Source organism: Ictidomys tridecemlineatus, chromosome 13, assembly GCF_052094955.1.
Source record: "Ictidomys tridecemlineatus isolate mIctTri1 chromosome 13, mIctTri1.hap1, whole genome shotgun sequence".
Lineage (NCBI taxonomy): Eukaryota > Metazoa > Chordata > Mammalia > Rodentia > Sciuridae > Ictidomys > Ictidomys tridecemlineatus.
This window is the reverse complement of record NC_135489.1, coordinates 93,409,204-93,697,561: the sequence shown is the minus strand read 5'-3', so window position 1 is coordinate 93,697,561 and position 288,358 is coordinate 93,409,204. Positions and strand designations below refer to the sequence as shown.

Below are 288,358 nucleotides of genomic sequence, written 5' to 3'. Positions count from 1 at the left end.
AATCTATTTGTCAGTGTCCTCACTTGACCCTGTGCATATTTTAAGTGAAAAGACATTGAATAGATTGAGCAAATTGAGTTGTGAGATATTTTATGTTATCTGTGAACATGGCCCCGAGGCCTGTTGCCCAGGTTGGCCTCCCATCTGGGGCTCCAGGAATCCTCCTGCTTCAGCCTCCAGGGAGCTGGGAGAACAGGCACACACCACCATGCCTGCTTGCTCAGCCAGTTTTAAGCCCAAGAGTTTAAGAGGTCTCAGTTGAAACCTGAGCTTCCTGTCAGGCCTGCCGTCCACCCTGAGCTTAGAATGGGTTGGCACCTGGGTTGGACACTCTTGTTCCCTGATAGAAGCCTCTGTCGCTCTATCAGCTATTCTAATAAGACCTTTCCTGGGCTGTCAGAGAGCCTGAAAGAATTGGAATACGGCCTGTGGAGGAGGAGAGGCAAAGGAAAGTGAGTTAGCAGTTTCAAGGTGTGGACACATTAGCATCAACTCACTGAGGAAAGGTGGCCTCAGCAATGATTCCTTTACCAGTGATTCCCTTAGCAAAGACATTCTTAAGAACAACACCCTTAGCATCAGTGCCTTTCAAAACAATGTCTGTTTAAATAATGCCTCTGACTAATAATTGCCCTTAGCAACAAATTCTTAGCACCAGTGCCACCAGAAATAATGCTTTAGGAGAGAGCATCGTGAGCACAAACACGTCCTCATCAACAGCACTGACGTCAGGACTCAGTGGCTCCTTCAGTAACAGTAATACTTAGCAACCGTAGCCCTGGGCCTCAACACCCTTAATAACAGTGACAAATAGTGACACTTTACCAGTCATGTCCTCCTAGAAATCCTCCTTTGAATAGAACCCTTGATAAAAGCAGCCCTGAGAAACAATGGCCCCAGGGTTGATATTCATAGAAACATCACTCTTGACAGAACTCTTTTAGCATCAGTGGTGCTTAGGAACAACAGCCTGAATGTGTTGCCTGTAGCAAAAGGGCCCCTGGGATTGTGCCAGTTGCAACATTGACCTTCACCATCAGAATTCTCATAGCAACAATGCCCTTGGCAACAAGGCTGTATCCATTTAGCGCCACAGATTGCCTTGATCCTTTGGAAGTGTCCAAACCATGCCTTTTGAAACTGTGGTCCTTTGGACAGTATGTTGTAGCAAAAACTTCTAGAAAGAATGACTCTAACACCATGGTCCAAATCAACAACAAACTTCGAAATAAAGTCTTTGGCGGCAATATCCTTAGTGAAAAAGGACATTGTTAGCCACGGCACCCATGCCAGCAGCATATTAGTCAAAACAGCCTTAGTGTCAACCACTTGACAAGATGCCCCCGTGGTGGTGTTGCTGGTAATGACACACATTGTGCAGTAATAATGCCCTGGCAGCAGATACTTGATATCAGTGAACTCGGCCACAAGGGCTCTTGGAGTCACAGCCTTGACATCAGGGCCATTACAAAACTGCCCTAAACAATAAACCTTAGAGACAACACCTTTAACAACGCCCTGAGTAAACACATCCTAAGCCTCATCCCACTAGTGCTAACACCGATTCTCTTAGCCAACAGTCTTTCACTGCTTTTTGTGATTGTGCCAGAAAAATTTCAGACATGTCACTCAGAGAATTAGGTATGAGATTACTTAGAATAAATAGGAAAAGGGAAAGGGGGACACTTTCAAGGGAGACAGTGGCTCCTCTCAGAGAAGGATGGTGTGCCCTTCCTGTCCTTCAGTTTTATTGAAGGTCTCAGGGAAGTTTCCAGAGAATCCTGCCCAGATCTGCCTCTTGACTTTTGGCAGACAGCAGCAGGGTGACATTAAACTTTCAAGTCCCCAACTGTGCATGTGTTATGCCAGATTCGTGGGACCCCAATAGACCTCCAGGAGCCAAATCTGATGCAATCACACAAGAGTCTTTATTGCAAGCTCGAGCCTGGACTCACAACGTTCCCTACACAGTGGTCCCAGGGTGTGAGTCCCGGTCCTTTGTTCAGTGAGATTTTGTAGGTTTTGGGGGGATACTTTATGCGTCACAACATCACATAGCAAATTATTCCATACCGCGGGAAAATCAAACAACAACTCTTAACATTCATTAGCACATTCACTGGCGGGAACAAGTTGGGTAGGGGTGATTGGTCAGTACAAGAAGGGGATTCCTTTGAACTGATTGGTTTAGGCCACGAGGGATGTATGTGCTAAACTGCATGGTTTCCCAACATGTTATCAACCACCATTAACTACTGGGGGGTCATCTGGCATCCCAGGTATTTCCCTGGCTCATGCTGATTGGTGGTTGTTAGGGGGGTTGCTATGGGTCCTTACCTAGCCTGACTGAGTCAGGGACACCTGGCACCTCAGACCTCTCCTGTTATTTACAGACAAACAACTCAGCAGGGTGGGTATGTACTTAGGAGTGCTCTGTGGGTTTTTCCAAGGACAAGGGTCATGCCCCCTTCCTTGGACAGGCTTTGCTCTAAGGTAGAGGCTGGTTTCTCAAAAGTGGAGTCACATTCGTTTCTCACATGGTAAAATTCCAGGGCAACTCTAGGTCACTTTGGCCCATGCTGATTAGTAATAATGGGAATCTGTTCTTATGTCTGGGGGAATCATACTTATTTCTCTGTATTCTGGAACCAGGTCTGTGTAAGGGTCACAAAAGTCCCCCCCTCCTCCAGGTTAAGTTGGGTTCTTATTAGCAGTTATTATCTGCATTTCTTCTGCAGATAATAGGTTATTTGCAGCAGAATGTAACATAGCCTATTGACTTAAACCAGGCAGGGCTTTTTTAAAAAGAAAGCATGTGGGGGTCAGCATAATGGGCCCTGTTTATGAAATTGGTCCCTTAACCTCATGTTCTCACTGCTCATGTCTGTGTGTAACCTATCATTAGCAATAGTACCCTCTAGCCAATGCCCTTAGCAATCAATGCTCTTTTAAAAGTTATTTTTATCAATAATGCCCCACGAAACAATGACTTTTCTCAACAACACCTTCTGCAACAATCTTCTCACAATATTGCTGGCAGGGCTCATCCCCTTAGCAGCAGGATCATTGGCACCAGCATTCCTGGCCCTTAGAGTGTAAGATGAACGTTCTCTTTCCTGTCAAAGTTAAACCTGTAGTCTGAGTTTCCCAATAGAATGTTCACTGAGACCTAAAATGTAAATTGCACAGTGTGTGGTTAGGTGGAACCATTTTAAGTTACAAAACCATAGGGTTAAAATATAGCCATTTTGAGTTGCCAGCATGTATGACCTATGTTCACCTATGGGCAAGAATGCACAGCCTGATACCTATGTACGGCACAAGCCCAACTAGAGTCAACGTTTGTCCTCCGGTTTTCCGATCATAATGTGTATAGTGTTCTCAATGATCCAGTCATAATTATGGTCCTTCCTTTCCCCGCCCCAATTTCAAATTAGATTTTGACTCTGAGCTCCTCCTATCAGAGCAAGGGGCAGTGCTGTGCTGGGAATGAAATCAGGTGGACCGCCCACCCAAGTGTGCTTGCTTGTGAGGCTATGTTCAACAGTCCACCCTTCTGTAGAAATAGATTTTCCTTGCTGGGCTACTTTTGAGTGTGTGTCTGATTCCTCATGGCCCCCAATATTTCTAACAAGAAGCAACAACTGTAGCAACAATGACCCTTAAAAAACAAAACCTTGATTCTGATGCCCCAGCGTCAATACCTTAGTCCTCATGATTTATCCGTAATGCCTGTAGCTAAAGGCCCCTGACCAACAACGCCCTTTGAAGAATATCCCTCAACCACACTTCCTATAGTCACCATGCCTTTCGAAAAAGTGTCCCTCGCCAACACCACTTTGGAAACCATGCCCTTAGAGAGTGTCCTTAACAACAGGATGTGACAGTCTCTCAGCAATAATAGTGATACTATCCTACATAAACTGGGCTTCTAGTGACAACCACCTTAGGATCAGTGTTGGTGACAACACCACCATTAGAAATCCTGCCGATAGCAACGGTGCCTTTACAAAAATGTCCTTCAACAGTGGCTTCCCCCGTAACAGCAGTGCCCCCAAGAATGACACTTAGAAATAATTTCCCTAGCCACAATGACTGCTAGCACCCATGTCCATGGGAATATCACCCTTAGCTACAGCGGCCCACATACACTCCACCACCTTAGTTACCACAGCCCGTGGCAACAATTCACGTTTAGCCAAAGCATACCCATCACAGTTGACACCTTAACATCAAAGATGCCGAGAAACAGTGGTGTTAGCATCCATGCCCTTGGCAACAAAGCCTGCAGAATAACACCCTTAGCAACAGTGTACTTGGCAACAGGGTACTTAGCAACAGTACCCCGATGGTCCTCAGGAACATCACCTTTACTAACAATGCCCTTAGAGATGGTCCTTAGAATGTACTTAGCAAAAATCCCTTTAGGAACAATAATTTCACCAAAATACATCACCTTCAATGCCCTCAGCAGCTGTATCCTTTAGCAACAATGCCTATATTAAGATTTCCCCTTAGTGACAATGACCTTAAAACACTGTCCCTTACATCGACACCCCTAGTAACAATGACCCAGTGTTGCCCTTAGCAACAGTGCCCTAGGAACAGTTACCCTGAGAATAAGGTCTTGGATAACAAATGCCCTTGTCATCAACTCCTTTAGCAATAATGGCCTTAGCCTCACACCTTAGGAGCATGCACACCCTCAGTGACAACCCCCTTAGGTAAAATGCCTAGCTCAGTGCCCTGAGTGATATGCATTTAACTGTATATGCCTGGAAACACAATCTCTGAAACTATTTGATCCAATCATAATTATAGTCTATTTATTACCTGAAAAGTTCATGTCTGAGCTTTTAAGATATTTGTAAGTGGAATGGAACTCCGCGGATTGTTGATATTTTGAGTCTTGTACCTTAAATCATCCCCAACATCTTGCATAGGTGTTCTGTTAAACATGGGTCAGCACCTAGGAAAGAAAGCATGCGGTGAGATAAGGACTCCACAGAACGGGAAATGAAGGAAATGGACAGGGAAGCTGGCCACTTCTCCATCTCCGATCTTTAGTGAGGATCAAAGCAGAGTGCCTCTGGTTGTACAGTAAAAGAATGTGCTCAGAAAACATCTGAGCAACTCCAGCTGCGCAGAGGGCCTGCAGCCTGGCCCACAGACTCGCCCTGCTAGTAGGTGGGGGGTGGCCCTCCATAACATGCCAGCCTGCCCTGCCTAGGAGAGTGTGGGGAATAAATATCCCAAACCTCTCCATTGAGTCCTCTAAATTCTGTCTCTGGGATGGGCAAACAGTATGCTTGAGGCTTTTGCAGCCCTGGGGTTGAACATAGTGCTGGAAATTGTGCTGAGTTTTCAGTAAAAAAATGAATGAATGACTTTGAAGAATGGACTTTGGGGGAAATGTGCAGGGACACTAACAGGGAAAGAGAAGGACTTGTCAGGAGAGAAGTGGGCAGACATTAGAGCTCAGAGACAAGAAGCAAGTTGGCTAGGCTGAAGAATGAGAAGTCAGGAGGGTAGATCTTGGAGGTGAGCCAGTGCTTCATGAGAAGCCAACATGTCCTTGGGTAGGGGAGCACATGAGCTGCGGTGAATGGATACGATGGAGTATTATTCAGCAATAAAAGAGAAATGGACTATTAAGCCACAAAAAGTCACAGAGGAGTCTTAAATGCACATTGCCAAGTGAAAGAGGCCAGTATAGAAACATAGTTGGAATCATTCAGTGTTCTATGCTGATACTACTTTTCCAGGTGGACTGTAAACTCTGTGTGGGGGAGGGTGTATTCCCGGCACCTTATGTGATGTCCCTAATGTATTTATCAAATACTCATTATTAATAATGCTCACAAATAAGTACACATGTATAAATGTTCTGTAATTTACCCTATATTTAAATTATATTAATGTAATCGGACAGGATTTTTTTAATACTTTGGAGTGATGCAGTGGGAATAATCTGTTAAATTTTTTTTTTAAATCACATTTAAGTGATGTGCCTTCTAAATCATTAAACACGAGAGCTCCATTTTATGGGTCAAATACGAAGATTCTTACAGCTGTAAAAGGTCTCAGTTGCACACATGTGCTGGCTGTCACCAAAAAGAAGATGCCACTCCCAAATCCAATACAGTCCGCAGTATTTCTGTATGACAGAACTCTGGGCTGACCCAGGGGAGCGCTGGCCTGTGATCCCACAAGCTGCGGTCCAGTCTGACTGTCTTGTCCCCACCCCAGCACTTCTCCATCCTGTCACTTGAGGGTCTTGGGTTTTAAGATCACAGCCTGTTTCAATGCTGGATCTCTGGTCACTCGGCCAGCCCACAGGGGTCCCCTCAGAGAACAGCAAAGAAGAGCCGGGGACATACAGTGGGGGGCTGGGGAGTCTTGGCAGAGACAGGACGTTCTCAAGCGGTTCCAAAAGAAAAGTGCCAAGGAGTTCACGGTGTTCTGGAAGCACAGCTCAGAGCTTTCTGGGGAGGTGGCCCTGGGGCCTGGGGTTCTCCTCTCCTCGGGTGGGTGATGAAAGGGCACGGGCTCAGGGAGACAGGCTCTGCAGGAAGGAAGTCACTGTCGCCGGCATCCCTTCATCTGCTGGTACATCAGGGAGACCCAGCCAGGGCCAGTGCTGTTCGCGTTTCTGCGTCTCCCTGGGCAAGTCACAAAGTCTCCAAGGCTCCAGAGGGTCCCCTGGCCTCTAGCTTGACTTGACAAGTGCGTGTGACAACTGCAGCCTGTCTGTGACCGAGGGGCAGGTCGGATAGCAGCACGTCCACCCCGGGAAGCTGCGGAGTGGCACAGTGGCCCTGGGTCAGCCTGCCCCAGACCTGGCGTTGGAGGAAAGCCCTCCATTTGCGTTCACCGAGAAGTTCTTGCTCTCGGCGATCTTCCTTCACGGCCACAAGCAGCCAGAGCTGCAGAAGCAGGCTTCACGGTGTTGCCGACTGACTAACAGACCGCGCTTGAGGCCGCCCACTTAAACCTTTGGGGTAACCGTGTTGCAGAAGCGCTGCGCCCCGCTTGCGAATCTCTCCCCACTGCGGTTGGTGCACGATCAGTGATCCGCAGCCCAGGCCGGATTCGGCGTCTGATTCCATCCAGCTTCTGCAACCTCCCCATCTGCACCAGGCACTCTAGCAGAAAGACTGCTTCTGTCCCTCCCAGAACTGTTTTACAAAAATTACCTCCAAACAAAGAGCCCCTCCCAGCTTCTCCTCCTGTCTGCAAAAATGAGGCTTAGAAAGTGGCGAAGTCCCATCTTCCCAACTATTTCTTCTGTAAAAAACAATGAAAAGCCATGCGTTGCCCTGGAAACCCAAGCACGCCTCCCTGGCCAGTGCCCCGCACCCCTGCTTCTGGGACTGTGGTCAGAAGCTGTGTAAGTAACATTCCTCTCCCTGGAAAGCATCTGCATGTCAGGAGCAGAGATTCCATGCAGAAATTTGAAAAGAAATCGAAACCCGTCTCTGACTGTGGCCAGTTCACCTGTGAGAATAGTTAATTCTTCACTAAAGGATATCGCAGCTGCACACCTGTGTGTCTAAGTGCAAGTCGTTCATAGGAGTGCTCCCACCCCACCCCCTTCGGTTTTCTCTTTAATTAGAAGAATTGCTAAGGATCCGTCATATATTTTTTCTTGAACATTTTGTCTTCACTGACGCCATCTAGGCCTAGAATTTTCTTTAGAGAAGGTTTAAACATGAAAATTTCTTTATTAGATAGAGTTCCCTCCACCTCCGTGAATATCTTCTTGAAAGAGATTAAGTAATTATGTTCTTGCAGAAATGTGTCCATTTCATCCAAGCTGTCAAATCTATTGACATTATATTGTTCAAAGTTACAGTTTATTATTATTAATACTACTACTACTACCTCCACCACCAGGGATTGTACTCAGGAGCCCTGGACCATTGAGCCACACCCCCAGTCCTATTTTATACGTTACTTAGAGACAGGGTCTCACTGTGTTGCTTAGAGCCTCATCATTGCTGAGGCTGGCTTTGAACTCCTGATCCTCCAGCTTCAGCCTCCCAAGCCAAGCTGCTGGGATTACAGGGGCTCCGCCTGGGCCATTTATTGTCTTTTTTAACATGTTGAGTTAGTTCTCCTCTTATTTCTCTTATTCCTTACATGGTAGTTTTTATTTTCTCTGATCAACCTGAATAGGTTCATTTATATTACGGAACTTCTCAAAGAAGCAGAGTTTGGTTTCAATAATGTTTTTGCTTGTTTTCCATTCTGTTTATTTCCACATTGGTCTTTTTAAATACTTCCTTTGTCTTACTTACTTTTGGTTTTCTTTGCTCTTCTAGTTTCTTAAGGTGGAAGCTGACTGATGTCCTTGGTTTGAGAACTTTTTTCTTTTCTAACGTAAGCACCCAGGGCTACTGATTTTACTCAAGGGAGAACTCACTCATTTAAGTCACGTGCTCTATTTTCCACTCAGCTCAAAATACATTCTAATTTCTTAGTTCTCTTTTGCCCCAGGAGTTGTTTTCGATTATTTTATGTGATATGCAAACATGTGAGGAGGCTGTGGATATCTGTGTTCTGACTTTTCATTTAGTTCCAGTATTGTTGATGAACATACACTGTAAGAACTGAATCAGTTTATTTTTGTTGAGCTTGTTTTATGACCCAGAATAGTCAAAAGTTCCGTCTACACTTCGGAATGTGTTCTCTGCTGTTTTGGATGTATTCTACAAATGTCAGTTAAGTCAAGTTAATTAAGTGTTTGTGTCCATATTAAATTTGCCTCCAAGGTCCAGCTTAATAAGAGATGAGTGTTGAAATCTCTGGCTATAACTGTGGATTTCTCCATTGGTTGCAATTATATCAGTTTTATCTTGAAATCCTTTGAAGCCATTTCGAGGTGCCTGAAATTCGTCAGTGTATCTGCTTGATCACTGGACCTTTTCATCCCCATGATTTGCCTCCTTTATCCCTCTGAAATCCTCTTTGATACTAAGACAGCCACTCCAGCTTTCTTTGGATTAGGGTGAGCATAATGTTTTTTCATTCCTTTTTACTTTCTAACTTAATTGTGACTTTGCCCTTAATGTGGGTTTAAAATAGGTAGAATATAGTTACAGCTTGCTTTTCAATTCACTCTGACAATCTCTGCTTTCCAATTGTGGTGTTTAGAACATTTACACTTAATGTTACTATTAATATAGTGTTACTTCAATCTATCACACGACTCTCTGTTTTCTTTTGTTTCATCTTTTTCTGCCTTCTCTTGGATTAACTGAATTTAAAAATAATGATTCAATATAATCTCGGTTGCTACTTATTGGCTATAACCCTAGCAGTTGCTTTGGAGGTCTCTACTGTATTATCCTTCACTTGATTTAGCTTGTATTCAAGTGATCTTATATCACTTAATATGTGCAAAAACTTCAAATTGTCACAGTTCAACTCTCCCCTCCTGGTTTTTGGCCATTCTCCTGAGTTTTACTTAGCTTATATACCACATACCACGCTGGGCAGCCCATGAACCGTTAAATATTTAAATAATCATTGAAAATGTTGTGTATTTACTCCATCCCTGTCTGTAGCTCTAATAGCACATTCCCACCTCTGCCCACTCAGCCCGGGAAAGGGGTCACCCTCCTGCCATTCCTGGTTCTCAGATGCCTGTCCGTCTCCCACGAGGTCCTTCACCCTGCCCACTCCTCTGCAAGCAACCACTTTATTATGTGCTCTTCAAAAAACCACTTTGCGAGTGCTTTCATTCTGGAATGATAATGTGCTGGTATAAAATATTAAATGCTGTTCTTTTTATTGTTGTTTTTATACGGACCTTGGCAAAGCAAAATCTGTGAACTCTTCTCCTGAAGTGTCCATGATAAAATAACAATTCTTGAGAAAACAGAGTAGTCAATCATCTGGGAATTGATCACCTTCGAGTTTAATCATGAAAAATGCGCATTAATATATGTAGAGACAAAGGTGCTCTATTTATTCTACAAGCATTTGTTGAGGTCTTGTCATGTGCATAGCACTAAACCTACAGTGTAAATAGAAAATGAGCTCAGGCCAAACACTTATTCAAGGAGGTGCAGAAACCGACATAAATAATCTCACAGCCACTGGTCTCCGTTTGTAACTAACATCTTAAAGCCTCTGGGTTCTAATTGTTTTCTATTTCAATATTTAATGACTATTTTATAGAAAAATTGTGCATGCTCCTCTACTGAATCTGAATGTTTCCCTTCTGTGCTTTCCCAGTGTGTGCTTAGCCCCTGTGCTGTTACTCAGCATGATGTTTGATTTCACCTGTTTTGTTGTGTATAGTACTATTTCACCACTTTTTACTGCTTAGTGCTGTTCCTTCTATAACTAGGTTTTAGCATGGATAAACCCCAAAGTATTTGTCTATTACTTGTTGATGGACATTTTGGTTGTTTCCAGACAACTGTGAATAAAGTTATTGCTACAAACATTTGTATACGAGTTCTGTGTGGACATAGTTTTCATTTTTCTTGTGTAAATTACTACCATTGAGTGAAATTTGGGATAACATGACAGGCCAGTGCCACGCTTTCTGCAGAGTGGCATATCGTTCTCGTTTTCATCAGCAATGGGCGAGGGTTCTAGTTGTTCCCCCTCCTTACCATCATTTGGTGTTATCAGTTTTTAAAATTTAGTCATCTTAAGAGGGCGTGATGTTATTCTCATTGTGGGTTTAATTTTAACTTTTTTGATGAAGAACGCTGAGAATCTTTTCATGTGCTTATTGACGATTCATGCATCTTCTTTGTTTAAGTGTCTTATTGAATCTTTTGTCCAATTTTATTTGAATGGGTTTTCCTTTATTGTCAGGCATGTGTGTGTGTGTGTGTGTGTGTGTAGAAAAGCTAGGAATACACGGGGTGGGCTGGGCGGCAGTGGGGAAGGGCAGGGTGGAGCCAGCAGGAACCTGAGGGGGCGCAGACAGTGCAGGGCTCTGAGGCACAGGTGGGAGGCTGGGTGTGCTGCAGTCAGGTGGCAGCCCTGAGTGAGGGGGTGCTGTGGGCACAGCCAGGCTTCCCGTTGGCAGGGTCTCTGATGCCCTGTGATGGGCCAGAGGGGAGTTGACACAGCAGTGGGCTAGTGGCTGCCCAGTCAGGGAGAAGCAGGTGGCTGGGCACAGGGCTGGGGTCTCTCCCTCCCACCTCTGTTCCCCACCTTCAGTCCAGCTGCACAGTTCAGAGGTGGACAGCAGGTGTCCTCTGTGACCTCCCACAGAGCGCGACTCACTCCAGGCCTTCACCTGGACAGGCCTCCTTGAAGGTGAGATAGACAGGAGGCCGGGTGACCAGAGGGGCTGCACCAGCGCTTCTGGTCGGTGGTTGTGGCTGCATCCGAAGGCTGTGTGAGTGTCCCGTCGGCGGTTTCTTTCTTCATGTGCATGGTAAACTTGAGGAGCACAAGAAAGTTCACCCTGTCCCCTCAGCTAGCACAGTGCCTGCCACGTCGCACGGGCTTGATGTTCTGTGTGTGTGGCGGGGGGTGGGGTGGGCAGAGAGAGTCACAGACACAGGGACACAGAGACACACAGAGGGAGCAGAGACAGAGAGGGAACCAGGCACACTGCAAAGGTCAGTGCCTCCTGTGAGTGATGCCCAGAGCCTCTGTCCTGGGCCCTTTCCACCTTCTCACCTTAGGCCCATCACTCCATAATGACTTATTTGGCTTTTTCCTTTATAACCATAATGAACAACAATTGTTTTCCTGAGAAAATTTTAAATGTCTCATTAAAATTCAAGAACTGTATTTACTGTGTGTATTTCCCATACTGGAAGAGGTGGTCTTAAGTTCTCCGACCTTCTGAGTCCGGTCTTGTGAGGAGGATGGACCTTCACACTGGCCAAGCCTCCAGGGCTGCGTTGTACCTTCAGGGGAAACAGCCCCCAGCTGCCCTGTGGCATTCCTAGGTCACCGTCACCTCAGTCCAGTCTCTCTGACAGATTCAGTTTACTATGAAAATCACGGGGACAGCTATGGGCTGAACCATGTCCCCTCAAGTTGCGTAGTTGAAGTCCTAACCCTCACCCTCAGAATGCGACTGTGGTAGGAGACGGGGCCTCTAAGGAGGTCATTTGGTAAAAGTAGTCCTAAGGCTGGGCCCTGATCCAATGTGGCTGGTTTCCTTATAAGATGAGGAGATTGGACAATGTAGACCACAGGCGATCATGGCCTCTGTAAGGCAGGGAGAGAGGCCTCAGGAGAAATCACATGTGCTGCCATCTTGACCTGGAGCCCTAACTTCATAAATTTCCTTAAGCCCCCCAGTCTGTGGTAGGTAGGTAGCAACAGCAGCTAACACAAGCACTTTTAGTGGGGGGAGATCGAGAACCTTATTCTAGTGGGGTGGCTTTAAGGCTCGTTATGTACTTCCACCTTGACATTACAGAAGACAGTGAGGGCCATCCCCACAGAGTGCCTGGCATGTCCTCTGAAGCATCAAGTTAGTTCAGCAAACACCTCCTGTGGTGGGGCAGGTGGCTCAGAAAACACACAAGTCCCAGTTTTGTCCAAATTGAAGAGTCTTTATTTCGACCTGTGGGAACCGCTGCCTACAGGACCAAGATTTTTCTGCAGAAAAAAGCCTTGAGCCTCAACATTTTAGGATATTTAAAGGCAAAAACTGCAAAAACCACATCTGGGTTGACATAGCTGCAAGCAAGCGAGTACAGAAGCTGGACTGGGCAGTGAGTGAGACAATGCAGTGGGTACACTGGTATTTCCCACGGGACTTTCCAGGCTGGCATAGCAGCAAGCCAGCAGAAGGGAAGTGGGTCAAAATGACCCTAGTTCAGTTCCAGTTAGAGAATGGTTACTAACGTCTAGACAATCAATATCTGACAAGGTACATTGCCCAATAAAAATGGAAACCAGAGAACAATTTTATAAGAATTGCTATTTTGTGTTGCTAAGTACTGTGCTAGGTAACTATTAATGGCTACAGAGGCGGGGCTTTCCCACGGGAGAAGCACTTCTTATATGATATGGAGTCTCAGGGTAAAATGAGGTCTGTTTGGTCATTGCCCATCTAGCCTGGGCCATAACACTCCTAGCTCTGTAAGGTGCTGAGTGTCCATCTGGACAGCAGGGGATAGGAGGGAACAGGAACACTGGGCTTCAGATAAGCAGCTGCCCAGGTTGCCCTGAGCATGAGAGAGGCCCACAGCCTGGGAACCACGACACTAGCAGTCAGATAAGACCCGGGTGCCCACTGCACAGTCATGAAGGAGAAATCTTACCAGCCAGGCTCAAGGCACTACTTCTGCCCCCATCTCTGCCCTGTGTCAGAAATTTTTCTAAAGACATATTTTTGTTCCTAAATAAGTATGCTGTTGGATACTTTTCTGATTAGAAAGTTACTAGGAAATATTTTCTTAGTGTCCCTGTGGGTGCATTTTTATGGTTACAAATTAACTCAGAAAAGAACTCATCCTTCTAACACCTCCCCAGACCAGACTGACCCAAGTGATGTTTGATTCACAATATATAGGAACTCACTCCCACATAAACAAGTGCCTGTGATGTCATGCCTGTTCCTAAAAGCAATCACATTCATAATACAGAGGAAAACAGTGCAGCACAGCTGTCATAGCAGCTGCTGTGTCTTCCCCCTTCTCCAAGGTCTTCCCTGTGAAATCTCTGCCTCTGGGGGTTAAAGCATCCCAGACAGAAGCCCAGCAGGGTGTTGGCCATTCTCAGCTCAGGAATACTCTGTCTCCTGGTTTCTCTCTGGTACCTGGAAGCCATCCTCCTAACACCTAAAAGTTTCCCACCTACTACTGGTAATGGGTAGCCTCATATGCTGTCAGAAGATTCCATGTCATAATCTGAGTCTTCATTCTCGATTTGTTTCTATTCCTAAAACTTTGGATCTTCTTACCATCTCATTAAAAAAAAATCATCTTTAGAAAGGTAAGGTGATCCTCAGATCTAAAACATTGAGCTTTAATTTAATGAGTCTTTTTAAAATTTTCTTATTCAGTGTTGGGAATTGAACTACCCAGGAGCTGGGGCATGCTGGGTAGGCACTCCACCACTGAGCTCCATCCCCTGCCCCTAGAAAGCCCTTAAGGCTGATTCCTGCCCCCACCCCAGGGAAACAATTCTCTTCTTTGATTACAATAATACAGGTTTTAATGTAAAATAAATATATAAAGTGCAAGTGACAAAATAGTGATATCTTCCTGGCGTAGTTCTTAACGTAGTTTCTGATGTATGTAAAGAAGAAAACTTGCCCTGCATTTGGACAACTACAATGTTTTTTAAAAAAACAATAACAAAGCATAAGTCCCTAGATTGACAAATTTTATAAGAAAAGTTTTATAACATTTCACAAAATCTTCTGAGATAAAGTAATATGATTGTACAAAATTGATACATCTGGGCCACACATTACTTGTTGAAGAAGTAGACCCAGCAGGTGGGGAGACAGTGCCACTCCAGGGACTGCCTTTAGGAATTACGTTTATTGTCAATGTACACAGGTGGGTAAAGCACCGTTGGTGTAAAACTGCGGCAGAAGTAAAGGAGGCCTGGTCTTGCTCCTCGAGTTCAAGGGCCATTTGGGTCGAAGTGGGCGTTGCAGAAAGATGGAGCAAGTGGAGGAAGGAGAGGTTGTGACAATGAATGAGGAGACCTGACCTCTTAGACTGCCCGCGTTTCCCCAGACGCTGCTGGGAACAGGGCATATGGCCTTTTCTGCGCCTGGCTCCCGGGCCTGGCTCGCCTCCTCCTGCAGCTGCCTGGAACTTGGGGGAGGCGCGTCACTTGCGCACTTGTGGCGGGATGTGCGCGTGTCCCCACCGGGGAGCCCAGGCTCTTGGGGCTGTGGGTTCGCTGAGCGCAGCTGCAGCAAGCTCCGGAGGGCGCGCAGCCACCCGCGGCGACCAGCAGGGGGCGCTGCTGGAAAACGCGGCGATGCGCACCGCGGGGCAGTTAGACCGAGGAGGCTCAGGAATGGTCAGGACCGGCCCATCCCGCAAAGTGCACGGAGGAAGATCCATTTCTACATAACGATAAAAGCATGGGATATAATTTGCTGCAAGTCCCCAGTATTTCCCCCTTCCCTCCCCTATTCCCATCTCTCTACTGATCTTTCTGCTATCTACCTGCACTTCTTACATAGATTAGTGTAGGTGACCATAGGTAATGGTATATTCAGATACGTGCAGAGGGAAGTTAGGTCCCATGCATTCCACTGTTTTCCCCTTATCCTTTTTCTCCTCCCTCCCGCTCAATCCCCTTCCCCTACTCCACTGATTTCTCTTCTGTTTTGATGGAATCCCTTTTCTTTTATCCCCCACCCCTCATACCCCTTATTTTGATCTAGTTTCTGTTTATCAGAGAAAATATTCCATCTTTGAATTTCTGGGTCTGGTTTATTTCACTTAGCATGATAGTCTCCAGTTCCACCCATTTACAAGAAAATACCATAATTTCACTCTTCTTTATGGCCAACACTCCACATTTTCTGTATCCATGTGTCTGTTGACCAGCACCTAGGATGGATGGTTCCATGGTTTGGCTGTTTTGAATTGTGCCGCTATAAATATGGATGTGCTGTGTCCCTGTAGTATGCTGATTTTTAGATCTTTTGGGTCTATACCAAGGAGTAGGGTAGCTAGGTCATATGGTGATTCCATTCCAAGTTTTCTGAGGAGCCTCCATACTGTTTTCTAGAGGGGTTGCACTAATTTGCAGTCTTACCAACAATGTTTGAGTGTACCGTTTCCCCCACATCCTTGTCAAGACTTATTATTTGTATTCTTGATGATTGCCATTCAGACTGGGGTGAGTCGAAATCTCAATGTAGTTTTAATTTACATTTCCCTGATTGCTAGACATGTGGAACATTTTATTCATATTTTTATTGGCCATTTGTATTTCTTCTTTTGAAAAGTTCCTCTTCAGTTCCTTTGCCCATTTATTGATTGGGTTTTTTTGTTTGTTTGTTTTATTTAGGTGTTAAATGGATAAAAGTGGTGAGAGTTGACATCTTTGTTTTGTTGATAGTTGTTCTTGTTTTTAGAAGAAATACTTTCAGTTTTTCTCCTTTCCCTATAATGCTTGGGTTTGTCATCTGCACTCTTCACAATGCTGAGTTGAGTTCCTTCTATCCTAATTTCTCTGATGTTTTAAACATGAATGGGTGCTATACTTTGTCAAATGCTTTTTCTGCATCAATTGAGATAATCATGTAATTCTTATCCTTAACTCTATTTATGTGGTGAATCACATTTACTGACTCCTGTGTGTGGACCTCACTTGTGTCTCTGGGATGACCTCCACTGATCATGGTGCACTATCTTTTTAACGTGTCTTTGAATGCGGTTTGCCAAGATTTTGTTAAGAATTTTTGCATCTGTGTTCATCAAGGATATTGGCCTGAGGATTTCTTTCCTTGACGTGTCTTTGTCTGATTTTGGTAGCAGGCTGATACTGGCTTTATAGAATGAATTTGGCAGTGTTCCCTCCTTTTCTATTTCATGGAATAATTTGAGGAGGGTTCTTTAAAGGTCTGGTAGAACTTGGTAGAGAATCCATCTGGCAGAGGGCTTTTGATAGCTGCCTCAATTTCATGACTTGATACAGATTCTGCATTAGAGGAGGCGACTCTGAAGCCCTGGTGTCTGGGTCTGAGGGTGTTGTGCTGTGCTTTGCCAGTGGTGTGCTCACGGAACAGCACAGCTGTGCAGCGTTGGGAGTGTCCAGACTCTTCTGTGGAGTCCACGCACCAGTGCTGCAGGAAGCTGGCTCTGTGGGCCAAAGAGGGGTCACTCTCAGTCACTGTCATGGTGGAGGGACTGCTCCTCCTGCCTGTGGGAAAAGATCTTCATCCCTCCGAGGAGTAGCAAGTCCTCACGGAATCGCTTCCCGCCCCCCCCCCCCTCCACATTGTGTTCTGAGCGTCTGGTTTATTGAAAGTGCTGTGAGCCCTTTTTAAAGGATGAATCTATTTTTTTTTATTTAAAGAGAGAGTGAGAGAGGGGGACAGAGAGAGAGAGAGAGAGAGAGAGAGAGAGAGAGAGAGATTTTTTTTTAACATTTATTTATTTTTTCTTAGTTCTCGGCGGACACAACATCTTTGTTGGTATGTGGTGCTGAGGATCGAACCCGGGCCGCACGCATGCCAGGCGAGTGTGCTACCGCTGGAGCCACATCCCCAGCCCGGATGAATCTATTTTAAATCCAAACTTGCAATCTATCCTGAATATCAGTTAGAGAGACTTTTATCTGTAGATTAAAAATCACTTCCTTTCCAGAAACATGTTTTGATGTAAAACATTTTGAAAACAAAGGAGATCTGTTTTATTGTTTTCTTTCTTATCTAATTATGGCTATACATTTCATCTGGGCATATATAAATGATAAAATGCTTATAAAATTTGCAATAGGTGAATCTTATTAAAAATAATGTACAGATGGTAATAGAGTCAGAAAATATTGACAATATCTTTTTAATGGATTGTACTCCCTTGATTATTTCTTTGGGGGTGAAGTTTCAAGTTTATTCTGTGAAAATTAGGCACAAACCACCCGAGGCCAAGTGTGACAGATGACTGTACAGTGAGTGATGGCGTTTGCGTTAATGTGCGTTGTTCCTTGCAATTTTTCACAGATTATTGAACAGTGAATTACCAGTTAAGAACAACACATTCAACATGCCATCTATTATGGACGTTTTCCCTGTTCCCAGACTTCTCCCGCTACCCGGAGCAACTTAAATCCTAAAACTGAGCAACATCACTGATTTTAACGCTGTTAAAACAGTCAACTTGGTAAGGATAGCTTCACGAGTGGAATTTCCCCTAGTTGATTCCATTTGGTTCTCACCACTCACCTTACTTGCACGGGTTGCTCTATTAAAAATCTATGTGGCCTTGTGGCACATTAGAGGACATCCAGGATGATAGTTCATCTTTTATGACTTAATGACATCATAGGGGAATGAAGTAGAAAACTTCATAGTCAGGAAACTTAAAATGCAGAGAACAAAAAAAGGGGATTTCTTGCTGAGACAGAAACAGGTTAGCAGAGCACAGGTCTTGGCCCTGTGTACCTCTCACAGAAAGGATGGGACACTGTGGTCCTGAGGAATAACAGGGTGGTGCATCTTAACAGTTGTCATGAGAAATATTTCACGAGGCAAGAAAACAGTGCCCCCATGAGCACTGAGAAATACGTAGTGTCGCCAAAGTGCACCCTTCAGGAGGAGCCCGGCACACAGTAAGTGAGGACTTTGTAGAGGGGCTTTGAGGCCGCTTTTCCCCGTCCCCTGGACAGTCCTGCTCTGCAGGGTTCTGTCCAGGAGGTTGTGCGTGAGGGTCTTAGAAGGCGGCCTGCTCTCCTGTAGAGCTGGAGGGGCCTCTGGAAGCCTGTGGTCATGAGTGGGTGGGACCCCTGTCAGGGCCCGCTCGATCTCCTTACCCGCCAGTGAGGAGATGAGGAGAAGACTGGTCAGGGTGGGGACAGACTCGTCAGTTAGCGCCTTCCCTCTCGGACATGCCTGGCCCAGTGTGGGGACAGACTCGTCAGTTAGCACCTGCCCTCTCGGACATGCCTGAGGTAGTTTCCCCAAGATCTTGGCAACCTCAGGTTTTGAGCTGGCCCCAGATACCTGGGAGGAGGGGGAGAGGCCGTCAAATTCTGGAAGGGTCATGCACGGTGGAGCCGATGTCATCTTCAGGAGATTTAGGGGCTTGAGGACCTTGAGGGGTAGGCCCCACCTGTGCTTCACCCACAGCTTTATGATATGGTCCTCCAGGATCTGCTGAGTGGACGCGTCGAGAAAGGGCAGCTTGGCGCAGGTGCTCATGCAGGTGTCCCAGCTCTCGGAGAGTGCCAGGGAGCTGCTCTCCAGGTGGGTGTCAGACGTGGACGAAGTGCTCTTGATAGAGAGCCAGGACTGGTACACATTCCAGGGGATCAGGCCCTCTTGGATCTGCCCCGACTTCAGGCACAAGTGGGCTTTCAGCGTGCTTCCTAGCTGGTTCTGGTCCACGTGTCTGGAGAAGTCATTTTCTGATTGTCTCTTCAACAGCTTCGTCAGGTCACTTACTGAATCCAGAGAGTGTGCCTGCTGAACCTTCCCTGGGAGGACCTCCAGGTCCCTGGATGGATCTTTCGGGACCTTCCCTAGAATATGTCCCAGGTGCTTGCCTGTGTCCTTCTCTAGCTGGAACCTCACCTTCTGTGAATCCCTGCTGCTGTCACCTATAGACAGGGAGGCCTGCGGGGGGCAGGGCTTGTCCTTGGCCCCACACGTCCCTGTCCCTGATAGCTCTTCCTAAAGTTGCATCAGTTCACCGCCTGAATTGCACTGCTGATGGCAGGCAAGGGGCCCTGGGAGCGACCTGTGGGAAGAGGGGCCAGGGGCCAGGCCCAGAGCTCAGGCTGGCTTCTCACAGTGGGTAAGAGAGGCAGGGAGGGCACAGGAGAAAAGCTCACTCCCAGCCCTTCCCCAGTAGCCCAGCACACCCTCCACCCACTGGACCTTCTAGACTCTCGCTTCCAAAGCCACCTGTTCAACTGTCAGAGATAGACCTCTCTCTATGTCCTATTCACTCCTCTTCCAACTCAACATCACCTGTTTCCTTTTATCCACCGGAGATCTTAACTTGGGTTCTACCAGTTTTTACAGCCCTTAAAAAATCTGAGCTTGACCCTTTAATTGTGGCTGTTTCCCAGGAAGTTTTGCTCCCAGGATCTATTTGTCTTCAATTCTGACTTTCCCATACAATGTTCTTACGTCAGTGCAGGGACGGGACATACATTTCTTTTACGCTCAATTTAGTTCTATGAATTTGGAATACTAAGTTTTTTTTGTCCCATTTTCAATCAGAGGGACCTACATACATAAAATTAAAATAATTAATCATTCAAAATTCACAAATCTAAATATGGAAGAATTATAAGTAGCTGAAACTTCAAATGATATCTTTTTCTAAGGGTGCAGCATTTATAATTCAGGACTTCTTAAAGCTTAAACTGCACAAAGACTTGGGACTGCCACATGCAAGCAAACACACATGGGCACACACATACACTCTCTCTCTCTCTCTCTCTCTCTCTCTCTCTCTCTCTCTCTCTCTCTCACACACACACACACACACACACACACACGAACACACATCTTTTCAAAAACCTATCCAGTATTTTCAATTCCAAGAATTCACCATTCACTCATTAGACACCAGGGAACTGCCAATCAAATTTACAATGAGATCTCTCACTCTGGTTAGAATGGGTATTATGAAACACACACTCCAAAAAAATGACAGATGTTGTTGAGGATGTGGAGAAAGGGGGATTCTCCTATTTTCTTGGTGAGGATATAAATAAATATAGCCATTATGAGAACAATGTGGAGAATCCTCAAAAAATTAAATAGATCTAGCATGTTATTCAGAGTTGTCCCACCTCTGGGTATATAGTCAAAGGAAATGAAATCAGTATACCCAAGAGGTGCTTGCATGCCCTATGCCTTATTGCAGCTCTATTCACAATAACTAAGATCATGGGTCAAGCTACGTGATTCCACAGATGAATGAAGAAAATTTGGTATGTATACACAATAGAATATCATTCATCCATGAAGAAAATTGAAATCCTGTCATTTGCCACAAGTATGAAACTGGAGCTATAGGTCACTATATTAAGTTTTAAAAAAGCCAGCCACAGAAAGACAAGTACTGCATACTCTCTCAGATATGGGGGGGGGGAATGGGGGTACACATGAATGTAGGATGGTGGTGGTTAGGGACTGAGAAGTGTGGAGTGGATAAAGGGAAGCCGTGTGTATGTATGGATTGCAATATCACCCTTCACCCTGTAACTGGTACAATTAATTCATGATAAATGTACAGTTCATATAGGCTCACATGTATAATTGGTACACGTTAAAATAAACTTTTGTTCTTGTAGTCTCCTTGTCTGGCTTTCTTCTCAAGGTCATGCTGCCCTCGTAAAACAAGTTTGATGTCCTCTTCAAGTTTTGGGAGGGTTTGTAGAAAGTATTAATTGTCCTTTTGATGTTTGGCAGAATTCCACCTGAAAACCATCTGGTCTTGGACTCTCCTTTGTCCTGGGTTTTGGATTGCTGAATCAATCTCTTTACTGATTACTGATCTGGTCGGATTTTCTATTTCTTTATGTTTCTGTCCTGCTCAGTGTTGATTTCTAGGGCTTTCCCCATTCCTTGTAGGTTATCCAATTGGTTGGTATATAATTGCTCCTAGTAGACTATTACAATTCTTTTCTTTCTATGCTGTCAGTTCTTAGGCCTCCTCTTTCATTGCTGGTTTTATTTATTTGACTTTTGTCTTTTTTCTTAGCCTAGGTAAAAGTTTGTCAATTTTGATTATCTTTTCAAAAAACCCAATAGTTCATTGATCCTTAACATCGTTTTCCAGTTCATCTATTTCTGCTCTGATATTGGCTATTTTCTTTCTGTTGATGTGGGACTTGTTGTATTCTTTTTTCCTATTCTTTTGCATTGTACAGTTTGGTCATTGAGATCTTTTTTCTCTTTGCAGGCACTGTCTTGGCATGCTCTGCTACACTCCAGGAGATTCCATTCGTCCCCAAATACCTTTTTTTTTTTTTTTTTTGGTTCTATACAAGTTTATTTGAGTAGTTTTAAAAGGATCAGTGGTCCAGAAAATTTAAAATATTTATTTTCTGGACCTTTGCAGAAAGTATGCCAACTCCTTATTTAGCCATACGAAACATAGCACTTAATGAATTTTCGTACTGTGATACCTTTGGGTATTCGGCTCCTTTAGTCTAGACTAGACTATATGAACCCTTCATTTTACTTATTCCAATGTCAGTTTTGTTTCATTTAGTTGTTTTTAAACTCTGTAGCTCTGTGACTCAACACATTAAATATGTCATACGTTACCTTTAATTTGAGCAGGTTGTACTCTCTTTTAGATAAAATCATAAGAAGCATGTCCTTCAGTCATTCCATTTCCTGCACTCCCTTCTCTGTACAGTACTCAACATTATTGACAATCAATAGTTCTTTGTTGAATGCTTATTGAAACTGATTTTACAGTCTGAACTGGGTAAAATTTAATCAAGTTTCCTAGAAAAAGGTTTTTTTTGAATTTCAAATAACAAACTTGCTAATGAATCATTAGAACACCATTCCTCAGCAAGTCAAGGACAGCATTTTTATCTAAATCCTGGATGTTTGAGGGAGACGTGAGGAAAGAGCCATTCTTAAAGAGAATGGTTTGCAGTTATCATCTCGTTCTCTTTTTGTATACAGGTATTTGTCTGCAGCCCTCACATACTTTAAGTAAGTAAGTTACGCAGACTGGAAAGGGGAGAGTTGAATACCTTCATGCTTAGGGAAGGGAGCATGTAGAATATTTGTGCTAGTTCTAGTTCTGCCCTGTTATCAAATTTCAGTGTGTACGGTTTACTACCCATGCTTCTATTTATATTGCTACCTGAGTTCAAATTGCCCATGCATGTGTTCACTCCAGCATAAGGTGGCCACCGTCATGAATGATCATAGATATGCAGACTTCTGTTAACTACAGTGAGATTTATTCCTGACCAGGGGTTGAGTCGAGTTAAGACAAAAGGTGGTGGTACTATCCAAGGCAGGTTCTTGCTTCCTAAGGAAATGGAGCACAACACTATCTTTTGTGCCATCAGTGATGTGAAGGGTGGCGTGGATTAAGCAGCTACCATATACTTCTGTCCTGAGCAGAGGGGCAGCCCCTTTGGTTGAACTTGAGGCATTTCCATTCCACCCAGTTCTTCACATCAGTGAGGTCCTCTTGCTTCTACCGGTGGACCCCTTAAGTCAGCAGCACAGTCACCCTGCTTTCCAGCTGAGACTGTGCCTGCACCCAGAGCCAAGGCCTGATCCTAAAATACTTTATGTTCCTTTTGATTTCTTTTTTGACTCCTCGGTTGTTCGGGAGTGGAAAGTGTTGTTTAATTTTGCATTTTTCTGCATGTTAGCGGTTTCTAGTTTTATGCTCCCTGGGGTAAGAACAGGCCCACGATTCTGTTTCACTCTGTTGAAGCAGAAATGAGTTAGAACTTGTCTAGTGGCCTGACATGTGCCCTGTCCTGGAGAGTGTTCTGTGTGGCTTGTGAAGAATGGTGGCCTGGGCATCTCTGCTAGTGCCATTTGACCTGTGGTATTCTTCAAGCCCGCTTTTTCCTTATTGGCTTTGTGCGGGGATGATCTATCCACAGTGGGAGTAAGGTGCTAAAGTCCCTGTATCATTGTATTCTCTGTTTCTACCTTCAGATCTTTTAGTATTTGTGTTGTACATTAGGTGCTTCAGTGTTAGGTGCATGAATATTTGCAGTTGTTACAGTCTCTTGATGAATTCACCCTGTGCCATGATGTCATTGCCACCTTGGTCATTCATTACAGTTTTTGACTTAAAGTCTGTTTTGTTGGATATGAGAATAGCCGCTCTTGCTGTTCTGGTCCCCATCCCTTCATTTGTCATCTATGAGTGTCTTTAAAGTGACATGAATCTCTTGCAGGGGGCACGTCCGTAGGCCTGGTTTTATCCATCCAGTCATTCTGCAGCTTTTGATTGACAAATTTATTTCATAAATAATTACAGTATTTATCCATAGGAAAGACCCTCCCTCTGCCTTTGTTAATTGTTTTCTGACTGTTCTGTCATCCCTTCATTCTTTATTCCTCTCTTTCTCTGTTCCCATGTGATTTGGTGACTTCCTGTAGTGGTGTGCTTTGATTCTTTTCTGTATTTTTTGGTGCATGTACTGCATATTTTTCTCTTTGTGATTACCCTGAGGCTTATATAAAAACATAGTTATAAAAGTGCATTTTAAGTTGATAATAACTTCACTTGGGTCGTATGTAAAACTCATCCTTGTACTCTCTGCAATTTCAATGCTTTCTGATGTCACAGTTTGTATAGTTTTATGTTGGATATCTATGAGCAAATTATTATAGCTGTAACACTTTTGTCTTTTAATCTTTATATCAGAGTTAAAAGTGATATACACCCCATTACATTGAATTTGATGATTTACTTTCCTTTCACAGTGATTTTTATACTTACATACAGTTTTATGCTACCAATTAGTCTCATTTTGTTCTAGCTTGTAGAACTCTCTTTAGCATTTCTTGTGAGGCAGGTCTAATAGTCATGAAATCTCTGAATTTTTGTTGGCCCTGCACAGTCTGGAAGTCCTACCCAGAGCAATTAGGCAAAAAAAAAAAAAAAAAAAAAAAAGACCACCTGAATTGGAAAAGAAGTAAAATTGTCTGCTTGCCGATGACAGGCTCTTATATATGAAAAGTCTAACTTTGGAATTAATAAGTGAATTAAGTGAACTGACCGAACACATAAGTAACATGAAAATATCAATCACGGTTTCATACACTAAAAATGAACTATCGGAAAAAATTTAATGATCCCATTTACAACAGCATATAAAATATTAAAATAGAAATAGATTTAACCAAAGAGTTAAGATATATATGGATACTAAATACTATCAAATATTGGTGAATTTAGAAAGATGCTCACCATTACCATCATCAGTTAAATGTAAATCAAAACCACAATGAGATGTCACCTCGCACCTGATAGGGTTGCTGGTATTGAAAAGTCAGAAATTGTGGCGAAGATGTTGAGAAAAGAGAAATCTCGAGCATAGTTGGTGGGAAGGTATTGGTGCACCCGTTCAGGAAAGCAGTGTAGAGGTTCCTCAGAGCTTAAAAGTAGAACTATCGTATGATCCAGAGATGCCACCTCTGGGTATATCCCAAGCAACTAAAATCACTATTTTGAAGAGATATCTGCATTCCGTGTACCTTACAGTCAAGAGGTGGAAATAGCAGTGTCCACTGACAGATCAATGGATAAATTAAATGCAATAGATAATGAAATAGTATTCATCCATAAAGAGGAATATAATTCTTTCTTCTGGGACAACATGGATGAACCAGAGGACATTATACTCAGTGAAAGAATCTAGACACAGCGCCGAAAACACTATATAATTTCACATATCAAAAAAATCAATAAAAGTCTAACTCTGGTAGGGAATAGAGTGGTGTTTACCAGGGGGATGTGGGGGGGGGGCAAAGAGGAGACGCTTGTCAAAGAGTACACACTTTCAGTCATAAGATGAATAAGTTCTTGTGATCCGACGACAGCATGGAGATTAAAGTCAATAATGGTGGACTTGAAATTCACTGAGAGTAGTTCTCATCATGACAAAGAATAAGAAGATAACTAGGTGGGGTGATTGTGGAAAGTACTTCACAGTGTACACTTACATCAAAACGTCACTCCATGCATCTGAAATAGATACCTTTTTTTTATCCGTCAGTCATATCTCCATAAAGCCTGCAAAACGTCTTTCACACGTTGCCTTGACTCAGTTTCTCCTTATTGTGTGAAAGTAAGTATAGCCTCCACCGTTCGCATGAACTTTGAAACTTGCACCACACCCAGAGGCCAGCCGTGGTGTAGGGTGAATGGAGCTACTGATCCTTAGTGTCCTCAGGGTCCTTCCTGGGTGAGAATCTTCGAGGCTCTGGGGCTGAGTCTGGCCTCTTCTGATATCCCCTGCGCTGCCTGTACCTGTTCTCTTTTTCAGAACTTGCGGTTCCTTCCTCTCCTTTCCCTCAGATCCCTGGAGGCTCCAGTCCACGCTGAATCTCATGGATGGGGAGCTTTGTGTCTGCGTGGAATTCCCAGCACGGCCCCATCCTGCCACGCTCTGGGCAGGAGCTCTGGATTCACTTGGGAATTACTGACACCCTCGTCTTAATGCTTCTCATGGGCTTGCAAATAAGAGGAGTCCTGTTTGGGGGTTGTCACGTTTTCATACAGCTTTACTGGGAAAGGGGCTTGAGTTTATTTGGCTGAATAAACCATCGCGAGTGAGCATGCTCCTAGGCGAATCTAGCATTTCTTCCCTCAAGTCTACAGGCCTTTCCTCCTTTAGGATATTGTCACCTTGACTCAACCTTTTATTAGAGTCTGAACCCAAGTCTCTGAATCGTATTTGCCTGGTATATTTTCTCTATGACTTTATTTCTCATGTGTTTGGTCTAACCTTGCACGTTTTGGGCATTTTATCTGACCGTCTTCACCTTTGATTTACTTAGGTATTGTTCTATTATGACTTATTTCTGCTACACAATTTTATGCTTTATTTTCCATACTTTATTGTCCTCCCCCTTCACATTTCCTACTTTATAGGTGAGATGTTCTTCTGTTCCTTTAAATTTGGAAAACTGTGATATTGTGGTGGTGGGTTATATAATTATTTATGTTAATCTTGCATCTGTCAATATCACCACCATCTCAGCAAATCAAACAAGTTCTTGTCCCCCTCTGGCCACCTTTGGTTCCGCTTTGACAACCAGGACAGCCCAGGTCCAATGGGCTCTTTTCTTATACTTCACTTCTAAGCTTTTCTGGAAATGTTGTTTTCATGTAATTTTAGGTATAATAAATGCCCTTACCATCACTCCTTCTTTCCACATACCTAACATCGTGCACTTAGGTTTATTTTATTCCCAACCAGAGAATATTTTCAAAGGGATTCATGTGACACACATTTTTTGAAGGCTTTATTCTGATAACATCTTTTTCTGTGCCCTCATCTTTAAAAGATTTTGGCTATATGTAATTCCAAGATTAACATTTATTTCCTTTCAACTCTAAAAATGTTGTTCTACTGAATTCTTGTCTCCAACATTGCGGTTGGAAAGCCTCTTGTCAATCAAAAGTTTCCATAAGGAATGATCTGGCTTTTCATCATTTTGACAGGATGTTACAAAACAAAGAAGTCCCCAAATGTTGCAAGTGTCAAATCAATTTGTAGCTATAAAGTCAACTAAAATATGAACCCAATATAAAAGGAATTGAAGCCTTTTGAGACATGCCAGTGCAGAGGAAAATGAGCTAGCATGAATTCATTTGGGGAAACAAATGAAAAAAATTAACAAAGGAGACATTTATTCGACGTGAGCCTGGTTGCTGCAGGCAGGTGGCACCAGCAGCTGACAGCAGGCCTAGCCAGCCGTCTGTCCTAAACTGATCATGTGGCAAAGGTAGTGATAAGAAGCAGATCATCTTGGTGATGTGCTTGAAAGAGGTCTTGTTTCTTTTTAAACATTTAAAATAAAGGGTAGTCAAATTCCTGAAAAATAAAAACTGATGCACCATCAATATATAAAATTTGAGAAATATACTCTATTTTTATGGATTTCATGAGTCCCTTATTGTAGGTGGTACCCCTTTTCAGAAATGTGCTTTAAAATTGAGGGTACCTCGCAGAAACATGACATGATTTTGAACATGTAATGGAGAGAAAAGAGATAATTCATCTTTCTGATTCTTGGCCTGGGGATTCTTTGCGGAGGCTTAGGTATTTTAACATGAGTTCCTCACTGTCCTGCAAACCCAACCAGGTCATCTGCACGGGTGGTTAAAAGAAAGAAATAAATAAACATGATCATGAGGCTGTCAGTTCATTGGAGATTCAGGGCCCAAAAGCGCCCTATGGACAAAGCATGGAGAATTTACTGTCAGGTACAAGACACAGTGTAATTTACATAAAACCTGACAATGTAAGCTTAGATAAAAGCCGAAATCTACTATGGGGAATACTGGGAGGAAGGGAAGTTGTACACTGATCTTTTCATCCTACCGAGCTGGTGAATGGTGTTCAGATGGGATAAACAGCTTTTTATTTAAGCACATTTATTTAAGACATTGGAGAGCATTTTATTTAAGCGCAGTCTTAAGTACCATATGTATATTATTTAACGAGATTTAAAATTTTAAAAAGTTCACCTTAAAATTATTGGTTAAAGACCAAATAGAAAATATGGTTTTAGAAGAAAAGAGTGAGGAAAATGAACTATGTTCTCCAGCATTCATAAATCAATAGGTATTACTTAAAATCAATAAAACAAATTAGGTGATTGTATAGGATTATTTATTATTCAAAGGAATAACATTTAGTGAAAAAACAAACTAGTGAATATGCTTACCTCTGAAGAGCAGAACCAGATGTGTGGGAGGAAAAAAGAAGTGTGTGTATGTGTGTGTGTGTGTGTGCACGCACATGTGTGTGTTTTAATTTGCACTCTTTCCCCATCTGTTTGAAAGATTTCCCCAAACACGTGTGTTGCTTTTATTTAAAAATTTTATTTGCAGACTGATGTTGGAATAGTCCAAAATGGCATTTATGTGTAAGATTAAATTTTATTGAGCCAAAGTTATGTAAAAAGCAATGGAATCATCTAATGTCTTCTGATATTTGAAGTTAGACATTATTAAACTGTAATTTTTGCAAGAATATAAACATGCCCACAAAAACAGGCAGAACGTGACACTGAGCTCTGTGTTGTATTTACCTAAGTGAAGTTCTTATTAAAAAATAATGACGAGTTTCATATCTTCTAAGGAATACTTTGAATAAAAACGCAGGAGCTTCTCTTGGATCAAGCTCCTTGTGAGCAATAGTAAAGTCAACCAATATTAACACTCACATTTTCAAATTTGTATTATGACAAATATTTGTATCAAAACATGCAAGCAAAGAATGTTGTAAAGTAATCGTTTCTCAGAATCTTCTTTTTCTGATGGACAGCACAAGTCATATTCAGGAACGTCTCATCAAAGAACTACAACAGGGAAGAAATTTTCATTCGTTTTTTGACCTTATTATTAATATATAACTGGACAGTCATGACCACTGTTGTTAGTTAGTATCACCATCACATTCAAAGAGCACGATTCATCTGTCTTAACATAAATGAGGAGCACAAATAGGAAAAAAATTTAAAGGCTTGGGTAGCTTATTTTTTTAATTACATATGTGTATGGTATTTGAGAAGCTTAGATGAGAAACTATTTGAACATAGTCAATTCTCTGTTTCATTATCGAATACATTTGTGTAAAATGTTTAGACAATAAAGATTAGTTTGGAAATAATATATAATAAATGACTGAGAAATGAATAATTATTGAAGTATATGTTTAAATAACTCTTGAGACTTCCCCAAATTTTAAAAAGTCAAACTCTAGAAACTGATACACTCCAAAATTTATCTCAAATATCCACTTCGAATCATTTTCTAATGAAATGTACTGTAAACTTATGTGTCTAGATAATTTAGATAAAAGAAATTGATTGCTTGATTAACACGGAAGGTTTGTTTCATCGAACTCCAACGTAGGTTTTGCTATGACATCCAATTTTTTTTTCCTCTGACAGAATGTACTTAAACATTAAAGTATCCAAGGAGCTAAAAAACAGAAACTTCTCATCAGAGGAATTGGGGCACACATGCTGATGATATTCATTTGATTTTGGTTCTGCACTAATATTTTTAAAACACTAGGAAATTAAAACCCAGTGGTAGAAGCAGGTACCATTTCCTCAATGTGTCTCTTCAAATACCGTCCACGACATCACAGCCATCACTGAGCAACTCAAAGAGGAATGCAGGGTCTCTTGAGAAGATAAGGCAATCATGTTAACATAAAATACTGAAGAAAAAAAAGGAGTATTTCTCTAAAATAGAAAGTGCAGAATTCTTGAGGAGGATTCCTTATAAAGCCTTGGATTCGTAAACACAGAAAAAGAAAGAAAGAAAGAGTCTAAGCTATGAAGAATAAAATAAAATTATGACAATAAATAGGACTGTGAAATTCCGCACTAACTGGCATAGATGGCTGGCGTTGAGTCATGCTTGCAGTAGGGAGAAAGAAAAATTGAAATGAAATAGTTGGATGACTATTTAGAAAAACCCTTTTCTAAGGTATTTGCATAATCAAATATTTTAAAACATCTGATTTAATGCATGCCTAAGTCAGAATAAGGGAGTTCTTCCAAGACCTGGAAGATCAAGAAACTGTGAATCCAGAGGCATAAATGCTACGGCTGGCATTTGCCTGTCGTCTCCCAAAGACTAGCAGCCCAGGTCCAGGAGCTCTTTCAGGAAACAGAGGCCCCAACAGGAGGAACAAGGGCTCCAGGGGGCTCCCATGACACTTCTGCATCTCTTAAGAGGAGCACAGGGTGCCTGAGCTAGGAAAACGCCACTTTTTCAAAAGGACAATGAAGATCTTTGTCTGCTTTGTTCTTCACCCCAATAGGGAAAAAAAGAAAAAAAAATCAAAAATTCGTTTTCTGCAATACTTCTTAAATACTAAACAATAACCATAGAGATTTGGGTTTGATTTGAATTCACACTATCTGTACATTTCTAGAAAACACCAGGGTGAGAAATTAGCCTCCTAGACACCTGGCAACTAACTGATCTGAGGAGAGCATCAGCCAAGTCCCATGAGTGTTTGGAAACATCATTTATGACAGAGTTTTCCTTGCAGATAAACAGAACTACAGCTAACTCCATGAACAGAACCAGCCTAACTGATCTCCACATGGAAAGAAGAAAAAGAAATTGAATCCTCATCCTGTACACCAAACACATAAATATATTTTAATGAATTTCAATAATAATTGGTAAAGGTAGTTTCTCAACATTTTAGAAGGAAAAAGTGGGAACAATCTTGATGTAGCAAAGAACAAAAAATTTAAAGGAGAAATCAATTTGATTAGATGAAGATTTTAAAATGCTATTCACTAAAAATAGGGTAGTGTTTAAAAAAGACAAAACAAAAGTTTGAGATATTTGTATCACATCTTAGAAAGGTTTGGTATTCAGCATATTTCAATGCCTCCTACAAAGTAATTAGTGAAAAACAACTCTATTAGAATAAAGTCCGTACATAAGAAAAAGTACTCAATATACATTGAGAGGTCTAAAATGCTCACCTTGCATTTATAAATAAGTAATATGGACAAATATTTGAAAACAAAATGTAGCTTATCAAAGTTGACTCAAAAGAATTAGAAAACCTGAACTCATCACAGTCATGGAAAAGAAACTTACAACGCCAATGCGACTTTCACCTGCCGTGGCCAATTTTTTAGACATTTAGGAAAGTGAAAGAAATATCAAGGAGGAAGAGAGCTGCTGAATATGAACCCAGTCGTAGTGGGAGGAAGGACGTTTTCAAAAACAGCTTGCTGTCACCTCAAGCAGCAGACGGAGCATGTATCTTGTGACTCCGTGATTCCACTTCAACCCAGTGGAAACTAGAAAACCCAACACAGGTCCCAGGAAGAAACTCTTGCATTTGTGCATCTAGGACAATGTTCCCAATTAAAAAAAAATTTTTTTAACAGCCCCAATATCTTTCCATATGGCCAGAGCAGAATGGGTAGATAAATTATTACACTCTCCAGTAAGAGAAGATGGTACCAAAAATGAATGAACCGCAGCAGGGCACACCCTCAAAAACATAGGTGCTGCAGAAGACCTCTGGCCACAAGGTGGGGGGGGGGATCTGGAACATTGACCGCTCTGAGCCCCAGGGAGACTGGGGAGGAACAGGAGCTTCCCTTCACTGCGGGTGGCAATGCAATGGTGCAGCCACTGTGAAGAACAGTTTGGTGGTTTCTTTTTTTTTTTTTTTTAAAGAGAGAGTGAGAGAGGAGAGAGAGAGGAGAGAGAATTTTTAATATTTATTTTTTTTAGTTCTCGGCGGACACAACATCTTTGTTGGTATGTGGTGCTGAGAATCGAACCCGGGCCGCACGCATGCCAGGCGAGCGCGCTACCGCTTGAGCCACATCCCCAGCCCGTTTGGTGGTTTCTTACAAAAACAAAACTGACTCTCCCCGTATGGTAGAGCAATTCTGCTCCTGGGGATTCAGCAAAAGGAATTGGAAAGCGATGTTCACACAAAAACCTGCACACAGATACTTACAGCTGCTGTGTTCATAATCACCAACACTTGGAAGATGTCCCTCAGTAGGTGAATGGACAAACTGTGGCATGGCCATGCAAAGAAAAATCATTCAGCACTAAAGCAAAATGAGCTGTCGAGCCACAAAAACACATAGGAGAAACTGTAGTGCACATTGCAAGGAGACAGAAGCCAATCTGAAGAGTCACTGTATACTTCCATCTCATGACATTCTAGAAAAAGTTAAACCACAGAGGCAGTAGAAAGGTCACCCCGACACAATGGCGCACACCTGTGCTGGGGGTGCTGCAGCAGGAGGATCTCCAGTTTGAGGCCAGCCTGGGCAGTATGCAAGATCCTGTCTCAAATATGAAAAAAATAATAAAAATAAAAAGGACTGGACATGTAACTCGGTGCTAGGGTGCCCCTGGGTTCATTTCCCAGTACCGCAACGAAAGTAAAAAGAAAGATAAAAAAACATTGGTGGCAAAGGGCTAAGGGGGAAGGAGAGATAAATCAGCAGAGCAAAGGGCATCCACAGGGCATCGAAACTGCTCTGTATGGAACAATAATGGTGGGTAGATGTCATTATAAATTGGTCCAAACCCATAGGATGCCTAATACCAAGCATGAACCGTAATGGAAGCTATGGACTTGGGCTATACTGAGGCGTCCAGGTAGTCATCTGTTCTAACAAATGTGCCACTCTGGTGGGGGATGGTGATGGTGGGGGAGGGCACATGTCGGGAGGGTGCATGTGGGGGAGGGTGGCATGTGTAAGAAATCTTCATCTTCTGCTCAGTGTTACTGTGAACCCAAACTGCCCCCAAACAATGTCTGATCATAGGATACAACAAAGACCTCCACTCATTAAAAACTTTGAACATGTGCAAATCTAAACAATAAACAAAACCACAATGACTAGCACCTGAATGATTGACAGTTCAGGACAGTGGCTGCTGTTGGGGAAGGTGAGAGGCCCTGGGAGACTGCAATGGGCCTCGGCGGTACTGGAGGACTCTGGGGAACCTGAAGGGGCAGCACGTACGCTCACCATATTCCTCAACTGAACATACACACTTTATATCTGTGATCTATCTCATTAACATAATGCAAGGGGATATTATAGTCCATTTTGTATATACACATTTGTAAATAAGTGAGATTGACAAATATTTGGAAAAATATAATTTATCAAAGTCGACTCAATGAATTAGAAAATCTGAATGGAACTCATTCCATTAAATAGAGTAATTGTGTTGATAATCAATACTTCTACAAAGGGAAGCCTGAGGCCCAGGTGAGGTTACAGACAGTTCCTGTGTTGCACAAATTATTTGAAAGGGAGAAAGAGAATATTTCTCAATTCCTATGAGGAGAGTATAATCTTGATATTGCACATCTCACCCATGCACACAGAGACACCTTTCATGAAAATATTAGGGAGGTGTATCTAGTGATGCCCAAGGATGACACGCAAATTTGTGAAGTGTTCCAGATTTTTTCCATCTCACTCCAGTCAGAGTAGCAATTGTGAAGAATACAAGTAACAATAAATGTTGGCAAGGACATGGAAAAAAAGGTTCACTCATACACTGCTGGTGGGACTGCAAATTGGTGCAACCACTCGGGAAAGAGTATGGAGTTTCCTCAGAAAACTTGGACTAGAACCACCATTTGACCCAGTTATTCCACTCCTTGGCATTTATCCAAAGGACTTAAAGCTAGCATACTACAGGGATGCAGTCACATCAATGTTTATAGCATTCAATTCACAATAGCTAAGCTATGGAATCAACCTAGGTGCCCTTCAATAGATGAGTAGATTTTAAAAATATGGTATATATACACAGTAGCGTATTACTCAGCTATAAAGAAGAATGAAATTATGGCACTTGCCAATAAATGGTTGGAACTGGAGACTATCAGGCTAAGTGAAATAAGCCAGTCCCCCAACCAAAAGCTGAATGTTCTCTCTGATATGCAGATGCTAACACACAATAAGGGAAAGGGGGAAGCACTTTGGGTTAGACAAAGGGGAATGAAGGGAAGGGAGAGGGAAGGGGATAGGAAAGACAGTGGAATGAATCGGACATCACTTTCCTATGTTCATACGTGGATCATGACCAGTAAACTCCACATCACGTAAAGCTGTAAGAATGGGATCCTAATTAGAATAAGTTATACTCCATGTATGTATAATATGCCCGAATACATTCTACTGTCATGTATATTTAAAAGATCAATTTTTAAAAAATAAAATAAAAAGACAATCATATCTACGATCGATTTTTTTAAAAAAAGAGCAGGTAGAAAATGGTCTGTGAGCACTTGGAATCCATATGGGGAAAACCTCCCATTCCATAAATGGGCCCCTACCACTCAAAGGTCAGTTCTAGAAGGACAAAGGACTTCAATGTCAAGTGCAAACATATTAACATCCCTCAGAAGACAATGTAGGTGAGGAATGACAACCCAGATCATCGTCTGCCACACAGACTGTGTGAACTTGGGACTGTGTGTTCCGCGTGGTACGTCGGCCTTATAAACAGTACACACGTGATTGCTACTTCACATATGTTCAGTCTTTAGAAAGTCAGAACAGTTCTTCTCAATTCCCACGTGCTCCTCACCCCCAGGCAGTATCAGCCTGTGCTGTCCTCCTCCGGGGTGTGGCCATCTTGCTGGAGATGCTGGGATGTGGCCAGGAGGTACTCTGCACACTTTGAAAGTGCTTTGCTCTTTTGTTTCTTATTTCTTTTCTTTTCTTTCCTTTCCCTCCCTCCTACACTCACTCACTCACTCTATCTATCTATCTTACTCAACCTTAGTTCCTAGAGTTTTCAAAGCACTATCATGGAAATAGGCACATTCCTTAAGTCCAAGCTCATACTCTATTTTTCCAGTGGCTTCTGACCTGAGATGACTCAAGAGACCCTGGGAATAGGAGCACGAGAGGAAACCCAGGTCCTTGTCTGTCTAGGTCCCTGCCTGCGGCCCCTGAAGGCCCCAGGTCCTGGGTCCCCTCCTCACTTCCCCACCCAGACCCAGGATCCCGGGCACAGCCATTCCCAGCCTCCCCCACAGACAAGCCCTCTTCCGGACTGATGGGGCTCCCTACTCCCCCTAATTGCCACATTTTGAAAAGCATTTCTGTCTGCCTGAGTCTCCTCATGTGCCACACCCCAAAGCTCCCAGAAGCCCAGTCTTCCTTTGATTTTCTCAGAGTTCCTGCTGTGAGCTCCTCTGGTGGCTTCTTGAATCAGAAGTTCCAAGAGCCGCTTGGCATGGGTCCCTCAAATCAAGTATGAAATGCCTTCCTCGCGAGGTATTTGATCTTTGTAATTTCATCACTATTCAGCTGTTCATAATATATATATATATAGTTTTAAAATTTTTTATAAAAAGCAGTCTCTGTTATACTGTTGGCAGTTATTTTATTGGACTGTTTTTATTCCAGAAAACTGATCTCTTCATGTGTATGGGACTCTCATCCCCACACACTTTGAATCAAAGATTATTCATTCTGTGTATTTTTTTTTTTTTAGTAGTTAATAAAATCAGGTTTGAATTTCTCTTGTTGTAGGGTACAGACGAGGCAGGGCACCAAAGAGAGAAACAAACAGTTTTATTTGGCTGCAGCCAGATTCACAGGGCACAGCTTTTGTGTAATCAATGTGTAATTTTGATAATCAATCCCCTGAACCCCGAGTTCGGGCAGTTTCAGAGTTTTATACCCAGCATGTAAGGGGAGGGGCTCAGAAGCTCACAGTCTACAGAAGTTCACAAAAAAAACAGCTTTTCCTTTTATTGTTCTGGGCAAGTTAACCCTTCAAGGACAGCACCTGAGAAGGGGAGAGCTGCTTCTCTTCTTTCTTTCCTCGCCTGCCAGCTGTTACCATGGAGCCCGACTAGTAACTAGTAACTTCTTTTATCTTGGAAACGTAGACATCTCTGTGAAGCCCCAGCTCTAGGCAAGAGGCCTTCTTAAGAATTTTTTTTTTTTAAATCACATTTTGCATTTGTAAACACACTTCTACAAACTAAGATACTGGATAAGTGTTTGTGAAAAACTAGTAAAGGGGCGTCCAGCACCTGGAGTGATGATTTCTTCCAAGCCAGTGGCCAAGTAAAATAGAGCAACAGGAAAACAGGAAGTTTACCCACATTGAACTCTTTTGCCAATAGTCCTAAAAATCAATTATGGTGAAGATTTCTGGAGAAGCTTAGTCAAGATTTTCTGTGGAGGAGAGGGTGCCACAACACTCTAGCCAGATAAAATATCTTCCACTCCACAAATCAGCTAGAGGCTCTGTTGGAGAGAGCACTGAAAATTTTCATGCAAGGTCCACTGCCTCGGCTGCAAATCACCCCCAAATGCAGAGGAAAGTGGAAAACCAACTGCAGGCAAAAAAAATAACCAAGTGCGTGTTGGAAAGACATTTTGGTTAATTCACTTACGAGTCAGTTACGCCGCACTACAATATTCCAGGCACTGTCCTCAATACTTTGTAAAATTTAGCTATTTAGTGAGGAGTTCACACACTGGGGTTGTAATGTCTCATCAGTGCTGCCAACTTCTGGGTTCAGAAGCCCCACAAAGCATTCCAGCATGTCTGGGAACGCGGTTCCCGGGAAGAATGGAGCACGCCCTGGCTGTGTATTCGGAACGGGACATTCTTAAACGGACAAGTCCCTGGCACACAACTTCCACCAGGACAGGATCTATGGCTCCCACTTTGTGGAAGTGTCAATCATTTCACCCTATGTATACTTGAGTTGTTCCCTTCCCTTCTCCACCAGCTCTGTCCTGTCTCAATCATGATGCAAAAGTCCAGACTCAATGGCACCTCTTCAACAGACTTTCTAAGAGCCCTGGAGAGCTTATTCCACAACCTCTTGAACTATCTTTGAGTCACTTCTGATCGTTGGCCTACCTGAGCTGTCTCTGTATGTTCCCAACTTTTCTCCTCGATGGCAATTCCAGGGAGTATTTGAGCAGATGAACAGATTTTAGTGATTTCTTCACCTCTGTGCACCCCCCGCCCCCGCAGTTTCTCCCATACAGCAGGCACACATTGTCAGCTGAGGTCCTGTGGCTTGGCGTTGGAGGATTTGCCCCGCATGGCCCCCGCCTGTCTCTTACTTTTGTCCTTTTCAACGTGAGCACACATGATTGTCCTCAACATTTTAAACAGGTTCTCTCTTGTACCTAAAAATGGATAGTAGGCAACTAAAGCGTGCCTGACTTAGCTCAATATTTGGCCTTTGTTGCTAAATGATTTATAAACTACTGGGGAGGAGATGAGGGAGAAGAAGGAGACCATAAATAATCACAGTAAAATGTGCCATCTGAAAGTTTCACGCCAAGATTATTCGGGTAATAATGTCCACCTGTTGCCAAGACGCTGTCCCAGCCCCTTCCTGCAGTTAGAGACCTGGATGGCTGTGAGCTCCACAGCTGTGGGTTGTCACTGGGTTGGAAAGAAGACGGTCGCTCTGGACAGCCGTGAGAGGAGGTGGCAGTGCAAGTTGGGTCAAGGTGCCCCCCACTCAAGCGAGGCCCTTCCCCTCCCACAGAGACGGGATCGGATGGAGGATGAGCTGCTGGACTGTCTGCCTTCCACCGTCACAGCTCTCCCGTCTCTGAGAAGACCATTCTAGGTTGCAGACCTGCCTGGAAGGCAGAGGGAGGGTTATAACTGCCAGCTTTCTGAAGTGATTCTCTATGTGGGGGTTCAGGGCCTCCCTGTCTACAACCGGGTTCAGGCTGCAACCCGCAGTACACTTAAGGGGTGCTGGGGTCATCCTGGAGGCACAGCCTGTGCATCTCTCTGTGCAGGAATTGGGACAGATTTGGGATGTGCCATTCGTACTGCCGTCGTGAGCAACTGCTCTCAAAGGCCAATTTCTTACTCTCCATTTTGTGCAGATTTTAGTCAGACTCCCATCTTCCTCGAAAGCCCCTTTACTTCCCCCCGCTCCCCCAACTCAGCACACACCAAGTGAGAAGTGTGCCCCCTTGCCAGCTTATCCCAAGAACTGACCACCAGCTGGCCACAGGGAGATACCTCTGTCAAATACCATGCAGACCCCTGCCACTCACCCCTCACCTGCCCAACTTTTCCTCCTACCGCTTTACTCCATCCAGAAAAGCCATTTTCTTTCTGACTTTGAGATGCTTGCAGAATTCGGAGGTCAGAACATTTTCCTCTTCGAATACTCTTTTTGAATACAGTCTCCTTATCCAAGTCCCAGTTTGCTTGTATTGGATACAAGGTCTCACAAGAAGTTCACATAAGGGGCTTCACAGGCCCATCGGTGTCCCTCGGAAGTTTCTGCCCCTTTGGAACATGTGGCACACGAAACAAAGCGTGGCCCAGCAGCACTGGGGCGTCATCAACCCTGTGTGTGGGAACCACTGGCTGAGGTCTTTGTCAGCAGCTGGGCAAGCGGCCATCAAAGAAGGACCACAGAGATGCCAGGGAGTCTGAGGTTTTGGTGTGAAAAGTAGAAGTTTATGTGTGAATATTTGAGGAATAAAGTAGTTTTTTCTTAAAAAAGTAAAATAAAGTGGTAATTTGTTGCAAAAATTCACTTAAATTTAAGAAATTTTGGAACAAGAAAAAAAATCCACTGAAAACTCAGGTGTAGCTTAGTGAAAATCTGTCTCATGGAACTGTGGCCATTGGTAGATTTCATCATTTATTCCAGCCCTTTTCCAGGATGGCGTCTTGAAATTTTCTCCTCTCACGTGGATCTAGTATTATCTCCCAATTATTCTTACGTAAAAAGTTCTCCTCCCGGTTACTCCTTTCTCACCATCATTCTTAGGTCCCTTCCCCAGAACTAATCTAACAACCCATCGACTGTGAAGGCTGGAACTGCCTAGATGTGCACCTTTCTTTCTAAGGCACAGAAGAAACTCATTTCTTTAAATATTTGCTTTTCCACTCTTCCTCCAGGTATGACTGAGACAATATTTTCTCTTCACATTCTTGACCTTCACTATTGACAGGTCCAGATCTACCTACCCATGCCCTTGGACAAGTCCTATGTCAACATTAGACTCGTGCCTTGCAGGAAACTCTGGATGTCACCTGTGATGAACAGCAAACTCTTGCCCCAAACCATTTCATCCATGCACCTCCCTGCAACACACACAAACTAACCAGGTCTCTCAGAGCAGAGCCACCTCCCTGGATGCCACAGCTTCCCTTGAGGTGCCTTCCTGGGAAATTTCAATGCTGCCTGGAGTTTACTGTTTGTTCCAGCCAAATCCCACTGTAGGCCCCTGAGACCCCGACCTCCTTTTTCTAAGAGTGTTTACTTTAGAAAGCTTATAATTATAAATCCTTTATCTGCCTGTTTGAGATGTAAATCTTCTACAACCCAGAAATGTCTTTCTGAAAGACCTGGAAGCCAGCCCTTTGAAGTCTAATCATCAAGGAAAGAGCACATGCCTCCCACGCTCCATGGGAGGCGGGGAGCCTCACTTTGGTAAGAGCCAATTAGCAAAGACAGATGGCCTAATGACACAGCACCCCTGGCCCCTTGCTCAGTCCCTTGCTGTCCTTTAGCGCACTGGAGCATTTGAATAGTTTCTTATCCTGTTTCCCTGGAGGAGAGTTCTAGCATGCCAGGACTGGTGCAGTGGGGGTTGACTAGGGGAGGAGATCAACCCCTGGATCTCACTATTAGGCTGACTTTCAGCAGGACAAGCCCCCTGGCCCAGGTGTGGCCCAGTCACCATTCCAAGGAAGACAGGGACTCCACTTTGGCTCCTTTGGACTCTGCTGCTGCCTGCAGAGGAGAGGATTGTGGGACTGGGTGGTGCAGCAGGCTCACTGAAGTCCCAGGCCAGGAGCCAGGGGCTGTTTTTCACCCTTTTGGGCCACAAAAGAGAAGCCCTGAGAGTGAGAGGGGCCTCTCTCAGGTGGCCTGTGGGCTCCGTCTGCGGGTGATTGAAACAGGCTCTGTTCTTACCTGAGAGCTCCACACAGCACTGTTCCCGCCCAAAGTCCTGGTCCCTCTCCAGTCACTTTTAAGTCCCTGGTATGTGGCTCGTTCTTGCTGGAAGAGAAGACGGACAGTCCCTTTGCACGGCAGCGCAGGACATAAAATGACCCTGCAAACTGAAGCTGCGTAGCGACCCAGGGACCACTGTGAAATACTAAGGCTGTTGGTGACCTTTAATTTGCTGTCAAACACTAACCATCTCTCAGTCGGTTGTAAGTGTGCAGGGGAATGAAAGGAAGTGAAATTCATATTTGTTCTCATGCCGTCATTTAAAACATCAAAACATTCAGAATTAAAATGCATCACGCAGCTCAGCTTCCCGGTGGCCTGTCCTGACTGCCTTCCTCTGCCACTGCCTCCCGCCATCGGGTCCTGCTTCACCTGCGGCCCACAGCAATGGCCTTGGCCGTCCATGGCCTGAGGCCTCTGAAACGGCCCCTCGACATTAAGGGTTCACCGAAGACTCGGGACTCTCACTCTGGTAACCAGGCAGTCTGCAGGAGTCATCCTGATGAAGGCCGCTAGAAAGGTGACGGGAAGGTCGTCTGAGTCATTGTGGGGACATGATAATGGAGGAAGAATTAGGGGCCAAGATCTAGGAAGACGATTGGAGAGGAAGGTGACATGGGCAGTCCTGTGATCCCCGGACACCAAGCAGCAATTTGTACAGCCCCACAGTGGCTCATGGGACCAAAATGAGGACACACTCCCTGAGACAAGAGGTGAGCTCACTCACCTTCCCCCTGTGGCGTTATGAGTCCTGCATGCTCAGCCATAGGAGTGAACTAAGGAGTTACCACCCAATTCCCTCCTCCCCTCCCTCCCTTCCTTATTTCATTTTTTTTTTAAATTTTGGGGATTGAACCCAGAGGTGCTTAACCACGGACCCACACCCAGACCTATTTATTTTTTGTTTTGAGACAGGGCCTTGCTACGTTGCTGAGGCTGGCTTTGAACTTGTGATCCTCTTGCCTCAGCCTCCTGAGCCACTGGGATTATAGGCATGTGCCACCGCACCTGGCACTTTGTGAAATTTCTATGAAGTTTGAACATTACTATTGTGTTGAAAACTTGGCAATGTGTTTAGATATTTTTGGCTTCATTTCATTTTAAACACCATGCAGACAATTTTCATTTACGGCTGACCTTTAAGATGGAGCAGTTATAAAATGGAACATGGTCAGCAGGGTGAGCATGCAGGCGAGAACTTAAAAAAAAAATCACTTGAAATGCTGACGTGTAATTTGTCACTGATATGAAACTGAGAGGAACACAATGTTCTGGTAATCCTACTTTTAATTCTACATCATTAATAAAATCCTGAAAAGAAAAAAATTTAAAAAGTATTTAGTGTAGCCTGAATAGGGTTTACCTTCCTCCTGTCATATCACTGGTGACAGAGAGACATATAATGACAGGGAGGGAGCAGTGTTTCTAGGCTTTTGGAACCATGCCATTGGAGGGCTGGGGGTCTTTAACTAAACTCGTGTATATTTGAACCGTGCAGAATCAGCACTGGGTGGACTCAGTTCCAGTACTGGGGAGGAAATGAGGACTGTGTCTTTCCAGAGACTGAGGCCCTGCCCTCTGCCTGCATCCCCACTCCCAGCTCTCTGCTGTCCCTTCCCATCCCGTCAGTGGCCTCTCAGCTGAATGACAGGTGAGGTCATCTGCCTTTGACTAGGAGAGGGAAGGAGCCCTGTCCCCCACCAGGCTGGCCTGTTTTAATGTCTTTAAAGAACTTATTACCTACTGAAATAATCTCTTGTTCCTTCATGGCTTGATGCTTGTCTTGATTCAATACTTCTGACACATGCAGACGCATACTCCCAGGGGCAACATTTTCCCACATAAGTTGCCCAAAGTAAAAAACTGCAATGATAAAGAGAGACAGAGAGCGCCAAGGTGCAGAGCCTTCATGCCTCACAAGAGCCCAAGTTGAAAAAAAAAAAAACATTTTTAAAAACGGAGTACAACTGCCAATATCATTTGGACACATTGATTTTAATCCTGGGTTTATACGCTAGAGAAAAATCAAATTTCTGTGTTTAAGAGATTCATACAGAAAATAACGTTTTCTCTTTTTAATAGTGAAAAAGAAATAATGAATGACCCCAAGCTAATAAGACTAGAGTGCACATTCTAGTTTCATCCTCTGATGGAATTCCAGGAAGCCAAGAAAAGAAAGTATGGATGAACACATAAAATGAATCTTGCAAATGTAATATTGAGCCCCAAAGCAAGTTTTACAAACATATATGCAATGTGATTCCATTTGTTTGAACTTAAAAAAATGCAAAACAATATTTTATATGTTCTTAACCAATGCATTTATTTTTGTGAAACTCTAAAGACATGGGGATAGTCAATAAAGCATGACTGTGGATTCCAAAACTTTGCGTGGTTTTCAATGTTTAGGCAGGTGGCCTGGACATTAGTGCTTATTTTAATTTTTTTCATATGCCTTCTGAATGACTTACATATATAATGCTTCACAAGTTTTAAAACATAAGATGTGATAATAATATAAATAGACCAAGGGGGGTGGTGGGGAGGAATATGTGAAAAATGGCAGACTCGAATCATGTCTGGTAAAAAGCAGAACACAGGAAGCAGAAAAAAGATCTTTTGAATACTTAGAGCATAATACAACTAATACATTGTCCCAGAGCACTTTAATCTGTTTTTTTTTTTTTTTTTTTTGGTACCAGGGATTGAACCCAGGGGTGCTTAACAACTGAGCCACGTCCCCAGCTCTTTTTTGAATTTTATTTTTTAGAGACAGGGTCTCACTGAGTTGCTAAGCACCAAGTTGCTCAGCACCAAGTTGCTCAGGTCCTCGCTAAGTTGCTGAGGCTGGCTTTGAATTCGTGATCCTCCTACCTCAGCCTCCTGAGCGTCTGGGATGACAGGTGTGTGCTGCTGTGCCTGGCTCACTTTAAATATTTTAATGCAATTTTTGGTTTTGCAACAGTGATGCCCAGTTGCCTCCTTTGTGTATCTGTTCAACACACTTGAGTCAAGTGAAAGTACTCCTGAGTTTTTCTGAAGCTAAAACACAGTGTGAAGCTACGTGACGTGGGCCCTCATGTGGGGCTACTCCATGAGGAAACAGCAGCCGGTCTTTGGCAGTGGCTCTTAGGAGTCACAGGACGCTCAGACGAGCCTGAAAGGTGTGACAATTCAAAACGGACCTGAGGTGAGTACAGGCAAAGGTAGGAGTCTTCAAAAGGGGTGTGAATTCAGGCCAGCTCAGGATATTCAGGTCTAAAAACCACTGGGGCACATAGGTGTTAGCTAGAGAGGGTTCTGCTCAGGAGAGAAAATAGGCAGAGAGGACACCAAAATAGAATAGAAATAGGTAGAGAGGACACCATAGAAATCTATAACTGTTGATTGCATTATTTTGCTTATTTCATTATAATGATTCTAAACAGGCCTATGCAAAACATTATGTACCTTTTTATTTTAAATGTGCAGCATTGGGGTTTCCATATTTATACAGCCTGTTTTGACCCTCTTCATCGTCTTCATGAAGCAGTTGATATTCAAAGAGATTGGTCAGTTCCTCCTAGCCAGGGGCTGAGTTGGGACAGAGCCCAGTTTTTCTGATTCTCAGACTATGTTCTTTCCTCTTCATCGTAATGGCCCTACCCTAACCACCCCCCCCCCCAAATTAGGAGATCTAGGCAAGTACAGCATGTAGTACTTATTTCATGTTGTCCCCTGTGAAATCAGGCCAGGTAAAATCACCTGACTTAGGAAAACTCTCAGTGGCTCAGGTGGCAACTGTAGCCCCCTTTCCAAGTCAGGATGCCAAGTTCAGTAGGTTTCCCAAACAGAACCCGAGGGGCATTGTCCCAGGTCACAGAGTATTCCCTGACATAAATTAGGACCTGCTGGTTCTGATTATTTATCCAGGCACCTGTGGTCCTATGAGTGCTCATAAATTTCATGTCCTTAGAACAAGAACCTAGAAAGTGATTTAGGACACCATGGAAAGATCTAGTAAATTAAGACAGTTCTGCAAGATTTACAGGGCTCCTCCTTTTCTTCCCTTTGTCATTTGTGGAACGTGCCTGCTGCAACACTTTCTATCTCCACACGTGACGAACCGCAGGCCAGCCTCCTGAAATACGGCTGTGTGAAGCACACTGTGTCACATGCCGAGTGTTTCTGTAGGCGCTGGCTTATTTCCCCGAAGTGTTGAAAGGTAGAAAAACATTAATCATAAATCAAGTGATCATCATAAGCCTAAAAGAATAAGAGGAAATAATCAGTGGTTCTGTCAACTAAAATTATTACAAAAAGTGATGCTCTGAAGTCAGCACTATAATAGAGAAAATAAAGCTTTCCAGGAGTCAGTGAAGCATAGTGCCTCCTATAATACCCCTCCAGGAGCCACTTGATGGTAAGGTTGGCTGCTCACGGCCTGGAAGAGTGAGCTGTCACCATCAATCTCTGCAGTTAATGACTGTTTATAATGATCTTGGAAGAAACTGCAACTGCCAATTGAAGAAATAAAAATGTCACTTCATGACTGGCTGATAATCTGTAAGAGTCACAAAGAATGCTTCGTAAGTTAAAAAAAAAATTTACACCAATGAATAATCGTATCTTTGGAGCTTTCAAATTGCTTATGGAGAATTATGGTGACTGTCCACACACTCTTCCCTCCCCAATCCAGACTTTAAGAAGGAGCTTCCCCCCTCCTTAAAGGTCTAACACTGAGTCAAGAGTCTGCAATGAGCCTTTCCCTCCGGTCCACCCCCTGGGTTGCAGCCAATTGGTGAAAGAGGAGTGGATACTGACACAGGGTGCAGACCAATTACCAACCCGCAGCAACAGAGCCTCACAGATACAGCTGAAAACCAAACTCATCTCCTGCCTGAAAATCAGCTTCCCACTCACTCTCTCTCTCTCTCTGCCCTTCACTTAACCTCTAAAATCGAGGCTCCTACTTCAGATGACTTGAAGTCACTGCATTCATTACCACCCCACTGTGAACCTTGCAATACGCATTTTATTATAGTTGCTGGTGATGATGAAATATACGTGGGAAAGTCTTATCTAATTCTCCACAAAGTGAAATATGTCTCTCCCTATTTCACTTTCTTTCAAACACAGTTTCAGAGCACGGGTTTTGAGCCGCCATCCTGGATACAGGCGCTCTCTGGAGAAGGCACTCAGGACTCTGCCTTGGCTGGTTTTGCCCTGCTCTCCAGGGTTCCCATTACAGCTCAGCAACAATTGCCCAGAAGCACAGATGCAGGTCGCTCCAGATATCACATTGAGTTGGAGGAAACAGAAAGGTGAACAGGTAAGAAACACAGAGTGGCAAGTGCACCATGGCTGGTTCTGTGGGAAAACAGGAGGACTGGGCCGAGTCTCTGGAACTCAGAGAAGATGGATCTAAGTCAGGAGGTTTAGCAGCCCTGGGAAGGAGCTGGGTGGTGACCTCAGCTGGAAGAAGGAGCAGAAGCCGCGCCATATTGGAGCCAAGCATTGCATTATTGGAACCTCTGAAGGTCCCGCTCCCTTTCCTGAATACCTTCCTCAGACTTTGCCAGTGATAAGTTTTGATGATTTGCCTCGTGATTTGCTTGTTCTGCCCCCAAAGGATTCCTTCCCTTCACACTTACATCCCCTATGTCCATCTCTGATTTCCCAAAGCTTTTCTGCTTCCTTCAACCTCCATCTAACCAGACTCCACTGAATGTCTTCTTCCTTGTGGTCAAAAATGTCCCATTCCTACTTGGAACATTTGGGGTGCAGTGCCCCTAAAGGGAGAAACAGACTCCTCTAATCTCCTTCCCAGGATTCTGCAGGAACATGTAAAATGAAAGGATGTGAAGGGTTCTGCCGAATGGTGAATAATGCATTAGACAAAAAACGCCTAGTCCTTCTTCCCGTCCACGTGGTACTCCTAGTCTGGCTGTGCGAAAGCCCAGTGGAAGGGGATTTAGGTTAGTCTGTGGTTTAAGATGTGACGATGGAATTGTCACGTGGAGCTTCCCTCTGCTCCCTAATCTGAAATCCCCTTGTCTACTACACCTTCCAGTCCCCAGCGGGTCCTGAACTTTAATTGGCATCTGGCCTTTTTGAGTGCTCCCTTTTTAATGAAACCTCAGTACTTGTTTGCATTCATCTGTGAAGACCACCTGTATACCTGGATATCTCAAGGACTGAGAGAGCCCCCTACCAGCTTCTCAAATGCCCTGCTCTGGTTTGAACCTGGAATGTCCACCCAAGGCCCAGGTGCTGAAGGCTTGGTCCCCAGCCCGTGAGGCTCTTGGGAGGTGGCGGATTCTTTAGGAGGTGGGTTCTCATGGGGGGAGGCTGGGTCATTGGGGACATTGGGTCCTCAGCTTTCCTGTGTGCCTCCCTTGGTTTCCTGTCCAACATGAGGTGAAACAAACTCATCCGTCATGGGCTCCTGCCGTGATCTGCTGTAGCACCACAAGCCACAGCCACGGGGCCAAGTGACCATGGATTGAGACTCCACTTTAATTCCTCATGTGGATGCTCTCCTCCTGTCCTGCAGTAGTTACGGCAACCCCCTTCTGGACGCTGAGAACCTCCTCCAGGCATTGACAAAAAGGGCCACAGAGTGGCCAGAGACAGAGTGCAATGGTATTTTCTGTGTGTCTCATTTCTACATCGTGACATTTCAGCTGTAGGAAAAGACTATCTCCAGGCGGAGGCTCTGCCATGCAGTCTTTTCTCTGAAACAAAAACAAAAACATAAACAAAACAAAAAAACCAACTGGAAGGTCTGGACCATGCCCTGTCCAAGGATGCTTTTCAAAGTCTCGAGAGCTCTCTCTTTTCATCTCCCGACCCTGAACTGTCCAATGACACCCTGGCTTTTTCCTGGTTTGTAGATGAGCGAGAAGTCATGTCCTTGGTGTTTTATTTCAGAAGCATTCTGGACCCCAGAGACCTGCAGGGTACTCTGGTTGGACCCTGGACCCAGTAGCTAAGGCATAGCCCCCTGCCCAGGAATAGTGCCCATGACTGTCAAACACATCCAGGTTGCCCATGATCTAGTGTGAGGCCACCCACTTGAAGTGCACGATCCCCATGCCCGGTAGATGCTTTTAGTTAATGAAAACACACAGCCCTTCTCTGGTTCTTGACTCACCTCCTGTGAAATATTACTGTTCACTTCCCTCTCACATCACCATCCATTGCTGCCCAAATCTGAACCCTGCTCCCTGCTCCCTTTGTCCAGGAAGGGACCCTGTACTCACAACGGTGTCATCAAAACTAGATCATCCCCCTTCTTACCAAGGTTGACCTCATGCAGCACTAACTCCAAAGGGAAGCTGAGGTCTCCCCAGATAGATATGCCATCAGGGCTCCAAAACAGCTTCCGACAGACCAAATGGTGCCCAGCCCCAGAGACTGAACTAATTGCTCTCACTAGGGCTTTCAGAAGGGCAGGGAGAGTGAAGGTCAGCCTCTGCAGCGATTGATGCTCTGCCTTTGGGAGAGTACATGGTTTTTAAGTTATGGGAACAGGGCTCATGACAGGAGCTGGTATCCTGCCAAAAGTGAACCTCAGGTGACAGAACTTCTAGAAGCATTGATACTAGCCGAGTTGGCTGCTATAAATAAAACTGAGGGACATCGTATTAAAGAAAATCAATAAGGCTCAGGGAAATAACATTGGCTCATAAATATTGTAAGCTATCATCCTCTTCCTGGGTCATCTGAAAAATCCAGGAGACCTCTAAGTCTTGTGACTACACATCTGAGGTCCACTTCAGGTAATTAAACTTGTGGTGGGATGGTTGACCTTTCTTTGATAGGGAGAGTTTCTTTAGTATACCTTGAAAATACTGAAGGGAATCTGCAGCCCCCAGAGGACAGCTTCAGACTTAGAAAGAACTGGATGGGAAAATGCTGGATATTTAACCCACTCACTGGATCTTGGAAACACCCAGAGGGCTACCTAAGTCTATCACCCGGGTCATTGTGTGCAATACACAACCCAACTCGCCACAGGAAGGACAAAATGCATGTCTTCTGTGTAAAACACAAGGTATACCAGGCAAAAAATGACTTGGGATTTTTGTGTTTTATTTGGACCAAGAAGTTTCTAATTGTCTCCTCTGCCAAAAACATAACTTTGGTCTTACAGACCAAGATGGGTTCGATTCTTCAGAAAAATAGACCTGGTCCAATTACCGAAGGCATGAGCCTTCTGGCCATTACCAATACATACTCACTCTCGTCTTCGTGCCCAGCTACATCAGTGGCTAAGAGTCTCCTAGCTTGAATCTTCCCCTCTGGGCTGTCCCCTCTTGTCTCCAGTGATAGAGGACCACATTTCTCTGGCAAAATTATACATAAAATAAGAAAGGAACACATCATCAAAGACTTCACTGCTTTGGCTTACCCTCACTCATCCAGTTCTGTAGAAAGGGACAACAGCATCTTCAGAGACCACCTGGCTAAACTGTCTGAGAAAAGGACCTTACCACGCCCACGGCATTAGCCATCACCCTATGTGACTCTCAGATCCCACCTCCGCAGCAAAATATGCAAAGGACTGATGAAGTACACACAGTCCAACATCAACCAGCCAAGGCTGCCTTTCTCCTGGGACTCTCAGAGCAGCCATGATCCGACTCATAGGGAAGTGGTTGGCGTTTGGGAAATACCACCATTAGAATACCACCATGCACAAAAGTCAACTCAAAATGGATCAAGGAGCTAGGAATCAGACCAGAGACTCTGCGTCTAATAGAAGATAAAGTTGGTCCTAATCTTTATCACATGGGGCAGGCCCCAAATTCCTTAATAAGACTCCTATAGCACAAGAGTTAAAACCAAGAATCAACAAATGGGACGAGTTCAAACTAAAAAGTTTTTTCTCAGCAAGAGAAATAATATGTGAGGTGAATAGGGAGCCTACATACTAGGAACAAATTTTTACCCCTCAAACATCAGATAGAGCTCTAATCTCTAGAGTACACAAAGAACTCAAAAAGTTAAACAACAAAAAAGCAAATAACCCAATCAACAAATGGGCCAAGGACTTAAACAGAAATTTCTCAGAGGAGGACATACAATCAATTAACAAACATGAAAAAATGCTCACCATCTCTAACAATCAGAGAAATGCAAATTAAAACCACTCTAAGATACCATCTCACTCCAATAAGAATGGCAGCCATTATGAAGTCAAACAACAATAAGTGCTGGCCAGGATGTGGGGGAAAAAGGTGCACTCATACATTGCTGGTGGGACTGCAAATTGGTGCAGCCAATTTGAAAAGTAGTATGGAGATTCTTTGGAAAGTTGGGAATGGAACCACCATTTGACCTCGCTATTCCCCTTCTCGGACTATACCCAAAAGACCTAAGAAGAGCATACTACAGGGACACAGCCACATCAATGTTTATAGCAGCACAATTCACAATAGCTAGAATGTGGAACCAACCTAGATGCCCTTCAATAGATGAATGGATTAAAAAAATGTGGCATTTATACACAATGGAATATTACTCAGCAATAAAAATTAATAAAATCATGCATTTGCAGGGAAATGGATGGCATTAGAGCAGATTATGCTAAGTGAAGTTAGCCAATCCCTAAGAAACAAAGGCCGAATGTCTTCTCTGATATAAGGGGGGTGACTCAAAATGGGATAGGGAGGAAGAGCATGAGAAGAAGACTACCACTAAATAGGGAAGAGAGGTGGGAGGGAAAAAGAGGGAGAAGGGGAGTTGCAGATGGAAGGAGAACCTCATCATTACACAGAATACATATATGATGTTGTGATGAGAAAAAGAAAAAAAAAGTGTGTCACATTAGATTGGATAGAGAGAAAGGATGGGAGGGGAGGGGAGGAGTAGGAAGGATAGGAAGGGCAGCAGAATAGAATGGACAATTTGATTGATGTATGTACATTCCATGTATGTATTATATATCAAAATGCATTCTACTGTCATGTATGACTAAAAAAATAAAAATTAAAACAAATAAAAAATAAAATAAATGAGAAAAAAAAGAATACTGATCTTAAACCCAGATAGAAGGGGTGTGTACTGTTTTACTCCTTGTTTGCACTGCTGTGAAATGTCAGGGTGTCCGACCCTGGATTCACCCTCTCAGTTAAAAAACACAAGACCTTACCCTGGGGTCCCCAAAGCAGATGACAGCTGGGGGCAGCCATCCACCAAGACCTATGGAACCCGTTGGGGGACGTGAGGGGAAATTCAGGTTCTTCCTGAGACCATGAAACAAGACCCACTTAGTTCTCCTTCTCCCCTGCGTTCTTTCTCTACTCCCGTATCCCTTACAAGGCCCCAACTCCATCCACACACTTCCTTACTACAGACATGTCCCATTCCCATCCACAACAACATTGCCGTGATTCCTCTCTGCTCTGTCCTTGTCTTTCCCCGTACTCTGTTTTCCTGTTGTGACCATGATTTCCTCATTCTGTTACTTAGCCTATCAAACAGCCAATGACATGAACCGGAATCGTTGTTGGGTCTGTAGCTGTGTTCACCAGCTTTGTCACTATAATAAAATACCAGAGACCATCAACTCATAAAGAGAAAAGGTTTATTGTAACACACAACTTTGGATGTCTGAGTTCAGGATTTGTTGGCCCCATTGTTTTGGGCCCGAGGTGAGGCAGGAGCATGTGACTAAGCAAACCCACTTAGGTCACCACCCAGGGAGCAAGAGAGACAAAGAGGATGGGACTGTGGTCCCATAATCCCCTTCAAAGGCATCATCCCCCAAAGACCTAAAGACCTCTCCTGAGGCTCCACCTAAAGATTCTGTCACCTCCCAATTCTGCCACAATGGGAACCAACACCTGGGCCTTTGGGGGCCATTCAACAGCCAACGTATAGTCTCTGTGCTTCCTGGCTCTCATGAACTGAGTGGCTGTCCTCCACCTTGCCCTCCTGCCATGATGCTCAGCCTCATCTCAGGCACAGAGAGATGGAGGTGGTCAGCCAGAGACGGAGCCTTTTAAACCATTTTCCAGAAAAACAAGCTCTCTGGACTTTCTTCAACTGACCTCCTTCTAATAGTTTAACCTGACAGCTGCCGCTGTACATTACAAAACTTTACTGGGATTTTTCAAAAATATTTCCTAAAAAGTTGCCATGAGAACTCCTGTTTAACTTTTTCTTTCCTTTTTTTTTTTTTTTGTGGTACTGGGGATTGAACCCAGGAGCACTCCACCACTGAACTACATCTCCAGCCCTTTTTTACTTGGAGACACGTCTTTCTAATTTGATGAGGTTGTCCTCAAACTTGCAATCCTCCAGCCTCAGCCTCTCGAGTAGCTAGGACTACAGGCATGTTTCACCACACCCAGAAACCCCATATTAATTTTTGACACTGTCTCAGGAATTTGGTTTTCAGCTTCATAGGTTCTAACATATGGGTTAAACGTTGATAATCCATTTATATGAAATATTTTTTCTTTTAATGTTCATCTTTTCTTTTAATTGTAAAATCTATTAAATTATTTCATTAACCTACTTACCTTGTTCTTGTGAAACTTGGTGGGCTGCATCTAATTTAGCCATATGAAATCCAACTGCCACTAATCCACTGGGTGACCTTCGTTAAATTACTTGACTTCTCTGGCTTTCAATTCTTCATGTATAGAGAGGGTAGGTTGACTATGTAATTTCCAACATTCCTTCTCTCTCTAAATTTCTAGAAACATAAATTAATGTTATCTGAAATGACAGAATTTTATCTGGAGTTGTTTTTCTTATTTACATTTCTTCAACTTCAATATAGTTTTATTCTGTATTTTTTTCACTTGTTGAGATGCATTTTACATGGTCTCTCAAATACCATAACATGTTTATAATGCGTGCACAGCAACTGCAAATGAAAAAATAATTTACAAGATTGTTGTGTCTCTAGTTTTGAACATTATGTCTTGATGGCTTCTATTCGGGATATTTATATCACAGAGATATGGTTATATTGGACATTTCTGATTTCGGGGTCAGACTCAATTTTAGTGAGAACTTGTTTATCCTTCCATCATGGTCCCATGAAATTTTTGCCTCTATTAGTGTGTGGGTGTCAGAGTTGTGTGTATGGCTGACTTCCATCCCGGTTTAGAACCCCCCAGAGGATAAGAATGGCCTCTTATTCATCTTTGGAGCAGGCCTTAAAAGCCCTTGGGACTGGTAAGGCCCCACGTAGGCTCTTTAACCTAAGGACTATGATGTTTTATTAGAGATCCGTCTAATAGGTATAGTCGCCCTGAGGGACGCAGTAAATGCCCCATGTCCCAATGGTAAGAAGAAATCTAGTTTCATGAAACAGCAACTTTTTGTAAGGGCCAGACTCTCTTTAGAGATATTTTTTCCTTCAACAGCCCTGCAATGCCCATGGCATAGGCAGTTCTTTGATCCAGAATCAATATTTTTTGGTGGACTGAAAGATCAGGCGAAGGAAATTACGGGTTAAATTGTGCCCAAATACCCAATTATTCAGGAGAGGATGTTTCTGACCCTCCCTACAGTCACGGTTTTGGAGGTTCCAGTGTGGGACCAGTTGGCCCCATTGCTTTAGCCCTGTGGATCCGGTAGTCCAGAGCCCACGCCCTGTTAGCACCTCAGGCCTCTGTGATCACCACTAGAGGCATTAACCGACACTATCATGCTCTGTAAGGGACATGATCTAATACATGGTCACCAAATATGGGAAGCGCTTCCAACCCATTAGCTCACTGCTCTTTCATGGTTTATAGTGTCCTTTAAATGGATTATGGTGAAAGATGTCCCAAAGGAAAATGGGAAACACGGGAGCTCTCACGATCTCTGAAACTCATGAAGGAACCATTGTTGGATTATAAACAGCGTAAACAGGCCACGTTCACAGGCGCCCTCATTCTTGCTCTTCTTCCCTTTACCCTCAGGTTGGCCGACGCTGTGCTTGAAGACGGGATCACAAATGGTAGTAGGAACAGTACCCTTAGAGTTAGGAAAGTCCAGCTCAAACCTGGGAGAAGTTGTCATTTCATTTACCCACAAGGTATCAGCTTCACAGAAAAGCTGGAGACTGCCTCCTGGCTTCTGCAGAGGGTGTCTCTGTGCTGGCAGGTCCCCGGTGTTGTCTGTTAGTGGAGGACAGAGATATTTATCAAGACGTGGTGGCAGCCTAAGTGCGTGCCAGAGAAGCAACCAATACAGTTCAGACACCTCCAAGGGCTGGTTTGATTCTCTAAAGAGAAGGTGGTTTCCTCAGCTTCCTGAATGGCTTGGGGGACTCTTCACGGGACTTGGCTTCTAACCTTAAAGGTACTGTGGTAACGTCTTGTCTCCCAAGTCCTCCTCTGGCGGGGGAGGAGAACTGACTGCCTCTGAGGACACTACAGCACTGCAACCACCCCCACAACTCCTGACTTCCATAACGGTTGAAGTGAAGCAAGGGAGGGACCTTTCTTGGGGACTTTGGAATGGAACAATCTTGTTTAGGCTTTGAGGAAAGACATCGAATTCTGTCTCCTCAAAAAGAGGAGGGACTCCCCTGGGTTCAGCACAGGGGGATGAATGATTTGTCTGAACCTGTGCCCAGAGACTTGTCGGCACTCCAGTCTGGACTTCACCTGCTCCAGGCATCACACTGAATCTGCCCAAGAAAATGCAACGCTGCCCAAACACAAAATGTACATTGCCCAACCCATGCCACCGAACCATTTCCAGTCATCCTGACCTGCTTCCTTCTGTCATCTTCCATTTCTGCCTGGCCCCATTCCCTGTGTCCCCCTTTGTCATGGTCCCGTAGTGACCTTTTATTCTCCATCTATTCTTTCTTTTCAAACCAAACTCACCTTGGTCTTAGTTGGAATTGAGCTCAGCTGATACTGGAGGCTCCCTCCCCCATTGCAGAAGTCTTGTGGTCACCTTTACCAAGTGCTGGAATTTTCCCTTTGATGGTTCCTAGGATTGCCTCCGGGGCACTGGGAGCAGATGGATGGGAATGCAGGGTCCACAGGATCAGGACTCCAGACTCCCAGCCCAGAGGCAGCCAGGAGAGTGCCTCTTCTCTCTTCTTGCTGTCTGGGGTTTTGCTGAGTGTGTTGAACTGAGGAAAGGGAAAACAATCACCAGACTGCTCAGGTCTGTCCCGTCTCTGTCTTCCCCAGTTACACAACCCTCTGATGGTGCTCTGGCTTAGGAATCAGATGGTGTTGCAAAGAATGTCTTAGATTCTTTCCTGGAAATAATTTTATTTAGAGTTGACAACTTGGTGTTAACCTCCAAGCAAGGGAGAGAATTGAATGATCTCTTGAAGTCATCCCCATGAACCCGTAACTCCGTGACCAATTGAGCTTCCTTCCTGCTCTTGAGCAATTTCACTAATTTAGCCCAAAATGCTCCCGGAAGGGAAGTCAGTGCTCTCTGAGGTGCTTGGCTGGTGTCTTGAAGGTGACGATCACTCTGCAGAGGATTTCCTCCCCAGGAATCTGCTCCTTACACTTTTTCTTTGCCAATTGTCTATGAATAAAGTAGCAATTACTCTCTGTTTTCACTATTCTGTTTGTTTATTTCTGATCATTCACTGAAGGTGTAATCCAGTAATGGTTGAGTCCTCTGTTCCTGCTTGAGTTGAGCACTTTCTCAGTATGAACAATATGGTCTCATTCTCCTGAATCAATGTTGAGATTTATTCAACTATGAAAATTTATTTTATTTTGATTTGAGAATCTCAAATGCAGTTTTAATATGAAGTACATTTAATATTGCAAGCAATGTTAATTTAAAGTATAATTAATGTTTGCAAAATTCTAAAATAAGTCAAAATATTTTTTTACTTCTGCAGTGTGAACTTTTGATTTCTTTTCATGATATAAAAAGCATGTCTAGTACTTTGAAAGATTATTAGAGGTGAAGATTAAAAAAGGTTGAACATATGTTTGGGTGCACATTTTATGGCTTATTCAGGGAAGAGTCGTCCTCATGATAAACCGGATGATTGTTTAGTATTGTTTACACTCTCTTTTGATATGAGAGTAAAATTCTTTAAGAAAACAGCAAACATAACTGACCACCATGACAATTCTAATGGCTCACATTTTTTGAGCACATATTTGGCACCTACTACTGTTTAAAGCAATTCACCCATAATTGTGACAGTAGCATTAATTTAATTGTTCTATATTACAGATGATAAAAGACACAGGGAAAGATTAATTGAATTGCATAAAATTATCCAGCCAGTGTGTTCTTCTGTTATACGGGTTATTTGTATGTTAGTGCTGTTCTTAAAGTAACCTGTGGGATGTATTGTAGGCTTATTGGTACTTTCTTAAACTCCCAATTTTGATCTCAAATTGTGAGTGATTTTTCTCTTTAGTGAAGGTACAATGTAATTCAGAAACAGTGAACAACATGGAAAATATTTCCTTATTTACTAATAATTGGATATGTCCTAGCATATTAAAAACCCACCTGTGAGCATTGAATTGAGCCATATTTTAGCTTAGCTGCTCAAATTTCAACTTTTATTATAATTTTTATTCTTTAAATTATAGATACATTGTATGCATAAGTTGGTATTCCAATTTTCTCCCCCAAGTAAATAAAAGATGAATTTATTTTGCTCAAAGTATTTGTAAAAGTGAACGCTCATCAGTCCCATGAAGAACAGCCAGACAGCCTGAAGCTGGCTTGTTGTTATGACTGACAGTCACAAAATCATCCCAGATCCTCAGGGTGCCACAGAGCTGAAGGCCACAATTACAAGCTGACCTCTGGTTAATTCAGAGTTCACTGTCATTATTACTCTCCAGTACCTAATAACTGTGTGTGATCCCAGAACATTACGTGCTTAGTGAGAAGTAGAGGAGAAATAAAGTCGTTTTGGACTTTGTATGGTGCTGCCCACACCAACTATATAGGCTTATAGGACTTTGAGCTCTTTGTGGGTCATGATTTCCCTCCTAAAATCTTTTTGTCTACAAACAGCCACGTTGAGGTAATATTATTCAGGATTTGCTGACAATGAAGAAAATGAAGACAATTTAAATGTATTTACTCTGAATATTGTGAATTGCAGAAGATGTTGATTTTTCAGGGACCTGGATAATTTTTAATCATTTTCATAGTGACCTCAGCTTGCCTGTGTTTAGATGGGAAAACTCACATTAAGAAACATCCCCATTTTTACTCGAGTTTATTTGGGTAGATATGAAAATAATAGAAAATATCTTTTATGTCAAATTCCTTGTAAATATAGGCAAGCCAAAGAATAAAAGAGGGTTTTTAGAAGTATTTTCAGAGGTAAATATTACAGTCTCAACTTTCCCAATTGGCTATTAAAATACATTAAAAGTTATGGTGGTGCACACCTGTGATCCCAGCTACTTGGGAGGCCAAGCAACCTGGGCAACTTAGTGAGGGATGTAGCTTAGTGGTAAAGTGCCCCCCGGGGATGGATGAGGTGTGTGTGTGTGTGTGTGTGTGTGTGTGTGTGTATGTGTGTGTGTGTGTGTGTATTAGAAGGCAATTGTTTAACCCAGTTTTATGATGTATCCAGAAATATACTCATCTCCACATTTACTTAAAGCTTTATATAGTAATCAAAAAAAAAATCAAATGCAATTATGATACTCAAAGGAAGAGCTTAGGAATTCGCTTTCACTCCAGGTGCCTTGGAGTACCCGCCCATACATCATAGGTCACTCTCACTTGGCAGCCTGCGTCTTGCTTGAAATCATCCACCTTTTAAAATTTTGATTGTTTTTATAGATACAAATTTGTATTTCTAATATCTACTTATGATTTTTTCTATCCAAAATGAAATGCAATGAATTTTTTTTAAAAAACCAGATGACAATAATGATGAAAATAAGAAAAATTACATGCAGTTATAAACAACAGGTTTTATTCAGCCATTTGTTTCTTTTATTCTCTAGCAAATGTGAATGTAGTCTAGAGAATACAAAATTAAAGAAATCAAGCCAAAAATGAATTTTGAGTGTTACTAAAATAAAAATCTTGTAAAGATAAACATTAATCGTGTAACTTGGAAACGAGTCTCCAAGTTTTCACTGTCCAGAAATTTCCCTAAAGTCAGTTTAATTATTAATAGCACATTTTAAGGTTGTAGAATTAATGTATAAAAGCAATAAAACAAAATGAAGCATGAAATCATACAAAATTATATGAAATGAAAAAAAATTGGTTTTTTTTGGAGTTTACATACTTGCCATATTTTCAGTGCTGAGCATATCTTCATTGCTACTTTTATGAAAAATTTAAAGCATCTAGGAGGAGAGCGAAGTCGCATAATGAATGAGTGGTACAAGGATCTCACATGCCTGAGAGGCTGCTTCGATTCCTGAACAATCTCCACTCATCTGCCCCTGGGTCTGTACAGATTAACTGGAGTACTTCTGACACCCAATCATTCCATCCATAAATATTTTAGTGTGTATCTCTACAACATAAGCCCGCCCCCCTTTTAGAGCAACACATAAAAAATTAACCAGAATCACGACTTTCAACCAAAATCCAGGCAGTGTCCAAATCTTCCTCATTGTCTTATAGAATTTTTTCACATTAAAAGAAAATACCAGTACTCTGGTATATTTCACACTTTACAGCTGGTTGATGTTTCGCGAATACAGGTCTCATTCTTTCCCTTCTGACTTTTTTCTTTCTGTGTGACTTTTGTGTGGAAGAAGCGGGGCCTTTTCCCACAGTCTGGATTTCTATGACTGTATCACTGTCCTGTCAGGTAATGACCCACGGTATTTGCTGTGGAAACTGCAGGCTCAGGGCGTTTCCACCACTCAGCGTGGGACCTGGTCAAAGCCCAGTCCGGCAATCCCATGACCACAGCACCCACCGTGTTGGCCTGATTTTGACAGAACACCAGAGAGCAGAGCCTTAAGAGTGATTGGGGACAGACAGACAGGAACCCAGGGGTGGGGGAATAGCTCTATGAAGTAGGCCCACTGTGCTGTGCTCACCCCCACATGCTTTCTTTTCTAAGAAGCAATTTACCAACAGCCCTGCCTGGCCTCAGTGGGTAGGATACGTCACATTCTTCAGCAAACTACCCGTTACTTGTGGGAGAAATGTAGGCCCTAAATAATGTGGACAGTAGCAACCTAAGTTACCCAGAAGGGGGAGACTTTGGTGACTCTTTTCCTAGACCAGATGCCAAAGCTCAGGGAGGTCAGGATAATCCCTCCTAACCATAAAATCGGTAAGAACTGGTGGTTAAGAGTCGGATTAAAACCTCGCAGCCTGGGCCAGCGTGACCCAGAGTTGTCATGGCAGTGGGGACTTGAAAGCCTGATGTCCGTCAAGAGCCAAGAGGTGGGCCTGGGAGGAACTCTCTGGAAAGGCCTCTGGGATCCCCAGTAAAACTGGGGTGCAGGACAGGCACGCTGTCCCTCTCCTCTGACAGGACAAACTTTCTCCCTGGAGACAGGACACTGAGAAGCACATGGGTGGACCCAGCCTCTCATTGGTAAAGTGACATTTGAGCCGCGATGGGAAGGCAGTGAGGGAAGCAGCCATTCGGATAGCTGAAGCACGTTTGTGCCAGGCCGAGGGCAGAACAGGTGCAAAGGTCCTGGAGCAGGAGCAGGCCGCCTGTGTTTGAGAGACAGCGGGCTGTTGCAGTCGGATCCGACAGAGAGGAAGAAAGATGGAAGGAAAGAGCTAGTTCACCAGCTCTGCAGCCAGTACAAGGACACTGGCTTTGGCCACCAGTGAATAAGCAAGCCAGTGGGGGCTTTGCTAGAGGAGTGGCACTCTGACAGCTTTTCAAGGATCACAAACAGCTGGAATGTGGCCAATGAGGAGGTGACGGTGTGGTCTGGGGGATGGACGCCATCCATCTTTGCTTTGTTCCTGCTTTTTCATTCAGGCAAGTTCCTAGCAATTCCAGATTCTTAAGGAGCCTTTCAGTCGATTTAGAGAATAAGGCTCAGGCCTAAACAACCAGTGCAGAGCAGGAGAAGGGAATAAGGCTCAGGCCTAAACAACCAGTGCAGAGCAGGAGAAGGGAAAGCTGGGGGTGTGCAGTCAAAGTGCCCTGGAGGGCAGACTGCTGGGCAGCGCAGGAGGAGGGCGTGGGACGTGGGTGTCCAGGACAGTAGGAGACACAGATAGTGGATTTGGGGGAGAGGGAAAAGCCATTTCAGACAAAGGAGTGGGGCACTGGGGGACCCAGGAGCAGGAGCAGACTCAGGGACTTCGGATGGCTTTGGGGGCACTGCCTGGAGAGTGGGTGCAGGGTGCTTGGAGGGGAATAAGGTCCTGGAGGATGAGGGGTTGGATGTGGAGGGCTTTGCAGGTTGGCCCAGGGCCCCTGGAGCTCATTCATGGGGACTAGGGAGCCGGTGAGGGTTCTCTAAAGGATGATGGCATGATGGCCCTCTGGTTCAGGAGCCGCCTGTCCAACAGCCACGTGGGGTGACAGCACAGGAAAACCTGGCAACAGTCCAGGAGAGAGGCAGCGGGTGGCTTAAACTAGAAACTGGCCCCTGGGATGTGTAGCTTGGAGTAGACGTGACAGTCATAAGACAGGGCTCATGGAAGAGAAGGTCCAGGTTGCACTGGGTTTTAAATGCAGGGACCCAGGAGGACAGACCAGCGGCCTCAGCAGGACAGAGCAGAGAGAAGAGCTTTGGGGACTCTGTAGCGTGGGTCGTACAGATTTGGGGGTTTTGATACCATTTCCAGTGCCACGTGGATTTTAGAGTCTAAGAGCCAATCATCTTTTTAGTCAGGGAAAAAAATCTTCTCATTTGGAAATTCAAAATTTTATTCTTCCAATTGACATATTTGTTCCAGAATATTCTACAGATGCGGATCCATTAGTTGTTGTGACTTAAAATTTCCAATTATTCTGTAGTGCCTCCTATCACTGTAGTACTCCCAGGAGGAGATCTCAGTTCTTCGTGAAAATTGTATCACAATAAGTGAGCCAAGAATTTAGGATTCCTTCAAGGTCGCCTCTATAATTACGCTCTTTTTTAACATTAATTGCTTTTTGACCTACTTTACATCTTAACTTTAATGTTATATTTTTCATTGCCCTGAATCCAATTTTGATTTAGGAAACTCTAAAAAGACCTAAAATTGGGTACAGCTTATGCCATTTTGAGAAATCAAGGGGCATATTTCATCGTACCCCCCGTTGAGCAGGGCCGTGCAAACACAGCTCGATCACCTTCCAGCTTTTCCTGGTTTCTGTACCTTCTGTGCCCACTTCTCTTCCCTCTGGAGAGGAATTCAAGCTTCACATTTTGCCAGGGCTTGCAATGTATGAGCGATGAGTGTTTATATGGGTCAAATCCTCTGTTTTTTTTTTTTTCCTTGATGAGGTTTTCAGGAACTTTCACCCCTTTGGGAGAGTAAGAAAGCACATGAGAGTCATAGGGCACCTCTTCATCTTCCAGCCTTTGGGGACTGTGGAGGGCAGGAGGTTTGGGCAGTGTGTGTGTGTGTGGGGGTACTGACTGTGTACTTGAACTCTCCCTGAGAAGCTCCCTGGGCCTCTGCGTGTGAGTCCACAGACTCACCTGTCTTCAATCTCCCACCTTTTGTGGGATCGGAAAAACACAGAATATAAAAAGGAAAAAGGAACAATCTAGAACTTTCTAAAGTTAGAGGCAAACATCAAGCCACCGATCCAAGAGGCTGAGGACCGTCAATGCTACTTTTCTCATGACATAAATTAAATGATTATTTTATTAAAACAAAGAAACGAAAAATAACCCACTGGTAGATATACCGGGGTGAAGGAGAGATGAATCCCATATGTCAAAAACTTATTAAATAATACTAATATGTTGGCACTAAAACCATAATATAAAAAGCCAGAAGTCAGTTCCTGCTTCTGTGAATGTGGTGAATAAATATTCCATCCATCACTGGGCAATGCCCAGCGAGTCACCCAGGGAAATAAAAAAATAACTTCTTTTGTGTTGAATAGATGAGCCTTTAGATTATTGGATGAAGAAAAACATTGTAATAAATATAGATCAGGACTCATGTGCCTATCAGTGCTGTATAGAATCTATAAACTGTAATGTCAATTTTATGGTGACAGAATTATTTGAAAATAGCTCTGTCAGATCTAAATTCTAAATAAAGAGACTTTCTTGAATTATCCACTAGATTTAATATTACAAATGGCCATAAATAATTTCTGTTAAATTGAAGCCCCACATTTAGGGAAACAGGTTGCCTTTGTCCTTAAAGCGAACTGATCATCTTACGTTTTCTCAGGCTTACTGCCTGCTTTGGCGTGTTTAATTTCACCTTGGCTTTTCACTTTGGTAGACTTTAGGATTTATAGCACTGGGGCTTTCCACAACATCAGTTTAGAGAAGTTTTTCTACTTTTTATTTGGCGTTCTATGTTCAGGTGTATTTTTAGCTGTAAGTCAACGGTAAAATTTAGAAAAAGATTATTATATGTTGCATAGGCAATTTCCTGTTAAGATTGATGGGACATTGTTTAGGGAAACAAAGAGAATAGATGCACGCTGGGAAGAGAATTTATTAGATCCTACGTATGCATTTTATTCCATACTTTCTTGGAATGTATGTTCCTAAAAGTATGCTAATATACAAATCTTCAATAGCTTTGAAACAATATTTTGAGCCTTCAGGCTTAAAGACTTGAACAATCTTAACCTGTGGGGAAGTGTATATCTGTAGACAGAGGGACAGAAGGGACAGTGCAAATTGTATTCTGCCGTTTAACTGTATGCATATGTCTTCTGCGGTCCTTTACCCTATTTTACCATGAACTCCTGAGAAGAAAGTGAGCAAATGACCAAAAATGATTATATATCAGGAACTCAGACACCAAAGATGAGTTAGTATTCCAGAGTAAAAACATATTTTAAGTTTTTTGTGCTTTCATTTAAAGATATGCGTGTGTACATGTACAGATGTACATGTTTATAGTCACATACCTATGTATTTGCGGAAGGCTGTTTGAGGTCATTCTGATGTCTGTTACTTGTCCACATCTATAGGCCTTTGTGAAAACCCATGTAAGAGATGACCCGGAAGGAAACAGATAATGGTCTGTGATCTGAACACCCACACAGTGACTATGAGTGCTAAATGGCTCGATGGAGACCAGGTGTGGTCAATTTGGATGTCTCCAAGACCGCACCCCCCGGTGACCCACCTCCTCCAGTCACGTCCCACCTGCCTAGAGCTGTCATCATCAGTCCACTCCCTCCCACAGATGAAGTCAGACATTACAGACACCAATTCATGGAGGAAGGGTGCTTCTTTTTAATGTGAACATGGGCTTCAGTTATTCTTGCTAATATTCTGGCTTAACCTTCAAAGTCGGTTTGTAAAACGATGATAGTTCCAGAATTGTGTGTCCAAATTCTGCATTATGTCTAATTACCTTTAAAATGCATTGAAAATGCATTTTCCCTTAATATACATATATTATCCGAATTACTGTGAATACTGAAAAGCCATCATTGAAGCTCTTAAGTGTTTATGAAGGGAATAGATTCTTCCGAGATATTTAGAGAAAGGTCAGGTTGAGTAAAGGAAAAGATTCAAGTTGGCATTCTGATAAAAATTATAAGTTAGATGGACAAACCTTACATATGTAAGAGTAAATAAAAGGAAAAACAGAACACGATACGTTAGTATCTAGTAAGGTTGGGGATTTCATTAACTCTTCACACTCACTAGTCGGAAAATTAGCAGAGATATAGAAGGTATGAATGAGTCCATCCTCCAGCACAGCTGCATCTATATCTATTCCTATACCTAGACCTATGTCTCTGTTATAGTTTGGATGTGAGGTGTCTCTCAAAAGCTCACGTATGAGACAATGTAAGAAGGTTCAGGGAAGAAATGACTGGCTTCTAGGAGTCTTAACCTAATCAGTGATTTAATCCCCTGATAGGGATTAACTGAATGGTAAATAAAGTGGTAGGTGGTGGCTGGAGGAAGTGGGAATTGGAGTGCAGACTTGGGAATGTCTTTGTATCTGCAAGTGGAGTCTCTCTCTGCTTCCTGATCATGACATGAGCCGCTTCTCTCCACCACACTCTTCCACCATGATGTTCAGCCTCACCTCAAGCCCTGAGGAAGGGAGCTGGCCTTCTATGGACTGAGACCCCTGAAACCATGAGCCCCCAAATAAACTCTTCCCCCTCGACAGTGGTTCTGGTCGGATCTTTTGGTCACAGCAACGAAAAGCCTCAAACAATCTTCTACGTCTGTATCTATATATCTTCACCCGATATTAGCGTAACCCTTTTATTTTCAAGTGCTATGGAACAGCAAACAAGAGAAGCAATACACAATATTCTGGGCCCTAGAGAACCTCAGAAAAAAATGTTGACTCTAAATGTTGCACTTTGTGTTCTCTGATCCTAATGGCATCAGACTGGAATCAGTGTTAGAAAGACAGCAAGAAAATGTACAAACAGCCTTTCAGCCCTAACAGTTTTTTCTCCATGAAAATGCATGGAGCTCGACACCAAGCTGCATGTTCACTGAGGATCATGTGTCTTCATGGTGGAATGGCCTTCTTCCCATCATGTCCTTCTTTGTCTCCAGTCATTTTCTTTGCTCTGAAGTCTGCTCTGTCCGATAATGATTCAGCCACTCTTGCTGCATTCTTTTGTTAATACTGCATAGTATGTCTTAGTCATCCTATTTTGTTGAACTAGAAGTGAGTTTCTTACAAATAACTTCCAGATCTTAAACTATACTACAGAGCTATAGTAACAAAAACAGCATGGCATTGGCACCAATACAGACATGAAGACCAATGGAACAGAATAGGAGAAACAGAGACAAATCCATATAAATATCATTATCTCATACTAGACAAAGGTGCCATAAACATACATTAGAGAAAAGATAGCCTCTTCAACAAGTGGTGCTGGGAAAAATGGAAATCCAGAATGAAATTCAACCTCCATCTTTCACCCTGCGCAAAATTCAACTCAAAGTGGATCAAGGACCTAGGCATTAGACCAGAGACACTGAGCCTTTGAGAAGAAAAGTAGGCCCAAATCTCCATCACGTTGACTTAGGAGCTGACTTCCTCAACAAGAGTCCCAAAGCCCAAGAAGTCAAGTCAAGAATCAATAAATGGGATGGTATCCAACTTAAAAGTTTCTTTACAACAAAGGAAACACTCAAGAATATGAAGAAAAAGCCTAAAAATAGGAGAAAATCTTTGTCATCTGCATTTCAGAGCATTGATCTCTAGGATATAGAGAGAATTCAAAAAAACTTAATGCCCCCAAAACAAATACCCAATCAATAAATGGGCAAAGGAACTGAAAAGACACTTCGCAGAATAAGAAATGTATGTAACAATGGTCAAAAAATGTATGAAAAAATGACCAACACTTCTAGCAATTAGAGAAATGCAAACTAAAACCACACTGAGATTTCACCTTGCTGCAGCCAGAATGGAATTAAGATTACAAGTAACACTAAATGTTGGCAAGGACGTGGGGGAAAAGGTACACTCGTATTATTGGTGAGACTGCAGATTTGTGCAACCATTCTGGAAAGCAGTATGGAAATTCCACAGAGAACTTGGGATGGAACCACCATTTGACCCAGTTATCACACTCCTTGGTATATACTCAAAGGACTTAAAATCAACATACTTCAGTGACACAGCCACATCCATGTTTATAGCATTCAATTCACAATAGCTAAGCTATTGGAACCAACCTAGGTGCCCTTCAACAGATGAACAGATAAAGAGAATGTGGTACATATACACAATGGAATATTACTCAGCCAAAAAGAGGCATGAAATTATGGCATTTGCTGTTAAATGGATGGAACAGGAGACTTATCATGCTAAGTGAAATAAATGAATCCCCCAAAACCAAATGCTGAATATTCTCTCTGATATGCAGATGCTAACACATAATAACAGGTTGTGGGGAGGGAAGAATTGAAGTTCTTTGGATTAGACAAAGGGGAACCAAGGGAAGGGAGGAGGGATAGCAATAGGAAAGACAGTGGAATGAATCTGACGTCACTTTCTTATGTTCATATATGAATAGGTGACCAGTGAAACTCCACATCATGTACAACCACAGGAATTGGATCCTAATTAGAGTAAGTTATATTCCATGTTTATATAATATGTCAGAATACACTCTGCTGTTATGCATATCTAAAAAGAACAAATAAAAAATACATATAGCTTTCAATTGGGTATATTTATATCCAGGTTGCTAATTTTTCACTTTTTATTGAAATATTTTGCAATTTAAAAAAATAATAGTCTGCAGTATATAACAGTTCATAGAGAAAAACAAGCACAAAGTTGTCCTGTGACCACTCAACCTCCCTGGTTTTTTGAAAATGTGGCACATATATACAATGGAATATTAATGCACTATTTTCACTACAGTTGATGGGCCATTATTAAGGCACCACATATCAAGTCTATAGTTTATATAAATTTTACTTTTTGTGTTTGACATTTTATGGGTTTCCACAAACATAAAATGACACCTATCCAAAATCTTAGTGTCATACATAATAGTTCTCTGTCCTAAAAATCTCCTGTGCTCCATTCCTCTCTCCTTGTCCTGGCAACCACTGAACTATTAACTGTCCCCATAATAATAACTCTACCTTGTCCAGAATGCAGTGTAGGTGGAGTCACACAGTAAGTGACCTCTTCTCAATGTCTTTTTTTTTTTTTTTGCTTAGCAACATACACTGAAGGTTCCTGGTGTCTCTTTGTGGCTTGACACTTCATTTCCTGATGTCACAAAGTGATATTCCATCATCTGGCTGTGCTGCAGTTTGTGTGCACATTCACCTATTGGATGCTTCTATTCACCTATTAGAAGCAACTCTGATGCTTCCAAGTTTGGGCAATCAATGAAGAAAGGAAGGAAGGAAGGAAGGAAGGAAGGAAGGAAGGAAGGGAGGGAGGGAGGGAGGGAGGGAGGGAGGGAGGGAGGAAGGAAGGAAGGAGTTATAAACATTTGAGTATCAGTTTTTCAATGAAGAAAAATTTTCAATCATTTGGGTAAAAAGACCTGGGAGAGTGATTGCTAAATTATATGGTAAGGGTATTTTTAGTTTTGTAAGAAATTGCAAAATTATCTTTTGAAATGATGGAATCGTTTGTTATTCCCATGACAATTAAGAAGAATTCCTGTTGCTTCCCATGTACTTGGTGTCGATGTTTTGGATTCTAACCATTCTCATTGTTCTACAGTGATATTTCAGTGCTGTTTCAATCTCATTTCCCTAATGGCATGTGATCTTGAAAGTCTTTTCTTATACGTACTGGCATACGTCACTCTTTTGGGGTGATGTGTCTGTTCAGATCTTTTGCCCATTTAAAAAAAAATTGTTAGGTTGTAAGAAATCTTTGTGATTTTGAATACCAGTCTCTAAATCTGATGTGTACTTTGCAAAGATTTTCTCCAAGCCTGTATTGTTTTTTCCCCTTTGTTTGAGATTATCTTTTACAATTTTAATTTAAAAATTTTAATTTTACCAAAACTTAGTATATTGATTTTGTTCATTTGTGATTGTGTTTTTGATATTGTAACTAGGAAGCTATTGCTGTACTCAGAATTGTATAGATTATCTTCTGTGTTATCTTCTAGAAGTTTTATACTTAAGCATTTTACACATAATCTATAATCCTTGTTAAATAATTTTGGGAAATATGTAAGGTCTGTGTTGAATTATTTTTTTACATGTGAATGTCCAGTTCTGCCAGTACCATTTGTCAAAAAGACCATTCTTTTGCCATTAAAATTGCCTTTGCTCCTGAGTCCAAGATAAATTGATTATATATTTGTATGCTTCCATTTCTGGTATTTTCACTGATATGAATGCCTATTTTTCACTAATACCACTTTGTAACTTTTAGTAAGCTGTGAAGTCAAATAGTGTTGGTTCTCCAACTTTGTTTTTCTTCAACATTGGATTGGCAGTTCTGGATTTTTGTCTTTCCATATAAACTTTAGAGTCTCCTATAGATATATGCAGAATAATTTTCTAGAATTTGGGTTGGCATTATATTAAATTTATAGATCAAATTGTGATGAACTGACATTGTAACAACATTGGATCTTTCTATCCATGTACATGGAATCCCTGTTTACCTAGGTCTTTGATTTCTTTCATTGGAGTTGTGAAGTTTTCCTTATAAAGATCTTGTACATATTTTATTAGACTTATACCTAAACATCTATCCTTTTTAATGATAATATAAATGGCATTATACTTTAAATTTCAAATTCCACTTGTTCATTGCTGGGATATAAGAAAGCAATTTGCCTTTGTTATTAACTTCCTATCTTGCAACCTTATAATGATCTTATTTATTAGTTTTCCGAGTTCTTTCCGTCAATTCCTTCAGGAGGCTATCTATGATCAGAGAGTCTTGTTCCTTCCAAATCTGCATCACTTTATCCTTTTCATGTCTGGAAGGTAAAAGAGCAGCCATTCTTGCCTGGCTTCTCATCTTAACCAGGAAAAGCATCTAACTTCTCCCTGTTAAGCATGATGTTAACTGTAAATGATCTGTAAACATTCTGTAAATGTTTTTTATTATTTTGAAGAAATTCCAAATTCCAAATTTGTCTGATTTGATGATTTTTAAAAAAATAATTAATGGCTGTTAGATTTTGTCAAATGTGTTTCTGCAACTATTGAAATGACCATGTGATTTTTTAATTTATTCTGTTGATGAGATGCATTACATGGATTGATTTTCAAATATTGCATACTTAGAATAAACCTCACTTGATCATGGTGTATAATTCTTTTTATGCATTGTTGGGTCCAATTTGCTAATACTTTGGTCAGGATTTTTGCACATATCTTTTTAAAAAATTATTATTTTTAGTTATAGATCAACACAATACCTTTATTTTATTATTATTATTTTTTTATGTGGTGCTGGGGATCGAACCCAGTGCCTCATGCATGCTAGGCAAGTGCTCTACCACTGAGCCACAACCACATATGGCCTTGCACATATCTTTATGAAAGCTATTATTCTGAAGGTTTTATTTCTTATGTCATTGGTTTTGATCTTAAGGGTAATTGTGGACTTATGAAATGATTTAGGAAACTTCTTTGTCTCTTTTTTTCTTTTTATTCAGTTTTTGACCCAAAGTCAACTTTTTCTAAAATAGCTATTCCTGCTCTCTTTTGGCTTCCATTTACATGGAATATCTTTATTAATCCCTTTACTTTCAGTCTATCCATGTACTTAAAGTTAAGTGAGTTTCCTGTAGACAGCATATAGATGGTGCTTGTTTTGCTAAGCTACTCTATGACTTTGGATTGGGAAATTTTAAAAATTTGCATTTCAAAGTAATATTGATCTGTAAGAACTTAATAGCATCATTTATCTACTTGTTTTTGGTTATGTTGTTGATCCTTTCCTCCCTTCTTTCTCTATTGCTTTTTTCTTTTTCTAATTGATTTTTTTTAAAAAATAAATGACAGTGGAATGCATTACAATTCTTATTACACATACACAGCACAATTTTTCATATCTCTGGTTGTATATAAAGTATGTTGACACCAATATTTGTCTTCATATATGTACTTTGGATAATGATGTCCATCACATTCTACCATCCTTGCTGATCCCCTGCCCCCTCCCTTTTCCTCCCACCCCTCTGCCCTATCTAGAGTTCATCTATTCCTCCCATGCTCCCCCTCCCTATCCCACTATGAGTCATCCACCTTATATCAGAGAAAACATTCCGCATTTGTTTTTTTTAGGATTGGCTAATTTCACTTAGCATTATCTTCTCCAACACCATCTATTTACCTATAAATGCCATGATTTTATTCTCTTTTATTGCTAAGTAATATTCCATTGTGTGTGTGTGTATATATATATATATATATATATATATATATATATATATATATATATTTCATGTTTTTTAATCCGTTCATCCCCTATAGGGCATCTAGTTTGGCTCCACAGTTTAGCTATTGTGAATTGTGCTGCTATAGACATTGATGTGGCTGTGTCCCTGTAGTATGCTGTTTTTAAGTCTTTTGGGTATACACTGAGGAGAGGGATAGCTGGGTCAAATGGTCATTCCATGCCCAGATTTCCAAGGAATCTCCATACTGCTTTCCATATTGGCTGCACCAATTTGCAGTCCCAAAAGCAATACATGAGTGTACCTTTTTCCCCACATCTTCGCCAACACTTATTGTTGTTTGTCTTCATAATGGCTGCCATTCTGACTGGAGTGAGGTGGTTTCTCAGAGTAGTTTTGATTTGCATTTCTCTAATTGCTAGAGATGATGGACATTTGTTCATATATTTGTTGATTGATTGTATATCCTCTTCTGAGAAGTGTCTGTTCAGGTCCTAGGCCCATTTGTTGATTGGGTTATTTGTTTTTTCCGTGCTTAGCTTTTTGAATTCTTTATATACCCTAGAGATTAGTGCTCTATCTGATGTGTGAGGAGTAAATATTTGCTCCCAGGATGTAGGCTCTCTATTCACCTCACAGATTGTTTCTTTTTCTGAGAAGAAACTTTTTAGTTTGAGTCCATCCCATCTATTGATTCTTGGTTTTAATTCTTATGCCACAGGAGTCTTATTAAGGAAGTTGGGGTGTAATCCCACATGATGGAGATTAGGGTCCACTTTTTCTTCTATGAGACGCAGGGTCTCTGGTTGTATTTGTAAGTCCTTGATCTACTTGGAGCTGAGTTTTGTGCATGGTGAGAGATAGGGGCTCAATTTCATTTTGTTGCATCTGGAGCTGTACCTTCCAGCCCCTTCACCACGCTGCTCCAAGGGGTATCACTCCTGGAAGTGTGTGTGCACCTGCTTAAAGCCCCTTATTTTAATATGATCTGGGGGAAACTTACAGATGCTTATTCCCTTCTGCTCCCAGAGCTCACAAGTTTAGGACAGAGTCTAGTAGGAGGCAGCTGTAAAAGTTGGGGTGCTTGATGCAGGGCTGAAACCATGGGAGGACTCAGGGAGAAACAGGGCACTGCATAAGTTTTAGCCCCTCCCTCTCTGCACGGCTTGAAGTAAGAAGCCCTGGACACACCTGTGTGCCTGCTCACAGCCAGCACTTTTACCTGTGGTCTAGAGACATCGCATCTACATTGTCCCCTCTGCTCCCAGAGCTGGGAAGTTTTAGGTGTGGTCCTCTCCTGTGGAAGACAGAGATGTTGTGTTTGATATGTAGACGCCTAGGAGGGTTCAGCCGGCCTGGAGTTATTGCTGGGGCAGTGAAGCCTGGAGATGCCGACCTGCTTCCCAGGCTTCTAGCTAGTCAGTGCATGTCTGCCCTGTCACTCCCTGGCACACGTGAGAAGCCAGGCCACCAAGTAGCCCCTGGAGCAGTTTATTGCACCAGGACGACTTCAACGTTTATTATAGAGTAAGTTGGAGATTAATGATTTCATCTGTTTTTTTTTTTCTTTTTTATTGAGAGCCTTTATTTCATTTCTGAATATCATCTTAACTTTGCTTTACAATTCTTATTTTCAGTCTTAAAGATGTTGTTCCTCTGCATTCTCATCTGTGTTGTTTTGGTGGGAAATAAGAAATCTGCTGCCATCTTTAATCTTGTTTTTTCTGTTGTTGTTGTTGTTTGTTTTTGTTTTTTTTTTTTTTTTGGTACTTAGGATTGAACCCAGGATTGCTTAACCACTGAGCCATATCCTCAGCTCCCTTTTAAAATATTTCATTTAGATACAGGATCTTGCTGAGTTGCTAAGTACCTCAATGAGTTGCTAAGGCTGGGTTTGAACTCGCAATCCTCCTGCCTCAGCCTCCTGAGCCACTGGGATTACAGGCATGCACCACTGACCTATGTGATGTGTCTTCCCTACTCTTGCAAAAGGGCTTCTCTTTATCACTGGTTTTGAGCAGGTGATTTTGACGTTCCTGCAGAAAGCAGGTGCTGAAGCAAGAGCTTCCTTACAGAGGAATAAATGAGGTTTTTCAGTCCAACTGGTAGGAGCAGACACTCCTCCTGGCCCCATGTGAGTGTCGAGTACTGTTCTTTTGAGTCCTTTTGAGGGGTCCTCTCTCTGGCCTTAATCAACCCTTCACTCCCTCTGCCTTCAACTCCACAGCTCTGGGCTCCATCGGGGTCCTGTCTCTCCAGGTAGCAAGCTCTAGCAGGGGGCACCTCACTGAGCCCCATCTTTCAGGGATCACGTTCCTTTGTTTCCTGAGGTCTGTGTTTGGAAAACTGTTGCTTCATCTACTTTGACACTGTTAATGTTGTTTCAAGTGAGCAAGTATATTCAGGGCCCTGTTCCTCATCAGTGCCAGAACTCACAACCAGTTACCAATACTATTCATTCTGAATTTCACCGATTGACGTACAGTTGCCATACTTTGATAATTTTACCTGTAATCTTTGTTACAAATTCTTGCCCCATCTTCAGTGGATTTTATTCTAAGAGGCCTTTTCTTTGCTCAAGTCTCCTTTTCTAACGAAGGTGTCATAAACTGTATGTGAATGTTCCGTGTTCCTTGGCACGTGAGCAGATCATCAGCTCTTTGCTTTCTTACTTGGTTACGTCCTAAAAATTCCAAGTTTTCTGAGAACCAAAGTACTTTCCAATTTCCAGATATGCTTACAGAATTAAATATGGATGATCTGATTTTTAAAAATGTTCTTTCACATGTGATTTTGAAGTTTTCCAATTCTGTTCACACACTGCTGCCATTAGCGTAATGCCTACGCAGTACCGTAAGGTAAGCGTCCCCTTCCCAGTGGTCAACACTTATTCATGTATAAAACACCCACGGGAATCCCTGCAAACATGTCCTGTTATCACTCTTACTCAAGAGACCAAGCAATATCTCACCTGGAGTTGCCCATTAATTGTATTCACCTATGGGACACCCCTGTGTCCCATAGGTGAATACAATTTTGCTTTTGCCATAAACTTTACATATTGAAGGGGAGGCTAAAAGGGTAATTTTTTTTTTTGGTACCAGGAATTGAACCCAGGGGTGCTTAACCACTGAACCCATCACTATCCCTTTTTAGTTTTCACTTTGAGATAGGATCTTACTAATTTCTTAGGGCCTTGCTAAGTTGCTTAGGCTGGCTTTGAACTTGTGATCCTCCTGCCTCATCCTCCCGAATTGCTGGGACTACAGTAAATGCACCAAGCCCAAAAAGGTAATTGTAATTTTTAAAGGGAGAATGAAATACATCTAAATTAACTGCTATATATCTGAAAAAAAAAGACTAATGTTATTCAGTAATAAGACCAACATTTTGATGGTTAATTCAACTATAGCAATACAAGAAAACTTTAGGGATAAAATGAATCCTTATGAAGTTAATTTTTGTTTAAGGGTGAAATTTGCATAAGCATGAAGAATTTCAAAACCTATTTGCCCATCCTTTGGAGAACATTCTGTAGCTCTTCCTTTCCTAGTGAAAGGAAACCTCCTGCATCACTAGGCACCATATGCGTTAACGGACACTTGACAAATTGCAATCTGTTAGAACTGTTGACAGAAACAAAAAGTTAATAAAAGCAAATCATATGAAACAAAATAAGTAGTAGCCCTAACGTGGTTGTGAATCTCTCTTTAATGATAATTATGCATAGGTGTTTACTGTGGAATATTAAATTTTTATAAATGTACACTGGCCATTCAAGAGAATAAATGTATTGGCACAAAACCCTTTGAAACCACAAAGAGTGCTCTTTATCCATTATTCATGTGGAAATTGTGTTGGCAAACCTCATTCTACAGTGCTGCAAGAAATTATAGAGCATCAGGAGGCCAAACTCTAACATTTAACCATGCCCTTCCTGGGAAAAATAATATTTTGAAATGTCCTTTAGAGCCAAAGAAGAGTGCATTTGCTTTGAGATAGAAAGTCACCTGGTGACAAGAAAGCATTTTATATTAATGACTGTTAGTCTTTGAAAAAGTTCTTAAAGGACATGGGTTTATTTTAATTAATGACAATGTGAATAATTTATTGAACACTTACTATATATTTCAGGTAGTAGTTGGCCACTTTGCATAAGTTCTTCTCAAATAATCTTCACAAACTACCCAGACGAGATATAATGTTGCTCGACATAAACACATGAGATTTGAGGCCTAGAGAGACCTATCGTCTTGCTGTAGGAGAGACAAGCAGGTTTCTAAAGTTCTGGTGCTTTATCTCCAGACCATCTTATTCCCCAGTCACAGGGTCCCCTAAGTATCAAGTGAGACCAAGTATTCTGTCACCTCAGGGCTGCTTTGTTTATTCATCTTTCCTCTTTTCTCTCTCTCCCCCTCCCCTTATACTCAGGGGAAGTTTCTTTTAACCTTTGGGACAGAAGATGCATATGATAAGTCGTCTGCAGAGACTCTTATTTAATATTCTTAGAAAATTCCCCACAGGTGACCTTCATGTCCCCTCTGTCACCACCAGGAACGTCGGATGTGATCCCACATCCTGGGTACAGCCCCTGGAGCTATCTGACTTGGCCGAAAACATTTTGTATCATACAGAGAACAAAACTTTCCCCTTCTTTGATATTTTATGAGAATTTTGTGCTCACATTCATTATTGGACTGAGAATAAAGTTGCATGTTTTTGTGTAACGACTAGGTTTCTCCGTGCCCTGAGTCCTTATGAAGCCACCACCTTACCTTGGCCAGCCGCCTGGACCCTGAAAAGAAGGGCATCAGGCTAAGTGTGCTCCTTGTGCCCGCTTGTGTCTCTGCCTCGATGTGCAACAGCAGAAAGTGTGGCCGACTCCACGTGCACAGCCTGTCCTCCCGTCTTCTACTGCCTACTCAATGCCAGCTTCTAGACTGTGCCTCTGTAGTGTGTGTGAAAGCCACAGCCAGTCCTCCCAGGAGGAGCCGACCCCACAGTCCTCCCCACCACACGGAGACCTGGGGTCCAAGTGGCTCTCTAAGGCACCCAAAGCTCCTTGGCTGGCAGCACAAAGTGCGCTGTTCCCCAGACTCAGAGCTCGTTGGGGACGGATAGGAATTCCCTGCCCCTGCTGCAGACAGAACAGCTTCAGCCCCTTTAGACTCAGAAACTCAGGCTGCACGGCGGCTGCTCCAGTCCTGGGGCACAAATGCAGGCAGATCTGAAAGCTCCTCCAGGTCTGTGTCCGTTGATTCTCCTCCTTTAAGAAGGAACAGTGTTTCCTTAGAGCCGCGGTCAGCAGAGTGAAAAGGTGTCCCCAAAGCAGGGTGCCATTATTTCAGCTGGACGTTTCACAAGGACAACGCCTTCCTGTCTTCTGGGAATGGCCTTCTGCAGAGACTAACCGAAGGGTCAGTTTACTTCCGACAAAAGTGGAGCATGAATAAATTCATCTCTGACATCTGACTGGCCCCTTTCTTCACCCTCCCTGGTCCCTAGCTCACCCCTCCTCTGTCTCCTGATCCCCAGGCTCAATTCAGCTGATCTCTCTTATATTAAAGTTTGTCTCCCACATTAAGGAAACGATCTGACATCCACAGAGATTTCATGATAAATATTAGCCCAGCTCAGTGGTGGAATGTTGATTTACTGAAATCCAGGGTGGCTTTTCTATCTCCTAAGATCACATTCTAATTTTGCCACTATGCCTCCTCCTCCTCCTCCTCCTTCTCCTCCTCCTCCTCCTCCTCCTCCTCCTCCTCCTCCTCCTCCTTCCTCTTCTTCTTCTGTTAGAGATTTGTTGTTATGTAGAGTAGTTGGGTTCATCAACAAACTCATATATGCATAGAGTTGGATTTCAGCTCACAGTCCTCTTCTTTTCCTTCCCCTCCCCTGTTCTCTTTCCTCTACATCCTAGACATCCTTTCACTATTTGTTTATATTTGATTGGTTCTTTTTACTTATGCATAAAGGTGAAATTTCCTGTGGTGAATTTATATACACACATAACATGATTTTTTTATACCTTTATTTCTATGTGGTGCTGAGGATGGAACCCAGGGTCTCACACGTGCTAGGCCAGCGCTCTACCGCTGAGCCACAAGCCCAACACATGATTTTTAAGGAATTCATTCTGCATTGCCTCCCCTCTCCGACCCCTCCACTCTGCCTCTCAGGCTCCTTCGTGTGTTCTACTGATCTTCCCTTTATTTTTTATGATACCCTATCCTTCCCTCTCCCTTTCCTTCTTTTGACTTAACTCAAGCAAATAAGAGTAAATATTTGACCCTTGATTTTCTGAGTTTGGCTTATTTCACTTAGCACGATATTCTCCTTTTCTATCCATTTACCGGCAAGCCCACTTATTCTATGTAGAAGATTCATCCAGATTTTGGATGAAGAATTATCTTTTCATGCAAAAGAAAACATTGGAGAGAATGTTTTCTTTGATATCTGGACCCCTATGGTGTCTTTTTGTAGCAGTACTAACGTGATTTGTTGTTTATATAAATATGAAATCAGGGAGTTTATAGAGAACAAGGCTCCATTAGATAGCTATGCAAATTTTTACCACATAGCCATTGATTATTATTCTCTCCTCTTCCTCCCATTTCTTTCCAATTAGTCTGGGATGAGAGACTGGGAAGGAAATTTCAACTTATTTACCATTTATTTTATATGTATATTTTAACCTATTGCACTTTGGAAGGATTAAATTTTTAGACCAGTTTGTTGATGTCACAGAAAAAATAACTATATGATGTTTTAGTAAAGAATATTTCTTTTTATAGTTGAGCACAACTTACTTTCCCAATTGGTCAGGAACGGTGAAAATTGTTTTCTTAAAATATTGATGGATGTCAGAAAAGCAGAAGGGAGGCCGCCTCTTTCTCTGCTCCGTGGGAACATCGATCTTTCCGTTCTGTGAAGAATAAGGAAAGGTAAGTGGGCTCAGGTGACTCCCCGATGCTGCAGTTAATGAAAAGCTCCACTTGCGGCGCGATGTTCAGCCTGATTGATCTTCCCTGGGACCAAAGCAGGAGGAGAGGGGACTATTTGGTATCAAAGTTCTGGTTCAATTTCTGGATGTAGAATGACTTGGGCGCCTGAGTTAAAAACAAAACAGAACTCAGGTTCACCCTCCACCCTCCACCCTCCACCCTCCACCCGCTGAGCCTCCATCACGGAACACTCCTCCACAGCCTTGGATGCCTGTCCCCGGGGTGTGCGGTCCTTCCCTGACCTCCCGCTGTCCCCTGCTGGCTGACGCCCCCTGGGGTTGGCCACGGAGAGACCCCTGCAGGAGTAGGAGGGGCTGCCAAGTGGGGCTCAGAGGGCCTTTTAATCCTGCGACTGCCGCTCCCTCCGGGAAGTCCCTTGGTGGCAGCGGCTCTCTGCTGTCACTCTCCTAAGGGTGCCACACACGTGATGGGGAATGCTAGGGTTTGGACGAGGGTCCCCAGCGGGCCATGGGTTACAGGACCAGGGAGTGGTGCTATTGGGAGGTCACAGGACCTCTATGAGGTGGGGCCTTAAGGGAGGTCCTTGGGGGGGGGCGTGACCCTAAAGGGGGGGCATGACCCTGGGGACTCTGGTCTCCCAGACTCTCTCTGCTTCTCGGCTCTTATATGATGCGAACCCTTTGCTCTTCCTCCCCATCCATCCATGAGGTGCTGCCAGAGACCCAGACTGCCTGATCTTGGACTGGATCCTCTAGAACTATGAGTCAAAACCAACCTTTTCCTCGTTAGAAGTGAATTGTCTCCGGTGTTTTTGTGATAGTAAGGGGAAACTGACTTAAAACGTCAGAGTGGAGTCTGCTTTCTACCTTGACAAATGCAGGAGTGTAATTTTAAAAACTGAATTAATATCACATTAGGTTGCTTAGGAAAAATATAAGAAAAAAGTATTCTTAGAGATGTGGCATCCTTGTAAGAGTAGACAGACTTTTCCCCCTTCCTTTGCTGGGGATGGAACTCTGGGCCTATGTGCCCATCAGGATAGCGCTCTCCTGCCCAGTTACACCCGCAGCCCCCACTGAAAGTGCTATTAGAGCAGCAAGAAAACTGACGTTTTTGGTGTTCTCATTCTAATTTTTAGAACTGAAAGTTGAAGGATATGATGGATTCCAGCTCCAATTGGAATGCATGTGGTACGTTACTAAGATGAAATTGCAGAATGAGAATCAGCACGTGGCAAAATTACATTGAAATAAAAGACGCACAACCTCGCGCACAGGGTTGGTTGTGTGTGTTTGTGAAGAAGAAAAGCAAAAATTGCAGGTTGATATTTTGTTGTTTCATTCTGGGTCCGATTTACAAGATGACTTCCAATTTCTGTTTTTATCTCACTCCAGGCAATTAATCTGCCAATCAAGATTTCACATTTATAATAGAAGGGAGATGAGTGGAGGAGAGGAAGGGGGGAAGCAGGGGGAGGGGAGAATCAGGAGCAGGGAGGAACTGCAGAGTGAAATTGAGGAATCGTGCTGTGTACACACAAGAATATGCCACAGTGGATTCCACCTCTGTGTATATCTATGGAGCATGAATTAAAAACACAAATATTTTTACATACTGCCATATTAGTGACTGTTGTATTCTGCTACCTTTCTAATGTATGAAATATGTCAAGAGCTTTGTAATGTTGTGAACAACCAATTAAAAAAAAACACACACACAAATAGGGAGAAGACCGGCAGAGTAAAGGAAGCAGGGAGGAAAGAGCAGGGCAGTGAGAGTAGAAGTACTGAGGATCGTAATGAAGCAAATTATATTCCATACACGTATGACGTCAAAATAACCCCACTACTGTGCATAATGCATTAGTGGACCAATAAAAAGATTTTACACTTATATTTTTTTCTATAATGAAAGAAGTGTAATTTTCATAGTTCTTGTGCAAAAGTAATTTAAGCAAATCTAATTAATAATTCGTGAATGACTTCTTAAGATTTTTCTGTATGATTATGACATTTGAGTTCATTTTAATGAAGAAAAAGGCTTTCAGGAGTGATTTGAAAGATGATTTTATGAAAAGAAGACCAAAAAGTACACACAGCTTTCATTCCTTTGAGACACCTTCTAAACATTTAGTAACTCATTTCTGGAATCTCGCGGTGGTACTTCTAGGGAGTGTGCCCACCTTCTGCCTGGGCTGTGAGTTTAGGAAGCACCGGAAGGGGAGGATCCTGGTCCCTCCTGTCCCTGCCCTGGCACACGTGACGCTCAGGATGAGCTGCTCCTGCAGGGAAGGCTGGAGCTACATTTACAGTTAGACTTCTAGAAAGGCCAGAGCTAGGGTGAGGGGAGTAAGCATTCGTCTCCGGTGCAAATTTTAAGTAACAGTAATCAAGATAAATAATGTTTTAATGCAATGTTAAAATAATAAAATGCACCCCCAACAAAACCCCCCAAATGAAAACCCATGATGAACAAAATAGCAAAATGTTAAATGAATTCAGTATCCATCCCGCACTGAGCTTCCATTCTAGTCTGAATCCCAGCGAAGCCCAAGTGTGCGCCTTCGCAGGAGTCACGCTGCGGAGGGAGTTCTCTCTGCTTCATCTTTTGAGCAGAACAGGAACCGATTTCCTCTGTGTTCCCTGCTCTCCTCTTTAGATGAACCGCCCAGTGATAGCATCGGCTCTGAGCACCTGCAGCCAGAGGAGTGCGCGCGAGGCCAGGGCTCTGCGCCCCAGTGGGGAGGAGCCTCAGGTGTGTGGCCGCGGAGGGCGGCGCGGGGGCGTGGGCCGGGCTGCCGACTCTTCCCAGGCGCGCGGTGCCCCTGCCACCTCCGGGGCGCGCCTGCCACCACGGCTAGGAGGCGCAGCCCAGCGCAGAGCGGTGGAGGCGCCCGAAGGCCGTGGTCCTGCGAGCGCTGCAGCGGGGCAGGCGGCTCCTCCCGCGCCAGCCGGCTGCGCGGGGCGAGTGGGAAACCCAGAGCCGCGGAGCGCGGGAGCCGGGGCAGCGCAGGGCGTGAGCGCAGGCGACCCGAGCCGCCGCCGTCCTCGCAGCCGCGGGCGCCGAGCGCAGCGAGCATGGCTTCCGCCCGCACCTTCTTCCAGGTGCTGCTGCTGCTGCCTCCGCAGACCTGGAGCTCGGCAGAAGCGGGGAATCCACGTAAGTTCAGCGAATGCTTTGCTACTTGGGCGAGGCTACCTGGAAAACTTTGTATTTTCATTATTGGTGATATTTGGACTTGAACTTGCAGGGCATGCTCCTGAAAATAAAGAACCTTTAAGGAAACCTAGTCAATTGCAACCTGAAAAATAGAATTTTTTTTTACAGTAGACTTTCATCTTGTGGAGGGAGTTTAAAATATATGACGAATATTTGACTTTTTATCTATATATTTGAATGTACATTGAGAACGTTTTTTTATAAAACTGAGAGGAACGTGGCAATAAGGGATTAGCCTACAAATGCTGTCTTTTTTTTTTTTTTTTTTTTTTAGGATTGTAGCACCTCAGGAATTAAGTCTAAGAGGGAAATAATTTGGCAGACATTACATCATATTGCATCAATTTAGATGTTAGCAGCGTACAGTTTTGCAGACGTTGGCAGCTTCAGAGTTAAGGTGCTAATTAACTCATGCGCTACGGGGATGGAGCACCTGTAGGTGAAGCTAAATTTTAGAACACAAATTTAATAACCTGCCGCTGCTAGCTCGAGGGCCGTGCCTTGCTAGGGAACTTCATTTCTCATAGTAGAAAGTTGTTGCTTACAGACAAAACTTAGTCGTTTAAGTGATCTTGAAAATTACACTTCTCTGGATGCTAATATTTTACATTTTTAAATTTGACATTGGAAGCCTTTATTAAAGAACGGGCTATATTTGAATACGATGCTAATATTCCGAATACTTCAGCAGAACCCAATGCACCCATATTTTATCATACATTAAAATATGTTAAAAGTATTTGCTCGGATTAAATCTCTTCCTAAAAGATATTTCCTTTGTTGATTAATTTAAGACAGCCCAGAGATCAGAATTTTGAAAATATCTTCCTCCTTGTAGTAAAATCACTTTAATTTTCTTTGATTTTTCTTTCACTGGAATCTCCCCAGTCTGAGTCTCCAGCTTCTCCTACCAAAACCTCCTTTGAAACGAGCAGATCAGTGCTGGTGGCTATGCTCAGAAATTCAGATTGCTGCAGGAAAGCCAGAGGTAGCTTTCAGCGGTTCGCCTGAGCCGCCCTCAAGAAGTTTGTCGCAGCTCAGTGTTTTCCTGCTCTGAAGCCTCACACCAGGGCACATACTGGCACAGGTGGCCCGAGCACCCTGCATGGCCACGCTCTCCTGCTCCTCTAGGAAGGAGTTCCTGATTCTTTGGTCACATGTTGTACCGTGTTTCAGATTCAGCTTTAATTTGATTTCGTGATAAGTCTTTGTCAATAGAGCAGGGATGCAGGGATGTTTAGGTCAAATCAAACTCTTTAGGTCCTGCAATGGAAACCGCTGCTTTGCTTAAACAAATCCAGAAATGAGAAATGAACTCTTTACAGAAAGGGGAGTAAAGCAACCCAGCCCTGGGCCGGTAGACTGCAGCACTAACATCAGCCACGAGAGGCCGCTCTTGCCACTCACTAGCGGGCTTCAGAAGCCTCCCCTGGAGGAAAGTCCAGCAGTAGTGTCCAGAGGAGAGCCTGGCACCAGCTTGCCTGGTTCTGTTCCTAGGCGATGGCACTCAGCCTGCAGGATTAGTTGTTGATGGTATTTTGCTTGGAATCCAATGGAAGATTCAGAGTCAACAGGAGTCGGGCTGCTCCCTTTCACCGTGAGCATCCTTCTTGGAAGAGGAGGGGGCACCTGAGATGAGCTTTGAGGAACCCACGTGCGAATGTTCAAAACGAGCTCCTCACTCATCTTGGTCTGGCCGGTCCCTGGCCGACACTGAAAACCCCAGGACTAGAGTTTTTTCAGTCTCCTTTTGTTGAGAGTTTTAAGATTTTCATATTCAAAGCATTTTCATTCTTTTTAAATTGCCTTTTACAAAGAATAATTGTTCTAGATAAAACTATGTAACTAACAAAAATGAAAACATCTTGAATACCAAGAAGAGAACAGTGAAGACTCGTGCCAGGCTCCTCCTGCAGGCCCTGGACTCTCCAGAAGCAGAATCAGCACCACCAGGGCAGCCAGGGCATGAAGTGAGGTCCTGGGAAGAGCCAGCCAAGATCTGGCCTTTTAGGGGTTCTGGATTTTTCACTTGAAAATTAGTTTACCTGGCAAGTGAATGGGGAGTTTCCATGTTGGGAGGATTCTGCCTGAAGGGGATTATTTTCTTAACTTCAATGATGATGGGCTTGCGTTCTTCTTCCTGCTTCTCTTTCTTTTCCTGTATTTATCCTGTATACTCTCCATGTTTCTGGAGATGAAATATCTAGAATGGATTGCATTCTTTGCATTTTAGGGTAGTTCATGATACTATAAAATCTCTGAATGAGTCACCTATTTCCCTGAACTCAGCCATGGTCATGACATTTTGAGGGCAGACCCCCAGAGTTCTGCCTTGTCTTTATGTCCTTTCGTCTCTTGTTGGTTCTCTCACTTGCTACCAAGGACATGAACACACCTCTGCAGGTTACAGTCACCCGAGTTCTGTTCCCAGGTCCCTCTGAACACCAGGACACCGTGGAGGTGGCTGTGCAGGAGGATCTGACTTCCATTGGACCTTACGTTAATCAAAATTGTGCCTAATAATGAGTGTGATTTTTTCTCAGCATTCATATTAAAGTTGTTTTCTTCTTGTTGTCATTTTCTCTCCTGTCTAAGTGTGGACGAAAGGTCACCGATGGCTCTCACCCAGCACCCAAAACAGTGGGAAGAATGCAGAGAACAGTGCAGCTCTGGGCACTGATCTCAGGGATGTGTAATCAAATGGTTGGGTGAATTTTATGGAAGTGCCTGTAACTGGTAAAACGCTGAGTTAACAGCTTTCTGTGTGGCTTTTCAGTGGACTCATTGATTCATTGCTTAGCTGCACACACTTTTACTTTTAATTGTTTCTTTTTTTCCTATGTAGTTGTTATTTTTTCAGGTTCACCAGCCTGGCTGGGAGAAGAAGGGCAAACCTAGCACAGAGTTTGTGGTTTAGGAAGGTGATTCATTCATAAAGCGATACTGTCTTGGTCAGCTTTTTTGCTGCTGTGACTAAAAGACCTGGCAAGACCAATTAGAGGAGGAAAAGTTTATTTGGTGGCTCAAGGTTTCAGAGGTCTTGGTCCATAGACAGCTCACATCCAAACGATAACAGATTTAGTGATATGTGTCAGGAAGAGTGCCTCATACTGTAGGTGGGTAATTATTTCAGCAGATGCTTCAATTTGGACCTTTCAGTAATACCATTAAGAAAAAGAATCTAGATAAGTAACAGACTGTTCAATTTAGTGTCCAATGGGGCACCATAAAAGATAGAGTCTGTATTGTCTTTCTTCTTTTCCCCCAAACTCCATACCGATAGACTTTCTGGAGCATAAGCAGTCCATGTAAATAATAATCACTTCCGAAAAGTGAATTTGACCATGAAGAAACCCAAATTACTCGTTTTTCCTCTTCTTCTCTCCTCTTTTTGAACGACTCTGTCACCAATGTATTCAATGAAGCTGAGCAGAGAGGCATTCACACTGGGTAAGGAGTGGTCGAGGACCGTGGTGCCTGGTTCAGACACCTTCTGCAGGGTGCACAAGGTACCACAGAGTGGCAAGGGTGGGCCTTGGGGGAGACAGTGCTGTGTGACCTTCAGCACATTGTCACAGGCTGAGAAGGGTGTGGAGGCAGGCTTTCTGATTACAGGAGCCTAAGAAAGCTTAACTTTAACTAAATGCTACCCATGACACTGCACCGGATGCTTGTTCTGTAAAGGACATTATTGGGAACTGGTGAAACTTGAACAAGATTGGAGGATTAAAAGTTGGACTTGTATCCAAGATGAGAATCAAATTATGGTTAAGTGGGAACTGTCTTTGATTTGGAACTGCATGTTATTCAGGGGTGATGATATATACTCATATAGCTCTGTCTTCTCCATAAATTCAAGATTGTTTCAAAATTAAATGCTCACTTTAAAAAAAAATCATCCAAAATGCATTTAAAGTCATCATGGAACAATAGAATGACTCAAATAAGTAAACTTAAATTGACGCTTTTACCTAAAAGCATGTAGACTGAATATCAAGAGGATAAAGAAATTAGTTACTGAGAATTAATGGTACATTTACCCATGGATCAAATTAGCCTACATTTCTGAATGAGCAAATGCACTTGGCACTGGGATCGTTCCCCATTCTTTCCAGGAACATTTGGTGCCTGTGACTCCTATATCAGACTTCTTCAAAGTACTCTCTAGGACTGGGCTGTCTGAATGAGTCCCTTGGACTGCCTGGATAGTGTCTTCTGGAACACCCCCCCCCCCACCCTTGGGATATGACTTTTCACTGAAAGGCTGATTGCTGCTTGGCCTGTTTTTATCTTTGTTGCCTGGTATTGGAGAAGCTGGATCATAATTATGGTTGTACTCATGCCAAATGTGCTCTCTCTGCATAAAGATATGACTTTTCCACTTGATGTATAAAGTATAGGACTGTCTTAAATAGCCTTTGTCAAGAATGCCATATAGCTGCTAAGTATGGTGCTAAGTATACTTTCAAAAGGAACTCATGAAATCCATTTCCCACTGACTCCCAACTTGAGTCTCACAAGTCCTATTTTCTAGTAAGTGAAGTGTATGTCTAGTCCGATTCAGATTTCATAGTGAATCTACTACTCTCATGATAAAGATGGAAAAATTACACAAAGTAGGGATAAAAGTGATATTTTTTGTGTTTGAGTTCATGAGCATTTTTTAAACAATTTGTTTTGTAATAGTTGCTTTTATTTTATTTGTTAATTTTTATGTGGTGCTGAGGATCAAACCCAGTGCCTCACTCATGCAAGGCAAATACTTTGCCACTGAGCTACAGCCCCAGCCAAACAAGTATCTTTGTTGTAATAAAACGGAGAGTGATTAAAGTCTAAAAACAACTGACATTGAAAAATAGTTGTAACATTGTAACTATTGGATTGCAGTTTAAACAGTATATCTATTCAATAAGGTAGCAATTAAAATTATTTCTAAGAAGTGAATTACTAAGAAAAATGATCTAATACATATCAGCTGGGCTGTGGTTTTAATTTCTTATTTGTTTTAGGTGCAGTATTAATCTCATCTCTTGAGAATGAAAAAGACCAAGGTGTTATTTGCTTCTGAATCACAGAGATGTTTATGCTCCTTAAAATATTTGCAACTGAACTATTAAAAGGATTATATACTAAACCAGCATATTGAATTATGCCTTTTAACTCAATATATATCTTCCTAAATTTTTTAAGCATGTAGAAAGGGGTATTTATTATGTATAAAACCAAGTATACATTTTCTGGCATATACATTATGCATTCATCCCTTTTATTTTTTGTTTTTATTAGTGCATTATAGTTTTACATAATTGTGGGGTTCATTTTGACATATTTAGAAATGCATATGACATAACTTGCTACATTTTAATCCCCAGTACTACCCACCTTCCATACCCTCCTCCCTCTCCCTGATCCCCTTCCTCTACCATGTTGGTCTTCCTCCTATTAATTTATTTTTAAATTGGCACATTATAGTTATGCATAAAAGTAGAATTTACTGTGATATATTTACACATGCACATGGCATGATTTGGTCAATTTCATTCTCTGGTCTTCTCCGTTTCTTGTCCTCTCCACTCTAAGTCCCCTTCATCTAATCTACTGTTCCCCCTTCTATTTTCATGAGATCACCTTTTTCAAATATTTTTTATTTCTCTTTAGCTTCCAAATATGGGAGAAAACATTCTACCCTTGACTTCCTGAGTCTGGTTTATGTCACTTAGCATAATATTCTCCAGATCCATGTGTTTGCTGGCAAATGCCACACTTTCATTCTTCTTTATGGCTGAGAAGAATGCTATTGTGTATTCATCCTGCATTTCATCCGGTCATCGGTTGAGTGAAATCTAGGTGGGTTTCATAACTTGGCTATCACGAGTTGTGCTTCTATGAACATTGCATGTATCATGTATCACTAATGCGTGCTGATTTTAGTTCTTCATGATAAATATCAAGAAGTGGGGGTAGCTGGGTCCTGTGGTTGTTCTATTCCTAGTCTCTGGAGGAATCTCCACACTGCTTTCCAGAGTGGTTGGCTTAATTTTCAGTCCTACCAACAATGTATGAGGGTACCTTTTCCTTTACATCCTCCTCATCATTTATTATTATTTGTAGTCTTTTTTTTTACTTTTTTAAAATTGATTTTTATTTTTTTTAAATACACAACAGTGGAATATATTACAATTCTTATTACACATATAGAGCACAATTTTTCGTATCTTTGTATAAAGTACGTTCACGGCAATTCATGTCTTTATACATGTACTTTTTTTGCATCATAATTCTTATTACACATATATACCACAATTTTTCATATCTTTGTTTGTATATAAAGTAGGTTGACACCTAATTTGTGTCTTCTTACATGTACTTTGGATAATGATGTAGTCTTGATGACTGCCGTTCTAACTAGAGTGAGATGAAATCTCAGTGTAGTTTTGATTTGCATTTCCCTGATTGCTAATGATGTTGAACCTTTTTTTTTCATTTATATACATTGGTCATTACATTTCTTCTTTTGAAAACTATGTTTAGTTCATTTGCCCATTTATTAATTGGGCTTTTTTTGTGGTATTAAGTTTTTTGAGTTCTGTTACATATTCTGGATATTAATCTCCTGTCAGAAGAGTAGCTGGTGAATTTTTTCTTCCATTCATGGTCTTGTTTTCTTCATTATACAGAAGCTTTTTAATTTGATGTCATCCTACCTATTGGTTCCTGGTTTTGTTCCTTGAGCTTTAGGGGTCTTATTGAGGTAATCAATGCCTGCAACAATATGTCGGAATGTTGAGCCCACGTTTTCTTCTAACACTTGTAGTGTTTCTGGTCTAATTCCTAGGTCTTTTAAAGCCACTTTGCATTGACCTTCATGTAGGGTGAGAGATGGAGGGATCTAGTCTCACTCTTCTACATATGGATATTCAGTTTTCCCAGCACCATTTTGTTTAAAAGATTATGTTTTCTCCAATAAATATTTTTGATACTTATGTTAAGGATCAGGTGACTGTATCTACGTGGATCTGTCTCTGTGTCTTCTATTCCATGCCGCTGGTCTTCATGTCTGTTTTCATGATAATACCGTGCTTATTTTGTTTTGGTAGCTCTGTGTTATATTTGAGATCAGATATCGTGATGCCACCAGCATCACTTTTATTTTTCAGTATTAGTTTGGCTATTATTTTCTAATCTTTTATTCTCCCAAGTGAATTTTAGGACTGTTTTTTCTAGTTCTGTGAAGAATGTCATTGATATTTTGATGGGAATTGTATTGAATCTGTGTATTGCTTTTGATCATATGGCCATTTTGACAATATTACTTCTACCTATCCAAGAACCTGGAAGATCTTTCTGTCTCCCAAGGTCTTCTTCAATTTCTTTCTTCATTGTTCTATAATTTTCATTGTAGGCTTCTTTTTTTTAACCTCCTTGGTTAGATTTCTAAGTATTTTATTTTTTTGAGGCTATTATGAATGGAATTATTTTTCTGATTTTTTTCTTAGCAAATTGGTTATTGAAGGATAGGAAAGCGATTGATTTATGTATGTTGATTTTGTATCCTGCTACTTTGCTAAATTTATGCATCATTTCTAGAATCTTCTGGTGGAGCTTCTTGGGTCAAATATAACAAATATAAATTGTTATCAGCAAACAGATAATTGAACTTCTTGTTTTCCTATTTGTATCCCTCTAATTTCCTTTTCCTGCTTGATTGCTCTGGCTACAGTTTCAAGGACTATGTTGAATAGGAGTGGTGAAAGTGGATATCCTGTTCCTATTTCTAGATGAAATGCTTTCAGTTCCCCTTTTAGTATGATGCTGGTTTTTGGCTTGTTATATTCAGCATTTTTGATGTTGAGAGATAAGTTCCTTCTGTCCCTAGTTTCTCTAGTGTTTAAACTGAATGGGTGCTGAGGGTTGTTAATTGCTTTTTCTGCATCAATTGAGATAATCATGTGATTCTTGTCCTTAACTCTATTTATGTGGTGAATTACATTTATTGATTTGCATATGTTGAACCAACCTTGCATCCCTGTAATGAAACCCACTTGATCATGTGTAGTTTGAATGTAGTTTGCCAATGTTTTATTAAGAATTTTTGCATCTATGTTAATCAGGGATATTGGTCTAAAGTTTTTTTTCCCTTGATGTGTCTTTGTCTGATTTTGATATGACGGTGGTACTAGCTTCATAGAATAAATTTGGCATGAGCCCTCCTTTTCTATTTCATGGAATAATTTGAAGATAATTGTCATTAATTCTTCTTTGAAGTTCTGGTAGAACTCAGCTGAAAATCCATCTGGTCCTGGAAGGTTTTTTTTTGTTGTTGTTATTAAACTTTTAATAGCTACTTCAATTTCATTATTTGATATTGGCCTAAGTTTTTTATAGCCTCATGGTTCACTTTGGGTTAGATGTCTCTAGGAATCTGTCAATATCTTTGATATTTTTCTAGCTTATTGGAGTATAAATTTTCAAAATTGTTTCTACTGGTCCTCTGTATTTCAAAAGTGTCTGTGGTGATATGCCCCCTACTCTGCTTATCTCTAATTTTGTTAATTTGGATCTTCTTTCTCTTTCTTTTGATAAGTTTGGCTATGGATTTATCAATCTTATTTTTCTTTTTAGACCATCAACTCTTTGTTCCCTTTGTATTTTTAAATTTTTCAATTTCATTAATTTTGGTTCTGATTTTAATTATTTCCTGACATCTACTGATATTGGTATTAGTTTGTTCTTTTTCTAGGGCTTAAAGGGTAAAATTAGCTTAATATTTGGTGTCATTTATTTTTTAATGTAGGAACTCGCTGTTATAAACTTTCCTGTGAGAACTACCTTCATACTATCCCAGAGATTTTGAAATGTTGTACTTCTATTTACATGTGTTTCTAAGAATTTTAAAATTTCTTCTGTGATCCATTCCTCATTTAAAAGTATATTATTTATTCTCCAGGTTTTAGAATGGTTTTTGTTTTTTATCCTGTCATTGATTTCTGATTTCATTCCATATGATCTGATAGGATGCAAGGAATATCTGTTGTTTTGTATTTGCTAAGATTTGCTTTGTGCCCTACTATATGATCTGTTTTAGAGAATATTTCATGGGATGCTGAGATCAAAGTGAATTCAGTTGTTGATGAATGAACTATTCCATAGATATCTGTTAGGTCCACTTAATAGTATTTTTAATTTCTGAAGAGTCTTTATTTAGCTTATATCTGGATGATCTATCCAGTGGTGAGAAAAGTGTGTTGAAATCACCCAGTATTATTGTATTGGGATCTGTCTGAGTCTTTATATCATGTAAGGTTTGTTCTATGTAAGCAGGTATATTGACGTGCATAAATATTTAACTATCATCATATCTTGTTTTGGGATAGTTCCCTTAACCACTATAAAATGATCTTCTTTGTCTCTTCTGATTAATTTTGGCTTGAAGTTTAATTTTTCAGATGAAAGAGTAGCTACTCGTGCTTACTTTTGATTTCCAGAGCCACGGTGTATCTTTTCCCATCCTATGACCTTCAGCCTGTGGATGTATTTGCCTGTACAGCAAGTCTCTTTTGAACAACATATGGTTAGGTCTTGATTTTTCTTCCAATTTGCTAGTCTGTGTCTTTTTTTAAAAAATCGTTAGCATAAAGTATTAAAATCATCTTGAATACAATTGAGATTCACTCCTGCCAAATAAATATATCCTGAACAGAATTAATTACTTTATGCTTTTCTAATTAATCAAGAACAGTATTCTAAATATTTTAGAAAAACAAAAATTGACACATGTTTCATACTTCTTTTTTCAACATTGATATTCTCTAGAAAATGAGTTATTTTTTTAATTTTTATTTTTCTGGCACTAATGATAAAAACCCAGTGGTGCTTTACTGCTGAGCTACATCCCCAGCCCCCTCCTTTTTTGTCTGTGTCTTTTAATTGAAGAGATGCAACCATTTACATTCAGTGTTATAAAAAGATAATTTTTGTTTCTTATTGTTTTGATTTATTTCTAATCTTGAATTCAGATTTTATTGTGTTTTACTTGATTATGCTTCTGCTAAGTCTCAACCATTCACTGACTCTGATACTCATTTTTTATTTCTTCTGCTTATAATTTTTAATAAATATGTTCTGTATTGCTGACTTAGTAGTCACAAATTCTTTTAGTTTCTGCTTATCTTGGAAAGTTTTTTATTCCACTTAAATTATGAAAGATAGCATTGCTGGATGTAACAATCTTGGTAGGCAACTATATCTTTCAGAAATATATTCCAAACCCTCCTGACTTTTAGAATCTGGGCTGAAAGATAGGAAGAAAGTCTAAATGTCATTTTCTGTTTTTCTCTTGTGAGTTTTAAAATTTTTATCCTTGTTCTTATCTTAGGCATTTTAATTATAATAAGTCTTGGAGAGGATCTTTTTGACCTTGTCTCTTTGGAGTTCTATATGCATCTTATATTTGTGTTTCTATCTAGTTTTAAATTTTTTTGATATTATTGCATTGAAAAGTTTGATATTCTTTAGTTTGTATTTTGGTGGCCTTATCTATGCCAATGATTTTTAGATTTGATCTCTTAATGTTATTGCAGATTTCTTGAATATCGTCGGCATGGTCTCTCAACATCTTTTCCTTTTTGTTCACTCTATTTTCAAGATTAGACACTTTGGCCAGGCACAGTGGCACATACCTGTAATCCCAGCAACTCAGAAGGCTGGGGCAGGAGAATTGAAAGTTTAAAGCCAGCCTCAGAAGTTTAGTGAGGCCCTAAGTAATTTAGCAAGAATTTGCCTCAAAATAAAAATAGATAGATAGGCTGGGGATGAAGCTCAGTGGTAAAGTGTCCCTGGGTTCAATCACCAGTACCAAACTAACTAAATAAAATAAAATCAAATAAAATAAAAAATTGCATATTTTGTCTTTGAAGTTGAAAATCTGTCTTATCTATTGGTGATGCTTTCACCTGAATTTCTAATTTGATTTATCGAGTCATTTTCAGGATTTCTGTTTGATTCTTTTTTTCAGAATCTCTATCTCTTTATTGAAGTGTTATTTCACTTCCTGTACTTTCTTAATTCATTTATCATATCTTATTTTAATTACTTGAGTATTTTAACTGTGAACTTTTAAAATTCTTTATTTGAAGTCTCCTCCACTGTGGTGTCAATGGGATCAGTTGTTGAAGTGTTATGGAATCCATGGGGGGACTTGTTCCCTTGCTTTTTCACATTGTCTGTATTTCTACCCACTGCTGGGATGATGATCTCTTCTACTTTGATGCAAGGGACTAGTTAATGAGCTGCTTTATCTTAAGTTTTCTAGACTGTGTGAAAATCCAAGTATGGGTCCTCCCAGTGTGTATCCTCTGCTAGGCCCAGTATCCACGACTGTTAAGGTGCTATTCCAAAATCCCAAATAAAACTCTGGGTCTTATTTAAGAAAAGACAAAGGATTTATTCTGGCCAGGGCCAAGGGAGCAGAAAGCCCCAAGAAGCTGAACATGGGTGAGAGGGCCGTTTCAAAACAGAAAACCACAAGAGAGGGGTGGGAGAGCCAAGCAGAGTCACTTGGTAGCCATCTGCAACTGCGGGGCCTATGAATACACCTTCCTAAGTTGAGTATTTTAACTGTGAATTTTCTAAATTCTTTATTTGGAATATATTTAATATAATATTAAATATATTTTCAGAAATATATGACTTATAGTTTCTTAACTTATTCTATAGTTAAATACCATGGAAAGTTTTTTTTTTTTTTTTTAAGTTCATGCCACTGCATCTTAGGCAAATGTAAAGTTAAGGGGGAGGATGTACATATTGGAAATCATTTGGAAGTCTTAGTCTTGATAGCTCAAATCTTCTATGACTTTGACCTTGAATTCTCTGGCTTGTGGCTAGAATCTTTTCACTACCCTTTCAACAGAAACCTAATATTTATGGAATTCCAGACCCAAAGGGAAAGAGTTCTTTGGAAATGGAGCAAGCAATTTGAATTATTCTTGGACATACTGGAAAAATTTGATCTAAAACACTACCTATCACTTTTAGATAGCCATTAAATCAGAGGTGCCTCCAGTATAGGAAGAAAACACTTGCTTTGGATTTTGAAATCTATTACTTTTCCAACAAGGTGGTAAAATTTAAGTTGGATATAGCATTCAGGGGCAGCAAGTTGACGGGGTGCACAGAAAGTGAAAGAAAAGCTGTGAGATGCGTGGTATGGACCTGAGGGTCCCAGAGCCCTGTGTCAAAGGCTTGGTCCTCAGGCTGGTGCTTCTGGAAGCTTTGTAAGAGGTGGGGTCCAGTAAGAGGCCTTTTGGTCCCTGGGGGAGTGCCCTTGAAAGAGTGTGGGGTCCCGGCCCCGTACTCCATCCCTTTGCTTCCTGACTGGGGAGGTAGGTGGATTTGCTCTGCTGTGTTCTCTGCCATGATGAGCTGCCTCTCCACAGGCCCAAAGTCAGGGGCCGATTTATCATGGATCGACACCTCCCCAGCTGTGAGCCAAAGGCAACCTTCTGTCTTTAGAAACATTTAATTATCTCAGGTATTTTTTTTTTTAAATAGTGACAAAAGCTGACTAGCACATAGGAGAATTAAAAACACATTGTCCCCATGTTGCATTTACCCAGTAAAATCACCATTGGGACGAGGTGGTTTTGTACTTGCAGAGAATACTTTGGACTTACTTCATAAGAAAATGAGAGTTGAAAATACAGCATCGTGACTCTTCTGATAGTTGCCTACACCATACCCTCAAACTCCACAAGAGGAGTGTCCTCTTGAACTTCCTATACTTAGTCTGCCCTCCGACAGGTCCCTGTATCTAATCTTTTTGAGGATGGCAGTGAAGATACGGTACCAGTAATGGACTTGGATGTAAAAGTCACTAGAAGAAGATCCTAACTTTATTTTGAAGACAAATCCATTGACACAGATACAAGGAGAGAGGCATTTGAAGCAAAATCCCTATGACAGCAGATCAACTTTTAAGGATGGTTCACTTTGGGTCTCCAATTTTAGGTACTTTTGAGGTTATATATCGCTACCATAGAAATGTATCTAAACGCTTGATTTTTCTCCACTTTAAGGACTTGTGCTATGACTTCACATTTTTTTTTAATAATTAAGATATTTATAATTTTGTTGTAAGAAGATCGGTAGGAAAAGTGTTACAATATCAAATGGCAAACATTTTGTAACATTGCACACAATTATTTTCCCTTTTCCTCTCTAGCTTCCACATATGAGAGAAACCATACAACCCTTGACCTTCTGAGCTTGGCTTATTTCACTTCACGTAATGCTCTCAGGAACTTGACGTTTTTCTATAAAGGAATATACAGAAATAAATATTTGTGTAGTGTTACAAAACTGTCTCGTTCCATGTGCGGATGATTCTTGTGCTAGTTGTGAACTGTTGTACAGCATCAGGGGAAAAGTTCACAGTTAATTAAGAAAGCCCTAGGGCCTATGAAATTTTCTAGCACAGCTTGTTACAAAGTCAAAAATTTGCAAACATCACTAAAGCTTAGGGAAAGTGTCCCAATAGAGCAAGATGCTGCTTAGCTGTAAGAAAGCAACTAATCCACCCCCTGCTGTTCTCATTGTCTGTCAGCAATTCCAGAAACCCAAATAATCTCTAAAATTGTAATAAAACTATAAAAATATCTCAGATGTTATGAATCACCATAGGGTAATAATTTGCTATTCTTCATGTATAAAATAAGACACTTATTAATAAAACCTGGGCTGTAAAAGATTTATTTCTGGGCAATAATGTCTTCCACGGAATTAGCTCCATCTTTACTTGTTTCCCTGGAAGACAGATTACATGTGCTGGGAGACAGTTCTCCACGGGTCTCTGGAACTTCTTCACACTCTGCAAGTGAGGCCTTGTCATTTTAAGGCTGTTTGTAGAGCAGAGTCCTGGGTCCCGTTCATGGTGTCTGCCTCCAGAGTAAAGGATGCAGTGTTTCCTGCCCGTAGAGAGACGCCCAGTTCCTGAGAGCGTGACGCTAAGTGAAATAAGCCAAACGCAGAAGGTCAAGGGTCATATGTTTTCTCTCATATGTGGAAACTGGAGAGGAAAAAGGAAAAGAAAGGTGGGGTGGGATCTCATGGGGAGTCTGGGGTGAGTAGGAGACAGAAGGTCAGTGTGAGGGGACATCGCTGAGCTGCTCACTGCCTCTTCCTGAGACAGCAGGGTGGGTTGGTAAGGCTCCCCTGCAGGTGCTAGGTCCTTGCTGTGGGTGAGGACTGTGATTGAGTGGCCGGTGGGCATCTGCAGGCCTTCCCTGGTCAGCTCAGCAATGGCCAAATAAGAGGTGAGCCAGGAGGAGTGGGGCAGGGAGCGGGTGGCCTGCCAGTGTAGGTTAGGGTCATAGTGCACTGGTCTGCAGAACAAGTCCGTGTATTTATTCAGTTTTAACACGTCTGTATTTAGAAAGCAAGTTTTGCCTTCATGCTACATCTCATTGTTAGATTTTTTTTTCCAGCTTAAATCCATGCTCCTAGGAAAGCAGACCAGTATCTTCACAGCCTCTCTTGATCCTTTTCTGAGTTACCAGTTCCCCTGCCCCTTCATCCTGCACTGCAATACAGTGCTCCCTCAGACAGGCCTGCAGCTTCTTCCCTACCCCTTCTCTTCGTGGTCTGCTGACTTTCCCTGAGCCATCTGTATTTCCTAATCTCTCTGGGAGGCTGAGGAGCAGACTTGACTATCTGTGCGATGCCTTTCTAGTCGCCCACACTCTGCTCTCTCCACGTGTTTTATTGCAAACCCCTAATTTTCGGGGGACTCTGGTCTTGCTGCGCTGCAGTGGATCCCTTAAAAAAAGCACCATGTCCACTGGACAGTGCTGCATCCGAGAGGGGTTTGCCACCCCCAGCCCCTGGCACTGCACCCGGGAGGTGATCAGCGTCCAGTATCTATGGTGTGAACAGGTGCATCGCTGGCTCCGACTGGTGGACACACAGGGGAGGATGAGGCTGGACGGGTCAGTGGAGCTGCAGCCCCCAGGGTGCTGTTACGTGGAGAAAGCCAGAAGGGCGACTTTGACCCGAGAGTCCCTTTTCTTTTGCGGCTGGTATCTGGAATTCAAATCTAGGCATTGTATTTATCTGCTGTGAATAGCATTTCCCATTTTGTGAGAGTCACAATCTAAATGGGCTTGCATTTATTCTTTAAATGACTATAAACTAGATCATGAAGTTAATGTGCTTGTCTGTGAGCACTCTCGTCTGGTTTATCACTTATTTTCTTTTGTAGTCCTCACAGGATAAAGTCCTTAGTGTTAGAATGTTAAAGTCAATGAGTCTTCATGACTTTATAGTCACAGGTCCCTAAGTCACTTGGACACGCTGGTGCCAACAGGTATTCGGCATCCCTGTAGCAACTTTTCTTCAACAAGTCCAACGTCCTTCAGAGGGGGAGATGGGATGGACCCCATCCTCTCGCTTCTGCTTCCTGCCATTGACTTAAACAAGATGTAAACAGGCTTCCGCGCGGTCTTCTTCCAAGGGCCATCTCTTCCTGGGGTGGGTCACGGGATTGTCTGTCACTCCAGGAAGCAGACGCTCCTCCCCTGGTCCTGCCAGTCGCTCCCTCACTGGGTCACCACAGCAAGGGCCCTCTCTGGAGTGAGGTCCTTGTGTGTCCACCCACCTGCTGCTGCACGTGGCTGCCACGCGGCTCCCCTGCTCCCACTCTGCAGGGCGCAGCTGTTCTGCATGAGATGCACCTGAGCGTTTCCCTGTGCACACAGGTGAGAGGGCTCAGGGCAGAGCTGGAGCTGGAGTGCAGCCCCAAGGTCAAGGTAGAGGAGGAGCTGAGAGGAGGACAGAGGGCACTCCAGTGCAGGAGGGACAACACGGGCAGTCAGCGTGCACCAGCTCAGGCAGGTCAGGTGCAGGAAATGGGGAGAGCATTAAAGGAGGAAGCTCATCTAAGAAATTTGTAGGGGACCCAGCTGTAGCCTACAGGGTAAGAGGACCAGAAGGTGGAGGGCACTGAGCGCCAGATATCACACCTGAATTTCAGAACGCTTGCAGAGTGGGGGCCTTTAGAGGTGTCTGAGATTGTTAATGTGTGACTTATTTTTAAAAGGTTTCTGCTGTGGGCATCCGTAAGGCATGTGTTGGGCAGTAAATCAGCATTGGCTGTAGGATTAGTTACCCAGTGAAGCTGAGGGCCTGGGGGAGGATGGTGGCGGAGAGAATGGAAAAGCGTCTGTACCTGCAAAGGAAAAGGGGTGTGTCCTTAGTGATTTCCTGGCTGCGGACTGAAAGTAAAGGTTAGGAACTAAGGGACAGTGTTCCTATTGGACATCCTTCAGCTGGATGTAGTGAAAGCTCCAGGAGGCTTAACCATGAAGGAATCAAAGTTACCCCTGATTCATGCCCAGCTGAATTTAGAAATGGCAAAATTCTGTGATCAGCGTCGCCTCTTCCTGCTTCCAGTTGGCTCCCTGCTTCACTGTAGAGCAGCGGTTACGAACCAGATCCCAGCACATGATTAATTAGCTTAGAAACATGACCATTTTCCTTGCTCTTAGTGACTTCCAGTTCTACAGATCATATGGCTTTGTCTGTCCCCTTCCCGAGGACAGGGGCTGGGAGGTCCTGTCTGTAGCCCTGGAACACACAGGGATCTCTGGCACACGCAGATCTGCAGCATGTATTTGCTGAATGAATGGTGGATACTTGCCAAGGGCTCAGCCAGAGTCCCAGGTTCTGCCCTCAGTCACCCAGCTTGGCTTCCTAACCGTCCTTGAAGCAGCCCCTCCCAGTAGCACGTGCCATTCACCTGGCCAGCTCTGCACCAGGTGCCCATCTGGACCTAGGTAAGAGGAGCCTTATTCCAACACCACGGAGTGAGGTTTAGGGAAGGCAGTGACTGAAGTCCATCCAATAGACTCAAGACCACTTGAAACAGAGGTTTTTGCAAGGAGAAAATGCCGCAGTCTGGCTGGGCACAATTCAGGAGCCACTTATCAAGCAGAAACGAACTTTATTTTTAGAATACATGCTGGACCATAGGAGCTCTTCAGGAATTCCCCCAGAGCCCAATTGCCACCTCAGGCACTCCCTGGGAGCACCTCCCCCAATCTCTTCCCGCTCTTGAGGCCAATTGGCTGGGTGGAGCCCAAAGTGGGCAGAGCCAAAAGAGTCCCCCAATGAGCAGCTCTGTGTTCTGAAAGGGCGGGGAAACAGCCCAATGAGCATCACCACAGAGGAGTCAATCAGCTGGTTGCTGGGGCCACGGTGAGCCAATCAGCTGGAAGTTTGCTGGGGCCACAGTGAGCCAATCAGCTGGAAGTTTGCTGTGGCTGCTGTGAGCCAATCAGCTGGCAGTTTGCTGGGGCCCATTCAGCTGTGGCTCTCAACAAGAAAAGTAGACTTTAAGTTTAGCTTTATCACTTCTGTTCCCTGAGCGGAGTAGGCTGTTCCTAGAATTCCCCCTGGGTAGCAACACGCAGGTCCTGCAGATTGAAGGGAACACTTTCAGTACCTTCTAAATAAGAGCTTTATTTGGGCTCTCACTACACGAGTGCTAAGGAACTTTCAGAACCAGAATCAGTGATACCAGGGAAGAATGAGAGGCGCTGCCCAGGGTGGACACATGGACATGTGCTGAGAAAGGTATGTGATAGTTCAGGCCTCAAAGTTCAGCACCAATGTCAAGGTACAAGGTCAAGACGTCGGCAGGACATGCGCCCTCCAGAGCTCTGGGGGTCCCCATCTTTGTTTTTTCCCGCCCTCTGGTGGCAGCCCACTCTCCTGGACTCATGGATTCATCTCGCATCTCTCCCTCCATCCTCCTCTTCCTTCGTACTTGAGGTCACTCATGGTCATTTGTGTGTCTCTTGCAGAGACGATTCTAATGGCAAATAGGACCCACCCAGTTGGTCCAAGATAATTTACTCATCCCAAAGTCCGTAACCACATTTGGAGAGCCTCATCCTTCAGGTGGCAGTCGCAGCTTCTGGGGATGGGATGAGGACATATCCTTAGGAACCATGACCCCATCACCCATGGCCTGCAAGATTCACCTCTTATAAAGACCCTGAGTACCGTGTGGTTTAATCTCTAAGTCACAGTCCTCAAGCAACAGTGTCATTTCTCATTCACTCCATACCAAGGTGCCAGAAGGGGTTCTCTTTAAAGACCCTCTCCTTGTCCCCTTCTCCTTGTGGCTTGTCCTCTTTCCTCTGAGTTATAGGCTCAGTCCTCCCTTGAATCATCCACACAGTCATCTTTATTCCTTTCTTAGCACAAGACTCCAGAAGCCTGTCACACTGTCCCTCTTCTGGAGCCGCGTGCAGGGAGCAGCTCAGCCTGCAGCGCCAGTTGTCAGGCTCAGAGCTGCAATTTTGTCATTGAGGCAGTGCCCTGGCCACTTCCTTTCAGAATCTGGGTTTGTTCCTAAGCAATTAAGATGCTTCCATCTTAGACAGTGTTGTCTACATTTTTTGCTCTTTTCTGTTTTGCCTATGAGGTATTTTCACTTCCCATTCTGGCTGTGACCAGCACAGCTCTTAATTCATAACCAGAGGAGCATTGGGGGATGAAGAAAAGACAAACAGACACACGTAGAGAAAAAGCTGGGGCCAGGTGGTTCAGCCAACCCTGATGGGGCAAGACTTGACACCAGAGCTAGCTCAGCACATTTATTATATAGGTTTTGTCATCAGAAGGTTATTTGTGAGAAAGTTTTAGCAAAGCAGGCAGCCTGAAGGATGTAGCAAAACTTGCAAGACATTACAGTCATCTTGTTATGCTCAGAATTATCTATCCCTGGGAGTTGGTGACTGAACTCAAGTTTCTGACCAATACAGCTGTGCACCTTTGCATCTCCTCGCATCACCATAGTAACTGGGCCATCTTGACCTGCATCTTTGCACAGGAAATTCCTAGGTAAACATAGCCCTATGAGGGAATCAGAAGCCACAACTCAAGTCACCACTCTCCACACTTTCTCATATCAGATTCTAAACTTCTTCAGCTTAGAACCAGGCCTCTTTGTCCTCAATGTTCCTCTGTGTATAGTAGGTACTCAATACAATTTCATTGAACAAGCAGAACAATTAATATATTCAAATGAAATGATGCTTTCAAAAAGTATTATCATCTGTGTTTGACTTAGGAAGGTGAAGGCAATTGTTCATTATCTCCACATGTTAAAAACGGAATTATAAGATTAGCTTACCTGTCACTCCACATTGCATTCATGCATCAAAACATCACCGTACCCTATAAATGTATACAATGATTTGTCAAAAATATCAAAGTTAAAATGAAAGATTAGTAGTCTATGAATGCAGTGTTGGTTTTTGTGAATCCCATACACTATTTTGAATGTTCCATGTCTTCTATGGGCACACTGATGAAGAATGGTTTCTGACCCACACTTTCTCAAGCAGCGCAGTTCAATCACCAAGCTTGCTGTCAACCAGGGACAGCAGGGTGAGTGTGATGCCAGGCAGGGGCAGGTGGGGTGGGGGGGGACAACAGAGTGGGATCGGGAGGCCCACAGGAAGGACGAATCCCCAGGACCAGGTGGAGAAGCCCCTTTTATGAACGTTCTCTTTCTCAAACCTGTAAGTTTTGGCAAGTCTAGCTGAGTCACCCCATTAAGTAACAAGGCAACAAGAGGTTTTTTTTGTTGTTTTTTGGGGAATTCCAACATTTTTGAATAGGTATAAAATAACCTTGTAGAAAACATTTAATATAATTTTCAAACATGATTTTATAGCAGAACAGCATTGTAACATACACCTAGTGGAAGTGAATCTCTACCCTTGGCTGGTGAGAGTAACCAGGAAATATTTTTCTGTAGCAGCACAATAAAACTCTTCAACCTTCCATGCTGAGTCGAACACATGGAAACACGGCGACTTTTGACCAAACTTCCAGGTAAGCCACAGGAAGCCCAGGCCTCTAACACCTGGGGGATGCCCAGAATTCAGAGTGATAGGGAAGGAACAGCAAGGAAACTGAGGTGCCAGCCATGTGCTTGTTAAAAAATAGTTTCTTGCCTTTCTAAAGGGCTGACTTCTTTAAGCCTGTGCTAGAAATGGTCCTCACTGCCAGGGGAAGCCTTGGCAGACACGTGTTATTGGCTCCTGGATTTTCCAAAGGGGAAACTGGAAATTCCAGTCGTTCTGTTTCCAGCTGTCTTTATAAATTTATTTCTTGGACTTTAATATTGTTGGAAATCATCTGAGACCAGAAAAGCAGAGTTGGGAAATTAATTAGAGAGAAACCAAGTGAAAACATAACGGTGATATTATCTGTTAACACCTATCCACAACATTCTCTTGAGATCACCTTAGTATATGAACCTGTGATGTCTCTAAGACTCTTGACTTTGAACTTGAACAATAAAATTCAGTCTAATTATTAAGGAAGATTAAGTTTAATTAAATCTACTGCCTAACGATGATCATACTGTTTACTCAATCAGTTAATAAATGCTCAAGAGCAGTTTACTGAGCATGTGCCGTCTTTCAGATGCTGTGCTAGGTGTGCAACCCACAAAGTTGGGTAAGGCTTGTACTGTGCTCTCAGAGAGCTCATGATTCCCAGAGGGGAGCTAGGCCTGCCAGCCAGGAGTCCCAAGGGCACGTGGAAAGCCTAATGCAGCAGAATAGAAAGAAATGGAATACAGTGTGATTTTAGTTAGCATGTCTTTTTTTCCCTTTATGATGTAAGAATATTTTTATTCAGTATTTTAAATGCTACTTTAGAAGTTGTCCCTGGATTTTTTTCTCCATCAATGATGAAAGATAACAACATTAGGCAGGTATATTGAGGAGGCAATATTCCCTAAATGCTGCCCTTTCTTCTTGGATTCTTCTGTGACTGTTCATGGTGGCATGGGACCTGTCACCTGAAGATGGCTTGGTTGTGTTTTTTCTCTTTGCTTCTTCACAGTTTTAAAATGCTTTTTTTTGGGGGGGGGAAACTATAAATAGTAAATATTTAGCAACTTGGATTAGTATTTCTCTATTTTTTCTTATCCCATTATGTAGCATATTTGCTAAATTCTGAGGATCCTCACTGCCAGTGTTATCCAGGGAAAATGTGTGCTGGGGAGTATGGAGACAGGCTCTACTGTCGGTGAACCTTACTCTAAGTGTGTTAATCATGGTCTCAGCCAAATTGTGCTGCTCTTTTTATGTTAAGATCACAAGCCCTAAAGTCAGACTCACCTTATGTAAATGTCAGTTGTCACCTCGAGGGGATACATAGAAAGATATTTATGTAGCAGCTACTTTGCACATGTACCTAAGCAGTGTTCCCCCTGTTGTGGGATGGTTGCTGCAGGATGAGTTGTTGATCTGTTGTTGTTCTCACATCTTAAGATGTGTCACTGTCTTCATGGTATCAAAAGGAAAACTTGAGACGAAGTGACTTTAGCAGAGCTTATTTGAGCAAAGAAATATTTGACGAACCAGGCATGGTGCTGTGTGCCCATAATTCAACCACTTGGGAGACTGAGGCAGAGGGCTTGCGAGGTCAAGGCTAGCCTGGGCAACATAGCCAGACCCCACCTCAAGGAAAAGAAAAATAGAAAAGAGAGATGTTTCCTGAGTCCACCAGCAGTCCAGACATAAAATGGCTCAGTAGACACCACCTCACCACATACACAGGCTTTATCTATCACCAGAGAAGAGGAGATGACACACAGAAGTGACCTGCTTGGCTGCAGTTGGGGTTTGCCTTATATGGTCAAATCTCGGCAGCTTTTAGCCTCTGATTGGCTGTTGGTTCAGCTGCTATGAGGCTTGGAACATTGTTGTAAGAGTGTACTTTCAGGACTAGTTATGCATCAGATTAGGCTACAGTTCACAACATATGGAGAAACCTTTAGGGCAAACATGAAATATATATGGAGACAGCTTCAGCAAAACAATTCAAATTTAACAGTGGAAATGCATTCTTTTAGAAAAGCTGCTGTTAATTCCAATATTTTTTATGAAATCATCTTCACTAAAGCCAGTTTTATGTACTAGATTTTGTTTCTGTGGTTCCCAATATAATGTACTCAGCCTAACAAATCACCAGGGGAGACCCCAGGCTACCTCTTACATCTAGCTAATTGACAGTAGTTGACATTTTGCCAGGTTATTGCAATATAATTAATTCTGTATGCCTTTCCCCCACCTTTAGTGAACTTAACAACTTGCTCACAAAGAAACAAGTACATATAAATACACAATTCAGAATCTTCTAATGGTATATTCGAGGTATAGCATTCCTTTTTTCATAACATATCCCAATGCATGATAGAAAACATGTTGAAAATTAACAGACCAATAAACATTTTTCTTAGAGAAAATATGCACAACACCTGAAAGGGAAATGAGTACAGATTTGAAGGGCACAGAAGTAACCCAAGGCACACAGAGTACTTTAGTCAGCTTTTTCACGGCTGTAACTAAAAGGACCCAACCAGAACAACTGTAGAGGAGGAAAGGATTATTTAGGGGCTCTTGGTTTCACAGGTCTCAGTCCATAGATAGCAGGCTCCATTCCTTGGGCTTGAAGTGAGGCAGATCATCATGGCAGAAGAGTGTGGTGGAGGGAAGCAGCTCACATGGTGATCAGGAAGCAGAGAGAGAGACTCCTCTCTCTAGATACAAAATATATACCCACAGCCATGCTCCCAAGGCCCACCTCCTCCAGCCACACCCTACCCACCTTTAGTTACCACTCAGTTAATTCCTCTCTGGGGATCAATTCACTGATTAGATTAAGACTCTTACAACCCACTCATTTCTCCTCTGAACCTTCTTGCATTGTCTCCCACGTGAGCTTTTGGAGGACACCTCACATCCACACCATAACATTCTGCTCCTGGCCTCCAAAAGCTCACACTCATCTGACAATGCAAAATATATTTAGTCTCTTCCCAAGAGTATCCATAGCCTCCGCAGTTCCTAGATTGCTCAAAGTTCAAGTCCAAAGTCTTCTCTGAAGCTCAAGGCAATCTCGCATCATGAGCTCACGTAAAATTAAAAGCAATTTACAAGTGTCCAGTATATAAAAGTACAGAATAAACATTTCACAAAAATAGGGGCATAGAGAAAAGGGATGGGGCCAAAGCAAGACTGAAATCCTGCTGTTCAAGCAAGTCCTCTAGTTCTGTGTTTGGCATCTGGAGCACATGGCATGATGCCCTCTCCAAAGGGCTTGTGTAGCTTTGGCCCTGTGGCCCTGTTGGTTGCAGCCCAAGTGGCCTCTCTGTTGGCTTGTCTCTGTGCAATTCCTGCAGCTTTCCTAGGATGATGTGCCACGTTATTGGCATTTCTTAATCTTGGGAGTCTCCACTGCAGCTTTGGCTACCTCAGATCTCCACAGCTTGCCTTCTCAGGGAATGGCTGCAGGGAATCCAACACGGCTGCACTTTGCCTGGCTTCCAAGGCCTTCCTTTGAAATCTTGGTGGAAGCCTCCATGATCCCCTAACTCCAAAGTCCACAGTCCTGAAGGACCAGTATCATGTAGTTGACACCAAGCTCTGCCCCCATCTTGATCAATAGCTGTGCTTCTGGGGACCTTGGCTGCAGCAGCCTCCAATTATCTGGGTAGCTGAGCATGTTGAAAAAACTTCCTAGGCCCCCTTATTCAAGGATTTCACGCTGGTCTCTTCTCAAGAGAATTTCCACTTTTATTCCCTTGAGCCTGAGATGGGTGTGGTCTTGCCAGCTCCTGAGGTGCCTTATTGTCTCTGGGAAAAGTCTTTAGCATTTATTTAGTGGCAGTAATGTCATTAACAACTGTGGCTTCCTTGGCCCCAGTTTTACTCCTGCCTTTCAATTGAAGTTTTTCAAATATTTGTGCTCTGCTTTCTGCTCCTGAATATCATAATAAATTTGGCTAAAAGCAATATCTGTGCCACTGCCTGAAAGCTATGCTGCTTAGAAATTTCTTCCACCAGATCAACAAGTTCATTGCTTTTAAAATGAGCCTCACAGAAAGACTCAGGATTTGAGCAAAATGCAGGCAGCTTCTCAGCTGGAACATAGCACAAATGATCTCTAGTACAATTACCAGTAGTGTCTTCCTTTTCTTCTAAACCCTCTTGAGCCCTCTCTTTACTGTCCAGAGTCCTATGGCATTCTGGTCTTCTGAGCTCCTACCAGAATCAGCCATTAAGCTCCACTTACAATAACAAAGCATTTTCAGCTTGCACTGCTAAACATCTCAAAATTCCTCCCACCAATTCCCCAAAGCTCAAAATTCTCATGAACCACATGTTCAGTTTAGTCACAGCAGTGACCCCACTTCTTGGTACCAATTTCTGTATTAGTCAGCATTTTCACTGCTGTGATGAAAGGATATGACCAGAACAATTGCAGAGGAGGAAAGGTTTATTTAGGGGCTCATGGTTCCAGAGGTCTCAGTCCACAGCAGGCTCTATTCCTTAGGGCTCAGGATAAGGCAGGACATCATGGCAGAAGAGTGTGGCAGAGGGAACCAGCTCACATGATGATCAGAAAACAGAGAGAGAGGTCTCCATTTACCAGATACAATTATATACCCCAAAGCCACACTCCCAACTCCCATATCCTCCAGCCACACCTACCCCTTCAGTTACCATTAAGTTAACCCCTACTAGGGGATTAATCACTGATTGGGTTAAGACCCTCACAACCCAATCACTTCTCCTACAAATGTCTTGTATCGTCTCACATATGAGCTGTTGGGAGAGATCTCTTCTCCAAACTGCAAGACATGAGATAAGAACCATCCAAGGTGGAAGTATTTCCAGGGCCTCTTCAAGCTTGGAGGAGGTGGACACCAGGAGCAGGAGGGACCAAAGGGTCCCTGTACTCAGATAGTAAATAATCTGGATGAAACAGCCCTTAATCCCTAGTGGTTATTTTAGGCCAGATCATAAGCAATAGAGGATTGTCTCAGGGTGAGTGACAGGGGTCCTTGGGCTGAAAAGGCAGGGCCATTCCCTGAGAAGCCAAAGATGCCAGGCAAAGGCGGGAGCACACACCTGTAGACAGAGATCCCCCTGAAGAGGTCTGCACAGTGAGGTTTCCAGTTCGTTGCTGCAGATTTGCTTTTCACAGACCCTGGCTTCCTGCAGGTAACTCTGACCTGAGCACCTGGCATACAGTCCACCTATCTTGTCCCCCCCAGGTTCTGTGCAGGGAGGGGCACTGTGAGAACTTCTAACCACAGTCAAGGTTTGGGCATGGAATTAATGCTGCCCGTGTGGCTGTGTCCCTAAAGGCCACAAACATCAAGTGCAGATTCCAGTTGTCTTGGGTTAGTGGTGCACCCTGACCCCTGGTTGAACACGAAGATGTGCAATGTGAGGGAATTTCAGGGCTGAGGGAACACTTCTGTATCTTCATTATGGTGGAGAGCCCACAGGGCTGTATGCCTTTGTCAAGGGACTTTGAAAACGATTTAAATCAACTCTCAGGAATGTCACTGTGTGCATCATACTCCAACAGACATATTAAGAAGTTAAAAATGTAAGAGTGATGATTATCCTGTATCCTAATGATTTTTGAGCTCCTGTTTCTTCACTCCATTTCGCCTGCATATTTATTAACCCTAATGTGGCTTCCTCCCTGGCAGGCGACTGTGACGCTCCGCTGGGATCCGCCTTGCCTCCGTCCTCCTTCAGCAGCTCTGCAGAGCTGTCCAGCAGCCACGGCCCTGGGTTCGCCAGGCTTAATCGGAGAGACGGTGAGTCTGCTTCTTCCTTCTTGCTGATCCTTGGTGAATCTGATTGGGTTTTCACTTAATAAAATAATTGCAATTGATTGATGCTTTATAGAAGGAAATAAAATTCCAAATAAGCACGTTTGCTCTCATTGGACTCCGAGGATTTATTTTGCAAGAATCAACTGGCCCCTGGGCAGCTGGTGTGGCTGAACCTCTGGGTCCAATCTTCACAGCTTTGGAACAAATCACACACACCTGGCTTTGACAGTGTTTGATCTTCTGGTAAAATCATTTCAGTATTTAAGTGTGTGCTGAAGGCTTTAGCATCTGCTGTGTCCTGTTATCTATCCTGAGTTGTTTCTTTCCTCCTTTCTTGTGTACATTGCCCCAGATTGCTTAATTAGCTCTATTTAGATTGAAAAAAAAAATGGCAGATTAAAGAAGCATTTTCAAAAGATTTTTATTGTTTTAACTAGAACTCCCAGTTTGCTTCTCATAATGGCCCTCTGGATTTTCTCTTTGGCATTCACTGAGGAGAAAGAGCATTTAATGGTTTATTCGTGTTCCATTGTAAATTTCCGTTGCTACCTACAGACATTTCTTGAGAGGAGCAGGTTTTCTGTTACATGGGTTTAAACAGAGGTGTAGGGAACTGAGTGCTAACTTGCCGTGTCGTACAGTTTGGGTAAGTGTTCTCCAAAGACCCATGACTTGGTCCCTTGGTGACCCCACTGGGAGGTGGTGGCATCTTTAAGTGATAGGACATAGCGGGTAGAAGTGAGGTCATTGGAGGTATGACCTCAAAGGAGTTATTGGGACCCCTAGCTCCTTTTTGTTTCTCTTAGCTTCCTGGTCCACATGAAGTGAGGATTTCTCCACCATGTGCTCCCGCCATGTTTTGTTACCTCACCATAGTCCAAAGGCAGTGGGGCCAGGTTGACCATGGACTGAAATCTCTGAAATTGTGAGCCAAACATTTCCTCTTTTTAAGTTGATTATTTCAGGTACTCTGTTATAGTAATGGAAAGCTGACTTATACACTGTATCAAAATAGGGAACTTAAGAAACCTTATACATAGTGATGAGGCACCATCTGGTATTTTAAAGCAAAAACTAAGGTAAACATTCTTTGAATAAATTCTCAGGAAATTGAATTCACAGTATTGACAAAAAATATTTGTAGGCATATATGAAAAGACTCAAAAAGTGCACTATAAATACCTCGAGTCCTTATTTCCTTATTGCCTTCTTTCTTGTTATTTGTTCTTACTGTTTTTTTTTTTGTTGTTGTTAACTTCTTGCTGCTTTCCTTGGTGTTTTCAATAGCTGAGCACATTTAGTAAGTTGCACTTTGGACCAAATTAATGTATTATTTCCTTTGTTATGGACAATATGGTTATCAGAATGAATGAACTCACTTCATTTTGCTGAAATGCACTTATATGAACACAGTTGCAAATATGCAAATAGAATGCATGAATTCTAAACTAATACATAAACGAATACATTGGCTGAAATACAATGAAGTCTGCTATTTCATTCATTTGCGAAGATCTGGTTCTTTTACTCCAGATGATGTTCCTGCAGAGCCTAAGTGAATGTGGCCATCGCTAGATTAGTAATTGATACTGGGCAGAAGGGATAAAAGAAAACAAAGGTCATCTCAAGCCATAGCTCTTTTTAATGGCAAATCACATTTTATGTTAGGATAGGACTGCGAGGATTCTCCATCATCATTTTTATTCTTAGTTCATGTTCTTGCAACTCGTATAGTGCAAAGGCATACTATCAATCTTAATAAAATTTATTTTCATGTGAATGAAAGAAAAATGGTTCCATTTTATCATTTTAATTAACTACCAGCTGAGGTGTTTATAAATTCATCGTTGTGATTGTTGTGGGTTTTTATTTTTGTTGTTGTTGTTTTTTGTTTTGACTTTTCCTCCTCCCTATAAGAAATTCCAAATTGTGAGTGATATATGGAAGGCTGTCGATTATCTCTGGTGTTTTAAGATCCTTTATTAGATTTAGAGTGATTTATGAAGAGCAACTAAACCAGTCTCCTGATCATAAAGAGTTAAAGCAAAATGCAATTGACTCCGGGTCACAGATATTACAGCCTTTCTCCAGAGGAGTGCAGAGATCTCAGAGCCACAATTCAACAGCCAGGAAACAAATGCTCTTCAGTCAGACAGCCCAGTACTTGGAACCTCTAGGATGGGAAAATTCCATGAACACAGTTGTGGTCATTGCGAAAACCCGGGTGTGAGGGATGAGAGAGGAAGAAGGTGACTGAGTAGTCAGTGAATTACATCTGACCCCGTTTAATTCCGTCTGACCCTCCAAAGATTGCTTTTTTTGGAAGTGTCTTCATTTATGCTTCTTGGAAAGTAATAAACTAAACTAGTTCTTCTGTTTCACTAAATGAAGAACCCCTGAGCCACAGAATTAATATACTTATCAAACCAAGTTATTCTCTGCCCCCCCACCTTTTGTTTTTAATGGGGAAACACTCAATTTTACATCAAACATTTCAAAAACTATGAAACATAATCCAAAGTTACTTTCCACTTATAAAAATTCAGTACCATACTGGTCAGATTAGAATGTAATTAATCAAATATGTTTTTGCTTTCTACATTTTCATAGTTGAAATTTTAATATGCTTGAATTTTAGCGTGTTAATGAATACAATGAACACAGTTTTTTTTAAATTGACATGTAATGACTTTACAGATTTCTGTGGTACAATGTGATAATCCAATACATATAAACAATTTTTAATGGTTAAATCAGGATAATTAATATTTCCCATCCCCTTAAACATATATCATTTCTTGGAGCTGGACTCTTCAAACTCCTCTCTTTTAATTCTTTGTAAATCACATAATAAATTGTTCTAAACTAGAGACCAACTACTGAAGATGCACATTTTAAAAACCCAAATCTGTGCTATTATTGCAGCAGGCCCAGTGGTAGCACTCACAGGTTGACATGGGGTCTCAGAGAAGGAGCTAATGATCACGTGTGCCTGGGACCGACAGACCCTCGAAGTGACAGCACAAGGTGCCTTAATGAAATATTTCCCCCTGCACTAGGGGAATCTGAAAATGCATTTTTGTAACCTATAATTATGCATTTGAAACAAGGAGAATTTGAAGAAGTAGAAAGAATTAGAGTTTGGAGTACAATAACAGCACATCATTGCTCCCAGAAGCGACAAATGCTCTTTTTTAAACCTCTTCCATCTGCTCCAAAGTTTCCATCTATTGCTAAAAGAGGCAATATTGTGACTTCTTGCTGATGCCTCTTGTTTTTATTTTTTACTATTGAATCTTTGCATGGCCTGGAATCCCTTTTAATGTTAAGATGAAACTCTGCTACAAATGACAAGTAGAAAGTTAGCTAAGATCTATTATTGATGAAGAGGACTTCAGGGCTCAGGGTTAGGGCATGTCCCTAGCATGCTCACAGCCTTGGGTTCAGTCCCCAAAAAAGAAAAAAAAAGAAATGAAATGATTCTGATTCTTGAATAGACCACGAAAAGGGCCAATTTTAAAATTTAGTAAGTATTTTTTTGGGAAGTGTTTTAGTGTCCTAAAATAACCCACTCTTGGAGGCGCGGTGTGTACCAGGGATTGAACTCAGGGTACTCAACCACTGAGCCACATCCTCAGCCCCAATTTGTATTTTATTTAGAGATAGGGCCTCACTGAGCTGCTTAGTGCCTCACCATTGCTGAGGCTGGCTTTGAACTAGCGATCCTCCTGTCTCAGCCTCCTGGGATTACAGCGTGCATCACCATGCCCACCTAACCCACTGTTCTGTGACCTCAGTGTGTAACGGTCACTTCTCTCATGCTTCTGATGATGGCATGGTGCCTTTGGGTCAGGTCCTAAGAAGTAGAGGACTAATAGATTTTTCTTGATAAATATTTTCTGCAGCTTAATCTATGTTGTAAAAATATTCAAAAAATCAGTCCTTATATATTTAGCTACCTGGTAGTTTCCCATCACTGGAGAGTGCTTTTAAATAATTAGGAAAAATATACACAATTGTGATAATTATATCAAAGTTGACATCAATTAATTTCAAAAAAATAAAAGGTAACAAGAGCTGATTCCTTGTGCTTCAGGGGAGATTTCCAAGTTTGGTGCTAGAGTTTTGTTGGAGTGAGCCTGGGAGAGAGGTGAGGGGGGTGTCCTAGTTACCTGTCCCCACAAGAAGCCCCATGTGCTGTGAGCATGTGCTGTGGGTCATTGGGGGCTGAGGAGGGGTCCGTCCTAAGTGGGGAGAAGTCAGGAAGCTCAAGTAGGCTAGGGTGACCTTCTATGCCACAGATGAAGTGGCAAGGAGGACGGGGACTTAACTCAAGGCCTATGTGGGTGCCTGCAGCTCGGCCTCAGCTCTGCAGGGAGCTCTTGCTATAGAGGTCCACAGAGCTCTTTTGCAGCTTGACTCCCCGATACACTCATAGCATAAGGTGATCCATGTCTGCAAATGTTCTCTGGCTCCACCACCCTCATGCCCAACCACAATGAGCTCCTGAGAACTCTCGGGCCAGTGTCACATGGATGTCCAGTGCATGCCCAGTCCTTGCGCAAGGCTCCGTTGACTCCTGTCTCTGTACTGGACGGAAGGAAGAGCAGCACACCTGGGTACAGGGCCCAGCTCCCTCATGGCATCCTCCTAATCCTTTCCAATTGTCATGGACCTCTGGGTTTCCCAGGTCCACATCTGTGGGCCTTCAGAGGTACCCGCCTCACTTTTAAGATTAGAGTTAGTACTACTTCTCATTAGGACCTCAGCTCAAGATGAGTCGGGAAGGGTCCTGTGCTAGGGTCCTGTCACACATGGAGGCAGGTCCTGGGGAGCTGCAGGGGCCACATCAGTAGATAACAAGGAATTACTTAGCCTGCCTGTTGGCACTTTACCCATCAGCAGGTGTAGAGACCAAGCAATGCATGTCTGGTTTTCCACTCCTGAAAGTCAAAGACTTTAAATTAAATTAAACTTGTGCCAAGTATGGGGCAGGAGGATAAAATGGGGGTGATGAAAATCATGACCAGATCAATCATCCTGTGTCATTATCCAGGCCCAGAAAATTCATCTACAGGTCAAGGGCACTGCCATTAAATAATGTCATATAATGTCATGACTAGACATAAGAATGAGTGGCCTGCGAGAGGGTTTAAGGTTCCCTTCTCTCAGGCTTAGTGCTAGATGGTAAGACCAAGAGATGTGAGAGTTCAGGAAGACAGGCTCACTTGACTTAAGTATTAATTTTTAAGACACCAGATTTGTAAGTGACCTAGATTTGGTGGGACAATTGATGGTGTGGTTCGGGTATCACAAACCACCCACCCACATGCTCACCTGCACAGGACAGGTGTCTCAGACACCCACTGAACATGCAAATCTAACTTGCCCTCTTCATAGGTGATGACATTGAGTTAGTCGGAACATGTTAGCACGATGGTCAAAAGCGTGATGCACAAGACAACAACACGTTGGGATCAAGGTGGCGTTTTGCACTTATTCTGGAACCTGTGTGCACAGATTTGAATAACAAATGTGTCAGCAGTGCCTGGGAAAGTGATGGCAGGATTTGAGTGGGTCCCAAATGGCATGCTAAACAAATTCAGCTCAGGAAATAAAAGCCTCATCTCCCCAAATTGTCAACTTCCAAACAGAAAATTGCTTATAGTAGGCAGTTTCAGGTATGAGCTTGAGGGATGCTGTAAGTCCCTTTGAGTCCCCTTGTACTATCAGCCAAATGTTCAAGTCTTTGAACATGTAGGAGTGGCAGGAGCCAGTTCCCTGAGAGACCCAAACGCAGCTTGTCAACAGGGTTTAAACTCCTAAGATGAACTCAGGTTCCAGAACTGTTTGATTGACAGTTTGGAGCAAGTAGTCAGACTTCAGAAACTTTTAAAAATTTATGGCACTTATTCCTCCAAAAACTCTGTCCCAGTGAAAAGTCCTAATGGATTAATTTCCAGACCTCAAATAAAATCTTGTTTTCAGTTGAAACATGATAGAGGCAATCAAATGAGGAAAACTTGGGGTGGAAATGGTCTAATATCAGAAAAAATAAAATATCTATAATTCTGTGAAACGTTACATATTGCATTAGACATAAGACATAAATCGCAAGCAATATTGTGACAGAATCCAAAACTGGTAAGGGTAATGTCTGAACCACGTTTTCAGGAGTATTTCATGTGGACATTTGACAGGGCTGAACTTCTAACACGAGACTGGTTCATCAGAAGAGAAAATGCATCTGCTGTAAATTTTATGATGCCAAGGATCAATTTGCATCTCTTCACCTTTTAGATTGAACAACTCACCACTAAGAATTGTGTGGCATATTTCACATAAAAGTAAAACTAAAATAAACTGTCAAAGCCTTAGGAAAGGAAATAAGATGGGCAGAATTTTATTTCTAAATAAGAAAGAGATTTTGAGCAAACATCGGAGAACAGATTTTGATAATGGTGTCAGGGAAATTCAGAGAAGTCATTAGAATCAAATATTTGATTATCTTAAGATAATATGGTTATTATTCTTTTTCGCTATGACTGTTTTGGGGACGCTAAATTAAAACTTCTGAAAACTAACATATGGTCTAAAGTGTCTAACATAAGAGAATTCAAATAATATCTTAGCACATAGTAAATTCTTGCTATTTTTGAGTGAATGAGTGTATGATCTATATTAGGAAATCTTTATAAGTGTGTGCAATTGTAGGACTTGGTCTTCTCCATGATCAGTAATTGACTTTGAGAAACAAGTTAATTATATAGTCATTGTAATTGGCTTTAATACACTTTATAATAAATTGATCAATGTTCTGTTTAGTTAGCAAACATACTTCCAGGTGAATGAGTTTTGCTTTTTGTGTCAGTCTGTCTTCTCATGTGTTTGGTCAAATGGTTTTATGAAACTCTAATATCTGACTTTAGGCAATTTTAATCATTAATGAACATAGTGCAGTTATTATTATTTTCACTTTAAGTTTTAAAAAAAGCTTTTCTGCATATCATTTTGTTTGTTGGCTGAAAACACACATTTATTTGTGCATCTGGTGCTCTCTGACTCTTCTGCATATATTTTATTAGCAGACTAAGATCAAAGTTATTTTTTCCATACTTTAAATTCCCTGCTTCTTATGCTGGTTTTCATAATGATAATGTTATGCCTTTCTAAGATTAGGACATAACACTCTCTTTGGCATATTCTTTTAATCCTATCTAGAGTTATTTTTATGCAAAACAATGGACTAGAATAAACTAATTGCAATTTCTTCATGAGGGAAAAATGTACACTTTATCCCTTCTCCTTTATTGTGATTGTTTATTCTTATTTGGAAACTTCAAAATGCCTCAAAATTTTCCAAGATCAAAGAAGACATCTCACTAACAGCTGTTGCTGTTGTCTTCCTCTTTAACTTTGCTCATATTCTTCAGCAGTGGTTCTCTCCAATTAAATTTCACTTAATTTTAAAGATGCAATCATATGGACAGTATCTCCTGCTTGTTAAAGTTTTAAAGTTAGGGGGAAAAAAGGTTCCTGAAATTTCCAAATAGAACTATAATAAACCTCCTGTGTATATTCCTGTAATGTGAGGATTCTGACATAAGTGAGCATTTGGTGGTTGCTCTTTGAATGGAATCTTGGCTACTCTCATCATTGTCATGATGAGAGTAACATAAATACTATGTTAGTCAGTGTTTTGTTACTATAACAAAATACCTGAGATCATCAGTTTATAAAGAGAAAAGGTTCATTTTGACTTACAAGTTTGGAGGTTCCAGTTCATGATCCAATTGGCCCTATTTGCTTTGGACCTGTCATGATGCAGCTCATGATGATGGGAACATGTGGTGGCAGCAGAAAATCCCTCACCAGGGAGCAAATTGAGAAAGAGGAAGGGGGCCAGGGTCTCACAGTCTCCTGGAGAGCATATCTCCCATGACATGAGGACATCCTACCAGGTCACACCTTTTAAAGTTCATACCACCTTCCAATAGCACCACGCTGGGGACCAAGCCTTTTTAACGCAGGCCATTGGGAATCTTATACAAAGGATAGCAAATAGTCTTTGCTCTAAAGAGAGGAAGCACGAGACTCAGCCGCTGTAACCCTCACTACTGCTCCAAGCTGGATGCTTTAATACATGGTGTCACTTGGTTACTTTTAAGATACTCCCCTTTATGAGTTTTCCTTCTGAGGCTAAAGGAATGCTCCGTATTCAGCAGAATTTGGAGGTGATGGTGAAGAATTGGAAAATGCAAAGCCTAGGAGGTGTGGAGATGACCTGTCAGAGTCAGGGAAGAGTTATGATGCTGTTATGATGCTGTTAACTCTTCCCTGTGAGGCCTCACCCACATCTGTCACATTCTCTAGCACCATGCCCAAGGTCAAGGGGAGGAAGGCTGCATGAGCCCTGTGACCCCTGGGTCATTCATGTCTCACTACATCCCTGGTGACATGCTTCACCAGACTTGGGAGCCACCCGGAGGCTACATTCCTAAGACAATACAATGTAAAGAGAAGAGAAAACAAAGTAAGCTGTGGCAATGTGTGAAAAACATCAGAGAGACTTTGGCTTCTCTTATCATGGGTATAATTCTGCAGCAACAAATTAAATATATACTTTTCCCTAAAGATAACCATAGATTCTCATGGTCTAAGGAAGATGGACAATATTATTATTCTTGGTTTGAGACTTTTACAGCAGCCCCTTCTAAAAATCACAAAGTAATACTCTGGTTTCTCTTCAGATCGTATAAATCTTTCGCCTTTTACTAAAAATCACAAAGTGAACGTACAACAAAATAAGCAGAAATATAAGAACATCAGGGGCAAATTTGGCATGAAGCTTCTTGTTTATGGGATCAGGGAGAAAGACCCATTTCTAATAAGTATTACAGAATCGCTAAATTCCTAAATTTATCAATTTTAAAATTTATAGGATTGCTAAAACAATTCTATAAAATTTGGAATAAGACTTATAAAATACAAACAGTCCACCAGAAACGATCTCTGCTCAGTCTACCCCATGACAACCATGGGGGAGGAGTTGCTGTCTATTCTTGTCCAAGCTGAACTTAATCAGGTCTTATTTTCCGAAGCTTGGTCCACGGTCCTCCTGGTTTCCACTTGGAGCACTGACGTTTTGCACCTGGACAGACTGGTCAGCTGTGCTGCTGTGTGTCTTAGATTCCTCTCCATTTCCAAGCCTGGTTCTTTTTTTTTTAAATTCTGGTTCTTGTTCCCCCATGACCCCAGCCACCCACGATTCTAACTGTACAGAGCTCCTGACACTAGGAGAGCCCCGGTGCAGGCGGGAAGGAGGCTGTGACCTGGCTGCAGCTCAATGACAGTCCCCACCTTTGCTCCCATCTGCCCAATGGGCACAGATCTTACGGGCATGGTCCCAGCCCATAGTTAGAGAGTACCAGTTTGGTTCAGCACACTTTGAAAACACTTGCTACCACAATTCAGTTCTTTAATTTTTCTTTTCTTTTTATTTTGGTGCTGGAGATCAAACCCAGGGCCTTGCATACGGTAAGCATGAGCCTAGGCTAAAACCCCCAGCCCTAGTTCTTTTTCATTTTTCCTTTTGGTACCAAGGATTGAATCCAGGGATGCTTAACTAGTGAGCCACATCCCCAGCCCAATTTTTACTTTTTATTTTGAGACAGGGCCTCACTAAGTTGCTGAGGCTGGCTTTGAACTTACGATCCTCCTGTCTCAGTCTCCCGAGGTCCTGGGATCACAGGTGTGGGCCACTGTGCCCAGCCTAGTTCTTTTCAGTTATACATGACGGTAGAATGTATTTTGACATATCATACAGACATGGGGTATGACTTCCCATTTTTGTGGTTGTACGTGACGTGGAGTTACACTGGTCGTGTATTCATATATGAACATAGGAAAGAGATGTACCATTCATTCTACTGTCTTTCCTATTCCCATCCCCCTCCCTTCCCTTCATTCCCCTTTGTCTAATCAAAAGTACTTCTCTTCGTCCCTAACCAGCCCCCCTTATTGTGTGTTAGCATCCACATGTCAGAAAGAACACTTGGCTTTGATTTTTGGGGATTGGCTTATTTCACTTAGCATGATAGTCTCCAGTTCTCCATCCATTTAATAGCAAATGCCATAATTTCATTCTTCCTTATGACTGAGTAATATTCCATTGTTATTCATCCATTCCTCTGTTGAAGGGCACCTAGGCTGGTTCCATAGCTTAGCTACTGTGACTTGACCAGCCTCGTTCTTGATATCTGTTTCATGAGGAAAACAATTCTGGTATACAAAAGTCAACCTTAGGAAGAAATAGAACCTTCTTTCATAGTTAGCAGATGTCATTTGGGGCTAGCTGCTCAGAAAAAAAGAAGAGGTGAGAGCCATCCTTTCTCAGAAAATTGTCACAAGAATAGAGAATGAAAATCAGCTTTTTGACAATTACAGAGCTCAGAGATTCCTAAATCATCTACAAAATGTAATTGCTGATATTTAAGAAGGGGAAAATCAGCAAAGGCCAAATGACCAAATAGCAGTAATGATTCTAAAGATCTAACCGTGCAACTAGAACTGAGGAGGGTTCATGGAGTTTTTCAGGTGACTTTCACTCTGAAACAGGATGTCTTGTTTGTGTGTCCTTCCTCGGCACACAAGACCAAGAGTGCATCAGCAGCCTGATTGCAGCGGTGGATGTATTACCCAGGTATCAGATGTCTCTGCAGCTCTGCAGAGGAGACAGGAGAAGCAGAGATGCTGGTTTCTCTTGCAACACAGCCTGAATCTTCTAGGAATGGCTGAGCACTTTCTCTCTTTGCACAAATAACTGACTCAACAGAAAAAAAAAAAAAGAAGAAATCTTTGCCCGATTGTGCTAAAAAAAATGCAGAAATTTACCTGTATCCAGTAAATATATCAACACAGTTGGTGATTTGTCAGTAAGTATAGAAAACATTTAAAGGGGTGCTTCATTTTCCAAGCAGAGAGTATAAATATTTGTGGGCAAATGGTATCTTTTTGATGTAATCAACCTACATAGGATAGATTCCAATGTTAGTAAGAAAAATAGACTCTGCTTCTCTGAAGATATGTGTGACACACACATGGAGAAATAATGGTCAAAAGTTGCTTTTAATTTACAAATCCAAGGATCAATTTGTTACAGTAGCACTCGTACTCCATATGAAGACTGCTCTATTACTAATTCAAAATAGTGGCCATTAAAGTCAGACAATTTGTAGGGGGAAAAAAAATCTCAGAATCGTCCTTCTCTGCTCTATTGTTCCTTCCTAGCCAGTTGCTGGATTCTGAGTATTCTCTTTGAAATATTTCACACTTAAAAGTCTTTCTTCTTCATTTCCATGGATTTTGCCCCAAATCTGTCCCTTAATGTCTCACTTATGTGGCCTTAATAGCCCCATGACTGATCTTCTACCTTTGAAGCTTTCCCTAATTAAATAAATCCCTAGCAAAGTCCTCAGCTGACCTGCTTTGAAGCGCTGTTCAGTTCTGCTCACGCGCTCACACTGTGGATCTCAGGAACTAGCCCCTGCACGAAGCAATCCTCAGACTGTTGCCTACGGGCTCTCTAAGCTTCCCCGAAATTAGGCAGGTGGTTGAGACACTTTAATAGGAGAAAAATAAATATATGTTTCACCAAATGAAAAAGTGAGGTTAATTATCATTTGGCTAACGTAATTAAGAGAATATAGGATGTCTCTGTGAATACTTCTTTGTGTTTTAGAGTATTGCTAATGTTTTATTTTTTTTTTAGATTTGGTAGCTATGACTAAACTGTACCATGTTCCTGCTTCAAGGATATGAATTAGTGACTCTACATGGTTCCTGGAGGCATGGAAACAAAGATGATCAGAGACATGTACGTTTCAGAATTGAGCTTAGAAAACACTTTTAGTAACCACTACTCAAATAGATTAAAAAAAAAAAAATCTGTGTTAACCTGAGACAAAATTGATTCTGCATGTGATAGTTTTGCCCAGGCAACCAACCAGGGAATCATGGGGTGAATGTTTGGAACCTGGACTTTCTTAACAGGGATATGCTCATCCCTGGCTCCTCCTGTGTCTGTGTGCTTGCACACCATGTCCATGTTTTTGACTAATTTTCAAACAAAACTTGGGTCGTATAAAATGTTGAAGAATAACTATGGGATGATGTTTTTCCAGTACGAACTGGGCAAATTTTAGGAATTTTGGTTCCTAAAATTTGAAGGATAGGGAGAGCATGTGCCTAGCCGGTGTGAGGCCCTGGGTTCCATCCCCAGCACCCCCTGCCACCTCCACAAAGTGTGTTTGTTTGCACTACCCAACCATCGTTCAGAGTGGCATACCTAACACCCAAAACATCTGTGCCACCCTTTTGTGGCCTACAAACTCCTGAAGTCCATCACAAAGTTAATATTTTGTTTGAAGAGATAAATAGGATGAACTATTGGCACATTTCTTTAACTTTTTTAAAGATCTGATCATCCCTGAAAACTACTGATGCTGGTGGCAATGCCTTTCTATTTAATCAGTCACCCTTTTGTGAGTGATTGTGCAAGTCAGCTAGAAACAGGGCAGGAAAGCAGCTGCCAGGTGAGCTGTGCAGACAAGAGGGCTGACACATGGATCAGACAGCGCCCGGAAAGCCATTGTTCATATATGTGTGTGTATATATATATATATATATAATTTTTACTTATACATATACTTATTTGCACATATATTAATTTATACATATTTATATGTCATAGATTTATATTGATTCATTTACCTATATTTTATTTTTATTTACATATGTATTTACAGACATACATATGATGTCATGCAAAAAATCACCAAGTAAAATCTGTGCTGATCATTATCATAATGCACTGGGAGTTGAGGGGTGGAGGGATATGAGACTTAAAATTAACATAAAAACTTTCTTCAAGACACTGCTGATTCCCACAAAGATCTTCTTTACGTGTGCGACGGCCAGTGCACGATCAATGTAAATGACTCTGGATTCCAAACTCACTGGATTTTTTTCACTGCTATCCTTGGACCTGGGTCTCTGCTCCTAACTCAGGTTGTTGCTGGTGGTCTTGTGCAGAGAGAGGGGATCACTGCAGCCTAGGAAATTTCAGTAGGGTTGGACTTTAGCGTGGGTGGGAGATGGTGGGCTCTCCCCTGAAGCTCTGCCCTGATTCTGGCTTCTGAAGGGAGCATCCTCATGGGGATCTCCATTGAGGTTCTTGTATTTCAGTGTGTTCTCCCGAGTGTCTATTGGAGAGGAGGCAGCTTGTCCCCAAAAGAAATCTGCCCAGCATCCTCATGCGGTCACATTAAGACAGTGACAGGTTTGGACTGCTTCAGCTCCAGGTAGCAAGTGAAGATGGTCCCAGTTTCCTGAACTGGGCCCAGACCTTGTCGTGAATAGTTTTGATCTTGGCCCAAATTGGAGCTCCAATTTTGAGAAGTTCTTGGGGTTATGGAAAAAAATGAAGTCACACTTTGCCTCCTGGGTCTGTGATTAAAAACTTGACACCTGTGTGTTGATTCTGACTTGTCCCAGGGGCATAACAGACCTATATTCAATATCTCAACAGCTTGAACCTTCCACTTCTAGGCCAAAATGCCATGTCCTGGAGGATGATTTGAAGTTTTCTTAAAAAGACTTAAACGTGATGCAAAGTGTTTGCACCAATGGAGCTTCTCACTTGCACTCACCAGAGCCACAGATACAAAGTATGCACAAAACAAAGTATGCTTTATCTCGAGAGAAAGCAGCCAGACTTGAGATTTGATATGTGCCACTCGAGTCAATTGATAATTTGTCTGCTGAATGTGGACAGCTCTGATGTCTGTATTTATCCAGAATCATCTGAGAAAGCCACCAGGCCATCCCCAGGGACCTGTAGCTTTAAATTATATTTTTTTGCATAAGAGATACAAAGGGTAATGCAGTGAATTCACTGCCATCCATCCTTGAGCTCCATGTAGGTAATTTGGTTAGGATTTGCAAATACTGATCTCTTTCTCACCACCATGAGTTAATCCTTGACATCACTCACAATTTTTATGAAACCTTGGTTCATTTTCTAAGATTAAAATTGTGGTGAGTATTCTTTCCAAATCCCTGAATTTATGGACCCCTCTGTATGCCACACACTCCTAAGGTTAAAAGGTGGAGCATTCATTCCCTTACCTTTGTGGGAGGGACCCCCCACACTGGCTCCGCCCACCCTTCCCTCTGAGGGACCTCTGCTCCCTTCTCCCCTTCTGGGTTCACAGCAGCCCGAATTGCATCCTTCTGACATTGGGGCCCCAGCGTTTACCAGAATCCCCCAGCAGGACCAACTCTCATTTCAACTTTTTAAAATCCTACTTTAGGACCTGGGTGAAGTGCCTTCTATTTCCTAATCACCCCGCCAAAAAGAATCTCACCATCCTTTTAAAACAAGAGTCAGCTAGTTTTTTTTTTTTTTTTTTTCCTAAAGAGAGAGAAAGTGCTTTTGGCTTTTAGGATCACTGCTTTATTTCTCCTTTTTCCCCCTCCTTCTTAGTCTCTGCCCACCCCACATGCACCACTTTAAAATTTAAAACCATTCTTAGTTCTCTGGTCATGGAAGCAGGTCATCATGTAGACTTGGGCTGCCAGCCATATTTATTAACCCCTGCAAATTAAATATGTCCAGTACTTTTCCTCAAAAAAACTCTCATACCATTTATCACATGCTAGCATGCAGACTGGGTGTTTACATGGTTTTTCTTGCTCTTCTTCTAGATCTGCTGAGGGAAGAGTGCCATCTTATCCTAAGTGATTAGGAATAAGCTTGGAGTCAAATGGTTCTGATTTTTTGTTTGCTTTTATTTTAACCCTGATGCTACCACTTACAAGCTGTGCAATTTAGGATCGATGGATTTATTTCCTTGCATTTTTGTCTCCTCAAATATAAAATGGAATTAGTAATAGCACCTTTCATGAGAGAGTTAAACTGAGTGAGGATTAAACAGATGAACACACCTAAAGCAGTTTGGATGTGGTAAAGAAGTGTTCCCAGCAGATTTATTCAGAGCAGCCAAGAGGTCGAAAACAACCCAATCATCCATTTGATGGATGAACAGAGAAACAAGAAACAATATACATGCAATGGTATGCCATTCTGCTACAAAAAAGAAGGAAATTCTGATACAGTCTTACAACAGGAATGAACCTTGAAGGCATTGTGCTAAGTGAAATAAGCCAGTCCCTAAGGACAAATACTGTATGACTCCATTTACATGAGGTATGGAGAGTAGTGAAATTCATCAGGACAGGAAGTGGAGTGGTGGTTTCCAAGGGCTAGGAATGGGGTTACTCTTCAACAGGTACAGAGTCTTAGTTTGGGAAGATGAAAGAGTTCTAGAAATGGATAGTGTTGATGGTGGCAGAACAAGAAGGTACTTCAGACTATCAGATCTCTTAGATCCGTGAACTTAAAAATAGGTCAGATGGCAAATTTTATGTTAGGTATATTTTACCACAATATAAAATTAGCATATGAAATCGGATCCAACACAGCCTAGTATTTATTAAGTGCTTCTGAAGAAAAAAATAATTGTTAGTAATGATAGTAGGAATAAAAGCCATTAAACCTATTATGACTGTCACAACTTCTAGCCCAGAGCCTTGCAAAAAGCAAATATGAAATAATATATACTGATGTGGTAGAAAGCTTCAGAATAAAACACAAATTAATGCCAAATAATGTCAGTTGTAATCAAAGAAATGTCAAAACCCTGAAAAAGCTTTTTCCATTAGGTTATGGCAGCCCATGGGGCTCTTATGATGTACAACTAGTTTGCAGTGACCAAGTTTCCTTATGGTTTCATTTAAATTGGTCACCACACTGCTGGTGATGTGACATTGACAACTTAAAACAAATCTAGCAGAAAAATCCCTAAGAATAAGATTAATGGATTTCTATGTTGAAAGCAGCAATAACAACCAAAATAAATAAATAAATAAATAAATAAAGATTAAAATGAAAAAAACCAGAAAAATATTGCAAGCAGTTTAATTATGAAGTAGCTGTGACAGTTTTAACTTCTGAGTCAGAAATAAAATTCACTTTTGTGCCTTTTAATTAATTGTATCAGGAGTGCCAATCAGATAAAGAGTTTTAAAGTTGCCACTGTATTTACCAACCTGAAGAGCTCTTCACTATTTTATTTAATACTTCACTGAATACTGAATTCTGAATTTATGCCTCATGTTTTGTAGATCATCACCATTTTGGATTATTCCCACCAGTGAAATGTATTTGAATATTTTCTGTGTAGAACTAGCTAACTCAGGACCCTTCCCATGGTCCCATTGATCTTTGTGAATGTCAGTGGATGTAGCAATCTCCCTATGGTTCAGGAGGACAAAATGGACATGACGATGATGATGATTGTGCTGGCGATTCCTTGGTTGATTGGCCTTTATGGTAGGAGCTGCTTAGGTCAGGTCTTGAAGATCATGGAACTAAAGTTAAAAAAGTAATTAAACTATGATTGATTTAGAAAGTTCATTATGGAGTCTTAAAGAACATGTTTCTTCTTACCTTTCTTCCATGAAGAAGTTCATGTGTACCATCTCATCACTCTCTCTTTCCTATGAGAGAAAAGCTGAAGGAAGATACCTCTAATGATTGCAAAGATAGTTAACTGATCTGTGATTTCCGTTAAGCCAGAATAAGGGGCTTTTATGGTTTAAGACATCAATAGATATGAAACTGAATTCACATGATGATTCAGGCACTCAAAACATTGGATAAATTAATGTAAAATACATTTTAGAAAAGAGTTTCGACAAGAAGACAGAAGTCTTTGAAGCTTTGTAGAAAGGATGACTTAGGAGTGGGAAGATTGGGAGAGAATAGTGCCACTTGGGCCAAAGAGGATGTACCCAAGCCACAGGGTCCTGGTGTGACTGACTCACCCACAGTCTGTTCATCTTCCTATCAGATTCCTCATCGATGAATACTGTCAAAGAGATAGTAATTATAACCCAACAAATGTAAAGAGTAGTGGTTCTTGAAAGCATTAACAGCCATAAATATGATTTTCATACTCCTAATTTATAGTAGTCACAGTTGAAATTGGTTCACATTTCTTTTCGAAATTCCTGACTTGAAGTCTGGGAATGTATGTATTTCATTCTAATCTAGAATCTGCACAGCCCTTACCTCTTTATGCAAAGAAACACAAAGGGATGAAAAGCTAATCCCAATTGTATGATTAATTTTGCCTACTTAATTTTGCAAAATTGTAGGTGTTAAATAAATGTACACAAATAATTGCATGTGTGTCTGGGTGTGTGTGGTGTCTGTGTGTGTGTGTGTGTGTGTATGTGTGTGTGTCTGTGTGTGTCTGGGTGTGTGTATGTATGTGTGTGTGATCTCCCAGCTCCATCTCAAGTTCTTAAAGATTTGAGATTAACCATAAAACCTGACTTTGGTGTCATTGAATTTATATTGGTAGTTGTTAGAATGGGAAATAGCTAAATTTTTTTTAAAAAAACCAAAACTCATTTTAGGAGTTTTGATGGTACATTACAAACAAGAAAAGGAAAAAGAGAAAAAAGAAAAAAAGAAAAAAAAAGAAAAGAAAAAGTTGAGCTCTCTTTTTCATTCTTTTTAACCATATCCTTAAGCAAACTATGCAATTTCAGGTTATTTAGATCTTTAAAAGCTTCAAAAATAAAACATTAATACATGCTGGTATTCAGTTATCCTATTTGCTTATCAAAATTATCATTTTTATGATCATTATACCTTTAATTGTGAGCATTTATTGGATTTTTCTCAGTAGCATTTTCCTGGAGCCTGCTTTCCATTTCTGTGACTGCACACCCTCCTGTCAGTGTGACAAGGCGGGGCAGGAGCTGAGATGAAATGAATAGTCTTGCCAGAAACAACTTGAAACTGCCTAGGCAAAAGCATGTGTGTGCTTTGTCCTTTTTCTCCCCACCAATAAGAGCTGCCTTAACTCTCCTTCACAGCCAGAGGCAATCCTTTATCAGGGACTCAGGGAGCGCTTTCATACTGAAAACCACGAGCTCTGATATGAAGAGTCCAGCCAGAGAACGGCAGGCCCGTAGGTCAGGTTGGAAATTACAATTGCATAGGAATTAGTTTCATCAAAAGGGAAAATCCAGAAGTCTGAGTGATTTCCTGCAAACACAAAGCAAATGGAGACACACCGGGTATTTTCTTCCTCCGTTCTCATCCATCACCACGTAGATGTCTGCCCACAATCATGCTTCCTTAAAACACTGCCTGGGTTCTAGGTGATGAAGAGGCAGAGAAAATATTTGCCTAATGCTTCCAATTAAAGAGGGAAGTGAATGGTGCTGAGGCTTCATGCCTGGCCTGTGCATGGATATACTGGCTGTGTAGGAGCAATGGAGGTTGAAGAAAAGACAGACATGGAGAAAAGGCTGGGGCCAGGTGGGTAGACAAGCCCTGGTGAGGCCTGGCTGACTCAGAGCTAGCTCGGCAAGTTGGTAACATTGAAAGGTTGATTGTGGGGAAGTTTCAGCAAAGCAGACAATCTGAAGGGCACAGGGCTAGCAAGACATTAGGGTCATCTTGCTTTGCTCAGAATTCACTATCCCTGGGAGAAGGTGCTGAACTCAAGGCCAAAATAGATAGAGCCCCACAGCTTCACGTGTAGCACCCCACCGGGACCCCACATCATCATAGCAACTGGGGCATCTTGACCTGCACCTTCAAACAGGCAGCTTTGTCAGCCCAAAGCTATCCCTGAGGGAGTCAGAGGCCATGATTCAAATAAACCACTCTCCACAGAATGGTTCAGGATATTTGTGGGCGTCATTCAATGTTGAGATATGTATTTCTTACTTTAGAAGTGATAACTCCTACTGAAAACTTAGCACTGTACCTAAAAATCAAGTTACTAAACAAAAGAAAAATCTTTACATTGTAGGAAATGACCCTGACCTGGTTTCTTATAGCATGTGGCCTCCGCCTATGAGAAGTTTCCATTGCTCTGCACAATGCAATATTTCAAGACAGAACTGAGTGTAAGACTCCATGGTTTTGTGAGGCATGTCTTTGTTAAATAGTAATTAACTTACGGCTATGCCACATTGTGTTTATCTATTCACTAGTGATGTACATGAGTCGCTTCTACTTTTTTCTGGTATGAGTAATGTTGCTATGAACATTCAAATTTTAGAGTGGATGCATATTTCCATGGGGTGGAATTTCTGGGTTGCATGTCCACTCTAAGACTTAATGACCACAGCAATATTATATTTAGCAGTAATATGAAAGGAACTACGTTTCCTTAGCTTTGTAAGCTAGTCCCACAGAGGAACGTCATCACACTCCTTTCTAGGATCTCCACACCATGCATTCTTTCTGATGAAATTTTCTCCCTTTAATTTTCCTTATTCAAAAAAACCCAGTGATCTACATGGTAACTCAGCTGTCATGCAATACTTAGCACAGATGTGAGCTCGAACAGGAAGCTTCCTCTTTACCACAGGTGACTGGATTATAATGGTATTGCCCCTTCTGCTTCTGGAAAGATAGTACATATCCTGTCCCCACTGCTCCAGCTACATATGTTTCTAAAACAGTATGATATATAGCAAACAAACATAAGAATGAAAAAAATGGAGAAGAGAAGGAGGACCAGTTAGGAAACTGAGGATCTGAGGAATGGGGGAAAAAAAAGAGATAATCTGGGGCATAGAGGAAGGATCTGCACAGATGGGTCAAATGAGTGCTTAACTATAAAGAGTAACAATGAGGAGGGGCATGGTGGCAAGGAGATGGGTCTCTTTCTTAATTGTACTGGTGGTGACAGGACTCTCGACATGTCACGAAGTGTCACAGAACTCCACAGACACATTATTTTCCTAGTTTTGATATTCTCATATAATTATATAAGTTGTAACTGTTGGGGGAAAGTAGAAGATGAGTACATGTTACGTCTCTGTACTTTCTTTACTGCTTCCTGTAAAGCCAGTGATTTTAAAATAACGCCAACTTGCTGAATGGGAGTTTAATTTGTGCCACAAAGCTGACCTAAAAGAACCATGGCCAATAACAGGAGCTGGTAAAACACCACAGTGGGTTCTGTAACCAGCTACCTTAGTCACTAAGTCAGCATTATATGAGGCACTCTTGAATTTCTGCAGCATGTGATGGAGATTGGCCCATTTTCCTTCACAATCATGGTTGGCAGTTGGATTCTTTTGAGGTGGTCATTATTTCCCACAAAGAGTTCAATAGGACAACCTTGGTGGAATTGCTTTTTCCCTAGTGTGCATTACCTGTTGAATTATTTGTCAACAGCGCTTACGTTATGATGATATTTAGAGCACATACTGAGATGTCACCACATTCCATGCAATGATTAATAAGTGCATGTATCATCTCATACAAAGTGTTCCTGTGACTTTACAAACTATAATTACTTCCACAGCCTAATACTTAGGGAAATGTAAATATTTGGAAGAGAATGGACTGAGACTTATAGTTGACTGAACAATGAATCACATACAGACAGATTTATTCTTCACTGAAATTGTTATTTTCTGAGCATTTTGCCCTTGAGTTTCTTTGCATGATACCAGATGGCATTAAATAGGAAACAAAGGTGCCTTCCTTGCCTGCTCAAGCGACATTTTGAGATTCCATATCTTGTCCTATACACAGTGAGTGTATGAGAAAGGCACAATGGCGGTTTTATTGAATTACACACAGTTACGGAGATGAATGGAACCACACCTACCCCAAAACCAAGATGCATCGGAGATGGGGAAGGATGAAGGCTGAGTGGTCTAACCCTCAGGGGCTCTTTCTGGTATTTTCTGAGTGCCCAGGGGGGCTCTCCGTGGAGGGCCTGTGAGTTGACGTCAGTGCCCAGTGGAGGAAATACCTGCAACAGGGTGCACACCCCTAGCCTCTGAGGTGCCTGAGGATTTCTCCCTGTCCCACCAGCCTGCTCTGGGAAGATGTCAGCAATTTACAAACCTGACTATAACAGGTGGGACTGAGACTCCTTGTCGCTCTTTATTTCTTTGGACAGATGCTTAGAAGTTGCATTTCCTAGATTTTGATATGTTGTATTTTTACTCTCATTCCATTTAGAATATTTTCTGGTTTCTCTTTTAGTTTTTTTTCTTTGATTCATGGATCATTTAGTCTGGTAGTTAAGTTTCTTAATGTTTCTCAAATTTCCAAAGACCTTTATTGATTTCTAATTTAAATATGTTGCATATCACAGACAATATCTTTTGCATTAACTAAATCATTTTAAATTTATTGAGCGTATTTATGATTCAGAATATGGTCTAGTTCGTTGAAACTTCCAAGTGAATTTGAAAATACTATTTATTTTATTGTTGGATGGAATATTTCATAAATATCAAAGAATCATACTGGTTGATAGTGAGGTCTCTATGCTCTTTTCTGCCTTCCTGTTCTGCCAATCATTGAGAGAAGGATACTACAGTCTCTTACTATAATTGTGGATTTGTCTGTTTCTTTCAGTTTCATCAGGTTTGCTGCATGTATTTTGAAGCTCTGTTGTTACATGTATAGGATTATTAGAACTTTTTGACAAATGAGCATCTTTTTATTATGAAATGTTCTTCTTTATCCTTTGCAATAACTTTTCTCTGGAATCTACTTTGTCTAATACATCAATCAATATATGTATATTTTTTGATTAGTGTTAGCATGATGATATCTTTTTTCCATTTGCTTACATTTCACCTATTTGAGTTTTTATTTTTAAAGTATAGTTCTTGTAGGCAGCACATAGTTGGATCTAATCTGACACCATTGACATTTAATTAACAGTGTTTATACCAATTATATTTAATATGATTGCATGGTTAATTTTTAAGTCTATCATCTTCTCTTCGATTTTTTATTTGCTTCATCTATTATTTGTTAATTTCCAGGCTATCAGAGGGTATAAATGCATTTTGTAAGATAATAAATTCTGCAAGTTGTTCCATACACCCTGAGATCTGAGCCATAGGTAAGTGTAATTCTTCCTAATGAACATATTTTTGGAAGGTTGAATGTTCTTCCTACATCAGTCTTCCAAGGTTGAAGAAAAAGTAGTTAAAAGAAGACCAGAGTGAAAAGATAGATTCTCTGGCAGGATAAGTGTATATTTTACTTGGTTAAAAAGACTGTAATACTTGAAATTCTGCACATGCCTGGTTAGAGCTTCATTTAAAAAAAATATAATGAAATCAGGCCTCAAGGAAATGTTTAAATTACCTCAATAAAAAGGCAGACTTACTGACAAAAAAACTTTGGAGTTCAAAGCCCATAAATCTCAGAAGTGGAATAAGGAAGTTCACTTAAAATCCACCCTACTCCTTCCCTAGAAATACTTAAAAATCACACTGGAATGTAGGAGTGGTGATGGACTCACTCTCATCTCTCATCTTCTGTTTCCTGTTTACCCACAGGCAACACCTGAAATCTGTAATGATTCTGCAATGTATTAAGAGTCAATTACATGAGGAAAAAAGCAAACATATTTGGATAAAATCACATTTGAAACAATTCTCTTATAGGAAATTATCTCTTTGTGATAAGATCAATTATTTATTTGATGGATTGCTAGAATCCCCTACTGGTAGTTAGCTTTGTATGTTTACTTTGTTTATTTATAGTTTGTGTTCTTGGGTAGCTTTTAGTCCTGGTACTCATAACAGGTTGAGGAATGCATAGGATGATGATGGTGGTGGTGATGATGGTGGTGATGATAGTGGTGGTGATGGTGGTGGTGATGATGATGGTGATGGTGCTGGTAATGATGGTGGTGATGGAGATGATGATGGTGATGATGAGGTACTTCTGCATCACTTCCCTTATTAATAAAGTCACTACGTTTTTACAGTGCCACCTCTTATATGTACTGTAGACATGGAAATTTTTATTTTATTTTATTTTAACTAGAAGCAATTATGATTTATGCTGAGGGATTTCTACTCAACTTGTTCATTCACACTCTCAGGTAGTAAAATGTGATTGTCTATCCAGACAGAAAACTTACAAAATAGCGATCAAGTTCATCCAGGTTATTTATAAACAAAAAGCACCAAGTGATTGATAAATCATGTGAATATGTTCCTGGATGAGATTAGAAAAATGAAAGGGGAGCTGATTTTTAAAATAATCTATTTACATGTATGTAAATTCATTGTTTTATTATTTTCTCATTAGTAAAATGGATGCAATAAAGCTGAATCACTGGATGCTTTTAGAAATAAAAAATCATAATGTGGGTGGAAATACCTGGGTAGCATTCTCAGCACACAATGCATGCCTCACTGTTTTTCATTTCTCTTCTTTCCATTTCCATTGCAAAATAAGTGGCAAAACTTCAAACATTTCCTCAGAGCTCTGAGGTGCAACAATGGAGAAAATCGTGGATGAAACAAGTGCCAAGTCATGTGCTCATTTAGGAACAAAATGATAGCGAAGCTCAGCATTCCTGATGTGGTCCCCAAGTCAGTCTTCACAAAATAACTGCCTTTTAAAAAGCAGCCTCTGCTGTTCATCACATGATAGCAATCGGGAGGGAAATCTTTAGTTCCTGGACTTTGCTTAATCTCATTCAGGTACTGAAATGCACCTGTCAGAACACACCTAATGAATGGGTGGGATGACGTTCTGATCATCACAGGTTCTAAGGATTGACCACAGGCTGAGCTGTCTGCCTATAGTTCCATTGAGTGTCTGTGACACCTCAATTAGCTCAGATGCATTGTCCTGCCAGAATGCAGGGGAGGGAGGAGGGTGAAGAGGAGGAGTGGAGCCAGTGATGAGCTTAGCGGGTGAGCTGGGGGCACATGCCCAGTGCCTTCTAGGTGTCTTTAGCTTTAGTGACCATCAAATAGACTATGCAAAGATGCTCCCAGGTTAAGTGGAATTGTTTGGTGTGTAATCTTGACTCTACCATTCGCACAAACACTTTCATTAGTTTTAATTTAAAGAAAACAAAAGTTGAATATGACATGACATTTTGTATGAAAATTTTCAGTTCCAAAGTGCTTTAGCATCCATGACCCCGTGGCTCTCCTTGCAATCCTATGAGAGTGGTTAGTGTTGTCCTTCTAATGTTTTATTATTTGTGTGTGTGGTGAGGGGGAAGAATGTGCATGCCAGGCCAGTTCTCTACCACAGAGCCGCACTCCAGGCTCTACAGTTTTAAACAAAAACAACTACAATGCCAAAAAAATAATTGATTAAACAACAAAGGACAACTAATTAATTAGACAACAAAGGACAACTTTGTTCCAGGGACAGATGACGGGGCAATTGCCACACACCCGTTGGTAGAGTCAGCCAGCTTTCTTCCCCCATGACTCCAGTGTGGCCACCAACTACCAAAGCTGCCTTTAATGAAAGCAACTAGACCAGCGCGGTGGGACAGTGATTTTCTATTTCCCACCAGGACTATGCAGTGTGTAATTAAGTCACCTGCAAAGCAACACATCCTTGAAGCCCAGCTGGGATTGCAGGTTTCCTGAGGCTGCCACACCTGGTGCCATTCTTCTAATTCCAGGGTTCCTTACTTTGGCTGAACGGGATGGCTGATTTGCATATGAATACTGCCTCTTGGCACAGGTACAATGGAGTAACTGGAATGTATTGCTGCCTGTGAGCAGGAGTGCCCTTATTAAAACAATCTAGCAAACTGTGAGTGACAGAGGACAGGGAGGACCAGGGTTTCTCTTTCTTCTAATGATCACTCATGATCCCAGGGCAGCACACCAGGAACAGGCCGATTCATTTTCCCTTTCTCCTTCTCCACATGTGTTTCTGTGTTGATTACTTTTCTGGACCTGGGGTGAGAGGGAATGAAAATACAGATTTTTTTTTTTTTTAACAAAGATATACGATTAAAGAACATGGACTATATCATCAATGCTAGCTAATGACGAGGGGGAAAAAATCCAAAATACTTAATAGTTCCTCTGAGGTCTCAAGTGAAATGTATAAAATTCCCAATGTACAATAATATCGGGGAGAGGGATTGGTTAATAGCATCTCTTTTGCCTTTTTCCAACTCTTCTGTGAAACAACTGTTTTAAAAAAATTAAAAGAACAGGAAAAGAAATGCAGTTTCAGTAAGGTTGTACCTTTGAGACTCTTTGTTGTTAGTTAGGTGAACCGTGGAAGGATTTCACAGTTATTAAACTTTATGTGGACTTGGGAGAGAGTGGTACGTTAGCTTCTCATCATAGTGAACAAAATACCTAACAATGAATTCATTGGATGACTATTAATCCATTGGGTTGACCGCCTGCCTCCTCCAGCCACTCTCTACCTGCCTACAGTTACCACGCAGCTAATCCACATCAAAGGACCAATGCACCGATGAGGTTAAGGCTCTCCTTCCAATCGTTTCACCTCTGAAGGTTATGGCATTGTCTCACACCTGAGCTTTGGAGGGACACCTCCTATCTATCCATCATCGGGACGATGTTTCAATACAGGAGCTTTCTGGTGTTGTTCCACATCCAAACCCCAACCTCAGGGATCTGGTAGATCTCAACAGGAAAGTGCCAACAGATAAGCCCTCACTCTTACTGTGCATCCGCTGTAGGATCCTGGGCCTTGTCTGACCAGGAGGATGGAGTGTCACACTGCCCTCACTTCCGGAGTACCCGACTCCACTCCAAACCTACATTACATCCTTTGTGCATCCACATAGGACCTCCATGTCCCATCAGCACCTTCAAAATCATATGCTATTAAGAGTTTGTTATCCCAGCCGCTCAGGAGGCCGAGGCAGGAGGATCACAAGTTCAACTTAGGGAGCCCTTGTCTCAAAATAAAAAAGGGTACTGGTTGAGTGCTCCTGAGTTCCATCCCTGTACCCATCTCCAATCTCCCCCAATAAGAGAGTCTGGGATGTTGTCTAGAAGACAGTAACTTACTGGCGGCCAACTCTGCACATTGGGCCACTGAAGTCTCCCCTACTTTTCTGACACTCACAGGTAGGAGGTGGGCACAGTAGGTGTCCTTCTGCACATGGGGATCATCCTCCATTCGCACAGCATGCTCTTTTACATGAGGGAAGATTGAATCTTGGATGATCTGCAGCACAATTTGCATTTGCCCCTGCCAGAGACAGTGCAAGGGTTTGGGGGACACCTTATGTGCACCTCAGTGGAAACTGCTCCTGTGGTTTCTTCCCCACTCCTGATCCTCCCAGCATACTCTACTTTTCAGGTGGTCAGAGAGCACGACCTACCCGTTTCCATTCTTGCACAACATCTCTTATTTAGTGAACCATTGAGAGCTTTGGGTCAGGCACAGAGTTCACTTTACAGGAATTTTGTCATTTAATTCCAAAGGTAGCCTTAGGAGATAAGCAGCTTACCTGGATTTTATTTAGAAAAGGTTCTCACTGAGTTGTTTAAGGCCTCACTTTTGCTGAGGCTTGCTTTGATCCTCCTGCCTCAGCCTCCAGAGCTGCTGGGATTACAGGTGTGTGCCACCATGCCTGGCTACCTCCCAGGATCTTCAAGTTAAAGTACATAGCAATAAAAAGCAAAGCACCCCCCCCCCATATCTATCTATCTATCCATCCATCCATCTACCATCTATCTATCAGTATCTGTAAACATATGCATAAATATATGTGTGTGCATATATATATATATATATACATATATACACATATATATCTTCAGAGTCTGGATCAAAAAGGTTTGTGCTTATGGTACATTCAAGGGGAAAATATTTTGAACAAAGATTGATTACCAAAAAAAAAAAAAAATAGAAAAGAAACCTTAGAATCTGAATTCTAAAGAATCGGTAAAATTTGAGCTCATAAGCACATAGTATTTAAGTTGTGCTTATCAATCCAGAGAGGTGCCTATAAATACATTTCTCTGCACTCCTACATCCCATCATATAATGGTGTAATATCATCCCCTCATTCATTTCTTTTCCCAGTTGTGTTACAACAATAACAAGCTTTTTTGAACCTTCACATTATGCTGGACATGGTATTGAATACTTTACAAATTAGGGTATAATTATAAAAATAATCCCTAATAAAAAGACACATTCCCCGAGTTAGAAAATAGCAGTGTCCAGAATGCTGATTATTAAAGAAATAGTGGTTCCGAAATATCTCCCATTTTATTTATTTGACCAGAAAAACGACAAACATCAGTAAGACCTCACCAGCCATTGCTATTCTTGGTTCCAAAAGTGTGACCTTTGTCAAAACAAAAAGAGCAGAATTTTGACTCTGTGCCCGGCGGACTCTGTGCTCGACTCATGATACTTGGCAGACTTGGCACTCCGTGGGGTTCTCCGCGTCTCCCTGTGCTACAGCCAGAGAGCCCACAGCCCTGCCGGGGACTCCCTCCTCCACTCCCTGCTCTGGACCTGTTCATTCATTTTTAATTTTCAGGTTTTACCATCGTCTCTCCAACACATACCCTCAGTCCCTGGTGACCCTGTTCTCTTCTCTACCTCTGAGATCCACTTCTTTAAATTCCATGTATAAATGAGATCTGTTCACAAGTACTCTGCAGTTTGAAATCCCTTTTATTTTTTGTGACACTCAAGATCTAACTTGGGGCCTCTTGAATGCAAAACAGGTGCTTAACCCCAGAGCCCAGCCACCAGCCACCAGCCCCTTGAACTGGTGTCTGCTTCGACTGTAGGCAGTCTGAGCGCAAGGACTGTGTTTTAACTATTTTCATTTACTTAATGCCCAATACTGTGCCTTACTGTAGGAATTTAGTCTCTTGTGTTTGACAGAGGACAGAACTGATCCCCCAGGAATGACGGGAATGATGAACTGGCTGCCCACAGGACATCAGACACTTCCTCCACTCCCGTGGGCCTTCTGAATGGCAGGAGTCATCCAGCTAAATGTGAAGACAATGTAGGGTCTATCCGCGTCCAGTTTCTTTTCTCTAACATGAATCTATGATTTTCTCAAGTTTATGTAGACTTCTGAGCTGACTGTTTGCTACTCCAGGAACAGGTATGCTAAGTTATTTCCTCCTCCTCCTTACCATTCTCCTTCTTTTTTTCTGCCTCAAAAAAGGAGCTGGTGGATGGACCCCACTTGTGTCAAATAAATACCAATGGCTGCAGATTGACCTGGGAGAGAGAATGGAGGTCACGGCTGTGGCCACCCAGGGCGGATACGGGAGCTCCGACTGGGTGACCAGCTACCTCCTGATGTTCAGTGACAGTGGGAGGAACTGGAAGCAATATCGACGAGAAGAGAGCATCTGGGTATGTTTTCCAATAATAAGAATCACTACTCGTTGCTGCAAACCTGTAAAGAGAAATAGTCTTCTTGTACACTTTTTATTTTGTTTTCAATTGACACATAACGATTACACATATTTAGGAAGTACAGCCTGTTAGATACATGTATGCACTGAATAGTAACTAAATCAGGGTATTAGTTTGGGCAAGGATATTTTGGAGAAAATTCCAAAATCACAACCAACAAAACTACAAGTAGAAAAATCAGATTATGACTAAAAAGCTTCCATACATCACAGGAAGCAGTGAACAGTGAAGAGATAACCTAGAGAATGGGGAAAGATATTTGCAAAAGATATTTCTATTGAGATTACTTTGAAAAAAAAAATTTATGTGAAAGCAAGTTGCCCATTTCAAAGAAAATATTGAAAGAGCCCCTTGTTACTATATCCTTAAGTAGTGTGGAAGATTAAGAATAATACAAATCCTATGTGATTTTCCTCGTTTTGTTGAATAATATATTTTAGCATTGCCTCTGCATGATTTCACATTAGTATATTGAATTTATTCTTTCATTTTTCTCTGATTTAATCTCATGCTTCTGAAAGATACTGAAGTTTTAAAATTTAACAAATGAGCAGTTTCTCTAAGTAGGACAAGTTCAAGAACACAGGCTTTGAACTTGAAAAATCGTGTTTTCTTTATTATGTAGATACATTGAGAAATTCCAGGCTGTAGATCTCAGTGAGATCCTCCAGAAGACTTTGAATTTCCTCACGATGGTGGCATTTCTATTGGTGATTATGTCTCAAAGCCTTTTTTGGAGGGAATAATTTTTGTTTTAATTTTGTGAATATTTAACTTATTGTATATTTAACTAATTGAAATATATTGCAAAAATAATTTGGTACCTAAGGTTTGGAAGTAACTCAGATGTGTTTGAAATCTTGCTCTGCATTGATGAAGGCTATTTAAAAGAGATATTCTAAAACCAACACCTTCTGTCTCCCCTCCCTTCTTTCCCTGTTTCCTTTTTTTTTTTTCTTACTCTAAAAGGTTATATGCTTAGGGAGAAATAATGAGAAGAATAAGGTCCGTATTAATCCAAAATAGTGTAAGTAGCACCAAACGCCAGTCCCCACCATCCCATCCCCTGTGGGCGGAGCTGAGCTTCACTGGAGTAACTGGTTTCCTTTCCTGAAGGCACATCACAGCGTGAGAGTCCTCTGAACTCACAGTGTCTTTCTGCATCTCTGGTTTGGGTTGACTTGTGCTTCTCCAAAACACATGCTGGAATCCTAACCTACAGTGTGTTGAAAGGGGACTTTATTTGGAAATTGGATGTTTACAACCACATTAAAATGAGGTCAGTAGGGTTGGTCTTAATCCAATATGACTCCTCCTAAATGAAGACATTTGAACATAAAGATGGACACTCATGGAGGGAGAGAACCCTCCAGGAAGAGGAAGTAAGACGTCTACAAGCCAAGGAACACTGAGGTCACCAGAAGCTCGGAGGTGGGCAGGCGTGGAACAGGTCTTTCCCAAGTGCTTGCAGAGGTAGCTGCCCTGTGGTCAGCTCCGTCTTTTGGCCTCTAGGAGCTTAGTTACTTTGTGTGAGGTACTTTGTTCTAATGGCTCTAGGAAATAAAGTGCATTCTATGGAGTTTAACTCTTCCATGTAGAGACCAGAACATCAGCAGATGTTTTCTGAATTAATGAGTGGGATTCATCCTCTCCCAGGACGCCTTTCTTGAGCAACCACACTGACCGTAGTCTCTCCCAGCCCTGCTCTTGTCTAGGACATGGTTGCACCAAAACTCGGACCCGTGGTACTGTGAGGATCTGGTTCCTCCTGCCATTTTGATCCAAGAAGTGTTTGGGGGCAGGGCTTTGTCATGGCTCGCCCTTCCTCCTCCATCCCTCTGACCTGCAAATTGTCACCATTTAATAAATTCAGTGCCTACTCTGATTGCACAGAATTGTAGGGTGAACCAAAGTTAATGCTAAAGAGATGGAACCCACAGACCAGCCTAGAGATGATTATTGGGTGTTCACCTACGAGACACAGACCCCAGGGACTGCAGAATGGAGCTTAGACAGGCCTTGAAGAGAGTGCTTGGAGTGCTGCAGAGTGATGAAGGTAGGTGTCCTAGAAAGCAGAATAACATGAGCTCCGAGATGCAAGAGGACTGGCCATGCAGAGATGGAGAGACTGAGGAGTTTCATGAAAGTTGTAAAATAGCCAAGAGCGAGGGTCTCACGTTTGAATTATGAAATGCCTCTGCAGATAGCTGAGTTTCTCCACCTACCTCAGCATCCAAGGGACCTTTTCTTTGTTCAATCATCCATTCTTGCTTTTAGTAAATAAGAGATTGGTAGACTTTAATAATATCTTTTAGGAAAATATAAGCTGAATCACGATTAGATTCTTGATGAGTGTGGCCTCTCTGGTGTGTTCTGTTCAGTTACTTTTTCAGAAGTAAAATTCACTGATTGTCTTAGGTTTATCATTTTCTTAAAAGGATGAGTTGATATTGGCTGTTATATAGTCTTGTCATTGCTGCTGTAATAATAAATTGCATATCTTATATGAGCTTTCACCCTTTATCTAGGCAATAATTCTAGATTTCATGAATGGAGTTAAAATAAGTTAGCTTAAAGATATTTGGGTTTTATGTATAAAATTATTTACACTATGGATTAAAGAAAACTGCATGTTTTTGTAAACCTACTATCATTTTTTTCCAGCACAGATTCAGACTGGCTGCAGTGCTTGCCTTAGATTTATTGCATTAACCTTCCTCTCGCAGGAAAACAGAATGTGTCTCCAGATCTCTTCTAAAAAGCCTATTTCTTTTATTTTTATGTTAAGGACACATTAAAAATTTATTCTCCAACCTTGTATATTTCTTGGATGCTCTCCTTATCCTGTTTTTTTAATGGCTTTTTAATTTTTTGGGTCTGGGTCTATTCATTAGCTACACTAATGTTTTCTATTATTAAAGATCCACACTTGCTTCTCTGCAGTGCCTAATTCTAGAAGCAGAGAGATTAAAATGATAAAACCCAAACTCATATAGCAACAAAATCTGAATGTTCCAACTTTGGGGGCTGTTTATGTTCTTTATTTATCCTGCTTAATGGGAATATCCATGTGTTTTATTGCAGAAATAGTCATGTGTAAGATTTCCGCCTAGTCACTGATGCTTGGTGTATGCAGTATAGGACCTTCCTAAAATCTGAAAGAAGAACAGTCTGAATCTGAAACAAATCAGGTGTCAGGGTGTCATGCATTTGGATCTGGAATGTCCCCCAAAGGCTTTGGCTCTTGGAAAGTGATTGGATCAGGAGGGTTCTGGCCCCATGAATGGATTAATCCATTGTTGGGTTCATAGCTGAATGAACTATTGAAGGTGGTGATTATTGTAGGAGGTGGGATCTGGATGGAGGGAGGGAGTCCTTGAGGATGTGCTCTTGGGGATTACATGCATCTGCAGCCCCTTCCTCCATCTCTTTCTGCTCGTCAGAGGCCCAGAATCAGTGGGCCCAAGTGACCATGGACTGAAACCTCAGAAGCTGTGAGCTAAAATAAATCTTTCTTTCCTTACGTTATTTTTTCTCAGGTATTTTGTTACAGCCACAAGCCGTCATCCCTAGTGTCAATTTTCCACTTATTTCTGTGAGACTTAAGAACCAAACCTGTAAAGAAATAGATCAGTCTTTAATTTCTTATGAAATTTTCTACAGGCTGGATTTGCTATGGTCAGATCCTTATCCAATCCTTCCACTTGGTTTCAAGCTTTCCCTGTAAGCATCAAACTCCATTTCTGTTTGGGTGTCAAAAAAAAATTAGAAAATGAGCACGCTTAAACACAAATTATTGCCTTCCACACTCTCCCCACCACCAAACCTATCTCCCCTGGGCATCCACCTGTCAGTAAATATTGCCATATTTACCAGCTGCTTGAGCCAAGATCCTTGGAGTCACCAGTGAACTCTATTCCTGCACACCCCACATTGGCTCCATCAGTGCATCCTGTCAACCCCAAATCCTTTGAGAATATGTGGGGTCTGTCAGCTTCCATCACTTCCACCATGACCACTACGGCTTGCCTCCCAGTCCTCCCCTGGACTATTGCATATGGCTTCCAATTACAAAATTCGTGGAATTTTATTTTCTTCAATTCTTGCTGCAAATGACCATGGATTTTGTGTACCGTACAATTGTAGTTGTTTTCAAGAAAGAACTTTTGTAGATTAAAGGAAGCAAAATTGACTGTATTCACTGCTTCTCTCTGGCTTCATAACATTTTGTGCTACACTGTGCTTCTGGATGCTCTTTAAAGGTGTCAAGTGAGGTCCATCTTTTGTAGTATCTGTTCAGTCCCTTTGAAATCTTTCCCTAGGTAACTTAGCATATATAACTTCCTCGATTCATTTCTCAGATAAATATTCTCTTCTGCATAAAATTCTTTTGTTCAAGGCCCGAACACACATACACACAACCCTCCCACCTCATCCATCCTTCATCCCCGTCTCTTCCTTTGCTGTGTGTTTCCTTGTGGGACTCATTATTTCTTGGTACTGTATATGGAGTTTTGTTTGTGTTCTGGATCTCTCGCTCCATTAAAATGTTTTATGCAAAGAAAAAAGTATCCCCTGAATAATATTGTGTGAGTTTGTTTTGTAACTTTTTAACTTTCTGGTAAAGAGGATGAGTTTTGCTTTAATTAGATCATCGGTTATCTTTATCTTCTCCCAAGTTTTATCTTTATCTTCTCCCAAGTTTTGTTTCAAAGAATTACCTTTCATCTGTATTGAAATCCCGCCGAATTTTTTCTCAGTACTGGTCATCTTATCACCATTTTACTTTGGAATACAAGTAATATCCACAGATATTAAGTCCTTCAGTAGTAATAATTAATATTATGTGAAAATACAGTCATTTGCCTCATAATGAAATTTTAGACAAAAACAGCCGTATGTGATTGTGGAACCATTGGACTGTATGACTTAGGGACTTCGCAGCCATCTTAGTTTGTGTTAAGTACACTCTAACAATCACTATATGACAGAGTCACTTAGTATCACATTTTTTTAGAAGGTGCCCTTTGTTAGCAACTGGAGACAGGGTGTCTAGGTGTAAGACATGCCTGTTAAGTTATGTTAGTCATGTTAGGATTTTTTAAAAGTAGTTTTAGTAAAAGAAGTGTTTTCCCCCCTCATTTGTATTCCACATAATATCCTCTTTAGTAAATATCTCTCTTTTCAAAGAATTTTGCATCTGTGTTAGTCAGTTTTTTGATGCTGTGACCCAAATAACCAACAAGATCAACTTAGAGGAGAAAAGTTGGGCTCATGCCTTCAGAGATTCAGTCCACGGTTGGCCAACTCCATTGCTCTGGCCCACGGTGGGGCAGAACATCATGGCAGAGGGCCACTGTTCTACTCATGGTGGCCAGAAAGGGGGGGGGAGGGAGAAGGGGCCACAGGGAAGCTGCACTCTTCCTGGGCACGTCCCCCATTGACCCACTTTCTCCAGCCATGTCCCACCTGTCTATAGTTACCACCTAGTTAGTCCATTCACAATAAGTTGAACTGATTAGGTGACAGCTTTCACAATCTAGTCATTTTACCTCTGCATGTGGGGATACCTCTTATCCAAACCATTCCAGGATCCAAAATGTATGACTATCCAAACTGGGAAATCTAAATATACCTGCTCATGCGTGTATTCCTGAAGTACACTGGTAGACCTCTCTGGCAGCATAGGTTGTCTGAATTTTCTTCTTGATGGTCTGGCCTGATTGGTGCATAGGTGAGGGCATCTAATCCAAGAGCATGAAGATGGGGATCAGAGAAGAGCTGATCATGTTGGAGTGAGCAGGGACCCGATGGAAGAGGCTGCACTAAGCACCAGGCAGACAGAAAAGCTCTTAGTGACTTCTTTGTCCTTCTACAATAATGCAAATGAGTGCATCTTCTGAGCCAGGCAACAGTTAGGTGACCCTGGGAGAAGAGGAGCTGGTGGGGTGGCTGGGTAGCCAACAAGCCCTGCGCCCCTGACAGGCATGGACACAGTGAGTCAGAGGGAGAGCAGGTCTGCAGACAGAGCCAGCCCCTGTCTTGTTATACAGGTGCAGTGCCTGAGCTCTGTTTCCTCCAGACTCAGGGGTGATCATTTGATCTCCTGTCTCCATTGATGTTTATTCTGCTTCTGGCTGTAGTGACTGCAGCTTGTTCCTTCTATATCTCCACATCTTCGCATCACCCTCCCTTCATCTAACACCAAGTTGGGCATATTGTCTGTATAAAGCTGACTGCATTATCAACAGATCATGTATATTGTGCACATACAAAGGATACTCGAGATTAGGCAATATTTTTTTTTCCCTTGAAGGAAAGGGCTTTTCCTAAATAGGAAGCAAGAGGGAAAAGCAAATATTTTGTCCATGATTGAAACTAATGCCATCTGCTATTTATGAAGAACACTCTGGGCATCAAGCTATATGCCCTCTGGGCTTGCCAGTACTTCCATGCCTGATCTTTGCACCATTGCATCCAAAGTCCTGATTTCCAAGAAGGTGAAGAAACAGTCTTTTTGCATTTTTTCCTGATGAAGCATTCTGCAAAAATTTTAGTTCTGAACATATGTAATGCACCTCAGAGCAAAACTCAAAGAGAAAGAACGTCAGTAATGACAGAATCTTTCCTGCGAGTGGTGACCATTGAATGGGAAGTGTTTCTTAAGCTGCGTTTAAGGTCAAGCAGCCCAAGCTTTAAAAATTCCTTTGAGGTAGGTCTGTGCAAGCCAGGAGTGCCACATCAAGTGACACCTCTACAATTTGACCTTTCCAACGCTCTGGGCCTTCTTCCTTGCAAACTGAAGGGCGTCACAGGGTGTCGCCCACTTCATGAGTCGTTAAAAGGCATGCTCTGAGTTTCAGTTGCAGGATTTAAAGAGTTCTGAGGATGGCTGGTGGTGACGGATGCATAATCTGAATGTACTTAATGCCACTGAACTGTAGGCTTGAAAACGATTGAAATGTTAAGCTCCCAGTGACATCTATCTTACCACAATGAAAGCATTTTTTAGAAAGTATGCAACAAGTTACTTCAGTAGTCAGTGGACTCTATTAATAATGTATGATCATTTTTTTCTGTTTTCAAGCTAAAACCTTTAAAAAGCTCCTTGGGTTAATATTTCTCATTTAATATTATTCATCTGAGTACAGTTAGTGTGAGGGGGAGCCCTCTGCATCCCGATAGCACCAGGGGCACAGAGGTAGTCCCTGCAGGGAAGGATGTGGGTCAGGACCGCATAAGCTCCACGGGTAGACCTGTGACCTTGAGACACAGCAGAAGCAACTTGAACTTACACTTGTGTTCTCTTGAATGAATCAATTGCCCAGGAATTTTGTGGAAAATCAAAATGGCAACTGTGGATGAGTGTCATGAGATAATCAAAGATGGCGGTGGAATGCCATCATTGACCCCCAACGCCTTGAAGGACAAGCTCTTGCAGCTCCTTCCTTATTCCATGCTCTAAACTTTTGAAAGCGCTTAGGATGATACTAAGAATGACAGGGCTACTCCAGAATCTCACTGGTTAATTTCACAGTGAGAGATTCTGTTTTGTCAGGGATTCTGTTCTTTGGTCACCTTTAGAATCCATATAACAGCTCAGTCCCATTTTGTCTTGGTAAAAGTGAAAATCTCCCCCGCGGTGGCTTGGATACAAGGTGGCCACTCACATCCCCTGGGCTGATGCAGGAATGTTCAGAGGTGAGATGATCAGATGGCGAGAGCTGTGACCCAATCAGTGGATGGGTCCACTTGATGGATTAATAAATTGAGAGGACTGGAGGGTAACTGTGGGAAGGGGGAACATCTTGCCATGATGTTCTGCTCACCTCGGGCTCAGGGCAGTGGAAGCAGTTGGCTGACCATGGCCTAAACCTCGGTAACCACGAGCCCAGATAAGGTTTTCCTGCTCTCAGTTGTTCTTGTCGGGTGTTTTGGTCCCAGCAGTGAAAACCTAACTAACATGCTCCCTTGTGGGTTCTTTAAGAAAAGCTTCACCACGGCCCTGAAGGAGACTCTCTCAATGGAAGCCTGGTTTACCAGCAGAATCCTTTGATTTCCCTCTAGGATCCCGACTGTGAGTCATTTAACTTTCTGAAAACAACTACCCTACAACTACAGACTTCCAGAGAGGTCACAGCCTTCATTTTTCATTCAGTGACATTGACAAATCAGAGCTATTTGCTTACCTAAGCGGTTTTCTTTCAAAAGAAGTAGAGTATATATACTCTGCTTCTATCCAAGATACTGACAAGTAGGGCTTTTTCCTGCACAGAAACTTTGGCTACCATGATAAAATTCATCTTAGGGAGAATAGCCCTCTATATAGTTAGTGAAAGTTCTAATTAATAATAACTGTCAGGGAATTAAATTTAATTAAATGCAAATTAAAATTACGTGAGATATCATCTTGCATCTTTTAGAGTGATTCTTATAAAAAAAAAAAAAGCCAGGCATGGTGATACACACCTATAATCCCAGCAGCTAGGGAGGCTGCAGCAGGAGAATCGAAAGTTCAAAACCAGCCTCAGCAACAGTGAGGCACTAAGCAACTTAGTGAGACCCTGTCTCCAAATAAATAGAGCTAGGGATGTGGCTCAATGGTGGAGTGCTCCTGAGTTCAATCCCCGGTAATAAGAAAAGGAAAGATACCAAGTGGTGAGGGTGTGGAGAAAAGGAAACTCTTGGTAGGAATCTCTATTAGTGCACCTATTATAGAAAACGGTATGGAGATTCCTCAAAAACTTAAAATAAAACTTGCAAATGATCCAGCAACCCCACTACTAGGCAAACATTCAAAGGAAATGAGGCAGCAAGTCTAAGAGACACCTGCAGTCCAGGTCTGTAGCAGCACTATTCATAGAAGCCGACAGAGCCCCTCTAAGTGGTCATGGGTGGATGAATGGAGAAAGGAAATGTGGTATATATACATGGCAGAGTACTCTGAGCCTTTAAAAAGGAAGTCCGTCCTTCATGACAGCATGGAGAAAGGACATAAGTATAATAAGCCAGGCACAGAGAGACAAACACTGCACAGTCCCACTTAGATGCAGAATCTAAAAAATGTTGAACTCAGAGGCAGAGAAGCTGGTGGTGCCTACCAGGGGCTGGCTGGCGGGGAGGAGGCTGTTTGGGGAGATGTTGGTCAAAAGGATGCCAAATTGCAATTACATTAGAGGAATAAATTCAAGAGATCTGTTCTACAACAGGGCCGCTATAGTTATGGTGTTCTGGAAAATCACTGGGAGTAGATTCCAAGTGCTGTCACCACAAAAACGGTGCGTGAGGTAATGAATACATTAATCAGCTTTATTTTGGGGTACCGGGGATTGAACTCAGGGGGGCTTAACCACTGACTCACATCCACAGCCCTACTTTTTTTTTTTTAAATTTAGAGACAGGATCTCACGGAGTTGCTTAGCGCCTTGTTTTTTTGCTGTGGCTGGCATTGAACTCACAATCCTCCTGCCTCAGCTTCCCAAACCCTGAGAACATTTGTCAATTTAAAAAATAATTTTAAATACCAGGTATTGAACCTGTGGGTGCTTAACCACTGAGCTACGTCTCCAGCTCTTTTTATTTTTTATTTTGAGACAGGGCCTCACTAAGTTGCTTAGGGGCACCACCAGGTTGCTGAGACTGGTTTAGGACTTGGGATCTCCCTGCCTCAGTCTCCTCTGCCTCTGGGATCACAGGCGTGTGCCACCATGCCCAGCTAAAAAAATTAATTTAAAAAAAAAATAAGCCAAGCAATTAGTATAAAGAATTATAATAAGGGAAATTAGTCCTACAAACAGGAGAAATATATAATAAAGCTGAATTCTGGATTTTTGGATGCCAAATATTAGTATGAAGAACAGTGGAGAAAAATATGGTACCCGTTAATAAATTACAACATGTATGCTGACATGTCAAATATATGATATTTTAAATAAATAAGAAAAATAGTTACTTCATACATTGTATGAAGACAATTAAGTAGTTATCTGCAAAAAGAAAACAAAATAATGCTCCCTTCTTTTTTTTTTACATTTATTTTTTAATTGTAGTTGAACACAAGATCTTATTTTATTTATTTATTTTTATGTGGTGCTGAGGATCGAACCCAGGGCCTTGCATGTGCAAGGTGAGCGCTCTACCGGTAAGCCACAACCCCAGCCCCTGACCTCAGTCTTTATATCAAAATAGATTGCATATATTTAAAGTAAGGCATCCATAGAGGCAGTCTCAGAGGATTCTGGGAGAAAGTTTGCCTTTACAGTATTGGAGTGAGCACATATTTTTAAGCAAAATGCAAACCCAGATCACACTGAATAGACAAATAAATTATCTTTCTAGAAAAATACTACATGAAAAAATGCCACCATAGATATCAATCCAGGATTGGCAAATGAGATTTTAATGGACACCACACTGTTAATTTCCTTATCTATAAAAGTACCTTTACACATTGATGGATAAGGACGGAAAGGCAATGTAAAAATGAGAAATGTTAATGAGCAGCCCAGACCAAGAAATGATTCCTAAATGTATGAAATGCTGTTCGCCTTGCTTACACATTGAAGAAACGAAAATAAAGCCGCAGCACTGAGACTCTCCTCAGCTCAGCAGGATGGATTAAAACATTTTATTTTCTCCAACTTTTACAGTTACGCATTAAGTGTAAAGTCTCTTAAAATCAAATGTAAACAGTACACCAACCCTGCGAGATCATGGATAGTACTGCTTAGCCTAAGACTCATGTTAAAAAAAAATTTCAATGAAAATGAAGAAGTTTTAGTTTGAAGACCTAACAACCTGAGTGCTTCAGTGTGTACCCAGCAAGATTCTTTTGTGCTTTGTATATGTTTAAATCCTTAACAAGACTCTACCAGGTAGATACTAATGGTCTTCCCAGATAATATCAAGGAAAGAAAAAAAAAATTTACAGGTTTTGTCTATTTAACCCAACTGCAGATTGAATGGGTAATGGCTCAAGGATTTGAACCCAAGAAGTCTGGCTGCAGAATCTGAACTCCCTGCCCGACCCCAGAGCTAGGCCTGTTATGTGCCTGCTCCTGAATTGAGAGTGGAATTTGGAGGATTCAGAATCAGCACCACTTCAGATGCTGGTGGGAATATATATTGATACTACTCCTAGATAACCAGCCATTTGACAATATCTATATTTCAAAATTTATCTCCTTGCGGTGTTCTGGATGAAGGTAATGCAAAAAGAGCAATGTTTTCATCTCTCAATGTACAAGCTACATGAAGTAGTTCTACTTGCAGGAATGAATCTCACCCTTACGGCATTAATATATGCACATATATGCATGTAGGAACACGCATAGATTATACCATTTTATAATAATAAAATGATATGTTGATACAGTTCTCTAATTGCTAGGTGACTGATAAATAAATTCAAACATTGATACTCTGCAATAACACCTGTCCTTAATAGAGAATGAGGTAAACATATTGACTGATAGTGAACTTCAAGATTTTTTTTAAAGGCAAGGAAGAGAATAAAATATTCTCCCATTTGAAATTTCCAAAGTGAATATCTACATCTATAGGTATAATGTGTACATGTAAAATACAGGACATTTCTGGAAGGGTCCACTAGAAAAATAATTGTAGGAATTTTCCCCTCTGGAAAAGAAAAGGAGTAAATATATATATATATATTTAAAATGGATCCATGTATGGCTTAAACTACATGTGTCGTATAGTCTTTTCAATTAAATTCAAAGCAATTAAAATTCATTTAAAGTAATAAATAATATAATTCTTTTATTTATTTACTTATTTATCTTGTACCAGAGATTGAACACAGAGATGCTTAATCACTGAACCATATCCCAGACATTTTTAATTTTTTTTTTAATTTTAGAGACAGGGCCTTGCTAAGTTGCTGAGGCTGGCTTTGAACTCGAAATCCTCCCCAGCCTCTGGGATCACAGGCGTGCGCCACGGTGCCTGGCTAAATTATGTAATTCTGTTACCCACTGAAGTCTCTCCAGGATGAAAACCACCTGGCAAAGCTCTGCTATAAAGCCTTAGAGTGAGCGTGCAGGCCTGTCTTGCCCTGAGAGGGAGGGGACCGTAGGGGGTGAAGAGGAGAGAGGGATTGGGGTGGAGTGGCCCATGTGGACATCACTGTGTTGGAAGGAAGGGGACTTTCATGGGCTTTCAAATGAGGAAGAGCAGCCTCATGTCAGAAAGAGACTCACAGAGGGAGGCCACATGGAATACTGTGGAAGAGACTTATTGGGTATACATATATATTTCTTTCTTTCTTTTCTTTTTAATATCTAATACGTATCTCACTCAGGGTAAATGCCATTCTCACTGTGTTAACATTTATTTTGGTTATAAGCCCCATGGAATTAGACTGGAGGCATCAGATTCTAGTTTTGATATTTATTTTAGTGGTATTTCGATGACATGTTTGTTTGATGTTTGTGAATGATATTTATCCAGGCCCTGAGCTCTCCAGCTTAGATGATCATGGGCTAGGGTGGGGATACCATCTAATGGAGGGTAAAACTGAGCCCTGTTCCTGACGTGGCCTCTGGTAAAACCCTTGACCAAGCACCAGGGGCTCAGCACCTGTGAGCTTCTCTTCTTCTTCTTTTTTTTAAATATTTATTTTTTAGTTCTCGGCAGACACAACATCTTTGTTTGTATGTGGTGCTGAGGATCGAACCCGGGCCGCACGCATGCCAGGAGGGCGCGCTACTGCTTGAGCCACATCCCCAGCCCTGAGCTTCTCTTCTTTTTATTATGAAGTGAAAGGTGGAGGCAGGATCCAGTCTTGTGCTACAGGCCGAACCATGTGGAATTGCCAGCATCTAAGGAATTTGACCTATACAGACAGCAATGTCAGGTGACAGACTAATAGACACACACTGATTCTCTTTCTAGGCTTAAAATTGAGTGGTTCAGCATCCGTTTGCCACAGAGGCAGCTGCAGCTCATGCTAAGTTCTGATCTGTGCCCTTTTCCATTCACAGGGTGAACTTATTTCTCGTGTTAGTGTTTCCTCGGTGTATATACACACATGTATTTGCACGCGCACACACACACCTACACACACGTACGCTGCAATAAGCTGGAAAAAAAGAAGCCTAAGGAAGGCTGAATGATGAACTTGGGCCTCCTTAATAAATAATCTACAATAAATAACAACAATGACGTAAAGCTTAACGAGTATTATTCATTATATTACTGTGCTCTAACGTATTATTGAAGTTCAAAGAAGAATTAGCTTTGCTGTGTCCTCTGCTTCCTTTCTGTTGATAGATAGGGTATCGGAGTTATCACAGAGGATTCATCTGAAATGAGGAAAACGGATGAGTACAAAGCTGTCAGGATTTGGGTGGGTTCGCTGGGGCACCTCGTGAACAGAGGTGACACATCACCTTTGTTTCAAAATACATTTCATAAAAATGGGTTGCTTTGCTGTGGGAGCCGTGGGCGCTGTCCACCACTCTAACCCTGACTTTCTTCCAGGATGACCTCCTTTTGCATTTCAGTCATTGACTCGGTTTCCCAATTTTTGAGGCCAGATTGATCACTAGGGTTACAACTCTTGACCCTCACGATCACTTGTTTCCCCAGGTGCTGGGAATTTAACCCAGGGACACGTTACCCACTAAGCTCTATCCCCAATTCTTTTTTTGTTGTTGTTGTTATTGTTTGTTTTTTGAAACAAGTTCTTGCTAAATTGCCCAGACTGGCTTGAACTTGTGATCCTGCTGCACTGGGATTACTGGTGTGCACCACCGTATCCAGCTCATGAGCACTCCTTGTTTGTCCTTGGTTGGGGGCATCCCTGCCCAAAGCTTTGCATCTCATCACCTCTGCCTGGGGCCCTTCGACCAACAGGAAAGCCATGTGCCTGCCATCTTCAAAATATTTCCCTCCACCTTGAAAATATTCACCAAATTATTCCTTCTCTATCACAGAAATGGCTTCTGAGACAATTCCATTTCCAGAGGTTTTATGAATTACCAGGAGCTGCACTGGTCTGCCTGATCTCTCCCTGACAACAGTTGAAATTCAGTTATTTTCTGTTCTATTGGGCAATGACTTTCACTCTGTTCTCGCCCAGCTATACCTTTGACACACATGAATGCCTGTGTACATTAATCTCGATGGACTACTGGCTAAAATGTGTATCACTTAGTCCATTTCATTATTAGAGACAGCATTGTTCACTTCATACTGAGAATTCTAAGAGAGGAGGACTTTGTCATATCTCCTTCATATGGATAGAATCTTAAATCATCTCTACAATGGATTTTTGCCTAATGTGTCCTTTTTAATACATGGATAAGAATAAATATTAACAGTACGATATTCTAAATGGAATGTGTTATCTAGTCATGTCATGGATTGCATTATAGATGTTTCTGTTTATTTATAACAAGACACTTTGCATAGCTCTGACAGTGTACAAATACTTACAAGAAACGCTCTTCCTCATAATTGAGGAGTAAGACCTGAACCAGGTGTCTCTCTCTCTCTCTCTCTCTCTCTCTCTCTCTCTCTCTCTCTCTCTCTCTCTCTCTCTCTCTCTCTCTCTCTCTCGGCCTCACACATGCTAGACAATTTTATTCTACCACTGAGCCACATCTCCAGCCCTAGACATCTCCTACCACTGAGCTATGATGCCCTTGGCTCTCAAGTGACTTCTGTCCATATTTCCAATTCCTGTTTTTGTCCCCTTCGACAGATGCTCCTGTAAAAGCCTTTCTTTACAGAAATAAAATCACATTTCTCCTTTCACAAATGTTCCTGTGCAGTCAACTTTGGGTGCTGTGGAAAGTTGTCCTTTGTAAAAGATTCAAGGGCCAGCGCATCACTTCTGAAGTAGCTGCAAGCCCGAAGAGAAAAGATGGGCCTTAGAAACATCAACCACTTAGGCTCAGCATCGAGCGTATCAGACAGAAATGATGCAGAAGATGTCGGTTTTGTTCTCCATTTTTAAAGATCGATGTTCGTTTTGAATTTGAACTCTTATCTCTTATTTTGTATTCGTCAATGTCCTTATTAATCATTCAAATCATTCAAATCAAATGGCTTGTCTTTCTTTGGGCGCCTGGAACATTCTAAAGACACAATATTATTCTTTTTAAGAGAGAGAAAGAGAAAAAGTACCTCAATGGTGGAAAGAGGTCCCTGGGGAGCTATTGTGCTCCACTCCAGCAAAAGCTTCATTAGCAAAACTTCTGACTGAAAGGAAAGAAATTCAGATTCGAAAAAGGCTTGTATTTATTGTAAAGAAGTTTGCAAAAATGACTATAAAAGACACCCAAAAACTTAATGCAAAATTACTCTGGCAGTATCCTCTCCACCCTTGCTTTTCCAAAATAATAAAATGTAAAATGGTCAATAAATTTACATTAACAATGATTTTTTTCCACCCTCGAATCAGAATTGCTTCCTTAATTAGTTAATTAAGCAAACTCAAATGAAAATTAGCTTCTCTTCAAGAGCTTCCACGTCAGAGATGCCAGGTCACAGTTAGAACACCCCTGTTCTGAGAAGGCATTGTCCTTATCACATCTCACTAATTTGCTACAAACACATATTTGAATACATTTGTTGAATTCTCACAAGGCGTACCATCGATTTATTATTCTGTTTGGAATCTTAATGTTGAGAGATTTTTTTTCCCCATCTGAGCCCAAATCTTTTTGCTATGAGATGAAATATTTTTTTTTTTAAATTAGTTCTGAATGGAAACTACCTTTGTGACTCTGGTCAGACTGAGCAGGCTCTGGGTCCACCTGAGTCTGGGCTCAGGAATATATATATATCTTCTCACAACCCCGTCCCCCCATCTTTCATGGGCTGCCTGCTTGGGTATTGCTTGCAACTTCTGGTTACCAGGATTCCATGGGGTCACATCTTAGGGCAAACTGCTGCTTGCTCCAGGGCTCCAGAACATTCGGTGGTGGGTTAGTCACCCTCGTCTGTCTCTTCCCGTCTTCTCTTCTCATCTTCCCTCTCTTTTCCTACCTCTTTCTCTCTGTTGATCCTCACCTTCCAGGCTCCTCAGATTGTGGCACAATCAGCGTGGCTGGACCTGATTGGCCGGCTAAGGTGCCGAAGGGAAAACATTAGTAGGAGCCTTCAGCACCCGACCTCTCTTCTGGCACATGTGGGCATCCTAAGGGTGGCTTTGTGGAAATGATGGTCCTACCTCTGTAGTCTAGCTCAGATGGACTCAAACACTCGGAATGGCAAATCAGGCAGGACAGAGCTGCCATCCGAGCAAGCCAAGATTGGGTGAGCGGGAGGAAAGAGTAGGAAGGTAGATAAAGAAGGCAGAGGTGGGGTCCACCACCTACTAGCTGTGCGGACCAGTAGCTTAACCTTTTCACACCTTTCGTCTTCATCAACACGGGTAGGTATTGCTCTGCTATGCACCTGTTGGGATTATTGTGAGAGTGAAACAAAAATATCCGTATCAATGAATGAGAGAGATAAAATGATCCGTAACCTTATCTGCCCGAGGACAGGAGATGCCTGATGGCAAGGGCTTTAGGAGGAACATGAGATGAGGAAACGGAGGAAGCAAGTAAGGCTTGGTAGGAGTGTGATGCTTGGGGACGGAGATGGACGTGTGTGAGCAGAAGAGAGGATGAAGGGGAACCTAGAGACACTTGTGTGTGATTACAGCCTGGGGGACTCGGTCTACTACTTTCAAGAATTCCTGAGTTATAAGGAACAAAGGTCGAGTTTGGCCTGTGGCTCTGGGGGCTGGCAAGGACCAGAGTATAGGGCTGCATCTGCTTGGCTTCTGGTGAGGGCCCCACGCCGCTCACCTCATAGCAGCAGGGCAGGCAGGTGTGTGTGGAAGCCACAAAACACAAGGGGTCGTCTTGCTGTACAGTCAGCCATTCTGGAGGTAAGGGACCCAGGCTGCAGGAGTGACATCAGTCCTCTTAAGGAGCTGAGCACCTCTTTAAGGCCTCACCTCGCAGCACCACCACGGTGCAGGTCCGATTTCCCCATGTTGGGGCAGGAATAAACCAGAGGCAGGTGACAGCGCTGGGGATCGTGGTGGAAACCTGAGAGAGTGGTATAAGAGAGACTCAGAGAACAGTTACCTGAGGGGGTGGTAGGAAGAAGGACCCAGGATATAGAAGACACTGGAAAGAGACAGTACTTTTTCTGAAACAGGGGGAAGAGGTGATTATGTTTTATGTCAAATTTCTGAAAGGGACTTTCTGCCTGTTATCTATTTGTTGTTCATAAGATTCAAGTATTTGTGGTAAGAGCCATGCGGGAAAGTGGAATTGGAGCAGGGAGTCTGGCTGTGTGTACGGCCGCCATGTGGAATGGAAGAAAGAATTGGACATGGAAGGAACCAAAGGGACCTCTAGTGACAACATCTTTTTACACTGAGAATCCTACGTGGGCCATTGCCCAGGTCACTGAAGTCTGAAACTCGGGTGTAGGGGACCTGAGCATGTGTTCGGTGATCCACCTGGTGATTTCAGTGTGAGTCAAGGCTGGGAACACTGTCCTGGAGGCTTAAAGACCACAGGCTGGAGGTCATGTATAAGGCCCCCTTCTGCAGGGCTGGGGTTTCTCATTAACATTCAAATATGTGAAGGACTTGAGGAGGCAGCTCCTTGGATCGGCCCCAGGTTAGCCTCCGTAGGGATGTTGTCATGGATGACTTTGACACTAGCATGCCAACAAATTGACAAAAGAGTGAGTGAAAAATGAATATACTATTGTGACAGCATAAGGAGGATCATTAGACCTTGAGAGGCGGATAAAGTCAGAAAGTCAACATGTCCAAAGCAGATCTGTATGAAGGTGAGAATTCTGACAGTATTTGGAAATGTACACCAATCTGTAGAATTTAAGGATCCAAGATTTGAAAGATGGCACCACCATCCCAACCGATGGTCAAGGTGGCCGTGGGAGAGAGCGCTGGAGTGGGGCAGTTGGAGCTCACGAAGCTCAAGCACGGTCAGTCCAGGCGTCTTATGGGTCTGCCTCAAAGCTGTGCAAGTTCTGAAGTCGGGATGGAGGAGATGGAGGTAGATGTGAGGGAATGCCTTGGAGTTTAGTCCGTGACAATGGCCATGCAATGCAGAGGGGGCAACACTCAGGTGATATTTAGGAGAAGAGTTATTTTGTCACTGTGTTTGGTTATTTTTGTGAGGGAGGAAATTTATTGTTCTGCAATTGATGGGAGATTGATAACACTGCTTTCAGATCTCACCACAAGGAGGATGAGGAAACATGAGGAAGGTGTGTTCCTAAGGGTTTTAGGACAGTGATGTCCAAAAGACAGGTTTGGATTTCAATCAACATGATCATCACAGACTGGCACCTAATACTGCTGAATGTTTCTTGTGAATCAGGTGCCATTGTAGGAATTTTTTTAAAGTTTTTTTTTTACTTGTTGATGGACCTTTATTTATTTTTATATGATGCTGAGAATCGAACCCTGTGCCTCACACATGCCAGGCAAGTGCTCTGCCACTGAGCCACACCCCCAGACCCATTATAGGAATTTTAGGTGTATGATATCATTTACTCTTTCACAATGAAATTGGGATGAAGAAATGCAATTCAGAGAGGTTAAGCAACCTGTTCATGTTGCATAATGGGTCAGTGGGGGGATCAATTAGAAACCTGAGCTGCCCTAATAGAGAGGTCTCAATTTTTTCTTTCTACAGTAGAACATTCTAACATTAAGCAAGTCTTTTTTTTTTCTTTTCTTTCCTTCCTATTCCCATGCTCTCCCTCCCTTCCTTCCTTTCTTCCTTCCTTATAAATGAGGGATATAGAAGATAGAACTGCAAGAAAGGAGGAGAGCAGTAGGAAGGTACATTAGGGAGACAGGGATCCTGAGAGCAGATAAACCGGCAGGTTGATCTGAGGCTCCGTGTCCAGGGAGATAGGAATGAGAAGCCTGGGGAAACTGCTGGCCTCGGGTTCTGAGCAGCATCCTGGAGGGATGTGGTTTGCTGCTGTCCTTGCTCAGTCCATGTTCAGCGTTCTACATAGCAACAAGTCGTTTGGTGCCTCTGGATTAGGTCTGCCTAGAAAGTCAGACCTGGTATAGACCAGGCACAGCTGTTCTAATCAGGTTTGGAATTCATCAGGGAGGAAGAGTTTAGCATTAGGTAAAGTGCATGCCCTGCTTCACAAGGAGACCCATCAAAAAACCCCGGGATATCTTCGTACAGAGACATATTGTAGTGGCACCCCCTCCTCCACAGAAAATCTTCACTAAGCTTCTCCAGAAATCTTCACCATAGTTGCTTTTAGGACTGTCAGCAAAAGAGTCTACAAAAGAGTTCAGTGTAGGTAAACTTCCTATTTTCCTGTTGCTATATTTTACTTGGCCACTGGCCTGGAAGAAATCAGCACTCCAGGTGCCAAAGGCCCCTTTACTAGTATTTCACAACATTTATCCAGTAGAGTAGTTTGTAGAAGTGTGTTTGCAAATGCAAAGTGAGATAATAAAAAGACAAATCCTTTAACAAAGCCTCTGGCCTTGAGCTGGGCTTCACGGAGATGTCTACATTTCTAAGATGAGAGAAGTTACCAACTGGGCTCCATGGTAACAGCTGGCAGGGGAGGAAAGAAAGGGGAGGAGAAGCTCTTCCCTTCTCAGGTGCTGTCCTTGAAGGGTTAACTTGCCCAGAACATCGAAAGAAAAATCTGCTTTATGTGGACTTCTGCAGACTGTGAACTTGTGAGCCCCTCCCCTTTCATGCTGGGTATAAAGTTCTGAAACTCCCTGAACTTGGGGTTCAGGGGATTGATTGATGACAGCAAAAGCTGTGCCCTCTGAACCTGGCTGCAGCCAAATAAAACTGTTTCTTTCTTCTATCTTTGGTGCCCTGCCTCATATGTCCCCTACAACAATATCAGATGGAGGGAAAGACAGTTTGGGTCTTCAAGTTGCAGTCCTAAGAGGCTCTTCCTGTCCCCTCCGACGTGTTCTCTGAACAAGTCTGTACCCGGGTGACTGGTTCTAAATCACTATCCCAGTCTGAGAACCACAGAGGAAAGGAAGGAAGAATAAAAAGAAGATGCAGGGGAGAGTGGCAAGGGGCAGAGTGTGGAGAGGCCTCACCTGCAGAATAAATCAAAGAGCAGGGCTGACCCTTCCTACGTGGGGGTTTAGGCCCCACCAGGTTCTGGGCCTTCTCTGCTGAGTTTGTTGCATCGTTTTTATTTTCCGTTTTTGATTTGTTTTGGGGTTGCCTTTGCTTCGGTTTGACTTTCTGCTTTTCTCATCTTGATTGTAGCTTTATTAATTTCACGTGCTACCTCTTTTCCAGTGACCACTTTCCTCCCATTACTGCCATTTTACCTTGAAAGCCAAAGGCTGATTTTCTACTCACTCCTCGTGATGCAAACTCATACAGGGAAGTCTGACTGCCCTTTACAAAAATGGCAACATCTGTAAGTTAAATCACGTCCACCTTGAAGGAAATCATCTGCTCAGTAAATACCGAGGACTGCTGTCCCCGGGCACCGTGTGTACACACATTATAGTTGTACTTTCACATGTGTGTTAATGAGGATGGTCCATGCCCCATAACTTATATTTTTAAATGCGATATAGTATTTAAGAAGAATACTGCAGAAGCATGTGCTTTTATTGTTCTAAATTATTTCTGGCTTAAATCTCCCATCCAGGGACTCATGAAACGATAATAGTGATAGGAGGACGAAAGGGTGACTTATGATGATGAGCAATGTGAGAAGCAAACACTACCTTGAGGTAAAAGTGAAGAGGTCTGAGAATGTGCTCTCTGTGAGCAAACAGGAAGCAGACCCTGCAGACTTGAAGAGGACTCGCACAGCTCTTTCAGAAAAGCAGCCTGAGAAAACACCTTGCTCTTGCAAACTGCACGTCTGCAAAGCCCGAAACACAACACTGTTTCTTGCAGTATAACTCCTTTCTAGATCCTACTTTTCAACCTAATTCTCCTTTACCCCAACGAGAAAACATTTAACTTGGAGAGTTTAGTAAAGTTTTGAAATAGAGTAAGAAGAAAGGAGTAAATCCTGTCTTAGCATTTGTTATTCTGCTGTGGTTCCTCCGGCCCCTTTCAGATGCCTCGGAGAATTGATGAGAGCAAATACCAGTAAATGAAAATGTGATGGTCCTGCCCTGAATGCCTGCCCACAGGCCCCGTGTTGAAAGTCTGGTCCCCAAGGCAGCAGGGTTCCGAGGGGGAGCTTTGGGGTGGGATTGGATCAGAAGGGCTCTGACCGCAGCAGCAGCAGCGGTTCAAGCCTTGATGGCTGAATGGAGTACTGGGAGGTGGGACCAAGTTGGAGGAAGAGGTCACTGGAAGGGTCTTTCCTCTCCCTGACCCATTTCCCTCTCTCTACTCTCTGGCTGCCATGAGCCCACCAGCTTTCCACTGCATTGCATCTCTGCATGATGCTCTGCCTCTAAGCCAGCCTTGGGTTCAGAGGATTGGATTCTCTAAAACCATGAACTAAAATAAATCCTTTCTCCTCCAAGTTGCTCTTGTCAGGTATTTTGTTCACAGCAACAAAAAGCTGATTAACACAGAAAAATCTTTGTTCTTCTTTTTTTATTCTTTTACTATCTTCTTTCTACCTTGCTTCATTCCAAAGTGGATTTGAAGTAGAAATTGTTTGAGTTTTCTAATGTGCTATGTTGGCGGACATGTGCACATCTTTTCTCAGGTAAGGTCCCTGTGGGGTCACTGTTATCTCCATTTTGCAAATGAAGACATGGACATTCCAGGATGACAGGTGACTCACATCATAGTTGAAATCATGATAGTTCTTGAACTTGGATTTAGACCTTCCAGTGTAAAAACCATCCTCCCTTCCATGAAATCTAGTGGAACTTCACTCAGCTTGTAAGTAGGTGGCACATGGGCAGAAAGATGCTAGGTACTTACACTTTCTCAGGGTCACCACATCTCCTGCTGGAGGTTTCTCACAGGCTGGCCTACGGGGATTTTGCAAAGTGAGCCTATAACACGACCTGTGGGAAGCAGCCTTGGGCCATGGCTCTGGAGAGGGTGAAAGAGCTGGAGGGATCTCACCACCCTCAGTCTATCCAGGCCCATCCTGAAGCTGCAAAATTTTGTAGGGAGTTCTCTTCATGGGTCCAGCCAGGAATCACAGAGAACCGATTCCCAGGGGGTCTTTAAGTTGCCTGCATCACTGAAGAAGTTTCAGTGATAGGAAAAATCTAAACCCTACAGAGATAATATTCAAATATTCAAATCCTTGGTTACTATCCTGTATAGAATTGCATCTTCAAGATATGAGTGTCAAGATGACAAATGTCATGTGAATGCTAAGATTTGTTATGGACCACTTCAGCTGGTGATTTAGAATTTCTACCATATGTTCTTTATTCATTCATCCATTGATGAGCATTTGTGTTGTTCCACGTCTTGGCTGCTCTTAGTAATGTTGCAATGGATGTGGGAGGACAAATTGCTCTTTCAGATCCTGCCTTCAGTTCTCTTGGGAAAATACCCAGAACTGGTATTCTCGGATGCTATGGTAGCTCTGTTTTTTACCTTTTGAGGAACCACCATCATGGTTTCCATAGCCGCTGCACCATTTTTACACTCCCACCCATGGTGCACAAGAATTCCTTGTCCTCCACAGCCTCATCAACACCTGTTATCTTTTCATGCACAAACTTTCAATTACATAAGATGAATAAGTCCTAGAGATCCTCTGTACAGCATTGTGCCTATAGTTCGACAATACTGTGTTGTGCACTTCGTCTAAGAGGGTAGATCTCAGGTGTTCTAGCCACAACACAAAACTTCTACCTGAAAACATGCCTACCACTTCTTCAATGACTATAAACTCAAAATCTACCAAGAAAGTGCTTCTTAATAGCAAGGAACCAAAAGGCTGGTAATATTCTTTACTACTTCATCTAGATTTGAAGTGAATATTTAGAGTTAAAAAAAATAGACAATTTTTTTTTCACTGTTTTCATTTGGAGTTGCTACAGAAACAGCCATAAAATTTTTAAGAAAGAGAAGCTCATGCAAAAGTATAGAGAAGAATGATTACTTATACCCAGAAATCTGACTCCTGATAGTCTCAACTTGTAACGAAGGAAGCAGTTTGTAGGTTAGGAGTGTAATTATAAATTGGTTAAGTGTCTTTTTTATCACACTGTGGTACATTCTTATTGCTTTAACTTGCTCAAGTTCTTTTCATTGCTTGAGATTTTTCTCTGAAATGTGCTCGGAGGAAAGAGCTCTCCATTGTAAAGCCACAGCTCCACCTTAGACCTCCCTCAGTTCATGATCCACTTCCTCTAACACAGTCTATACTTTATTTCCCTCGCAGAACCAGCCCAAGGCAAAAGAATGAAGAGACCAGATTTAGTCTTTTATAAAGGGTGACCTATTCACTGCATTTTTCCAGTGCCCAAGAGTCTTCTGCTTTCATAAATATTTTGAATAAATTAATGAACAGGAAACTAACTCCTAAGAATCACCAGGGAAGGGAATTTAAACTCTAATAAGGGGATCCATGAGCACTAAAAGGCTTGCAGACAGAGGATGCCTACTTAGATGGCGGCACCTCAGGTACAAGATCTGGAGATGACATTTTGAGAGAAGTGACTCTTTCTAGTAGTTTTCTTTTTAAAAAACAAACAACAACAATTTTTTTTTTTTAGTCGTAGATGGACACAGTACTTTTACTTTGTTTATTTTTCCAGACCTGGGGAACCAGTTGTAAAATATGTTAGGCTGAAACAACCACTTTTGGTGAGTTCAGTTAAATTCTTACTTTAGTCTCACAATAAAATACATTTGCAACTCTAAGAATTGTATTTCTAAAATGCAGGAAAACAGCTCTCCTATGCTAAAATAAGGAACAAGGAATTTTCTTCTAAAACTGGAAATCTAAAATCTGTAAAATAATCTAGAAGAAAAGTCGTGAAAATCAATATTTCTGTGTAAGCTCCGAAATCAGTGTTGCATTTCGACCAGATTTAGGTGAGGGTGATCCTAGTTGTCATGACAACCGGTCAGGAACTGTATCTGAGCAAGGGTCTGATGAAGTTCATTGGAGGTGCCCAGCACACAACCCTGGTCATGCTGACGCCCAGGACACTGGTTTGCATCAGGGAATATAATCCCCTCTCCTTTGGCTTGTTTGAAAGCTAGCCAAAATTCAGTTCAAGGGGAAAAAATCATTAAATTTTAGCAAGTCATTCTATTTATGCCTTCATTATACCAACCTGACAATCTTCTGTGGCCAAGAAGAAAAATATGCTGTGCAGTTCCTGCAGTCACCGACTTGACTGAATGCTTAAAATACACCTCCATGGGATGGTGAAAAGGAGTGATTCAGCAATGAGCAATCCTGTGGGCTAGGAACGCTATCCCTAGGAAACCCTCGGAACAGAAATAAATAAGGGCAACTCCACCCTGTCTGCACAGGATGTTCACCACAGTGTCGTAGATCTGTCAAAATGGCAGTTCTCTAGTGTCTAGAAGTTTATTGATACAGAAGAGGAAAATGATGTTTGGCGCACATCATGCAACCCCGTCCAGCTCTTAGAACGAATGAGGCCCAAGTACACAAAGTGGAGAGATTTCCAAAAGTTGTCTCATTGAAGTGAAAAAAAAATTTAGGAAAAAAACAAAGGATGTTCCCATTGTTGTTAAAACACACCCAGACAACAGCATAAAGTATATAAAATATACGTGACCACAGTGTTAAGAACTTGAAGAGTACTTCCTGTTTTGGTTATTCCTAGGGAAGAGAGAGAATGAGAAAAAGAGAGAGAGGGAGAGAGGGAGAGGGAGAGGGGACCGACTGGCAAAAGATGACTAACTCATTTTGCTCCATATATTTAAGTATTCTTTGATTTTTAAAATTTTTTATTTTGTGTGTGTGTGTGCGCGCGCTCGCATCAGGACATCAGGGATTGAACCTGGGACGCTTTTCACCTCCCCAGTCCTTGTTTATATTTTATTTAGAGAAAGGGTCTCAGTAAGTTGCTTAGGGCCTTGTTAAGCTGTTGAGGCTGGCTTTGAACTCTCCATCCTCATGCCTCAGCCTCCTGTATTCTTTGAAGCTTCACAAGAACACCTTCATATCTACAAACATAAATAATAATTATAATAATAATATAGGTTGAATATCCCTCATCCAATAATCCAAAATCTGAAATATTCCAAAATCTGAAGCTCTATGCACTGATCCACAAGGAGAAAATTCCACACCTGACCTCATGGGAGGATTGGGTATCCAGTCACAGGCACACTAAAAATATGGTATAAAATTACTTTTGGCCTAAGTATATGAGGCATATATGAAACATAATTGTGTGCTTAGACTTGGGTCTGATTTCTAAGATAACTCACGAGGCATATGCGAATATTCTAAAACGTAAATATAAAAAGAAAACTGAAACATTTCAACATTTGGGATAGGGAATCCAAGGTGGAATAATGATGATAATTAATACTTCTTGCATAGGGTATCCTAGCATTTTATCCAAAGTCCTGAATTTAGTAAGTGACTCCAGAGTCTTTATTATTAACTCTCCTCAAATCATAGAAACTGGCCCCAGTACAGAATGAAAATATGGGGCTTCTTACTAAAAAATCATTAGGAATTTAATAATTCTTAATGATGACACAAGCAGAGAATGAGACCAAAGACTGAGGGAGCCCTTTGAAGCCTGGGCACCTGTGACACTACACAGATTATAGATGCATAAAGTTTATAAGGGATAAAAAATCATCAAGAAAATGAAGACCTTAAAATGAAGGCAGTTCCTGAGCGATTTTTATCTGGAGGGAGTTAGGAACATGCTCTTAGAGATTAGGCAGATCTGGGAATCCAGTGCTGTCCTCTGAGCAGGTGGTATCGAAGGGTGACAATTGACCTGAAAATTGAACCACAGGACACAGCCAAGAGGGATCTTTCTGCACTTGTTTGCCAGTCTGTGCCTCGTGGGTCACTGTGGTGGGAGGAGTCAGCAGGCTTGGGGAAGAGTTCATAAACTCTCCTAATCTGGGATCTAAAATCCCCCAAATCTGAATTTTACATGTCTATTTTAAGATCTCAAAAATGTACTCTGTAGTTATAAATAAGAGCATCTAAGAATTCTGGAGTATAGGAAAGAAATTTAGAAATCAATTCTGTTTATTCTTCTATTATTATTATTATTATTATCATTATTATTATTTGCAGTATTGGGGATAGAACCCAGGGCCTCAGGTATGCAGGGCAAGCGCTCTACCACTGAGCCACATCCCCAGCGCTTCACATTTTCTATAGGTGGAAACTGTATTTTAGAAACGAACTCTGAGGATGGAAGCGATGTAAACGGAAGTTAGTGTAGTGGAACTTAAAGTGAACCAATCTGACAGACAATTCATGAGCTGCATGTTTCCTACTTTGCCATATGTCAAGTATGAATAGCAGTAGGCCACAAAAGTGATGGTCGTGAGTGCTGCCTTTGTGTGGGTGAGCAAGATACACCTAGGGTCACCGATCAAAGAGAGATGCAGCTAAATACTCTTGAGTTCTGTGAAAGATTGTCGGAAGCACAGCTAAAGGAGGCCTGTTCTGGCTGGGAGGAGAGAAGGTTCTGGAAAGACTTCCTGTGAGGCACAAAGGCACGGCCAGACCCCAGGCTTTCTGGTGGGGACTAGGAGTGAAGGGGCATGGTTTCACACTTTTCTCATGACCGTCTAGCCTCTAGTTTCTCTAGAACCTCGTGAGTGATGGAGGTCACCCCCCAGCCAGTAGAGGGGTTGACTGTCCTCTAAGCCACATTCTTCCCAGTTTGCTCTGCGCTGTGCTGTGGAGATTCCCACCAGAGAATCTGAAGATGCACTGCTAAGACACAATCCAGGAGGTGATTTGGAAAAGATTCCCTCACATCCCTCTCGTTTGGCGAGAGTAGGGAGCTTGGGGGGTGACAAGGGCCCCCTCTCTCTCCCGGAGCCTGATGCTGAGGAAAAGCTCCTCCACCGCAGCAGCTGGAACCCCACAGCATTTCCCGTGGTCTCATATGTGGGTCCATCTGGGAGACCACGGTGGACGACAGTGGTTAAATTTCTGTCAGCCTCAGTTATGTCTTTGAACTCTATAAGGGGGTGGGCACAGTGCTAGGAATTAGGAACTCAGAGCAAAACCTGAGAGAAGGCATGGAGAGGGGCCCCAGCGTGAGCACAGCCACCACCATCCAGCCAAGTAGTGCTGTCAACAGCAGCCGCTAGAACAGGAGTCGTGACACACAGCAGGAGGGATGGGGACGAGAGGGGCCGTCATCTTAGCCAGCATGAAGAGCAGCCACGCTGAAGAGGTGACAGTTGATCTGAAAACAGAACGGAAAAAGGGGACAGCCAGAGAAGACGGTGGCAGGAGGCACATTCGGAGATGAGGGCAGAGTTAGAAAAAAGCCTAAGAAATAGGTGGGAGTTTTATAGGGTAAAAAAAATCACGACAGGAGACCAGGAAACAAGTGGGAGAGAGAACTAGGGAGGGCGTGCCACAGCAGTGCTCTTACACACCAGGGTAACCAAGGCTGAGAACTGAATCCCAGGGTCAGTGTGTGACAATGATGCCGGTGGTCACTGAGCACCAGGAGACATATGGGAAGGGGGACTGGAGAAGGTCTAAAGTTAGTGTGTGCAGACAAAGCGGAAGGAGCAGCCTTAAATTTTATATTTATATTTATGTATATCATGTATATTAATTAGATTATGTATTTACTAATTATATCACATATAATATAATTATACATTACACTTATATATTGAAATATATAAGTATTTTGCATAAATACAAAACGTTTATGAATATATATTTATATTATGTTCATCTCTTTCCTGGAGCGAGGTTGTCAAGGTGTCTCAGTCAGCTTCTTTTACTCTATCAAAACACTTGAGATAGGCATCCTAGAAGGCGACAGGTTCATTGTGGCTCACATTAGGGAGGTTTCAGTCCACGACTGGCAGACTGTCACATTGGGGCCTGTAGTGAGGTCGCACATCCTGGCAGGAGTGATGGTGGAGCTGAGCTGACTTTGTGGTCATTGAAAAGCAAAGAGAGAGAAAGACCTGGGGTCCCAATAACCCCTTCACGGACATGCGTTCTGTGACTTAACTCCCTCCAACACAGCATCATCTGCTAAAGGTCCCACCAAGTCCCAGAGCTCTACAGTTTGGGAACCAAACCTTCAACACACCGGCCTTTGGGATAAATTTAAGATCCAGACTATAGGAGAAGGCGTCCAAGAGCAGGAAAAAGACGTCTTTGAAGTTTTGTGTGGTTCATTGTAAGATGGAAAGTAGGCAGGTTTGTTCTGGTTATTTTGGCTAGATGATAGATGATAGAAAATAGAGATAGATATCGATTAAAAGTAGATGGCTAGGTAGATTAGATAATGGAGATAGATCAATACGTGATAGATAAGAGAGAAGGGTAAAATACATGTACCAGCTATATATTTATTGCATTTCTGACAAGTAGTGAAATCACTAGAAATAACCAACCTGTAATATTTTCTAACATGGCAGAAAATCAGTATGCAGTATCACATAATAGAGACATGCTATAGCTAGCTTTTAGATATTTTATTAAAAATATTATTTTCACCATGTGTCATTGTATATTATTGTCTTCCCGTTTTCCTATGTTATTTTAAAAGCTGTGTAAAATTAGAATGAGCATTATTCAGAGGTACAATGAGAAGACTCCTTGCTCGGCATGCTTCTAGGGAATGAGAACAGGGGGTGTTAGCCACACTGTGTCCCTGAATTGGACCTCAGCACCCTGTGTGTATCTGCAGAGCTGCCCAAACAGGAGTGCTTTGATCCTTTTGTGGGAGTTCAGACAAAATACCCATAAATTATGAGGATCATTGTGATGACTGGAGAAGATTCTGACATTTGGAAATAATGTCAATTAAAAGGGCTGGGGAAGTAGCTCAGTGATAAGAGTGCTTGCCTAGAATGTATGAGGCCTGGAGTTGGATCCCTAGCACCAGCAAATAAGTAACAAATGAAAAAGTAAAAGGTAAAAATTTCCAGAACAAATTGGAATGCTTGGTGTAGGATGATTATTTCTAGTGATATTACTGCTTATATAAATGCAATCATAAGCAGACAACTGGTATATATTTTTATCCTCCTCTCTTATCTGTCTCCATTAGATATTTTCCACTGATTTTGATAAGAATTTTATCATAGTTTACAGTGTCTATTTAAAACACCATTAGTCTCTGTGAATCATGCTCTCTGTGGTAATTCAGTAATGGTTTATCCACAGACAAGTTTTTCTGGTAACTGTATACCAGAAAAATCCATAAACCAGTTCAGTCAGCAAGAAAGAGTGTCCTTCAATGTATAGAAGCTAAATTGGTGTGTTAGCTTTTCACGACTGTAATCAAAATACCTGACAACAACTTAGAGGAGGCAAAGTGTATTTTGGCTCACAGCTTCAGAGAGTTGATCCATTGTTGGCAGCCTGTGGCTCAGGGCCAGAGGTGAAGCAGAAATCATGGCAGAAGAATATTCTGGTTGAAAGCTGCTCAGTTCATGGCAACCTAAAGGCAGAGAGGGAGGGAGGGGGAGATGGAAAAGAGAGGGATCGAGGACAAGATATAATCCCCAAGGGCACTCCCACCCTTGTGGCCTACTTCCTCCAAGGACCCCCACCTGTCTGTAGTCCATTCACATTATTAACCCATCAGATGGATTAACCGACCAATGAGGTTACATCTCTCATCTAATGGTTTCACCTCTGAACAACCCTGCATTGCCTGACATATGAGTTTTGGAGGGGACCCCCTTATATCCAAACCAGAACAATTAGTATTTCCGTAATATTTATGTACTTCTTGTTTATTATTTAAAGATGGGTGGATTTTTTTTATCTTAAAATTGCCTTGGCTAAACCTAATTGGAGAAGATACATTTTAAAGACTATTAGCCAACATCTATGACCATTATTAATGGGAAAATTGGTTGTTTTTTTTTCCCCCTAAGGGTTTAATTTTAAAAAGTTTGTACTGAAAGACAGATTTTAATAGCCAATTTTTTTTAGGTTTTCTTTTTTCTCAGATTTTTTCCCTTAGAAAAATCATCCAAATGGAGTATTTTTTGAATGGAACTATCCCCACCCCCACCCACATTCCCATGTTGAAGCCTTAACCCGCAACGTGGCTGTGTTTGAATGTGGGCCACTGGACAGGTAATCAAGGTTAAATGAAATCGTGGGGATCAATCCAACTCAATCCAAGAGGACTGTGGCCTTTTAGGAAGAGGAAGGGAGATTTCTCTCTCCTCCATGAGAGGACACAGAGAGAAGGTGGCTATCTGCAAATCCAAAAGAAAGCCCTTGTCAGGAGCCAGCCATGAAGGCACCCTTAGCTTGGACTTCTCTCTCTAAGGACCGTGAAGAATGAAAGCCGAGTGTTGAAGGCCCCAGTCTCTGATAGTTTACCATGACAGCCTGAGCAGACCAACACAGACTGGTAAGACATCTGGACATTTCCAAAGTTTTAAAGCTCTTTGGAACTGTGTTAACGATTCCTGAGAGTCAACACATAACTCCAAAATAAATATTTGCAGAAAATTGATTCCTTCAAACATGAATCCACCTCTATGCCAGGAAGTTATTCTTGGGGGAACATTTGCTAGTTTGTCTGTCTGAAGTGTTTGCTAGTGCTTGTCATTGTCTCCGGTTAGCCCCCGTGTGAAGGCATTATTTCTAAGTGATTGTATTTCATGGACTTCAGCCACTATAACAGGGAGCTGTGGATTTTTTTTTTTTTTTAAGAGATCAAGTCTCACTGTTTCCCAGGCTGGCCTCGAACTCGTGGGCTCAGGTGATCCTCCCACTTAGTCCCCCTCCTAAGTAGCTAGGATTATAGGTGTGCACCACCATGCCCAGCTACTCTTTTTGTGAATTTTCAGCAAAGATAACGCAGAATACAACTGTTAGCTTATAGAAGGAGCCAAAGTAGTCACTAGGTCTCAGCCTCAAACCCATGAGCTAAAAGCTCAAGGTATTGAAATAGTGACGTATATCCTGGCAAACAATGTAAAACACTTGATTATTTAAAACTATAGTGCTAAGTGGTAGAAGGGAAGCTATGAAGGCTATGAAACCCTTTGGAAAAATGTATAAGGGACACTGCATCTACTGAAGGAAAGATCTGTAGCCACACACAAAATAAGTCCTGCAGGCAGAGGCTCCTGACGGATATCAATAATGGACATTTGGACAGATTGCATTAGTTCAAACTGACCATTCATCCAACTCAGCCGATCCCAGTCTGCTCTTGGACCAATTTCAGATCCACTTGGAGCTTTAACATGTGATAGATTCTACTGCTTTGCCCAAAATATTAAATAAAAGTTTTCTCTGAAACATATTTGGGTTTACCGAAATAGCTCTAAGTCCTATTTTCTGAAAGTAGACTTCATTAAGCCAGATTTAGAGTGGGAGATGATTACACAAGGAAAAGGAAAAATAAAAGGGAGAAAATTTATTGAATAGTCAATCTTTGGTATCCATCAGGGATTGGATCCAGGAGCCTGCCAGTATACTAAAATCCATAGATGCTAAAATCCCTAATGTAAAATGGTGTAATGTTTCCACATAACCTATGCATGTCCTCCTGAATGGCTTAAGTCATTTCTAAATAATGCTTAATACAATTTAAGTACTTCTTGTCTGCATTGTTTAAGGAACAAAGACGAGAAACACATCTGTGCATGTTCAGCACAGACCCAATTTGGGTGGAATATTTTTGACTCACGACTGGTGGAATCCATGGATGCAGAACTGAGGTCACAGAGGGCCAACCGAACATAACTTAAAAGTCAAGTGCAGTCTGAAATGGTTGACATTTCTCGCATTTAATTTTCATGAAGACATATGGTCAGACAGAGAATCAGCTAGGTGAAGAAACTTCACTCAAGTCAACTAGTATTAACTTGGGTTGAATGAAGACAGAATTAATTTCTCTTGAGAGTTTCTCAGGCAGTTACTTATATGTTTTATCCCAAACATAGAACAGCCACCCATTCTGTAGGGGGTAGAAGAATCACAATTTGAACAGATTTGGCATGACTTATTCTATATTTTCATCTCGTTGTGAAACTCTCCTTCTCAAATTTAAGATGGCAAGTTTGGACTCAGTTCCGAGCCAGAACTTATTTTAGCATCTCTGTATGAAACATTAACATCAGTGGCAGATCCAGAAATCATGTGACCTGGAGCATAGTCAAGACCAAATGATTTCAATTAGTTCTGCTGCTTATCCTGCCTCCACCAAAACTCTAGAGAAGAATGGAACACAAGCTCTCGGGCAGAGGGATGATCCAAAACAAAACCTCCCAGTCTGCAAAGAAGAAAGAAAAGAAGGCAAAGGCAGCTTTTAGGAGTGATTGGAAAGTTTCCATAAAGTGGAAACACATCCCGAACCGATCCTAGAAACTTGTGAACATTGTCATCGAGAGGATATATTTTGTGAATCTGAACTGAGGGGAGCCGGGGGAGAAAAATCAGATAATCAAGGTTATTATTCTAGAGATTCCAACCTAAATATAGTTACTTCTTTTTGCTAGACATATGTAGCAAAAGGAAGTAATTTATCCAAACAAAAGTTAAAAGATAGGGTGAATGGATATACACAGGTACAATATGAACTGATAGAACTAGAGCAATTAATGTCTCCATCTCCTGGGCATGACTTTGTGTTTGGAGCCTGGAGCTCCTCTATTCTAGTTGTTCATAAAACATATAAAAGGTTATTGTAGAGCGCAGTCACCCCACTGTGCTGCAGAACACTAGAACTTATTTTGTGTTGATAAAAAAGTCTTTTAAATGTTTAATGAGATGGAAATATCTACCCTGATTTGATGATTACAACTATACACATGTGTTGAATCATCTCCCTATATCCCATTGATACGTATAATTAAAATAATAAAAATTCAAAATATGGGGAGTATCTTCTCAGGGGACCCAAGAGGTTTGAAAGAGGCTGGTAACCAACCCTGTGAGGTCCTCTTGTCAGTCCTAAAGCAGAAGCCAAACCATTTATGCAGCTCTGAATCTCTCGCTCTTCCTCACCTCCTCTCCTGGGTAGGAGAAACAGCTAGAGGTGAGGGAAGGGACCCAGGCAGGCTATCTCTGAGGCAGCAGGGTGGGGGTCTGATGCTCTCTGCAGCCTGAGGCACCAACACGGGATGAGATAAAAGCAGATAGGAACCTGACTCAGGTCAACTAGTCCAGCTCCCCATAGGGCGCAGAGAACCAGTGCCCCCACTTGCAGATCACAGAGTCTGCCCAGGGCACATCATGGCCCCAGAGCAAAGCGGGGAGGTCTGTGTGAAGCTGCCCCTGTGGGAGCTGAGCCCCTAAGTGCCAGGGGAGGAGCTGTGCAGTCACCACAGACACCCTGTGCGGTGACAGGAGTCAGAATGGAACACCCCCTGACTAAAGACGAACGTGCAGCGTAAGAAGGGGTGGTTAGGACAGACCCTTGAGCCTTTATTTTCAAGATTGAAAGAAAGCATGACTTCCACTTTTATATTAGTTTTTCTGTATTTTAATTTTCTTTTTTAAAATTTTTTGACACAAACCATCATATAACATATATATTTATGGGGTCTGGTGTGATGATATGATACGTATATACGACGCATAATGATTGACTCAGGGTCATCAGCATGTCCATCACCTTAAACGTCTATCATTTTATTTTAATTTTTCACCAACTCAATAGATGATATTTTTTTCTTTGTTATTCTCTGATCAAAATCAGACACTAGAAGGAGATAAGCAGAATGAGTCTTCCCAAGGCTCACTTACCTCTCACGGATGGAGACAGATGAAAAGCAAGACATTTATCTCCATATAATAAAATACCAGGCTAACATATTAGCAATGGAGACTTTATATTTCATACTTAAAATAGGCACATTTAATGCCTATTCCCAAGGGAGTCAAGAGACCTTCTTGGGGACTGATTTCCTGGGGGTCATTGTCAGTCACCTTGAATCAGCTCTCCGGCCTCCAGCTGAGGTGCAGTTACACATGACAAGGGACAGGGACCGAAACAGAATGTCTCACACTCATTTCAATTTGCTTTTCAGAAACATATCTACTTTCCTTTTCTCTCCAATTCAATATTTAACTTTTCATGTGTAGCAGCATGCATCTCAAATTTATTGTCAAATGCCTATTATCATTTTGGCTTAGGGATATTATGGACTTTTGTAAATGCTAAGGAAATCACTTTTATCTTTTTACCAAAACATCCAAAACAGCTTTGAAACATAATTTGATGGAGGTTAGCCATTTATTTTAACAGATTTCAAATATATCTGGCTAGCTTTTGTTTAAATTAATGTTTCCTTTAAATGCAAAATTGATATTTTTTTAAAAAAGTAATTGGTTCTTTTTTTTAGTAGAACATGACAATAGAATCCATTTTGATATAATTATATAAGCATGGACTGTGTCTTATTCTAATTAGGACCCTCCTCTTGTAGATGAACATGATGGTGGGATTCATTGGGGTATTTCCATACATGTACATAGGAAAGTTAAGTCAGATTCATTCCACTGCCTTTCCTTTTCCTATCCCCCTCCCCAAAATTGATATTTTTGATAAATGATGGGTGCTTTTTTTGTAAAAAATAACTTTTCCTGTAATAATACACCTATTTCTCTTATAAATATAAAACTCTATTAGTCCATTTTTAACTTTATGATAATGAAATACCTGAGGTAGACTAACTTCACTAAGAAAAGAGGTTTATTTAGTTCCTAGTGTTGGAAGTTCAAGGGCATGGCACTGGCTCAGCTTTGGTGAGGGCCTGCATGGCTGCATCACATCATGGTGGATAGCAGTGATGACCTTGTGTACAGGAGGGAGAGATCACATCTCAAGACAGGAATCCAGAGAGACTGAGGGGTTCTCAGTAACCTACAGGTGCCCTTTGGGCTCCCTTCTTAAAAAGTTCCACACTGTGCTAAGGACCAAGTCCAACACGTGGACATTTGGAAGACCAAGTTACGGTATATCCAAACTGTAGCGAGACACAACTAACAATTCTAACTTGAGAAGAAAATTGTGAATGAGGTAGGTTTTTTTTTGTTTGTTGTTCTTGTTGTATTGTTTCTTGCTATCAAAATGGACAGTTATCCTCTTAAAAAGAAAAACCCAACTAAAAAATGATCAAAACTAGCTTTGGAGAGAAGTATTACTGATTTAGAATTGAATTGATAGATATATCCTGATTGGGAAGCTTTTGATTTTTCTAGCAAATGCCATTTGGGCCAACTCAGTGTGATTTAACAAAGATAAGGTCATATCTGAATTTATTCCCGGGAAATGAGTATCTGTTCAAGGTGACTCTTGTTCTTTTAGCCAGTTTTTCTTTTTCTCTTGTGATTATGAACTTATTTTTAATTAGTGATTCCAGAAATAGCATACGTGATTCAACCAGAACTTAATGGTTAATGAAGATATTAATACATTTCCCTATTTGAATATTCTAAGCACATATCTCGGGCAAAACAAATGATCTCAATTTCAAAGAGGCGTCATGAAACCATTGGCCGACCTCATGCAAGAGTGACATATAGTTGTTCTTAAAGTCTGTCTCTGGAGACATGTTGGCTGTCACTTGGGTGTGTAAGTGTGCAAGAAGCTGTCTCTCTTAGTATAACAGGTGTGCCTGTGCTAGACAGGATGGGCAAGTATAAGAACCAAAAGGTAAATCTCAGATACATTCTGCAGACCTTGTGTAGGCCCTTGTCCCCATTAAGTCTGGCATGTTGACTATTTGCCTCTGGTATTTCTGTTTTTTAGTCTAAAGCATTTTACTTCCCTTCCTGTGATTACTCATCTTTCTTTCTGTCATCAATATTTACAGTCTTAGAGCTTCAACTTCAATTTCATGGTCTATTTGATTTCCCCTAAAATGTCATTAGCATACTTCCAGGTCTTTCAAAGTGGAGCCCTTTTTAAGTCTGAATAAGTGAATACCTATTCAAACACACAATACGAGTTGATTAAGGAGATTCTAAGAAATATAAAATTAAGCAAATGATCACATTCAAAAATGGGTAAGAGATTTAAAGTCCTAAATCAGGAAACTCTAAAATTTAAATGTTCAGCAAATAAAAGCTTCGTAGGAATATGATTTGAACTACCAGTTGTTTCACTTTAAATAAGCACGCCACTTCCAGAGTGAAGATGTTCAGAAGCTCAGCTGTTGCATAATCAGCACGGAGAGGCAGGTAAGCCTGTGAAAAACACACCCAGCTGGGAAATAACCTAATCCGTCCTCGGTGAGGAATACTGAAAGCGTGACCAATCACGGGAGTAATACACTGTCTCAGAGTGAGCACAGATTCTGAATTCTGAAGACCTTGACCTCAGAGCCAGCCTCACAGAGCAGTATGTAAAACAAGACTTTATAGTTAGTTCTGTAAAACTATGGTGTCAATCCAGTTCTGCTGTTTTCTCAAAGTAGGATGATGCATAACAACTACAACTTTAATCCCATACAATTGGAGCTGAATACCCACCACAGCTCTGTACCCACTTGCTGGCTACCTGCATGCGTTCAGGGACTGGTTTTCCTCAACAACAATAAAAAATCAATTCTATATTTATGAATCTCATGATCCTTTGGGTCTTGATTTCTTTTTTCCACCAACAATTTGGTGATGAGGATGGGGATTCTTGAGTGAGTCCTTCTACTGGGTCAGTCTGTCACAGAATTCATGGCCATTTTTTTTAGTACTTTTTATTGTTAAATTATTATTAATGTAAAAATATGACCACCTACGATCAGATAAGAGACCCTGACTAATTGCATAAAAGATTTCCTTCATCTCCTTTGGCTTAGTTGTGTCAGATTCCCCAGGAAAATCCCAAGCCTTCACCGCAAACTTTGACTTACTATTGAGCAAAAAATGTGTGATATGAGTTCTGAGGTCCCACTTGTCGAGCACACAGGAAGTCCAGAACACTGCAGCAGACCTCTTTCACCTGAATGACCTCTCTTTGGAAAGCACAAAACATCAGCCTTACTAGAATATCCTGATGTTGGCTGTCCTGACTTTCCTCTGTGATTTCCTCCAACTTAAGTAGGAAAATCATAGTTAAGGATCCAGAAAAGATTAAAAGGAAATCAGTAGTCATTGGGAAGATGGGTAAGAGATTATGTCTTAAAAAAAAAAGGAAGAAGGCGCCTTTGGTTTGAAGAGTGGTTGCCCTAGAAACCTGGAAGAAAGGAGATACAAAGAAAGTGGAGCTGTCCTAGGAGAAGAGCTATTTCTGGAAAAGAGTCCTTAGGAGTTTTCAAGGAAAGGAGAGCTTGACTCAGGACCAAGGGGACCCTTGACATACCGGATGGAGGAGAATTTCAGCATGTGCAATGGAGGCAGAGATTTTTTTTTTTTTTTAGGACAGCAAGGAATACACATTCAAGGGAGAATGTGGGTCAGCCTGCAAGTGGAAGACATGTTTTGGGGACTCCTGGCTCTTCTTTTAAAGAAAACTTGGTGAGGTCTGGGTATGGGAAGGTGTGTAAGAATCCATCAGTCTGGGGATCTCAAGATAGGGTGTTTGATGGTTTGGACATTCTCAGAATTCTTCATGGTTTCCATGATCTGATCAATAGGTAATGCTGAAAAGTCCCCTAAATTACAGGTTTCTTAAAATATCCTCTCTCTTTACATAGTGTACTGTGCGGTGGGTTAATTGACAATACACGAGGCTGATTCATAGATTTCACAGAAATTTGGGAGAGCCAAGCCCCTGAGAGAGAGACGAGCTTGGAGAGTGAGCAACTGAGAAAAGTTCATGGAACTTTAAAATTATATTTCCTATTCCTTCCTTTCTGTCTCCTTTCTTCCTATTTTCTTTTTATTCCTCTATCTGACCTCAAAACTACTGTGGCAAAACAGGAGCTGAAACTGTAGAGCCAAGCAACCAATAACTATTTTTCCTCTCAACATAGAGAAAGCCAGCCCTACCCCTTGGAACTCCGTTAACTCAAATGTCAAGTCCATATGGTCTTGCCCCCTGTGGATATTACCCACCTTAAGAGTTCTTTTTCTGTTGCTCTTGGAAGATTCAGAAAAATTTACAGAGATTCTCTGCAGCAGTGTTTCAGGAAACAGCCGTGTGTGGGGGATCTACACTGGCTGCTGTGAATTGCTGCCCTGGTGGATTCACTCAACTCACAGATCAACATGACTGGGCCCAGATGATGACCCCACCCACCCCAATCAGGGAGTGCATGGCCTCGGGAAGCCAGCCATACTCCTCTCCCAAGATCCAAGTGGTACCATGAGGACCCAACACAGGGCTCGCTGATGAAGTCCTTGAACTCATTTTGCCTGTGGCAATGCCACCATAATGCACTCAAGGGCCAGGTGGGATTTCCTTGGCAATTCACTCAAGCATTTCTAAATTGATGGGGAGCAACCAAAGGGAAGATCATAATAGGGCATTGGTCCTCTACTCTTTGTAGCAGTCCTTTTTTTTAAAGTTTCTTACTTTTTTGGCGGAGGGTGGGGGCAAGAATTTTCATGCTGGGAATATTCAGGTTTAAAAAATACACACACACACACACACACAAACACACACACACAAACACACACACACACACACACACACATATATAGATATATAGATATTTTTTTTGGCTGGCCAGGGCAGACAGTTTCTTGTGTCTTGATAACAGCAATCCTGTTATGAGGAAAAGACAAAAACAGAAAAACAAAAGGAAAACAAAACTGGAGATTGCAGTGCTAGCTGTCCAGTTAGGATCATTCCCAGAAAAAGACACACTTCAGTGGGCCCCAACAGCAGATAAGAGAGAATGTTCTGGTGGAAATCCACTATTGTAAGAAAACAGAATATTGGAGAAAAGAATGTTGGAAGAGATGAAGGAAAAATGCATAAGATGCAACCTGACCCCAAGCTTTATTTCCTCCTCCAGGAGCTTTGTCTCCCAAGGTATCGGGCAGGAAATAATTGACAAACGGTGCAAACTAGTGGCCAGCATTGACCTGATTGGTGTTGGTGTTGGTGGTGGTGGGGGGGGGCGGCTGTGAGTCTGTTTCTTTTCTCATCTTAATCTTTCCCTTCTCTTTCTTTATGCATCGTGGAGCCAGATATTATGTGATTTAAAAAATCTTTTTCTGAAAAAAATATGGGACAGGTAAACCAATATACTTTTTCTCTAGTTTAAATATAAGGAATAGAATCTGTAGTTGAAAAAAAAAAAAACAACCAACCAAAAAACCCACTAGGGAAATAGAGTATGATAAAGAAAGGGATGTTTACCTTGTTGTTCTTCTATATTACATGTGAGAAAGGGAGGAAAATTTAATAAGGTAACATGACTGAAGATATACACAAGATCTAATAGAAGGAAATACGTTTGTGATTCCTCTGGCCCCAGAGGTACTGACGTTGCTGCTATTTTAATTGGCATACCCGTGTCAGCTTTTTCTACTTTAGCAATATGTTCACTTTTCTTCTCTGTACCTTTAAGTGAAGAACCAAAGCTCCTTTTTGCATTCACCTATGAAGACTTGCAATATTCATGGCAAGGGGTTTAGAGATCCTGCAGGATTTAGAGATCCACCTACTACATGTTCTTGGCATTCACAAGAGAAGGTAAAGTAATTTTCCTCACGGTGGGACTTCACACTAATTCAATATGTGGATGATTTATTGATAGCTGGCGAAACTTTACATGCTTATAAAGACGTCATTGCAACTTTACTAAAATGCTTAGCTTCCCAAGGACATAAAGCATCACCAGGAAAATTGCAGTAGAGTCAAACTGAAGTCAAGTACTGAGGACATGGGTGATTGATTGGCCGGTGAAACATAGTTCCACCCCAAAGTCTGTCTCTCTATTTTACAAATGAAGCCAACCGCCACCAAAAACCAAGTTTGCCAGTTCGGGGTGTGGGTTCGTAATTGCATGGGTCGGCACCTGTCTTTTCTGAATAGACAAAGCCTATGGTCAGGGTAGTCACACCCGGAAACTCTGCTGGGGTCTATTGAAACTAGAGGAGACTTTCAGAGCCTTTCTGAATTCCCCACGTAGGAATCCCTAAGGTTGGGAAAGCACTCTTTTATTCCATTAGGAGAATAAAGGGCAACCCCTTTATTTATTTTTATAGCCAAAATTCAGGTTGTGCTGGTCACTGTTGGGTGCTTTTCTGTGATGTTGGATGCCATCACTCTGGGGTTGTGGGGCTGTTCACAAGCCATGGCAGATCTTCCGGATGAAAAGCTCAACTCTGAGCCCGGTACAGAGAATGTCCTTGTACCCCGTGCTGCCGCCATCCTACAAATTCATCAGACACAAAACTTACCAGTGCCCCACCAGAGTAGCTATGACCCAGTCTTGTCCTCTAACCCTCATGGATTCTAAGCAGGTGGCACCTTGGGGTCTAGCCACTCTGTTGCCAGATGCTGACCAGAGAGGTGGCCTGGACTGGCTCAGGGTTTTGGAAGGTACTTACCTTAGTCTGATTCATACGATGCTGACAGAACCATTTACTGGTGTGTTTTGCACAAGAGATATGGGGAAAAACAGATACATTTTATGCCGTCAATATTTTGTACAGGGGACCTTCTCTCAGAATATTTAATAAGTGAATGTAAATGTAAATTTTTTTTTCTATTTCACATAGTAGCTAAAAGCTAAAAACTAATAAAAGTCTTTGAAACTGTTACTGTTACGCAGTTCCAGGTCAGACGGCTGACTCCTGGTCCAGCCACTCACTTCAAAAAACAAGAAAAGGCTGGGCGTGGGAGTGCATGCCTATAATCCCAGTGGCTCAGGAGGCTAAGGCAGGAGGATGGAGAGCTGAAAGCAGCTTCAGCAAAAACAAGGCACTAAGCAACTCGGTGAGATCCTGTCTGTAAATAAAAATACAAAATAGGCCTGGGGCTGGGGCTCAGTGATCGAGTATCCCTGAGTTCAATCCCTGGTACAAAAAACAAAAACAAAAACAAAAAAACAACCCAAGAAAAGATCATGGTGAAAAGCAGGGAAAGAACTTCAGGCACCATGACCCTATTGGGAAGGCCAAGGCAGACCCAGCATCTCAGGCCTGTCTTCAGATGCTAACGGAAGCTTTGGGTTTCAATAGAGGAAGGACAGGCGGAGGCCAGAGGTCTGCCTCACTGAGCAGCCTTGGTCAGACAGGTCTGTTGACCACTGTCAGTGCTGGTTCAAATCTTGCCTGAGTCTTCAAGAGGGACAGGATAGGTTAGGTCAACGATGGGCTGATAGACCTTGTGTCACTCATTTGTAGATGAACACTTCTTAGATGATTGCATGCGTCTGTGCAGAGTGGAGCAGGGACGTGACCCACAGTTTAAGGTAATAAAGGAGACAGGTACAAAATGAAGTCAGAGATGGGGAGTTTTATCCTGCTTGAAGTTCCCCAAGGGCATCTGCAGGCCCAAGAGCTGCTGCTTCCAGCATGGGTGTCCTGAGTCCCTGTTATAGCTTCTTCCCCCGAACCTTGCCTTGTCCACTCCTTGATAGGGGAGCAGCCATCTGAGTCTATGGGTTTCTTAGCCACATGGTGAACCAGTACGGAATGGGGACAACCAGGGTCTCTAAACAATGGCTCAAGTATACAAGTGAAAACAGCCAGATGCTTAAATCTAGAAGTGAATTGTAAAGCAGAATACAAGAGGGGCCAAAGTCAGACGATGTTCCATTTAATAAAGTATATACAAGTGGGAGCCCTTTTGCTCAATGTCTCCATGAGTTTGGCTTTTTTTTCTTTTACCTCCAAAATAGCACATTTGCCTCTGGTTAAATTTCCCTGCTGGGTGTTCAAGACCAACCCGTTAGCCCTGTGTTGGTTTAAAATTAACCTTTTTTCTTTTTACTGGTCAGGCCAGTCAGGATCCCTCAGGAGTTATTTTTAGGAACATGGTAGTATAAAGATTCATTGCCATTTCTATCTGTCCTATAGGCAACGGCTATTCTTTCAAAATTGGATTATTCTGTTAGAAGTAGTACTTATGCAAAATGTTAACAAGCAACAGTTAAAAGTAACAGTGACCATTCCAGTTTGTCTTAGGAATAAATGTCATAAAGCCTTAAAAATAAAGTGGTTGTGGTCTCCTAAGTAGGATGTACTTGCTTAAAGATGCATCGCCTGAGTGACCAACGTCCACTCTTTTTAATTGTCCGTGGGGCACGGTTCCAAGTCCGGTGTTCAGGCCCGAACAGTTATCTTTGCTCAATGATGAGGGTCATGATACAATTAGGGATACACAAGTATAAGGCTGGAGAAGGCTGTTGTGACTATGAACAATGTCTGTTTGGAGGATACAGCTTGGTAAATGTTCTCTTCAGGTTTGCATTTTAGAGCAGTCTACTTGGGGAACATAAATACATTGAACACACAAACAAGTCAGTAATAATGAACATCACAGACACATAGAAGACCTATAAATATTAATTTAGTCTTTACTTTTGAGCAAAATTTACAAACCATGGCTCAGTAGGATACTTTATGTGTCTGTCTTCAATAGGTCTACATAGGTAATATGATTGATGGAGTTAAAACTCTGAACAAGTTTAGGAAGTAATGCAACTGACCTGGTGATATACAGGTGTATCTCCTATACACAATAATAAAACACTTACTTCATCAAAGCAAATGGATGTAAACCAGGGTATAAGTGGCAGGGAGTCTTTTTATCTGGATGGTATTAAATGCATATGGCAGAAACGTTGAGTTTCATTGACCACTGCACATATTTAAGTCCAGCTATAATGCGTATTGTGTAAAAGAGAAAACTTATAGCTTACCTTCAGGTATTAACCTGTCCACCTTTAACCTTACACATTTTTGTATAATATTCAGACAAAGCTCAGCCATGGCATAGTTAGCCCTCAGATGCATACACTTCTCTACTCACAGCTATCTAGGGTACCACATACATAGTACAGTGGCCCCAAATAATAGTTATTTATAAAGTGGTCACTTATAAAATAAAATAGACTCTTAAATTAAATAAACCTTAACTCTGCTAAGACTCTATTCCCTAAATAACAAAAGCCTCACAAAGACAGCAAACACAGAGATTCTTTTGATAGAGCACAAAACCTTTGTTCTTCCAGCCAGTTCTTGGTAAATGTGACCAAGAGCAGAAAACCTGTTGTCTCAAACGTGGAGGATTCAATTTTGGTTTGACATCAGTGTATTAAACTTGGACCTCAGAAAAGCCCTTCAAATAACTTTTTCAGTTACAGCCAACTTAATCATACATGAATTTCCTAATGTGGTCCTTCACAAATCTTCTGTGACTGGTTTAGACATTTTACAACCTGTTTATATCCTTAGTTTTTGTTCAAGCTTTCTTGTTCATTTGTGACCTTAAGACAAAAAAATCTTATTTTGCCAATCAAAATCTATTTTTTTATCCCAAAACATTCCCAAAATATGTCCTCACACTCATAACCTTTTAATATCTCTTTTTCCTACTTACTGATTGTTTTTTGGCCTTATTTTGTCTTTAGTTTACAATTAGAAACAATCCTTATGAAACTTTTAAATTTAGGAAAATTGCTCCCTTTTTAATAAGACAAAATACTTTTTGCTTTTTATACTTTAAAAAAAAAAATCAGAACACAGCCTCAAGTTTTAGTAGGTTTTTTCAATGTCAATTAGAATTAGCTCTTAGTGGTCGTCTATGTAGAGAAGGCTCAGGAAGAAAACAATTTCAAAATGTTTTCTAAATCTGAAAAACTTACAAAAAACCCCCACATTTAATAGACTCCAATATAGTGTATTTTTGTAAATGTTAAGATGCTTATTTGCAAGTTTTATGTAAACCTTGGATTAAGCCGTTTTCTATGGCAATAGACGGTTTTCCAAGGCTTTCTTTCATTCCTCTCCCTTTTTCTTCAGCCCTGTGTGAGTTGGAGAGTTAACCCTTTCCTAGCCCTCTTGGTTTTCCAGACTGGGTGAGACTTAACCCTTGAATAACCAGTTTCTGAGTAAAGACAGCAGAACAGACTGAGGGCCAAAAGCCTCCATTTACACAAAACCAAACAGAGCAAAAATATATGAATTTAAGCACGCAGACCCTCCCTCCTCAGTGAATTCAGCAGAATAACCACGAGCTCAAAAAAGGAGTTGTTCTTGCAAAAAAAGAAGAAAAAGAAAGAAAGCAAGAAAAAAAGAAATGGCTACAGTTTCTTTCTTTCTTTCTTTCTTTTTTAAAAGGAATTTGTGGGTGGGAGATTCACCCGGAGGCACTGAATCTGGACCAGGATTATTAGACTCAGAACCAGCTGCCGTACAAGATGGGGTTTTCTCCAAACCCTTCTCCTTCTCTTAACTCCTTTCTCATTTTAGTGGAAGTGCCTCTTTTGTTAGACCTTTATGATCAGGTGTTCATAGAACCTCTGCCTTAAAAGGGACCAGGTTAGGATGACCAAGAGGAGACAAAAGAAAGAAAAAAAAGCAAATTTACCTAGTGGAGGAGCATCAGGAGAGAGAGACTCAGTGCTGTGAGCAAATGTGACAAGTGTTCTGAAACAAAGGATTTCCCAGTTGCCCAAACATCACAGACCAAGAGCCAGACAAGAACGGGAGAACAGTAACTTTGAATCCAAGTGCACTTTCAGATATAAAGGCCAGCCGTACTGCAGGGGAAAATCTTTTTCTTAGTCTTAGGTTTATAGCTGTTAAAAAAATTAAAAAAAAAAAAACACCCAGATAGTGAAGAAATTTCCCTAGCCTTGAGACAAAATTAGCACTTGCCATTCTTAACCAAATACAACAGGTCTCCTCCAATCAACCTCCTTTCTGCACCGACCTTAGTCCCTTCCCTCCTAATTGGTACCACAGAATTACAGATTCCAAACTTCCCGGCCAGATAAAATGGCAGAAGCCCAAGTAGGTTCAAAAGAACTGGCTCCACTGAGCCCCAGGCAACAGGAAAAGGAAGGGCAAGGCCCAGGGGGCATTGTCAAGGAGAAGACATCAGAATCCAGGGCCCTGGGCTCCAGGAGTTCATTTCTCTGCCTCACAGAATGCAAAGTCAGCTGACGCAGGCACAGAGGGGGAGGAAACAGAAATCCCTGAAACCAAGGTGGATTCCGCCCCAGGTGGCTCCCCCTTCTCTTCCCAGGGTGGAGGTCAGCCGACTTCGACAGGGGGATCCTGGGAGGGCGGGCTTTCTTCCCTGGCAGCTTGCTACAGCAGAGGCCTGACTCCAGAGATCCCCCCAAAACTGGTCTGGCCACTCACCTTAAAAACCAAGCAGCAAAGGTCATGGTGAAAAGCAGGGAAAGAACTTCAGGCACCACGACCCTATTGGGAAGGCCAAGGCAGACCCAGCATCTCGGGCCCGTCTTCAGGTGCTGACAGGAGCTTTGGGTTTCAATAGAGGAAGGTCAGGCGGAGGCCAGAGGAAGGACAGGCAGAGGCCAGAGGTCTGCCTCACTGAGCAGCCTTGGTCGGACTGAGGTCTGTTGACCACTCTCTGGGCTGGTTCTGGGAGGAGCTGGCTCTGCAGAGGTCCTTACCACCTGGGGGGGCAAGTCCCACCTGCTGCTCAGGGTGTTTGTCTGTGGGACCTGTGATCCTGGGAAGGGGACATGACTTGGGGCAGCACTCCAGGGTCTGAAACAGGTGGCTGCAAATCCTGCCTCCGTCTTCAAGGGGGCATCATAGGTTAGGTCAATGAAGGGCTAAAGGGCCTTGTGTTACTAGTTTGTAGGTGAACACCTCTTAGATGATTGGCATGTCTGTGTGCGGAGCGGAGCAGGGACGTGACCCACAGTTTAAGGTAATAAAGGAGACAGGTACAAAATGAAGTCAGAGATGGCGAGCTTTATCCTGCTTGACGTTTCCCCTTCGGGCATCGGCGGGCCTCAGAGTCACTGCTTCTATCCAGGCACCTCTCTCCCTGAGCCATTGTCACAGCTCTTCTTAAACTATGAGGACTGTGGACTGTTTTCCACAATAGCTCCTGGATCACGGCCATTTCAGTGGCATATCCAACGCACAGAGAGAAGGTCACGTGGATGATCCAGTTTAACAAAGTGTGTTGATCTGTTTTCCCCTAAGATGGACAAAATGGATCCATCTATCCGATGGCCAGGACTGACCCTTAAACATGACAAACAAGTGATCTGAAGAACTGTGCGAGCTTTGCAGCACTGTGACAAACTAGCTGAGAAAATTGACTTAAAAGGAGGAAAGGCTTATTTTGGCTCAGAGTTTCAGAGGTCTTGGGCTGTGGTCACCTGGCCCTGCTGCACTGGGGTGTGTGACAGCACACTGGACACCGAGGCAGGAGTGTGGAGCACAAAAAGGGCTGAATTCTTGACAGCCAGAAGCAAAGAGCCTCACCTCTTCAAGGCCACTCCCTGGGCCTCACCTCCTTCCTCTGCGTCCCGCCCCCGCCCCCCCAGGGTTCTACTAGCTTCTAATAACCCCACAGGCTGGCCACCAAGCCAGCACACAGGCCTTTACAGGGACATTTAAGACCTAAACTGTAGCAATTAAAACACTACTCAGGCCACTGATTTAGTAATAGTCATTCCCACTCATTCTTAATCTGGGCAAGTTGGGACCCTGGGCAATGCGAAGGGTGAAAACGGTCCAGTTAAATAACTGCTCTGAGGTTGGTAGCAAGCGGTGGAACGTGACTGGGACCAGGGCAGAGGTGCAGATGCAGAGAGCACCCCATTCCAGCCAAGGACCGCAGATGCCCGTGTATGTGCAGACCGAGGGCCTGGTCTAGAGAGATGACCTCTGACAACCAGGTCAACCCGCTAGTATCTACTAGGTGCCAACTATGTGCTCAACACCGGCGAGAGCCAGGAAGGTCAGAGAGGGGTGTGAGTCTTGGGGGCCTGTCCCAAACCCTCAACCCAGAAGGCATTTATTGACCTGGAATAGGCCCTGATTCTGCAGCAGTGTCCACTGTGTGCCAGTACAGGCTGGTCACTGCAGGCCTCCAGAAGTCAGAGATGGCCCCAGGGGAATGGCCTGGACTTTAATGACAAGCCAGCTCTAGGTGTCCCATAGGACACCTGAGAGCAGGAGGCCCTTCCCATCAATGTCACAGAACAGGGTTCCCCCAGGGCCGAGTCAAACGACAGTTAGATGAATTACCTGCTTTTAGAAAAGGCATTTAATTAATTAGTGGGGTCAGGTAAAGTCAATGGCAACGTCTCGGTAAGAAAGCCTATTACACTGTGTTATCTATGTAGGGATCGGTATATATAAAATACCCGCTTCAGGGCCGGTTCCGTGACCCACCTCCTCCAGCAAGGACCTTCCACAGTTCTCACGGCCTCCCAATCATCCATTCAATCATGAATCCATCCAGTGGATTAATCCACTGAGGAGGTCAGAGCCCTCATGATCCAGTCATTCCCTAGAAGCCCCACCTCTGAACATGCTGCATCGGGGACCACATCTTTAACCCGCGAGTCCTTCAGGGACACTTCATATCCAAACCATAGCACGTGTTCAAATATCAGGCATCATGCAAACATTCTCCACGACTCAGTCTTCAAATAGGAGTCTACACCTAATTAAATATATCCATCTCTCTACACAGATATTTTAAATACGGTACTCATACTATTGGGGATTATTCTTTCGTTTTCTCTATAACCACTGAGCTTATCTATACCTGAATAGAAACCCGGTGTGTAGACCACAGTCTTTCTAGAGGAAAAGGCTTTGGATTTTATAGTAGTTGGTACAGTGCCCTCCATGTAAACCTGACACCTCAAGTAACTCACCCTGAATCTCACAGCTAATATGTAAACCCAGCACCACCACCCACACCGCATGCTCCTGGTTAAGTCCATTAATTTGTGCTAGAATCAAGTGAAGTCCCATTTTCCTTATTTTATTTATGTTAATAAGCACTAGTGTATTATAGTGGCTAGTAAATTATTAACAGAAAATGATGATTCAAGAGCCCTTACTTTAAAATAATTACCTACAGCTGGGTGCCGTGGTGCACACTTGTAATCCCAGCAATTTGAGAGGCTGAGGCAGGAAGATTGCAAGTTGGAGGCCAGCCTCAGCGACTTAGTGAGACCCAGTCTCCCAGTAAAAAATAAAAAGGGCTGGAGGGGGTGGTCTTGGCACATTGTAGAGTCCTCCTGGGTTCAATCCCTAGTATTGAAAAAAATAATTAAGTATAACTCCTCACATAGCCAATTATAGGTACCAAGTTAAATAAGAAGCAGTTTTGCAGGCTACATCACTATCTATAATCCTCTGAAACTAACATGAAAAAAAATGCTATTCTTTCCTAATATCACCTGCTAGTGAGGAGCTGCCGACCTATGGATGAAGATGAGTCCATTTGAGAATTAAGGGTGTGCAGAGGCTCATGGAGAGTTGCGGGGTTGGGGGGTGGATATACCTTATTCTCTGATCCTTGCTTCAGAGAACAGTGTTATAAAAAGAGGAGGAAATATTCAGCATAGCAACAACGACAGTAACAAGCAGCGTTTGGTAATGATTAATCATTTATCATATGTTCATCCTATTCACATGGGCCACCAATAATTTGTTCACAGTCACGGAACTAATAACTGCTGGGACTTAACTCAGACTCTGGTCAGTCTGTGGGGCTCCTATAATTTTCCACTTACTGGAAATTCCAAACCTTAAAAAGCCTTCAACAGTGTCTTAGCCTGTTTCCTGTTGCTATGACAGACTACCACAGACTGAGGAATTTAAAAACAATAGAGGTATATGTGACTCACAGTTCTAGAGGCTGTGAGTTCAAGTTCAAGAGCATAGTGCCCCTGTGCTGCAACATAACACTGTGGAAAGGCAAGTGAGCTTGGGAGACAGAAAAAGTGGACCAAAGTTATACTTTTTATCAGAAACTCACTCCCATGATAACTAACCAACTTCCACAATAAGAGCATTAATTCACGTGAAGGTGGAGCCCTTGTTACTTAATCACCTCTGAAAGTTCCCATGACTTAATGTTACAATGTTAATAATGTTACGTGACAAAGATTCTTTTTAATTTTTAAAACTTATTCAGATGTGAACATAGAAAAGTTCTGTCTGATTCATTCTACTGTCTTTCCGATTCCCATCACCCCACCTTCCCTTCATTCCCTTTTGTCTAATCCAGTGAACTTCTATTCTCCACCCTCCATGCCCAGAGAGAACATCTGGCTTTTGGTTTTCTGGGACTGGCTTATTTCACTTAGCATTTTACCTGCAAAAGTCATTCTTTTTATGACTTAGTAATATTCCATTGTTTATATGTATCACATTGTTTTTTATCCATTTATCGGTTGAAGGGCACCTAGGTTGGTTCCATAGCTTAGTTATTGTGAATTGGGCTGCTATAAATGTTGATGTGGCTGTGTCACTGTAGTATGTTGATTTTAAATCCTTTGGCTATATACTGAGGAGTGGGATAACAGGGTCAAATGGTAGTTCCATTCCAAGTTTTCTGAGGAATCTCCATACTGCTTTCCAGAGTGGTTGCACCATTTTGCAGTCCCACCAGCAATGTATGAATGTACCATTCTCTCCACATCCTTGCCAACACTTACTATTACTTGCATTTTTATAATTAACATTCTGACTGGAGTGATATGGAATTTCAGTGTAGTTTTAATTTGCATTTCTCTAATTGCTACAGATGTTGAATATTTTTTCATATATTTTTTGACCATTTGCATTTCTTCTTCAGTGAAGTGTCTATATTCAGTTCCTTTGCCCATTTATTGATTGGTTATCTATCTATTTATTTATTTTTGGTGTTAAGTCTTTTGAGTTCTATATATCCTGGAGATTAATGTCTATCTGATGTGCAGGTGGTCAAGATTTTCTCCCATTCTGTAGGATCTATCTTCATGTTCTTACATGTTTCCTTTGCTTTGAAGAAGCTTTTTAGTTTGATACCATCCCCTCTATCGATTCTTGATTTTACTTCTTATGCTTTAGGAGTCTTGCTGAGAAAGTCAGTTCCTAAGTGATATCGTGGAAAGTTGGGCTTACATTTTCTTCTAGTACATGTAGGGTCTCCAGTCTAATGCCTAGGTCCTGGATCTACTCTGAGTTGACTTTTGTCCAGGGTGAGAGAGAGAGTGGTTAAATTTTATTCTTCTGCATAAGGATTTCCAGTTTTCCCAGCACTGTTTGTTGAAGAGGCTCTCTTTTCTCCAATGTGTGTTTATGGTGCCTTTGTCCAGTATTAAATAACTGTATTTATATTATCTCTGTGTCTTCTATTCTGTTCCATTGGTCTTCATGTCTGTTTGGTGCCAATACCATGCTGTTTTGGTTACTATAGCTCTGTAGTATAATTTAAGGTCTGCTTCACTTTTCTTGCTAAGGATTGTTTTAACTATTCTGGGCCTTTTACTCTTCTAAATGAATTTCATGAGTGCATTTTCTATTTCTGTGAAGAACGTCATTAGGATTTTAATAGGAATTACATTAAACCTGTATACCACTTTTGGTAATATGGCTATTGGAGCGATGAGATTTCAACACACGTTTTGGAGGGGACATCCAATATAGCAGACAGTCACAGAAGTCAATCACTCTGCTGGAGTGACGGCTTCACAGTCAGCTGGGACAAGTCTCTGGGACAGCCCCAGGCCACACCTGCAGCAGCCCTTCCTTCAACCACAGCTGGTTCCTGGAGAATAGAGAAGGTCAGGAGGTATCAGCAGAAGGTTGAAGGCGCTCCACCCAGATACTTGGGTCCACATGCTGGAGCCTGTGCGTGTGTGCGTGGTGCGTGCGTGCGTGCGTGCGTGCGTGTGTGTGTGTGTGGTGTGTGTATGTGTGTGTGTTTGGCTTTGAGTGCCAAGAGTTTCACTGGTCATATTCTTCAATGATGCATCAGTAAAGAATTGTTCTGGTCTGTGCCAGGTGACCCTCCTCAGCCTCCGTATCTCTTCATTCATTCATCATTCCTATGATTCACCTTTCCTGAGTCCAATGTGTTTTGTGTATTCTTCTAAAAAAAAAAAAGGCTCGATTCTTTTGTTCACACATATTTAAATTTACATAAATGTTGTTTTATCTTTCATCATGCTTTCTACTAATTCACTTTTTACACAGGTGTAATTATACTACTCATAGAAAGGTGATAAAGATAATATACTCACTTTTTAATAACCTGTAGAAGCACCATTTAATCGCTTCATAAAATGCTCTCAGGGCATATGCCGGGTTAATTATACTCCTAATGCTCTACACTTAGCATTAATACAATTTTTTTTCCTAATAACACTTATAAATTACAAACTATCTTAATCAAATAGTCTTGTTAACATACCTTATGGGGCAGGTTAATTATATCTTTCATTTGTATAGCTCCTTAGAATTTTTAAGGCACTTTCAGAAACTTTCAACAAGCTATAAATTGGGCAGAGCAGTTGTTATATTTCCCATATTATTCACAAAGAAGCCGAGATCGCAGAGACTGAAGCTCATGTCCAATATCAGCTGAGTCGGGCAATCCAAGGAGAATTATAGCTGAGGAGTACAGGGTGCTTCTTACCCAGGGGTGCTGTCCTGCCTCATAACCGTGACAACTAAGATAGTAACAGCATATTGAAATAAGAGTCTTGTTTAGCACATTTTTTATAAAGTATTTTTTTTGTAGTTGTAGATGGACAGAATGCCTTGATTTTATTTATTTTTATTGTGGTGCTAAGGATCTAACCCAGTGTGTCACACATGCTAGGCACTGAGCTCCTTATTTAGTACTTTCAAGTGTTGGGAAAACAAAAAACTGGTATCTTTCATACACGTTTGTTTCTTTGTGAGTTCTGACTGAAGAAACAGTGGGATTGCTTGGTGCACTGGTGGTAGCTCGTGGAGACTCAATCCTGCTCTCCAATGTCTCTGAGGTTCACTTCTGTAACTCATCGTTTAAAATAAAGATTTAATAAAAATGCATTAAAGACAGAACTGTTTCAGAATGACAGATCTCTAAGAGGCTGTTGATGATGAATCTTAGACTGGCCGCCCATTTGCCTACTGAAGGCTGGGCGTGTGATAGTGACCCCTCATCAAGAGTGTCGTCCATGAAGCCACATTAGGTAGGAGGCCAGGTGGTCCCATGAGCATTGTAGCCCCTCCAGCCTTCTGATTGTTAAATCTGGCCAACGTGAATGTGAAGAGCAAACCAAAGTGTTAGGGGCCAGACAGAGGAGGATGGTGGGAACAGGAGGTCAAGGGGATGATTCTATAAGTGTGCCCACCGTGCTGACTCTCATGTGCTTTCTTTTCCAAGAAGCAATTACCTGCAGCCCTGCCTGGTCTATGTGGACAGGACATGTCACATTCCTCAGCAAACTCCCTGTTATCTGCAGGAGAAAGGCAGGCCTAAATTGATGTTGATAAGAGGAATCCAAGTTACCCTGAAGGGAAGAATTCTGTGGCCATAACCTGAAACTGGAAGATAAGGATAGTTCCTCCTAACCATGGAATCTGTAAGAACATGTGGTTAAGAATCCAATTAGAACTGGTCAGCATAGGCCAAGGTGACCTAGATTTGTTGTGGCTGTTGGTACTTTCAAATCTGAAGTCACTTTGCTGTCAGTCAAACGTCAAGAGGTGGGTCTGGGTGGGACTTTCTGGAAACTTCTCTGGGATCTCCCATAAAACCAGAGTACAGAAGAGACACACTATCCCTCTCCACTCCGAGAGGACATATTCTCTCCCTTCAGAGTGTCCCCTTCCCCTTTCCTGTCCCTTCAATACACTCATTCCTGTACCTCTAAGTGACGTGTCTGAAATCCTTCTGACTTGATTGCAAGAATCAGGGTTTGAAGGGGGTCTTTGCACTGTCTCAGTTTCTCAGAAGTCCCCCCCAAAGCTGTAACCCATACCCACAAGTGGTGGGGAATTCTGTAGAGAGAATAGTCTATAATCTGACAAATCCTTTACATACGTTAATGGGTTTAATCATGTCCACGATTTTCAGGTAGACATTATTCTTTCACTTTCAAAAGAAATTATGGTGCCTTCCATCAAGGTCAGGTGCCTGAGCAAGGACAGAAGAGAATTTGAAGGACTGTGGATTCTAAAAGTCGTTTGCTAACCGTCCCCTCTCAGTAGTGCTGTGTCTCTTATTTGTCTCTAAATGAAGATTTAAGGCTCTGGAGAGTTGCTGAGGGCTGTATATTTCCACAGAGAATGCCTGGCTCTCTGCTTCTAGAACCTTTGTTTTCTATGAAACAAAACCAGGCAGGAAGAGCTCTTTATTCTTTATGTCTAACGTGCTTCTGTTTTTGCTTGCCTATAAATTCATGTCTCTTATGGAAACTCTCAAGGCAAATTTGGAATTTAATGAATAAAAGACTACCTTACACTTTTAAAGACACAGTATTTTATTGTAAAATAGAAGGTGGTTTCGAGAATGAGCCCTAAATGTTACAGGAGTGAAACACTCGTGTAGATCATCCCTCTCTTTTTAATTTCTGCATCTTTAAAGAACGACTTTATTTGGTGGGTATCTTAAGGAACTGGTTACAATTCTAAAAAGATATGAATGATATGACTTTACACTAGCATTGAAATTGACCGCCCTCACTAAGGCTGTTCTGTGGTTCAATTTCTATTTATTTATACCAAGGGAAGCCCTCAGGGGGTCTGGGACTTTGCAGATTGATTCTAATTCCATTTGTATTGTTAAGCTGGCAAATTCTTTAACAAAGCAAAATAATTGGGCAGATAAAAAAATTGTTTTAGGTGTAGATGGACATAATACCTTTATTTATTTATTTTTATGTGGTGCTGAGGATCAAACCGAGCACCTCACATGGGCTAGGCAAGTGCTCTTCCACTGAGCCCCAGCCCCAGCCCAGATAACTTCCCTGACAGCTGGTTGAAGTAATGGGCCAGCTCCAAACATTGAGTGTAACTGCATGCCCCAGGCATGTCAGGAAAAAGCCATTCTACTGTTAGAGTCTCGGCAAGCAGACGTTTTACTCCCTAATTTCATGATTATTAAGTGAAAGAGTCTCTCTGTCTTTGAATTTCTCTCTAATACAGCTTTGGCTGCAGCTGAAAAGTTGAAAAGTTCTGATTTAAACCTTTATTCATTAGGAAGCGGGTTCTTCATGAATCCCTCATCTCCACCCACCCCTGCACTTTTTCATATAAAACCCACATGCTATGTTTGAACACTCTAGTAAAGGGAGTTATACACAGCAGAAAATTGTATAAGAAATGAAAATATTAATTTTTCTAAGTTTTTACTTCCATGTGAGTGGTTATCAGCACTGTTTTTACCTTATTGATTGAACTGGTCATTGGTAAGTGATCTCAAATAAATGCGTATGTGCGGGAACATCAGTCTTCCCCTTGTTCCCGCACATTTTTATTAGTTTTGATTTTTGATTAACGTGTCCTAATTGTACATGGTAGTGATCCAACCTCCTTCACCTGCTCTCCCCCATACACAGCTGGAAACGAGACAAAATTCTTCTTTGCTCTCTCTCTGGTCTTTCATGATGATGATCAGGTGGTGATACCAGGCAGAAGCACTGTCCTTTGCCCTAGGCAGATAAGGTTGGGGGGGGGGTGTTCCCTGGATACCCCCAGAACTCTGGCCACAGGAAATCTGAGTTTTGAAGTAGAGTAGGAAAGAAGACCTGCACTGATGTGGAGACAGCCAGGTGACACGGGATGAACTCTGCAACTGAAGTAAAACCCCTAGGATGAGAGCCCTCCCACCCTAGGTGGTAGCCACTGACCTCCAGCCGTCTCCTGTCTGGAACCTAAGGGGGTGGGGCCAGATCCATGCTAGGTCCCTTCCCCCCCCTCATGTCCCATTCACGTCCATTCTTCTGTAGCATTGGATGTTCATCACCCAGGTGTTTTATCACCTTGGATGATGTGGTTGATGGGAGCATCTTTATTTCCTGGAGATTAGAGGAGGAGATAAAAAATTCAGAAAAGCAAATTTGATGGGAGCTACTGTGTTTATGGACATGTTAAAGGTGCTGATGAAATTTCCACTGTCCCATAAATACAGAAAACTTGGACAATGGTGACTGATGGAGAGACCCGGGAGAGGGCATCACATCTGGGCTAAACGTTAGCAGACATTCTTGAAAGAGGGCTTTTCCACAGCAACAAAGCGCACTTGCTGTGCCATCCATGGAGCGGAGGCCAAGGGAATGTGGCTCTCTGTCCTGACCTGGATCTTTCTCTGATTTCTCGCAGGGATTTTCAGGAAACACAAATGCAGACAGCGTGGTGCACTACCGGCTCCAGCCCCCCTTCGAAGCCAGGTTCCTGCGCTTCCTGCCTTTAGCCTGGAACCCCAAGGGCAGGATTGGGATGCGGGTCGAGGTGTATGGGTGTGCATACAGTAAGTAGCCTTGGTTGCTGGAAGAAATCCACACCTGCATTAGATGCCGCAAAAGCCAAACTGCCACCTGAACTTGACTTCTGATTTTTAAATAACTGTGCAGCCAAACTGATTTTTTTTTTTTAAATCTTGTGTCTATCTTCCCATGACAGAGTGGACTTTAGTTTTTACTTTTTATAGTTGAATTTAGAGGTGGACCTTAATCAAGATGTATTAATATTTAGATTTCCAGAGTTTAACAGAGTACTTACAATGTAATAGCCATTGAATAAAGTCAATAAAGTTTAAACCAGGGGCAGATGATGCTGTTCTTCTGATGCAGACACTCAGTATAGGAATGCAGGGGGGTTGGGGGGCTCCGGTTTCTTAGGCACAGCGCCTGCTCAGTGGTGTCTCAGTTCTGACTCTGCCTCTCTCTGTTGACGTCCCTGGGAAACCTCTGTCCAGTGCACTGAGGCTTCACTTTTTCTTCCTTGGTAGGGATACATGTATATGCATTATGTCAGCCTCTTTTTCTCATCTATTATGTCATTATGTCAGCCTCTTTTTCTCATCTATTAACTATAATCAAAGTCAAAAGACTGGCTTGAAATTCTAGCTCCTTGGGAGCTGATGCAGAAAGGTCACAGGTTCAAGGTCAGCCTGTCTCAAAATAGAAAATTAAAAGGGTTGGGAATGCAGTTTAAGGGCAGAGCACTTGTCTAGCCTGAGGGAGACCAAAGTAAAAAGAATGGAACTAATGTGAGTATATAACACAGACGTGAAAAGCAGACCATGGAATTGTGTGGCCGGAGTTTATCATCTAGCCGTTATTGGATAATCCAGGATATACTTGTTCTATTTCTTTATATCATCATAGATTATTGTCAGAATGGGACAATAATAAAAAATAATTCCTGTGTAGACCTGGAGAACATGCAAAGAATAGACTGGATAGAAATATCTTTGGCATCTCAGGTTTGGTCAGGTTGGACCCCCGTGTGATACCATTTGCACACAAACACCCGCCTCCATTCTTTGCTAATCCCGGCTTTGACCCTGCAGAATGTTAATTTTCTAAAACATAATAATCATCTACCACCCATGAAGTATTTAAAGTCATGAATGCTATTATTCACATTCTGTGACTCAACCCCTGTGCAAGCCAATTACTTTCCTAACTCTGTAATCTAATGTTTACATTTCTATGGGACGTTAAGTATAATGGTGTTGTTTTGCCATCCGACTTTCTTTTCTTCCCCTCCCATTGGTCATTTTCTTTCATCACTGTATTCCCTTGAACCCAGCTGAGTTCACTGATGCAATGGCTACAGTGTCTGATACTTGGAATTTCTCTTTGATGCTCTGAAATTAGCTTGTCCTCCCATCACTCTGAAACAACTTCAGGTTTACTGACTTCAAAGCAGAACACGCTCTTTGATGGGGATTTGCCATTAGCTTGATGTTCCTTCATGAGGAGATGCTACTCCAGCTCCTCAAAGTAATATTGGAAAGATCAAAGCTCTGTGACCAGTCCCAAGAAGCACAGTGCACCGTGCAGATCTTGTGGAATCTCTCGGCACCGTTAACTTCTGTAGACTTGAGCTGTTGGGTAAGAGTCACTGAGGAAACAAGATGCAGATGGATAAGATCTCACCACTACTGAGTAATTCAAAATATGTCCTCCAGAAGGTGAATCTCTACAATGTCCTTTTTGTCTTAGAGGAATTATTTTTCAGATGTATTGATTTTGTGTATGCTGTTGACACTTTAAGTTAATAAGGGTGGTACATTTTAGTATTTTCATATGTATGTCCACTGCCCTGTTTTGATTCAAGAACTTTATTATGGGATATGATGTTGCTTTAAGGCAGTGTCTTTTCCCAGTTACACTCTATTTATAGCAAAATGCTCACTATCACTATAAATTTTCATGGATTCTGATTAGCATGTGCAGTTTCTCTATCTCTGCCGCTTTTCCAGATTCTAGGGATTGGACCCAGACACCCACATGTGCTAGACAGAGGGCTGTACCACACGTTGAGGTATCTGAATGGGGACATAGATTTTACCAAATTCCTCCCAGACAGGTGAATACTGTCTGTGACAATAAGTTCTTAGTCTTCCAGGAATTAATCTTTGAGAGCCTCTGAATGCATCTGTCTTTGGCTCTTTTCCAATATTCCTTTCTGGGAAGCGCCGTGATGATGTAATGGTACCAATCATCTTCAAGTGTCACTTCTACACTTTCTCTTGCCTCTAAAATGAATAGACAGACATACTTCCCAGTAAGATTTAGGTCACCAGCGATTGAAATGAGTCAGGCTCAGGAAGAGGCTGGCTGGCAGAGAAGGAGGCACCTTAGGAGTGGGGTGGTTGTAAATATCTCTCTCCTTGCCGGGAGGGATCCAACCATGAGACTTGAAAGTTGAAGATTTCTTGCATCCTTCAGAAATGAAATTCATTATCATTTTAAGCTGTTGGCTTTCCTGTAAGTCCTCTGTGTGCTGTTGAAAACTAATTTCCACCTTTTTTTTTCTCTCTGCCCAGAGCTCTAGAAATCATAAGCACTTATCCACTGTGGGCCTTCTGTGTGCTAAGCACTGTTGTGAAACTCCACGGATGTTAACGCGTCGGATTCTCACAACAGTCTTGTGAGGGAAGGCCTGTTTTCAGTCTCATGTCACAGATGAGGAAACTGAGCTCAGAGAAGGTGTGTAACCTGTGTAGGATGGAACTAAGATTCACGCTTTAACTCCTTTGTCCTTCCTCTGAACTACTACTCTATATTATGAAATGTCCCTAAAAGGGAAAGAAAAGAGCTGGTAATGGGACTAGAACAGAGTCTTAATATATAAGACAAATTAACCTCCATCCTGGAAAATATAGCTCTATCTAATGGTGGTGTATCTGTGTTGTTAATAACCACAGAAATCCAGTAATCAAAACTATAATCTCAATTGGTAAGTTGAACAATTATAAACCAAGTTCATACCAAATTAGACAAGCACTTCCTCTTTTAAGCCAAGAACTAAGTTGTCTCCAGTCATTTTGGATGGCAGAATAACTTGAAGAAGTTTGGTTTTCTAATTTTCCAGTATCCCTCTGCATTTCCTATTCATATAATTGAATTTTGTACCAATAAATTTTTCTCTTAAAGGTTATTATGAAAGTTTATAATAAATGTGATACTGAATTTTTATTATTTTTTGGTTTTATTCAAATATATATTATAGAGGTTCACTTGTATTGATTAGGACTATAAATATTTATTTGCTCTTACAAGAGTCTTAAATTGCTAAAAATGTGGCAGATGGGGAAAAGGTTGACTTTTAGACTACCTGTAAGCACCAAGTCCTGAAAGGCTTGCTTCCCCGATGGGCAGATCACTCCTGAGAGAGACTTTGTGGAGATCTCCCTCACCAGCACCCAATTTTCAAAAATTAAAATTGCTGCTTAATTTTTGAGCTAAATGTTCTTTATCGCAAACATGTGCTTTTATTTAGTTTCATTTTTTTCATGTATTGACTTCACAAGTCAGAGTTGACTATTTTTTTAACTTGGATTTTTTTTTATTATATTAACTTATTTCATTCAAAAGTCCCCATACTGAGTTAAAAGCATGTGGTTAAATTTCTAGATTGAAGCAGCGCAGTCACATTTGACAGGAAGTCAAGGCATTACCTAAGGGACTAGAGTTTCAAGGTCATCACCTTGAAACTGGTCTTGAAACAAGTCTTCTAACACTTATGCTTTTCCATTTGCCTGAGAAAAACGTTTCAGGAAATCCCCTTCGTGTTTCTTAGAAAATCAATCCTGCTGTGGTCTAGAGTAGTCACATGGGGAATAAGGAAAAGCAAAACTCAAAACCAGATCGAAATCACCCAGGCAAGACCTCTTCAGGAGCAGAACACTGTGTTAAACAACTACAAAATATAAAAGCACAAATATTAGCGTTATCTTTGAGCAACACATAAAGACACAGAGGTGATGGGAACAGCAAAATGTGAAGTCTTTGCTGTCTTTCGAAAACTTGCCTTAATTAATTGCCATCTCCTAACTGTATGTGGCTTCATTTGGATTTGACAGTTTTGCTTTTAATTGTGCACATAAAATTAGTTCTATAACAAGGAATAATTGGTTTACATATATTTTGCACAGAATGTGTGTATGTGTGTGTGTGTGTGTGTATAAAGTAGAACTTAATACAATAATTTCTCCTGCACACATTAACCCCATGTGAGAAAATCAGACTTGTAAACTTTCAAATATTAAGCTGCACAAAATGGATGATTTTTTGAGGCAGAATTTTTTAATATATTTTTGCATAACCTAAAGAAAAGGGATAACCACAAAAAAGACTTGCAGAAATATTTTTTTGTGAAATTAAATACGATAAACAATCTATCTCAGCTTGAATGATTGGGCTGGTTGGCTTCTGATGGCTTCACATGTTTTGTGCACCTCTGTTTATTAGAAACATATATTTTTCTGAAGATAACTGCTTTCTTTTTCTTCCTTCTACTTTTGAAAAAACACAAGAGATTTTTCTGGGTAACGTTAAATTTTTTTGTATGTCTGTTGTTCCATCTTCAGTTGATTTTGACAGATGTTCTTTTGTATTATAGATAAGACACACTTGCTTTTTGATGAACTGAATGATCATGACCTTTATAGTTGAAATTGTAAGGCCCCGTTAGAAAGCTGAGAAGAAACGGCAGAATTGTAGTTCTGACAGGCTTCTCCGGAAGGCCCAAAATAGTGTTATTGAAGTCATGCTCTCTCAACAAAGCATCGAAATAAAAAATGTATGCCTTTATTAGTTAAGGTCCTCCAGAGAAACAGAACCAGCTGTGTGTGTGTGTGTGTGTGTGTGTGTGTGTGTGTGTGCGTGAGTGTGTGTCTTTTACAAACAAAATCTTCACTAATGTGTGTACATGTATAAGAATCAAGAGAAGTCAAAGTTACTGGGAATGAATAAATCATTTAAATTGAGTGACACTGATTCTTAACAGAAGAACGATCTTAAAACAGACAACTCATTTGGTAGAAATATAACATTTCCTGATTTTTAAAAAATCAAATAGAATGAGAAGAAATAAACCAGTATAAAGACAGAAGTCAATGAGAATATATTAATAAATGTGTTTTTCAATGATCAATTTGGAAAATGAAAAAGCCTACCAGTGAGTATCAGGTATATCAACTTGTGACACCAATCAAGAATACATTGTTATCAGTGTTTTCCTCAATGAGCAACTAGAAATGTAACCTGTGTGTTTGCGTATATTGAGGTGTATTGGCCTATCCATTTTCAGGTGCAATGTACACTGTATTACAGTTAGAATTACTTTGTCATATCCTCTTTCCCAGGATCTCAGGTGGTTTATTTTGATGGACTAGGAGCCCTGCTATACAGATTGGATAAAAAGCCCATAAGACCCATAAAAGATGTTATTTCTTTGAAGTTTAAAACCATGCAGAACAATGGGATTCTACTCCACAGAGAAGGACAACATGGAAATCACATATCTCTGCAATTAATTAAGGGAAAACTTGTCTTTTCTCTAAATTCAGGTAAAAGGCATTTGTTCTTTCATGCCAGTGATTAAAATAAAAATCTGGCTAGTTGGAAATACATCCATTGGTACTTAATTTTCACAGTTAAGGAAAGAGACCATATGATTTATCAGTGAAACCAAACACCTTTGAGAGTTCAGGGACACATTACTGATAGTTTCCCTGGGATAATGAGTGCAAAGTGGAATTGTCATGGGAAAGTGCGAATGAGAACTGAGGGACATTGCTAGCAAATGCATCCAGCCTGTACACATCTCCAGTATGATTTACGCAAACAGCACTTATTTTGACAACTGTGTAAGAAGGCCATTATAAATGCATTTACATACAATATATCACATATTGTCATTATACATAATCATACAGATAAGAATAGGCTGTTGTGAAATTATGAGCTGGTGCCTATAGTGATGTTCTAGCAAAGAAAATACTTGCAAGGTAAATGAGGATGTCATGAAAAGTCATAAAAAACAAATCACTAAAAAAAAGGCAATTTCAACAAAGTATAAAAGTGAATACAAAAGAAATCACAAAAGATATCAAGATGTCATTGTGTTCAATGAAGAGAAAGATGGATGATACTACCTAGGATGGAAGGGTGGACATAAGTTGTAGTGCTGATGCAGCAAGGGGAATCCATGGTTTTTAACAGAACCACCTCAGCCTGCTGTGCTTTCTCCTTTCAGGCAATGCCAACCTGCAGCCTGCTGGTGCCCACGTGAACCTCACCCTGGGCAGCCTGCTGGATGACCAGCACTGGCACTCCGTCCTCATCGAGGTCCTCAGCACTCATGTCAACTTCACGTTGGACAAACACACTCGTCATTTCCATGCAAGGGGAGAATCCAATTACCTGGATCTTAACTTTGAGGTTATCATAAATTGCATAATTTAAAAAAAAATTATAGTTGTAGATGAATAGAATGCCTTTATTTTATTTGTTTATTTTTATGTGGTGCTGAGGATCAAACCCATACGTGAGGCACGGGCTCAACCACGGGCCACAACCCCAGCCCTATAAACAGTTTCTTAACTTCTTTGAGGACATAACATCTTTTGCAATGTATCTCCAGTATGTATCTGACTTTTCAATAACATCTATTCTGCCTGTTCTTCAAGGACAGTTTTGAGCTACTTTTGATCACATGAAGAATCAGAGCAAACCAGGAAAGCTGTGATGAGTGTCTGATTCCCATGGTTTTGGCACATAATATCTACAGAGACCCTGGTCTATACCAGATCATCCATGATTTTATTACCTTAACTGTATAATAACAAAATATAGGACCCAGTGTAGAGGTTGGCACTTTATGGGCCCGAATCTGGTCTTATTTTAAAAGAGCCATTTTGTCGTTTTAAAAAGTTTCATTGGAACACGTGTCCTTTTCCAAAATATGTTGTCTGTGGCTGCTTCGGTGCTAAAACTACACTATGGAGTGGTGCAGAAGGTACCAAGTGACCCACAGAACAAAAAAATATTCACAACGTGGCCTTTCACAGAGGAAGTTTGTCCACCTTTTTCTTTAAGTTAATGCACAAAGTCTGGTGCTAGAAATAACACCATCAAAAAGTGCCACCTAGAATAGGGGGGCCTCATTTGAAATGAACAAATGTGGAAATATAATCGGACACAGATGGATTTGTGACCACCATTGCTTGCACCTGTTAATCGTAACTGTTTTAAACAGATAATCAAAACATCACTAAACAATGTTATTTATGTCATTTTTCTTTCTAAGATCAGCTTTGGAGGAATCCCGACATCTGCAGGGTCCCTGGCAATCTCACATACAAACTTTCATGGATGTGTAGAAAATCTTTATTATAATGGAGTGGATATTGTTGAATTAGCCAAGAAACACAAACCACAGGTCCTTGTTATGGTAAGAAGCTTAAAAGGAAAGGGAAGGAAAATGAATTCTTAGTGTTTTGTGCCCTTAAAATATTTCTTTTGGGTGTTCATTTCATATAATATTCATAAAATCAACTCTTATTATTTAAACAGTGGCCATGTGATAGAAGTTTTTTATTATGTATTAAAAAGCTAAAAAGTAAATGTGCCTTGCAGGATATGCTTATTTCATGTTAATATGAAGTAAAGTAACTTCTTATTTTTGCATGGAGATCAGACTTTGTATGTCTCAAATATTTTGGGCATTATTATTCTCAGGGGACTAATTATTTTGCAATGAAAATCTCCAATGAGATATCCCTAAATAACTGGAAATATTTCCAAATCAGTAAACTTCTTTCCATGTTTAAAATTAAAAATATCTAAGTTTTGGGTTACAGAGCAAGTTCATGTTCAGTTTGACAAGTCTTAGAAGCACATCTTGGGACTACTTACAGATATTGTTTTAAAAAGTGTTTTCTTTCCTCTTATGGGCTGCAAGGAGTTGGCTTATGGGTTTTAGAACCAAAATCTGACAATACCTTTGGTTCTGGCTCAATAGGTCACAAAATGAATAATTCACTTGGGTTTGCAGGTAGAAAGCGGGAAAATAGCCATGAGACCTATGAATCTTCCAAGGAGCTTAAGGGGAAAAAAGAGGAGGAGGAGGAGGAGGAGGAGGAGGAGGAGGAGGAGTTAGAAGCCTACTGTGATCCATGCCAAGGAAACATAAATGGTGGCTAAGAAAACATCAAGGTGCTCGAAAAGTGAAACCCTAAGGGAACACTGATAAGAAGGTTCCAGGTACCTTTGACAAGGTGAAAGATAAAGGAAGAACAGTCTTTTACCTGAAGTCCCCGTCCTTGGAGAAACTGAGACATTGAATATTCCTGGGACAGGAAGGAGAAGGGAGACTCTCGGTTACTGACACCAGCTTTGCCAGAGGTGCATTCTCAGAAACCAACCTAATGCAAAGATGTGTCTGGACAATGGGCCTCCACACCAAGAAGCCTAGCTAACACCTCCGGAACTTCAACCCATCATGTATTTGCCAATCCCTGGTGTAAAGAAGAGTCCTTCATCCCCACCCTGACATCTTTGCGCTGTTGCCCTACGTACTATCATTGAGGTGAATGGGAATGAGTTAAAAATGAGTCACAAGGAGCCACAACTATTGGAGGGACTCAGACATTGTTTTCCATGCAAATTTCATATTACACTGGATCACTGATGGATTTCTTGGCATAATTATCATCTGATTATAACCAATCAGGAGAACCACAATAACCCTGACACTTATGGAGTCCTAAATATCCTTCTAAAGAAAACTATTAACCAATTAATTGCATTGGTTGAAGATGGTGAAATGTTATCAGTTTGACATGGAAACAAGCAAAAAGAAGATTCCTTTCAAATTATGCATGGGAATAAAAAAACGGTAGATATAAGAATTCCACTTTGAGAGTTATTTCAATGTCAGATGTTCTTTATAAAAATAGAAAATCTGTTGCTTCAACATTTAAAAGAAAAAAAATATAATATATATATATATAATATATATATGATATATATACATATATATAAATAATTTGGTAAATTCAATTGCCATAATTGACTCATTCACCTAATCATCACTCATCTGTGGCAGGAAGTTTCACTTCTGTGTGGGTGCAAACAACTACCACCTAAACAATGAGGACAAGTGTTTGGAACAACCCAGCCCCGGTAGGCTGAAGAGGGAGAGGCAGACAGTCAGGAGTGCACAGAGTGCTGTTTATTGGGGGGTCTTATGGACAGAAGCTCCATCCTGGGTGGCAGCAAAACCAATGCATCTCCACAATTTGGGTCAGAAGGAGGGGCATATGTATGGATTAGGTCAAAAATGACTTCATGCAAACCAGAATGTTCCTGGCTTCTCTTAAGCTAATACCAAAGAACTGGGCTCATTCCTGCACCAGGGTCAGGTTCTGAAGCTCCACCTACCACTCTAATGGTCTTATCTATTTGTAGTTTGCTGCAAAACTATGCAGAACAAAACTGGCCAGCTTCCTCTGGGACCCTGATTGTTATGACTCAGGATGGCTGTGGTCAGGTCAGACTGGATCCTCACCATTTGCAGCTTACCAAAAAAATTAAAAAATTAATAATAGTCTGATGGTTAGATTTATACTATGGGTTAGTGTCTATTACTGTTCATCTTTTTATATTTAATTCATCATAGCAATTTTTTTACAATAAAATTTATCACATTCAGTAGAATTTTTTTAAAAAGCCAAGAATGGATGTTCTGATTTATATATATATAGTTTTAATGTACATTGAAGATTATTTTAAAATGAAAACTGAATTATTTTAGTTTCTGAAGTATGCTAAGACAGAATTTTTAAAAATATGATTCAGTCTTAAAAGTGACTTTAATCCTTGGATCAGTAATTCTAAAACTTGGCTTTAGCTTGGAGGCACCAAAGGAGATCTAAAAGATACTCTCACCTCAATCCACTCCAGGAGACTGGGATTTAATTGGTCCGGTTGTGGATTTTTAACAGCCATTGGGTTCAACATATACAGTATATTAATAAAAATTATTCAAAGAAAATTCCAAATAGAATAAAAATTGCTTTTTCTCTGTAACTGAAATTCATACATGTAAATAAATACCCACTGTTCCTTCCTTCCACCATCTGGAAATAAAAAACAAAAACAAACATAAAGAACAACATAAAGATGGCGCCTTACTTGCCAGATATTAAAACATGCCCAAAGCCCATAAGAATCAATGTGAGGTGGGGTTAGGCCAGTTGGTAGAACAAAGCAAAGACATCAGAAAGATCCCAGTCTACTTATAAGTTAGTAACAAGTTGTAGGGTTCAGCTCAGTGAAAAAATGGAGGAACTATCTCATAAATTCTTCTGGAAAAGACCAGTGTCCAGAAGGCAGAAAGTAAAGCTGGATCACTATTTTGAATATACCAAAATATGTAAATTTCAGGAAGATGAGAAACTAACAACAATGATAGCAATTCTTGGAAGAAAGTCTGCATGATTATGCATAGAACCTGGTGGGGGGCATGAAACTTTCCTAACAAACTGGAAACTCAAAAGCTACCCAAGAAAACAGAGACATGATTGAATATAAAAATTAATATCTTCATGCTAAACACACTATAAGCAAACTTTTTATGTAACTGCCTGAGCTGGAAAAAAAGAAAACATTTGGAATACTGTCAAAGTATAATTTTTCAAAAGCTAAACAAATATGAAGCAAGTAATTATTGAAAAACCTTATGTCAAAGATGTAATTGACTCATTAATTAATGAGAAAATCAGTAAAATAATGAAGTTGGTACAAAGTATATTTTGAGGAATGTTATTTAGGAAAGATCAAATGTTGTTCAGGAGAACAGTCAGTGTATGGAAATGTCCTGGTCATTGTCATCCATCAGAGGACTGGAAAATGGCAGACATAGAATAACTCCTATTGAGTTAGATGATACCTTTGCTAATGCTGAGAAATAGAAAAGAGGAGATTTTCACACACACACACACACACACACATTCTCTCACACAAAGTCATCAGGATAGGTTTTCCCAATTATGATAATACTTACATTGGAAAATCAGACAAATAACATAGATTCAAGCTTTATCAAGTAGATTAGTTGATAACATTCTGGATTGAAAAAAAAAAGCCCTTGTAAATCTGTGAAAAGTCTATCTTTCATTAGACAGAAGCTCCGTGAAGCTCTAAACATGACCTTTTGTTTTATTTATAGGGAAATGTGTCCTTCTCATGTCCACAACCACAGGCCATCCCCGTCACTTTTCTGAGCTCTAGGAGTTATCTGGCTCTGCCAGGCAACTCTGGGGAGGACAAAATATCTGTCACATTCCAGTTTCGAACATGGAACAAAGAAGGACGTTTGCTGTTGGGTGAACTGTGGCATGGTGCGGGAAGTTTTCTCCTCTTTCTTAAGGATGGAAAACTCAAACTGAGCCTCTTCCAGCCAGGACAGTCATTGAGAAACGTCACAGCAGGTAATGCATGTTCACGTAAACCTTACAACCAACCAGAGGGGGAATCATTGTGTACTAAGTCAATACCTGAGGTCACGAGACACCTAATGCTCTTATTTGGAGGAACAGGATGGCCATTTTCCTTGAGGATCTTCCAGACTGTTTATATGAGGGACATGTAGCCATTACTGTAGTGATTCTTGAACCCCAAATGATTATATACAAGAAACGAGAACCCAGCAGCTCTGGAGGCTGAGGCAGGAGGATTGCAAGTTCAAAGCCAGCCTCAGCAACTTAGTGAGTCCCTGTCTCTAAATAAAATATAAAAAGGGCTGGGGATGTGGCTCAGTGGTTAAGATCCCCTGGTTCAATCCCCAGTACCAAAAAAAGAAAAAAAAAAGGAAGGAAGGAAGGAAGAAGAAGTGCACTTTTCTGCAGATCTACTCCTGATATATCAGAAAAATATGTCCTATACTTAAGCTCCATTTCCTGATAAACAGGTGCCCAGCCTCCATCCAGTAGAAATGCTGAGGGGACCTAGTGAAGCAGACACCACACAGAGATGTTCACTTTTCTGCTACTTTCCTCCCTTCTCCATCTCTCCTCCTCCCTCTGCCTGCTCTCCTCTTCTGCTATGGGGAGAGGTATTCTCCACACAGTAGGTAACTTGCAGCAAAGGAGGAGATGCACGGAAGCAGCCTTGGAGATTTTGAGCCCTGGGTTCTTGCAATCTCAGGAAGGATCTCAGACGAGTCATATGCAGGAGTCCATTTGGGAAAGTGAGAATAAGAGAGAAGTGTACAGCACAGACATGAATGGCTCAGCCTGTCTCTGAAGAGAAGGGAGTGGCCTTACAGAACTGAGGATTTCTAAGGGGTCTGAGTTTTTTTTGTCCTTGTTCTATTCTCTTGAACCCCCTTAAGTGGTTAATTATGTGAATTAAGTAGAAGGGAACTTGATGTCAGGGTCACAAGGAGTGGTCATAACATGGTTTTGGTGACAAGGGAGGGTCCTGGCCACTTGGTTACAAGAGATGGTGGTGGCATGGTCTGGAACTGGGAGTTCCATTAAGGGATTATAATTAACCTTGGTTGGAGAAGGTTCTGGAACACCAGGCCCATCTCTCTGGAGCTTATCTGCTTTGATGAAAGTTCCCCCTGACTTCAAGCTAGACTTCCCTGAAGGGATTATGATTGTGTATGGGTTGGCGAAGGCTGGACAGTTTGTCCCCCAGCCCTGCCATTTTGCAGAAGGCTGCCTGCCCAGTCAGGCTCCCTGTGGCCTCAGGTTGGGGACTCACGGAGTTTTCTTAGTGATGTGTCTGAGGTCTTCCCTGTTTCTTACTGCCCTCTGTTGTCTTTCCCCTACCCACCGGCTCATGGCCGACTCGCCTACCAGACAAATTGTTAACTGTTGCCTTGTCCTGAAAGGTGCCAGCAAATACCAGGAGCCCTTACCCTTTTGCTGAAGGCTGACCCATTTTCAAGACACCCTGTGTTCAGGGAAGAATCTCAGCAATTCAAAAATCACAGAAGCCCCTAAGCCCTCCACTATTTTCCCCTTGTGAAGTGGAAACCTTTGTCTTCAAAGAAGGGACAACAATAGGAAGGAAATCTGGTTTTATTAGCACAATGGTTATCCCCCCCATCAGGCCCCCTTTTTCCCATCTCCCTCCCAGGACCTGTTTTTGTTGGGCAGATGCTTTCCCTGCTGGGTGAGGGGCTCAGATCCTCAGGAGACAAACCTAGCAGTAGATTTGACACTGATCTGCTGTGTGGTGTGGGCAAGTTTGGTAACTACAGGGTTTATTAAATTTTCCTGATTGGATTTGCAGATTTAGGACAAGATCTGAGTCCTGAATCCGTATCATGCCTAAATTGGCCTCAGGGCTTTTCTTAAAACAGGAAGGGAGTTTAAACAAGAAGAAGGGGCAAAGGGTCATTTTCCATAAGACCAGGGATTATCAGGCCCCAAACAGATTTCTTTCGGCCTGAGACACACTTGACTACTGCTGAATATTGCTGACGAAAGTCGGATTTTGAGACCTAAAAAGAAGGAATTTAGAAAGTAGGGCCTTATTTCAATACTTCTGGAATAATCCAGCAAGCACAGATATTAGAATCTGTATCTACCCTCCCTGTGATCCCAGAAAAATGACTGAAGATAAAACAGAGGTATTCAGATTGGACATGTATTCTTCATCTTTTGAAAATGCAAAGCTATTTTCTGTTTCCTCACAAAGAGCACTCCCCACAGTACACAAACATATGTCAAAGAGCAACTCATTCACTAGTAACAGAACCCATTCTGAGGAAATAAAAAGGAGATCACCTGCCAGTTTAGTGAATCTTCTTCACAAAGAGAGAAAAGAATGAAATGGTCTTATTATTGAATAAGTATTAAACCAGACTTCCATGCCCATCTCAGCGATTGCTATCAAGACGATAAAAAAGAGAAAGAAATCTCATCCATCTCTGTAGCCAACCAGCTGTCACCCATTACACATAAGTCCTCAAGGTTAAAAAAAAAAAAGTCTAATAAATAAGCCAGGCTCAGGGGCACATGCCTAGCATCTCAGCTGCTCTGGAGGCTGAGGCAGGAAGATCACAAATTTGAGGCCAGTCTCAGCAACCTAGGGAAACCCTGTCCAAAAATAAAAAAATAAAAAGGGCTTGGGATGTGGCTCAGTGGTTAAGCTCCTCTGGGTTCAATACCCAATGCAGGAAAAAAAAAAAAGAAAAGAAAGAAAAATCCAAGAAACAAGACCATGTAAAAGTAGAAGGGAACTATCAGTGAAGAGGAACAGGATGTGGGAGGAGAGGGGATGGTGTGTGGGAATGTCCAAAATGTGTCACCTTCATGGGAGAATGTGAGGCCCACTACTCAGTATAATTAATATGCTCTAATAAAGAATTTCCTACCAAGAAAAGATAACTCCTATTCAGGTAAGAGGGCCCAACAGGGCCTTTTGCTACAATAGCCCATACTAAATTCCTCTGGTAGATGGGGAGACCTCTGTAACGACTCCTTGTTTTATCCAGAAGAAAACTACAGCCCTTCCCTCTTTGACAAGCAGGTAAGTCACAAGGTGGGGCCAGTACCCTGGTTAAACCCCCACACAGACATCTACAAATCTACATGTCAAAGAAACGTCTCCAGGACCCCAAGAAAAAAAATGTCCTTAGGTTGTCAAACTACAAAAAATCTAAATCGAATTTTTGTAAGTTTTTTTTTTATAAGATTTCTAAAGTTATTTTAAAACTAAGCATTTTTTTCCCTGAATCTACATACACATCAAAGAGGCAGAGGAAGAATTTACACGTTTTCTTTTTTTTTTTTTTAAAGAGAGAGTGAGAGAGGAGAGAGAGAGAGAGAGAGAATTTTTAATATTTATTTTTTAGTTCTCGGTGGACACAACATCTTTGTTGGTATGCGGTGCTGAGGATTGAACCCGGGCCGCATGCATGCCAGGTGAGCGTGCTACCGTTTGAGCCACATCCCCAGCCCCAGAATTTACACCTTTTCTAAAAGAAATGTTCTAAGAAAAGGGAGCGCGAGTGAAAGTCTTTGGCATTAAGGAAGTTTTTGTTTGTGTGTTGCTGAGGCTGGCTTTGAACTTACAGGCATGCGCCACTGTGGCCAGTGATGTGTGGTTTACACCAGGAAAGCCAGTTCAAAAAAGAACTCCAAATGCTTCACATGTATAGTCAGAAAAAGGAATCCTGAAGTGAAATTGCACATAAGTGCAAATCTAGCAAAACTGGTCAGTGTCCAAAGGACAGCAAAGCCCTGTGTTCCTTCCCTGAACTGTGTGTGTGTCTCTGAATAGATCTCACATGCATTGCTCTCTGTTCTCCACAAGTCAGTTTCTGTCCCAACACGGTTGTAAAATACCTAGTCAAAGATGGAGAGTTATAAAATCAGCTTAATTCTTTTACTGAAAAGATTCCCAGCCACCTCTTTGGTGCATTTCAAAGTCTGTTCAGATCTTTTCCTTCAGTAGTTAGACATTATTGCTAACATGTTGCATGTTTCCTAGATGTGGCAAAGTGCTGAGCAAGCGTTTTCTCCAGTTCCGGCTTGCACTTAACAAGAATCAAATACAATCAAAGTCCTTACATCACACCCACACACCCACCGCTTTAGCTGATGGATTTGGGAGAGTGACATTGTGCTTCCAATTTAGTTGTTGACAACAGATCATCTTCACATGCAAACATGTTTAAAAAGGCATCTCTGTTGTAGAACCTTACTTCATTAATTTAAGATTTCTCATTAAAATGTTCATAAATTCTGTGTATGATTTCCTTGGATATAAATTATGGTCAAAGACCAATTATAACCTAACAGTAAAAAAGAAATTATTTGCAGGATAAATGATAAACTTAAAAAAAAATTACACCAAGTTTACTTTCATTTTTCGAAAGATATTTTTAGAGGGCACTATCAGGATTTTACATAGTTATAAAAAGAACATGTCAAGGATTTTATTTAACTCATTAGTTAGTGAGGGAACCAGATGTTACAACAAATTCAAAGGATAATTCAGAGGATGACAGATAATTCAAGCAGAAAGTGACAATGAATTTACGTATAAGATAAAACTAGTCTGTTTCCTGGGGTGGGACTAGGGGGGAGGAGGAAAGAGGTCAGTTGGGTTTCCACCAAATTCATTGGCATGTCTGGGGACAACCATCTTTCACTTAATTTGACTTTTCTATGGTTTTAACAGTAGCAAAGGAGCTCAAAGAAGGTAAAAGGCACAGAGATGCACAGTATCAAAGGAACCCAGAGATTGTGTTTAGACAGGGCCTGTGTTTACATTAGTCATCCGGTGCGTTTCAAAGTACAGTTTTTACTTATGACTCTTAGTATTTCTGTTTCTGCTTCACATATCACTGAAGGTTAAAAGGGAAAACTGGAATATTAACGTTAATCTTTAAAATATAAGAACCACACTACATTTGAAATGCTAATAATATATTAACTTTTTTAAAAAAAGTATGTGTGGCAAGGAAATAAAATGAGCAAGAACCATTTTAATAATTAGCAGGCTTCCTAAGATCATCATCTAAAATGTTAAATGTATTACAAAAATTCCTCATAACCTAGAGGTTAATAGATTTGACTCCTTAAGATTTTTGCCTAATTTTGAAACATCAATGAAATATTCACATAATAGGCTAATTTCACTTTTAATCCATTTATTGGCACATATCTTTGACATATTACTTAATGAAAGAAAATAATAGACTACCTCTAGTGATTATAAATACTTAGTGCTTAAAGTTGTCATCAAAGAATTTCTCATGCTATCATATTATTTCAAAATAATATGATATAATAATACAGATATAAATGTAAATATATAAAAATAGTGTACTTACATGTAAGGTGTACCTCTAGTGACTTCCTAAGCATTTTAAATCAAATATTAAATAAAAGAAGGTACAACGATGTCTGCAATTGTAATGCTCTCATTCAGAGAACACAGGGACATATGTTAAAGATTTTAGCTGGGGTGTGGCTCAGTGGTTGAGTGCTTCCCTAGCTTGTGTGAGGCACTGGGTTCGATTCTCAGCATTACATATAAATAAGTAAAATAAAAGGTCCATTGACAACTAAAAATAAAAATAAGTTTAAAGAAGATTTTATTTAGCTCATTAGTTACAAGGAAACCAGTAAGATGAACCAATCAGTTCAAAGGAGAGTTTCAAGTACCATGCATGCTGGTTGACAAGGAATAACAAAATGAGTTTACAGATACAACTTCATCAATAACTAATTATTGTAGCTCACAGGCACAATAATTTGCATTTCTGTGGACAAAAATCATTTTACATTGCCACCAGTTTTGCTCAACTATTCTGAAGTCCCTCAAACAGTGAAAGCAGATTGACCTTGATGGATGCACTATAGTGGGTGCTTAATGACCTTTTCTCCCATTCAAGACTTTTACAGTTTTTCTTTTCTTTTTCTTTTTTTTTGTACCAGCGATTAAATTTAGGGCCATCAAACCACCACTGAGCCACATCCCCAATCCTTTTATTTTTATTTTTTTATTTTGAGACAGGTTCTCACTAAGTTGCTTACGGCCTTGCTAGGTTGCTAAAACTGGTCTTGAACTTGTGATTCTCCTGCCTCAGCCTCCTGAGTCACTGGGATGATAGGCATGTGCCACCACACCTGGCTACAATTATTATCGACTTAATTTCAACAACTATCTCCTGATTCTTTGAGAATATTTATTTTTATTAGATTTAGTGAAGCAAGTAAATATTCCCTTTGAAGACTGAACCTTATAAACTGCATTTTGAATCCCATGGGTAAAGACTTTGGGCATGTATGTCTGATCATTAAATTCAAGGTGCTACTTTAAGCACATTATCAGAATTTATTAAGTGACTCCTTAGAAGGAGTAATATTTTTCACCTATGTGCTCTGGTCAAAATAAATGAAATCCTTTCATTAAAGAAAGGTGGCTAATTTTTCCTTTTGCCTGTGATATAGCAACATGTAAATACTGCTCTCGCTGGACTGATTCAGTGGTCTGAAAAATTGTTTTCAAGTGTTTACAAAGTTCATAATTCATCGTTGCCTTTCACCGACCTTTCCTCCAGGTGCTGGGCTCAATGACGGGCAATGGCACTCTGTGTCCCTGTCTGCCAAATGGAACCACCTGAGTGTGGGGGTGGACAGTGACATGGCTCTCCAACCGCTGGTGACGGGGCTGACGGGTTCCAGCAACACCTATTATTTTGGAGGTAAGTGAAGGCAGGTCAACTACAGGGGACAGTGGAAACATCTTTATCTTTACTGCCCTGCCTGCATCCAGGGTCTCTTGTCAATTTAAATCAGTTCATATTAAGAAATGATCTCTCTCCTTCTATAACATATCTAAAAAGTTTAATTTTTTTAATCTTACTGATGCAAAAATCAATCCTTCCAGTAATTTTACTTACTGTTTCAGTGACCTCATAATTTCACATAATGTTAAAAGAAAATACATGCTAGCTACACACAGTAAACTGGAAACAAGTGGAATTTTTTCAGACGGCAAATGTCATAAGCAAATTCTCTACAACAGATGATTTTAGACTTCTAACAGCTTTTAAAAATCAAATAAATCAGGCTGGGGTGTGGCTCAGTGGTAGAGTGCTCAGCTAGCATGTGCAAGGCCCTGGTTTCTATCCTCAGCACCACATAAAAATAAATAAATAAAATAAAGGTATTGTGTCCAACTACAACTAAAAAAATAAATATTAAAAAATCAAATAAATCATATTGTCCAAAGTCATTGGCTTACTTAAAATCTTATGATACATATACTTCAACTCATATTATTTAATCATTTTTACAGCTCAGTTTATAAATGGATAAATAGATGTTTTTTAATAGGAAGGGAGTAATAGGAAGTATAAAGTATATTGTAAAGAATTTTTTGAACATCAGAAATAATAAACAAAAATGAATAAATAGGACACAAGTATACTAAATGTAGCCATAGCGCAATTGGTGTAAAGGGCCAGATATTTATATCCTCCCTAAATCCATATGGTAAAATCTTAACTTTGGGAGGATAATTAAGTCATAAGGGTGGAACCTCAAGAATGAGATTGGGATCCCTCATTAAAGGACCCAGAACTTCTCTAGCCGTCTTTCGGCTCTGCGAGGGTGGCCACCTGTGAACCAGAAAGCAGGCCCTCTGCACACCACGTCTCCCATCGCCCTCATCTTGGACTTGCCCGTCTCCAGAACTGTGGGACATTAAGTAACACTCAGTTGGTGGTGTTCGGTGTCGCCATCTGAACTCATTTAGGCATCCGATGGACAGCACAGATCTATTATTCGGAAGGAAATTTTGCTTTTTTATAAAATTTTTTTTATTAAAAGAAACACTAAAAGCAATGTCATGGATCCTAGATGCTTCCGTGAGATGTGATGTGCCTTCCAGATTAGGCTAGTATACCCGGAACGCCAAGGGAAGAGAAACGGGTGAGGGAGCCACACAAAGGAGCACAGATACCTGTGCATGCCAGGACTGTCCCCATGCCACGGTGACACCACCTATGGGAAAAGAAACTACGGGAAGGAAACTCATTCTGGAGTAAGAGAGCTTTCAACCCAGGAGGAGATTCCAGGGAATGTGGGCGCACTTCTCACCATACAGTTGCTGGATACCCCAACACCCAGGGCCACTTAACTAATGCAACCAGGTGTGGCTCTCACTGGAGTGCTTCACAGAACTACATCACCCTCCTTTCTTTTTCTTTCCCTTTTTAATTTTGAGGTTCCGGGGATCAAACCCCAAGGCTTGTGCATATTAGGTGAGCATCCTACCACTGAGCTAAACCCCACCCATCACCCATCCTCCTTTCCTACAAAATGAAGAATCATATGTACTCAGGAATATAGACCTAGTAGAAAAACTCTTTTGCATACATTCCACAATTGCCTTCTGATCCATCTGTGTGTGTGTGTTTCACATTGAACATGTACATTTTCAAACAAATAACCACATATATTCAAAGACTTCACTAAGCTGATTTGTGCCACAGAGTATATATTTATACTGTTACAGTAAATTGAAATAACCTAGAAAAATCCCTGAGCAAACAAAGCTAGTTAGGCTTCATACGTGACCTTAACCGTGTTTGATTTGCAAACGTAAGGCAAAATTTAACTTGGTTTATTTCTTGTAAATTCCTGTCTTTCAAAAATTCAAAACTGATGTTAATAGATCAGAAGACACCAACTAACTTATGTACACAGGGATTTTCCAGCACGGTATACCAAATGGGCAGTTGTACAACCAAACAATCGGTGTGTGTGTGTGTGTGTGTGTGTGTGTGTGTGTGTGTGTGTTCAGAAAGCAGATGCCCACTTTCATGTTGGAGGACAAAGCCTTCCCATTCCACCCTCATGGCAGAATCAACTCCCTTTTATAGCTGCCTCACTCGAGAATTGCTCTTAGCTCAAATAAAACACTTCACATTTTACTTTTCCTCAATTTACCTCTTAACAGTTGTACACATGTATCTATAGTTAGATGCTCCACTTCTCTGGGTAAACAAAAGGAGTTTCAGTTTCAAGACATCAAGGAATTAGCATCTTGATTGATCTTGAATGGATGATAATATAAGGAGCCCTCTAAATAAATAAATAGAAAATGCCGCTACACATGCCAAACTTTGGGACCATGCTCAGTTAGCTTTAGGAATGGTGGTCCAAGATTGTCAGCTATCTGAGGAGTTTTGCATGTTGAGGATGATGCTAAATTTAGGATTTCCAAGTATGAGTTACAAGATACCCCTTGCGTCTGCTCTCAAAAGATGTGATATTGTCAAATAATTATCTCTAATAAAAAAATTTTCCAACCAAGTGCAGATGAACAACAAACTGTTCAGGGACACTCTGTGAAGATGAGGACAAAAATCTGTATAATGAGAGCAGATGACAGAATTGTGATCCAAGTGGCTCTGTTTGCACAACTGTTAGCCCAGATGGAAAAGGTCCAGAGAGAATCCACCAGACAGACAATAGGAAGTGTGAAACGAGGCACTCTCTGGGAATATGTGTTCATACCCGTTCCCATTTCCTTCAGAAAGTATTTGATGTTTCAACTACATGAAAGCCAACGGCATTTCATGGAGGAATGTGTGAACATCTTGGGTGGGCAAAGCTCCCCCCAGAGCTGCCCTTATCCCTGGAAGCCACGAACGCGTTACATGGTGGGAAAGACATTGCAGATGTAATTAAGGTCACAGACCTTGACATGGGCACATGGTCCTGAATTCTCCAGGCAGGCTCAATGGAATCTTAAGAGCATGAGCCACAGAGCAGACAAAGTGTTAGAAATGGCGAGGCTGAACCTTTGATCCAAACATATAGGAAGTGTCAATAACCGTTTGAAATAGACACGCAGCAACCACCACCCAGGTGGGCATGCGCACAGGTAAAATCCTATTTTCTTCAGAGGTGATGAGATGGGTTGGCTTGTCCCTCCCTCAGATTCACAGGGAGCTCAGACTATGACCGTATCTGGAAATAGGTCTTCCCTGGTGAGGGTGGAGCAAGTCATGCTCTGTTGGTGGGAATGTAAATTAGCACAGCCAGTGGGGAAGACAGTGTGGCCCTTCCTCAAGACTAGAACCGGAGCGACCTATGACCCAGCTCCTGGGCTTATAGCCAAAGGAAATGCCATCTGTGTGTCAGAGACACCTGCACTCACAAGGGTGTCACACCACTGTTCCCAACAGCCAGGATCTGGAATCCACCCAGTTGTCCATCCGCAGATAAACGATTTTTTCAAAATGGTATATAAACACAATGGAATAATGCTCAGGTGCAAAGAATCGTGAAATCTTGTATTTCCTATGGCATGGATGAACCTGGAGCACATTATGTTAAATAAGCAAGGCTCAGAAAGACAAACACTGCATGATCTCACTTTCTTGTGAATCTAAAACAGCAGATCTCATAGAAGTTGAGAGTAGAATAATGGTGACTGGAGCCTGGGGGCGAGGATGAGCATAGTCAACGGGTGCATTGCATATCTCAAGATAGAGAGGAGATTTTAAATGTACTCACCCAGAAGAACTGATAAAAAGTTATGGTGATGGACATGCTATTTATCCTGAGTTGATCATTCATTACCCAGTGTGTACATGAATTGAAATGTCATATTGAAGTTCATAGATATGAACAAATTTACATAACAACAAAAGTACAATTGATTTTTAAAAACTTAAATTTAAACAAATGTCATTAAAATGACCTCCAATCTAATATGATAGGTGTCCTTATTTTTAAAAAGCAGGGGGGATAGCCAGGCAGGGTGGTGCACATCTATAGTCCAGCAATTTATAGTATAGCAAAATATAGTCCAGGGGGTTGAGGCAGGAGGATTGCATGTTTGAGGCCAGCCTCAGAGATTTAATGAGGCCCTAAGCAACTTAAAATAAAATAAAAGATAAAAAGGGCTGGGGACATAGTTCAGTGGTTAAGTGGCCTTGGGTTCCATCCCTAGAGCCAAAATAAAAAAGGGAAATGAGAACACAGAGAAACACAGAGGGAGAACATCCAGAGAGACACCATGTGGATATGGAGCATAGGATGATCCACCTGCAAAGCTTCCTCCTGATCCACCTGCTGCTTCCTCCTGGGCCCCAGCACACTGCTGTGCAGCTGGCCTACGGAGGTCCGATTCAGGCCTCAGGACCCTGGTGCTGCCACTCTGCCAGGAGCCCCTTGACTTTTCAATTCTTTTAAAAAATATTTAGTTAGCAAAAATTATACACGTGCATGCGTGTGTGTGTGTGTGTGTGTGTGTGTGTGTAAGGTACACATAATATAAATATACATCATGTACGGATTACCACTGTCAGATTAATCAACACATCCATCCCACCATTCACAGTTACCACTTGTGTGTGGGAAGAGGACTAAGGACACTTAAAATTGGTTCTCATCAACTTCCCAGTAAATAACACAGCATTATTAACTACAGTCACCATGCTGGCTTACTTTGTTTTTAATGGGGATGATGAAAAGAGATTGGGAATTATGGACTGAAATGCATGTCTACCAGATAAGCTTCATTAAAGGGTCATGTGTGGGGACAATTTTAAACAGGCCACCCTTTATGGAGCTTCCCTTCATCATGCTGCTCCATAGGACAGTCACATGATAAATGATCATGATTACTTATTTTTTTTCCTGTTTTATTGCATGGTACATATGTTTCCCAGAGCCTTGGCTTCTCTAGAATATCTTAGGTATTTCTTTCATCTGATAAATGAAAAGCATGTTCTGTCCAAAGTGACTAATAGTTTAACTTTACCAGTGATTGCAACTTTCCTTTATTGCCAAGGAATAAAAAGGGAAACGTTTTACTAAATCAAGGAACATGGCAGCCTTTCGTAAGCAGAATATCTGCCGGCTCTTTGAGTGCAGCTAGAAAACATCACAGCCTTGGAGAGGGAGCTCAGAGAAGGGAGGCTAAGGAAGGTGTGATGAATCTTCATCTTGGGGATGTTCACATGGAAGGTCCTCATGTCATTCAAATTGCCAATAGTGAGAGGTACTTGCCAATCAGTGCTCCGGCTGCTGGTGGCTTCAGGACAGCTTCACATCGTGCCACTTTCTTCCTGGAGTTGTTTTGATGGAGAGAATGCAATATGAAAGGAAAATTCATCCTTAAAATTGACGGCAAGCCCACACATCATGCATCCCACAGTTCCAACATGGACCATCCTGTGAGCACCTTCAGTGAGAGTGCAGGACGCCGTCCACCTGTGAAGCTCTGGGTGTTCTCTTCCCTCCCATTCTGAGGAGTGCACAGCTGATCAAAGTTAGGATGTTGCTTTAGGATGTTGCTTCATGTGATAGATTTTATAACAACCCAAAGGGGCAGATTATTTTGCAAATAGTCCATAAAGCCAAGAACTATCACTTTAAAAGTAAGGGTTTATGAAGCTCTGACAGGTGGGAGGGAAAATGCCATCCAAACTCTTTATGATATCAAATAAAATTAACTAGAGGAGATGATTTGTCAAACAGTGAATATTGTATCACCACTTACAGTTTAACATTCTGCCTGTGAGTTAGAATAATGCCCAGGCATTCAAGAGCACATTTCTATAAATATATATGTGCTAATGTAATACATGCTTGTTACTTTTATTTATGTCACAATAGCATTTATTTTTACCAAGATCATTACAAAAATATTTAGAAAATATTTAATATTTTTCAAAAGAATGTACCACCTATCCCATTACATGAATATACCTATCTTATTTATTACCTCTGCTCTTCAATTTGACTGTTGTTAGACAATTGTCCTCTCTGCTTTTATCTTTTCTAAGATTATATAAAAATTACTTTTATAAATATTCTTGAGCTTGCCTGAGTTTTTTTAGTAAATTTTGAATTTTCTCTATGCATGCCTATTTAACTGAATTTACCCATTTGAATGTAAACCTTGGAAAACAATAGATTTAACCATTTTTACAATGTAAAGTGGTTAAGTTGAATTGATGCACATGAATTAGAAGTAGATCATTTCTTAACAGAAACAGCCTCTGGTACAGCTAATGTCATTACCCAGTTTAATACATTGAAGACCACATGATCCTATTACTACTACTACTACTACTACTACTACTACTACTACTACTATTACTGAATATTGAGTCCAGGAGTGTTCTCCTACCTACCACCTAAGCTACATCCCCTGTCTCTTTTATTTTGTATTTTTGAGACAGGGTCTCTAAGTTGCTGAGGCTGGCCTTGAACTTGTGATTCTCCTGCCTCAGCTTCCCAAGTTGCTGGGATTACAGGTATGCACTCCAGTGCCCAACTCCAGATTCTTCTCAAACATTGTACATTGCAAGCTTTAAGAGGATTTTATTCCATTCCATTCATTGATTGAATTAATTCCTTGATTCCAATAAAAAGAATCTTCATTGCCTGTTCTTTGAAATTGTACAAGTGATTGATAACATAAAGTCAAAGACAGATGAATGAAAACCACCTATGTTCTGTAATCATTGTTTAATTCTTTTTTTAAAAACAATTGTTGAATTAAGTTTGACACTTTGAGGTTTTATTTGAATTATAGTTCTTGAGTAATGCACAGATGTTAAATAATCCATGATAAAAAGCTAGAAAATAAATGTACCTTTGGTCACACTGATAAAATAAAGAAATAAATTCCAAGTTACAGATCAATCTAGAACCCATAGAGCTATGGCATTTACTTTTTTTGGGGGAGGTACTAGAGATTGAACCATTAAGCCACATCCCCACCCCTTTTGTGTGTGTGTGTTTTATTTAGAGACAGGGTCTCACTGAGTTGCTTCAGGCCTTGCTGAGTTGCTGAGGCTGGATTTGAACTCATCATCCTCCTGCCTCAGCCTCTCAGGCTGCTGGAATTATAGGCATGCACCTGGCAATACCTAATATTTAAATGATGGAAAGAATAAAGAAATTAGATTTCATAAGCTTGAAAAGAATAATGCTGTGCAATCAACACAAACAAGTTTTTTTAAAAATAGGGCAAATAATAAAAAATTTCAAAAGCTAAAATCTCGTGAAACACAACCAGAATTATTAATTTGATTTATGATTTGTTTGGCATTATGCTGTTAAGAAATGAGGCACCCATTTCATATTCACAAGTTAAAATATTTACTGAATCAGAATTAGATCATCTAAGACCCATGACTTATTATATAGGCCAAAGCAAAGATTTTTTTCATATGTTTAAAATGTTGTTAAGGAAAAGAAAAAGCAAGGAGAATATTTGATAGAGATCATATTGTGCTCCTCAGAACCTTAAGCATTACTACCTGGCCTCCTACAGAAAACATTTGCAGACTCTTGTTTTAGATAAATGCCTTGTAATTTGATTCTGCAACAAGTCCCTTTGTAATGCTTTCCTTTCTTTAATAGTAGTGTGCACTTTTATCCCTTCTCTTAATCTGGCAACACGTGAATCTAAGTTCCATTATCAAGTTATGTACTGTAGCTCAGCAGATGGTGGGAGAGTTCAGATCACTAATTTTCTACATGTTTGAATTTATGTGTGGGTAATATTGCCTAATTCAAATCAAAGTTGTGGTCTTGCTCATACTTATTAATGTAAGTATTTCTCTTCCACAAAGCCCACACGGTCAAGGTAAATTATATCATAAGCATCACCATTTGTACGTTAGTTGATGGGTGTGATGAGACTTTTAACATTTAACTTATTATACTGGAAATGATCAAGTGTCTGTTTAATTTCTGTTCGCTCATGGAACAGCCTATACTGTTCTTTTATTTATCATGATGTGCCCTAGAAGTGAGGTGTCTCCTTTTTCTTTTTATACTAAGTTGTTAACACTAGAATGTAGTCTTTGGTTATATATGTGACTAAAGCACTAAATACTGTTAGTAGAAAAGCCAATCTAAATATTTCTGTTCAGTCAACATAAAACTAGTTTTAAAATATTCTCAAATGCACACACATTCTAACACACAAAAACACCTTCAGGGTAGATATTAAACATGTTTAGATACATAGGAGCATCCAACTCTATTTTTAAGTAGCATTTTCCACACTTCACAAATACAGAGGCTCTTACATGAAATACGGGTTATGACTTGGCTCATTTTTAACTTCACCTTCATTTTAATTTCTCTTACTAATGCTACATGATGCCAAAATTTATTATTTCTTCTTCGATGAAATTTTAAAAGTCAAACATCTCTTCTTTTTGATGTGCAATAATTCCTTGTCATGAATTTAAAATCTTAATTCCCCCCCCCCCCACTTTTTAAATTTCTGAATTCCGGGTATTATCCCACATTTGATCAACTCTGACTTGTGTCCTTCTCACCTATCTAGTGTAGTGAGTGATGTCATGTGTCACCTCCTATCAAAATTCATTCTTCAAGAATCCATCAACAGGGAAGCTGCAGTCCTCAGAATAAATGCTGTGGACTAGCTTGGTGACGTTGTGGATTTCCTCCTGTCTTTGTCTCCGTGTGCAGGCTGTCCCGACAACAGCTCAGGCTCTGGATGTGCCAGTCCTCTGGGAGGGTTTCAGGGGTGCCTGAGGCTCATCTCCATTGGTGGCACCGTGGTGGATCCCATCTCGGTCCAGCAGGGGGCGCTGGGGAGTTTCAGCGATCTTCAGATAGACGCCTGCAGCATCACCGACAGGTAGGGCCTCCTGGGTCATCTCAGCAGGTGCCTCCAAAGCTAAAAGGAAAAAAAGGCAGGCGCATGGGGAAAAAGTGAATTTCATTCTCTTATTCTCTCTTTTTATCTACTATCTTTCTGCAGGGAATAAAATAGTCATACTACAGTGAGGATTCAAAACCTTCATTTTTAGTTGTATAAACTGTGTTTTTCGAATGACAGCATTTTATAAAAAGGTGTATGTATACCTTAGGAATTTTAATTAAAAATGGCCCCATGTTACTGGGCTCTTAGTCATCAACCCAGTGCTGGCCACCATGCCACTTGTGGGTGGCCATGCTGAGGGGCAGTGTGTCTGGACAAGTCACTGTTGTTTTCATTTGTGGTGTCAGCTATCGAATACCAAGTCTCTTCCATGGAGCAGATATGAAGTAATCTCTGGAACTTCACCACAGAGGTTGGTGAAGAGAGTTGTGTCATGACAAACTCAGTGAAAGATGGAGACTACAAGAAAAATATTTTAATTTTTAACAATGAAGCATTCACACAGTTCACACTGCTAGTTATTATGCCTTATCTCTATTACTCTTTTGGCTGAAAAGTTATAATCACTTAGAAGAATGATATTTCTCTGTATGAAATGCCTTATTGCCTTCCCCTTGGCATGTGCCATCAATAAATCAATGCAGATTATGACACGTAACTATAAGTGTGGAAACATCACACGGTACCCCCACAAACCTATACAGCTTTAATGTCAATTAAAATAAAATAAAGCCAAGAATTAATGATATAGATTAAAAATAAAAAGTTAATACAAATTTTAGACTGTCCAAACTTACTGCCTTCTACTTCATCAGTAGTTCATTAGTCATTCTGCTTTAAACATGAGCCATAAAACTGTCTTCTCCCCCTAAACTTGTTTCAGTTTACAAAGCATAGCGATATTTTAAAAGAACATAATTTCTATGGATTGAAATTTTCACTACTAAGAACTTGATTTAACCAAGAATAATTTCCCCCTTGAAACTTCTGTTGATTTGTAGGAAAATAGCGAGTCAAAGAGGAAGAGTGTATCACAAAACAATTGTCCCAATAACTCCTACTTTTGCCTGTGGGGTTGGAATTCTTGGCAGAGACTCAGGACTGCGTGGACAGGACCAGGCTGTGTCATGGGGATGGTGGTTGGGAGCCGGTCACCTGTGTCTGGAGATATGCCATGGAGCTGGTCACCTGCTCTTTGGGTGCCAGCTCACCAGGCAAGGTGCAGGACCCTCAGCCAACAGAGGCTCATGGGGAGGTATCCCAGGGCTCTCACTGTGAGGACTGAGGTCAGCTCAGCTGTGATGCAGCTGTGTGGTTTTCTCCTTTTGTAAGTCATTGCTATCTTGTCAAGGACCCCAGATGTGATCTGTTCACATCTTATCTGTGGGGAAGTGCTGTGGTTTGGATGTGTTAATGGCTTCAGGAAGTGGGGCCTAGAGGGAGGAAGTTAGGTCACTGGGCGCGTGCCCTGGAAGGGGAAGTTGGGACCCGCCCCTTCCTCTTTTTGCTTCCTGGCTGCCATGAGGTGAGCAGCTTCCTCTGTCATGTGTTCCACCATGATATGCTGCCTCAGCCACTGTGCGCTATAACCACTTCAGAGAAGGGTTTGTGGCTGTTATCCTTGTTGTTTTGGTAACAGAGATTGAACTCAGGGGCACTTGACCACTGAGCCACATCCCCAGCCCTATTTTGTATTTTATTTAGAGACGGGGTCTCACTGAGTTGTTTAGGGCCTCACTTTTTGCTGAGGCTGGCTTTGAACTCACGATCCTCCTGTCTCAGCCTCCTGAGCCACTGGGATTACAGGTGTCTACCACCATGCTGGCTCAGAGAAGGGTTTTAAGGAACACTTTTCAAATGAGATTACAAATTGGGTTATCCACTATTTCATTCTTGGGTCAGTGTATAGAGTCTATCCCTTCAACATGTTTTTATTTATTTTTTTTATTATTATTAGTTGTTCAAAATATTACAAAGCTCTTGACATATCATATTTCATACATTTGATTCAAGCAGATGTTTTTAAAACAACTACGTATCATAAGCAGTAAAAATGGGAAACCTGGTGCTACCATGTGATACTCTAAAGAGTAAAAGAGCTTTGCTATTTCCCTTCTCATTCAGTTTGGAAATCCTGAAAACTCACTTCTAAATATCTTGGGAACACAGGTCTATGAACCTCTCTCACCCTTTGGGGGAATTAAAAATTATTTTAATTCACAAAATAGAAATTTGTTCTTCAAACACCAAAGCTAAAAGCCTACTAAAGGTATGGGATATGAAGTCACCTTCTTTTACCAAAATTTTAGGCTAAGCAAAAAACAGCCACGTGTACTCAGGATGACATGCTGCCGAGCACGTCCTCTTCCTTCAGACTCTCAGGACCTTAGCGTAAAAAAAAAAAAAACAGTCCACCTTTGCCTTCCATGCCCTGCGTCATGGTCCAGGCCACCTGGAGCTCTCTGAACAGGAAGGCCTGCTACCTCCCCACTAGAACTGCCAGGTGGCACAGGCTCCCCACCTTTGACCCCACCTCTGCACTTTCTCCAGCATTAGTCTCCTTTGCTCTGGATGGCTTCTCTGGACTACATGTAAAATTGTCATTCTTGACATGTTTACTTGAAAAAAAACATTACGATGAGCCTGTTCATATGTTTCTGATCACTTAATAGTTCTTCTAAGATATCTTAAGTAAAACTACATTATCAGCAGTGGTTTGCAATCTTCTTATGATTTGTGCAATCTTCACGTCAGGTTGATCTTAAAATGTTCCATATGTTAAGGAGGAGGGCAAGAGGGCCATGGGCAAGGAGAAGGGGAAGGGGAGGAGGACACCGGCCAATGGTCCTCCTCCACCCGGCCTCCCACCTTCTTACCTGTCCATCTGACACCTACTCATGGCTCTGGGTCCCTGTCATACTTTGACCCTTGAAATATTTGAAAATTGTGACTCTGATTGCCCACAATTATTCTCCTGTTAGACTAAACTCTCCTGAACTTGAGGTAATTAGTCAAAATCTTGACCTTAAACTTGTGGTACTTTGCTGGGGTGCCAGCACGCCGGGGTGCTGGGGGCACAGGCAGGTAATTCCGTGATCTCTTCTGCCACAACCCTTTCAGTTTCCTCGAAGGATTCCTTCGAAGCCCCTGGAGACTCCTGCCAGTGTCCACATGGTAGCTTCCTGCCTGGCCTTGGTCCTCCAGCCACAAGCAGGAGGTCTGCCTTCCCCCCACCCCACCCCTCTCCGGCTCCTGCTCTGGGCCCCTGCAGGCAGGGCCAGGTCCTAGCTCCCCTGCACCTGCCTTTCCAGTACACACTGCTTTCCCCCTCGCAGCCTTGGCCTCCGAGTTCTGGGCGTACAGTGCAGCATTCTCAGCCAGGGGACAAGGTGGGCAGGGGCAGATCCCAACCCAGCCTCTGGGAGGCCACCATTTGTCCCTGGAATCTCCCCGCTATGCTTAGAAACTTGCCCGTTCACCCAGCACCCTTCTCCAAGTTCTTCTAAGAATCTGGAGGCCAGTAGGCTGGAACAGCCTCACAGCTTTACAGTGGGATGCGACAGAATCCAGCAAGCTCTGAAAGTGCGAGAACTCCACTGTGCTCTCTATCACGATTGTGTTGGCTATTCGGGGCCCCCAGAGACTCCCCATGTACTTTAGGATAAATCTTTCTATCTCTAAAAATAAGAATTTAAAGCCATGGACAATTTTATAGATATTGCACTGAATCTACGATAGATCTTAACATTGTTAAATCTACCATTATCTGATCACCCATTCTAATCTAAAGGGCCACACGTGGACCTGAGTTAAATGTTCTTCACGATTCCTGGAGCTGTGTTGCATTAGGATGGAAGGTGCTCCTGTCTCTCTCTTTCCTCCTTCTCTGTCTCCTCTTCTTTGAAAAACGTCCACGATGTAGTATAGTGCGTGGCAAATTTTATGTCTGTAATTGATTTTCCCAGCCACACATTAAGTTAGTATTTTGTCACAACAGAAAAAAAAATATGATGTGTTGAAAGTTGTCAAAGATACATAATGATCAGTTATAGGCCAGTAAATGTATTTAAATAAATGTATCACGATGACCAGAAAATCTTGATGACAAATCACTAGTAACACGGCATTTTCTTGGGTATGTTGTACTTTTGCATTAATCTATTTTTAGTAAAGAGGGTTTTCATTTTATGCAGACTGACCAAGGAGAATACAGCCGTATCTGTTTCCTTACAGATGCCTGCCCAGCTTCTGTGAACATGGGGGTGCATGTGCCCAGTCCTGGGACACCTTCTCCTGCAACTGCGAGGGCACAGGTTACACTGGAGAGACCTGCCATTCCCGTAAGCCTTCCACCTCATTGTCCCCATTTCTGTGTCTTTGTCACTTCCTTTCCTTTTCATTCATTGTTTATGTGTGTCTGCATCTTTGTGATCACATATTCAAATGAGTCTTTATTAATTATTAATATTATCAATTAATAAGTATTTAATAATAGTTAATTTCTAGCTTATATTTAAACCACCTCACTTTATTTTATCATTAATTAGTTATCCCCCACCATGTTGGGGATCAAACCCAGAGCCTCATGCATGCTGGCAAGCACTCTACCACGGAGCTTGGCCCCCAACCCCAAGCTCATTTAATACAAGGGTGTTGAGACAGTGTACAGAAATATGGAGTACTAAGTCGGTTACACAAAAGAAGCTGGTAAATATGATGAATTCGGTATGGTAGAATAAAAGTAAAGAGTAAAATTAAGCTAGATTAAACCAGGAATGCATGATGTCACAACTCATTCCTTGAGTTGGGCTGTAGTTTCAATTGAGAATCCTTTTAATCAAAGAAAAGTAGAAAAACACTCAGTTGCCTGGCTGTCAACATTTATTATTAAATGTAATAAAATTAAGTATAAAAAAATAACGGGATGGAAATTATAGAAGAGGCAATTAGATATCAGCTAAAAACTAGCAGACCTTTAAGGTCTCTTACAACTGTAATTTTCCTTGGTGGTAATGATGATTATAAGTGAATAATTATAAAAGTCTGCATTTATGGAGTACATAAATGTATCTATCCTCATGCAAATAGTGATTTGCATGAATTAACTCATTTAACCCTAAAGCAGCTTCAAGAATAAAGTACTCTTATTATCCTCATTGCAAACTGAGGACAGAGAGAGGTCAAGTAGCTTGACCTTCAGGCTACTTAAAGGCACCCTGAGGATTTGAACTTCAGGAAGTAGGCTCTAGATCCTTAGCTCCAGCATTTGAAGGGTGCTCCTCATACCAGAAGCTTCAGAGTCACTGGGAAATAAAGAACAAATAAAGAACCTCAGGTCTCACCCAAACCTACTGGACCTGAATCTCTTGGGATGGAGCCCAGAGGTCTGTTTGAACCAGCTTTGCATGTGCTCCTAATGGACACTGTAGGAAGCACTTCTAGGTGACTTGCTATAACTTGTCTATACTGCCTCTCCCAAGTAGACGTCGTCTGTCATTAGTGAAGAATCATCCTCTATCTTTTAAAGCCCAGACTAGTTTATTGACCACTAATTTGTTAATGATTAGATCATGCCAGACGCCTTGAAAATCTCTCTCTCACACACACACACCCTTTTTTGTTGTTGTTGTTTGAACTTTTAAAGTTCTCTTCTCTCTGCGCATCTCCGCTGACATTTCTCCACGTCTCCTTGCAAACAATTTGCCCTTCCCTGGGTCTTTAAAGAAACAGTGTAAGACAGGAAATCATCACTTCGACTCCCTTGCACTGCGGTTCTACTTGAAACTTATAGCAACTCCTTGTGACTTCTTTAATTTGATTTTTATAAAAACTGTAACAGGAAGGCAGGGTGTGGAGTGTTATTAACTCTGCTCTCTGCATGCAAATGAGGCTTAGGGAGAATCCTGTGCTCCCAGCTTGAGGATCTAGACAAGAGCTTCTCAGGGGAGCAGACAGTCCACGGCCATCTCTGCTGCAAATGTAACTCAGAGCAAATCTGAGGGAAAATATCAGAAATTTGAAGAGGAGCTATTCAGATGTCACTCTGATGTAATGGTATGGTTGCTAATTGTGGTTCTCCATAATTGTGGCTTCCAAACAGGTACACCAAGCAAAGGTGACATTTCACCAAGCCCACAGTCAAGGACCGTGAGACAAGACGGCTTAGAGTTAAAACAGGTCATTTTTGTTTGGGACACTCATATAATTATATGTGTACACATTGTCGTTTAAGTCAAGAAGTTCACAGAAAACAAGAATTCTCCTAGTTTGTTCACTGTGTAGGTCTGATCATTGTCATTAATATGAATGAATCCGAGCAGGCATTTATAAATTTTTGCATTTAAATAAATATACAAGTGGGAAAGAATGACAGAAAAGCAATCTATCCTGTTTGTGTTTTCATCTAAGAAGTTTGTTAAATAACTCTGTTGATTTGGACCATTTACCGTGGGGCCATTCTCATTTGACAGCTGGTTGTAATTTACCTTAAGGTTGCTTAGATTTAAGATGTCCTCTTGCAAAGTTTTTTTCCTCCTGTTTTGCAAAATGAGAGAGAATAACTCTCATCCCCTTCCTCGGGCTTTGCTGTGGACCCAGAATAAGTCAACCTCATCAAGAACAAAGAAAATAACGCAGATTGGGAGCTAATTAGAATTGCAGTGCAGGAAAACACAGATTTAAGCAATCTTGAAAAATGTATCCTGAGGTTTTACTAAATGGCAGAGAATTTATAGCTTTAAACTATGAGGGGGTTGGAAGTGGCATGACTTGTTGGAAGGTATTAGGTTGCTGGCGGAGGTTAAGCTGTTCTGTAAGGAAGGGAATTTGAATAGAATCATGAATCCACAGCAGAAAGGATTCAGATTCACAGATTTCTCTAAAATGCCCCTTCAAATCTTTGCCACTAGGCTTCAGAATCTTCATCTTCCTTGCTCAAAAGCAAGAGAACATTTACATATTGAAACTACAATCCCTAGACATTGCCCAGTGACCTCACATTCCCATGAAAATCTTCATTTTAGTCACCAGTACACTTTTTTCCTTTTTCTTCAAATAGAACTATATGCCAAATATTTATTCAGCACCTAACGATGTTCAACACTTAAATCCATCTTGACTTGCTAACGTCCTTCTCCTTTGTTAGTGAAAGTAAATTAAATTTATGTCACCTTTCTGTCTTCTACCTAATCAAATACAATGTCATACAAACTAATAAAAATGATGTCGGGTAATATGTATCGTGTGTCTGTAATTCAGAAATGGAAAACTCTGGACACTAATTAAACCGATTGAGGGATCCCTTCTGCTTCTGATGGGTGGTGTTCTCCTACAGCGCTGTATGAGCAGTCCTGCGAGGCCCACAAGCACCGAGGGAGTCCTTCTGGGCTTTACTATATCGATGCTGATGGCAGTGGCCCCCTGGGACCGTTTCTTGTGTACTGCAACATGACAGGTACGTTAATAACCTTCAGACCTGGATATCGACTGTTTATGCCCATGATCAGGATAGACCAGGGAGAGATTTGCTAGTTGGCAGCATTGTTAAAACATGCAACTTGATATATTGGCTAATTTTATTGTCCATAAAACTTCCTTGTATTTCTGACTTACCTTGGTTGGGTTATAGGTGAAACTTAAGGTTCTGCTATGACTGCAACACTTGTCACAATTACATATTTTTCATATGCACCATGATGACAGATAAAGCTTTGATTCTGTGATTTACATATTTTAAAAATTTAGAACAAAAAAGAGAGTTTTAAAAGTACTAATAAGATATGTATGCATGTGTGTGTATCTATATCTTCAATAGCATGTGATTTTTATAATAAAAGAAATTTGATTTGTGTTAATATTATAAAACCACTTCTGGTTTAGATATTATTACAAATGAACACAGCTTGATTGTTGAAGGTTGCTGTAAAATGCCTCTTAGGTAATTAAATTTTTACAGAAATCTGCCCTAGCAAATTTCAGTGAGCACTCTGGAAAGAAGAAATGTGAAATCAATAGTTCTCATTTAGTGTGCAGAGAAAAGGTTGTGAAGTCCCGTCAAACTGGACAGTGACCAAATGGACCAGCAAACACCTAGAAAAGAAGGAAACAAACAAATGAAAGTACATAGAAATTAAAAATGCTTTAGTGAAGATTGCCAAAGAATGTTTAAAATGTGAATATTCCAAAAATTTAGAACCACGTGATCAGCAAAGCGCTGAAGATATAAAATACAGAAGTCCCACCAACAGAAACTCACCACCTCCCAAACTCCCTGGTTCCGACAATCATACTCACGCGAGAAGGGTCCTGCACCCAGAGCATCAGTCATGCAGCTTTCCCGGGACCCCTTGCTGTGGTCCAGCTTCTTCACAATGGGTTCTTGCAGTAATGTGGTCTTGGCAAATAGCAAAGGACTTAGCCAAGGTCACCCTTGCAAGGATCTTGTCATTGTTTGAAGATGAGAAGAAGGAGGCTTGGTGAAGTTGGTAAGGGAAGCATCTAATGACAAAATCTAGTTAATGACAGAGGAATCACTAACTCCCCTAGAAAAAGTCATCTTCTCTCTGGAGGTTGCATTGCTTATAGCAGATTCAGCAAAAGCAATTTAAAAAGGTGCTGTTGTCAAATAATTGTTCCACTAGCTTGAAAAATGCATGTAGAGTGATAGCTTTCAGGAGCCAGTGGCTTCCATCTGTCTTGCTAAGGAGTTTGGAAGTCACCGCTCCATCTTACTAAGTCAAAAACTGGACAAAATGAAAAATCAATGACTCTTCCTAGATCTAGCAAAGATGCAGACTCCAATACGGCAGGGATGTTAGAATGAGCAGACGAGGAACTGAAAACCACTGGGACTGACAGATTAACGGTCTAAGAGACCAAGCAGACAGCATGCAAGAGCAGAGGAGCCGTGCATCCGAGAGGAGGGAATTCTCAAAAAGAAGGAAAAAGGGATGCCAGAAATCCAACTATTGGAACAAAAATGAAAACACGCCTCAGATGAGTTCATTAGGAGACTGGATATAGCAGAGGAAAGAAATCTCTATGTTTGAGGATATCAAAATAGAAATTTCCAAAACTGAAAAGCCAAGAGATTTTTTTTTTAAAAAAAAAGACTGAAAAAACTAAACCCAGCATATCATGAGAATTGTGATATAATTATAAAAGGTGTAACTTCCATGTAAACGGAATATCAGGAGAAGAAATAAAGAAAGGAACAGAAGCCAATTTTGAAGCAATAATCACTAGGATTTTTCATGAATTTTTGTCAAAACACCCATCACAGATCCAGGAAGTTCAAAGAACACTAAAACAGGACATGCTACCACCACTGCCAACGTAAAACCATGCCTGGGCACGGACACTCAAACTGTGGGCCATCAAAGGTAAAGAAAAACCTTGACCGAAGTCAGAAAAAAACAAAACAAAACCATAACAACAACAAAACCCCACCTCACCTCCACAGGAGCAAAGATAAGAATCATATCCGACTTCTCAGCAGAAATCCCACAAGGAAGAAGAGGTTTACAGGTGAGTAAGTCTCCTGATGCTCTCTGGGACAGCCGTTTTCCAGATAGATCTCAACCTGTTTTTCTATTATCACACTGTGATCATGCATGACTGCAAATCTATTAAAGTGAGTTACCCAGGATCATCAAACCACAACTCAGGACCCAAAATGGCACGTGACTGATTATCTTCAAGGCCCCACTGAGTGTCAGGTGTCTGTGGATTGGATCCAGTCGACAGGAGAAACCTGAAGGTGAATGCAGAGTAGGAGTCATGCACACAGGATGGCCAGGAGTTTGAAGATTCTAAAATGAAAAGAAATTCATGCTGAGAACCTTGTGAAAGGAAAGAGCCTTGGAACTGAGATTGCTGCAGGAGGCCTGGGCGGCCCCTCTGTGAGGACAGCAGGCCACAGTCATTGAATTCAAGCCTGTGTTCCCTCCTTCAGTTCACAGGTTCTGTCCGTCCTTTCCGTCCCTTCGTGGACACTGTGCTCTCCATAGGAACCATGGCCAAAGGGTTGTTCCAGCCGCACTGCCGGCTTCCTTGTCCTTCTGTTTGTTATTTTGATACGGTGGGAATATGGTTTGTTATTTTGATATGGTGAGCAGCAGTAAGACTGTTAAACTTCTCTTACACACATTTGGAAACCAAGTCATTAAAAATCCTGAGATGTGACAGGATGGGAGGGTGATTTCTCAACAGAAAACCTAATACAGCTGGGCATGGTGGCACACATCTGTAAACCTAGTGACTAGGGAGGCTGAGGCAGGAGGATTGCAAGTTCAAAGCCAGCCTCAGCGACTTATCGAGGCCCTAAGCGACTCAAGAGAGACCTTGTCTTAAAATAAAACATAAAAAGGGTTGAGATATGGCTCAGTGATTAAGCATCCCTTTGGTCAATTCCTGGACTAAAAAAACCCCCAAAAAATAAACAACAAAAAACACACGTACTACATTGCTTTGATTTTGAATTCTTAAAAATGTATATCCATATGAATTTTCCCCATCCCTACAGTTTGGAAAAACTCCTATGTAAAGTGTCCCTTATACTAAATATGTCTTTTTTTTAGAAGCTAAAGGACCAGGCAGCATTGATGTAGTTGAACTGGAGTGACTTCAAAGCAGCTCCTTGTCCACTGACCCATAGCTATCCATTCAGCTAGGCGATACGATCAAGCATGAGTTCCCTTGGGAAATGAAAGAACCTAAAGTTCTTCCCTTGGAAGTTTGTTCTTTTGTGTGTTTTTGTTGTTGTTGTTGTTGTTGTTATTTTATCAAAACAATCTAATGGTTGGGTGTGGTGGCACATAGCCTGTAATCCCAGAGACTTGGGAGGCTGAGGCAGGAGGATTGCAAGTTGGAGGCCAGCCTGCACAACTTAGCAAAGCCCTTTCTCAAAGTAAAAATACATAAAAGGGCTGGAGGTTTAGTTCAGTAGTACAGTGCCTCTGGGTTCAACCCCCAGTACCACAAAAAAAAAAAAAAAAAAAAACAGACAAAAGTAAAAGAAAACAAATTCAAGTGATCAACACAACAGAAATACATCAGAAATTATCATCAGATGGACAGATGGCCAGGATTACTGCCTGGACGCTCTATGGGACGCCCAAGGCATGTCATTCTTCAGGGCTTGCTTACTGAGAAGTTGATAGGCTTTGAACAAAGTTGCTTCCTGTGGAATTCCATCAATCTTTAGGTCCCATCATCCCCAAATGCATCTTTTATAAATTTATTTGATAATAAGGAAAATAAACACACAGATGAGGAAAATACTGAGCAAAAAAGATACATGGACATGCCCAGTTTAGCCTCATTTTTGTGTTGATGTAAAAAGTGATTTTTATATTATTAGACAAGTCACAGAAATTTAATCATCAGTTCTCCCAATATATTCTTCTCTTTGAGGCTGAATTCTGGCTAATGCGTTGCTAAACAAATCCAAGGCAAAAAGTTCACTGCGAACTCGCAGTGATTCAAATTTTGATTAAAAACTTAATTAAGATGAAATCTCAGTGTAGTTTTTTATTTGCATTTTCCTCCAAAATTACACTGAGATTTCATCTCACAGCAGTGAGAATGGCAGCCATCAAGAACACAAGCAATAATAAATGCTGGAGAGGATGGGGAGGAGAAGGAACACTTGTACACCGTTGGTGGGACTGTAAATTAGTACAACCACTATGGAAATCAGTATGGAGTTTCCTCAAAGACTAGGCATGGAACCACCATATGCCCAGCTAGACGGCGTGTGGGTCTTCATCGTAAAGAATGAAAGTCAGTATCCTGCAGTGACACACGCCCACCCATGTCGATAGCTGCACAGTTCTCAGTAGCTAAACCGTGGAACCAGCCTGGGTGTCAGTCAACTGATGAATGGCGACAGAAAATGAGGTATAGATACACAATGGAGTCTTATTCGACCATAAACAAGAATGGAATCATGTCATTTGCAGGGAAACGGATGGAACTAGAGACCATGATGTTAAGTGAAATTAGCCAAACTCAGAAGGTCAAGGGTTGAAGGCCTTCTCTCATATGTGAGAGCCAGAGAGGAAAAGAAAGTGGAGGAGGAGATCTCATGAAAAGCAGAGGAGGGGAGGAGGGGACGAGGGGAAGCGCTGAAGAGTGGCATTGGCCTCATTATCTGGGTAGATGGGTGCAGGCACACAGGGTAACGACCAACCCCACCACGTTCAGCTGCAGTGCACCAATAACAACGCGGGAAGGAATGAACTGACTCCTGCCCCGCGGTGACGCCTCCGCTTTGCCCCTTTCTGCTCCGCAGACGCCGCGTGGACCGTGGTGCGGCACAGTGGCCCGGACCAGGTGACCGTCGGAGGCGGCCCCCGGGGGCGCGCACGCTCGGTGACCTTCGCCTACGCGGCCAGCGCAGGGCAGCTGCGGGCAGCGGTGGCCCTGGCGGAGCGCTGTGAGCAGCAGCTGGCTCTGCGCTGTGGTTCCCGGCCGCTTGCAGACCCACGAGGTAAGGAGGACCCCTGCCTGGGGCCGCGCTGCAGGGCGCCCTCCCACAGGACGGACGCTCAGCGCGCAGGACTAGTGACATGTTTGGTTTTTTTAAATCAAAGAAACTTTGCTAATAACAGATGCCAACTTTGACAATTAGAGGAGAGTGGGGTTTTAGGGTGGATGAGGGTTAACAGTTCTTTCTGGAGACCAGCTGGGACCTTCCCTTCAGATTGTCTCAGAAGGTCCACCTGTCACTCCCAGCCCCATAATTACTGAAGTTATTACAAGAGTTTTCCGGCTGGTCTCTCATCCATTTCCCCCAGGTTATCTAATACACTGTCTTCATCTTCAAAAATGCAGATTATCTCGAGGAAGCGCTGCTTGCATCATAACCTTCTGCTCTTAAGTAGATGTTTCTCCCTCCTTCTAGGGACTCCCACAGTCTCTTACAGAACCCTTTGATGCTCCCCAATAAAGTTGTTCTTTTTTTTTTTTTAGCAAGTACTTTATTTTCATTAGTAAATACTGAGATTTGTCTTTCTTTCTTTTCTTTTTTCTTTTTTTTTCTTTTTTTTAGAAATTCAGCAATCTAAACTAGTGTAAGTTAGCAGCATAGTAAAGCCACTCTTAAAATTTTAATCTACAATCTTCTATTCAAATGCACTGAAAGGTATTGGTGTGTGACTCTCAGGTGCAGACGTGTCCTTCAGAATCACTGTCCCATACCTGTACTGCCTCCCCTAATCGCCATGGCTCCTGGTCAGTTGGCCCCGTGGAACATTCCAGACCACAGTTCTTCTCTGTGCCAGAAATTTCCTGCTACTTTCTCTGCTTGGATGGCCCCCTCCTGCCTTTCACCCTTGGATCTTACCTGTTGTCTAGACCTATGCAATCCTCACTTGGGTCCCTTCTCAGAGCGATCTAGTCTCCTTTGAATGCCTATCTGCTGGTTCCAGTGACTAAAAAGAGCAAAGGACCTGTTTCATTTCACATCTAAGTTTGAAGTCCAAGTCTATTCTGTAGCATCTGCAGAAATTCAAGCAATTGCTTAATCTTTTTTTTTTAGAGAGAGAGAGAATTTTTAATATTTATTTTTTAGTTTTCGGCGGACACAACATCTTTGTTTGTATGTGGTGCTGAGGATTGAACCCGGGCCGCACGCATGCCAGGCTTGAGCCACATCCCCAGCCCAATTGCTTAATCTTTTGCATCTGTTTCTTCTTCAGAGACACCGAACTGATCTCATGGAGTCCTACATAAATGAGATAAACTACATAAAGTTCATTAAATAAGTAATCCTCACTCCTAGCTCTGTAGTTTTATTCTCATTCCCAGCTCTCCAGGTTTTTATATTTATAGTTGTCATTACTAGGTTCAAGTATTTGTTGATTCATCATGGTTGAAGTTTAATCAGTGAGAAAGATGATTATAGTAAGCCAGACCAGGACTATGGAACAAAATACTAGATAGTTACCAGGGAAAGCCAGGCATGAGGAAGAAAGGGAACAAGTCACATGGGAGTGACCTCTAATGGAACCAGTAAACAATATTTCCTGATGTGTCAGTGAGCAAGCACAGTGTGCATGGACCAGCCTGTACCCTGTGCACTACACAGGTGTGCACAAACCCTTCCCAATGGGGTTGGGATTTAATTGATGCACTCGCCAGTCGTTGTCCATTTGGTTTTATTTCTAGATACAAGATGAATTTGGAGAATGAATAATTAAAAGTGAAATAAGATGCATTTCTTAAACTACATTAGGAAAAATGTAGTGTCATTTTCTCTGTCTTAGAGTTATTGTGGCAAAGGGGCCACTGGAGAATTTTAAATATAAACTTAACCCAGACAAACATGTAGAAGGAACCTAAACCTTTCAGAAGCTCCTGATTAGGGAAGAGATGACATAGAAGGGTAACATCGGTTGAACTTTCCTTAGGACGTGAGCTCTGATCTGCTTTGCCTTATAATGTGTATAAGCAAGTCAGAAAGAACTTTAATTTGACGCCTTGCAACACTGTAAATGAAGTAACATTTGACTTTGCAAATGTCTTATACCTGTAAATTATAATTTAACTGATCTGACCAACAGCCTGGGCTTGGAATTTTGAAAAATATCTTCAGGTGATCTTTTGGAAACTACTGTGTTAGGGGCTAAAATAATTGAGAAAATGAAGTATTCTACTCCAGTCATTGAAAGTTTTCTGGTTTTCTTTTGAAAAAGAGCCTATAGTTTTCCCTTAGGATTTTATTGGTTTTGTAAATGAATTTTTAAAAATTTGAGCCAACTGCACATTCATACACACTTGTGAGAAATCATCAAGTGAACCTTTACCCAGTTCTCCCAGTGGTAATGTCTTGCAAAACTTGAGTGCAGTATCACAACCTTGTCAGTCAAGATACACAAGATTTCCATCGGCATGAGCCTCCTCTGGCTCAGTATCCACACCTGCTTCTACCTCCTACTCATCAGTGGTAACCCCTGGCAACCACTAATCCGTTCTCCATTTATTTTCCATTTGAAGAATGTTACATAAATGGAATCAGAAAGTAGAAACTTTGGGGATGGACTTTTTCACTCAGCATAATCCCCTTGAAATTCATTAGAACGTTGTACCCATTATGAATGTGTGATCATCAGTGTCATTTTCCTGGGATCAAAATGGCCAAGATCACAATTGTTGGCTAATTACATGGTTAATTTTATAAAGGAAAAAAAAGGTGCCCAAGTGGTTTCTAGGGTGGCCATACTAGTTTACATTCCCCAAACTTCCACTTTATAAGACTTTGATTTCTTCCACATCCTCCTTATGCTTTAGCAAAAGTTTTACTTTTGATGAGGTCGGATTTATCGTTTTTTTCCCCTTTTGTGGGTTTTACATTTGCTGTTAAGTCTAAGAATTCTTTCTCTAACTCTAAATCCTAAAGATTTAAAAAAATTTTTCTAGTGGTTTATATTTTATATAAAATATTTTATATTTTATGTTCCACTTTGGGATGATTTTTATGTGTGTGAGAGTTTGGCCCAGTTTCCCTAATGCCATTTATTGAAAGACTGTCCTTCCTCTTTTGAATTACCATTTCAACACTGCCAGATACCACTTGGACATATTTGTGTGGTGGGTCTGTTACTTGATTCTTTGTCTTCAAAATCTGTACCCTGCATCAATATCACAATGTCTTGATTAGTGTTTCTATGTAGTAGGTGAGAATTATTCCAACCACATATATTTTCAACTAATTTGTTTAAATGCCTTGGGGCATAATTGCTGGATTTTATGGTAATGCTGGTAAGCCTATTAAGCACCAAATTGTCTTCCAAAATGCCTGGGCCATTTTATATTCCAATCAGCAATAAATGAGAGGTTCTGTTGCTTTACATCACGGCCAGCATTTGATAAGGTCAGTGTTTTGAACTTTAACCATTCTAACAAGTGTGCAGTAGTATCCCATTATTGTTTTTGTTTGCAGTTTCCTAATAACATGTGATTTTGAGGGTATCTTCATATTCTGCGTTTCATCAATAGATCTTATTTTTTCTGGTATCTGTTCAGATCTTTTGCCTCATTCTAATTGGGTTATTTATGGATCTATTGAGTTCTACAAATTATTTGCATGTTTTAGATACAAATCTTTTATTAGATTAGTATTTTTCATTTTAGAAGCTTTTTAGTTTTTAAAAAATCCACTTTATAAAATGATTTTCATTGATGGGACTTTTGCTGTTGCATCTAAAAACTCATTGACACACCCAAGATCAACTTGATTTTTTCCTTTTACCATCAGAAGTTTTGTTGTATGGCATTTTAATTTTGGTATGAAAGGTGGAAAGTGCCTAGATTCACCTTGTTTTGCATGTGGATTGTTAGTTGTTCTAATACCACTTTTGCAAAAACTGTACTTTCCCCATTGAGTTGTCTTTGGTCTTTTTCAAAGTTCTGTTGATTTTCTGTGTGTGGATGTATATGTAGGTCCTCTATTCTGTCCCATTGATGGGTTTATCTACTCTTTTCCCAATGCCATGCTGTCTTGAGTATTGTGGCTTTGTAGTGGGTCTTGAAGCCAGGTGCTACCAGTCCTCTGACTTCATTCATCTTCAGTAGTGTGTTGGGTATTGTCAGTCTTTGCCTTTTTATGTAAACTTCAGAATCAGTTGTCAATATCCACAAAGGAACTTGCTGCGATTTTAATGAGGCTTGCACTAAATCTATAGATCAGTTTGGGAAGATCTTGACACTTTCACACTCTCAGTTCTTCCTATCCATGGACATGATATATCTCTCCATTTACTTAGGTCCTCTCTGATCTCCTTCTTCAGAATTTTATACTTTTTTTTCCCATATAGATTATGTGCCAATTTTGTTAATTTATACCTAAATATTTAACTTTTAGATCTAGTGTAAAATATGTTGTGCTTCTAATTTCATATTCCAGTGGTATTCTGTTTTATACAAGAAAGCAATCAACTGCTGTCCTGCAGTCTTGAGCTAAACACTTTCTAGTTATAGATGTTTCTGCTGTTGTTGAGCTTTTTAGGGATTTTCTATATAGACAGTGATGCTATTTGTGGAAAAAAAAACCCAGTTTTAATTTTCCCTTATAACTACATACTTTATTTCCTTTTTTGCTTACTCTATTACCCAGAACTTCCAGTACAATGTGGAAAAGCAGCGGTGAGCAGTGATACCCTTTTCTCATTCCCAGTCTTCATTGGGAATTATCTTGTCCCTCACTTTTAGGTCTGATGCTAACTGTAGGTTTCTTTTAGATGCTCTTCACCAAGTGGATGGTATTCTCTTGTATTCCAGGTCTGCTGACAGTTTTACTTATCATGAATGGCTATTGGATTGTATTGAGCATTCTTTCTTCATCTATTCATAGGACCATATGGTTTTTAGCCTGTCGATGTGAGGAATGATGTTAATTAATTCCATGACGTTCAAGGCATATGTAGAAATAAGTCCCATTTGATTATGAGGCATAATTTTTTTTAAAATTCTGTTGGATCCAGCTGATTAATACTTTTAAAGATTTCAATGCCTATATTTAGGAGAGATATTTTTTCTTGCAGTTTCTCTCTTTTCTTTTCTTTCTTTTTTGTTCTGTAAAGTGTTTCCTAGTTTGGATATTAGGGTAATGTGAATGTGGACCTTTTAGAATAAATTAGGAAGTATTCATTGTCCTTCTGTTTCCTGAACACATTGTGGAGAATTGGTATCATGTTAGATAGAATTTTCTGATGAAATTATCTGGGTCTGAACCTTCTGTTTTGGAAAAATTGTTGATTCTTGATTCATTTTACTTAATAATGAAATCTATCTTCTTTTCCCATAGGTGCTGTAACAAAGTCCTAGACATGGGTTGTTTAAAATAAGAAAAAATCATTGTCTCATATTTCTAAAGGCTAGAATTACAAAATCAAAGTGTTAACAGAAACCTGTGGCATCTGTTGGTTTGTAGACAATCTTTGACATTCCTTGGCTTGTAGATTAATCATTCCAACCTCCCAACTTTACATGATATTCTCTGTGTGTATTTTCATATCATCTTACCTCTGTATGTGTCTAGCTCAGTGTCCATATTTCCCTTTCTTTAAAAAATAAGACAAGTCACATTAAATTGGAGCCTACCTTAATTATTTCATCTTAATTCAATCACCTCTATGAAGACTACATATTCAAATAAAGTCATATTTTGAGATATGGAAGATTAAGACTTCAGTGTAATTTGTTTTGGAGACATGATTCTACACATAACATACAGCTGTCTAGATTATTCCTCCTTGAGTGAGGCTTGGTAGATTGTGTCTTTCAAGTGGATGCTCCATTTCATATAAATTATCAAATATGTGTGCATTGAGTTGTTTAAAATAGTCCTCTAATATTATTTGGATGTCCATTAGATCAATAGCAATGGCCTCTTTTTCATATCCAATGTTAGAAATTTCTATCTTTCCTTCCTTTTTCATGGTTAGCCTGGCTAGAAGTTTATCAATTTTATGATCTTTTCAAATAACCAGGTTTTATTTCACCGATTTTTCTCTATTCATTTCTTGCTTTCAATTTTTCTGATTTCTTCTGTGAATTTAGTTCCTTTTATTTTTCTTACTTTGGATTTAGTTGGCTCCTCACCTGCAGATTTCTAAGGTAGAAACTTGGATTATTGACTTCAGTGCTATAAATTCCTTCTATACAATGCTTTCATGGAATTCGCAAATTTCAATAAGTTCTGTTTTTGTGTCCATTTAGTTAAGAACATATTTTTTCCACTTGGAACTTCTTTTTTGGCCATGTTTGATTTATTGTTAACTCTCCAGATACTTTGGGATTTTCCAACTATCTTTCTACTATTATCAGTTGTTATTATTATTATTACAGCATATTTTGTATGATTTCTATTCTTTTGAATTTATTAAGATGCATTTGATGAGCTGCAGTATGGTATAACTTAATGAATTGTGCCTATATACCTGAGAAAACTGTGTATTCTACATTGTTGGGTGAAGTATTCTATAAATGTCAATTAGATATAGTTGATTGATATTTAGTTTAAATATATCCTTAATGATTTTATGCCTGCTGGATCTGTCAATTACTGACAGAAGTATATTAACATTTCCATGGGGTAATAACAGTATTGTCTTTGGAGTTCTATCAGTTCCTGCATCACATATTTTGAGTCTCTGTTGTTTGGTGCATTCACGTTAAGTATTGCTATGTCTTCTTGGAGAATTGACTTTATCATTGTGCAGTGCCCCTTGTCATCCTTGATACTTTTCCTTGCTCTGAAATTGTCTTTGAAATTGATACAGCTACTCTTTCTTTTGATTAATGTCAGCACAATGTACCCTTCTCCATCCCTTTACTTTTACTCTGTCATTTTATACTTAAAAGGGTTTTGGTAATCAACATGTAGTTGGATCTTGTCTTTTGTCCACTCAGTCTTTGTATTTTAATTGGCACATTTGGCCATTTACACTTAACGTGATCCTCGATGCTTAGATTACTATTTACCCTATTGCAATTCTTCTTCTTCTTCTTCTTCTTCTTCTTCTTCTTCTTCTTCTTCTTCTTCTTCTTCTTCTTCTTCTTCTTCTTCTTCTTCTTCTTTTGGTTGCTGAATCAGTCAGCTTTTTATTTCCATAACAAAATACTTGATAGGAAAAAGAAGTGTATCTAGTTCATACTTCTGGATATCGAAGAGTGTTGTGATGCCAGTATTTACTCAATTCTCATGAGAGACCCCCGTTAAGACTGGCACATCATGGTGGATGGCATCATGGTGGGACTGCCTGTGGGAACAAGAGATCACATTACCAAATTAGAAATAAGAGGTGGGGAGGGGGGAAGGAGAAAAAAGGGGAGGGGAAGGAGGGAAGGAGAAGGGAGGGAGGAAAGAAGACTCAGGGGTCAAGCTTGCTCTTAAGGCAACTCACTCTCATGAGAACTAACTCAGGGCCCCATGAGAACCACCTTGATCCCTTCCAAGAACAGCATCCCCAGTCACTAGGCCCCACTTTTTAAGCGTCCACACCACCCCCACTTTGCCAAGCTTCAAACACGTGAATCCCGGGAGACAAACCACATTCAAACCACAAATGTCTTTGTCCTTTCTCTTTCTCTTTTTAACCCCTCTCTTTTTCTTTTTATATTTTAATTGAGCCTTTTATGATTCCATCCTTTCTCTTCTCCTCGCATACATTTATTTTTAATTTTTAGGCAATTTCCATTGAGTCTGAAATATAGATTATGATCAATCTTCTTCCATTTTCAAATAACATTGTCCCACTTCATTGATAGTGATGGTGCTTTATAACAGAGTGCTTCCAATTCCTCTGTCCCATCCTTATCAGAATCCTGTCACCAATTTTATTTATCCCTAAGCTCTAATCACCCAATACATTGTTGATACTATTATTTTGAACTTACTCATATATTATATCAATTAAGAATAAGGTAAAATATTATATTTTTTTCAACATTTACTTATCATTTATCATAGATCAGGCACATCACCTGTATTATTTTATTCAGATTTCACACCTACAACCATATTACATATTAATATTGTAATATTAATATTATATTACACACAGTACATATTAATATCATCCATATTTTATAGAGGCAATATGTATACAAGAAAGTAACATGATTAATAAAAGGAAGATGCAGTATCTGAATCCCAGGTGGATTTTTCCTCAATCCTAAGCTTTCAATATCTATGTCTTACTGCTTTGCAATTATGTGTCATTTTTTAGTTATAAATCTAAACTTGGGTGTTATTTCATTAATTCCCATATTATTTCTCATATTCTGCTAATATCAGTGCTTAATAAATGCTACAATAATTGCATTTAAATACTAGACTTAATACCTGATAGTCATTCCATAAATATATTTATCATTTTCCATTTTTACCATTCTGTTTTATTTCCTTTTTTCATTTTTTTAAAATTTTAATTTTTTATATATGACGGCAGAATGCATTACAATTCATATTATACATATAGAGCACAATCTTTCATATCTCTGGTTGTACACAAAGTAGCGTCACACCATTCATGTCTTCATACGTGTGCTTAGAGTAATGATGTTCATTTCATTCCACCATCTTTCCTACCCCCTTGCTTCCTCCTTTTCCCTTCTTCCCCTTTTCCCCTTTCCCTTATCTAGAGTTCATCTAATTCTCCCATTCCCCTCCAACCACATTATGAATCAGCATCCTTAAATCAGAGAAAACATTGAGCATTTGGTTTTTGGGGAATTGGCTAACTTCACTTAGCATTATATTCTCCAACTCCATCCATTTACCTGCAAATGCCATGACTTTATTCTTTTTTAGCACTGAATAATATTTCATTGTGTATATAGACCACATTTTCTTTATTCATTCATCTACTGAAGGGCATCTGGGTTGGTTCCACAGTTCAGCTATTGTGAATTGTGCTGCTATAACCATTGATGTGGCTGTGTCCCTGTAGTATGCTGCTTTTAAGCCCTTAGGGTATAGACTGAGGAGTGGGATGGCTGACAAATCATGGTTTCATTTCCAGTTTTCCAAGGATTCTCCATACTGTTTTCCATATTGGCTGGACCAATTTGCAGTCCCGACAGCAATGTATGAGTGTGTCTTCCCCCCCACATCCTCACCAACACTTATTGTTGTTTATATTCTTAATAGATGCCATTCTGACTGTAGGGAGATGAAATCTTAGAGTAGTTTTGATTTGCATTTCTCTAATTGCTAGTGATGATGAACATTTTTTCACATATTTTTTGATTGATTGTATATCATCCTCTGAGAAGTGTCTCTTCAGGTCCTTGGTCCTTTTATTGTTTGGGTTATTTGGTTTTTTGGTGTTAAGATTTTTGAGTCCTTTATATGTCCTAGAGATTAGTGCTCTATCTGATGTGTGTATGGTAGAAATTTGTTCCCAAATTGTAGGCTCTCTATTGAACTCACTGTTTCTTTTTTGCTGAGAAGAAGCTTCTTAGTTTGAATCTATTCCATTTATTGATTCTTGAGATTAATTCTTGCACTACAGGAGTCTTATTAAGGAAGTTAGGGCCTAATCCAACATGATGGAGATTTGGGCCTACTTTTCTTCTAATAGACATAGTGTCTCTGGTTTAATTCCTAGGTTCTTGATCTACTTTGAGTTGAGTTTTGTGCATGGTAAGAGATAGGGGTTTCATTTCATTTTATTGCATATGGATTTCCAGTTTTCCCAGCATCATTTGTTGAAGAGGCTATCTTTTTTCTCCAATGTACGCTATTGGCGCCTTTGTCTAATATAAGATAACTGTAATTATGTGGGATAGTCTCTGTGTCCTCTATTCTGTACCATTGGTCTACAAGTCTGTTTTGATGCCAATATCATGCTGTTTTTGTTAATATTACTCTGTAGTATAATTTAAGTTCTGGTATAGTAATCCCACCTGCTTCACTCTTCTTGCTAAAGATTGCTTTAGCTATTCTGGCTCTCTTATTTTTCAGATGAATTTCATGACTGATTTTTCTATTTCTATGAGGAATGTCATTGGGATTTTGATTGAAATTGCATTAAGTCTGTATAGTGCTTTTGGTAGTATGGTCATTTTGACAATATTAATTTTGCCTGTCCAAGAACAAGGGAGATCTTCCTTTCCATCTTCTAAGGTCTTCTTTAATTTCTTTTCTTAGTGTTATGTGGTTTTTGTTGTAGAGATCTTTTGCCTCTTTAATTAAGTTGGTTCCCAAGTATTTTATTTATTTTTGAGGCTACTGTAAATGGGGTAGTTTTCCTTGTTTACCTTTCAGAGGATTTGTCACTGACATACAGAAATGCCTTTGACTTATGGGTGTTGATTTTGTATCCTGCTACTTTGCTGAATTCATTTACTAGTTCTAGAAGTTTTCTGGTGGAATTTTTTGGGTCTTGTAAGTATAGAATCATATCATCGGCAAATAGTGCTAATTTGAGTTCTTCTTTTCCTATCTGATCCCTTTAATTTCTTTCATCTGTCTAACTGCTCTGGCCAGTGTTTCAAGAACCATGTTAAATAGAAGTGTTGAAAGAGGGCATCCCTGTCTTGTTCCAGTTTTTAGAGGGAATGCCTTCAATTTTTCTTCATTTAGAATGATGTTGGCCTGGGGCTAAGCATAGATAGCTTTTGTGATATTGAGATATGTTCCTGTTATCCCTAGTTTTTCTAATATTTTGAACATGAGGAGGTGCTGTCTTTAGCCAAATGCTTTTTCTGCATCTATTGATGTGATGAATCACATCTATTGATTTCCATATGTTGAACATTGCATTCCTGGGATGAACCCCACTTGATCGTCAAAATATTATATTTTTGCTTCATTTATTCTTTCTTTAATGCTCCTTCTTTCTTTATGTAGAGCTAATTTTTTCTAATCCATATCATCTTTCTTCCTTTTGAGAAACTTTTTGTTTTAACATGAATGGGGAATTGTAATGAAATTCTACATAAACTATGATAATTTCCCTCCAATTCTGAGTCCTAACCAGTTAGCCTTCCTCTTTCCTCCTTTCAGAATCTCCTGTGGTTCTTCTTGTGTGTTATCTCTAGGGTTTATCATTGTGCTTAATGGGGAGAAGCAGGAAAAGATAAGTCTATGCCATCCTCATCAGTCTGGAAATTCCCCGGAAGTCTTTTGATTGTTCTCTGGAACACTTTAACATTTAACATTTGAGCAGAACCAAAGATATTTACTGTCTCTCAAAAACTTATTTTTTACCGCTTTACAGGAAGATTTGCAGGTAAATTCATCCTTGTGCACTAGGATATAGTGAGTATTTTTCTCTTCAATTTAGCAAGTGTAGTGGTGAAGGAAGTAATGTAGCATTTCTCAAAGTAGCATTTTGAGAAAAGAATATTAAATTTTCTGAGTATCTCTTATTTCCTAGTAACAAGCTTTCAATGTATTTTTAAGAGATTCTAGATATTGACTCCTTTATAAATTTCTCGGGATTGCTTTTGTTGTTTTAAATTTCCTTTCTTTGGGGGGTGGGAGGGTGGAAGTGAGGATGATGAATGCAGAGATCTTACTTATAAATGAATCATAATTGAGTTGTATTAAGCATTAAAGGCAGAACCTGGGATAAGTTCCAGATCTCAACTCAAGGCCCAACAATAACAACTTACAAATTTGAAAAACAGCACCAAATGATCAAGCACATTTGGGAAATTGATTGAAGCAATCCAATTCTATTTTCTTCATCCTCTAATGTTGGGATGACTGCAATTTATCTTCTCCTGCGTCTTCCTCTAAGAGGGCCAACCTGCATATCTGCTTCTGTAATCATCTCAGGCTCACTGCGATGTGCACCCTAGTCCCCACCCCACAGCATGTCTTAACCTGTGGTTCTGTAGAGCTGAGATAGCTCCCAGCTGTCACCTGACCACAGCCAGGGCTGGGGAGTTGGCGCTGAACATCCGCACTGGGCAGACTTGGTCTCTCAGCATCATGTTCACTTGAGACTTGAAGAAGACCTATCCATGCATTTATTTAGCCTCCAGATAAATAGTCAGGCCTTGTAATACAAGAAAAACACATATCTCAAAAATATTGTTAAGTCCTGACAGAGGGTGCCATGCCTTTCCAAAGGCCTAATGTAGAGCAACTTTTCTTTAAAAAAAAAAATATGGGGCGATAGATCATTGTTTCTGTATGACATTGAACTTGCTCCGGGAGCATTTGTCATCTCAAACAGATTCATCCTGGGTATATAAATTACTCTTACTCTTGTTTTGATGGCAAATGTTTTTTGAATGTTATTTTCTATGGAAAATAAGTGATATCCATGTACAAGTAAGTTAAGGACTCATTTCCGAATAAAATAAAAATAGATGATGGGGATTATTTAAGCCTAGATATTGAAACACTGAGGGGAGAAACTTGGCCCATATATTTGGAGAAACCACATTTTTATTGGCAGGGGTAAAATATAGCTTCTGAAATGAAGTGTATCTTTATTCTCTCACACACACACACACACACACACACACACACACACACACACATTTTAGACCTGGGAATAAAGGGAACTATTTTGGACGGGGGGGAGGGGCAAAATAGATGTCACCTTTCTCATACTTGTCTTTCAGATGGAACGCCACTGAGCTGGTGGGCTAGAAGAACCAATGGAACCCACACTTACTGGGGAGGTTCTCTGCCAGATGCACAAAAGTGCACTTGTGGACGAGAGGGGAGCTGCCTGGACTCTCAGTATCACTGCACCTGTGACGGGGACCAGGATGAATGGTGATTTCCACATGCTGTCCCTGCACAGAAGTGTAGTTTTTATTCCTCAGTTATGCATAGTTAATTACACAGCAGGCATACCGGAACAAATAAGTAATTACATGATGCTCAAGTAATTTAAAAGTATAAGTTTGGATGAAATACCTTCAGTTAATCAAAAGATTAAATTGTAAGACCAAAGATTCACTATTTCGCTGTGAATACCAGATAATGTGCTTTTTATTCTTCTTCAATTGGAAGCAATTGGTAAGTCTCCCACTCAACTAGAAGTCAAGTGTCTGTCTCTGAAGTTCAGTTTAATTGAGCAATCTGGCACTCATGGCAATAATTCAGAAGGTGAATTCCTCCAAAGCTTTGTCTTAAATATATTTAGGAGATAACACTATATATTTCTTAGGAATTTGTGAGTAAACATTAACATGGGAACTCCATTAACATGATGGAACTCCAAGAGGTTTTGCATAAAAGGAATCAACTATATCCCCCACCCATTTAGCTCCTGTTTGATATAGTCAGGAGCTCATTTAAAGCTCATTTTTTTATATGAAAAAAAAAGATAATTAGATAGCACATCAATTAAAGCAAAACTTTTTCATTAAATTTCTACAGTAATTCCAATATACCAAACATTTAACATAAAATACACACATGTAAAAGGCACTCTAATAATGTAAAATGTTAAGCTATGCTCCAAGTCAATCTATAGGTATAAATTTATAGTAAACATTGTTCAAGAGTCTTTTATACATTCTCTGAAATATACATACATCATAGAATTCAACTTCTCCAAATATCCATAAGTTATTTTGCTAGTTAGGATGATCCCTGCAGCTGTATATAATATTGTTTTATATTTATTATTATTATTTTATATTTTTGTCTTAGGACTTTTGTTTAATTATTATTCAGGGTAGATAGAAAGCAAAACATAAGATAGTTTAAACAGATCCAAATGTGCAACTAACCCCAGTGAATGTGAGGCCACTCTGTCCATTTTGAAGTCAGACATTAGGCATTATCATATTATATTTTTTAAAGAAACCTTAGCTTGTTCACAGAAGAGAACATAAGCACCCAGTAAAATTGAAGGTAAAGGGGTGAGACATTTTTACCAGGTAAATACAAATCAAAAGGAAGCAGGTGTAGCTGTATTAGGTCAGACAAAGACAACCACACCGTTGGGGATAAAGTTGGACCCTATATGATGCTGATTCGTTCATGAGATGCTCCAACAAGTCTCATATGCACCTTCAGAAGTATATCAAGAAAAAAGAAAGTGTATCAAGAAAGAGTTAGCAAGGAAGCAAAGAGAAATAGAAAAATTATTCAAAATACTGGAAGATTTTAACACGACTTGGGAGAATCAGTAAGTGAAACAGGCAAGAGTATTTCAAAACTAAAGTTAAGAAAATTGATATTGCAACCATTCATTGTAGAGTACACAAAAGCTCATCACATGCCAGTTACAAACACACACACATACACATATACACACAACAAACAACTGATGAAAAGCTTGTAAAAAAGGAAACAAAGCTGCCATCATTACCTACCAATGACATGACTGCCTACACAGAAAATTGAAGGTAATATAATGAAATACTGTCAGGATGAATGAGAGTTCAGTTGATACGCTGAATTTGTGATCAATCAGTATTGAGAAATTACGTGAATATCTATAAAAGCATGAATTAATTAACACTGAAAGACTTAACAAAAACTATTTGCTGTGTTACAATGTAAATTTCTTTAAAATAAGTCTAATACTTTTATATTAAAATTATTGAAATTTAGAAGACAAATAGATTGATTCACTACTGTCATAGATTCTATGAGTCAGTAGTAGCTTAAAGCAGTCGTCCTCAATCAAATATGCTTTTGATCCCCTGGGGAATGCTTGTTTTATCTGAAGACAGTTTTGTGGTCACAAAGGAAGGAATGTTTCTGTGTCTCTAGTAAGTGCTAAAGGCCTTGGGAGGCTGAAGCAGGGGGATCACGAGTTCAAAGCCAGCCTCAGCAACTTAGCGAGGCACTAAGCAACTCAATGGGACCTTGTCTCTAAATAAAATATAAAAAGGGCTGGGAATGTGGCTTAGTGATAAAGCACCCCTGGTTTCAATCCCTAGTGCAAAAAAAAGTGCTAAACATTCTACAATGCACTGTGCAACCCTCATGGAGCAAAACTATGCAGTCCTTCAATAACACTGCTATTGAGAAGCCCTCTTTTAAAGATGTCATTTTTCCAAATTATTCTATAAACGTAGTGGGATTTCTAACAAATGCCAAGTGTTTTACTGATTGGCGTGGATTGCAACAAGTGGATTTTCAAATCCATATGGAAACTCAAAGAATAAGCGAGATGATTTTTAAGATGAAGAAAGATCAAGATGATGAGATGGGTCCTAGCACATATCAAGACAAATTGTATTACGATAGTAATTAATTAATGCAGGCTGAATTGGCCAGGAGAGAGGCAAGAGGTCAATGAAACAGAAGTTGAAAAACTGGAAAGATTTTAAGATTAGTTGTGGACCATGATATGTATTTTATTACTAACCTAGTTATTGAATGTTGAGGTGGACTCAACATTTTTCCTTTTTGGCTTTTTCAACAACCCCCCAAATGTATAGCTCTACTTTGCATCAAATCAAATCTCTTGGTAAACAATTAATAGTAGTTCTTAGAAGTCATGGCATTTCTTAGGAAAGCATAATTTCTAGAACAATGGTAACTTTCAAGCAAAAAGTCTTTGAAAGTTCTCTTACTGAACTTTTAATAGTACTGGAAGGGGTATTAATATCTAGAAATACACTCTTCCCATGTTCACACTACCTAGAGGCTCAGTATTCCTTATCTGAAATGCCTGGGATCAGAAGTGTGTCAGATTTTGGATTTGGGGAATCTGGAATGTTTGCAAATACTTAATGAGATATCTCAGGGATGAAACTCAAGTCTGAACCCTGTATACACACAGCCTAAAGGGATCTTTATACAATATTTTTAATGTATCTTCATTCTGACTTTGACCATCACAAGAGGTCTTGAGTGGATTTTCCACCCATGGCATCATGTTGGGGCTCAAAATGTTTTATATTTTAGAGATTTTCCCATTTTAGGTTTTCAAATTAGGACTATTTTACCTGTACTATATATTTCAGAAAATAATAGGGAAAAAAGAAATAAAAAAACAAGTCCCAGTTGCTGAAGAAATTTTAAGGAAGTCTGGTAACCATGGCAAATCTTCAATCATCTATATAAATCTGCAAAGGCTGAGATCTGCCTATACCAACAAAAAAATTGATGAAAAATGTTAGCCATTTTTTATGATTGACTGGGAGCTCTCCAAAATAATGGGGGAGGGGGAGACTTAGTATCTCCTCCAATGCAACTGAGGTGCCTTACACAAGCTGTCACCTTACACAAGCTCAGTATTTTGCATGCAGCGTTAAACATCAAGAAGCTTGGAGCTTCTATGCAAAATGAGTTTTTAAAATTCCAGCATCCTTCATATATAGCTCATAAAAGTACAGCTCCCCTACTAGACTACCTTGATGAGATGGCGATTACTAGCATGGAAATGCTGTTTTTGATGCCTGCTGTGTCCATACACAGTCTCCTAAGCTGACCTACCCTGTTTCCTAGGAGAACATTTCTGCTTGTCAACCATCAGTCCACTCCAGAGTTAAATGATGGTGACAATTCATAACTCATGCTCTGTTCTTTGCACAAACATCAATAACTAGGTAAGGTTATGGGATGTTAGTCTGGATATGAGAAATAATCTTTCTGTATCACTAAATATTTCACATATTGCAGAGTACCTGACTTACATTAATTGATATCTCTTTTATGCATTACAGATTACTTCATTTATTTACATGATGAAAATCTTAATATAGCCATTTTCTTTTATTTCTGTCTTTTCCAATTTCAAGCTTTGATACCTAAAGTCTTTAATAAAAATTTATGAAAACTTTATTTTTGCCACTATGAAAGGACTTACATGATTTGATATTGATTATTCTGATCTTTGGCCATAAATCCAGGCCAAGGAAGGTTTTAGAAACGAGTGACTTAAGGACAAGAGTATTTATGAGATTCTATAGAGATTCTAGAGCAGGATGAGGAACCAGAGTAAGGGTGCTTTGTCCTTGAATCAGATTATGTATACAGTTGAGTGACACAAAATAAACATAACCAGGTTGCAAAAGAAGAGATTAATGCCATTATTTTGGACAGAGAGAATAGGAATGGCACAGCTGTGACCAGGACCCCAGGCCCTCCCAGTGCCTGCTCCAGACCTGCCTGTATTTCTCAGTCACTCACACTGGAAGATGTTGATGGCCATAACTATGGTTGGAACCTAGTGCCCAGGGGGCTGTGTACTCGGGGGCACACATGGTATTTTTCCTATGTGTCCTCAATGCCTCACTCAGGGTCTGATCCATGTTTGTCTACTGGATAGCTGGGTTCAGCATTTCACAGAACTTTCACATACATTAACCTGTGTATTACTTATAAAGGTATTCTATTTAATTCATTTTGATCTATAGGTTTAATTTTACAATTTACAAATTTATTGAGGGAAGAAATACCCAATAACCATAAGAGGATTTCAAATATTTAATGGTGAAATTCTGTGAAGATCTAAATCTGTAACTATTTATATCTGTAATTGGTAATCACTTGAGTGGTATCCTGAGACTAATTTTTAAAGAGCAGTTATATGCTTGATGATCGTGAAAATACTATCCCGTGCTTGCAAAATGACCCCCCTTCTTGATTTGCCCCTTTTATTCTCTGTGTTCGGTGAGTTCAGGAATTGGCAAATGGATCAGGAGTTGCTAAACTACTGCTGTGAGTCACATCTGCCCACTCACCTGTTATTGTCTGGCCCATGAACTAAGAAATGTTTTACATTTTTAAGTAGTTGGAAGGAAGAGTGTTTTATGACACATCAAACTTGTTACGAAGTTCAAATTTCAGTGTCCATAAATTTTGATCACCCCACAATCATGCCCATCATTAGTGCCTGTGGCTGAGCTGAGTAGTCGCAGAGGCTACTCGGCCTGCAAAGTCACAATCATGTACAGAGAAACTTTGATTTCAATTTTTAACAGTTTCTGTGCTCTCAAAATGCCAAAAATGTTTGTAAGTGTTCCATTAAGTCCTGAAATGTTAGATTCAAATAAGAGATCACAGGTGACTCTGTGTGTGTGTGTGTGTGTCAACTGGAGTCATCTTAAGGGTCCCTTTGTTGTTTTCCAGGACCAGTGACGTCACAGTCTTTTCCCAGAAGGAGTACCTGCCAGTCATTCAAGTGGTGATGACGGACAGGGGCCGACTACCCTCTGAAGCTGTGTATACGCTGGGACCTCTGTTCTGCCAGGGGGACAGTAAGTGCTGGCAGGAGAAAAGCTGTCTTTCTATAATAACATACTTTGATTATTTAAAAAAAAAAGTAAGTAAGTGCCCTTATTTTGGCTGGAGAGAAAATTTATGGTAGTGCTGGGACCAGAGCAGGTATCAGAAAGCCTCATGCTCCTCAGCTTTCTGTGGCTGTGACCAAAGAGCTGAGATGAAAACCTTAAAGGGAGAAAGGTTTATTCTGAGTCACAATTTTGGAGGTTGGGTCCATGGTCACTTGGCCCTTTGCTTGGACCTGTGGTGGCATAGGGCATCATGGTGGGAGAGAGAGTCAGAGGGGGCTATTCACCTTGCCGCAGCTGCACAGCAAAGAGACAGGAAGGGGCCAGGGCCCCAGTACCCCTTCACGGGCACACACCACGTGATCTAACCTCCTCCACTCAGACCCACCCTTAAAGACTCCACCACCTCCCAGTAGTGACCCAGGCTGGGCACCCATGGGCTTTGGGGGACATTCTAAATCCACTCCATAATGGGCACAGGATGGAACAGCACTGCGTCTGTGCTAGAGATCAACATTTCACGAGTGAACAGCCGTTGAAATCTCTCTCATCCGAGATGCTCGGGACCCAAGGTGTTTTGGAAAGCGGTGTTTTGCAGACTTGGGAATGTCTGCCTGCGCAGTAGTGAGATCTCTTGGAGATGGAACCCGAGTCTAAACGACACTCGAGTTTCGTGTAAACCTTATACAAATAGCCCAAAGGTAATTTTATACAATACTTTTGGTGCACGTGCATTTTGACTGTGACCTGTCAGACAAGGCCAGGTGTGGAATTTCCCTCCTGTGGCGTCAAAAACTTTTGGATACGGAACATTTTAGATTTTAGATTTTTGGATTATGGATGCTCAGCCTGTATTAGTTTACAGAGAATGAATCATCTTTATTTTAACATATTATTTGGTTGACTGGTTAATTGTCCATTTATTGTTTTTCTTATGGAACAGTCCTTAAGAAAACTGTTTTCCAAATTTGTGAATGATTGAGAATGTTGGTTGATTGCCCTTATATTTTCAGGACACCTTTAACGGTATAAAAACAGTGAATCCCACTTTCTTTTCTCAGACCCTGTACACACCACATCACCATCATGGGCTCTGGAATTAGATAGTGTTTTTCCCTGCAGGATTTTCATTCAAGGTTGAATGCCATGGTCAAGGTTTTCCTCACCTGCTCAGGGCTCATTGCCTGCACAGTCCCAGAATTCTTTCAAACCTGTGAGGATCCCCTGTTGCCCTCGTACATGAACAGCTCGTTGGCTCGATATAGAGACCTCTCGTAAGCATCGTACGCTGCTGGGCAGACATCTGGAGTATTAGTTTTTACTTCTCTCCCTTAATATGAGGAGGGTGCTGCTGAGAGGTCGTCCAGTGTGGACCCTGAGCATCCCTGCATGTCCTTGCTGAGAGTGTCAGAGCGTGTGTCATCGCTGTCCCCTAATACCAGGCAGTCTCTGTGCATGTGTGGGAAACGGAGTCGCTCCAGGAGAGTACATCATCACCGCCAATGTCTCACCAGTCCCCAGAGTGGAGGGCACTGGCTCCTGTCCCTCCCGACACACCAATCACATGGCTCTGTGAGATTCAGAGCCAGGCCACCATGCTCACACCGAGATGCTCATACATCTCATGGTGATATATAGAATAAAGCCCTTTGACTCCAACCCAGAAAGGTGTGTTTTCTCTCAGGCTCTGTGAAACTGTGGCCAGCTGCAGTGGGGTGAGACCTCAGATGCTCCCCAGTTCTTGACCTGTCCCCCTTCAATCTCACTTATCACCCAGAATAAGCCTCAGTCTTTGTCATTTTCTATTAATTTTTCTGAAACCACTGTGCTTTTTGATCTCAATACTTTGTTCTTATTTAAGAAGAATGGTTTTATTATGCTTTGAATGCCTTCTGTTTCATGTGCTGGATTCTGTGCATCTGAGACATGTGCCAGCTTTACTCCATGCATGCCCTGTGTCCTCCAGTTCCTTTCATCTCTGTCCGTCTCCTCTTCAATGCACTTATCTAAGCATTCCTCCATACACGTGCCATTCCTTACTTTGTGATGGCTTTTTAACTTGTTGGTGTGTAGCGGGCAGCTCTGATCCATTTGATTGATTGATACATGATGTGGTTCAATTCTTCTTCGCATCCAGCTCCTCGCAATCTGATGCATCTTTCTTGTCCCTTCCGAACTGTGATCTCAGGTCTAGGGTCTGTCGTTCTGTCACTTTTTTCCCCATGTCTCAAGTTGGTGAAGGAGGGGTCTCTTGCACTGTGTCTGATCAACTGCTCTCTATGCTGCTTTATCTTCAACAATTACAAGTGTCCTGTTCTGCGGTCCCATCACAACATGATGTGTATCCTATACTTTTATCAGGATGCCACAGGCAGTTCTTTTCACACTTCAGCATTAGCGCCTTCACATTTGGAGCCATGTGTCCTGTTTGTTGAGGTTCTGACCTGGAGCACTGGTCTATAAGAATTCTGCACTTACATTTTCTTCCGGATTATTTGCTCTCTGGCAACTCATACCAGCTCTCCACTTCTCTCCGAATGTGGGTGTAATCCTGAGACGACTCAGGGCATTTCCTTCATGTCAATTTCTCAACAAAACTTCAGAGGGTGAGGTCGTGTTCAAAATAATATGTGAAAACATGGATGTGTAGCCAATGTGATTGGGCAATCTGTATACGGGGTAAAAATGGGAGTTCATGACCCACTTGAATCAAATGTATGAAATATGATATGTCAAGAGCTTTGTAATGTTTTGAACAACCAAGAATAAAAATAATAATAATAATAATTCTTTTCTTCAAAAATTCCTTCTTCAGCTGCACACATCTGTAATCCTAGTGGCTCGGGAGGCTGAGGCAGGAGGATTGCAAGTTCAAAGCCAGCCTCAGCAAAAGTGAGATGCTAAGCAACTCAGTGAGACCCTGTCTCTAAATAAAATAAAAAATAGGGCTGACACTCCCTACCCTAATTCCTCCTTCCTCTCTTTCCCTTTCTTTCTCTTCATCTCTACTTTCTTTAAAACAGTCTCAGTTGGTTCTTTTAGCTTCCCTTAAGCAGCCCAGAATGGTGGGCCCTACTGTGCCCAGGCCATGGGGAAAGGGAAACGTGAAACATGAAAATCCACTGAGGATTACAAAACCAGGTGTTTCTCAGTGACCCCACTGAGAATGGGGTCACCCATATGGAAAGGAGGAAGAGCAAATTCTAGTATCCTCGATACTAGACTAGAAAAGGTTACCAGCATGAACTCGAGGGTTTTAACCTATGCACAGTAGATAATATGAAATACACAAAAAGATGTGTTTGTGTGTGTGTGTGCTGTAGTGCATGTGCCCATACACCTGTTCCTGCAGCTGACTACTGAGAGGGCCTTGAAGTCATGGCACCTTAGTAGCAAAGAGATATAAGCATGTGACTTAATATCTTCACTTCTGAATGTCATTTCTATCCTTCTCCATGAAAAGAAACCACCACTCCTTGGGAAAATGGCTGATTTCAGAGATGGGACAGAGAAGATAGAGGATAAGCCTAGTTTGTCCTGCTATATATATAAAAAAAAATGCTCAAAAAATTGCACTGTGTCCCATCAACTGCTTTTGTCAAAGGGTCTTGGGAAAGCTCCCTCTGACCTGATTTGGGACAGTGTAACCCTTGAAATCAGTTACAGTGGTAGATTATAAACAATTTGCAACAATTAGGGATCCAGGGAGTGATGCTGCTATAAATTTGAAATGGATAAAAAAACTAAGTAGGAGGTCCAGAAACAAGCCCTTCCTAACAGAGGACTAGCACCCCGTCAAGGAATGATGGAACATCACCAGTATCATCATAATTCAAGGACCATCAACCTGCTATAAAACTACTGGATGGAAAAGTGGACCAGGTTATGTAAAGGCCATTAGATGTCCAAATAGTTTCAAATCACAAAGAGAAAAATAATTAATTTTATATGGGAGCAATGACAGATAGCATAGCAGAAGGCAATTAAAGTTAACATGGCAAGTAGGGGGACACATCAGCACAGTGCAAGTCCTGATGTGATACACTCCCAAGGACAGAGCATCACTTCTCTGCTTTTGAAGAAAAAGGTTCTTATTAATGCACTACAGCTTTACATCATAGTGACGTTCATGTTGGCATTCATTAATGCATATAACTTAACTGGATCCATTTCCATCCCTCGTGCTTCTCCTTTACCTCCCCTCCTCCCTCCCCTTGATCCCCTACCTCTACTTCATTGGTCTTCATGCTTATCTATTGTTTTTTAATCATGAGTTGTAATTATATGTGAATGGAATTAACTGCAACATATTCATACACATACACAGCATAATTTGACCAACGTCATCTCCAATTCTCCCCCTTTCCCCTGCCTGTCCTCTTCTTGTCTCCCTTCTATTTTAATAAGATCCCCATTTTTATTCCCTTTTTATCTCTAATTTATATATTTGAGAGAAAACGTTTGACCTCTGACTTTCTGAGCCTGGATTATTTCACTTTGCATGATGTTCTCCATTTCATTCATTTGCCATCAAATGACATGATTTCATTCTTTTTTATGGCTGAGTAGAACCCCATTGTGAATATATACGTACATCCATATATATATAATATTTTCTTTATTCGTTTGTCTATTGATGGGCACCCAGGCTGATTCATAGCTTGACTCTTGTGAATTGGGCTGCTCTGAACATGGTAGGCATGTGTCACTACAGTGTGCTGATTTTAGTTCTTTGGGATAAATATCAATGAGTAGGATAGCTGGGTCATACGATGGTTCCATTCCTATCTTTTGAAGAATTTCCATACTTCTTTCCAAATTGGTCGTACTGATTTGCAGACCTACCAGTGATATGAATATACCTTTTTCCTACATGTTCTCACCAGCAGCTATCATTATTTGCATTCTTGATGAGTGTCATTCTAACTGTGGTGAGATAAAATTTCAGTGTAGTTTTGGTTCGCATTTCTCTGATTGCTAAAGATGTTGAGCATTTTTTCTCATACATGTTGGCCATTTGTATTTCTTCTTTTGAGAAATGTCTATTTAGATTTTTTTATCCATTTATTGAGTGGGTTATGTTTTGGGAGTTTTTTGAGATCTTTATGTATCCTAGCTAGTAACCTCCTCACAGAAGAGTAACTGGCAGGTTTTCTCCCATTCTGAAGGCTCTTTCTTTACTCCTTTCGTTTTTCTATGCTGTTTTTGACAAAATGCACAAGACTAATCTAATGACAAGTGTCAGATATATCCAAATTGAGAAACATTTTACAAATCGACTGAAAAATGCTCCAAAAATATGAAAAAAATAAGAGGCTATTGTTTTAGTCAGCTTTGCATCACTGTGATCAAAAGACCTGACAAGAACAACTTAAAGGAGGAAAAGTTTATTGTGGCTCATTTCAGAGGTCTCAGTCCACAGACAGCTCACTTCATTGCTCTGGGTCTGAGATGAAGTGGAACAATATGGTGGAAAGGCGTGGAGAAGGAAAGAAGGTCAGGACATGGGGATCAGAAAGTAGAGAGAAGGCCCTGCTTCCCAGGGACAAAATATCAACCCCAAAGCCACGCCCCCAGCGATCTACCTCTTTGAGACACACCCAACCAGCTCATGATTACCCAGTTAATCCATATGGATGGATTAATCCACTGATTAGCTAAAGTCTCTCATAACCCAATCATTTCACCTCTGAAAATTCTTGCATTGTCTCATCCATGAGATTTGGGGGGGTTGACTCATATCTAAACCACAGCAGTCATATTCATGAAAGACAAGAAAAGTCAAGAATGAAGGGCACTAGAGAGGCTTGAGAAATAAATATGAAGTGTGGTCCTGGATTAAATTCTGGACCAGAAGGAAAAAAAAAAGGAGTTTTTTGTTTTGTTCTGATTTTTGTTTTTGCTATGAAGGGTATTACTAGGATGATGGGTTGTATTTGTTGATTGTTAGTTTGCAAAAAATATGGAAAGCAAGATTCTATGATCTGGCTTCCGGAGTCATAGACCAACCGCTGCCTCCAAAAATCCATCTGGTGCTGAATAGAGATTTCACATGTAATGTATCCCTGTCAAACTTGCTTCTTCAAATTATTCCCCAAACCCTTGGTGTCATCTCAGACTCTCTTCCACTTGCCTCCAATTTAGCAGTGAATTCTGTTGACTTGAACTTGAAAATGATCCTGCAACCTACCCCTTGTCTTTCCACCTCCCTGGGCACCTTCTCCCTCATCTCTTGCCCACATTGTTGGTGTGACAATCAGTCACACTTTTGCTTTGCTTACCCTCCGTCTTTTCTCAACACAGAATTCTAACCCTTAAAATAATCGCCGAATGCGATGTCCTGATGATACGGCATGAATGAGAACACCCAGTGAGGCAGGGAAGGCTTCTAGAAATTGCAGTAAAAATGATTCATGAGTTTTTCTTTTTTTCCTTTTTTTTTGGCATAAACAGAGTCATTTTGGAATTCGGCTTCCTTCAACACCGAGACCTCATACCTTCATTTCCCCACTTTCCATGGAGAACTCACTGCCGATGTGCAGTTCTTTTTTAAGACCACGGTTTTCTCTGGTGTGTTTATGGAGAACCTGGGCATCACGGACTTCATCAGGATAGAGCTGCAGAGTGAGTGACCCCCCACACCCCCCAGGACAAGTCACAGGATGCCCATTACTTGGCATTGAAAACTGACTAAACAAAAATTTAAATGGTGTCATTCTTACCTTATAATCATATTTATTTTTTAGCCACAAAAGTTCTATAATTTTAGTCAATCTTTTTAAGGGTCAAACCATGAAGCATAAAGTACACAATAATCCAAAAATTGTTTCCCCTTCCCTGGACCATTGCCAACTAGAGTCAGAACTTTAAACCAAACTCACAAAATTGTTTCCTAAAATATTTGATCAGACAAATATTTTTTTTTCATGTACTCAGAGCTTAATTTATGACTGTAAAAAATTGCATTTTTTTTGTTTTAAAATTAGAGGAGACTTTGAAACACTTTTGAGTAAAACTACTTATAGATACAAAACCAATTGTGTTTCTTATTCTCTCTAGGGGTACAGATCTACTGACTAGAACTGAGTGCGTTGCGTATTCAACTCAAAGTGAATATGTTAAAATCAGTGTGGTTTTGTTTTTATCCACCAGGATACAAATTTCTCCTGCCCCCTTCCCCAACCCGAGTCACGTGTCTGCATCGACACCTTTGTCCCCTTTTGTAAAGAGCACGCCATGATGTTTCCCTGACTCCACTCAAGACTCCCCTGGGAATGAACTTGGGCCATATTCATATATGATATTTTTAGCTCCCACAGAAGTGACCTTTTCCTTTGATGTGGGGAATGGACCTTGTGAGGTCACGGTGCGGTCACCCACTCCCTTTAATGACAATCGGTGGCACCACGTGAGGGCAGAGAGGAATGTCAAGGGAGCCTCCCTGCAGGTGGACCAGCTCCCCAGGAGGACGCAGCCGGCCCCTGCAGACGGCCACGTGCGCCTGCAGCTCAACAGCCAGCTCTTCATTGGTGAGTCCCGTGGCCACCGCTGACCTTGGTGGGACCGCAGAGGGCGCCAGCAGACAGTCGCAACGGTGGGAGTACTTTTAGTGGCAAATGCAAGCAGCAGCTGACCGTTGGCGCTATTTATTGATCACCTCGTAGGTTCGGGAGCGTGCTGGGCTTCTTATTAGGTAACTCATTTTGTAGGTTTTATCCTCACCTGTTTCCAGGTGAGATCATCGCATCTGAAAGAGGTCAGGTAACAACCAGTGAAGGGAATCCAGCCCCGAGGTCTCTGATGCCCAGGCTTGAACAGCTCGTGTTACAGACGGTTGGCGTTTGTGACCACTAGGTCTGATCAACACCTGTGTGACCATGAGCCACCTGTACCCACTTCTTCCCTTTTCACTTCCAGTAGGAAGTTTATCTTATCCGTGGACAAAAGTCATCCACTGTCTGCTTAAAAACTGACCACAGGTTTGCTCCTTTAATCCTGCAGTGCGTTTGTACAGAGAGGTCAGCCCTGGGGGATGGCCGTCTTTCCTTTAGCCTGCCCATAGATGGTTTTATCATTGTTTATTTTCCCCAAGGGCAAAAATTAACTTTGCCATATTCCTTTCCAATCAATTCCATTCTAATGTAAAAACCAAGCACACTGAGGTATTCCTGCTCACTGGTTTATTTCTTATGCACCATGAAGCAAATAAGGACACAGCTCCAATTAGAAATTGGACTAAATCAGAAATTATCTCACAGCCTACTTTACAGGAAGTTTCAAACAGCTTCTAGGTACTAAGCACTATACCGCTGAAGGCTAATGTGTGTAAATCTCCATGCGTGTGTGTGTGTGTGTGTGTGTGTGTGTGTGAGACTTTCACAAGGCAGGAGTTTATGTACTATGACTCCATAAAATAAAACTTCCAACATGGGTGTTTTTTTCATTAGGGCAAGATGAATCTTCTTTGAAGGACTTGAAACCACAAAACTACCTGACATCACTGCATGAGTCAGCTTTTCGTTACTGTAACAGATACCCAAATTAAGCAACTTATAAGGAAAAAAGGGTTATTTGGACCCCTAGTTTTTGAGGTTTTGACTCATGACCAGGTGGTCCCATTGTTTTGGGGCCTCTGGTGGGGCTAGTGAGCTGGGGGCAGAGCTAAATGTTCAGTTCAAGGTCAGGAAGCAAAAGTGAAAGAGGAAGAGTTGAGGGTCCTGCAATCCTTTTTAAGGGCACACCCCTAAGGACTTAAAACCTCCCAAGGAGCCCCAGGTGGCAAGCTGAGGACCAAGCCTTTGCCACATGGGCCCTTGGGGTATTTTCCAGATACAAACTTAGCAGGAGTCAAGTTAAGAACTTTATTTTCTTACTTACAATTTTGAGGATTATTTAAGGGAAATCCTAGGAACAAAATCAACGTAAATATTTGCCTAGAATAAACATTCCTAGTAAGGCAAGTTCTATAAAACAGTGGTGGAGAAATCATCAGTCACCCATGAAGCTGGTTAAAAATTCAGATTTGGGTCAGGTGTGGTGATGCACACCTATAATCCCAGTGACTCTGGAGGCCAGGGCAGGAGGATCACACGTTCAAGACCAGCAACTTAGCAAGACTCTTGGTAACTTAGTGAGACCCAGCTTGCCTCAAAATATAAAATAAAATAAAAGGTCTAGGGATGTAGCTCAGAGGTAAAGAGCCCCTGGGTAAGCTTTAAATTACCTTTAAATAGAAAACAAAAAAGAAAAAGAAAAGAAAAGATTCAGAATTGGGATCCCCACTGAAGGTCCACTGAATCAGAGTATCTGGGTGGAGGCCACATTTCACAGGTAATTCCTGGAATCCTCTCTTAATAATATGTTATTATTACCTTTGAAATGGTGTCTGTCCTGACATAAGTGTTGCCAGCCTCTCCGAACAGATTCTTTTGTGTTGAAGGTTGATGTGATCCAATGTGCATGTGCATATTATTCAGTAAAGACTTACCACTGGGTCCTCAGAAAGGAGTGGGAGGAGTAGGGGGCGATCATCCACATACAAAATTTAACTACATCTGTTTTTATTCTTGTAAATGTTTTGGAAGTCCATCCAGAACCATTCTAATCTGCATCACTGTTGATAAACATAAGCAAAATAGGGTTGATGTGACCTACATTTGGTGAAGTTAAAGAAATGGTTTTAGAACGAGTATTTGCCAATCTCATCTAAACGTTGTTGAAGGAAGTTTTATCTGATGTCTTTTGAGGTTGCGTGATATCTGATACAAGTTTATATTTTTAAAATTTTATATACTCACGGTATGTTCAACAATCTGCAATTCTTGCCACTCTCCCTAAGGCCTGACTTTGACGTGGACACAAAATCCTGGATAAAATACCAAGGAGCACATTTCTATTTGCAGTGTTTCCCTTGTAGGTGGGACGGCCAGCAGGCAAAGGGGCTTCCTGGGGTGCATTCGGTCCCTGCGGCTGAACGGGATGGCCGTGGACCTGGAGGAAAGGGCCACAGTGACACCGGGAGTGGAGCCAGGGTGTGCGGGACACTGCAGGAGCTACGGACACTTGTGTCGCCACGGGGGGAGATGTCGAGAACGGCTCAGAGGGGTGGTGTGCGACTGCTCGGCCTCCGCCTACGAGGGCCCCTTCTGCTCCCACGGTGAGTGAGGCCAGGGATGGGACTTTAGAGAAAGTGGGGGGGCCCACAGCCTCTGAGGGACACCTCTGGCATCTGACACCGGGAAGCCAGGGTAAGATTTGCCATTATTAGAAATAGAGTCATTTCAGACCCCCATCCCTCTACTGAATTTAGGAGGGTACCAATTTTGAAAACCTGAGACTGTGCAATTGAATATCCATCCTCCCCGGATTCCTTCTTTGGAAAATCTCTGTGTTACTCCTGTCTTCTGTTCAAGGCTCCAGATGATCTTCCAAACTCTGCCTTTGGGTTGTTCTGATTTTAAGATCATCCAAGCATCCTTGTTGTTCATTGCAATGACTTGATGTGATGTAAGGATAAGTTTTAAATTACCTTAAATAGAAAACAAATATATTAACCAGGAGGGGAAATGCATATTTAAACATTAAATACTGACTTGTCATCAATAGCACCAAACAGATGCGTTCCTGTAAGATGTGTGACTCTGTCCTTAGAGGAACTTGGTGGTGTATCAGGCAGCTTCTGCTTAGGTACAACTCGTCTTTTGAAGGCAGAAGGTATTAAGTTGCTGAACTGACTTCTTAAATATACTTACGTTTGTAATACTTCTATGGAAACTCTTAGAATGTTGATTCATCAAAGCTAAATTTGTATCTTCAGGTATTTCTTGGCTGTCACACACACATTATGTTTAGCTCTATAATAGGCTTTAATTGCTATAAAAATTGTTTGCCTTTCAAAAGAATCAGTTACATAGAAGTCACGGAAATTTTCCAAAAGGCACCTTCTTCATAAGTTTTTGGGTTTCCTCTTGGAGAAGTTATAATTACTGTCTATCTGTGGTAAGAAATCATGTCATTCTAATAGGGATACTGAACACTCCTCACGTATGATGGTCAGCATTAGTCAGGGGTGACCACTTCATCATGGTCACCATGTGGGCTTCCAAATAACTTGCAGCACACATTGGCAAAGTTAAATGTGAATGTCATTTCATAACCTAAAATTATATTGCATATAGACACTCTGTTATAGGTGAATAAGAAATGGCCCGCCCTCCAGTGTCTAGAGGGTAAGTTAAAATTACTTTCTTAGCCTAGTAAGAATAATCCAGATTTTCAGGGAATTCTTTGTATTTTAAGGAAATACAAAGAATACTCCACAACAATGATCACCTCTCAACATCTTTATTTATAAATGGATGTGTGTGTGTGTGTGTGTGTGTGTGTGTGTGTGTGTGTGAGAAGCTTAAAACATTTCCATCTTATTTCTCTTGGAACAACATAGATATCACCCTACTTAAGATTTTATTTTCTGAAAGACTCAGGGTGCTGCTCAGTGGTAGAATCCTTGCTTACCATGTGTGAAGGCCTGGGTTCAACCTCCATATCACCAGAAAAACAAAAAAAAAAAGATTTTATTTTCTGGTGAACAGTAAGTTTGAAGAATATCTCTGGCACAAAAGGAAATGTCTCAGTTCTGATCTTGAAGGAGAGCTGATCCTAAAGTGATCCTCTTCCTAGTTAGTGCAGGTGTTCTATTCCATGGACTCATCCGGCAGAGGGTCTGGATTAACTGGATCAGTGTGGAATAGTTTGTGCCTCCAGGGACACAGAATTCATTAAAATAGTCCAGGCACATCACTAAACTAAGAAAAGAACCAAACAGCAAGCGCTGGGGAGGATCTATGTCTAGAATTGTTAAAATATGTTATGTGCAATATCAAATTTTCAACCAAAATAAAAAGTCATGAGACATGAAATAAGAGGGTTCTCCATACCTAAGAAGCAAAAGGCAGAAAAACACAGCTGCCTTTGAGAGAGTCCCAATGTCAGGCTTAGCAAGCAGGAATTCCAAAGAGGCTATTAGAAATATGTGCAATGAAATAAAAGTAACTATATGTTATGGAGTGAATGAACATAGGAATGTTCAGTTCATATGCCGAAGCCCTCATCACCAACGTTATGATATGTGGAGACGGGGCCCAGCTTTAGGCCATGAGGTTGTGAGGATGGAGATCCCTCTGCTAATATATACATCCCAGTCATCCGCCAACCACAGAGAGGGCTTGCAGCACATACCACATCTCTGGCACATTGATGATAACCTTCCAAACCTCCAGAATAGTGAGAAAAGAATAATGATTTGAGCCACCTTGATTCTAGTGTTTTGTTACCCCAGCCCGAGTAGACAAAGACACCATGCCTGAGTGAGAGAAAATATGACAGTTCTCATCAAATACAGAATTACAGTAGATGAAACAAATATTTCTAAAAAAAGAAATAAATAGAAATTCTGGCATTATAATGTACAATAATGGAAATGAAAAATTCATAGAGAGACTCAACAATAGATTGGAAACAGCAGAAGAGTCAGCAAACTTCAAGATGGGTCAATAGAAATTATGTATCTTAAACAACAGAATAAATAAAAACCGAACAGATCATCAGAGAAGCGTCAGACATCACTAAGCACACCAACATATATGTAATTGAATGTCAGAAGGAAAGTATCAGAAAAAAAATTACTTTTCAAATAATAGTTGAAAATATCCCCTAATTTTTGAAAACCATTAATACACACACACACACACACACACACACACACACACACACACACACACACGGCTCATTTTTCCTTGGTGTAAAAGCAAACATCAAGATGAACAGCTGATGTTTCATCAGAAACACTGGAAGCCACAAATCAGGGAATTAACACACTCAAAAATGTCAAATAAAACAATTGTCATTCAAGAAAGTTATACCCAGCAAAACAATCTTGCAAAAAAAATGACAACAAAATGATGGTATTCACAGATTTAAGAGAAAATTGCAAAGAGAAGGTGGGGGAGGGGAGAACTCACCGCTGGCAGGCTGTCTTAAACAGCAAAGGGTGTTCTTCCTGCTGAAAGAACGTAACCCTAGGCAGTAAGACAGTCTATACCTGTGCACTTGGGTGCACTTACACACACCAGCTTAAGTTTGTGGGTAGCTATAAAAAAGAGTATAGTGGTATATTTCTTATCCTTACTTTTTTTTTAACTGATATAAAAAAGAAATTATATAAAACTATAATGAGAATGAATATGTGTGTGTGTGTGTGTGTGTGTGTGTGTGTTGTTGGCTCTGGAGATGTGTATTTGAAAGTAACAGCACAGAGGAGACAGGAGGGAGGAAAGCTGTAAGGGTAGAAGGAAGTGAGACTAGGTGGTAACATGGATTTCAGGAACACAAAGAGTTAATATGAATACATACTTTTTTCTTTTCTCAGGTGCTTTAAAAGACACTATAAAATCATAATTAGATGAGCACAGAGTTTCTAATTAAAGCAATGGAATATTGGGTTTAGTATAACAGTAGCTCAAAACAGGTAGAAGTAATAGAACTATACAGAAGTACCATTTATGTATCACACTTGAATTAAATTAGTGTAAATATAAAGCAGATTTTTACAAGATATACATTGTAAGCCCTAGAGCAATCACTGAAGAAAAAAAAATTGAAAATTATGGTGAAGCACAATAAAAGGATTATTCATCAAAACCTATTGGGATATACCGTGTAGGATTTCAAGAGTGGCTCAGCATTTCAATATGTGTTATGCAAGATTAACAGAATGAAAGAGGAAAAAGACGTGGTCATCTCAATTGATGTTAAAGAAACATTGAAAAAAAGAAAATCTTTCATGATAATAAAATATTTAATAAACTAGGAACAGAGTAAAACTTTCTCAATATAATAAAGGCCACATGTTGAGAAACCTACAGCCACCATCCTACTCCATGATTAAAGTTTCTTTTTTGAGATAAGGAGCATGACAGATATGCTAATACTTTTCATAGTACAGGGTGTTCTAGCCAGAGCAATTAAGCAAGAAAAGGAAAAAGGTCATCCAAATTCAAAAGAAAAGAACTGTCTCTATTCTTGGATGCTTTAATTACAGAAAACCCTAAAGAATCTAGGAAGGAAAAACTGTTAGAAACAATAAATGAATTTAGCAAAGTTGCAGAATATAAAATCAACATGCAAAATTTGACTCTATTTCTGTACAGTTACAATAAAAAATGTACAAATACATGAAGTTTTATTACATGATCCAACATGGATCACATTGTACTAAGTGAAATAAACCATAAAGTTGGCAAATGTATGATCCCAGTTTTACTAAATATTGATAACAGGCAGATTCATAGACAAGAAGTAAATCAGAGGTTACAAGGGTAAGAGAAGGAGAGGAATGCAGACTTATTGTTTCATGAGTACATGTTTCTCCTTGGGATGAGGAACATTTTTTTCCCACACGTTTTATTGGTGCATTATAGTTGTACATAATGGTGGGGTTTCTTGTTACATATTTGTACATTCATACAATATAGCAATATAATTTGTCCAGTATCATCCCTCAGTATTTCCCCTTTTCCTCCCCTCCAGGAGTAGGAAAATTTTTGAAAGTAGAGGTTGGTGGTGATTGTTCAATTTCATGGATTTAAGTAATAACCATAAAAAATTACATTTTAAATGGGTTAAAATGGCAAATTATGTGTATATTTTGCCACAAAATTATAATGAAATAAGAAAGGAATTAAAATGATATAATACAAAATATTTGCTAATATCAAAGAAAGCAGAATGAGAGTGGAAAGAAAACAGAAATGAAATGAAACACAAAAATCAAAAGTAAAATGAGATATATAAATCTAACTATCAATAACAACATTCAATGTTCACGGTATAAACAATACACCACAAGGCAGATTATTATCAGAATGGGTAACAATAACAAAAAAGGTCTATTGATATGCTGTCTAAAGTTTAGATTGAAAGATAGTTTAAAAATAAAAGCATGGAGAAAGATATCCTATGGAAGGAAGGACGATAGAAAACCAGAGGAGATGTACTAATATCAGAAAAAAATACACTTTACAGAAAAAGGGCTACTAGAGATAAAAGAACTTTTATAATGATAAGGACCTTTTATAATGTTTAAAGAGATAAAAAATTATGTGTTCAGTTAATAATATCATCCCACAATACATAAAGAATACCTGACAGAATTAAAAAAAGAAATAGACAAATGAGGAATAACAGTTGGAGGGTTCAAAGTTCTACTTTAAATAATGGGTAGACTAATTGAGCCAAAGATGATCAGGAAAATAGAAAACTTGGGGGAAAATAAAACCCAAATCAAATGATCCTCCACTCAATAATAGCAGAATATATTATTCTTAAGCACTCATGGAACATTGTCCAGTATAGACAACATGCTACCTGTAAAACAAGCCTTGGTAAACTTAAATTTTAATTGAAATCATATAAAATATCCTTCTAAATACAATGGAATAAAATTAGAAATCAATAGCAAAAACAAATCATGGAATATTATAAATAGGTAGAAATTCTTACACTTCTAGTTTGACAAAGAAGAAAAAACATAAGGGAAATTTAAAAAGAGATGAATGAAAACAATACCTGTTTGATGCAGCTAAAGCCATGTGTAGAGGGAAATTTATAGCTCTAACTGTCTGTATTTTAAAAAGAAGTCTTAAATCAATAACCTAACCTTCCATCTGAAGATACTGGACAAAGAAGAGAAAACTAAATCTAATTTAATGAGAAGGAAAATAAACATTATAGTGAATTTCATAAAGTAGGTATTATAAAAACAACAGAAAATGAATAAAACCAAAAGTTAGTTCTTTGAAAAGATTAACAAAATTAACAAATCCAGTAAAACTGACAGAGAAAACAAGAGAGAGAATTTAAATTACTAGAATTTAAGTTATAATGTTACTAGAGTGGACAGGGGCAAGAGAGACATTACTACTGAGTAACAGAAGTAACCTGGATTGTTAGGGAATATTATGAACAACTACACATGTGAAAAAATCAGTTAACTTAGATGAAACAAATTATTAGGAAAACACAAACTACCAAATTTACTCAAGAATAGAGAAGATCTGAATAGGCTTATAGTGATGAAGAAAATTAGTTATTTTAAAACAATCACATAAGATAAAACCCAGGTCTGTATGGTTTCACTGGTAATTTCTATGAAATTTTTAAATAAAAAGTACTATTTGTTATTCGAAATTCTGCCAAATGAGAGAGAGGGGGAGAGAGAGAGGAGAGAGAGAGAGAGAGAGAGAGAGAGAGAGAGAGAGAGAGAGAGAGTTTCCCAACTCATTGTGTAAGGTCAATATTTTCCTGATACCAAAACCAAAGATTTCAAAAGAAAACTACATACTTAAATTCCACTTAAATATGCAGATGCAAAAATCCTCAAGGAAACACTGCCAAACTAAAGCCAATTGCCTAAAATTGATCATTCACCAAGATAAAATAGCAATTATCCAAAAAAGTTGTTTTAATAGCTGAAAATCAATAAATATAATACAACATAACATTTTGGAATAAGGAACAAGAATACATAATCATCTAATTTCTGCGGAAAAGTAATTTGACAACATCCCACACACTTCCATGATTTTAAAAAATGAAGAAATTGGTAACAGACGAGTTCTCTGAGCCTAACCAGTGGCCTGGTGAAAACCCCACAGCCAAAATCATTTCAGTTGTGAAAGAGGGAATGCTTTTCCATAAGGTCAGGAACAAGAAAGAAACATGAGTACTCTCACAACTTCTCTTCCATGTTGTTCTAGAGGTTCCAGCTAGGCCAATAGTAAAGTAAAATACATCCAGACTTGGAGGGAACAAGAAACACTTACTATATTTGCACATGATATAGTCATTTTTACATGGAAAATCCTGTTTTCTGTTACTAACAGCTATTCTACTATTACAAAAAAAAGTTGATAAAAGCTTCAGGATAAAAGATCAATATATAAAGTCAACTGCATTTCTGTGTAACAGGCTAAGAACCATCTGAAAATAAAATCAATAAAAAACAATTTCACTTATAATAGTATCAAAAAGCAAGATATGTAGCAGTAAGAAAAGAAATGGAAGATGTACGCTGTAAAAGCATAAATCTGAAAGAAAGACAAATAATCAGAGAGATACTTCAATCATGGATTATAACAATTAAAATAAATAAGGCTTAATGTTCCCTAAATTGATCTACAGATTTATTTTCAGCAAGTCCCTCAGGATTTTCTATGTTAAAAAAAAAAGACTAAGTCATGTGCAAATATAGGAAGTGTTACTTTTACCTTTTGATACAATTTCTATCAAAATCCCAGCCAGATCCTTTCTAGAAATTGACAAGTCAATGGTGAAATTCATATGGAAATGAAAGGGACTCAAAATAGCTCCCCCCGAAAATTGAGAAAGCACAGATTTAGTGCATCCAGACTTTCTGATGTCAAATCTTACTGTAGAGGTATTATAAGCAAAACAGCGAGTAGCTGGCCTGAGACTAGCCATACAGATCAGAGTCCAGAGTTATACCTTCATGTCTGTGGTCAATGGATTTCAGAGTGCTGAGGAAGTTCAGTGGGGAAAGAAGGGTCCCTGGGACAACTGGGTATCCACGTACACCACAGAAAAGTGAGAACGGACCTCAGTCTCACAATACAGAGAATGTACCTTGAGTGTGACGTACACCTTGATGTGAAAGATGAAACAGTAGGATTCCTAAAACGTGGGAGAAAGAAAGGACCAGGACTTCAAAATTAAAAACATCTCTGATTCTCATGGCTCAATCAGAAAGTGTATTTGCACATGATATAGTCATATATATAATCCAAATCATGGAAGAAAAGAAAACGTTTGCAAGTTGTTTATCTTATAAGGTCTGGTATCCAAATTATATAAAAACTCCAATAACTTAATCCAAAGGACAAATAACCTAATCAAACAATGGGCAGAATTTGTGAATATTTCTTCAGAAAATATACACAGATGGCCAATTAACCCGTGAGATGATGCTTGACAACATTAGCTGTTAGAGAAATGCCAATCACAGCCACAAAGAGATATGACTTCACATCTAGGATGGCTGTAATTACACACACACACATACACACACACACACACACACACACACACAGGCACGTTACAATTGGACCTTTGTATGGGATGCAGCGTGGCACTTCCATCCATATATATAATATGTAATGATAAACCAGATTCATTGGAATGTCAGTCACCTCAGATATTATAATTTTTCCTCTGGTGGAAATATTCAAAGTCTGCTCTACTCATTGCCACAGTCTGGCTGGGCACAAATCAGGAGCCACTCAAGCAGGAACAAGCTTTATTTCCAAACCTCCCGCGAATGCCACGCATGCGGCCTTCTCCCAGGACACACTACACCAACAGGAAATCCCTCCTCCGGAATTCCCTCCTACCACACTTCCCCAATCAATGGGAACTCTCTCGGGGAGTCCTGCAAGAGCTCCAAAGTAGCAGGCTGAGGTGGACAGCAGGGGTCTCATCTCCAAGTGAATGCAAATCTTAACATCATCATCATCATCTCAATGGCTTGCTGGGGTCACCTTTCAACCAAAAATGCCCTGCATCCTTCCTACTTGGCTATGGCTCTCAACCACTCATGCTTTTGAATTATTCTTTTTTGCCAGCCATAGTTCAAAAACAGCTATAGTTTTAAAGAAAGGCAATAATGCCTTTTGGTGAGGATGTGGGGATATCCAAACTCTCATAAATTGCTGTTGGGAGTGTAAAATGGTGCAGTTGTTTTGAAAAAAAAATGGCAGTTTCTCAAAATATTAAGGATGGAGTTATGATAAGATTAAGCTATTCCACTCTTAGGTATATATTAAATGAAAATGTATATTCTCACAAAAGTTTGAATATTGAGGGAAGTAATATTCAAAATAGCTCAAGGTGGAAACGGACTAAATGTCTATCACCTGATGAACTGATCAACAAAGTGTGGTACAATGAAATATTATTCATCAGTGAAAAAGGAATGACATGCTTGTAAATGAAAATGTGCCAAGTGAGAGAAGGTAGTCAGTAAAGATCACACAGTGTATGATTCCATTGATATGAATCTCCAAAATAGGAATGTCTAAAAATATAGAAAATAGATTTGTGATTGCCTCAGTTAGGATATTGGGGAGAAACAGAATGAATTCCACCTGAATATGAAATTTTTTTGGGGGGTGGGATGAGGATGGAGAGGATCGATGAAGAGGCACTAACACTGACGGTAGTGATGGATGCACATGTCCATGAATATCTGAAGATAGGCAATTTTACATTTTAACTGGGTCTATTTCATGGTATAAGGCTTAGATCTTAATAAAGATATGTAAAAATTAACCTCTTAGAAAAAAATGGAATCCAAAACTGAACCCCCCCCAACCCCTCAAAATTGAGACCTCAAAGCAGCTACCTCTAAATTATATATTTATACAGAAGAACTAATCATTTGTAAGTCTTAGTTAAAGATAATTTGGAGAATTAAGTGAAATCTCCAGCAAATGTCATTCTGGGCTATGTGTTGGGATTTGTTACTTTGTTCTTCAAATTTTATTTTTTAAAAAATTTAAAGTTAAAACATGTAAAAACAAGACATTTTGCCATTTTATCTTCCAGGATAAAAGGATTAAATTATTTTTTAAATACATTTTTTAAATGAAAAGCTATCTACATAGTTGTTATACTGTATCGTTTAGGGAATCATGTCTAGAACAAAGTCTGTACGTGTTCAATACAGACACAATTAATTTATTTTCAAATTTTTTTAGTCCGAGGTTGACTGACTCCACAGATGGGGAACCCAGAAACACAGAAAAGAGATGGTGCTATTGTTACTTTATATGAGTAAACAAAATAAAATAAAACATTGAGACATTCTTTCCACAAGACTTGTATTTGCATTCTGTTAACATGACAAAAATGTGCTTTTCCTTCTAGAGATTTCTGCATATTTTGAAACTGGCTCCTCCGTGACCTATGATTTTCAAGATCATCACCCCTTAGGTGACAACACCAGCTCCCTGGCTTCTTCATTACACAGGGATGTCACACTGTCCCAAGAGACCGTCACCCTGAGCTTCCGAACCACTCGGACACCCAGCTTACTGCTTTATGTGAGCTCTTTCTATGAGGAATACCTTTCCATTATCCTGGCCAACAATGGTGAATATCTTTTGTGTGAAGAAAAAAGAGAGAAAACACTGAATTAGAAAAATAGGACTATAATGATATGGGACTTTTCAGCACTTAAACTACAAATAAAGAAAATCGCATGCGCTTCTAAGATGCACTTTGGTTTTTCAGTACTCTCCATAATGCTTATCATTAAAAAGTAGTATTTAAAGGTTAAACTAAGATGCTTTTTCCCATTCCAAGAATGACAATTTCACAGATTTTATATGAAATTACACTTACGATTGCTAGGATGCTTTAATACCCCATGATGATCTAAGACTGTTTGAAATAAGATATTTGGATATTTGCCAGGTATTTATTTCCTGCTCATTCTAAGTAAGTAGAAGAGCATTAATATGGATGATATCATGGAGCTGTATAAAAGCTCCAATTTCCTTAAGCAGTTGATAAATACAATGGTTCTTTATCTCATCCATGGTTGACAAGCAAGTTAGATGACATCCACCTAAGAACAGTGAGGGGACAATCTCTCCACCAGTAGCAGCTGGGGCATTGCAGGACTTTCACAGTTGGACAGTGAAGTCGTACTTTATATTTAGTGAATTAGGACAAAAATCTGATTTCTAGACAATCCTATAGAATCAGAATCTTCATGTAAGTTGTTAAGAGTTATGAGTCCTGAGGATATATCTGTGTAGGAGAGCTAAGTATATTTGAAAACTACACAAACCTCATCTTCTAATAAAACCTTTTCTATTCCCTATTCTTTGGTTATGGTAGAAGACTTCATAAGGAAACTCTGGTTGCAAAATAAAAACTTAATTATGCACACATCAGTAACACATCAAAATAGGTGCTATTAAAGAAGTTATAATAATAGGAACTGAATATTGATACAGTGTTACAGTTTTATCAATTTCTAAGATAAATATAATTGTGTTTAGATTTAAGTTCTGAGTTTCCATATGTATAATTTAAACTTCTTCATTTTGGAAAGATTTAGAAGACCAGTGATTATCAGTGCACCAGATCTTGACTTAGAAACAGTACAGTTGGACTCAGGTTGGCACTTAAGCTACCTCTAGTATAGAAGAGGCAAGTGTTGAGTGCATTCAAGTCAATGCTAAATACAGTCAAAGGTGCATGAAATAAGTAATAATATAAGTGCTCTAGAATCTGCATTGAAATATTTGTAAAATACCGTTGTAATTTAAAATGTCATTTATTTTCCTCTTTAGGAAGTTTGCAGGTCAGGTACAAGCTAGACAGACATCGAGATCCAGACGCTTTTAACTTTGATTTTAAAAACATGGCGGATGGGCACCTTCACCAGCTGAAGATTGACAGGGAGGAAGCCGTGGTCTCTGTAGAGGTAATGCAGCAAACTTGAAGGTCCCAGTAACCACCATGAGGAGTTTGTCGGAGAATGGATAATCTAATGCAAAAGTTTGATGATAAACAGTAACAAATGAGCAAGTGTTCTCCATAGATCAAGGCAGAAAACCAAATATAGCCAGGGTTTAGAGGGGTATTTAGTTTGTTTTGTTTGTTAAGCAATGATCCTGTCAAAGTTATTATTACTCTTAAGTCCTTTTAAAAATGTCAAGATGTCCTTACTTGTTTTTACTTGATTCAGCAGGGAAATGTCTAGTTTATCACGGTGACGACGGGTGGAATTTGTTAATTAATATTTCAGTAGGTGATAGCAAAAGAACAGATAGGTCAGCAGTTTAAACACAAGATGAGAGCATGCAAGATATTCATTGAAATGGGAATAAATAAGAAAATAGACCTGAGTCAGAAGAGAGTCAGCCGGTTGTCACTGACATTCAAAAGAAAATATATTTTAAGTCTGCACATAAAACTACAATTATTTTGGCTGTGTCAAGTCTCCTCCAGAGAATAAGTTTTTACATTTAAAATAATTGATTTTTCTTGTGGATTCTGCCAACTGCAGATACCTCATAAAGAAAAGTAAAGCAGCAAAGAGAGTGGGGGGCTGGGAGGGCAGGCGGCTTGTGGCAGTTAGAGGTTGTTCATAAAATCGGTTTCGCCTCCTAAACGTTGTTTAAGGTGAGTTATTTAAGCGTTGTTGAGCACTTACAAGTGACTTATTTTATCACTTTTTTCTGGCCTCCTCTGCTTCCTTATCATTAAAACTGTATCTCCTTTTGACATTCGCTTCCCACGGGCGTTTAATAGGTTAACCAGAGTGCGCAGAGACAAGTCATCCTGTCCTCGGGGACAGAATTCAACGCCATCAAATCCCTCACGTTGGGAAAGGTTTTAGGTAAGTGGCAGAAAGCTCTTTCTCCCCAAAAAACATCAGATCCTAAGTGTCATGTCACACACTCGGGAAGCACTCGTTAGGCTGAAAGAAGCTCCTTGTCTTATCTTAATAATAATTTCCCAGTGAGTGACAATCAAGGCACAAATGGCACTTTTGTCTGAGTGCACACAGAACCATGAGTAAGTCATGAGCTGAAGCAGAGGAAAGAAGGGTTGATTTCCTTCAGCAGATGGTAGCACCTTGGACTCGGTTCCCAAGTCCTGCTTGGCCCATGCTTCTGTCCTTGATGACACTGAACCAAGGCCATGAGGCGTGCTCATCACCACCTTTACCCAGGGGGAAGGTGAAGTGAGAGTGATACCCCAGGGAGGATGCATTTGAAAGGCACAGCTTAGCTTTAAATTAACATCATAGTTACTGAGGAAAGGAATCTTTCTGGAAAGAAATATGTCAATCAGCTCTGAAAATGAACTATTTTAATGATATAGACTCTAAAGAGAATCACAAATTAGGAAACAATATTAATTGCATAAATTCCTGTTTCTCTCCAAATAAGTAGGTGCAGGGGGTTAAGATGTTAATTCAAATGTTATTCAGAGTCATATAACTTAGGGTTTAAAAATGCAAGTTTGAATTGAGCAATGAAGCATGGAGTCTGAAGCCACTGACCTCAGAAAGTGATGAATATTCATTGTGCCGATGCCTGGCAAATGTGAAATAATAATCAAAGACTAAAGCGGCACTTCATGATTTGGACAGCTGTCTTTGGGATGGGTTTTGTTGTCTTTTGCTGCTGTTCAACCATTTAATAATTATGCCAGTATAATTTTATATTCAAACTTGGAGATCCATGTGAAGTATATTTATTCTCTTAACTTGCAATAAGATAGACTGACATATTGAGGAAAAAAAGAAGCCACTAATTTTCCAAAGAAAGTTGTTCAAAGTATTCAGGGGTAAGTCATCATTATTAATTCTCTTAGCCCCTGTGAATCATTCCCTTATCCACTCACTGAAAAATATTTGGTGAAAATGGATTATGTACACTTAATTAGATGTCGAGGCAGCTTATGAATAAGAGAGTCACTGCACTTATCCTATACTATACTCACATATTAATAAGTAACATAGGCTAGTGTGTGAGCAATTATAATAAAATAATGCTTGTTATTATTTACCATCCTTCAGAAGAAATATCCCAGAATTCATTAAAGTTAACATGCCGTTTTTATCTTCCCAATTCTTTTTTTGTTTTTTTTGGTGCCAGGGATTGAACCCAGGAATGCTTAACCACTGAGCCACCTCCCCAGCCCCATTTTTAATATTTTCTTTTAGAGACAGGTCTTGCTGAGTTGCTATTAGACCTCACTAAGTTGTGGAAGCTGCCTTTGAACTTGCGATCCTCCTGCCCCAGCCTCCCGAGCTGCTGGGATGATAGGCCTGTGCCACCACACCACACCTGTCTCTTATCTTCCCATTTCTGAATTGTCTTGCTTAATGAAGACCATTCAAGTTAATTATCTCAACATCAATTCAGTATACACCCACCTCAATGTAAGCTCTTGAAGTCAAATTTTCTATGTAGTTTTAATTTTATCAGAGAAGTGTCTTAAAGAATGTCAACACTTAAAATACTATAATCCAGGAGAAGTGACCTGTCATTTTTGTTAGATTCTTTATCCAAATAATTAGGATTATTATTCTTTTGATTTGGCTGTGTGTGTGTGTGTGTGTGTGTGTGTGTTTTAACCACAAACTTAAAAAAAGAAATGTACTAAAACAAAATAAGAAATGTAGAAACTGAGCATGTCTTTTTATCTTCTCTCAGAAAATAAAGCAGTAGCCTATAAGTTTTTACATTTTATTTTCATTTAATTAATGAATTTCCCTGAAGCACTGGGGATTGAGCCTAGGGCCTTGAGTTTGCTAGACAAGTGTTCTATCGCTGAACTACATCCCCATCCCCTAAGCAAAGCAGTGTAAATACTCACGTATTATCACAATTACACAGATATGAGAATGCCAAATGATTTTGGTAATTAACTATCCTGGAAATTATGTTCTGAGTTCTATAAGGAGATGTCACATAACACATAACATTTAAAGCTCAGTGGAGCTATGGCTTTATATTATTTTTATACTATGAAGGGTTATTGTATTTTGGGTTTGAGATTTTCTTTACCTGATTCACAAGCTACTAAAGAAACCTACAATTGATTTGTGGATGCTGGCAGATGACATAAGATCCCTGAGTTAGAAATAAAGGGCTCTGTTATTTATATAGCAAGTTTCATGCACATTAGCCATTGGCATGGTTTCCCCTAGGTATTAAGTCTTATGGAGCTGGGATAAGCATTCAGGTCAATGTTGTAGATGGGCCGGGTCTGCACTGTAACTGAGGAACACATAGCTTAGGGAATCTACAGATTTTGTAGCAAGCACTAAACAAGCTTATTCCTTATTCCATAGGGAAAGGTATCCTTATCCCTCAAAATTGCTTGTGCCAAACAAATTTGAGAAGCGGTCTGGATAAAGTGCTGTCAAGTCTTACATTTCTTTGTTTATCAGGCAAAAACATAGAGAAACACTTGAACCCAGGGCAACTTAATTTTCTCAATATTATAGAGTGAAAACACAAAAAAATCTAAAAAAAATTAAAAAAGATATGAGATTTTACATTGTTTATCAAGGAAGATCCAAGATTAATTGTGTAAGTCAACTCCTTTTCATATCATCTGTTAAATGAGGAAAACTTAGAAATAATTTAGTAGAATCCATAAGAAATCTTTTGGGGCTAGGGATGTGGCTCAAGTAGTAGTGCGCTCGCCTGGCATGCGTGTGGCCCGGGTTCAATTCTCAGCACCACATACAAACAAAGATGTTGTGTCCACCGAGAACTAAAAAATAAATATTAAAAAATTCCCCCTCTCTCTCTCTCTCTCTCTCTCTCTCTCTCCTCTCCTTTCTCCTCTCTCCTCTCTCCTCTCTCCTCTCTCTTCTCTTTAAAAAAAAAAGAAAAGAAAGAAATCTCTTGATTTTCTAACTTAACATTAACTGGGAGTCAGTGAGGATCATGGATGTTTTGAGGTCTTTGAAATCATGAGCCTTCCAGACCAAGGCTAGCAAATAGAGCTTTCTGTGATGGTGAACCTATCCTATAACTATGCTGATCTACACAGTCATTCCTAGACACACCTAGTTTTTTAACAAGTGAAATGTGGCTAGTGTAACTGAGGGACTAAATTTTTTATTTTATTTAAATCTAATTGATTTGAATTGCAACAGCTGCATGTGGCTAGTGTCTACCATATTGCACAATGTAAAACACTGTCCATTTGCTTGCTTATGTAGTCATTTTTTTTCATTCAAACAAATGACACCCTGTTGTGAAAGCAGACACCTGTCTAATTGGCATGACACTGGCCTGGGAAGCCAGCCCTACATCAAATATTTTTTTCTACCTCCTCAGGTGCTTATATTTCAAATTCCATAATTAAAGAACCATTTCTTTTGTACCAAGTCTTTCCTTCTGCTAAAATGCATATACTTCTTAGAGTACTATCAGAAAGCATAATCAGGTATTTATGCAAAAGTGAATTTATTCAAGAACAGGCTTTGATGGAAAAGAAGAGAGAATTGGAAGGAATCCAGTAGAGTACCATAGAGAGGGGGGCAGAGTGACCCACAGACATTCTTGATTAGAGCTAATTAGCTAACAGGTGCAGAAATGAAGGGTTTTGACAATGTCAACTTTTCAAGGCAATAGGAAAATAGGATTCAGGTCACTGCCTAAGTGTTGAGTTCTACTTAAAATGTGTTCTACTGAGAAACAATTACTAACAGTGTTTTGTTAAAAGCCAGGAGTGTTTCACCCTTGGGTTTCTTCCTGGGTTGTTGAATGAGTGGTTGCCTGGTAGACTCAGAGTAAGCAAAGTGATTACTTGCTTTCAGATATTTAAAAAAAAAAAAAAGTATATCTGGTGATCATTATTGACTTAAGTAATTTATTGAGGAATTAGAAGAGCTCTATTCTGTTCCATCACCTTCAAATTAAATGATTGTATAATGTTAATATTCACCATTCATCAGGAAAAAAGGTCCCCTAAAACTATATGATTCTTGTCCAAAGTACCATGATTTATTGTAAAACCTTTTTGTATTATATTGCGTCAGAGAGAGAAATATTTTCACACATGACAAAATGACAGACTTTCTTCAGGACTAAAGGAACTCTGGACTGGGGTTTTGCAGTGAAGGGATTGGGCTCAGCTTAAAATGCAAGGAAAAGTGTAGACTGACAGCCAGCCAGGTCGGGGTGGGGATTGGTGGGTTTAAAATTACCAAGAGGTTAGGAGAATTCTTACTAAATTGACCTATTGGGATTCTTGATGAAGACCCGCTGGGCTAATCAATCACCTGGAGGACTGTCAAGGACGTCAAGGAGAGTGGAGGTCTGGCTAAATTCCACAACTCAGAAACAAAAAAGATGGGGCTAGTGGAGCAGATGGCTCAGAGAAGCCTGATTAAAGTTTGATTAAGGGTAGAATCTCAGTGGTGTCAAAGTTCTTTCTTAGAAAAAAATATATATAATTATACAAAGGTTCTTGAAATAGAGAAAAAATACATGAATGTAAGGGAAATGGTAGTTCTAGTCAGGAGATAAGCATGAGTAAAACCAAAGAGGGTTAAAGAGGGAAAACTAAGAGGAAACAGCACTGTCCAAGGCTCACTCTCTGGCCTGTGGGTAACACAGGAGGGACCCGGGAAGGGGGCCTGACCACTAGTAAGGGCTCATGCCCAGGGGCTCATCTTACTGACCGCAAGTGAGCCAAGAGATGGATGAATGTGTTGGGGGAAAGAGTATCTGTTTTCACGTAATGGTGCAAGAGAATGATTCTGATTGTGGGTGCCAGGAACATGGAACTCTCAAACTCAGGAAAGAGAAAAGGAGAAAGAAGAAGGAAACTATGTAACCCCAGCAGCTCCGGAGGCTGAGGCAGCCTCAGTGACTTAGGGAGGCCGTAAGCAACTTAATGAGACCCTGTCCCTAAATAAAAAATAAAGAAAGAAAAAGGACTGGGGATGTGGCCCAGTGGTTAAGCCTGGCTTCAATCTATGAATAATAATAATAATAATAATAATAATAATAATAATACACCACTAAACAAAATTTTTAAAAACTCCGTGTAAGATAAAATGAATCAAATCAGATAATAGAAGTTGTTACTCTAAATGTGAATAGCCTCCATTCTGTCATATTCAGGTCAATAAATGTCTAGTTAAACGCTCTTACAATAATGAAACCACTAAGAAGTCCCAGCTAATGAATTTCAGAAGTGCAGCGTGGCCAGCAGACAAGATGCGCATGAGGTTAGAACAAGTGAATGAGCTCAAAGGTGGGGGAGGGCATTACCTGGGCATAAAGGTACAGTTTGTTAAGAGGACATAAAAGCCATGAATCCAATGTACATCATGAACGAGAACAGTTGAATAGAAGGAGTAAAAATGAGCTTCCAGAGCTCTGTCGTCTCCAAGAGTCAGTCTACTATAATTCCTCCCTCGCTGCCGGCTGTGGCCTCCCTGACAAATGTGTTTTAATGATCCGTTTTTAAAAACTGAGTTCAGATCCTCGCCTTGAAGCCCCCACAGAGTCGCTGTCCCTCGCAGCTGTCCACGGAGGCCCCCTGCCCTGGAAATGGCCATCAGCCGCCTGCTCTGGCGCAGGGGGCGCAGGGGGCGCAGGGGGCGCAGGGGGCGCAGGGGGCGCAGGGGGCGCAGGGGGCGCAGGGGGCGCAGGGGGCGCAGGGGGCGCAGGGGGCGCAGGGGGCGCAGGTCGGAGCCGGTGGCGGCTGTGCCGGCGGGGTCACCAACCGCGCCCAGTGCCCCCGCGTCCTAACGCTGTGTCGCTTTGTCCCCGCAGAGCCCCCAGGCGCGGACCCCGACACGCGGCGGGCGGCGGCGCGCGGCTTCACCGGCTGCCTCTCGGCCGTGCGCTTCGGCCGCGCCGCCCCGCTGAAGGCGCTGCGCCCCGGCGGCCCTGCCCGGGTCACCGTCCGCGGCCACGTGGCCGCCGGGGCCCGCTGCGCGGCGGGGGCGCGGCCCGGCGATGGAGCGCGGGAGCTGGCCCCGCGGCGCGCAGGTGGCGCAGGTGGCGCAGGTGCGTGGCCCCCTGCCCCTCCCCGCGGGCTGGGGACGGCGGCGGTGCGCGGTGGAGAGGGCCTGCGACGCCCTGGGCAGCCTCCCCTTTTCTACCCTAGGTCGTTCCGAACCCAGCGAGGAGGGAGAGCCTTTGGTGAAGGCGGACAGAAGCGACTCTGGGGTCATCGGAGGTAAAGGGGTGAAGGAACTCGTCTGCAGCGTTACTGTCGCTTTTGGAAAAAAAAAAAAAAAACTTTTTAAATTTTAAAAATTATTTGTTCCCATTTAATAATATTAACTTAATAGAAAATTATAGCTAAGAATCAGCACTCCAGGAGGGGAAAGGGTGCTGGTGGGTGTTCTGAGTTGATGTTCACCGATTTAAGCTGGGGGCGGGTGGCGGGGGGGTGCTTCTGTGAGGATTCCACTGAAAACAGGATTTTTAAAGAACAGGTAAAGTCTGGCGTGGTGGCGCTCCCGGATCCCAGCTACTTGGGAGGCTGAGGCAGGAGGATGGCAGGTTCGAGGCCAGCCTGGGCAACTGAGCAAGACCCTGCCTCAAAATAAAAGGGCTGGTGATGTAGCTCAGGGGTAAGGGGGCCTCCGGGTTCCATCCACAGTCCGAGGGAAAATAAAAGAAAGTCACAAAATAATGAAAATTTCTTATTTCATAAATAGCTGTATTCCCTAGGATGTGAGGGATATATAGGAGGGAGGGAGGGATAGATAGATAGATAGATAGATAGATAGATAGATAGATAGATAGATAGATAGATAGATAGATAGATAGATAGATAGAAAGATGGATAGAAAGATAGATGGATAGATAGATGGATAGATAGATAGATAGATGGATAGATAGACAGATAGATAGATAGATAGAAAGACAGATAGGGCATAGATCTGACATAGCTATTAGAGCAAGACATTGCCCCAAGTAATTATATTCAAAGCCACAAAAACCTAAATCAAAAGCCAAATAATGATTAGAGCACATGTGTTATGACACTTAAAAAAAAGGCAATTTGCATGATTTAGATGTATGAGTTGTTATTTGATTTTTTAAAAGAAACTTTTAAAAATTTAAATATGCTTAACATTACTTCAAGTGCATTTTTTTTAATTGTGCATTTCAGTGTCATCTCGTACATTCTCAGTGTGGTACAGCAAGAGCCATGATTTATTTCATTTTTGATTGTCCTTTCCAGTTAGTCTGATAGGTTATTTTTCATTGAAGGGAAAATTGAATACAATCTAAACATATCTTTTTGGCAACGAAAACAACAAATATAATTTATCAGAGCTGGTGTGAAAAAAATAAGATTTCATATTTCCTCACTAATTAATTAATGGATTATTGAAATATTGTTTGTTTTCTTGTTGTATAGACTCTTCATAGCACATACAAAGCAAACTTTTTTCCTCTAAAATGATAGAAAACAAAACAATTCAGACATTATGAAAACCTGACTAAATATCTTTTTTCATGTATTGACATTTGTCACTCTCTTGGTTATTTTTCTCTTTGAAATCAGTGAGGTATAAAATAATAATACATGACCCAATGAGGAAAAAGCAGTATTACACAGTTTTATGTGAGAAGGTAGTCAAGAATGCATATCTAAAAAGACTACTTTTATCTTAGATTTTAAATCAAATATAATCCTTAATAAATCCTGATTTTTTGGGGGGAAGACAATTTTTCATTGCAATACAAAAGCAATTTAAAGATGTTCAACATTCCAGAACAGGATCCCAAGTCCTACAAGTGTTTGCAAAATGTCAGACTTAGCCCCTGACCTTCTTGAAGAGCTAGAGGTCGTCAGCAAATTGAAAACAGAACAACAATAACAACAACAACAAAAACTTACTTTTGGAATTTTATTGCTTTTGGTCAAACATCACTGTAAGGTTTTCTGTAAAAAGTCACTGGCAAGATTCTCTGCTGTTCAACAATAAATCGTACACGGCTCTTGGGCTGTGTGAGAAACTCTGATGAGCTCTTGAAGGAGCGGAGGGGAAGAAGGAGAATGCGCAGAAGGATTCCACTGGTCTTTGTTTTGTTTTTTTTTTTTCCAATAATTTATTTTATTCTCCTCATATACATACTTCAGCCTTATTTCTTTCTCATATTTTATTGTCATAATTTGCATAAGAGATAAGATTTAGAGAATTTTTCTGTTATGTCTATTTATTACTAAATCCAGTGTTTGTTTTTTACTGTTATTTCAATCTGATCCTCTGAAATACTTGCTAGTATAATAAAAGAAATATTCAAGTAACCATTAGTCATTGAATTAGAAATATAATTTTATGAAATTATTATGATTTTTAAAGCTAATAATAATTTTCATTACTGAAAGTACCATAACTATACCATACCTAGGCTTAAATTAATTGTTTTATTCACTTTATTTCATTTAATATTCACAAAGACTCTTCACAGAAATAGTCTTCATATTCTAACAGTCACCAGCTGGAGATACAAATTGATACCTTTTGTCTTACACTTACAATGTGGACAGTCCAAGCATGGCTTTATGCATAGTTTTTTGGTGTAGCATAGATTTGACTTTCATTCTTCATGAATATGACTGCTGTACAGCTAGCTTTCTTGGGGGTGCTTTAGCACTCTGGCTCTGAATTACAGCCTTAAACTAGAAGGAGGCACCAGGTCTTCCCCTCAGGTATTCTGATTCAGCATGATTTCGGGTTGAGAGCCATGGCATAGCTAATGGTCTCAATATTTTAGAACATTTACACCTGGTTCTTTCAAATAGTCCACATTCCACAAAAATAAACTTAATAAGTATCCCTGCAATATTTTTGACGACAGGGATTGATCACATGTATGTTACATGACTGCATTTCAAAATTATGTTGTCATTAAAGTATTTTGGAGTTGGGGAGATAGCTCAGTGGTAGGGTGCTAGGCCCTGGATTTGATCTCTATCATCAAAACAAATTTACAAAGATATAAAACAATTTAATGAAAATGTATCTACTTAGTTAAAAATAACATTTATTCTAGGATGGTACTAAACATACTATACTTTTTTTTTTTTTAGTAGTAGTAACCTTTTTTTTTTTTTAGCTTTATTTTATTCACTTATTTTATTTAGTGCTGAGGTGTGAACCCAGGGTCTCACGCATGCAAGGCAAGCACTCTATCACTGAGCAACAACCCAGCCCCTATACTTTTAAGATAATTTAAAACTTCATCTCAGAGCCTTGTGTATATTTGTTTTTGTGGTTTGTTTGTTTGTTTCGGAACCAAGGATTGAACCCAGGGGTACTTAATCACTAAGCAGCATCTCCAGCCTTTTAAATTTTTTATCTAGAGACAGGGTCTCTCGAAGTTGCTTAGGGCCTCACTAATTTGCTGAGACGGGTTTTGAACTTGTGATCTTCCTGCCTCAACTTCCCAAGTCCTGTTTCTGTTTTTAAGCACAAAAGCTGAATTTCAGTCACAGGCCTTTAGGGAAAAGGACTGCCCCAACTATATCCAAAAGTCATGGAAACTCAGACACACCAAATGTAATAAAACCACTAGACCTTAAAATTCCTAGGCTTGATGGTCCCAGCTTATGATATAGTAGATGGTTGGTTTGTTGTAACCTACCTTATAAGGCAGTGATGTTAGCACAGCCCCCAATTAAGGCAAAAATCGCCTTTTATATTCTGACTTGGTGTTCTTCTGTCTTCTCCCCTACCCCAGGTGTGATAGCAGTTGTGATATTTATTTTGCTCTGCATCTCTGCTATAGCCATATGCGTTTACCAACAGAAAAAGTTACGCAAAGAAAATGAATCAAAAGTCTCAAAAGACGAAGAGTGCTAGGACCACTCAACAAAGTGCACGTGTCAAGACACAGTCCTGAGAGACAATGTCTTCTGGTTGGCAGTGGGCTGATCTACCCCACCCACTGTGGACCGTCCTGATCTGGTCATCCCTGTGGGTGGGCCAGTGCTAACCATCTGCTGAGGACCTGGGGTGCTGGGAGGCCCGTTCTGCCTTGGTGGACCCCTCCCTCCAGTGCAATTTATATGACAGTGAAGGAGGAATCCTCATTCATCATGGTGGAGTAGTTTGCCCCAGAAGGAATGCTCTCTTCCAACACAGAAATTTAATTTGTGTAATAATTGTGGATTTTAGCTGAGAAAATGGCCATGAGGCTCTGGTCCCACTTAGAGAATGGGAGAGAAGTTTCATTCACATGTAAGAGACAAAGTCAAGCTCTAATGTTCTTTATTGCTCGGAAGCTTATCTGGGATCCCGTTCCTGTTCCCTGATGATATTTCTTTTTGGACAGGAAATGCTTCTTTGATTACTTCAGCATTTCCATAGTCCTGCAATCCAGTGCCAAGGGCCTGCTAAACAGTTAATGGCGTGTTTGATTTCCTTATCCGATGGTCAATGCAATGCAAGAGAGACCTGGAAATGTTATTTTTGGTGTATTGCTTTTTCTAATTGACTGTTTTTAATCATTTTGATAAATTTTAATGTTGAAATCAATATGGAGTGTTGGTGATAAAATTTTAATATTGAATTTTGTAATGGAACAGAAAATTGATAGGTAACAAGATGCAAACAGAATGTCAATTAGAGTCTGCCTATTTTCTTTGTAATCTGTAATTATAGTTTTTGTAAATTGTGATCATGCTTTTAACTAAATTTATGATGACATAAATACTACTTCTTATACTGAAAAAGATTTATTCTTTATTTATATCAATACCTGAAGGAAACATATTTTAAACTTATTTACCCCCCATATTGAGAAATTATGTCAGTTTTTTATCATTCTATATTTATATTTCTCTTTTTTCTTTTTCTTTTTTATTTGGGGGGGGCGTGGAGGGGTGGGACAGTGCTGGGGATCAAACACCAGGTCCCTCAGCTCTATATTTCTCTTTCTAAACATTGTTATTGATATGTCTGATTTCCTGAATTTTTACTGAATATCTTTCAATTTATTAGGAAAATCAGCTGCAATTTCTTTTTCAAATATTCAGTTGCTCTAAGCATAAATATCATTGTATAGTATCCTCTTGTCCAGTTGCTTTTGAAATATAAGATGAAGGCTACTTGCTCCAAGGAAAGGCAGAATTTATAGGCTCTATATTAAATATGCTCTGCTAATCACAGGTTTATGATCACGAAGCCAGATTTTTAATAGATCATACCAAATTGAATATAGGCTACTAAGTACTGAAATGTGTGTCTCATTTGAGTTTATACTCACACCAAGAAAGCAGAAGATTGGAACTAACAGTTCCAGGAACGAGTATTGAGATAGTGGTTATTTGGTAACCACACGGAACTACCACTGGTTTAAATAAACCACTTATATAAGAATAGTGATGCTACAGTCTCCAGAACCCAGATGCCAGTTGCCTGCAAGGACTAATTAGATCATGGAGTTTGTCCACACCAGGGCAAGCTGGAAATATGCCACTTTAGCCTGACTACTACATAACTGAATTCCCATCTTATTTGTTTCAGTTTTGAAAGGATTACTACAGGTACTCTCTGAGATCTGCTCCCAGCATAGGAGTTCTTCTCAGAGTACCTCGTCTCTACTGATGTTTAAGTGAATGACAAAATATCTTTTATTTCTACAGTAACATGTAGGAAACACACTTGCGTGAATGATAAATGTTTTTTTGGGTTTTGCTGTATCTCAAAGATCTCTGCAGGGTGAAGAAAGATTCAACAAAGATAAAGTGCATTTGTAAGTTGGCATAGACATCATGTAATCACTGAAATTTTCACACACACATTTTACATCACAGATTTGGGTAGTTGGTGTTTTATCTAATTGCAGAGAGTAAAACACCATAAACCACTGTTCTCAGTGTTTCTTGCAAGACGGAAAAAGTGCATTGATATATCATCCACTGTCAATCTTCTGTACTGATTTTTGGACTTTATCTTTTCATTTGAAAATAAATTCACTTTTGGAGTAAAATAAAATTATTGTAAGGGAAGTTGTGTGAAATTGAAATTATGAAAATGTGACTCTCCCCCCCCCAGTTTATTTAAAACGTGCAGATAAATGCAGTTTGTAATAGTTTGAGCATTAGCTTATATTCCTTGTATATTTTGAGATTAGCAAGACCTGTTTACCTTTTTATGATCTGATATTTATCATCTGGTAAGATTTTCATTCTAAATTCTTAAACAAAAAGTAGAGAAAAGATAAATCTTTACTGATTACTAGAAGTATATATGTATGAATGTATATATTTCACCTTCTGCCAAGAGCAGCCATCAATTGACTAAAATACAGGTGGAGTGCTTTTTTATGTTGTTGCAGAGAAATGAGTCACTAAAAGCGAAAACTACTCTCATTATATAGAGTTTAGTTGCAAGTAGCACCCTTCTATGTATAAAACTAACAGTGTAATGATTGCCCATATTTTGTTCTCATAAAAAGAAAATAGCATAACTAACATTCTTCATCTGAAAAGGCTGAAGTTTTTTGACTCTTAAGAACTTCAAACTTCTAATATTAAAACTAGAGTGGTTAATATGACATTGACCAATTGCTGGAAAATGGTGACATTGGCAAATAGTCTCATCTTGACACTGTGGCCCAAATTCACTGTAGGAAATCACTCCAATTCTTCATCATTTCCTAAGTGCCACCACTCTAAGCATGAACTTAACCTCTTTTGATTGTGGTTATTGCTGATAAATGACTGAGTCTATCTCATGTTTCTATTTCTGTGAAGGGTCAAATGGCTTGAATTAAAATATTTCTCCAGTTTGCTCTGATCCTTCATAGTAATAGAGACATGGGGTAAATCGTGGGCACATACATAAGAATTATTTTCCCTGCTGGGTCAGCTGTAGAGATGAGGAAGCAAACACAAAGGGTGAGAGTCACTTCGCCAAGGGGACAATACCATTGAGCTGTCCTACTTTTATGAAACTCCTGGCTCATCTGGCTCTTGATGCCACTAAGGATAGAGCCATCTCCCTGCCTTCTCAGCCTTGCTGAGCCGAGTGGAGAAACCGATTCCATTACTTGACATTCCACTTGCCTAGACTGACCAGTGCTTCTGGATCTCTGTTCACATCTTTTGAAAAAACAAACATTTAATAGAAAATTGATCTTGATTTTTTTAAAAAATAAAATATTACTTTCATCATAGAAGCAAACAAATGCCCCTTTGGGTTATTCTGGAATCCACACTATAATTGACACAAATGGGTCATTAAAATATTCTTAAAGTTGGAAAATAATCAAATGGACACTTTTTTCCCAGTTTCACAATTATTTTCTAATATTTTATGTTTAGTTGAATATTTTCCTATTAGGGGAACTGTGTGCTTTAGTAATAGTTCATGCCCTAAGTAAGGAGAGCATAATGGTTGATCCAGAAGCAGCCGGATTCTGAAACCCAAAACTAAGGAATTTTCTATGCTAGGAACCCAGAATGATTAGACTGACCTTTGTTCAGCTCTTCTATAAAAGCTCTGCATCCCTTGGCTCAGTTAGCCCTCTCTATCAGAGCAAAATGGAGGCATTATGTCACTTCTGCTTTCTATTATGATTGTTGCTATATATCGACAAATTATAGTTTTATATATTTACGGGGTATGGAGGGATGTTGCAATTTTCCAACATGTTGTGCAATGAAATGCAACAACATGGATGGAATTGTGAAATAAGCCCGTGATGAGAAGGTGAGTTACGTGTAGCCTCACTGACAGGTGGAATTGGAATTGGGGCTCACAGAAATGTGGCAGAATGGAGGCTACCAGAGGTTGAGAGTTGGATGGAATGGAGAACTGATAACTGAGGGGTACAAAACTTTAGTTAGAAGGAAGAAGTTTACTTACTTATTTATTGTCCAAGAGCTGCCCTGTTTTGTGGGAAGGGTAGATCTCAAATGTTATCATCATGGAAAGTGCTAAATATTTGTGGTAAGGTTATGTTGGTTGGCTTCCTTTGACAGATTTTTGAATCAGAACATGATTAGGTGGTTGTGCAATCTGCTATGGAGATATCCATCATGACTGTTTTAACAATTAGGCTTAAAAAAAGAAACTGATTTTTGTTCTTCAAAAAACTCATTCCAGGAATTATAGACTTTTCAATCAGGAATATTAACTATCATGTGTGTCAACCTTTTGTCTTCTTGTACATGCTTCTTGTGGATGTTGCTGAAGCTTGGCTCATTGCTGGTGTGTTCTCAGAACACCCCCTTATGGGGTTTTCGTGGTAGTACTCCACTGGAAATGTGGATAATGTGTAAGAAAGTTAACATCGCTATCACTAAGACTGGCATCTGGATTTATATATTGTCTATTATCACATTGTTGGGAAAATATACTGGAGAACTATTTGTATTTGTCTTTTTAAAACTACTCCAATAATGTACTTTATCGCCCATAAATTGACCATGACCTAAAAAGGTAGTTTTTCATTTTGTTGTATCATTATTTATTTTAAAATGTGAGATTCATAAGATGCCATTTGCCATATAAGTAAAAAGGTCTGTAATCACAAAACCAAACTTATTTATAATTTGGGGAATATTAAAATTGATAATTTAGTTGGCTTATAATACCACCTAAACATTTAGACCCATGTAGATATAGAATCTATAGATAAAGTGATATAGAACCTATATCACTGCGTAATATATAATACTACATTTTAACTCTTTAAACAAACCAGGATGGGGAAGCAGATAATTTTTCCCATTTCTGAAACCACACAAGGGCCTTCAATGCTTGTTCTTGTTGTTGTTGTTGTTGTTTGTTGCAATATTGGAGATTACACCTGTGAGTGCTCTAACATTGGGCTACATTAATTTTTATTTTGAGGCAGGATCTTGCTAAATTGCAATCCTTCCATCTCAGCTTCCCAAGTCCCTAGGACTACAGGTGTGTGCCGCTGCACCCAGCTCCCTCCATATTATATGCCAGATACTCTCTCTCTAGTACTCTGTGTATACTTGTGCTGCACCTAAAGAGTGCACCTTTTCTGCACCACCCTCACCTCCAGCTAAGTGTTGCCCCATTTGGAGGCGATGTCACTTGGTTGAGAGAGCACTGAAGAAAGGAACCGAGTGCAGAGTTCACACAGGACAGGGAGTAAAGCAGGTTACTGCCAGGTAGCCTGGAAATCCTCCTCATTAACAGGGACCTAGGGAGAGCAGGCAGGAGGGGCTAGTAGTGCACCAGGGGCTACACACTGCTATGGTCCCACTGAACACATCTGAACAGACCCGGACAAAAGAACAATTATCAAATGGTTTCTAAATCCCTGGAAAAAAGTCAAGAGAACATACAGAAATATAAAAATTTCCAACACCCAACAAAGTAAAATCACAATGACTGATACTCAGAATAATTACCAGGCATGCACTGAGGCAGAAAAGTATGACCTATAATCGGAAAAAGTTAATTTAAGAAATGATCCAGAACTTATACAGATGTTGAACTACTAGTCAGCAGTATTAAAATAACTATTATAATTATATTCCTATGTTCAAATACATAACATGGATGACATTGAAAAGGTTCAAATAAAACATATGGAAGCCATGATGGCACCTGCCTGTAATCCCAGGAGCTCGGGAGGCTGAGGCAGGAGGATCACAAGTTCAAAGCCAGCCTCAGCAATGACGAGGTGTTATGCAACTCGGTAAAACCTCACCTTTAAATAAAATACAAAATAGGGCTGGGGATGTGGCTCAGTGGTTAATTGCCCCTGAGTTCAATCCCCAGTCCAAAATATTAAATAAATAAATAAATAAATAAATAAATAAATAAATAGATAAATAGGAACCGTCTAGAGATGAAAGTTTCAGTGCATGCGATTTAAAACCTAATGGATGGGATTAATGGCAGATTAGACTTTTCAGGAAAAAAGTTGAGTCAACTCGAAGATACAACAGAAGATTGCCAAAATAAAATAGAAAAAATAAATAAATAAAAACATGAGACAGGGAATAAACAGAGAATCAGTGACCTGAGGACAATTTCAAATAGCCCGTGTTTAATTGGAGTTCCCAAAGGAGACAAGGAAAGGGATGGAGAGAAAAAAAATATTGGAAAAGAATATTGAACATTTTCACATTTGATGAAAATCAAACTGAGATCCAGGAAGCCCCAAGCCTCAAATACAAATGGTATTAAGAAAGCAAGACCACGGAACATCACAAAGAAATTGCTTAACACCCGCCATGGTAAAGAGAGAAAATCTAAAAGCAGCCATAGAAGATGGCAAGTTTTATACAGAGAACAAGAACAAGGACAACAGTAGATTTCTTTTTGGAAGCAAAGCCACTTTTACCCAAAAAGGAAAAAATAAAACAACAACAACAAGAAAAAAATTCTTCCTTAGATTTGTATATCCAGCAAAAAAAATTGTTTCAGAAAAAGGTGAAATGAAAAATTTTCCAGCCATACAAAAGCTAAAATAATTTATTATCAGCATATCTGCCCTCCAAAAGCAGTTTAAAAGTCCTTGAGGAAGAAGTATGAAAACAGAAATATGTATCTGAACAAAGGGAGGAGGAACACTTACGTATATATATATAAGTAAATAAATATGACTTCTTGCTTATTATTTGAGCATTCACTGTTTAGAAATAAAAGTAGTATTGTGTAAGGTCTATAGCATAAGTGAAATTAAAATGAATGAGAACACTAGCACAAAAGCCTAAAGAAATGAAAATGTTGTTTGTACAGTTCTGATACATTGTATAATATCAGTTAAATGTGGACAATGATAAGTTTTCCTTATAAAACAGTAACTCCTAATTATTCAATAAACATAACAAAATAGAATAATAAAAAATACTTGAAAGTAGACAAAAAAAGAGGAAAAGGTAACAATATGTGGAGCAAATGTACGACAAATAGCAAGATTAGATGTAAAATTTTGATGTTTGATTTTAAAATCCACAACTCCTCTTAAAAAGACAATGTTAACAGAAACAAAAGTCCAGCCACAGACAAGAAGAAACTATCCCGAAAACCCTGTAGTCAAACACAATACACTTGTTTCCAAAATATATAAAAAACTCTTACAATTTTCGTAAAGAGCAAAACAGAGAATAAAAAAGAGTGGATAAAGTTCAGTTACCAAAAGCAACAGACAAAGGACACACAAAAGATGGTCCATATAATTAGTCATTAAGGAAATGCAAGTCAGAGTTGCTTTTCTATACCCAAATATGACTAAGATGAGAAATATCGACAATACCAAGTATTGTGGAAAATGTGGATCTGTTGTAATTCTTATATATTATTGACTATAAAATGCTGCAATCTCTTTGGGAAACACTTTAACATCGTTTTATGCACTTAAACAAACATCTAGCCTATGAACTTACAATTCCAATCATGGATATATTTAAGACACACACAAGAATGTTCCCAGAATCTTTTTTAGTAATATCCTCAAACTGTGAACTACTAGAATGACCCTCAGAAAAAAATGAATAAACGAATTGTGTTAGACTCACAAAATAGAGTACTCCTCAGTTATGCAATGGAAAAAACCACTGTGACCTTCATCAAATTTGGATGAATCTAAAAAACCCTCATGTTGAATGCATAATTAAGTTAGATACTACAGAGAATATTGTGGAGTTCTAGAATAAGCAAAGCCAAGATATAGTCATAGAAATTATATCAGAGGTTGGGGTGTGTGATAAGGTGAGAGCTGAATGCAAAGACACACCAGGGCACTTTCTAGAATGATAGCACTGTTCCATATCTTGATTGGATATGGTTACCCTGGTATACACGTTTGCCAAAACTCATTAAATTTTGTATATGGAATTTTTACATTTTGCACACAAATTGTATCTCAATAAAGATTATGTATAAAATGAGTATATATTTTGATATATATCATATCACTTCAAATCATATGTTTGCATAATAGAAAACAATGGAAAGAATGCTGTATTTAGGAAGAATTGAAAAAAATTATCACTTTTATTTAATCTTTTTAATATAGACCTGTAAGCATTCATAATTATATAAGTATAAATCTTAAAAAGTGGTATTTTCTCTGTGGTATAGAAAAATTCCTATATATTCTATGTTATGTAATGAATTTAAAAACCACACATTGCCAGATATGGTGGTGCATGCCTATAATCCCAGCCACTTGAGATGATCACAACTGTAGCCCAGCCTCAGCAATTTAGTGAGACTGGTCTCAAAATTTATAAAAAAGAGGGTTGGGGATATAGCTCAGTGGTAGAGCACCCCTCGATCCAATCCTCAGTACCACAAACCAATCAATCAAAAACAAAAACACAAAAATCAAAAACCTCAAATCAAGACGTCTCTGCTGTTCTATAAATTTCCATATGTTCTATAGTATGAATTAAGTGGTGAGCTCCTTCAGCAAACCAATGCTATATATTCTGCATCCAACTTCTTGTCAATCACTTCAATCCCTTTTTCTGGAGTCTTTCCCAATAGAGAGTTGACCAGTCAATGACATTTTTCAGCCACCCCTCAGGAGAAGTCCCAGAACAGTTAGAGACACTTGCTTTCCTTGGAAACACATATATTGAAGACTTTGCTCCATTTTTAATCAACACGGCTATGTGGAATCAGATTTCAACTCCATCTCATTTACAATTTCCAGGAGGCATTCAGATAGTTTGTTTTTATTTTTTATTATTTTTTTGGTGAATAAAAGTACAAAGATCAGCTGGGCACAGTGGCACACGCCTGTAATCCCAGTGGCTGGGGAGGCTGAGGCAGGAGGATCACAAGTTCAAAGCCAACCTCAGCAAAAAGCAAGGTGCTAAATAACACAGTGAGACCCTGTTTCTAAATAAAGTACAAAATAGGGCTGGGGATGTGGCTCAGTGGTCTAGTGCCCCAGAATTCAATCCCTAGTTCCTGACCCCCCTCATCCCGGCCATGAGATTAGAAATATTCAAAAGATTAGCAGAGAGAGGCACCTGAGTTTCTCCCAGATCTTGTGACACACAGAAGGAATGGGCCAGTGGAGAAGAAAGAGGTTGCATGTCATGTCATGCCCCCAGCTCTGCAGTCCAAACTAGACAACCCTGGACACTGAGGGAAGACCTGAGAGATGCTGAAGTGCCCCCAAGGGAGCCCAGGATCTGTTCTCTGGGAGGTGCTGAAGGATCAAAAGATTTCATTAGAAGGGAATGCCATTTCAAAACATTTCCTGTTAGACAAGTCCTGGAGACTTAAGCTGTTAGTTTTCTGTGTGATGCTGATGGAAACTTGAAAGAACCATCAAGACTTGCCCTCAGAAAAAATGCCCATTTATTGAGGAACAGCTCTGCATATTTATACAGCTGGGGGTGGTCTGACAGTTGGCATGGGGTGCTTTTTGATTGGTGGGTAAGGATCAGGTGAGCCAGCAGGACTAGTCTGATTGGTGGGTAAGGATCAGGTGAGCCAGCAGGGCTCGTCTGATTGGTGGGTAAGGATCA

General features: G+C 40.8%; 1 protein-coding gene and 1 non-coding gene across 5 annotated transcripts; one reads left to right on the top strand and one right to left on the bottom strand.

Moving 5' to 3' along the window:
* Positions 1-67,764: 67,764 nt before the first annotated feature.
* On the bottom strand, positions 67,765-67,837 carry Trnaa-agc (transfer RNA alanine (anticodon AGC)). The gene has a single exon. It is a non-coding gene; the product is annotated as a tRNA-Ala (tRNA).
* A 10,478-nt stretch (positions 67,838-78,315) lies between these two features.
* Positions 78,316-280,877, top strand: LOC101968704 (contactin-associated protein-like 3). Of its 4 annotated transcripts, XM_078030581.1 has the most exons (24): positions 78,361-78,849; positions 104,501-104,611; positions 132,721-132,914; positions 188,253-188,400; positions 193,753-193,956; positions 194,646-194,830; positions 195,699-195,842; positions 199,623-199,884; positions 206,484-206,627; positions 215,404-215,575; positions 219,833-219,939; positions 222,933-223,052; positions 227,892-228,089; positions 240,689-240,845; positions 246,114-246,241; positions 252,728-252,898; positions 253,585-253,803; positions 256,191-256,430; positions 266,273-266,497; positions 267,709-267,842; positions 268,673-268,760; positions 274,681-274,917; positions 275,018-275,089; positions 278,617-280,877. In XM_078030581.1, the coding sequence occupies exons 1-24, from the start codon at positions 78,768-78,770 to the stop codon at positions 278,736-278,738; spliced, it is 3,864 nt and encodes a 1,287-aa protein (XP_077886707.1). In that variant the 5' UTR covers positions 78,361-78,767; the 3' UTR covers positions 278,739-280,877. The 4 variants fall into 4 exon arrangements, 3 of the variants coding, with proteins under 3 accessions (XP_077886708.1, XP_077886707.1, XP_077886709.1); XM_078030582.1 differs by lacking the exon at positions 193,753-193,956 and having other exon boundaries at positions 78,316-78,849; XM_078030583.1 differs by lacking the exon at positions 253,585-253,803.
* The last annotated feature ends 7,481 nt before the right edge of the window (positions 280,878-288,358 follow it).

What these genes read in the sequence shown, in the direction of transcription:
- LOC101968704 (XM_078030581.1), top strand. Translation starts at nt 78,768, where the DNA reads ATGGCTTCCGCCCGCACCTTCTTCCAGGTGCTGCTGCTGCTGCCTCCG. An exon ending in AACCACAGGTCCTTGTTATG is followed by an intron (nt 195,843 to 199,622) that starts GTAAGAAGCTTA and finishes TTTTATTTATAG; the next exon opens with GGAAATGTGTCCTTCTCATG. An exon ending in TGGAGAGACCTGCCATTCCC is followed by an intron (nt 219,940 to 222,932) that starts GTAAGCCTTCCA and finishes GTTCTCCTACAG; the next exon opens with CGCTGTATGAGCAGTCCTGC.